At 44.4% G+C, this 288358-nt stretch overlaps 2 protein-coding genes across 6 annotated transcripts; one reads left to right on the forward strand and one right to left on the reverse strand.

The window, feature by feature from the left end:
• Window positions 1-32218: 32218 nt before the first annotated feature.
• On the reverse strand, window positions 32219-182702 carry RPAP3 (RNA polymerase II associated protein 3). 3 transcript variants are annotated; one of them, XM_033957900.1, is made up of 17 exons: window positions 182594-182702; window positions 170005-170169; window positions 159291-159434; window positions 145196-145312; window positions 132093-132220; window positions 128172-128293; window positions 116399-116469; window positions 113815-113946; window positions 112593-112720; window positions 87989-88110; window positions 73716-73786; window positions 72620-72721; window positions 65212-65444; window positions 59372-59537; window positions 50816-50913; window positions 40788-40888; window positions 32219-32748 (listed from the first exon to the last, which is right to left on the reverse strand). In XM_033957900.1, exons 2-17 carry the CDS (start codon window positions 170155-170157, stop codon window positions 32663-32665), a joined length of 1974 nt encoding a protein of 657 aa, XP_033813791.1. In that variant the 5' UTR covers window positions 170158-170169; window positions 182594-182702; the 3' UTR covers window positions 32219-32662. The 3 variants fall into 3 exon arrangements, with proteins under 3 accessions (XP_033813791.1, XP_033813790.1, XP_033813792.1); XM_033957899.1 differs by having other exon boundaries at window positions 170005-170196; window positions 182594-182692; XM_033957901.1 differs by lacking the exon at window positions 170005-170169 and having other exon boundaries at window positions 182594-182698.
• A 146-nt stretch (window positions 182703-182848) lies between these two features.
• On the forward strand, window positions 182849-231823 carry ATP23 (ATP23 metallopeptidase and ATP synthase assembly factor homolog). Of its 3 annotated transcripts, XM_033957904.1 has the most exons (7): window positions 182849-183064; window positions 185913-186081; window positions 199773-199818; window positions 200065-200146; window positions 212562-212699; window positions 213739-213822; window positions 230935-231138. In XM_033957904.1, exons 2-7 carry the CDS (start codon window positions 185931-185933, stop codon window positions 231136-231138), a joined length of 705 nt encoding a protein of 234 aa, XP_033813795.1. In that variant the 5' UTR covers window positions 182849-183064; window positions 185913-185930. The 3 variants fall into 3 exon arrangements, with proteins under 3 accessions (XP_033813795.1, XP_033813796.1, XP_033813793.1); XM_033957905.1 differs by lacking the exon at window positions 185913-186081 and having other exon boundaries at window positions 230935-231823; XM_033957902.1 differs by lacking the exon at window positions 182849-183064 and having other exon boundaries at window positions 185931-186081; window positions 230935-231823.
• Window positions 231824-288358: the final 56535 nt, after the last annotated feature.

Genomic DNA, 288358 nt, shown 5'->3' on the forward strand with positions numbered 1-288358 from the left:
TTTGCTTGCATTCTCACTAGAGAATTCAAGTAAGCTTTGGGTAAGATCTTCTAGGCACCTGCCGTTGCAGGCCTAGGTAGTACATTTTTCTGGCTTTTGCTATCTAATTGGCATTTAAAAGAATATACTTGCACAGACACACTGATCCATAAGAAGAACCGTACCCTGAATGAACCCCAGCGCCACAGATAAGACCACGAGCTCAATTATGAATATTACTTCATAAATTCAGTAATATCCAAGAGGGGATTGAGGAGTAGTGGCTCGTGGCCAGCAGGGGGTGCTGTTTATGGGACGATATTGAGGTCAGAAGCATGATAGTGCAGTATTTTTGTAGCGCCAATTTTTCGTATGATTCTGGGTAATTCTAGTTAGACAAACATCTGTGTTAGTTAAGGACCACGCCCAAATAGAAGCGTATGAAAAATAGGTGAATAAAACATTTAAATATAATGTAGCTAAGGCCAGAGAAAAATATACTAAAGATTAATATAAGGAAAAGAATGGTGTTTTTTGTGTACTTTGCTGTTTGAGCTAAATCATGGTGGAAATCATGAAATCATGATTACATGGAGTCCAGTTTAGGTTCTTTACTATAACTGTCCTGTCTTAGGCCAGCATCTTGTGCCAGTGAATAGTTTCTGTTCTTTGTTCAGCTTCCCACCTTTAGCCTCGTGGTTCTAATTGAAAACAGATGTGCTCAGGCTAGTTAGAAAAAAGCATATTAGATTCCATATTCCAAACTGAGATATAAAATGTATGAAGTATGAATGGCCAAGATATGAATGAAATTATGAATGTTTGGGGCCCATGGATGTGATATGATTGTGGATATATAAATGGTTTTATAAGCATAAACATTAAGAAAAAATCCTGAGCATAACATCTGGAAGTAATTAGAGTCAGTCTCAAGAATAGGGAAAAGGGGGGCATTGGAAACCCACGCTTCAGGAAGAGGAGAGGGGGATTTAACCCCCCCCCCCTTTTTCTCCTGAGTAAGATTTCTGTGTAAGGCTGTGCAATTTGAATCTGTCAGCTTAGGAGTTTTTTTTCCTTTAAGGCTCAGAACTTGTCAGCATGGAAGGACTGAGAATTTACCATGTTAATAATTGTGAATTCTTTTGAATGTTAATGTTAATTCAGAAATCATCTGAAACTTTGACTAACTTTTAAACATGGAGGAATGTTTCTTTGTCTAAACTTTAAGACCACCCAGAGAAATGTTATTGGTCGTCAAACTTGATGATGTCACTAAACCAAAAGTTATATAATAGACTGTAATGAGATAGAAAAACGAGACCATTGTGAGAAGGCCAGTCTTTGGCCACGATGATGATCTCCCATGAGCGCAACGTAAGCAATTATGCTATTCTTTTGATCTAATAATGGGAAAATAGAACCAATAATTCAATAAATCCTGGTTATAATTTTAAAACCTTGCGCTGGTGTCATTTTGCATGTAGAATTATTTTCAAACCTGAAGCTTTCACAAATGGCGTCAATGCCCCATGCTCAAAACCTGACTTGGCAAAGGCCGAGATTGGTGACCCCTGGTTTAGGTCATCTACAGAATCCCTTGCTATAAATCACTGAATTGCTTGCTATGGGACAATTCTACAAATAGACATCTGTGTCAGAGTTTGTTCCATAAAGGAATGTAGGCACCTAACCTAATGTTGGCCCACCTAATGTGGGCCAACTAACATATAGATAGGGTTACCAGATGTGTGGATTTCCCCGGACGTGTCCTCCTTTTGAGGACATGTCCAGTGGTCCAGACAGCTTTTCAAAACCTGGCATCATTGCGTCGCATCCACGCATGCACGGACGCCCTCCTGCCCAACCAGAGAAAGCAGCGGGGGGCGGAACTAGGGTGGGATTAGGGGCTGACCTAGGGTGGGATAAGGGGCAGGACAGGAGCATAACGGGGCAGGGATGGGCGGGCTTGGGGGGTGGGTCTAAGGGTCCGGATTTTACAAATGTAAAATCTAGCAACCCTACATATAGGGTCACCTTCTTCCTTCCCAGGCACAACTGTCAAGTACATAGTTTTTCTATCCATTACAGAAGGAGCTCAATATACATTCAAATCTACATTTTAAATTTATAAAAGTACATGTATAACATCAAGTTACTGTTAGTGTAACAGGGTATGGACATGAGCATTAATAAATGGTAAATGTCAGGGTTTCAGCAGAGATTATAAACAGATTACTCTGCTACTACTTATTTCTATAGTGCTGCCAAACGTATGTAGCTCTGTACATTAACCATGTAAGAGACAATCCTTGCTCAACAGAGCTTAAAATCTAATTAAAACAGACAAATAGTGGTAGGGGAAAAATCACAACCATCAGACTGTACAAGTAGGCTGCTTTGCAAAGCCCACATTTATCATGGCATAGCCCCTCCCTCCAGTAGATCCATGAGGAGATCCATCCCTGCATCTAATTTCCTTTATAAAAATGTATGAGGCATGAGCACTGATACCAGCCATAGACCTAATTGCTGTATTTAATAAGTTAGCTGGTTCTTTGTATTTACCCCTGCCATAGTTGTCATGCATGTGTGCAAATTATAGTATTTTCTAACGTACTATACAGTATGTGCACACTTGTGTATATTTCCCAAATTCTACCTCAGTGTATGCCCACCAGTAAGATATATATCATCTTGTCATGGCAAATATTTTTCAACTAGTCTATGTTCTGGATTCAAAAATGCTTCTGCTTTTGAAAAAAAAAAAGTCTGCTTTCCTCAGAAAAATCTTTCCTATTTGTCTGAAATAATTTTAACTGTTGCTTACACCAAGGGCAGGTTGGTAATGTAACTATTAACACCTAAAAGTGTCATAGGATTTGATGTTCACAGTTTGAAAATGTGCAAAAGCTGCAGACAAAAGAGAGAAAGTAACGAGGAAACAGCAAAAAAAATCTTTAAAAGAAAAGGTGAGAAGGGGAAAGTAAAGGAATAGCAAGCATGTAGAAGGGGCTATTAACATCCATGGCTATTAACCTAGTCAAATGTCTTTTCAAAGACCCATACCATGGAAACCAGTAAAAATACACGCAACCAAAGACAGTTGAAAAGCAAAACCTGCAAGAGATTTTCTCAACTATAAGCAAATTCCGCTTAGGGCACCTTTTACAAAGCCGCAGTAGCAAGTCCCAGTGCAGCAAATGTATCACAGCCCATAGGAACTGAATGGGCTGTTTGCATTTACTGTGGGGGAATGGTTAACACGGCTTTGTAAACGGGACTCTTATTTAGCAGAAAGCATAATCATGCAATATAAGAATTGTCATACTGGGACAGACCGAAGGTTCATCAAACCCAGTATCCTGTTTCCAACAGTGGCCAACCCAGGTCTCAAGTACCTAGTTAGATCTCAAGTAGTAAAACAGATTTTATTCTGCTTATCCTAGGAATAAGAGGTGGATTTTCCCAAACCATTGCAATAATGGCCTATGAACTTCTCTTTTAGGAAAGTATCCAAACCTTTTTTAAACCCTGCTAAGCTAACTGGTTTCACCACATTCTCCGGCAACAAATTCCAGAGTTTATTTACACGCTGTGTGAAGAACTATTTTCTCCAGTTTGATTTAGATCTACTACTTGTTTTAAATCTAGTACTTGTTTTAGATCCGGTTTGTTTTAAATCTACGACTTTTACAGATTGTGATCAACCGCTCCTATGACACTTCTAGACAAACACTTGAGCACATTTGCTGAACTGTTTTACAGAGAAACACCAAGCTCTGCTATTCCAGTAAGATTCTCTGATTATATAAATCTCTGTGTATTTAGAGATCTCTCATTGCTGGGACATCTTTTAGATTTGTGCTGCTAATCTTTAATTTCTTTTGCTTTCTTGTACTAACAACTGCTAAATAAACCTCCCTTCTACTAAACCACGATAGCAGTTATTAGTGCAGAGAGCTGCATTGAATACTGTGCGCTGCTCCCGACGCTCATAGGAACTCTATGAGCAGTGCGGAGCATTCAGCGTGGCTCCCTGCGCTAATAACCACTATCGTGTTTTAGCAAAAGGGGGAGAGGGGGCTAGACCTACACAGCTCAGGAGGAAAGCCTTTCTGGCACTGAAACCCAGAGCGATGCCACTTTTTTTCCTTAAATTTCCGTGCAAGTGTTTGCTAAATTTTCAGAATAAAGAATGTCTTTTGGGACCCCATCCAACTAGAAAATTTTCTTTCAGTTAACAAGAAATAAGATCTGAAATCTTGTCTTTTGGTTAGGACTTCACATTAGGGTTATTTAAGTTAAGTGTCTGAGATATTTAGGAAGTAAAAATCCTATGCAATTTTCTTTAAAAATTGCTTTGTATTGTAGCAACATTCTTCTCCTATTTGTGGGCTAGAAGGAATTTTTATTATCATGATATATGATTGTTTGATGCTGCTCCTTTATTTTTCTTTGTAAAGTTCCTTATCTTTAATCTTTTCTATTTAAAAAGTGTAAAAAAGATTTTCAACTAAAAAAAAAAAGGAGGGGGGAGGGGTTAAGTGCAGTTTACAGTTGAGAAATCTTTTTGTTTTTCCTAGTCAGTTCAAAATAAGAACCTTATCTTAAAAGCACCATTCTTGCTTTAGTTCTACATAAATGATGCCTAGAGTTAGGCACCTAGATTGCAGCCCCTAACTTAATTTTTTTTAATTGGTGCTGATGAAAGCACCATTAAAAGCCAATTAAAACTCATTTAAAAAAATTAATTAGCCTGTAGTTGCCTACTGCTCTGAGGTAGATGTCTATATTGAGGTGCCTACTGACAAGTAGGGAAAGAGGACTTGTATACCACCTTTTTGTGACTTTGGCATTTCAAAGCTTGCTTTCAAAGCGGTGGGCACTGGAGGATTAAGGTAACTTGCCTAGGATCAAAAGGAGCAGCATCAGGATTTGATCTCACAACCTCTGGGTACAGAGGCAGCTGCTCAACCAGTGAGCCACCGCCCTCAACCAAGTAATAATAATAACTTTATTTTTATATACTGAAATACCACAAACAGTTCAGAGCGGTTTACAGAGGAAGAGATTTTATATAGACAGCGATATTACAAAAATCTTTCAAAATTATATTAGCATGGTAAGATTAATCAAATTTTTCCTGCAAGTGTTTTAGAAGTACATCATGGCAGAAATGGAGTCAGAGAAATTTGTCAAAGAGATAAGTTTTGATTGGCTTCCTAAAAGTTTGGTAAGAAAAAGTGTTTGAGTTAAAGTTGGTTAAACATTTATTCCATTTGCCTGCTTGGAATGATAATGTTATATCGAGGAATCTCTTATAGAAACAGCCCTTCAAGGATGGGAAAGCGAACAAGTAGGTACTATGGGGCTCATAATTGAAAGAGAAAAGCATCCAAAAACTGGCCTAAGTCGGCACTTATTAAACATTGTCACAATACGTCCAAGTGCCGATAATAAAAACGGGTTTTGGATGTATTTCTAAATGACCTAGGCCTTCATAATACCGCTGAACGACCATAGCTAAATGGGGTGTTTCAGGAGGAGTATCGAGGGCGGGATTTGGGCAGGCTTAGACTTAGTTGTACAGCCTGTATAACCGAAAGTTATACAGCCCAGGATCGACGGAACTTGAACGTTGTGACCTAGACCATTTAAAACATGGTCTAAGTCACGAAAACCCACCTAAAGTGACCAGATAAGCACTGCAAACACATAATACAGACCCCCACACATTAACCCAGTGATCACCGACCACCCCACACCCCCATAAAAATATTAATCACAACTTGAAAATTGTGCCTTCAGAACATCATCACCTGGCAGCCTGGCATAAGAAAGCCTAGTCGTGCTGCACAGAGGCATCTTAAGCCATCTTGGGACTGGGTTAGGGACCCATGGAGAGGAGGACCCATGCCCATAAGTCCCTGTAATCACTGCATTGCTATTGAAACATGTGCACTCCCCTATACACCCCAAAACCCTTTTCTACTGGCATATAAGTGGCTCCTGCAGCCTTAAAGGCTATTGGGGTGGTAGATAAGTGGGTCTAAGGGATTCTGGAGGTGGTTTGTGGGGCTCACCATGACCTATAAGGCAGTTGTAGTGAGGAAAAGACATGGCACCCTTTTTGTGAAGTTCATAGCAGTGCCCTGTAAGGTACCCCATTATTTAGGTGCCATGTCTGAGTGTTCAGTCCATCACTTTGCAGACCCCTCCCACGTCCTGTTCTAGGCCTTTTTTGACTTGGACAAAAAGTTGGACGATAATATGGTATAAAGATGGACAATTTAGCGGCTTGGACAATCAGATCAGCAGGACGTATAGTTAGATGATTTTCGAAGCAAAAAAAAAGTTGGACGTATTTTTCAAAAATGTTTCCTAAATTGTATTTTGCTTTGGACGACTTGCGACTTGGACGAAAACGTTCCTTTCAATTATGCCCATCCATGTGTACAAGTTGTGCCTGGAAATTAAAAATGGTGAGATAGATAGATTGGTGATGAACCTGTTATGGTTTTGAAGCAAAGGCAAGCAAACTTAAAAATAACCCTTACTTCCATGGGCAGCCAGTGTAGTTTTTTGTAATATGGGCTTACATGATCCGATTTCTTGAGACCGTAGATGAGAAAGACTGCACCGTTCTGAACGATTCTCAGTCATTTGATGGTTTTCTTAAAAGATCCCAAGTATATAATATTGCAATAGTCTAAGATACTTAAGATCAGAGATTGAACCAGCAGTCGAAAAGAGAAGTCAGAATAGTGTTTAATGGTACAAAGTTTCCATAAAGTGAGAAAACATTTTTTAACCTGAGTTAGTATGATCTTCGAAAGTCAAGCTCCGGTCCAAGATGACACCCAGGATTTTGATGGTAGAATTAATTGGGTGGTATTTGCGATCTTGTTATTAGGACTTGCCAAAAATAACTTATGGCCTCTTTTACAAAGCCGCGCTAGCGGCTGCTTCGCAAACAGTCCCGAAGCCCTTTAATTCTCTATGGGCTTCAGGGCCGTTAGTTTTAACCGAATTCCAACAAGTAGGCATGGTTAGCAGCAGATTTGGGGCAGAGTTTGGACATGGATTGAGTTAGGTGCTTGTATTTTAGGCCAAGAAAACCCTGGCTTAATATACTGGTACCTAAGGTGCATGGAGGGCAGGATTAACCAATAGGCCAAGTAGTCACGTGCCTAGGGCCTGAAATGGTAAGGGGGGCCCGATGAAGGAGGGCATCAACATTGTTTTTTCCAAACGGCGATGGGCCCCTCCAGCATCGATCGGCAATGCACTCCTCCTGCTGATATGTCTCCTTTCAGTTTTTGCAGGCTTATATGCGGAGTGGAGTTGTTCCAGAGAAACTTGGCTAGTAGTGAATCAGTTTTTTAATAAGATGGTAGTAATAAATACACAAGGAGCATACTAAGTACATGGTTAACGACTAAAGCCACCATCATTTTAATGGTACTTAATCTGCCCTGTGGTAAAACCAATAATATGAGGGTACAGTTGTATATATCAAGCACAGACTCAAATAGAAAATGTACTGTATGATGATTTTAGCAGAGAAACCACATTCACACTATACCATCAAAAAATAAATAGAAAAAGACAGAAAACTAATAATGGGTACAAAAAGAATGGAGAAAACAGACATCATACACGGGCAGCCGGGACTATACAGTACCCTAAGCTATCTGTATCATCACTGGTCTGAAAAAACTCCATACATTTATATTGTCAATTTTTCATTTCATTCATTCAAGCTTCACTTTTCAAAGTTTGATTTCTGTCATCATTATTATTGTAAAATGGAACAAGAGGTTAAATCTGCCAAAAATAGATTACTATGACTACAGCCTGGAGCAAAAAAGTTTCAGTTCATATTAAATGGTGTGAACAAGCGTGACAAACTTATCTTGAAGTTACTTCTCTCAAGGGATCAATTGTCTCTCATATAGTCTTTCAAACAGCTTCTTCCCGACAGAAAGCACTTCGCCTTATCTAGGCTACATCAGGGGAAAAATCTCACTGCCACATCCATATATCCAAATGCGTTCATGCAGCAAACCAGCTAGGCTGACACACCTCAACATGACGACATAGGCAGCAGCTTCTTGTTTCCGCCTGAGCACATGGTGGGGTGGGGCGGGGCAGGGGGCCCAGTGTACTTGTGTGCCTAGGGGCACTTACTGGTGCTTAAATCACTTTAGACACCTGTAGGCACAATTCTACAAACAGCACCTACATTTGATTGATATGTGGTAAGTGCTGCTTTTTAAAGCACCTACCGAGTTTGGTGCCATTTATAGAATCTAGCCCAAAATACAGAGCACCTAAATTTATGCTTCATTAACCTCCTAAATTTGTTTCCAATTTTTAGCCAAACCTAAGAGCATAATTTTTCAGCTGAGCTCCTAATAAGTGATGCCCATTTTGCAGCGCACTGCCGCAAGTTCTCCCTCAAATGCTTGGCAGAATTATAATCTCACATTTAGTTGATGTGTTTGTTGGACATACGGACTCCTGAGGAAGGCATGAATTGCCAAAATACGGACTGTGCTGGGTCCTAATCCACCCCTTCACTTCTCCTACAGCTGAGTAAATAGTTGTAAAGTAATTACTGAACTTCACAATAAAAAATGACTTCTATCCAGATACAGCTGCTTTCTTGTTCCACTGCCTCATTGTAGGTGCTATAAATCAGCACAATGAGAACCTCTTCTGTAATGGCATCTGAGTGGTAGAAAACTGGAACGATTTTCCAGAGGCTGTTATAGGGGAAAACACCCTCCAGGGATTCAAGACAAAGGGCTCCTTTTACTAAGGTGCGCTAGCGTTTTTAGCGCATACAGAAAATTACCACATGCTAAACCACGCGGTACGCTTCTAGAATAATGCCAGCTTAATGCTGGCATTAAGGTCTAGCACACGCGGCAATTTAGCGTGTGTTAAGGCCCTAACTCACCTTAGGAGCCCAAAGTTAGACAAGTTCCTGCTGAACCAGAAGATACCCAGGTAAGGCTAGTCTCAGTTAGGGCACTGGTCCGCGGGAGCGGACTGCTGGGCATGATGGACCACTGGACTGACCCAGCAGCGGCAATTCTTACGTTCTAGAATACTAGTTTAACCTGGTGTCAACACACTTTACATTAATGCATCCACAGTTACACCAGCCATAGAACTAGGATAACAGTAGACACCTAAATGTAATAAAGGCAATGCAATTTACAGTATTCTCTAAATTATGCACAAAATTTATTTATTTATTTTAAAATGTATACAGTATGCTGCTTTAAACCAAAGCAGTGTACAATCAACATACAAAACATAAAAACATCTGACATCACATATTATTTCAGACACAGAATTCTATGATTTAGAAACACTAAGCTGAGTGGGAGTCCTCCACTCATAGTCCTGCCAGTGGGGGGTGCTGTTTCACTATCACTTTTTAAGCAGTGAGAAACAGGCAAGCTCTGCAGGACTCCAGGGAGCCTGCCTGTCCCTAATGATGGAAGGCACAATATTGAAGTACCGCACCACACTGACAGCAATGCAGTTGGAAGACTCCCACCCAACTTAGAGGGAACAGTGCTTGGAAGCCTGCCATTGCTCTACCAACATATATGTCCCCAGTGATGTAGCGAGGGAGGTTGATGCCCAAGGTGGTGGTGCCTGGTATCACTGTGCCATGTGCTCCCTACTCTTCCTCGCCACACAGCAAGCGCCACGTGCCCCCAAACCTCTTGAAATGTTTGCCGGCGCATTACACCTGTTGCTTGTGTCAGCCTCGGCTCCCTTCTGATATCACGTCCTGGTCCAGCAACCAGGAAGTGACATCAGAAGGGAGCTGAGGCCGGCACTAGCAGCAGATGGGAAATGCTGCTGGTGCTGGCAAACATTTCAAGAGGTACACAGGAAAGGAGAGGAGAAGAGGTGCTGGCACCCCCTTACATTTTAAGTATGATAGCACTTGTATATCCTTATAGTATGAAGCCTAGGGCACTTACAAGGGTAAATGCCAATTATCCCAGCAATGTTTCCACTATAAGCAGGGACAATGTAACTAAGAGTCAGAAAAGGCACTATGCTATAAACAAAACAGACTGACTCTGTAACAGTAACACAACCCCAGAGGAGGACTCGTTATACAAAAAGTTAAGCTCAGAGATATAAAACTCTGAAGAGGGAGAGGTAACCCCCTCTTAGGGAAAGAGTTTATCTTCCAATCATTGCTTCATAATTGTGACAAACGAGCCCAACTCCAAGGTGTAAAAGTTTTAACTGTGTATATAGCTCAATGTGGATGCAATATGCATTCAACAGGCTTTCAAAAATAGATAAATATTCTGCATTCAGGTAAGCACTAGAATTTTTAGCATTCATATGATTAAATCTCAAAAGTACTTGTCAGGGTCCCGACGCGGCCCCGTTTCGGTGTCTACTTCAGGAGACCCCGTCTGACAAAGTTGAATTTTGCAAAGAGTAATAGTCATAAGAAATTCAAACACAGGTTCTGAAATGCAAAAACATAAGGTCAGAATGCAATGGGTGTGGGCTAGTACATTCAAAAAGCCACCAACCCATGCAAGTGTATAATAAAACTTCCAGCTACCTAGCTGGATGGGAGCACAAAAGTGTACATACCGTTCTGTTGTTGAAAAATTTCCGTGCTACACAGGACGCCCATCCCCCACTGCGGTATTTAAACCGGAGAAAAGGCGGGAAACCAAACGTAGCAAGCGTGATGACGTCACTGTTAGCGCTGAAAACAGTGTAGAGCAAAAAGCTTCAATACAGAGCAAAAATACAGAGCAAAAATACCTAGCTTGTACCAGACATGATCAGAGGAACGCCACCCACTCGATCTCATTGTTGAGGCCATGAGGATGAAGGGTATTAAGATCGTAGATCCATTTCTGTTCCTTTCTCCACAGCATACGAGCTATATCACCTCCTCTGGTGTTGCAGTAATGATCTATCACTGTAAATCTCAAGTCTGTTATGGCATGATTGTTTCTCTGCCAGTGCTGCACCAGGGGCGCCTCCTGCACTACGGTCCGTATGCGACTCATGTGTTCTCCAATGCGGTTCTTTAAACTTCGGGTGGTGTTCCCCACATATACAAGCTGGCACGGGCATGATATAGCATAAATAACATGATGAGTGTTGCAGTTAGTTGCGTGCTGAGTGTACTTATGTCGTGAAGGTAATGGCATCTGTGAAATGGTAACACTAAACTGACAGTATTTACAATGTCCACATGGTAGATGCTGGCCTCTAACAGAGTCCGAAGTCACATGGCTTAAAAATTGTGAATGTGTGACACGTTGTTTCAGATTGGAGGCTTTGGAAAAGGCAAATCTGGGGACATCATGGAATGCTTTGTGGTACTGTAAAATGGACCAATGACGCTTGATGATATTCTTTATTTGAAAAGCATGAATAGAGTAAGGTATTACACAAACCAATGGACGACCTTCAGATTCATGTTGTGATTGCAGCAATAGTGACCTATTGGCATATAGAGCTCGTTTGTAGGCCTTCTTGAGCACAGAAGGGGGGTAACCCTTTTCCAGAAATCTATGTCGCATCTTATCCGCTCTATACACATATTCCTGCACTGTTGAGCAAAGTCTCCGGAGACGTAAAAACTGTCCCGTGGGTATGTTGTTTCTCAAATGCTTCGGATGAAAACTATCATATTGCAGTAAATTGTTTCTGTCTGTGGGCTTACGAAAGATAGTAGTGGTGAACTGCCCATTGGTCAATGTAATGTGAATGTCCAAAAAAGCAATTTGGTGTAGGTCCATGGTCATAGTAAACTGTAGGTTGGAATCACGGCTATTAAGCCAATCATAAAAACGTATCAAGTCCTCAGGGGTGCCAATCCAAACTGCCAGCACATCATCAATATATCGCTTCCAGAATAAAAAAGAATGCCAAAACTCAGAAGGATACAAAAACTTGCTCTCAAACTGAGATACATACAGGCAGGCTATAGACGGGGCCATTTTTGACCCCATAGCTGTGCCTTTGATTTGTTTGAAAAATTCCAAGTCGAACTGAAAATAATTCATATTGAGAGCAATCTGAGCCAAATCAAGCAAAAATTGAACCCTGGTAGCGGGCAGCTCCTGAGATAATAATTCAGCTTTAATAACCTCAATAGCTTCTTTTTGAGGAATGTTGGTATATAAAGCTGCGATGTCAAAAGTCAGCAAAATAGCATGTGAAGGTATGTTATGAAGGGAGGACAAAAAATGTATCATACTGGTGGAGTCTAAGACGTACGAAGGGGCCAACGGGACCCTATTTTTCAGATATGAATCTAAAAAAGCTGACAAAGGTTCCAAAAGTGATCCTATACCTGAGACTATGGGTCTACCTGGAGGACTAGACAACGATTTGTGAATCTTGGGAACAAAGTAAATAACAGGAGTACGAGGATGTTTACAATTCAAACATCTGAACTCCTTGTCAGTAATGACTGCAGATTCCAAAGCTTGTAACAATACGTCAGAAATGACGTCATGAATGGATTGTGTAGGATCATTAGGTAATGGTGTGTAATAAGTGGGGTCACCTAATTGTCGTTGTGCCTCTCTGACGTATGCACTAGTATCTTGAATAACTATTCCCCCTCCCTTATCTGCTGGATGAATGACTATATTTGTGTCAGATGACAAAGTGGAAATTGCTATTTGTTGTTGTTTGGACAAATTAAACCGAATATGAGAAGGATTAATTTCCAAATCGCCGATGTCTTTCAAGATTAAGTCCTCAAAAGTTTGAATATGTGGATCAACTACCGGAGGACACCAAGAGGATTTAACATGAAAAGCTGAATGAATGTCCTGAGTGGGTTCAATGGAAATATCTTCTGTAAAAAAGAATTTTTTAAGTTTGCAGGATCTTATAAACTTAAACATGGCCACTCTGGTATCAAAAGCCGTATAGCTTTATAGGATACCAGAGTGGCCATGTTTAAGTTTATAAGATCCTGCAAACTTAAAAAATTCTTTTTTACAGAAGATATTTCCATTGAACCCACTCAGGACATTCATTCAGCTTTTCATGTTAAATCCTCTTGGTGTCCTCCGGTAGTTGATCCACATATTCAAACTTTTGAGGACTTAATCTTGAAAGACATCGGCGATTTGGAAATTAATCCTTCTCATATTCGGTTTAATTTGTCCAAACAACAACAAATAGCAATTTCCACTTTGTCATCTGACACAAATATAGTCATTCATCCAGCAGATAAGGGAGGGGGAATAGTTATTCAAGATACTAGTGCATACGTCAGAGAGGCACAACGACAATTAGGTGACCCCACTTATTACACACCATTACCTAATGATCCTACACAATCCATTCATGACGTCATTTCTGACGTATTGTTACAAGCTTTGGAATCTGCAGTCATTACTGACAAGGAGTTCAGATGTTTGAATTGTAAACATCCTCGTACTCCTGTTATTTACTTTGTTCCCAAGATTCACAAATCGTTGTCTAGTCCTCCAGGTAGACCCATAGTCTCAGGTATAGGATCACTTTTGGAACCTTTGTCAGCTTTTTTAGATTCATATCTGAAAAATAGGGTCCCGTTGGCCCCTTCGTACGTCTTAGACTCCACCAGTATGATACATTTTTTGTCCTCCCTTCATAACATACCTTCACATGCTATTTTGCTGACTTTTGACATCGCAGCTTTATATACCAACATTCCTCAAAAAGAAGCTATTGAGGTTATTAAAGCTGAATTATTATCTCAGGAGCTGCCCGCTACCAGGGTTCAATTTTTGCTTGATTTGGCTCAGATTGCTCTCAATATGAATTATTTTCAGTTCGACTTGGAATTTTTCAAACAAATCAAAGGCACAGCTATGGGGTCAAAAATGGCCCCGTCTATAGCCTGCCTGTATGTATCTCAGTTTGAGAGCAAGTTTTTGTATCCTTCTGAGTTTTGGCATTCTTTTTTATTCTGGAAGCGATATATTGATGATGTGCTGGCAGTTTGGATTGGCACCCCTGAGGACTTGATACGTTTTTATGATTGGCTTAATAGCCGTGATTCCAACCTACAGTTTACTATGACCATGGACCTACACCAAATTGCTTTTTTGGACATTCACATTACATTGACCAATGGGCAGTTCACCACTACTATCTTTCGTAAGCCCACAGACAGAAACAATTTACTGCAATATGATAGTTTTCATCCGAAGCATTTGAGAAACAACATACCCACGGGACAGTTTTTACGTCTCCGGAGACTTTGCTCAACAGTGCAGGAATATGTGTATAGAGCGGATGAGATGCGACATAGATTTCTGGAAAAGGGTTACCCCCCTTCTGTGCTCAAGAAGGCCTACAAACGAGCTCTATATGCCAATAGGTCACTATTGCTGCAATCACAACATGAATCTGAAGGTCGTCCATTGGTTTGTGTAATACCTTACTCTATTCATGCTTTTCAAATAAAGAATATCATCAAGCGTCATTGGTCCATTTTACAGTACCACAAAGCATTCCATGATGTCCCCAGATTTGCCTTTTCCAAAGCCTCCAATCTGAAACAACGTGTCACACATTCACAATTTTTAAGCCATGTGACTTCGGACTCTGTTAGAGGCCAGCATCTACCATGTGGACATTGTAAATACTGTCAGTTTAGTGTTACCATTTCACAGATGCCATTACCTTCACGACATAAGTACACTCAGCACGCAACTAACTGCAACACTCATCATGTTATTTATGCTATATCATGCCCGTGCCAGCTTGTATATGTGGGGAACACCACCCGAAGTTTAAAGAACCGCATTGGAGAACACATGAGTCGCATACGGACCGTAGTGCAGGAGGCGCCCCTGGTGCAGCACTGGCAGAGAAACAATCATGCCATAACAGACTTGAGATTTACAGTGATAGATCATTACTGCAACACCAGAGGAGGTGATATAGCTCGTATGCTGTGGAGAAAGGAACAGAAATGGATCTACGATCTTAATACCCTTCATCCTCATGGCCTCAACAATGAGATCGAGTGGGTGGCGTTCCTCTGATCATGTCTGGTACAAGCTAGGTATTTTTGCTCTGTATTTTTGCTCTGTATTGAAGCTTTTTGCTCTACACTGTTTTCAGCGCTAACAGTGACGTCATCACGCTTGCTACGTTTGGTTTCCCGCCTTTTCTCCGGTTTAAATACCGCAGTGGGGGACGGGCGTCCTGTGTAGCACGGAAATTTTTTCAACAACAGAACGGTATGTACACTTTTGTGCTCCCATCCAGCTAGGTAGCTGGAAGTTTTATTATACACTTGCATGGGTTGGTGGCTTTTTGAATGTACTAGCCCACACCCATTGCATTCTGACCTTATGTTTTTGCATTTCAGAACCTGTGTTTGAATTTCTTATGACTATTACTCTTTGCAAAATTCAACTTTGTCAGACGGGGTCTCCTGAAGTAGACACCGAAACGGGGCCGCGTCGGGACCCTGACAAGTACTTTTGAGATTTAATCATATGAATGCTAAAAATTCTAGTGCTTACCTGAATGCAGAATATTTATCTATTTTTGAAAGCCTGTTGAATGCATATTGCATCCACATTGAGCTATATACACAGTTAAAACTTTTACACCTTGGAGTTGGGCTCGTTTGTCACAATTATGAAGCAATGATTGGAAGATAAACTCTTTCCCTAAGAGGGGGTTACCTCTCCCTCTTCAGAGTTTTATATCTCTGAGCTTAACTTTTTGTATAACGAGTCCTCCTCTGGGGTTGTGTTACTGTTACAGAGTCAGTCAATTATCCCAGCAAGGCACGTGTAACTGCAGGCAACAAATTATAAAACTGTCCTCCTCTTTTATAAACTAAATCTGTCCTTATATGTCTCACAAAAGAGAAATAGCAAACAGAAAACTTGCACGACCAGAAATCAACATACATACATTAAAAAACTAAACATAGGGGTCCTTTTATCAAGCCGCGCTAGTGGAGTTAGTGCGTCAGACATTTCATCACGCGCTAACCCTCGCGGCCAGCTAAAAAACTAACGCCTGCTCAATGCAGGCATTAGCCGCTAGCACAGCAGGCGGTTTAACGCATGGTATTATGCGCGTTAAACCCCTACCACAGCTTGATAAAAAGACCCCATAGTTACATCAAGAGGAGAAAAAAAAGACTGTAAAGTGCAAAGAAAAAAAAAAAAAAAAAAATTTTACAGAATCTATCTCTCACCACTATTACCTGCTCATATTTTATGAACTCCATCTGTTAACTCTGAATTTTACCAGCAAGAAATTTCTTCAAATGGGTGGGATCCACAAATGTAAACATGCCATCTTGATACTGCAGGATACATCTGCAGGGGACCCTAATTAAGAGGTAGCCTTTACACCCAAAACCCAAGGTTTCAATTGTAGAAATATCTTTCTGTGCATCTCGGTGGTACACAATACATCTGGGAACAACAAAACCCTTGTCCACAAAATACAAGTAGACAGAGGGTTTTGAAGATATATGCCACCAAGATGTACAGGAAGATAGTACAATAGATTTCAATTTGAAATAAATGTTTAATACCAATGGTTTACTGTGGAGAAATAAGCCTAGTATTGATAGTATCCTGAGCATCTTCTAGGAAATCTATAAAATCCTGGCTCTCCGAGGGTTCCAAACAATCATAAGAACATAAGTATTGCCATACTGGTTTGACATTATCTAATTTTATAGTTATGAAATGTTCAAAATTGGGGTGTGAAATGAAATGTGAAGTTTCTGAGTGTTAATATATTAAATAGATTTGGGTCTTTAATGAATGGATTAAATAGCTTCTTTTTCAGTTATTGAATATAGCAACACTGGAAGCTTAATATTAAAAAGTATAATCCCAATTGTTTTTGTTTTGGTTACTATAGATATATATATACACATGTAATATATATGTGTAATATAAATATTATATTTACATGTAATATAAATATTGTAATCAAAACAAAAAATTTGGGGATTATACTTTTTAATATTGAGCTTCCAGTGCTGCTTTATCCAAAACTCAAAAAGAAGCTATTCAATCCATTCATTAAAGACCAAAATTTAATATATTAACACTCAAGAAACTTCACATTTCATTTTACAACCCAATTTTGAACATTTCATAACTATAAAATTATATAAACATAAATCTCATTCCCATCTATTAAAAAATGAAATATTCAAATGTCCACTTACTGTAATTTCCACACTCTGTTGCAAATAAGGGTTAAACTGTTTAGTGTTATCCAAGAGATTCCTTGTTTAAATTTATGCAGGGTATAAGAATAAAGTCCTGTACCAGCTGAAAAGAGCTACATATGAAAAGATACCTAAAAAGAATTTTTGGTCAAAATCAAAGGCTACACTGGTATAGGTAATTTTTTTTCTTTCTTATCTGCAAAGCAAGCAGCTAAATCCAGGCTGAGGCTTCAGGAAATTATTGATGCTTTAATTTACACTGCTGCAGAAGGAATTTAGGTCAAACATAAGGAAGAGGTACATAAGGAAGCACTTTTGTTAACTGCAAGAACTGTCAAGCATGATAAAATGTTGCCTTTAGAAGTATTGGAATTTTAGTCTTTTGAGCATTTTAAGAGCAGATTAGACAAATATCTATATGGAATAGAACAAATCCTGATTATAAATAGGGATATGCATTAATTTAAATGACATGGAAAATGTTAAATCTTTCTCATGTTGCTTCATATGGGGTTTTTTTTGCCCCAAATGAAAGGGAAAGAAAATAATATTTTGCATGATATTGGGAAAGAGTGCACATTATTTCTGAATTGGGTGAACTATTTACAAAGACCCTGATTCTATAAAAGATGCCTACAGTTGGGCACCTAGGTCAACACACCCAGATTTCAGGGTGTGCCACAGTGGTTAAAGCTAAAGTCTCAGAACCCAGCAGTTGTGGGTTCAAACCCACACTGCTCCTTGTGACCCTGGACAAGTCACTTAAGTCCCCCATTGCCCCAGGTACATTAGATAAGACTAAACCCACTGGGACAGACAAGGAAAAATATTCGAGTACCTGAATAAATTCATATAAGAGAAGAAAAATTACTTTAGTAAGTCTAAGAGTCTTCTGAAAAACTTGCTTTTTAAGGACGCCTTTAACTGAGTCATTCAAACTCTATTAACTTAGGATACTTTACAGCGGACTAATAGTGCTGGTAAGCAAAAATTAAGTGGGTAACCTTTCCCAACCTCTTGTTTCATTACCTATCCCTCTTTTATTTGTTTATGAATTGTATTTAATCTTTTAACTTTTTCCCCCTTTTTGTCATGTATTGTTTTGTTAAAATTGTACTAATTGTCTGGTTCAATTAATGTGACTTTATGTGTAAATCACATTGGATTTGGATTTTGCGATCACATCACATTTTTAAATAAACTTGAAACTCACCTGGGAGAATGGTATAGAAAATTAAATAAATAAATAAGACAGCATGCTTTCTACCAAGTTAAACTTGTGGAAGTTTGTGCCAGCTGGGGAAATAACGTTGGACTTCTTAGAATCGCCTTCAGTTATTAATCATGATTCAGCAATAGGGATTTCCTATTCAGACACTACTTTAAGAAAAATAATGAGCTTAGAGGTGTTAGAATATACAGTACACGGATGCATTTGCCCATTAAATCACTTTCTGTAGCTAAAAGGAATATAACAGCTAGAGGATCAATAGACCCTTTAGAATTCTGGAATCAGTATGAACAAATTCCAAAATCGAGAGATCCCTTAGAATTCCCGACTCATTGGGCTACAAATAGCCTTATAGTTATGGACGACATGGCCTACTAAAAAACAAATCAAGAAACAATATCATAAGCTTAACAATTGGTATGACAAAGAGAACTTTACACTATGAAACATTCACTGAGCTGATTGGAACATATTTGGATTAAAACTGGGAAACAGGTGGATCGTGAGAACTGGAGAAAAGAGGTTTGCATTTACAAACAACTTTTAAAGGATAAACATAAAGCTTATTATTCAGCTCAGGTAGACTCTTCTTTAATTAATAGCAAATAACTGTTTAGATTGGTTAATACTATCTCTGACACCACTCATTATACTCAATCCTTGCATACTCTTCCTCCTACTTCAGATGATTTAGCATGCTATTTTAGTTCTAAAATCAATAATTTAAGAGCAACTTGTTCTCAGTATGATGGCATAGAAACATAGAATATGACGGCAGAAAAGGGCCATGGCCCATCAAGTCTGCCCACTCTAATGACCCTCCCCCCTAGGTTCTTCCTTGAAGTGATCGCACATGCTTATCCCATTTTTTCTTAAAATCTAGCACGCTGCTGGCCTCAATTACCTGCAGTGGAAGATCATTCCAATGATCAACCACCCTTTCGGTGAAGAAATACTTCCTGGTGTCGCTATGAAATCTCCCACCCCTGATTTTCAACGGGTGCCCTCTTGTTGCCGTAGGTCCTTTAAGGAAAAAGATATCTTCTTCTACCTCAATATGGCCCGTGACATATTTGAACGTCTCAATCATGTCTCCCCTCTCTCTGAGTTCGAGTGAGTATAGCTGTAACTCACCTAGCCGTTCCTCATACGGGAGATCCTTGAGTCCTGAGACCATCCTGGTGGCCATTCGCTGAACCGACTCAACTCTTAGCACATCTTTTTGATAATGTGGCCTCCAGAATTGTACACAATATTCTAGTTTAGGTCTCACCATGGATCTATACAACGGCATTATAACTTCAGCTACAATTGCAAGTACCCTTACATAGAGCTAGTTACAATGATTTAAATGGGCTACATTTAGTAAATCGGAATGGGAAACATTTAGTAAATTATATAGTAAATATGTAAAGCCATTCTATTCCTTGGATTCTTGTTCCCTGACCATTATTAAAGTTGCCTCTTTGGATTTTCAATCAAATCTTTTTGATTGGCTAACTTATATATTGGAAATGGGTACTTTTCTAATAACCCAAGGACATATCCTAATTACCTCAATACCTAAAAATCCTACAGAATCGATTAATGGAGGGTTTGGTTTACTCACAATTGCTCAATTATCTTGAGCAGTTTTCAATTTTGCATGATTCTCAGTCAGGCTTTAGACCTTTATATAGTACTAAAACAGTCTTGGCTTCTATTCTGGATAATTTGTACAATTTGTTTAGCAAAGGCACAAGTGCACTGATAATGCAAATTTGATTTCAGCAGTGCATTTGATCTCATAGATCATAAAATACTATTAGAATGTCTGGGATCATAAAATACTATTAGAAAGTCTTGGATTGGTTTCAAGGTTTATTATCTTCACATACCAATTCAAGTAGCTGTGCAGCATTCCCCAGGGTTCTCTTCTTTCTCCCCTACTTTTTAACATATATCTATCTTCCCTGAGTAATATAATATCCCATTTAGAGATCAAGCTGTTTAGTTATGCTGATGACATAAAACTTTCCTAATCCCTATTCCAAATGTAATTTTGCATATCAGGCATATAATTGATGTTCTTTCGATTATTGAACAGTGAATGGCTGAATTTAAATTTAAACTTAATTGGGATAAGACAAAATTTTTCTATGATAAAGTTCCTCACGAGAGGCTCCTGAAAAAAATAAAGTGTCATGGGATAGGTGGCAAAGTTCGGTTGTGGATTAGAAATTGATTATCAGATAGAAAACAGAGGGTTGGGTTAAATGGTTATTTTTCTCAATGGAGGAGAATAAACAGTGGAATGCTGCAGGGGTCTGTACTGGGACCGGTGCTATTTAACTTATTTATAAATGATCTGGAAATTGGAACGATGAGTGAGGTGATTAAATTTGCAGATGACACTAAACTGTTCAAAGTTGTTAAAACGTATGCCGATTGTGAAAAATTGCAGGTGGACCTTAGGAAATTGGAAGACTGGGCATCCATATGGCAGATGAAATTTAATGTGGACAAATGCAAAGTGATGCACATTGGGAAGAATAACCTGAATCATAGATATGATTGAAGTCTACAAAATCCTGAGTGGAGTAAAGTAGAACAGGTACAAATGGATCGATTTTTCAATCTGTCAAAAATTACAAAGACTAGGGGACACTCAATGAAGTTACAGGGAAATACTTTTAAAACCAATAGGAGGAAATTTTTTCACTCAGAGAACAGTTAAGCTCTGGAAGCGTTGCCAGAGGATGTGGTAAGAACAGATAGCATAGCTGGTTTTAAGAAAGATTTGGACAAGTTCCTGGAGAAAAAGTCCATAGTCTGTTATTGAGAAAGACATGGGGGAAGCCACTGCTTGCCCTATATCGGTAGCATGGAATATTGCTCCACCTTGGGTTTTGGCCAGGTACTAGTGACCTGGATTGGCCACCGTGAGAACGGGCTACAGGGCTTGATGGACCATTGGTCTGACCCAGTAAGGCTATTCTTATGTTCCCCCTCACCAAAACTGTACTGAAACAACGCTGACATTGAATAATATGAATAATATAATTAAGATTCTAGGAGTAACTTTGGATCAGACCCTGACCATGAAGAATCAAGTTGATGCCCTGGTACAAAAAGTGTTCTACACTTTATGGAAACTGCATACTATACGAGCATATTTTGATATTTCATCTTTTAGATTATTGGTACAATCTTTGATTGTAAGTCAACTGGATTATTGCAATATTATTTATTTGGTAGGTACTCAAAAAAATTTCTATAGATTGCGCATTATTCAAAATACAGCAATACGATTGATTTTTAACCTGAAAAAGTTTGACCATGCTACTCCCTTTTTGTGTGAACTACATTGGCTGCCGGTAGAGGCAAGTGTGAAATTCAAGCTTGGCTGTAAATGTTTTAAGGCAAGCATGGATTGCCTGTAGATTGCAGAGGGGCCAGAGGTAGATTGCCAGCCCCGCTTGGCTCCATCTCTCTAGCAGCTCGCTCCGTCGCTAGGAGAGAGCTCGTGCTGGCAGGTCATCTACTGAGGTCTTGCTTCCGCTGCTGATCCTTTGCCTGTCTTTTTTCCCTGTCTGCGGGAATCTTGCCTGCGGGTGTATTGGAGTGCTTGTTGTTTTTGTGCCAATAGTTTATGGGTACCTCAGGGGGCCGCTGCAGGCCCGGCGTCATACCTGGTGTCCTGCCTCTCAGAATCACCCATTCCTGCCCCTGCCCCAACACCCCTTAGAAGCGTGTTATATACCGGGCGATATCCATTCACCTGAATACACTTACCGTATTAGTTGTGTCGTGTGCTGGTTGTTGGTCACTTTATAGTTCACTTTCATTAAATGTTTTCGGGAAGACACAACAAAGTGTCAAGAATTTGGTGATTTTGGTGGGCTTTTCCGATTTTGTTCTAGTTTCCAAGTTTATTTACATTTTAATATACCGACTATCATCGTGTAACTGGCCGGTTTACAAAGCTAAAAACATTAAAATAAATTTAAGAATATGGGTAAAAAGAAAAATTTGGACATTGAATAGACGAAAACGATGATGTATGCAAGCTTGAGGGAGAGGAGGAAAGGAAAATTTGTAATTACATCATTAAAAATAAAAATAAATGAGGGGAAGAGGGAGGAGGAAAAGGCACCAGGAAGGTTCATTTTGTATACTGCCTTGCTGTTGGAAAGGGGTATTGTTAAATGCTATGGTATGCTTCTTGGAATAAGAAAGTTTTTAGTTTAGTTTTGAATTTATCAAGTGAATTTTCTTGCCTATGTCGTCATGTTGAGGTGTGTCAGCCTAGCTGGTTTGCTGCATGAACGCATTTGGATATATGGATGTGGCAGTGAGATTTTCCCCCTGATGTAGCCTAGATAAGGCGAAACAGTTTAGTTTTGAATTTATCAAGTGAATTTTCTTGCCTATGTCGTCATGTTGAGGTGTGTCAGCCTAGCTGGTTTGCTGCATGAACGCATTTGGATATATGGATGTGGCAGTGAGATTTTTCCCCTGATGTAGCCTAGATAAGGCGAAACAGAAGTGCTTTCTGTCGGGAAGAAGCTGTTTGAAAGACTATATGAGAGACAATTGATCCCTTGAGAGAAGTAACTTCAAGATAAGTTTGTCACGCTTGTTCACACCATTTAATATGAACTGAAACTTTTTTGCTCCAGGCTGTAGTCATAGTAATCTATTTTTGGCAGATTTAACCTCTTATTCCATTTTACAATAATAATGACAGAAATCAAACTTTGAAAAGTGAAGCTTGAATGAATGAAATGAAAAATTGACAATATAAATGTATGGAGTTTTTTCAGACCAGTGATGATACAGATAGCTTAGGGTACTGTATAGTCCCGGCTGCCCGTGTATGATGTCTGTTTTCTCCATTCTTTTTGTACCCATTATTAGTTTTCTGTCTTTTTCTATTTATTTTTTGATGGTATAGTGTGAATGTGGTTTCTCTGCTAAAATCATCATACAGTACATTTTCTATTTGAGTCTGTGCTTGATATATACAACTGTACCCTCATATTATTGGTTTTACCACAGGGCAGATTAAGTACCATTAAAATGATGGTGGCTTTAGTCGTGAACCATGTACTTAGTATGCTCCTTGTGTATTTATTACTACCATCTTATTAAAAAACTGATTCACTACTAGCCAAGTTTCTCTGGAACAACTCCACTCCGCATATAAGCCTGCAAAAACTGAAAGGAGACATATCAGCAGGAGGAGTGAAGTTCCAAAGCTTTTATGATTATCACACAGCATTCATTATATGACATGGCTCACTTTGGCTTACTGACCAAACATCACCAGTGTCACCTCCTTGCCTGGCAGTACAGCTGTAAACAAATGTAGAGAACCGATCCATTCTATCAAATTAGCAATAAAAGAACTGGATGGGTTGGCTGAAGTATGCTGGAATGAGTCAACTCATGTATGCATTTGGAACAAGATCCTAATTCAGGAGAGACAAATTAATTGGCCCATTTGGCGAACTGCAGGCATATATGGTCATTATGTCAACTTTATAATAACAAAGATTGGATACCTTTTGAATAACTGCAAGCAACATACCACATACCGAATACACAACAATTCAAATGGCTGCAATTTTGCCACTCTATTAAGGCCCTTACTGATGTCGCCTCATTTCAGGAGAAAAAACCCTAACTGGTGTTACTTAGCGATTAGATTGCACTTAGGCGAAAAGGCAAGGCAGCTACTTGGTACAGATTCCTTCTCAAAGCAAAATTTGATGGGTCGGCATCAGTGAAGGACATTTGGTTCAAAGATACTGTAAAGCATATTGACATGGATGAATGGGAAAGAGTTTGGATTGAATCGACACATTCCCTAAACTCAGCTTTTATCTCTCAGTCAGCTTATTTCTTGCTGAATAGAGCATTTTGGACGCCTTATAAGCTGTCTAAATTACCAAATGTGAGTCCAACTTGCTGTTAATCTTGTAAATCAGCTGTTGGTACACTGGATCAAATAATCTTTCAGTGCCCTCTGATATAAGTTTACTGGAAAAAGTATGGAAAACCATCAGTTTGATTACTGGAATTGAGGAAGACATCTCCTTGGCTATTATCATATTTTGTCAACATGGACTAGTTTTGAAAATCGATGAGATGGGTAAACTTCTCAGATTTCTTTTACTCGTAATGATCAAAACCATATTGGTTAATTGGAAAAATATAAGAAATAAAGGATCTCCAAGGATATGTTCATGTAATACAATCACATGAATTATAATGAAATTCACATACACTCAGAATTGTGTAATTCAGCCAAGAGCTGAAGCTCCTATAGCCAAACCCACCACCCAATCACTGTATATGGAATTCGTGACTTCTATTAAATAGTGCAATTTGATTGTTCAAATAAGTGTTTAAAATTTCAATAATGTCAAAAAGAATAGTTTTCACTTAGCTTTTGGGGTATCAGCAGGTCCCGACACGGGCCATGTTTCAAATATATTTTTCAAGGAACCCAAAAGTAAGAGTTGGTAACTTAATTGCCAGACCATTCAGGTGATGTGAGATTAAAAAAACATACTATTCTGTCAGTGAAAAAATGGAAACAATATTAAAAGCTTTCTTACAAAACACATGTAAAAAATGCAACACTGTGCAAAGATATAAAATATTTAAAGGCAACAAAGTGTGGGTACCTGTCATACCTGTCACTTGTGAAGTGAAATCTTCATTACTGCGCTATTGCTGCCTTCGTGTAACGGCTGAAAAAAGCAGACACGGATTTTAAAAGGAAAATGTGTTGACATCATCCCATAAAGTAGGGGAAGACGTGCAAATCAGCTGAGTGCGGCAAACTGTCGGAGGAAAGATAAATACGAGCAGGGAAGGCGGGAGTTTTAAAAATGCCTTCCATTCTAACTCACTTTTGAGTCCTCCAGGGTGTAGAGTGTTATTTAAAAATGAAACGCTGTTCCTGAACCCTCAGCATGTGAGACAGATCTTCCCACCTATGTAATTTAGGTACATCTATAATAGAGAAGCACAGATCGTCAATTGCGTGCTGCTTTTCTGTCCAATGTTCAATGGGGCATCCATTTTGCTGGTACATATTTTGCTCAAGTGCTCCACGATCCTTAATTTAATACTTCGTGTTGTCTGCCCGATGTAGTGCAAGGAGCACGGGCATTGGATGATATACATAACCCCCTGAGTGTTGCAGTTGGAAGACATATAATTGGCCTTCTTCTTAACCCAACTAGGTGGTGGGTTTGGCTATAGGAGCTTTGGATCTTGGCTGAATTACACAATTCTGAGTGTATGTGAATTTCATTATAATTCATGTGATTGTAATACATGAACATATCTTTTGAGATCCTTTATTATATTCAATCCAATTTGATCTCCTACTTTTGGTGTTAGTTTTACTAAACAGCTTCCCTACTTCTATCTTTTTTAATTGGAAAAATAGCCACAATCTTTCTTACAATTCCTGGTGGAATAACATTTGCATGGTTGCTAAATTTGAACGAACTTATGCTGAGAAATGTGGTCATGTTGGTTCCTATGATAAAATATGGTCACCTTTGACAAAGTATTGTGAATTATAGTAATGTTTATAATTAAAGTCTGTTTCTATTCTCCTATTAGTTCTACTAATACTTATCTTTGGCATATAGACACCTTATTGTCCGTATGAAACTGAATGCTTCTAAAACCAGACTGCTATGGTTTGGTCCCTTACTGCACAATCTACCTCAGGTTATAGCATTGAAATCAAGAGACTCCTTAACAACTGAATTTTCATCTAGAATCCTTGGTTTTATTTTAGATTCTTCTTTATCTTTAAATAATCAAATTAACAATTTATCTAAAAAGTGCTATTTTAGTTTACAGATGTTGAGGAGAGTTCAAGGTTTTTTTCATCATCATTTTGCGGTTTTGGTTCAAGCAATTATTTTGGCACATCTGGATTATGCAAATTCCCTGTATATCGGATTAACCAAATTTAATCTGAAGAGGCAGCTCATTCAGAACACTGCAGCCAAATTAATTTTTGGAAGACATAAATATGATCATGCCTCTCCATTGTTGAGGTTACTTCATTGGCTTCCTGTTTACTGGCAAATTCAATTTAAATGTGCCAATGTAATTTTCAAAGTTTTACATGGAATTTCTTCACCTTTATTACCTCATTATTTAACTCTCTTCGGTTTCACACTACCAGGAATAAAAATACATTTAAATTGCTCTTCCCTTCTGTTAAAGGGATTAAAACCCTAGGTAAATTCTCACATTCCTTATCCTATTCCTTGTTTGGAATGATCTTCCCTCGATTATCAGAACGACATTATCTCTATCACTTTTTAGGAAAAATTTAAAAGTTGTTTTTAAGGAAAGGCATACAGATGGACAAAAATAAGGAGTTTTGAAGGTTTGGAGAACTTAATTGGGAAATACAAGATGGCCACCACGGTAGCATTTTGGTGCCAATAAATGGCTTAATTAAAAACAAAAAAAAAATCAGAAAATTGGATTTTAGAGGTGGGAAACCCTGAAGGAAGGGGCAGAAACCTTTAAAACCATCTTTTTAAGACACCCCCCTCCCAATTTTTGTCATAGACTATGAAAGCCTTACTCACTGTGGATGTGCTGTGGATGTGTTGCAGGCTGCCTCAGCTCTACAAGTAGTTGGATCTGAGAGAAGAAATCACTGCTTCAATGGAATTGTCCTCCAAACACTGAAATCTTCGGGCTACCAGTCAGACTGAAGTCTGACTGATCCTCAACACCAGTGGACCTAAGCATGCAAAAGGAGGGAGGCAAAATGCAGCTGGCACTCTGAGGAGCCCCACTGAGCCACCTGCAGGTGCCTAACAGCCTGAGCACAAGCCTCTGTGACCTAGTAGGTGAGCAAAGCTTCTAGGGGACCGATCCCCGAGCTCCACAAGTTTCTGCAAGCTGGTTAACAGGTACCACAGAGCGATTGACCTGTCAGCTACAGACCTGTTTCTCCTCCACACAGGCAGAGCTCCCCAATCTGAGGAGCTCTGAACACCGAAACTTACCCAAAACTGTGAAAAAAAACCACTGAAAAAAAAGAAATAAAATATACAGAGCAGATCAGAAAGTCTCCTTCTGGCCCATATGCAGAAGAAAAAACTGAAGAGGGCAGCAGAGCCCTCTGGTGAAGAAGTTGAAAAGCTACTAGAATGGATTCTTTTTGCATGGCTCATGAGAATACTCTACAGTCCAGAATGACACACCTAATGCACTAAAATATGCTTTGTCTGATCTCAAGGTCACCCAGCTCTTCTCCATGTACCACAACTTTCCCCCTGTTTTACGAAACTGCGATAGCAGTTTTTAGCGCGTGAAGCTGCGCTGAATGGCTTGCGCTGCTCCTGATGCTCATAAAAACTCAATGAGCGTCGGGAGCAGCACGGGCTATTCAGCATGGCTCCCCGCGCTAGAAACTGCTATCGCAGTTTCATACTAGGAGGCCTTTGTCTTTTAAGAGACAAAATTGGTGGTAAATGGAGAAGTTGCTGCCTCAGCACCTGAGATTGTGAGTTTGATTCCCATTGCAGCTCCTTGTGACTCTGGGCAAGCCATTTAATACTTCATTGCCCCAGGTACAAAATAAGCACTTTGATTATAACCACATCGCTTAGAAATGTTTATAAGCATTTTTATCAAATTTTAATAAAAACCTGAATCCACACAGAAAGGCAGTAAATCAAGTCCCATTCCATTTACCCTTTAAAAGAGCACTCCCCTGTGGAGATTATTATTATATATTCAAAATTTCCCATCCATCTTTAGACTTCTAGACAATTTACAAAAATGCATAGTTATAAAGCAATTCAGTAACAGATTATATTAACTAACACCTTTACAACCTTCCCTAACTAAAAGCAATCATTTTCAGCCTACCATAAATCCAGATGATGAGTGGGATACAAAGGATATAATCAAACTTAGATTTCAGGTCTTCCTCAAAGACCATGTCAACATCGGTCCTCCTCTGGATCCAACACAGCACTTTCCCCCTCCTTTCCATCAGTCTTCCCATTACTTCCCTCTTCTCCTTAAACCTCAGGATGTATCCCTCAATTTCTTTCCTTCCAGACCCTAAAAAAAAAAGTGCTCCCCCACTTCCTTCCTTATAACCAAGTAAGTATTTTTCTTACACATAGGATGTTGGGTGGCTGATGATGATGCCAGGCCATTTCTCCATGCTGCCTAACTCCAACCCTTCTACCATGTATCACCTTTTCCTTCAGGTGAGTAAAGGCCATAGAGATTCTTGGAAGTCACCCCAAATTTCCTTCTACTGATTTACACCCTTAGGTTTGGCCCTACTCACTCAGATAATTTTCTACCATACAAGGAAATGTCCTACCTGCCAAATGAGTGTCTCTGGAAGCAGAATTACTTGTTCTTCATCAGTGGTCAGCAGCAGCCTTTGTGACATCATCACATACATCACTGCACATGCTTTTTCATGTGCTTGATGATGTTACAGTTAACCCCTTCACTGCCAACCTGTCTGAGAACTCTGGAACAAAATAATTTTGTGGAATTTTGCAGTAACATTTTCAAAAGATATAATAGTCCTTTATGAGAACAACATCCAATCACGTTTCCCAAATTGGTCCCTTGCCAGTCAAGTTTTCAGGATATCCACAATAAATGCGCATTATGTTGATTTGCATTCACTGCAAACCTCTTTCATTCATATTCATTGTGGAAATCCTGAAACTTGATTGGCAAGGGGGTACTTCGGGATCAACTTGGGAAACCCTGAACTCTAAGGAGTTATCTAGTTGACTGCTTGGGTGAATAGGGGATTATAGCCAGATTTTTGTGCTCTTCTTCACCTTGCTGTGTTTTGTTTACTTCTTCTCATTATACTGACTGTGTGTTCAGAGTAGTTTGTATTGCGGCTCTCCAACTTGGGCCATTACCCTCCTGGGCAGCAACTCCTCGCCATAGATTGTACCATGTGCAGTCAAGCCACTATAGTAGTAGCTGCAAATAGATCGAAAGAACATCTCCTGCAAGTCTTTGGCGGAGGGAAAGCTGCTTTCAATCTCATGTTAATTGGAGGACAGTTCCTTATTTGTTGGTTACCTTATTTCGCCTACCATCTTCATACTGCAATAGTTACTGCAATACTGCAATCTACAGCGAGAGATCTATGAAAGATCACCGTAACTTGGTTCTCATATACATCATTTACTGTCAATCCTTTATTTTATGGGAGAAGAACTTATCTGGCTCCCAAAATGTTTCTTAAAACAATTGCTAGATGAACAACTGGGCCTCTCCAGTCATGAAGGGTCAGTGGAGGAGAATTTCCTTCAGTTTCTCCGAAGACAAATAGCACAGCTGATAAGCGGGATAGTTTTGCTTCTCCCTCTAGTCCAAGAATTCTTCCAAACCAAAATGATTTTAATTTCCAAATTCCATGTCAGATCCTGACCTTTTGGAACAAGAGCATAGGGAAAGCTTTAAAAAATTATATAATTTTATTAAACATGAAAGCTACTTCGGGCCAGCAAAGTAAATGATTTATCTGATACAGCAAACTTTTTTGAACAAAATATCAACAGAAATATGGATGTTTTTGTATATAAATGTTTTCCACATGAAAACAAAATAAATTCTTTTTGGTATTAACTTCTGATTTTTGCTAAGAACAAAGAAAGCAAATCTCTTCCTACAACAAACAATTTCTTTTTCATATTAGAATTACAGAAGCATTTTGTATTAATGCAATTAGTGAAAAAATGATCTCTTTTTTAGACTCCAAAAACTGAAAATCAACATTTAGGGCTCCTTTTACAAAGGTGCGCTAGCGTTTTTAGTGTACGCAAAGGATTAGCATGCGCTAGCTGAAAAAATACTGCCTGCTTAAAATGAGGCATAGCGGCTAGCGCGTGCAGCATTTTAGCGCGCGCTAAGTGCGCTAAAACCGCTAGCACACCTTTGTAAAAGGAGCCCTTAATATATATCTTGAAAATTATATTAGAAAATGTATATAATTAAAACATCAAAGAGTACTAATCATTAGGTAACATATATAAATATTAATATGAATATTGGTGATCTCTTTTATTAAACCATGATAGGCGATCAAAGAAAACATATTTAGCATCAATGTATGCAGTATTCCACATTAAAATGTTTTTTTTAATTAACTTTTTTTTAAACATTACCATTTTGTGTACAGCTGAACATGACAAGATTTGCCCATTTGAGCTCTGAGATATAGACTCAGTACTGAAGCTTTGGAAAGCCAAAACCCATAGGCTAGGGATAGCCTCTTCTGTATGCAATTTAATTCACTGACATTTCATGTTTTGTTGCCAAAACTGACTGTATGGGACAACTCAGCAATAAGCTGGCCTTTTGAGGAAAAAGCCTTAATTAGAAACAATTGCACACACACTTATCTGGCAGCATACAAACTTATAAATAACCAAAATAGCATTTAAAATGCTTTCACACCTATTTTTCTCAACCTTTTGGTGGGCAGTACTTCAATTTGAAATGTTATTAGATGAAACATGGTGGCTGATTTCCAGCAAGGTCTCATTACATCCTATCTTCATACTAGGAAAATGCTGTGATGTTAATACAGTACAATTCTACTGGTGCATTATGCTTTTGCTGTGTTATATCAAGTGCAGTGGGCTGTATCTAGCATTATCACAGTTATAGCAGCGCTCTGCATTATTGGCCCAGTTCATATATTTTATAGTTAATATAAGGTAAGCCCTTTGAAAATAATCAAAGGGCTCTTAATATTGGATGAGCCCTGCAAGATAAAAGGGGAAGTTCGGGGGGGGGGGGGGGGGACGACGACGACGTTAGGAAGTTTGAATAATTAAGGGATTGAATGGGACTGTTATAAGGAATGGAAGTAATTGGAAGAGGAAGAATTATTGGTGAGTGGAAACAAGGAGTGAAAGATAATGATTGGTGGGAAAGGGAAAGAGGTGATTGGTTTATTCGGGCGGGAGAATTGTGAGAAGTTTGTTTGTGGGAGGTTGGGGTCTGAGGAGGGTAGGCAGTAAAGAGGAGATAGAAAATTGGGAATTTGTGAGGGTAGTTTGATGTTTTAATTCCCGCCCTTTCCCTCCCTCATGTTCTGTTGTTACTGTCTCTGTTTTGGTGGGTGAGTGTGGTTTTTAGAGGGGGGGGGGCGAGTTATGTTTGGGTTTGTTTAAATGAGAAGGGATTCCTACAGGTGGCCAGGGATTATGGGAAAATACCTATGAAATATAATGTTGAATGCTGTGTGCGGCACCGCCACAGACTGAGGTGAGGCTGGGCGACACCACAGGTCTTGTAAATGGGATATTTGGAATTAATATAATGTATTGGGATGTTGGGATAAGCAGCTAGGTCGGGACTGACTAGCTGTTGGGATGGGAAACAGGAAGGCCACCTAGGATGAGAGATATGAATTTGAGTTGCATTGTTACTGGAGTATGCTAATTAATAAAGCTGCGGCCAAATTTCTGCCAAAGTTTATATTGTAAGTGTTTTATTTATTTAAGTTGTGGAGTTATGAGTTGTCTGATGCAGGGTGCGAGTTCCAAATATTATGCTGAATGGTAGAACCACTTTGTCAGATTGCTGTAATTATGTTACTGTTTTAATAAAATCATTAGAATATGTCAATTTATAATTCCAGCATTACACTGATAATAAAGTAAACTGTACATGTTACCTCAATTGTTTTGGATACCTAAATTAGGTACAATATTCCTAAAATAGACTTGACACATTCATTTATTTGGCTGCAATACCTTTTATTGGTTAAAGAAACAAATTATCCAACAATGCTGTACATGAGTATTTGGTAATGCATAAAATAGGTATCATACAGGACCCTTTTTCATGACTGTACAATTTTGCACAATTTGTTCTCATTTTCTAATGATCCCTTTAAAAAAAACCACACTTATAAATATTACATTTTATTTTTCTGTATTTCACAGCTTCAAGCTACTCACTGACTGAGACATGGAAAATGTCTTGCTATTTTGGCTGGATTGTCATTCCTCTGCAAAACTCAGGGTGACAGAATGGCCTTTTTTTTGCATTCAAAGCTGTCCATAATCTTTTCTTAGAAGTATAAACAGCTGCTGGAAATAGATCTGCATGGTGATGTATGCAGCTAGTTATCCAATGAAATTGTCATCAACAAAACTGTCAGTTCAAAAGCCGTATTTTTTCTTTAGATTTTCAACTGAACTGTTTTCATATCCTGACTTTTCAATATGATCAAACAAAACATGTACAGCTGAAAAACAGAAACATATTAATTTGTAAATTATCTTTGTTCAGATAACATGAAAAAAGTTTCATTTTTAACAAATAAAACTAGGTCAATCACTTGCTTAAAACATTTGGATTTATGTTAGCACTGCTGCAAACATACATGACCGTTTCTAAATTATATTCAAGTAAAATGTAATAATCCCTTTGTGAAAAATACTGGAATATACAGCTACCAGAAAGCAAGAACAAGAAGTCATAATCATCAAAATCACGCAGAAACAATTAATGAATAACAGAATGTTTTCTGTTCATGTATTCTTGATACACTTAAATCTCTAGCACTAGTATCATAAAAAACCTACAACTTATGGCACTTTGTAAGCAAAGGAGAAATTAGGTTCTTACCTGCTAATTTACTTTCTTTTAGCTTCTCCAGACCAGTAGAGGTTAACTTTACGATTGGGTATATATCTAATCATGACCAGCAGGTGGAGACTGAAAACAAAACTTTGGGACAGTATATCCTAGCCCCTCCTCTCTATTTCCCTCAGTCTGCCGAATAGCCAAGCAGAACCAAGAACTGGAAAACAACAGAGAGAAAAAACAATACTCCGAAAGGAGTAACAAATAACATACCCAAAAACGCTGTTGGAAAATGCAGAGGAGAAATTCCCGAAGGAAGAAGGTCCCCACAGCTCGCCAGCTAAGCCAGCCGAGCCACAGCCGCTGTTCTTCAATACTCCCCGGCCCTAGAAAAATACTAGAACCCGCAGCAAAAACCAAAAACTGCCCGCGCAACAGCCCCAACAACAACAGACAGGGTGGGGACCTCTACTGGTCTGGAGAAGCTAAAAGAAAGTAAATTAGCAGGTAAGAACCTAATTTCTCCTTCTTTAGCACTCTCCAGACCAGTAGAGGTTAACTTTACGATTGGGACGTACCAAAGCAGTCCCCTCACGGGCGGGACCCCCGAAGGGCCGATACCAGTACACGTTCACCGAACACCGCGTCCCGACGCGCCTGAACATCTACCCGATAATGCCGAACAAAAGAATGCAAGGAGGACCAAACCGCAGCCTTACAAATATCCACCGGAGGCACAAGCGACGACTCAGCCCAAGAAGCCGCCTGACCCCTAGTGGAATGAGCCTTGAGAAACTCCGGAACCGGCTTCTGACTCAGAAGATAAGCGGAAGCAATCATCTCCTTGATCCAGCGCGCAATAGTAGCCTTAGAAGCGCCAGCCCCCCGACGAGGACCCGCCAGAAGCACAAAGAGATGATCGGAGCTCCGAAACTCCCGGGTCCGCTGCACATAAGCATGGAGGACCCGACCGACATCCAACTTGCGCAGCTGTCGTTGCTCAGAAGAACCCTCCCGACTACCCAAGACCGGGAGGACCACCGATTGATTGACATGAAAAGGAGAAACTACCTTCGGCAGAAAGGAAGGAACAGGCCGCAAAACAACCCGCTCCTTAGAAAACTCCAGGAAGGGAGCCCTACAAGAAAAAGCCTGTAGCTCCGACACCCGTCTAGCGGAAGTAATGGCCACCAAAAAGACCGACTTCAGCGTAAGGTCCTTCAACGAACAGCCATCCAACGGCTCGAAAGGAGGGCGCACTAGAACAGAGAGAACCAGATTGAGATCCTAAGAGGGAACCGAGGGCCTTATGGGAGGCCGGAGCAACTTGGCCGCCCTAAGAAAGCGAATCACATCAGGAATGGCTGACAAACGCTGACCTGTCACCAGCCCCCGAAAAGCCGACAGGGCCGCCAGATGAACCCGAAGAGAAGACCAGGCCAGGCCCCTATCCAGGCCATCCTGCAAAAACTCTAGAATGTTAGGCAGAGAAGCGCGAAAAGAGACCACTCCCCGCGCTCGGCACCATTCCTCAAAAAGACGCCAAACCCGTACATACGCCCGAGAGGTAGAAAGCCTCCGGGACCCCAAAAGTGTAGAGATCACCTTGTCGGAATATCCCTTCTTACTCAGGCGGCCCCTTTCAAGAGCCAAGCCGTAAGACAAAAGGGAGACGGGTCGAACATGGGAATGGGACCCTGCGTCAGAAGATCGGACCCGAGAGGCAGAGGAAGAGGATCCGCCACCAGATGCCTCACCAGATCCGCATACCACGGACGACGAGGCCAATCCGGAGCCACCAAAACCACCAGCCCCGGATGGCGAACAACGCGAAGCAGTACTCTGCCCACTAATGGCCAAGGAGGGAACACATACAACAGCCCCTCCGTTGGCCACGGTTGGACCAGAGCATCCAGACCCTCGGCCAGACCGTCCCTGCGACGACTGAAGAAGCGGGGTACTTTGGCGTTGCCACCTGTAGCCATCAGATCCATCAGGGGCTGCCCCCAAGCCCGCACTAGCAACTGAAACGCCTCGGCGCCGAGACACCACTCTCCCGGATCCAAGAAGTGACGACTGAGGAAGTCCGCCTGAACGTTTTCTACCCCGGCAATGTGAGAGGCCGAGAGGTCCAGAAGATGCGACTCCGCCCAAACCATGAGCCGAGCCGCCTCCTGCGCCACCAGAGTGCTCTTGGTGCCCCCCCTGACGATTGACATAAGCCACCGCCGTGGCATTGTCCGACAGGACTCTGACCGACTTGCCCAACAAAAGGGAGTGGAAAGCCAACAGCGCCAGCCGGACCGCCCTGGTCTCCAACACGTTGATCGACCAGGAGGCCTCCTCCGTGGACCAGGTTCCCTGAGCTGAGTGACCCAGGCACTGGGCCCCCCAACCCAGGAGACTCGCATCCGTAAGGAGCACCGTCCACTGCGGAAGATCCAGACCCACCCCCTGAACTAGGTGAGGGGTCCGGAGCCACCAACGCAGACTGCAGCGCGCCAAGCCTCGCAGGGGAACCGGAACATCCATCCCGTGCCTCTGGGGAGACCACCTCCGGAGCAGAGCATACTGGAGAGGACGCATGTGGGCCCGCGCCCACCTCACCACGTCCAGGGACGCCGCCATCGACCCCAGGACCTGGAGGAAATCTCGCGCCCGAGGACACCGGGACGCCAAAAGCAGGCGAATCTGAGACTGCAATTTGCTCACCCGGGCCTCTGGAGGAAGACCTTCCCCAAGGAGGTGTCGAACAGCACCCCGAGGTACTCCAGACGCTGAGCCGGAACCAACCGACTCTTGGAAAGGTTGACCACCCAGCCCAGCGACCGGAGAAACTCCACCACCCGAGCAGTAACCCGGGAGCTTTCCTGCAACGACTTGGCCCGAATTAACCAGTCGTCCAGGTAGGGGTGTACCAGGATGCCCTCCGACCGCAAGGCTGCCGCGACGACCACCATCACCTTGGTGAACGTCCGGGGAGCCGTGGCCAGCCCAAAGGGAAGCGCACAGAACTGATAGTGCCGACCCAAGATCGCAAAGCGCAGGAAACGCTGATGAGAGGCCCGAATGGGAACATGCAAGTAGGCCTCCGTCAGATCGAGAGAAGTGAGAAACTCCCCCGGCTGAACCGCCAGAATGACCGACCGCAGAGTTTCCATACGGAAAGAGGGAATCTTGAGAGCCCTGTTGACCCCTTTCAAATCGAGGATGGGCCGAAAGGTCCCCTCCTTCTTGGGCACCACAAAGTAAATGGAGTACCTGCCCGTGCCCCACTCCGAAGGGGGCACCGGAACAACTGCCCTGAGATCTAGCAAGCGCTGAAGGGTCTGGCGAAAAGCCTGCGTCTTCCCCGGAGTCTGACATGGAGAAGCGAGGAAAAAAATCCGGCAGAGAGCGGGCGAACTCCAGGGCATAACCGTCCCGCACCACCTCCAGGACCCACTGATCGGACGTGATCTCGGCCCATTTGGGGAAAAATTCGCGCAGCCGAGCCCCCACCGGAACCAAGGGGGGCGCCGGCAAGGCGTCATTGTGCAGGACGGGAAGCGGGGGAACCGGCGGAGGGATTCCCTGCCCCCCGACGGGCCCCCCGAAAGGGCTGCATGCGCTGGAAGAACCGACCCCGGGAAAACCCCGGAGACTGGAAAGAAGCAGCCCCACGCCCAGGGCGATACTTGCGAAAATCCCGCAAACGCCCCCGGGCCGCACCACCCCGAGACGCCGGGCGGGCACGGTCCTCCGGCAAACGGGGAACTTTCGAGTCCGACAGAGTCTGAATCAACTTATCCAAGTCCTCTCCAAATAAAAACGACCCCCGAAAGGGAAATTTAGTAAGCTTAGCTTTGGACGCAGCATCCGCCGCCCAAGCGCGCAGCCACAACACACGCCTTGCGGCCACGCCAAAAGCCATGGACTTAGCCGAGATCCGCACCAAGTCATACAGAGCATCCGAGAGGAATGAGGCAGCCATCTCAATCTTCGCTACCCTCCTGATCCACCAGAGACCAGTCGTCAGACTCTCGATCCAAGACCCGCTCCGCCCACCGAAACACGGCGCGAGCGACCAGTCCCCCACAAATAGCCGCCTGGACCCCAAAGGCAGAGACTTGAAAATTTTGCTTAAGGATGGTCTCCAATTTGCGCTCCTCAGAGTCCCGCAAGGCAGAACCGCCCTCAACAGGCACGGTATGCCGCTTGGAAATAGCCGAGACCACCGCATCCACGACTGGCGAAGCTAACGTAGCCCGATCCCCTTCAGGAATGGGATACAGGCGAGCCATGCTGCGCGCCAGCCGAAACGGCGTCTCCGGCGTTTTCCACTGCTCAAGAATAATATCCCGAATATCCTGATGCATAGGAAAAGAGCGGGAAACGGAACGGATCCCTCGTAACAGAGGGTCCCCCACACGCGGAGTCTCCGGCGGCGCGTCCTCAAAACGCAAAGCCGAAGAAACCTGTTGAATAAGGTCAGGCAGCTCATCTCTCTGAAAAAGGCGCACCACGGACGCCTCGTCACTGGAGAACGGGAAACCCGACAACCCGCCGCCAGCTTCCGTCCCCTCCAGAGGGTCCTGGAATTCCTCAGAAGGGTCCAGGTCCTCCTCCAGACCGACACGTTCCTCCGACCACAAATCCTCGTCCCACGACACCCGCGGACGCTTGGACAAGAGAGGCGGCGGAGGGGACGTCACGTCAGACGAGAGAGGCAAAGCCGCAGGGAGCGCGGAGGAAACCCCACCCCCCGAGACCCCCTGGGCGCAACCGGGACCCCCAGCCGCCTGAAAATAGGCTTTGCATAATGAAAAGAAAAAATCAGGGGAAAAACCCCCCGAGGGTCCCAAGGGACTCCCTGCCACAGCAGGGGACCCAGCAGAAACCTGCCCCTGCTTAGCCAAAACAGGGGGAAGGTCACCTGAGGTGGAAGACAAAATGGAGGGGCCAGACAGAGAAAATGGCGTCTTTCCCGCCAAAACTGCTCCCTCCACAGCCTGCAGCGGCTGAGAGACCTGAATAGTCTCAGCCGCTAAAACAGGCAAGCCGGCATCAGCTGTCAAAATATCAGCTGAGAGGGAATCCTCTAAAACCCGACCGTCGGCGGCTCGGGGAATCCCTCCGTGGGCGGACGGAGAAGACCGGGCTTCTCCACCGTTCCCTGCCGACTCGCGAGGCACCATCGGCGGGGAGCTCTGGGCGCCTGCAGCCGCTGCCGACGGAGCTCCTCCACCGCACCGGCCTGAACACCGCTTGCACAGGCCGGCCGCGAGTGCCTCGCGTCTGGAGCACAATGAGCACTTTTTCCCTTTAGAAGTGCTCATTGCTCCATACGCGACCTAGCTGTAAAAAAGTGCCGGTTAGTTGAAAAAATACAGTAAAATACAGTTTTCTTAAAGGGATACAACCCTCCAGACCAGCACTACCTCAGGATTTTTTTTTTTTTTTTTTTTTACAGAACAGACTCCACAGGCTCTCGAAGCAATATGCCTTGCTTGATTTAGGGGGCAAGGCTTACTGCTGAGGCTCCTCTAAAAAAATATGGGGAGGTGGAGGAAGTGGGGGGAGGGACCCCGCTCGTGACCCGCCGGGTTTGACACCCCCGAGGTCGGACGAACCCCCAAACAGAGTCCGTCCAAGCTCCGTCCGGCTAAAAACAGGGACAATAAACCCCTAAACAAATTCCAACAGCCCTACCAAGGGAGATGGGTACAGATCACTCAACACCTGCTGGAGACTGAAAGAAGACTGAGGGAAATAGAGAGGAGGGGCTAGGATATACTGTCCCAAAGTTTTGTTTTCAGTCTCCACCTGCTGGTCATGATTAGATATATACCCAATCGTAAAGTTAACCTCTACTGGTCTGGAGAGTGCTAAAGAAATTGCATTTACAGAGTTCCAAGTACTAAATGAGGGTATAAATCTTGAGTATAATTTAGAAACTAGAGGCTGACGGAAACCCGAGTCTTTGGCAAAAATCAAAACCGTAACCTTGTCCCCTATAAGCTCATCTTCCTACCAAGCCAGCTCCCCCCCCCCCCAAACAGAAAACCTGCTCCTCCTTCCGGGCCATCCACCAGCTCTGCTCCTTATAGGTCCTCCCCAAGCCTATCTTTTGGAAAACAGTACAGTATGAGGAAAGACTAAAAAGGTTAGGGATCTTCAGCTTGGAAAAGAGAAGGCTAAGGGAAGATATGATTGAAGTCTACAAAATCTTAAGTGGAGTAGAGTGGGTACAAGTGGATCGATTTTTCACGCCGTCAAAAATGACAAAGACTAGGGGACACTCAATGAAGTTACAGGGAAATACTTTTAAAACCAATAGGAGGAAATATTTTTTCACTCAGAGAATAGTTAAGATCTGGAACACGTTGCCAGAGGTTGTGGTAAAAGCAGACAGTGTAGCTGGTTTTAAGAAAGGTTTGGACAAATTCCTGGAGGAAAAGTCCATAATCTGTTAATAAAACATGTGGGAAGCCTCTGCTTGCCCTGGATCAATAGCATGGAATATTGCTACTTCTTGGGTTTTGGCCAGGTACTAGTGACCTGGATTGGCTACCATGAGAATGGGCTACTGAGCTTGATGGACCATTGGTCTGACCCAGTAAGGCTATTCTTATGTTCTTAAAATAAAGAAAGCTACATGTCAGATTACAAATAGGAAAGTAGCTGATTAATTACATACAAGAATCAGGTAATCTTGAAATTAACGTGTCGATGTTATTGTACTCATTTTCTCTTGAATCAGAACGTTCAGATTAAGTGAGTTGTTCCTTAGCCATTTTCCTTGTTTTGAATTCTCAGAAAAAGTTCTCTCGTACACTTGCCTGACCTCTTTGGCTCCATAGTTTGGGCTTGTTTGCAAAGTTTTTTTCTGCCTCTTACCCCTCCCCTTTGAATTTTAGTATACCCTACTCCTAGTTTCCCTTCTGTCTCCTAGTTCAGATCCTACCTAAAGACAACTGTTCTGCAGCGATCTCATTTGACTCTGAAATTCGCCAAATTTTCTTTGTGATTTGCTACCACACCGTTCATATATCAGTCCCAGCACACCTACCTCCCTCTTGTTCCTTTTTAACCCATGTATGTTTCCCTTTATTCCAGATTATGCTTAGAGACTGCTTAGGGAGAGGGGTGTTCTTACCTAATGCATCTGTGTGGCTTGGGTGTTAACCATTCATTGTAGCTCTGCATTGATTGATCTGAATTTTTCAGGTGCTGCCCTGTTTAGACAGGTCTTTAAATTATAAATTAATAATCCTTTCATATGCACTGAGAAACTGAGTGACTTGAAAGGTAAATGCACACAAAGATAGTGATTTAAGTATGGAACCCTATAGTCTTACTTTACTTCCGGTGATGTCTCTTATTTCTATTCACTGTTATTTGTTTATATTGTATTTTAGTGTTGGTTTAAATAAACTAAGACTTTAAAAAAAAAATCAAATCTGTCAGAAGTAATTGCTGCTTTTTATAGGGACAGGTAACTTTTATGGGGGGACGGAGGGGATTCCTCATGGGTATGGGCGGGGATGGAGGGGCTTCCTCGTGGGGATGGGTGGAGACGGATGGGATTCCTCATGGGGATGGGTGGGATTTTGGCGGGGACGGGTGGGACTTCTGTCCCCGCACAACTCTCTAGTTTATTCTTCATTCCACTGTTTCATGTCAGTATAAAGATATTCAAGCAAACCTGTTACTTACTTTTCTTTTCAGACTCTGACATAAACATTATTGCCATATCAAATCTTTTCAATTCAGATAGTCTTTGCAGGATTTCAAAGATAAGAGATGATTCCTGTTTCCTAAAATATTAGAGGGACATCAGTGATAAGACATGAAGAAAGCAAGTACATTTTTCTACTTTCACAGCAATTACAGTATAAAAAATATTTATAGTGAATAAATTCATGTGGAAAGCAAACAAAATAGGCACAGTCAGGGCTGGGGCAAAGTTACTAGAAGACCTAAGTTAAACTTAAGCTCCCTCAATTATTGTTTATTTCCCTAGGCTCACCCTCCAATATTTTCATAAATGCAACAATCTTGATTATTCCAACATTACTCATCCTGAAACAGTGCTGTAAAAGGTCATAGATGGATGCCATACTTTTAAGTATTATTACATACAGTACATACACAATGAGGTCAATTTACAAATGATATTAACGTGCATAAATGGTTATTCATCCAAGTAAAAAAAATGTGCTTCCCCCCTCCTCCATGGGGTAAAGGTTCATGCTGATGGATTTTTGTTACTTATAAGGACTGTTTTGTTTTGACTGCAGATGATTTTAGATTTTGCCTTAGAAGCTGCTGCTTTAAGTGAATACCCAGTTTACCTATTGGTTAGGTTGACCCTGGGTACAAATACTCTAACTGATGCTGCAGCCACATCAAAGTCCTGTTCACTGAAAATGCATAAACTGAACAATTGGGCTGGCATATATACAGAATGTAGAAGTCCCAGAAGTGAATGACCTTTCCCTTCCCCGATGAAATCTACTCCTCAGGGACCTATCGTGTTTCCCTGAAAATAAGACACTGTCTTATATTAATTTGGGGCCCAAAAAAGGCACTAGGTCTTATTTTTGGGAATGTCTTATTTTTTTCATGTAATGATCATCTCTCCCTTCCTCTCCTCCACTCCAATTCTTCCTATTTCTTTTCTCTCCCCCACATGTGCAGCATCTTTCTTCTCCTCTCACCCATCCCCTTGTGTAGTATCTCCCTCCCATCCCCTGTGCAGCATCTTTCTATCCCCCCACCACCTGCCTCCGCGCACACAGGCTGCTTCACGGTCTTCTATCTCCATGGCGTTCCTCTGCCGCGTTGCTGATGACATCATTAGTGATGTGGCAGAGGATCGCCCAGGAAATAGAAGGCCACGAAGCAGCTTGTGTAGATTGCTGCTGACGCTGTTATAAGGTATTCCTGTCTTGCGGTTTGGATGGGAGAGATGGGTTGGTGGGGGTGGGGTGGGGGGTGCACGGCGGGCGGGGGGAAGCGCTGCTGCTGCCGGTGACTAGGGCTTATTTTCGGGTTTAGGGCTTATATTAAGATCTACCCCAAAAAGCACAGTTACTTACCATAACAGGTGTTATCCAGGGACAGCAGGCAGCTATTCTCAACCTGTGGGTGACGTCATCCACGGAGCCCCGATGCGGACATCATCGCAAGCTGATTTGTTTGCAGAACTTAGAAAGTTCTCGACTGCTGCACCGCTCATGCATGAATGCCTTCCCGCCCTTGCAAGGGCGCGTGTCTCCTCAGTTCAGATAGCTAGCAGAGAAGCCAACCCGGGAAGGTGGGTGGGTTGTGAGAATAGCTGCCTGCCGTCCCTGGGTAACACCTATTACGGTAAGTAACTGTGCTTTATCCCAGGACAAGCAGGCAGCCTATTTTCAACCTGTGGGTGACCTCCAAGCTAACCATAATGGGATGGTGGGAGTGTTGGCAATTTAGGAGAATAAATTTTGTAATATTGCCTGGCCGAAATGGCCATCCCGTCTGGAAAAAATATCCAAACAATAATGAGAGGTGAAAGTATGAACCGAGGACCAAGTGGCAGCTTTGCAGATTTCCTCAATAGGAATAGATCTAAGGAAAGCTACTGATGCCACCATGGCTCTGACTCTGTGGGCTGAAAGGACATGGGGAGGACGGGAGGGGGGAAGAAGGATGCTGAAAGGACATGGGGAAGACAGAGGGGGGAGAAGGACACTGAAAGGACATGGGAAGACGCGGGGGGGGGGGGAGAAGGACGCTGAAAGGACATGGGGAAGACAAAGGGGTGGAGAAGGACACTGAAAGGACATGGGAAGACGGGGGGGGGAAGAAGGACGCTGAAAGGACATGGGGAAGACAAAGAAGTGGAGAAGGACGCTGAAAGGACATGGGGAGGACGGGAGGGGGGAGAAGGACGCTGGAAGGACATGGGGAAGATAGGGGGGAGAAGGACACTGAAAGCACATGTGGAAGACAGAGGGGGAGAAGGATGCTGACAGGACATGGGGAAGATGGGGGGGGGGGGAGAAGGACGCTGAAAGGAAATGGGGAAGAGAGTATGGGGAGAAGACGCTGGCAGGGAAGAAGACAGATGCCAGACTATGGGGGGAGCGGAGGGAAGAAGATGGGTGCCAGACCAATTTGGAAGGGGGGAGAAAGGGAGAGGCACAGTAACAGAGCAAATGGAAGACACAGAGAGAAGAGAGACAGTGGATGGAAGGAATTGAATGAGAACATGAGGAAAGCAGAAACCAGGCAACAAAGGTAGGAAAAAAATTCTTTTTTTTTTTTGCTTCAGGATAAAGTAGTATATTAGTTGTGTTGATAAAAATTTATAAACATTAGAGGCTCTGGTAGAAACCCGTTTACAAAGTATGTATTCTTCCCAATTAATATTTCCAAATTAATAAAGTCTTTTTGCTTATTTTTAAATGGGTTTCTACCAGAGCCTTTAATTCAGTAGCATAATTAACTGAAATAACTATTTCTGAAGTTTATAGGGACAGGCGAGGATGTAGGGGATTCCTCGTGGGGATGGGCGGGGACAGAGGGGATTCCTCGCGGGGACGGGTGGGGAGGGAGGGATTCCTCGCGGGGACGGGTGGGAGTCCTCACGGGGACGGGTGGGACTATGGCGGGGACGGGTGGGGACGGGTGGGGATTCCTCGCGGGGACGGGTGGGGAGGGAGGGATTCCTCGCGGGGACGGGTGGGAGTCCTCACGGGGACGGGTGGGACTATGGCGGGGACGGGTGGGATTTCTGTCCCCGCGCAACTCTCTAGTTGAGATCACTTTATCTGAATACCCCTTCTTACCTAAGCGGTCCTTTCAAGAGCCAAGCCGTAAGACAAAAGGGACCCGGATCAAACATTGGAATGGGGCCCTGAGACAGAAGGTCAATTGAAAGAGGCAGAGGAAGAGGATCCACCACCAGATGCCTCACCAGGACCGCGTACCACGGATGCCTGGGCCAATCTAGAGCCACTAGAAACAACAGGCCAGGATGTCGAACAATGTGGAGAAGAACTCTGCCCACTAATGGCCATGGAGGGAACATATCCAACAGACCCTCCAATTGCCATGGGTGAACCAGAGCACCTAGCCCTTGGCCTGACTGTTTCTGCGACAACAGAAGAAGTAGTATGTTTTGGCGTTGACACTCGTGGCCTGTAGGGGTGATTCCTGCTTCACCTAATGTTAGGCCTCAGACATGACAAGCAAGCCATGAACCATATTTGCCTGAAGCATTCTGGATGTGTTTACAAGAACTGTGTGTTTGCAGTCAAGGACATGTGCGCATCCCAGCGTGTCCAGCTCCTGTGTGAACCTGGAGGAGTTATAAACTATGTTTTGTGCTTATCATCTATGGTGCCTACCAAGGCCTCTGGACAAGAAGAAGACTATTCATTCTTGCTGTTCTGCTTTGATTGGTCCTGGAGGGTCATCTGACATGTTCTAAGGAGAGAGGTGTTTGCGGAGACAGACAATGTTTTGATTTGGGTGAACTCGGATCTAAACTTGTGTTTCTCCTACTTGCACTGTTTACAATAAGAACTGATAAAAGATTCCCTCTTGTGACCAGCTCTCGGAGGAGAGTGAAGACGCAGAACTGCCTTTTGGACATATCTGAAAGTGCTCTGGTTTATATCGCAAAACGAACTCTAGCAAATATATATTACAGCTGCTCCAGTGATAAATGACCTTGTCTGACTGGATGAAGATCTACAACCTGCTAAGCTGAAGAAAGAGAAATTCCATTCCCAGGATTCGTTGAGGCTCTATCCATTGGCGAGACAGGAATGATCTTTTTCAGTCGCTGGGTTAGATAGAATCTTGTTTGCTATGGACGGAACGTTAGGTCCCCTAGGTGATAGCTCTAATAAATTGCTGCTAAAATATCAGGAATCAGTATTGTAAGGAATTATAATTTGTGTGTAAAAATTAGTCATATTTACTAATTTACTTAGTGATTACTGTGTACTAATTGTGTGCTGACATTTATATATATATGTGTTCAGAGATATTATGAATAATTATTAGTTGTTATTTACTGCTGGCTTATGTGAATATATTTTTTATATCTTTAATCTTTATAATAAATTATTTCAGATATTTTGGGTCTGTTTCACTCATATATGGAGGCATTTTGCCGAACCTGTGGCTGCAGTAGTGGTGTATCCTAGACATAAGGTGCATGTGACAGATGTTTATTTTGCACTAATTAGTTTATTACACCATAAATCTGCCTACAGGCCATCAGGCCCATGAGGGGCACCCCCAAGACTGCAATAATAGCTGAATGGCTGCGTGACTTAGACACCACTATCCGGGATCTAGGGAGTGACGACTCAAAAAGTCTACCTGCACATTTTCCACGCCTGCTATGTGGGAGGCCGAGAAGTCCTGAAGATGAGACTTTGCCTATCCCTGACTGACTTGCCCATCAGAAAGGACCGGAAGGCTAACAGCGCTAGACATATGGCTACGGGCTCTAGAACACTGCTCAACCAAGACGCCTCCTCCGTGAACCAGGTGCCCTGAGCTGAGTGACCTAGATGCTGTGCTCCCCAACCGAGGAGACTGGCATCTGCGAGCAGCACCAGCCACTGTGGCTGATCCAGACTCGACCATTGCACTAGATGAGAGATCTGGAGCCACCAACGAAGACTGCAGCGAGTCAAGCCCACAGAAGGACAGGATGATCCAGACTGTGCCTCTGAGGTAACCACCTCCGTAGAAAGCATACCGAAGAGGACTCATATGGGCAGGATCCCACCTTACTACATCTATGGAAGCCGCTATCAACCCCAAGACTTGGAGGAAAACCTGTGCCTGAGGACACCAGGCAACCAAAAGCAGGCAAATCTGAGATTGTAATGTGCTTACCTGGGCCTTTGGGAGAAATACCTTCCCCAAGGAGGTGTCGAACAGAACTCCTAGATACTCCAGGCGCTGAGAGGACCCACCGGCTTTTGGAAAGGTTGAAAACCCATCCCAGCGACTGCAGAAACTCCACCACCCGAGCCGTGACCCAGGTGCTCTCCTGCAACGACTTTGCTCGAATCAATCAGTCGTCCAGGTAGGGATGAACCAGAATGCCCTCTTTGCGCAACGCTGCCACAAAGATCACCATAACCTTGGTGAACATCCAAGGAGCCATGGTCAGACCAAAGGGAAGCACACAGAACTGATAGTGCTGCCTAAGATTGCAAAGCGCAGGAAGTGAAGATGAGAGGCCCGAATTGGAACCGCCAGAATCATAAACTGCAGAATTTCCATGTGGAAGGATGGAACTTGGAGAGAGCCCTGTTGACCCCTTTCAAATCTAAGATGCACCGAAAAATACCTTCTGTGGAACCACAAAGTAAATCGAGTCCCTGACTGTGCACCACTCATAAAGTGGTCCTGGGACTACAGCGTTGAGATCTAGCAATCCTTGAAGGGTCTGGCAAAAAGCCCACTTCTCCCACGCTGCCTGACAGGGAGAAGCAAGAAAATGATCTGGCAATGAATGGGCAAACTCCAGAATGTAAGCGTCCCGAATCACCCCAAGTACCCACTGATCGGACATAATTTCTACCCACTGTAGATAAAAATGCGCAGTCGGACGCCTACCGGAATTAGAGCAGGCGCCAGGAAAGAGTCATTGGGCAGGACAGGCTGCAGGGGAACCGTCGGGGGAACAACCAGCCCCCGGAAGGCCCCTCTCGAAAGGACTGCATGTGCTGGAAATACTGGCCTCTGGAAAGCCCAGGGGTCTGAAAAGAAGAGGCCTCTTATTTAGAGCGGAGATGGCAGAAATCACACCCACGAGCAGTACCACCACGTGCCAGCAGCTTAGCTCTATCTCCAGGCAAACGAGGCACTTTAGAATCTGTTAAGGTCTGAACCAACTTATCCAGATCCTCACCAAACAAGAAAGATCCCCTAAAGGGGAATTTCATCAGCTTAGTTTTGGACGCCGCATCTGCCGACTATGCTTGAAGCCACAAGGTAAGGTGTGCTGCCACTCCAAAAGCCATAAACTTAATAGAAGCTTGCAAGAGATCATACAAGGCATCTGAGAGATAAGAAGCACCTATTTCAATTTTGGTAACTTCCTGCTCTAAGTAGTCCCAATTATCAGACTCACTGTCAAGGACACGCACAGCCCAGCGAAAACACACCCGAGCAACCAGCCTGCCACACATCACCGCCTGGACCGCCAGAGCTGTCATATCAAAACTCTGTCTGAGGAGAGACTCTAACGTTCCTCAGGGTCCCTCAAGGCAAAACTGCCCTCCACAGGCATAGTATGCCACTTCAAGATGGCCGAGACCACCACATCCACCACCGGCGACTTCAGAGAGTCCCGATCCCTTTCCGGGATGGGATATAAGCAGGCTATTGAATGCGTAAAGCAAAAGGGTGCCTCCGGCACCTACCACTGTGCGAGAATAATATCCTGATGCATAGGGAAAGAGCGGGAAACAGGATGGATCCCCTAAAGCAAGGGGTCCACCACATACAGTGGCTCAGACATGGTATCTTCAGACCAGAATAGAAGAAGAGACCAGCAACGGCATCTCACGGAGCTCGTCCCACCGAAAAACGCGCCCCATGGACACATTGGCACAAGCAGAGCGTAAAACTGCCATTAGTGGAAAAACTGTATCCCCCAGAGGATCCTGGAGAGCTCCCCAAAAGGGTCCAGGTCCTGAGAACCAAAGACTGCTCCTGCCAAACCAGCAGCATCCCATGAGACCCACGGGAGGTGGGACGCAAGAGCAGCAGAGGGGAACAGCGCTGTCACTGAATGGGGCCAACCCGTAGAGGACGTAGAGGGCAACCCCCCCCCCCCCAAGAATCCCGGAGCAGAAGCAGGACCTCCAGCTGCAACCATAAGCCAAATAAGAAAATATGAGAAAAAACCCTCAGCGGCCCCATGGGACTCCCTGCCACAGCAGGGGACCCAGCAATCAACCTGCCACCTGTGTCACCAAACAGGGGCGAGGTCACCTGAGGCTAAATAAAAATGGAGGTGCTTCCTGCCAAAAATGGAGCCAAACCGCCCCCCCCCCAAATAAGCTCCATAGACCTGCAGCAGCAAAGAGGCCAAAACCGCCCCAGCCGCCAAAGCAGACAAGCTGACAGCAACTGTAAAGAAAAAATCCCCAGCCGCATAGGCGGTGGGGGAAGCCCGGGCTTCCCCGCAAACAGCTGCCACCTGCGAGTCACTCCCGAAGGGAATTCCTGGCCGTCAGCACCCGATGTCGATGAGGATTCCCCTTTGCAGCGGCCTGCCTTGCTCGAACAGGCCGGCTGCAAGTGCCTTGTGGCTGGATTACAATGAGCACTTTTCTCTTTGCAAAAGTGCTCATTGCTTCAGACGCGACCTAGCTAGAATAAAAGTGCCAGTTAACAGAAAAACGACAGTAAAATACAGTAAATTTAAAGGGAAAGAGACCTTTAGACCGGCACAGCCTCAGGATTTTTTTTTTTCAGAACAGACTCCACGGCTCTCAAAGATGGAGGCCTGACCAACCAGGGGGCCAGGTTGCTGGCTGAGGCACCTCTACAAAAATGTGGGGGTGGGGAGGGACCCAGCATGAGACCCGCCGGGTTTGACACTCCCCAAATAGGACCCATCCAAGCTCCGTCCGGCACTAAAAGGGGAACCAGGAGTTCTAAAACAAATTCCAACAGGCCTAACCAAGGGAGCCAGATTTTTCCTACCTCTACCTGCTAGAGACTGAGGAAGACTGGGATGGTAGAGGGAGCCTCATCTAATATACTACAAAAAGGTTTTGTCTCAGTCTCCATCTGCTGGTCATAGTGAGGTATATACCCATCTTTTTTTAGAAAATTTTTTTTTTTTTTTAGAAATAGACGGCAGATAAGGGCCCACGGCCCATCTAGTCTGCCCACCTTAATGTCCCTCCCCTACCTTTGCCCTGTGAATAGATCCCATGTGCCGATCCCATTTGGCCTTAAAATCAGGCACGCTGCTGGCCTCAATCACCTGTAGTGGAAGACTATTCCAGCGATCAACCACTCTTTCAGTGAAAAAGAATTTCCTGGTGTCACCTCGTAGTTTCCCGCCCTGATTTTCAACAGATGCCCTCTTGTTGTCGTGGGACCCTTGAAAAAGAAGATATCTTCCTCCGCCTCGATGCGGCCCGTAAGATACTTGAACGTCTCGATCATGTCCCCCCTCTCTCTGCGCTCCTCGAGCGAGTATAGCTGTAATTTGTCAAGCCGTTTTTCGTATGGTAGATCCTTGAGTCCCGAGACCATCCGGGTGGCCATTCTTTGCACCGACTCCAGTCTCAGCACATCCTTGCGATAATGCGGCCTCCAGAATTGCACACAGTATTCCAGGTGGGGCCTCACCATGGATCTATACAATGGCATAATGACTTCCACCTTACGACTGACGAAACCCCTTCGTATGCAGCCTATGATTTGTCTTGCCTTGGACGAAGCCTGCTCCACTTGATTGGCAGACTTCATGTCCTCACTGACGATTACCCCCAAGTCTCGTTCTGCTACTGTTTTTGCTAGGATCTCGCCATTAAGGGTATAAGACTTGCATGGATTCTGGCTGCCCAGGTGCATAACTTTGCATTTTTTGGCATTGAAGTTGAGTTGCCATGTCCTAGACCATCGCTCCAGTAGGAGTAGGTCGTGCATCATGTTGTCGGGCACTGAATCTTCGTCTGTTGTGCATTTGCCCACTACATTACTCAGTTTGGTGTCATCGGCGAATAATGTTATTTTACCTCGAAGCCCTTCTGCCAAGTCTCTTATAAAGATGTTGAATAGGATTCGGCCCAAGACTGAGCCCTGTGGTACTCCACTAATCACCTCCGTCATATCGGAGGGGGTGCCGTTCACCACCACACTTTGGAGCCTACCTCCAAGCCAGCTCCCAACCCATTTCGTCAATGTGTTACCTAATCCTAAAGAACTCATCTTGCTCAGTAACCTGCGGTGTGGTACGCTTTCGAATGCTTTGCTAAAGTCCAGGTACACGATGTCCAGGGACTCCCCAATATCCAGCTTCCCCGTTACCCAGTCAAAGAAGCTGATCAGGTTGGATTGGCAGGACCTCCCCTTAGTAAATCCATGTTGTCAGGGATCCCGTAGATTCTCCTCATCCAGGATCTTATCTAATTGGTGTTTGATTAGAGTTTCCATTAGTTTGCTCACTATCGATGTTAGACTCACTGGTCTGTAGTTTGCTGTCTCCATCTTTGAGCCTTTCTTGTGGAGTGGAATGACGTTAGCCGTCCTCCAGTCCAACGGGACACTGCCTGTACTAAGGGAGAGGTTGAAGAGCGCGGACAGTGGCTCCGCCAAGACATCACTCAGCTCCCTAAGCACCCTGGGGTGCAGGTTGTCCGGCCCCATTGCTTTGTTAACCTTGAGCTTTGACAGTTAACCGTAGACACTGCTGGGCGTAAACTCAAAGTTACTAAATGGGTAATGATAACACAGATTAGAGGAGGGCAATAAAATAAGCATGAACGATATGCACCGTAAATATATTTGTAAGGTTATCGCCATCAAAGATACTTAAATGAATACTTCGGAAGTACTAAACTTTAACAAGTTACACATAAATGCCAAATAAACCACAATCACTGTTACAGTTATGACAAAAACATGACAAGCCTAAACACCACTCAATAAGAAATATGGAATGCTGAACAATGCTTTAAAAAAAATCCTCCTCTACTTACACAGTATATGATTCCTGCAGAATTTTCAAAATCTGGTTAAATACATCTGGATCCAATGAGTTTTGGAACAGTGTGGAGTAAAATGACGGCTCAATTTGCTTTGGGAAAGACATAAAAAAAGTTTTTCTAATTTATATAGTACACAAGTTAAACAATGAAGTAAATGTAGATACTTTGATACTGTACATTTTTACTCTAAAACACAAGGTTTAGTTACTCTTGAATGGAATGTAACTCCCAGGTATCTGAGCAAGTGGTGTGGGCGTCAGATGGTGCAATTTAGTCTCATTTTTTTTCATGTTTTGAATCTGACAAGCCAAACCACGTCTTCCAGAAAACATAAAATGCACCATACTTAGTAAGACCAAGGATACATCAAATCCTGAATGATCTCTTCAAGAGTGTTCAATCTAGATCAGAGGTGCTTGGCAGGATGCCAACAGATCTCAAACTTTTATAATTCTACTTTTTAGAAAAGAGATTATGTACTTACCCTGGCAAGCTCTTTTCCAGTAGATAGGTGAGACATTCTAGACAGTAGGGTTATTTCCCTTTAGACGCATGGTTGCAGAAAAAATCCACTCCGGATTTTTCACTCTGCCTCTATAGTATTTCGCTAATTATTTTGGCACTCTCTACAGTTAGTACCCAAGCACCGTGGAGCACCGAATATATGTGAAATAGAGACACCTGTAGCAACAGGCTCAAACCAACTGTTCTGCTCAAGAATTCAACCAACAGTAAAGTGAAATACCGAAACCACTTCCCAATAAATGGAACATATACACAAACTCTTTCCAGCCCACAAGGGCTGACAGGCATAAACAGATTGAAAACTGTAAGCAGGCACAGCAGTGGGCGGGAGTCTAGAATGTCTCACCTATCTACTGGAAAAGAGCTTACCAGGGTAAGTACACAATCTCTTTTTCCAGTGAAATAAGTGAGACATTCTAGCTAGTAGGAATGTACAAAAGCAGCCCCCCCCCAAAAAAAAAAAAAACTAGGGTAAGTACATAATCTTTTTTTCCAATATGATAAGTGAGACATTCTAGATAGTAGGAACATATAAAAGCAGTCCCCCCAAAAAACTAGGGTGGGCTTACTGCACTGACATATAAGACCGAGGACCCAAAGGTGGAGTTCTGTCTTGCCACCATGTCCACTTTGTAGAACTTGGCATATGTGTGAAAAGAAGACCATGTTGCCAGTCTACAAATCTCCACAAGAGAGACAGCTCTAGCAGCGGCCCACAAAGAGATCACACATCTATCAGAATGCGCCTTGACTGAAACAGGAGACTGAGTTCCCAGAAGAAAGTGAGCTGATGAAATTGCCCTATGGAGCCATCTGGAAATTGTGGCCTTGGAAGTGGGAGCGCCCCGCCAAACAGAATGAGTCAGCACAAACAAATGGTCAAAGAGCCAAAACTCTTTGGTGACCTCCAAGGAATGCAGAAGAACGCTGCACACATCCAGTTTCTTCAACAGACAGTCCTGTGATTGAGAACCTGTTGGCTGAAAGGCAGACAAACACACATCCGGACAGACCAGGAAAACCAAAATCATGTCCAGCAAGCAGGAAGGAACCATACGAAGGAAAAACCCCATCTCCAAAATACGGAGGAAAGGGTCCACGCAAGACCAGGCCCTCAGTACCGACACCAGACACACCCATGCAAAGGCAACCAGACAAAATGGTCTTGAGCGTCAAGTCTAAGAGGGTAGCATCTTGAAGTGGCTCAAAAATGACTTAGCAAGGCTAGACAATATCCAGTTAAGGACCCAGAAAGGAAAAAAAGGTGTTTTACTGGTGGTCGGACACGAAAGCGCTCCCTTCAAGAATCTAGCGACCTCAGGATGAGATGCCAAGAGAGACTGACGCTTCCAGAATCTGAAACAGGAGACAGTCCAGCCACATGGACTCGAAGAAAAACCATAAAAACACCTGTATCCAAACCAGCCTGAAGAAAGGCGAGAATTAGCGAGATTGTAGCTGAATAAGGGTCCAAACAGGCCTGTGCACATCAATTGTGGAAAGCCTTCCAAGCATGTAGGATTGCGGGAGAAGATACCAGGACATGCTTGCTCAGCTTCCAAAGTCCAAGGTAAATCGGTCTGCAAGGCATTCCTGTGCAGAACCCGGCGAGAAAGCAAAGCATGCTGCAGAGGACATGTGTGCCTTTGCCAAAGGAATCACATCCAACATGGCAACCACTTATCCCAGAACCTGAAGATAATCCCATGCCGAAGGAGCCGGTTGCTCCGGAAGGAAAGAAAACTGAGCTACAGTTTCTGCCAGCGGACTATTGGCAAAGAAACGTGGCATGCTCTGGGTCGAAAGGAACTCCCAGGTATCTGAGCAAGTGTGTGGGCGTCAGATGGTGCATTTTAGTCTCATTTTTTTTCTTGTTTTGAATCTGACAAGCCAACCCAGGTCTTCTAGCACCTGGAGGCCACGCTCCAATATGTAGCATCCCTTGGCCAACGAGGGAGTTCTGATCAGCCAGCACTCTAAATAAGGGTGCACCTGGAGATCTATATGCTGCAGGTAAGCCACCACTACTACCATCACCTTGGTGAAGGTCTGGGGCACTAAAGCCAGCCCATAGGGCAGGGCTAAGTACAGATAATGCCGATCCAACCTGAAATGGGTATGAGCAAGCACATCTCTGTAAGATCCAGAGAGGCAAAAAAAATGTCTTGGAGTCACTGCTGCAATGACCGAACACACGATCTCCATTTGAACTATGGAATCCTGAGAACTGCAGGCATGTGCTGAAGATCCAGAAGAAACCTCCACTCTTCAGAGTCTTTCTTTGGCATGAGAAAGTATATGGAGTATCTGTTGAAAGCCGCCGGAGCGTACATACAGTCGCGTGTGTGTATGGGAGAAACTTCCGCCCACACACGCACGCGACTGCATGAACACTCAACAAGCTACTCAAACCTTAAAACGTGCCGTGAAGGTAAGGGGGAGGGAGGGAGATGCACAGACCGCGTGAGGGGTGCCGAAGGGCAGTGAGGTGGTGAGAGGGTCATGTTTTAGTCGGTCTGTAAGTCTTTTTATCTAACCCATTATTTTAAATTGTATGTTTGAATAAATGTTTATACCTTTACCAATTTTGTACTTTAGTAAAACTAAATAAGCGATTCATCAAATTAAAATAAAACTTGAAACTTGGATGCTACGGGGACGGCGGGGTGAAGGGGATGGTGGTCCGGCGACGGGGCAGTGACAGGGATAGATTTTTTCCATGTGTCATTCACATGCCTAAATCAGAGCCCATGCCAAGCCCCGAAAACCATGAAGGCCGCTGCACTGGGCTAGCTGAGCGTTTGGTCACCTGCTTCAGCAGGGAAGAGGCTAAGATGAAATTTGTTAAATGTCATAAGTATATTAATTTTTACTTGTGTTTTAAAACTGTTTGTCCTCTAAATTGTTGTTTTTTTTAAATTGTTCATCGCTTAGAAAGTTTGTATAAGCGACTCATCAAATTGTAATAAAACTTGAACTTAAGCTGAATGCTGCGGGCCCTCCCATGCTGCACCACACGATACGTGGTGCAAAAACGCTCTGAAAGCAGTAAAATTGCACAATCCTGGCAAGAATCCACAAGAGGAGAGCCCAAGGACTCCATCCCAGCAAGTTTCCAGGCAAAATTTGCAGTTTTGAAGAAGCAGGAAGCTTTAGAAAATAAAAACACAAAAAATCCAAAATGGCTACCGTCACAAAATTTGCTCCAAAATCGCAATATTTTTCACATTTCCCAAATGGATTTCTCAGGAGTGGAAACATAGAACATTCAGAAACACGCAAAACCCCACTTTTCAAACCTCCCCCGATGTCTCCCACAGGCTGAGAGGATCAGTTAGAAGTGCTGCAAGACTACATTCAGCTTTCACATAGTAGCTGGATGAGAATAATCACTGCCACAATGCTGGGAAAAGTTCCTACAATGCTGATCTTCGGGCTGCCAGTCAGACTCCAATGGCTGACTATACTTCCACCCTTGTGGATCATTGTATGTGCACCGGAACAGGCGGAGACGTGATGAAACAGCCGGCACCCTGCGAGGCACCACTAAGCCTCCTAAAGGTGCCTAACAGCCTGCGCTCGACCGCAGATTAAGAGAAGGTGAGACCACTTCAGGGAGGGCCCTGAGCTCCGGAGAAAGCTATGCAGGCTGGCCAACAGGCACCCAAAAAGGGAATGGTCTGTCAGCTACAGACCAAAGTCTGTGAATTCTCAAGCAGGCAGAGCTTTAAAATCGCTCCAAGTACTAAATTACCCGAAAAGGGGATGAAATGACATCAAATTAAAACAATAAAACGGAGAGAGCAGAACACACACAACTGTATCCATGCGTGCAGAAGGAAAAAACTGTAGAGGGCACTAAACTGATCAGTGAAGTACTATAAAGGCAGAATGAAAAATCCAAAGTGGATTCCTTCTTCAACCATGCGATTAAAGGGAAATAACCCTACTGTCTAGAATGTTTCACCTGTTGCACTGGAATAACGTTTTCATAAGAGAAAGCTGATATTTATTTCACTGGCAGTATCTTCCTGCTCCTTTGGTCTCCCAGTTCAATTTGAACTGACTTCTTTTAGAATAAAGTGCCATAACCCTACATCTGCAAATATCTGGGGAAATTTCTACTTTTATTTTTAGGCTTCCTCTCCCTGCTCCCGATTCAGCCATTGTAATGCTCCTTAGCCAGGCACAACAGTGGTTTCCTTTTGACCCTATGTAATATGGACTCTAGTCATTAGGTGCTGCCATTAAGCAATCTCTAAGGGGGTCTTTTACAAAGTTGCAATAGTGATGCAGCTGCAGTAAATGCACATAAGAACATAAGAACTGCCATCTCCGGATCAGACCTTCGGTCCATCAAGTCCAGCGATCCGCACACGTGGAGGCCCAGCCAGGTGTACACCTGGCGTAATTTTAGTCACCCATATCCCTCTATACCTCTCGTAAGGAGATGTGCATCTAGTTTGCTTTTAAATCCTAGAACGGTGGATTCCGCAATAACCTCCTCTGGGAGAGCATTCCAGGTGTCCACCACTCGTTGCGTGAAGCAGAACTTCCTGATATTTGTCCTGGACTTGTCCCCCCTTAGCTTCAGTCCATGTCCTCTTGTCCGTGTCACATTGGACATTGTAAATAACTTTTTTTTCCTGCTCTATTTTGTCAATTCCTTTCAGTATTTTGAAAGTCTCGATCATATCCCCTCGCAGTCTCCTTTTCTCAAGGGAGAATAATCCCAGTCTCTTAAGTCGTTCCTCGTATTCCAAGTTCTCCATACCTTTTATTAGCTTCATTGCTCATCTCTGCACCCTCTCCAGTTTTATATCCTTCTTTAGGTTGGGAGACCAATGTTAGACACAGTATTCCAAGTGTGGTCTGACCTTTGCCCTATAAAGCGGCATTATAACTTTCTCCGATCTACTCATGATTCCTTTCTTTATCATGCCTAACATTCTATTTGCTTTCTTTGCCGCTGCCACGCATTGTGCTGACGGTTTCAGGGTCCTATCTATTAGTACACCCAGGTCCTTTTCTTGTTCGCTCTTACCGAGTTGCACCTGACATTCTATACTCGTATTCCTTGTTCTTTCTGCCTAAATGCATTACTTTGCACTTTTCCACATTAAACTTCATCTGCCATTTCTCCGCTCATTTCTCTAACTGACACAAGTCATTCTGGAGTTCTTCGTTATCCTTCTGCGATCTGATTGCCCAGCATAACTTTGTGTCGTCTGCAAACTTGATGATCTCACTGGATGTTCCTTCTGATAGGTCATTGATGAAAATATTAAATAAGATGGGCCCAAGTACCGAGCCCTGGGGCACACCGCTAGTCACTTTCTCCCAGTCTGAGAACTTCCCATTTATGCCCACTCTCTGCTTTCTGTTCTCCAGCCATTTGCCTATCCATCTTAGTATATCTCTCTATATTCCATGGCTTTGTAGTTTCCTGAGAAGTCTTTCATGTGGAACCTTGTCGAACACTTTCTGGAAGTCTAAGTATATTATGTCCACCGGTTCTCCACTATCAATTTATTTGTTCACAGTCTCAAAAATTTGAAGTAAATTCGTCAAACATGATTTCCCTTTCCTGAAGCCATTTTGACTGGCTCTTATCAGGTCGTGTGTATCCAAGTGCCGGACTATGCTATCTTTAATCAGTGCTTCAACCATCTTTCCAGGGACAGACGTAAGACTCACAGGTCTGTAGTTGCCTGGTTCTCCTCTTGATCCTTTATTACTCCTTTGAACACTTTTACTGCTTGTGGTATTGTTGCGGTGTCCTCCTTCGTAAAGACAGACGCAAAGAAGGAATTTAGTCTGTCTGCAATTTGTTTGTCTTCCTTGATGTACCCTTTTCTTCCCTGGTCATCCAGCGGTCCCACCGCCTCTTTTGCAGGTATTTTTCCTTTTACGTATCTAAAGAAGGGTTTGAAATTTTTGGCCTCTTGTGCTATTTTTTCCTCCTAGTCTTTTTTGGCATCCCTCACTGCCTTGTGACATTTCTTCTGATCATCTTTGTGTTTGTTCCAAGCTTCGGTTGTTTTCGTGCATTTCCATTTTTTAAAGGAGTCCTTTTCTTTTATGGCTTCCTTCACCTCTCTAATAAGCCTGCCAGTTCTCTTTTGCCTTTAGTTTTCCTTTCTTTGGAAATCCGCGGAATGTAAAGATTTTGTGCTTCCGAGATAGTATTTTTCAGTAGGGACCATGCCTGATCTACTGCTTTAACTTTGTCCATCTTTTTCTTGAGCCGTTGTTTCACCATGGCTCTCATGCTATCATATCTTCCCTTTTTAAAGTTTAAGCCCATGTTTAAGCCCCTTTTTAAAGTTTAAGTCCATATTGACACTAACACATTAGTTTAATTTTCTCATTCACAGGGTTTCAACATAGCGTTGTCATAGTGATAATCTAATATTGAAAATGTCCAAAAGAAAAACAAAACAACAAGTTTGGACTCATTTGGTGGGATCAGGCAGAGAACTACCTCTAACTGAATTACCAAATTTGAGAGAGATCAGTGATCAAGACAGGTAAAATTACCTAACTGATGAACTGGTCAATAATCTAATGACTGGCCCCACCTTTTACAAAGCTGCAGTAGTGGCTGCTGAGTGGCGAATGCTCTAATGCCCAATGACATTTACTCACTGGTATCATTTATCACACAGTACCTCTTCATGCTTGTTACAACCTATTAACAAGATTTTCATTCAATGCAATATTTTCTTGTGCCTTAAACTTCAGGCATGCCCCATCTGTCTCCAACTCCTAATTATGAAAGAGGAACTCAACAATCTCAAAAAGAAATTGACTGCAATTAAAGGAGCTTCCAGAACTACATAATTTCCAATCAATTTATCACCAGCATCGCCAAAGAGATTACAACAATAAAAGAATAGTTGGGAGATTATGGTCTGACAGAGGCATTCTCCCTCCATACCATTGCCCTTTTGTAATTCCTTTGCTGCACTGGAGCAATATTGTAGTTCCTCCCCCTTTTCCTTACATTTTTGAGTTAGTTTATTCATGTCTACATGAGTCTATTGTATGTATATAATCATGCCCCCCACTTTTATAGATGTACAACGCTTAGAAATGCTGATAAATGTTAGAGTCAAATTTTAAATAAAATTTGAAACTTGAAAACTTGAAACTACTGAGGTGGCGTTAGAGACAACTAATGTAAGTCAATTCAAAGCACATCCCCAAAACACTGACAAACCAGCTTAAAGTAGAAAATTTTTGCTGCTAGTGGGACTCCGTTATCAGAGGCATTAACTTAGCAAAGTTCAAAAGGTCTCAACCAATTGAAATTCCTCCCAGGATCCTCTGCTACCAGGAGCACCAATCAAATACTGAATATGATCAAAGAGGATAGAAAGGATTCTAATACCTGGGGACAAATGACCTGGCCAACAATAGGACACTTGGAGCACAATTATTTATTTATAGGATTTATATTCCTTACTATCAGTCAGTTTCTAGGCAGATAACAGAATAGTGATCCGGTATTTTTCCCTATCTGTCCTGGCAGGATCACAATCTAACTGATCCTGGGGCAATGGAAAGTTAAGTGATTTACCCAGAGTCACAAAGAGCAGGCTGGAATTGAACTCACAACCTCAGGGTGCTGAGGCACTAGGCCTCACACCCCACTAGGCCATACACCCCACAAATACAATTTAATTCAAGTTTACACAGTTTATTATACTGGTTTGCCAGTATTCCTATCTTGAATACTGATACCAGGAAGGAAGGGGGGATTGTCGTGACAGGCTTCTGGGGCTGGGAGGAGGAAGGGAAAGAGAGGTGTGTCAGGAACGGCTGCCTGCTGCTTACATTATCTTTTTAAACTAATTCTCAAAAAACTCAAAACTACAGTTATCCGGCATCCACCAATACCCATAGGTGCCGGATAGCTGAGAGTCTACTGTACATATGAGTGGAAAAGAAAGTATTATGCTCCCAGAATGACATGGACATTCTTCTTATATAATCCTTAAATTCCTGAACAGCACTTACCTTCAGGTATTGGTACAATTTATCTGGATAACCTTTCAATTTCCTAAAATCTGATTCAAGCTGGAATGCATTTGCAGGAAGTGTGGGGATCTCAGAGATTACACATTGTTGCTTTACAGAAGACTGTGGCTCTGCTGGTCGACTTGCTCTTACAATGGTTTGGGGTCTGAAAAAAAATTGTATAAAAACTCTAAAATGTCTATCACAAATATTCCATAATAATAATTAAAAAAAATAAATCTGAAACTTCTTTCTTTTGAATATAAAGAATAGAAATAAATAAAACCCATACTTACAAATGACTAATACAATCTAACACAAGTTGCCTATTTTTAAAAACTACAGACCAGATATTTAAAACAATTTAAACAGGCAGGCATTTTCAGTGGCACTTAAACTGGACAGTATTGCTGAAAATGTCCAGTTAGCACTCAAGCTGAAACTGGCTATTTTGGAAGTGTTCTAGGGGCAGAATCAACACTTAAATGCTGATATTTGGAACTTAACCTGTTAAGATAAGCATATAAATAGGATCATATAAAATGCTTTCCTATCTTTATAAAGTTCTTCATAGCCAGTTATGTGCTGAATATTGCACTTAACCGGCTATGTTTTAGCTAGCTCCCCATCCCCACAAATTCAATGCCAGAGCCCGGTCATGGGACATGCATTGAATTTTCAGGTTTAAACAATGGCAGCAATCACCAAAATGCTGACCATTAGCTGAACAACAGACCCTATATTGTCAAATATCAAAGCTCAAAAATCTAAACATCTCTGACTAATGTAACTATATTTTTCTTAAAGGAAAGTTATATTCATTAGAAAAAGATATTACAATAACTTCAAATTAAAAGCCATGATGTAAACTGGCAAAAATGTATTTACCGTATTTTCTCGCATATAACGTGCGCGTTATACGTGGTTTTTACATACCGTGCATACCCTTGCGCGTTATACGCGTGAGCGCGTTGTACAAAATTTTTTTTACATAGTTCCCCCCCCGATGTCCGATTCACCCTCCCCGCAGGACCGCTCGCACCCCCACCCCGAAGGACCGCTCGCACGCACCCGCACCCCCACCCAAGGACCGCTCACACGCACTCCCACCATGAAGGACCGCTCGCACCCCCACAGCCTCCCGACCCCCCATCATGTAAAAGCTCCTACCGGTGTCCTGCTGCTTCCTCTTGGCGGTCCCGACACCCGACACGATCGGGGCAAGAGGGAGCTCAAGCCCTCTTGCCCCAGCCAACCGCGGCACCCCCGACACGATCGGGGCAAGAGGGAACCCAAGCCCTCTTGCCCCGCCGACTCCCCAACTCCCCGACAATATCGGGCCAGGAGGGAGCCCAAGTCCTCCTGGCCCTGGCGACCCCCCCCCCCCCCCGCTAGTTGTTCAGGCCAGGAGGGAGCCCAAACCCTCCTGGCCACGGCGACCCCCTACCCCCACTACATTACGGGCAGGAGGGATCCCAGGCCCTCCTGCCCTCGACGCAAACCCCCCTCCCCCCAACGACCGCCCCCCCCAAGAACCTCCAACCGCCCCCCCAACCGACCCGCGACCCCCCTGGCTGACCCCCAAGACACCCCCACCCCCTTCTCCGTACCTTTGTGTAGTTGGCCGGACAGACAGGAGTCAAACTCGCCTGTCCGGCAGGCAGCCAACGACGGAATGAGGCCGGATTGGCCCATCCGTCCCAAAGCTCCGCCTACTGGTGGGGCCTAAGGCGCCTGGGCCAATCAAAATAGGCCCGGGAGCCTTAGGTCCCACCTGGGGGCGGGGCCTGAGGCACATGGGCCCAACCCGACCATGTGCCCAAGGCTCCGCCCCCAGGAGGGACCAAAGGCTCCTGGGCCTATTCTGATTGGCCCAGGCGCCTTAGGCCCCACCAGTAGGCGGAGCTTTGGGACAGATGGGCCAATCCGGCCTCATTCCGTCGTTGGCTGCCTCCCGACAGGGGTTTGGCTCCCATCTGTCTGGCCAACTACACAAAGGTACGGGGAAGGGGGGTCGTGGGTCGGCTGGGGGGGCGGTCGGAGGTTCTTGGGGGGGGCGGTCGTTGGGGGGAGGGGGTTTTGCGTCGAGGGCAGGAGGGCCTGGGATCCCTCCTGCCCGTAATGTAGTGTGGGGTGGGGGTAGGGGGTCGCCGTGGCCAGGAGGGTTTGGGCTCCCTCCTGGTCCGAAAAACTAGCGGGGGGGGGGGGGGTTCACCAGGGCCAGGAGGACTTGGGCTCCCTCCTGGCCCGAACAACTAGCGGGGGGGGGGGGGGGGTCGCCAGGGCCAGGAGGACTTGGGCTCCCTCCTGGCCCGATATTGTCGGGGAGTTGGGGAGCCAAGGGGGCTTGGGCTCCCTTTTTCCCCGATCGTGTCGGGGAGTCGGGGGGGGGGGGCAAGAGGGCTTGAGCTCCCTCTTGCCCCGATCGTGGAAGCAAGACGTGGAAGCAGCAGGACACCGGTAGGAGCTTCTACATGATGGGGGGGGGGGTCGGGAGGCTGTGGGGGTGCAAGCGGTCCTTCAGGGTGGGGGTGCGGGTGGGAGTGCGTGCGAGCGGTCCTTCGGGGTGGGGGTGCATCGAGCGGTCCTTCGGGGTGGGGGTGCGAGCGGTCCTGCGGGGAGGGGGGGTGAATCGGGGGGGCATCAGGCTTTCAGGGTGGGGACAGGACTTCAAGGGGGAGAGGAGAGTCGGGGCGGGCAGCATGCGCGGTATACGGGTGTGCGCGGTATATAAAAATCTCTGTACATAAATTTGTGTTTTTCACGCGCTATACCCGTGTGCGCATTTTACACGAGTGCGCGTTATCTACGTGAAAATATGGTAATTAAGCAGGAGATACTTGTGAATGTCTTTTAAGTTCTGTTACCTTGCTGATGAAACAATGTATTATATACATCCTTTCATTGTGCTTCTGACACTGAACTTCCGAAAAAGGAATTATGAAGGGATGAGAATCATGGTGGGGAGGAAGATTAAGAAAAGGATAAGCACTGTAAAAACACTAGAGCAAGCATGGTCCCTTTTTAAGGACACAGTCACCGAGGCGCAAAATCTATATATACCATGTATCAACAAGGGATTCAAGAGGAAAAGAACAAAGAACTGACGTGGCTCACTGTAGAGGTGAAGGAAGCGATCAGAGAGAAGAAGACTTCGTTTAAGGAACGGAAAAGGTTAAAAACGGACGAAAACTGGAAAAAGCACAATTAACATCAAAGAAGGTGCCATAAGGCGGTAAGAGGGGCCAAAAGAGACTACGAGGAAAAAAATAGTCAAAGAGGCAAAAACTTCAAGCCGTTCTTTCGATATATTAAGGAGAAACAACCTACGAAGGAAGCGGTGGGGCCGTTGGATGTCCATGGAATAAAGGGAGTACTAAAGGAGGACAAAGCCATCGCCGGCAAACTGAACACATTTTTTGCGTCTGTATTTATCAAAGAGGATATATACAATATACCAGAAGCCGACAGGCTATATGCAGGAAACGAAGACAGGAAACTGACAGGGTTGACGGTTAGTTCTGGATAGTTCTATTAGGCTCACACGTAGAATTCATCTGTTCACCTATCCGACAATAAAGGCCTGCCACTACAAAAGATTCCTAGACAGAATGCTCGCCTTCCAGGCAGGCAAATGGAACGATTGGCTGGGTAAAATTATCATGCATTCCTCATCCTACCTCAATTTTAGAAAATTTGTAAAAACGAAACTGTTTAATCGAATTGTAACCTAAGAATTTTTATAAACTTTCCTTTTCTTCCTTTCTATAAGCTTGTATGCGATGTCTTTGTATTGTGACCTCTTCGCTGTTTGTTCAGCTCCTTTAGTTGTAAACTGCCTCGAATCATCATGGCTTATATTTGATAACAATATAGTGTAAACTCTTCGCTGATTGTCCAGCACATCTTGTTGTAAATCGCCTCGAACTTTCATGGCTTTGGCAGTATATAAGAATAAAATTATTATTATTATTATTAGTCTAGAACAGGTATGTAGGCAGATTGATAGGCTTAAAAACGATAAATCAACGGGACCGGACAACATTCATCCGAGGGTAATCAAGGAACTGAGAAGGGTTAGAGCTGAACTGCTTCAACTAATAGCCAATCTGTCGATCAAATCAGGAAGGATTCCGGAAGACTGTAAAGTAGCGAATGTTACGCCAATCTTCACGAAAGGTTCGAGGGGAGATCCGGGAAACTACAGACCTGTGAGTCTGACCTTGGTACTGGGAAAGATGGTAGAAGCGCTGATAAAGGACCGCATCATTGATTACCTTGACGGACAAAATCTGATGAGGACCAGCCAGCATAGCTTTAGCAAAGGAAGATCTTGCTTGACGAACTTACTGCACTTCTTCGAGGGAGTAAACAGGCAGATAGACAAGGGTGACCTGGATTTTCAAAAAGCATTCGACAAGAGCCCACATGAACGACTGCTTTGAAAAATTGCAAGCCATGGAATTGAGGGTGACATAAATGGATTAAAAACTGGTTAGAGGATAGGAAACAGAGTGGGGGGTAAATGGACAATACTCGGACTGGAAAAGAGTCATGAGTGGAGTGTCACAGGGTTCGGTGCTTGGGCCCGTGCTCTACAACATATTTATAAACAACCTGGAAATTGGTACAACAAGCGAGGTGATTAAATTTGTGGACGATACAAAGTTATTCAGAGTAGTGAAGACACAAAAGGATTGCAAAGACCTGCAACGTGACATAAACACACTCGAGGAATGTGCCACAACATGGCAAATGAGGTTTAATGTGGATAAGTGCAAGGTGATGCATGTTGGTAACAAAAATCTTATACACAAATACAGGATGTCCGGTGCAGTACTCGGAGAGACCCTCCAGGAAAGAGACTTAGGAGTACTGGTAGACAAGTCAATGAAGACGTCCGCGCAATGGGCGGCAGTGGCGGAAAGGGCGAACAGAATGCTAGGAATGATAAAGAAGTGGATCACAAACAGATCAGAGGAGGTTATCATGCTGCTGTACCGGGCCATGGTATGCTCCCATCTGGAATACCGCATCCATCCCTGGTCGCCATACATGAAAGAGGACATTGTACTACTCGAAAGAGCAACTAAAATGGTTAAGGGGCAGGAGGAGTTGCTGTAGAGTGAGAGATTAGAGAAACTGGGTCTCTTCTCCTTTGAAAAGAGGAGACAGAGGGGACATGATTGAAACATTCAAGATAATGAAGGGAATAGACTTAGCAAATAAAGACAGGTTGTTCACCCTCTCCAAGATAGAGAGAACAAGAGGGCACTCTCTAAAGATAAAAGGGGATAGATTCCGTAGAAAAGGTAAGGAAGTTCTTCTTCACCCAGAGTGGTAGAAATCTGGAACGCTCTTCCGAAGGCTGTTATAGTGGAAAGCACCCTCCAGGGATTCAAGACAAGGTTAGACAAGTTCCTGCTGAACCGGAACGTACAAAGGTAAGGCTAGACTCAATCAGGGCACTGGTCTTTGACCTAAGGGCCGCTGCGTGAGCGGACTGCTGGGCACGATGGACCACTGGTCTGACCCAGCAGCGGCAATTCTTATGTTCTTTAAAATAACAGTTTTTAAGAACAATAAATTATGTGTCTATAGTACAAAACAAGTTCCAAATATGCTAATGCTCTGTTCAAATCTTAAAGAAATACAGAAAAAAAATCCCTCCTTTTTCATAATTGCACTAAACAGTACTAGATCACAATATGTGCTGACATTCCTGAAACTCAGAAAAATGATTGCTTTATTTATTAGTTTTGAATAATGACCACATAGGTAATGAGATGGGTGAAATAAATGATAAATGTGAAGATGATTATTTGGGCTCTCACACTTACTGAAAGTCTGGATTATCACTGATCTCTTCTATTTTCAATAGCTTTGCACTTGGAGTGTCACATGTGGATAACTCATGATCTGGGTTCAAATTTTGAATCGATGCATGTAGTGGTCTTTCCACTTCTGAAGAATTAATCAGGTTGGTAGCTGGAAAACTAGTGGAGCTATTTGGCAAATCAAAATTTTCCATCTTGTCACCAACCTCTTCAATTATTATCCGTCTCAAAGGTTTCTAAAACATATTAATAAAAAGGCAGATGATCTAAATAGTAGTAACATAGTAGATGACGGCAGATAAAGATCTGAATGGTCCATCCAGTCTGCCCAACCTGGTTCAATCTAAAAAAAATTCTTAGCTATTTTGTTATATGTTTACCTTACATATTGGTAGAGTTATACATGACTTGAATTATTATATACAGCTTAGTCATCAACATTCTGTGCTGTTGTACAAGAGCCTTGTTGAACTCATTGTTCAAGCTCCTCATTCTCAGAGTCAAAATCAGAACTACAGTTTCACACACAAAGCAGGCAAAGTAAGAGTTTCTGAATCTCTGCAAACTCAACTAAAATTCTGTTTTATACAAATTCAGGAAAAGTATCATTATTCATACTAGTTAGAATCAAACAAATATTTAAAGATAAACTAGATTTTAGATTTGGTTACCTGCCTTTCCAATCTGAACTCAAGGGGCCCCTGTTATAGAGCCAAAGTAGCAAATCCTGGTATGGCAAACAAGATGCAGTCCACAGGAATTGAAGGGCTGCATTGCAGTTGCCACATGGGAATCGCTACCGTGCCTTTGTAAAAGAGGTCCAAGGTGAGTTATATGAAAGGTACAAGAGTAACGTCTCTGCCAAGAAAATCTAAGCTTTTACCAGAAGCAATGGGAGGTCACCTGACTTGTCCAAGGTAACAAATAATGTCAGTGACTAAAGTGGGATTTGAATCCTGACTTCACTGATTCTCCGCCCAATCTCTAATCACTAGGGTACTCCTCCATGCCTACTGTTTGAATAAAAGGATGGCAGCCCTGAATGTTGCCGCTGAGCAAGTTAGAGCCTGATCTGGATCGGCACAATACATGAGAAATGTGAAACAAAAATCTAAGAACAAAATCAATGACAACCATAAATGATAGCTCCTAAGAGAACACTGGTTAGGAAAATAATATTAAAAAAACAGGAAAATAATTGAGCATGTATAAGGAAAAATTATGTTCTTACCTGAAAATTTTCCTTTCCTTTACTCCTACCAGACCTGTTCAAAATGAATGGGTTATGTCCATCTACCAGTGGATGGAGACATAGAAAAAATATGGTTCTAATTAATTTGCCCCTGAAGTATATTATGCAGTATGGTATACTCAGTATTTTGAACCTCCTGGAGTAGTAGAGAGGTTTGTGTTGGGTTTAAAGCAGATTCTCTTGGATGATGGTCCAAAGGAAGGGTGTGAAAATGAAGGACATAACCCTGACGAATGATGTTGAGGACCCAAAGATATGATGTAATGAGCTCCCAGCGACTGATGTAAATCTGAAGATGTCCCCCTATTGGCTGGGGCAGAGTGAGTAGCAGAGGGATGACGGCTATGTTCTGAAGGCAAGCGAGAGAAAAACTTTCAACTGCCATTGAAAAACGCGTCTTTCTAGCTCCGTGGAAACTAGAAAACTGAAGGGACCGCACGCCGTTGGGCGGGAAGGCACTCGTGCATGCGCTGTGCGGGCTGATCGCGAACTTTCTAAACTTAAAGTTACAATTCACTGTTCAAGTGCCCGTACCGGGGCTCCGTTAGTGACGTCACCCATGTGTGAGAATATGCTGCCTGCTGAAATGAGAGGTTTGGAATGGGTGGGTGGGATGGTATTTTTTAATATTTTATTAAATCATATAATGTATAATATAATATATGAATATTTTTGATGTATTAGGGATGGAAGGGTGGTTAAATTTCATGATTTTCAGATGATATAGCAATTCAAGTGATGTTTTACAATTCAAATGTTATTCCCTGTTACACTTGATGTAAGTTATAAAAATGAATAAAAAATTTAAAAAAGAGAGAATATGCTGCCTGCTTGTCCTGGGATAATGTTTTTTTAAGCACCGAGATAACTTGTTTATGAATCATAAATTCTGAATGTATCCTCAGAGGGGGGAGATTTCATGGGGACACCAGGAAATACTTCTTCACTGAAAGGGTAATTGATCAATGGAATGGTCTTCCATGTCAGGTAGTCGAGGCCAGTAACACGCTTGACTTCAAGGGACAATGGGACAGACAGGTAGAGTCGCTCAAGAGGAATACTTAATAGATGGATTCTCGAGGGAAGGATTGAGGGTTCTTGAGTGGGCAGACTTGGTGGGCCGTCGGCCTTTTCTACCATCATACTCTATGTTTCTATCAAGGGCTACCCAGAAGAAGAGAAAGCAATTTCTACTTTTGCAACTTCATGTCTTACAAATGGGAGCAATATTTGTGCTCAGATACCCTTGAAAATGTGTGGTTACCCTTCAGGCAATTAGATGTGTGTTATTTGAATCTTCACAATTAACTAAATTTATTTTTGGCAAAGTACTCCTTGAGGTCTGCAACCTCAAGCTTTGCAATGAAAATTTAAGTCCAGTCTCAGGCTGCTTCTGTTTTCCTTTAGAATTGTGTAATTACAGTGGCGTACCTAGGGGGGGGGCGGGGGGGGCGGGCCGCCCCGGGTACCAGCCCTAAGGGGGTGTTCCCGGCCTTGCCGTTCAGTCCCCCGCCACCCCCGAAGGACCGCTCGCCCCCCTGGCCTCCCCGCACCACCTATGAACAGCCGCAGCAGGATCGCGAAGTCAGCGTCAGCATCCCTGCGCTGCTTCCTACGACGCGATCCCGCCCCTCCTCTGACGTCAGAGGAGGGGCGGGACCGTGGCGCAGGAAGCAGCAGGGATCGCTGACGCTGACTTCGCGATTCTGTTGCGGCTGTTCATAGGTGGTGCGGGGAGGCCAGGGGGGCGAGCGGTCCTTCGGGGGTGGCGGGGGACTGAACGGCAAGGCCGGGAACACCCCCTTAGGGCTGGTACCCGACGCTGACTTCGCGATCCTGCTGCGGCTGTTCATAGGTGGTGCGGGGAGGCCAGGGGGGCGAGCGGTCCTTCGGGGTGGGTCGGGGCATCAGGCCTTCAGGGTGGGGCGGGCGGGCAGGCAAGCAGGCTTTCAAGGGGGAGGGGGTGACAGGCAGGCAGGCCTTCAAGGGGGGACAGGCCTTCGGGGGGGGGGGGGGTGCAGACATTCAAGGGGTGCAGGCCTTCAAGGGGGGCAGGCAGGCCTTCAGGGGGGTGCAGACCTTCGGGGGGGGGGGTGTAGGCCTTTGGGGGGGTGCAGACCTTCAAGGGGGTGCAGGCCTTCAAGGGGGGAAAGGCAGGCAGGCCTTCAAGGGGGGGACAGGCCTACAAGGGGGGGGACAGGCCTACAAGGGGGGGGACAGGCCTACAAGGGGGGGGGACAGGCCTTCAAGGGGGGGTGCAGGCCTTCAAGGGGGGGTGCAGGCCTTCAAGGGGGGTGCAGGCCTTCAAGGGGGAGACAGGCCTTCAAGGGGGGGAAAGGCAGGCAGGCAGGCCTTAAAGGGGGGACAGGCCTACAAGGGGGTGGGACAGGCCTTCAAGGGGGGGACAGGCCTTCGGGGGGGTGCAGACCTTCAAGGGGGGAAAGGCAGGCAGGCCTTCAAGGGGGGGACAGGCCTACAAGGGGGGGGACAGGCCTTCAAGGGGGGTGCAGGCCTTCAAGGGGGAGACAGGCCTTCAAGGGGGGGAAAGGCAGGCAGGCAGGCCTTAAAGGGGGGACAGGCCTACAAGGGGGTGGGACAGGCCTTCAAGGGGGGGACAGGCCTTCGGGGGGGTGCAGACCTTCAAGGGAGTGCAGGCCTTCGGGGGGGGGTGCAGTCCTTCAGGGGTGGGGTTTAGGCCTTCAGAGGGGGACAGACCTTCGGGTGGGAGGTAAAGTCCTTCGGGGGGTGCAGGTCTTCAGGGGTGGGGTGTAGCCCTTCGGAGGGGGGACAGACCTTCGGGGGAGGGGGGTCCTGGTGTAAAAGTACACAGAGGGAGAGAGGGAAGGGGGGGTTCAAAGATACATGCATATGCCAGACTTTGGGGGTTAGAAATAATGGGTCTAAAAACAGAGGAGTGGGAGAGAGATGGTGCATAATGGGATTTAGGGAGGGAAGGAACAGAAAGGGAGAGAACTTGGAAACAGGGGATGGTGTGGAGGGGGGATAGAGATACTGGATAGGAGGATAGTTGGGAACAGAAAGGGAGAGATGGTGGATCCTGGGGTGGTGGGGAGTTGAGAAAAGGTGAATCTGTGGATGGAGACAAAAAAAAGGAAAGATGCCAGATCTCCGGGAGAGGGAAGGGAAACGGAAGGGGAGAACAGAGATGGCAGACGGATGGTTAGCACGGAGAAAGGAGACCCTGGCAAGCAAGACAACAAGAGCCTGGGACCAACAAGATTTGAATATTGATCAGAGAACAAAAGGTAGAAAAAATAATTTTATTTTCTGTTTTGTGATTACAATATGTTAGATTTGAAAAGTGTACATGAGACAGCTTGAAATGGGAACTTTTCTATTTTTGTGAATGGCAAGGCTGAGTTCAGTTAAAATATATGCTTTATAAGAAAATATAATAATGTGTTTTATAAAGTTTATAAGCATTGCTGGCATACTCGGTGAGGTATTCCTAGTGTTGGTGGTGGTGGTAGCATGTCAGTGTGTTGAGAGGAAGAGGTAGTCTGGGAAATTCTGCTGAGCAAACTCTGGGCCCATTTCCACCCCCAGTTAGTCCACTCCACTCAACTGGTTCACACACTGAGTGGGTCTTTGGGTGTTATTTCTGGGTAGTTGTTTTAGAATCTCTTCCAGTGGTTTGTCAGTATCTCCTTCTGGTCCAAGGAAGGAAACTTTGTCAACCTTAGCATTGACCTTCAGAATATGTTTGTAACAGCGCTGCTTGTGTGGCATTAGGCTATGTAGTGATCGAAAGAAAAAAACAGACCTTTGCACATTTTTGCACTATATGGTGGGTGTATGAGGAGATTCATTTCCTGCACAGTTAAGTCCATTTTTTCTACTGAATAATAGTATAGGTACAATGAAAGTAAATAGCAAAAATGTTTGAGTAGATAATTAAGGAAATCTTTTTCATATTGCTTGCTTATGGACTGGGAAAAAAGACTGTTCAAGCAAATGTCTCCAGAACTGCTTTAATGGAAAAATGTGATTTTTTTTTTTTTTTAAGTACTTTGTGAAATTTATTGTTGTTGTGAAATTTATTGTTATACTTTGTTTAAACTTAAAAAGCGGTGTCATTAACAGTGAATCTAATCGAAAAATCGATTCAACAGGGTGAATCGGATCGAATGAAATATTTTTCTCTGAATCGGGCAGCACTATTGGCTACCATGAGAATGGGCTACTGGGCATGATGGACCATTGGTGTGACCCAGTTAGGCTATTCTTATGTTATGTTCTCATCTGTAGGGGCCTTTGTTTTCACTTCTTATTTTAATGTATTTTTTTCCTGGGAACTTATCAGTGTTTTTTTATAATGGGAACAAAAATGGAAGAGAATTAATGTGTGTGGAATGGGGGGGGGTAACTAATTTCTTCAGCTAAATAATTCAATCCACTTCAAACAGACATAGGAGAACTCACGCACCATTCACACACCCTCCAACCAAAAACGTCAAAAGAAAAAAACTGTTCGACAACCTCCTAGCCATTCGAGCTGCAACACTTGACCCCCAACTCTACAACCTATTGACCTCGACCACAAACTACAAAACCTTAAAAAAAGAAATAAAAACCCTTCTATTAAAAAAACACATAAAACCAAACTAACATAATCAGAACTGTCCCAAGCATCACCTGCAACTACTCCATATGTACTTCTGATGTCATGACAATTCAGACATAATTTATGTTATGTTATGTTTGGAATAATGGTTACATAAATGAGGTTCAATAAAAGAAAATTTTCTGTGGGAGCATTTGTTGGAACTTCTGTTATCCTGATTTCTTCTATCTGTGGGCTTTCTTTAGCTAACCTACTTATCTGGGGCTTTCCACTTCTGCAGCTGCCCTTTTCACGGTCCACTTTGCGCTTGCACTCTCTGGGGAGGGGGGGTTGGGTCTGGGCTTGGTGGGGTAGGTGTGTCTGGTAGTTTTGTCTGGGTGGTGGCTGGGTGTTTCTTGGGTGCTTGTTGTGTGGATTGGTGTGTCTGGTGAGCGGTCTGGGTGTTGTTGCTTGTGGGGGTTTTTTTCATTATAAAATATGGCTGAGGGTCTAGTCCGGCTTATTATTCTTGTGGGTTCTGGGGTGGGATTTGTTTGCTTGCCCCAAGTTTTGGCCTTTTGTTGTGTATTGCTATGCCTCTCATTGGCAATTTTCTCTTGGGAGAGGCTTGTTCATGCTTGTTGTTGCTGTTACTCTCATTCTGTGTTCTTTTTGATAATGTATAAGTTTCTGTACAGACCATGGTTGCTTGTCTGGACCTTTTGCCATTCTCAATAAAAATACTTTGGAAAAAAAAAAAAAAAAAAAAAAGAAAATTTTCACTGCCTGTTTCTATTCTGACCATTTATTCCATTTCATGGTTATTGCAAAAAAAAAAAAAAAAAAAAAAATTTTACATGAGGGGGGGGGGGGGGGTGTCAAAAAATGATGGGCCCCGGGTGCCACATACCCTAGGTACGCCACTGGTGTAATATATAAAAAGTTTGCCTTTTCCTTTGCTCCTTCCCTATTAATTGAGGACTAATTAACAATGCATAAAAAAATTCATTTCCTTCTCTTTTCTCATTCGAGAATGTATTTTAGTTATTCATTTGCACTATTTGTGCTTGACCTATTTTGCAAGGGAAAAAACCAAACAAATGGGGACTTTTCAATTTGGACGTGTAACATAAAATTAATAATTCTGAATTTAGGAATGGAGCAATTTAATATCACCAACTAATAACTGTGCCAGATATTCAAAAAATCTGAGCTCCTAAGTTCAGCTCCCATATTTGTGCCTTATTTTCAGCCAAATTTAGTTCTATGAGGCTAATATTGAAATCAATGGTCCCAACTTTTTTCACCGCCCTAAATCTCCCCATTGCCACAAACATTTTTTGCTTGTAAACTTAAGAGTTTAGTGAAATTCTGAGTAAACATTTATGCACTCAGCCTTCGCAAAGTCAGGAGCACAAATCCTTTGAATATCAGGTCCATAGTTTTTAAATCTTTTCTTACAATCAAAAGCTTTTCCAGTTTAGGCAAACTTAAAAATATCTGTAATTCAAATCATAAAAACTTGATTTATTACATGTAAATAATAAAAATTTATACGAGATTAAAAAATACTAATTGCTATGAGAGGCACTTACAGTTGACCTAAGATGTGGGGGTTTATCAATGGGTTTCACCAACTTTTGGTTTTCTTTTACAGGAAGTCCTTGATTAGTCCAGAGGCTTTTTTCAGTTAATTCCTTAAAGAAAGGGTAACCAAAAGTTTGACCATGGAAGACAATTACCTTATTTAATTACAATTAAAACATAAATGACAGTAAGGAGGATGATAAGAAATTAGTAAGACTTTATTTGTAACAAGTAAAACATTAATTAAAAACCTCTTTCTAGACAAGGGACCCAACACGGTCCGTGTTTCGTACAATCTTCATCAGGGGTCCTATTAGATAAAAAGACAAAAGTATCAAGGGGGTAACCTTGGACAAACAACCATTAGGTAAAGGTTTTTTCACCAATCATGATTCTATTAGCTCACGCTCCAATCTTCTGTACCACCCAGTTCCGGGTCCCAAGCAGAATTATGCTCTGGTTTGTAACCACAACTTCTTTGCAAAGAAGTTGTGGTTACAAACCAGAGCATAATTCTGCTTGGGACCCGGAACTGGGTGGTACAGAAGATTGGAGCGTGAGCTAATAGAATCATGATTGGTGAAAAAACCTTTACCTAATGGTTGTTTGTCCAAGGTTACCCCCTTGATACTTTTGTCTTTTTATCTAATAGGACCCCTGATGAAGATTGTACGAAACACGGACCGTGTTGGGTCCCTTGTCTAGAAAGAGGTTTTTAATTAATGTTTTACTTGTTACAAATAAAGTCTGCCTGCATCGTGTACAAGGCCTGCAGTTTTCTGTTTTGTTTGCTTTGGATTATTTTTTACTGCAGACAGTTGGACCTCTGATTCCTATTTTTGGTTGTGCTTTTTAAGAAATTAGTAAGAAGCATGATTTCTGGCCAGGCTCACCCTCCTTCACACACAAGTTTTTAGGTTATACACAACTTGATTTATTCAGGCCTGCTGCCATTTACCACAGGGGGATCTGAAGATAAGGTGTCATGGGGTCTATATTCTGCAATCATCAGGAACTGAAGGGCTTATATCCAAAACCCTTAAGTCCAATGCAACTAACATGGACTTATGTGGTTAAAGAAGTACAGAATATAAATATACATACTTTGTTTATCCTGGCCAGTTCATTTATTGCTTGTTTGTGTCCAGGCTCCAACTTCAAAACAATTTCAAAATCTAAAATATATAAAAAGAACATTTTTAATCAGTAAGAAATTCCAGGTTCTATGATCTGGGGCTACTGTTAAATTAGAGCTAAATGTTTGCATGTACCACAAGGTTGGACAGTATGCACAGCATGGTCAAGGAATTCTTTTTCAATGTGTGTGTTCGTGTGTGGTCAGATCTGGCAAAGTAAAGTGGAAAACATACAATAATTAGCAAAAGTACTGTAGCTGCCTTATTAATCCACATGGAGGGCATAATCAAAACATATATCTAAGTCCGATTTGGACATATGGCGCTAGATGCATTGGGAAAATGGTCAATTTTCGAAAAATACATCTAGAATATTTTTTTTCTCGAAAATCATATATCTGAACATCCAGGTTATTGTTCATCCAGACTGCCAGAACATCTATCTTTATACCACATTTTATATCAAAATTTCGTCCAAGTCTCAAACTCCCAGAACAAGATCATTTGGACATGGAAGGGGCAAATTTTGTAATGGACTGGCCATCCAGACATGGCAACAGAGCAGTGGGGCACCTTACAGGGCACCGCTGTGAACTTCACAGAAAGGGGGGCCAGATAAACATCTCACAAGAACTCCCTTATAGCTTATGGTGAGCCTTCCAAAATACACTATACCCACTTGTCTACAGCCCCAATAGCCCTTATGGCTGCAGGTGCCACCTATATAGAGTAGGGTTTTGATGGATGCACATGTTCTACTATAAATATAGAGTGACTTATGGGTCTGGGTCTTCCCCCAATAATACAGATACTCTCAGGAAAAGGGTCAGTTAAACTCCAATATTTCTCTCTAAATCAGAACCCCATACGGACACAAACACCCCCTCTGCAACACTAACAGGCTTTAATCACACCCACACAAACCAATCACACAACAGGTAGCAGCAGGGAAAAAGAAAAAAAGAAAGAAAGGTGGAGAAAAAACCTCAGTTCAGCTTCATCTGGCAAAAAACTCCACCTTTCATAGCAAACCCTGCACTCCAAAGTATAGAACAAGTAGAAAAAAGCACTATGATAGCCTGCAGGGAGATGTTACATAGCACACCGGGACACACAGCCCTCAGTCGCGAAAATGTGAGTAAATCAGCACTGTAGCAATGTAGTCCAGGATTTAGCATGGAACACAGCAAAAAAACGAAAACAACTTAGCTGCTTTGGCATCCAGGATCTCTCAGTCCTTCACCTCCTGGGCCTTACAGCCACTGAACCCGACGGACGGGGAACCCTCCGTTTCGCTCTAGTCGCTGAGTCAGGGGTTTCAAGTTCACTGCTTCTCATACGCTCTATCCAGACCCACAAAGCTCTTCAGGCTCTCATATCACTTCACGAATCAATACCGGTGCTCAAACGCTCCGCAGCCACCCGCTAGAGATTTCACACAAGCTCCACCTCCAGACACGATCCACCAATCGCATACATTCAAACACCAGGCTATTTAGGACACATGTGTGAAGCTCTACTAGGCTTCCTAGACAGGTATGTACTTTTTTATTCTGATCTTTGTGGGGGGGGGGGGGTGTGGGGGTCAGTAAACACTGGGGGAGTGTGTGTAGGTTTTTACTTTGTATTTGCAGTGGTTATCTGCACACTTTGAATACCTTTTTGCCACCTATACCTGTTTTTACATCGTGTAACTCACAACATTTAAGTTTTGTCCAGGATGTCTAGTAAAACATTTGATTATCCTGCAGGACGACTAAGTCTATGTTGGTCCACATCCCGTCCTAACCACTCCTCCAGATATGCCCCTTTCAGCTCTGGGCACACTGTAGCATTCAGAGGCATAAATAGTCCACCAACACATCCAGAAAGTCGGTTTGATTATCGGCACTTGGATGACCTGTCTTTTAGATCATCTAAGTGGCGACTTGGGCGAGTCTTTAGATATGTTTAAGTTTTGATTATGAACCCCTTAATATCTAGAAATAAAAAAAAAGCTATAAGTAAAAAGAAATTATGTACTTACCCTGGTAAACTCTTTTCCAGTAGATAGATGAGACATTCTAGACCACAGGGTTATTTCCCCATACTCATATGCTGCAGAAGGAATCCACTCCTGTCTCCAGTGTACTTTACAGACCAGTTTAGCACCCTCTACAGTCAGTACCCAAGCATAGAGAGACACCCACATATGTGAACTAGAGGCATCTGTAACAACAGGCTAAACCACTATTCTGCTCAAAATAACTAAACAGTACCATTAACTGCCACATAGGCTTCAAAGGAGCTCAGAATCTACTCCCACAACAAGTTGAACATATGTTCAAATTATTCTCAATCCCAAAGGGCTGACCAGTCTCCAAGAAGTAGTAGACTGAATAAGGCATAAAATGAGTATAAGTAGACTCAATGCCGAAAACAGGCACAGCAAGGACAGGGCGGGGAGTCTAAAATAAGAACATAAGAATAGCCTTACTAGGTCAGACCAATGGTCCATCAAGTCCAGTAGCCCGTTCTCACGGTGGCCAATCCAGGTCACTAGTACCTGGCCAAAACCCAAGGAGTAGCAATATTCCATGCTATCGATACAGGGCAAGCAGTGGCTTCCCCCATGTCTTTCTCAATAACAGACTATGGACTTTTCCTTTGGTACGATAAAGTATACACAGTATCTGTCTGAGCCTGAGAGGTTGTGTGGCATTGGCTCTATAGCTCCAATATCCAGTAAGCGCTGAACAGTAGCCTGGACTCTGCGCGCCTTGCTGGGTGTCCGGACGGAGAAACCACGAACCAATCTAACAGAGGTTGGGCAAATTCCAGCTTGTAGCCTGAACAATTATTTTAAAGACCCACTGGTCTGCTGTAATGCGCATCCAGGCAGGCAGAAACTCAGAGAGCTGACCCCCTATCCACAGAGGGGCATTCTGTGCCCTGGTGTCATTATGGCTTTCAGGCAGGGTGTGCAGGATGTGCGGCGGAAGGCTGAAAACACCTGTAGCCTGCATACCAACCTGAGATAAGGAAGGTGCATACTGCCTAGAGTGTTAGGAGCCACGAAAATTAGAAAGCCCAGAATTCCTGGAGGGTCTGGGTCTTTTATAAGACAGGGTCTTCGGGTGACAGTCCATAACCAAATCCATGAGGTCATCCAAGTCCTTACCAAATAATAACAGCCCCTTAAAAGACAGCCTCGCCAAAGTCGCCTTAGAGGTGGAATCACTAGCCCACTGCCTGACCCAGAGCATGCGGCACACCGAAATAGAATACACAGACACCTTTGCCAGCACTTTCAAAAGGTCATATAAGGCATCCACCATGTAATCTGTCCCAGCCAGCAGAAGTTGAGGAGGCTCCACCACTTCAAACTCCAGCATATACAGAGAGACAGGCGTGTGATTCAAAAGATGTCGCCACAGCAGCTTTAAGGCCTAAATTGGCTGTCTCAAAAGGTTTCCTGAGGATAACATCCACACAGCGATGCTGCATATTTTTCAACACAACTCCACCGTCACTGGGAAGAGAGGTATGCCTGTTCACCAGTGCCACCAAGGAATCCACCATGGGCTGTCCCAAAAGCTGCTGACACTCCTGTGCCAGTGGATACAAGTGGGAAATAGCTCCAGCACTTCTCAAAGGACCTTCCGGAGAGTCAAACTGCTCAGAGAACATAAAACTCGTATCAGGATGTCAGGGAAAGGTCGCAGACTGCGAATGCACACTGCAAAGCCAGGGAGAAGAAGAAGTGGAAAGAGCTGGCTGAGTGGCTAAGTTCAATTCCTGCAGAGATTCAGCAATAAGATCAGGCAGACCGCAAACTTAAATAATCGCAGGACAGCTGGATCATCACCTGGATCCTGAACCCCCAAGGTATCCGTGGATCCAGTACCCAAGTCCGGATCCCACAAACCGGGAAGGGCTGCACTGTCAAATAAAGGATCAGAGAGGTCAAGGTCAGGGTCAGCCGCAAGATCTCCCAATAGGAAGATGAACAGCCGGAGCGGGCAGAGGCGATGAAATCCCCAAGGGCACCCCACTGCCCAAAGATGTCGAGAGTGCCCAGCAGCAGAATATCTGTTTTGAAATTCGGATCACAAAAACTTCATAAATTCAGAGAAAGTATCTGGTCCTTGGGACACTGAGTCACCCTTTGATGACTTAGACTTGCGCTTCTTAGGGCTGCGGAGTGTTCGCCGCATAGCTGACCGAAGAACCAGCTGAGCCGAGCCCTGTAAGTAGTGGAGGCCTGCCCTACTGAGCTAGCCGAGCGTTTAATCACTTGCTACTCTGAGGGGGAAGTAGAGCTGGTAGCCACCGCCCCCCCCAGCTGCACCATGCGACACATAGATGCTCCAAAAATGCCAAATCTGCGCATGAATTCACAAGAGCAGACCCTGAGGACTCCATCCCAGCAGGTTTCCAGACAAAAAACAAAGTTTTGAAGAAGCAGGGAGAAGAAGGAAAAAAAGATAGCTAAAAATCCAAAATGGCCGCAAGCACTGACTTTGTGCCAAAACACGCTATTTTTTTACACTTCCTGAAAACATTAAATGGCGATTTTAGGATTTTTTAAGGAGGGGGAACACAGGGGAACACTAAGAAACAAAGAAAACCCTTCGATTCAAAATTTCTCTGAACTCTCTGAGAGCCTGTCAACTCCGATTTACTCACTGTGACCTGAGACACTTCCAGCATTCTTCAGTAGCCGGATAAAAACTAACTGCCACAATGCTGGGAATGCTCTCTCCAAACTGTTCTTTGGGCTGCCGGTCAGACTTCACTGTCTGACTATGCCTCCACTCCTGCGGACCACCGGACGCTCACCAGGACGGGCAGAGATGCAAAAATTCAGCTGGCATGCTGCAGAACACCACTGAGCCCCCTAAGCATGCCTAACAGTCTGTGCATGACCCCTGATTAACAGAAGATGAGACTACTTCAGGGAGGGCCCTGAGCTCCAAGGAAAACCAAGCAGACTGGCTAACAGGTACCCAAAAAGGGATCGGAATGTAGAGGATACTAAACTGGGCTACGAAGAACTCTGGAGGCAAAGTAAAAAAATCCGGAGTGGATTCCTTCTGCAGCATGCGAACCCTATGGTCTTCTAGAATGTCTCACATATTGCACTGGAACACATTTTGTTGGACTGACTCAGGTGACTAGGTTTCAAGAGCTATACTCTATTGAACTTACATAGAAACATGACGGCAGATAAAGGCCAAATGGCCCATCTAGTCTGCCCATCCACAGTAACCATTATCTCTTTCTCTCTCCCAGAGATCCCACATGCCTAACCCAGGCCCTCTTGAATTCAGATACAGTCTCTGTTTCCACCACCTCTTCAGGGAGACTGTTCCACGCATCTACCACCCTTTCGGTAAAAAAGTATTTCCTCAGATTACTCCGGAGCCTATCACCTCTTAACTTCATTCTAGCCCTCTCATTTCAGAGTTTCCTTTCAAATGAAAGACTCAATTCATGCACATTTATTTTACATAGGTATTTAAACGTCTCTATCATATCTCCCCTCTCCCGCCTTTCCTCCAAAGTATATAGATTGAGACCTTTAAGTGTGTCCCCATACACCTTATCACAAAGACCACACACCATTTTATTAGCCTTCCTCTGGACCGACTCCATCCTTTTTATATCTTTTTGAAGGTGCAGCCTCCAGAATTGTACACAATATTCTAAATGAGGTCTCACCAGAGTCTAATACAGAGACATCAATATCTCCTTTTTCCTACTGGCTATACCTCTCCCTATGCAACCGAGCATCCTTCTAGCTTTCGCCGTCACCTTTTCAACCTATTTGGCCACCTTAAGATCATCATATACAATCACACCTAAGTCCCACTCTTCCGTCATGCACATCAGTTCTTCACCCACTACACTGTACCGTTCCCTCTGGTTTTTTCAGCCCAAATGCATGACCTTAAATTTCTTAGCATTAAATTTTAGCTGCCAAATTTCAGCCCATTCTTCAAACTTCCCTGTCTTTCTTCATGTTATTCACACCATCTGGCGTATTTGGAGAGGTCCATGGAGGCGCTACATGGATTCTATTTGAAGGAGATTGGGTCAGAAGTTGTAGGCATCTTTGAAAAGAAAGGTCTTAAGTTTGGACTTGAATTTTTCTAAAGAGTTTTCTAAAAGGAGGTTGAATGGGAGGGCACTCCACATTCTGCATGGAATATATCTAGTCTGGGCTTCCAGGATGGTATTTTTAAATAACATCTACCGTATTTTCACGCAAATAACACGCACCCGTATAAAACGCGCACACGTGTATAGCGCGCAGAAATCACGATGATAAGCACAAAAACTTTGGTATAACGCGCTCACGATTATACCGCGCATGCTGCCCGACTCTCCGTTCACCCCCCTGACTTCCGTGCACTGCCCCGACTTTCCGTGCGCTGTCCCGACTCTCCGTTCACCCCCCCTGACTTCCGTGCACTGCCCCGACTTTCCGTGCGCTGTCCCGACTCTCCGTTCACCCCCCCTGACTTCCGTGCACTGCCCCGACTTTCCGTGCGCTGTCCCGACTCTCCGTTCACCCCCCCTGACTTCCGTGCACTGCCCCGACTTTCCGTGCGCTGTCCCGACTCTCCGTTCACCCCCCCCTGACTTCCGTGCACTGCCCCGACTTTCCGTGCGCTGTCCCGACTCTCCGTTCACCCCCCCTGACTTCCGTGCACTGCCCCGACTTTCCGTGCGCTGTCCCGACTCTCCGTTCACCCCCCTGACTTCCGTGCACTGCCCCGACTTTCCGTGCGCTGTCCCGACTCTCCGTTCACCCCCCCTGACTTCCGTGCACTGTCCCCCCTTGAAGGTCTGTCCCCATCCTGAAAGCCTGATGCCCCCCCCCCCCGACGTCCGATACATCCCTCCCCCCGAAGGACCGCCGATTCCCCAACAATATCGGGCCAGGAGGGAGCCCAAATCCTCCTGGCCACGGCGACCCCCTAACCCCACCCCGCACTACATTACGGGCAGGAGGGATCCCAGGCCCTCCTGCCCTCGACGCAAACCCCCCTCCCCCCCAACGACCGCCCCCCCCCAAGAACCTCCGACCGCCCCCCCAGCCGACCCGCGACCCCCCTGGCGACCCCCACGACCCCCCCACCCCCCTTCCCCGTACCTTTGGTAGTTGGCCGGACAGACTGGAGCCAAACCCGCCTGTCCGGCAGGCAGCCAACGAAGGAATGAGGCCGGATTGGCCCATCCATCCTAAAGCTCCGCCTACTGGTGGGGCCTAAGGCGCGTGGGCCAATCAGAATAGGCCCTGGAGCCTTAGGTCCCACCTGGGGGCGCGGCCTGAGGCACATGGTCGGGTTGGGCCCATGTGCCTCAGGCCGCGCCCCCAGGTGGGACCTAAGGCTCCAGGGCCTATTCTGATTGGCCCACGCGCCTTAGGCCCCACCAGTAGGCGGAGCTTTAGGATGGATGGGCCAATCCGGCCTCATTCCTTCGTTGGCTGCCTGCCGGACAGGCGGGTTTGGCTCCCGTCTGTCCGGCCAACTACCAAAGGTACGGGGAAGGGGGGTGGGGGGGTCGTGGGGGTCGCCAGGGGGATCGCGGGTCGGCTGGGGGGCGGTCGGAGGTTCTTGGGGGGGGACGGTCGTTGGGGCGCGGCCTGAGGCACATGGTCGGGTTGGGCCCATGTGCCTCAGGCCGCGCCCCCAGGTGGGACCTAAGGCTCCAGGGCCTATTCTGATTGGCCCACGCGCCTTAGGCCCCACCAGTAGGCGGAGCTTTAGGATGGATGGGCCAATCCGGCCTCATTCCTTCGTTGGCTGCCTGCCGGACAGGCGGGTTTGGCTCCCGTCTGTCCGGCCAACTACCAAAGGTACGGGGAAGGGGGGGTGGGGGGGTCGTGGGGGTCGCCAGGGGGATCGCGGGTCGGCTGGGGGGGCGGTCGGAGGTTCTTGGGGGGGGACGGTCGTTGGGGGGGAGGGGGGTTTGCGTCGAGGGCAGGAGGGCCTGGGATCCCTCCTGCCCGTAATGTAGTGCGGGGTGGGGTTAGGGGGTCGCCGTGGCCAGGAGGGTTTGGGCTCCCTTCTGGCCCGATATTGTCGGGAAGTCGGCGGTCCTTCGGGGTGGGGGTGCGAGTGGTCCTGCCGGGGGGGGGGGATGTATCGGACGTCGGGGAGTCGGCCGGGCAAGAGGGCTTGGGCTCCCTCTTGCTCCGATCGTGGATGCGGGTGCGGGTGGGAGCGCGTGCGAGCGGTCGTTCGGGGTGGGGGTGCGAGTGGTCCTGCCGGGGGGGGGGGGATGTATCGGACGTCGGGGAGTCGGCCGGGCAAGAGGGCTTGGGCTCCCTCTTGCTCCGATCGTGGATGCGGGTGCGGGTGGGAGCGCGTGCGAGTGGTCGTTCGGGGTGGGGGTGCGAGTGGTCCTGCTGGGAGGGTGAATCGGGCGTCGGGCGGGGTGGGAACTATGTTTTAAAACTTTTGTATACCGCGCTCACGCATATAACGCGCGAGGGGTATGCGCGGTAGGTAAAAACGCGTATAACGCGCGCGTTATATGCGTGAAAATACGGTACATCTGATATATATTTTTGACCTTTGCAACTGCACCTCTAAATTTCTTTGTTACCATTCTCCTCATGTTATCATAGTCTCCTTTTTTAAAGTTAAGTGCTGCTGCATTGGATTTTGTTTATTATTAATTAGATCCACGTCTTATAAACATTTTTGAAAATTGTTGAAAACCTTTCTTTTCTCTAAATTTCTGACCAATTAGACCTTCTGTAATTTACAGTATATTATTCCTTGTATCTTTGCATAGCATAATCTTTTGTTAACCGCATTGAACTCATGGCTATGCGATCTAGAAATTTCCTATTATGTTATGTTCCTGTGTAAACTTATTCCAGGGATTATATCAAATCTGATCATGTTACGATCACTGTTATCAAGCGGCCCCAGGAGTTGGGTTTTCAAGATTTGCAAAATGAATATATATGAGATCTATTTGCATGCACTGCCTCCATTGTATGCAAACAGATCTCATACATATTCATTGTGGAAAGCCTGAAAATGCAATTGGGTGAGGGCTGAGTTTAGACATTCCTGATTTAGTCCCTCCAATCTAGATTAGTCAATATACTTGGGTCTATTATCTCCTGCCAGCAGGTGGAGACTACAAACTAATGACTTGTGACATCACCACTTAAGTATCCTATCATCTAATGGGTAGTCAGTATTTACCATAACACCACAGTAAATAAGTAAAAGAAATTCCCCAAAGAATTAAGACTAGCCAATGACAGATAACAAAAATATATTTTAAACTATTTATATAGAATTCAAAATATGGATATACAGATGTAAAAACAACACATTTTTCTTTTCATCTGAGTTTCTTAACAGATGCATAAAAGGCAAAAAGTACTTTCAAAGGGTGGGTTCTGGACAGGTATAAACTAAACTAAACTAAACCTTAGGTTTGTATACCGCATCTTCTCCACGGTCGTAGAGCTCGGCACGGTTTACAGGACGAAGATAAAATGGAACTCCAAAGGATGGTTATGGGTTGAGAAAACTGGTTTTGGGTAACAGAGAGGGGGGAGTTGTTACATTTTTGAGAAAAGCCAAGTTTTCAGATGTTTTCGTAAAAGTTGTAAGGTGCTCGAATTTCGGAGAGGGGATGTAAGGTTGTTTCAGAGCTCGGTGATTCTAAAGGGGAGGGATGTCCCTAGTTTTCCTGCATGGGATATACCTTTTGTCGAAGGGAAGGATAGTTTTAATTTTTGGGAGGATCTGGTGGAATTAGGATTAGAGGAATTCCAAGATAGTGGAATAACGGGAGGAATAATGCCATGAAAGATCTTGAAAGTTAGGCAGGCACATTTGAAGTGAACCCTGGAGATTATTGGAAGCCAGTGAAGCTTGGACAGAAGTGGTGAGACGTGATCAAATTTACTTTTTGCGAAAATAAGCTTAGCCGCAGCATTCTGAATCCGCTGGAGTCTGAGGAGGCTTTTCTTAGTTAGGCTTAAGTAAATAGAGTTACAATAGTCTAATCTGGAGAGGATGATGGATTGTACAAGGACGGCAAAGTGTTTTTGATGGAAACAGGATCTCACTTTCCTCAGCATATGAAGGCTAAAGAAGCATTTTTTTTACCAGGGAGTGGAGGTGGTCATTGAAGGTATGAAAGAAAATTAGCAGGTAAGATTTAATTTCTCCTTATCATCCTTCCAAATCAATCTAGATACTTGGGACACACCAATGCAGTAATCTTCTATGGAGGAAAGCCACAAGCCCTGAAATTAGAATTCTGGCCTCCAGCATTGTATCCTCTTGAGCTTGAACATCAAGCAAAAAATGTAATGAAAACCGGGTGGCTGCATTGCAAATCTCTTGAGGTGGAATGAAGGCATACTCTGCTCAAGAAGCAAAATAACTTTAGGCAGAATGGTGCTTTCAAGACTTCTGAAACCAGATGTACCTTGAGGATGTAGGTAGAAGCAATAGCCTTGCAAATTCAGCTTGCTACTGTGACCTAGAGAATGACACAGTGGCTGTTACCTGCGGCTAGCCATGGGTAACCCGCCGAAATGGGGAGAGAAAAAATATTGGTCACTGCGGGGATGGGGACAAGGCCATTCACCGCCTCATGGAGCGGTGAATGGTCTTGTTTCCGAAGTGAAGTAAGGGAACATGCGCGATCACAGATCATGTAGTCCAGCAGCCCCCCTCCTGCCCAATTGTCGCGTCCCGCCATCTCCCTCCCTTCCCCTCACCTTATACGGTGAATTTAATTTTTCTTCTACCAACGGCACGCTTTCAACAAGTTGCGCGCGGCTGCTTTAGTTGAATCTTCTCCTCTGACGCAACCGGAACAGGAAGTTGCGTCAGAAGAGAAGATTCAACTGAAGCAGCCATGCGTGACTTGTTGAAAGCGTGCCGCTGGGAGAAGAAAAATTAAATTCGCCACATAAGGTGAGGGGAAGGGAAGGAGATGGCGAGATGTGGCAATTGGGCAGGAGGGGGCTGCTGGTCCATGTGTATTCCCTCACAGTATGAAGAAGGGAGTGAAAGGGAAAGAGATACTGGGCCAAGGGGATGAAGAGGGAGACAAATACTGAACCCACAGCTGGAAAGAGAAAGGGGAGAAGGACAGGCAGGTGAGCCAGATGCTGGAAAAGGGAGGAGAAAGAGGGAAAGAAGCTAGATGGGGTTGGAGAGATTGGTGTGGAAGAGGAAGAGAGGGGAAATCTGGAAGGTAACAGAAACAGGAAGGTAACAGAAACAGAGAGGAAATTATGTGCATGGGGGCATAGGGACAGAGACATAAAGGGGAGATACATGGGGATGATATATGGACACAAGGAGGCAATGCCAGACACAGGAGGGAGTAAACAGATACAGAGGAATGATATTTGAAAAGGGGAAAATAGGAACACAGAAGGGAGATGGTTTGTGTGGATGGGATCAGATGGTTTGCGGGACCAGATGGTTTGCGGGGACAAATTTTTCCCCCATGTCATTCTCTACTGTGACCTTCAATGCCAACTTTCCTTTACAAGCTCCCCCAAACAATATAAATAATCTGTTGGTTTTTCTGAAATGCTCTGTGATTTGGTTGGTGGATGTCCCAGTCCCGTCCTTCATTTGGTTGGTTCCCTCTTCCTGTGCTGCCTAGTCAGTGTAGGCCCAGCTTTGGTCCTTTTCCAGTGGTCTGGGCACCTTCGGTGTGTCCTCACTCTGTTGGTGCACATGTCCTGTGGACCTTACCATCACCAGTCATTCTCTCACCCTGCTGGTGCACAGGTCCCCGCAGATCTTCCCACCACCAGTCACTTTAGCCCTACTGAAGCACAGATCCCTGCAGATCTTCCCGCCACCAGTTACTTTTGTTCTTTGCTGACCAGTCCTCCTGTCAGCGCAGGTCAGCATGGATCAGATTCTTAACCATAATATCTTAGTCATCACTGCAAATACAGCATCTACCTTATGATGACAAAGTCCTTACTTTTCTTCCAATTAAACAGAATATAGTTTGGTCATGAACCACCCTACTCAGAAACCCTGCATCTACACTCGCACACTGCACAAATGCTCATGGGAGTTCCTAATACCTACCAGCAGAAGACCATCTACCTTAGCACTAGTTAAAGAGGGATCAGCTATCTACAAAACTAACATAACCTGAAAAGAGATAATTCTTCATGCTTAAAAATCATACAGTAGAAGAATACTCTCCTAGAGCCACCTTTTTCTGCAGAAAAGCATCTCTTGCTCATGGTTCAACAACTGATCCAATGAATTCTGGTATTATTCCCCCCAAATTTATCCTCCCCTGAAATTTTAGGGTGTTCAGAAGCACAATGTTTGATCCTCAAGGTCCCTGGAAAACACTCTTCAAAATATATCCCTGCACTGAAGCCATTCTTCATACAGTAGGTACAGTGCAAAAACCCCAGCAGAAATTCAGGTAAAAACACAATCAGAAAATTGGGGTTGTGCTGAGGACAACCCCAAGATTGTTATGGATAAGTCCAAAGTCAGAGAAACTTCCCTGTTCTGTTACTTTGAATTCAGGCATATCCTTACCAATTGAATTCTCTTCTAAGATTTTGGGCATTATTCTGGACTCTTCTCTCTCACTTCAGGATCAGATAAACTATCTAGTGAAGAAATGTTTTTTTTAGCTTACATATGTTGAGAAAAGTTAGAGCATTATTTCATCTGCAACATTTCTCAATACTAATACAGTCAATTATACTAGCACAATTAGACTATTGCAATTTGGTTTATTTAAGTCTGAGTAAAAACAGTTTGCAACGGCTTCAACTTATATAAAATACAGCCGCTAAATTAATCTTTGGGAATAGAAAGTTTGATCACATATCTCCCTTATTTACTTAACTCCATTGGCTTCCGGTTTATTACAGAATATGGTTTAAATGTGCGTGTGTGGTGTTCAAGCTTCTATGCATAAACTCTCTTTTCCTTCCTTCAAGGGTGTAAAATCTGTCGGAAAATTGAGTCAGTCGATTTCATTCAGATTAACTGAAATTTGGAATAATATTTCTTTCTCTATTAGAACAATATACTCTTTTCAATTATTTCACAAATCTATGAAAACATTATTATTCCAACAATATTTGGACTTCCAGTGTAGGTTGTCAAAATAATTTTCATGTATTAATACTTCTTTTTTTTTTAGATAGATTAATCTGAGTTTTTATTTTACTTTTCATGATTCCTTTATGTTACAGCTATTTTGTTAACTGATTCGAGCTCCTTTTAGGTGATGATCCGGTATACAAATCCAAGTTTTAGTTTAGATTAAACTCTGAACCACAGTTTACACATGCATAGGAGCTAAGGCAGGAAGCACATTAAACTCAGAACCACCAAGTGGTATTCAAAATAGTATGCCAAAATATCAGCACTTCCTTCAATTGTGTTTAAAAAAGCTAACAATTTCCTCACAGGAGCAAGAACAGCTGGACAGTGCTAAGATCGAATGGTGCTCCCCACATACAACCTGGGACTCCCAAGGAAAAAGAACCCTTATTCCACACAGATGTAAAAGTACCCTCAGACACTGTCTCTAACCCAAGAACAGGGTAATTAACATTTGTGTTTTGTGTGTATATATAAGATATATACATTTTTTTTTTTTTTTTTTTGGTGGGGTTTAAATAACATTCTCCAGAAGAACAATCAGATCCTACCACACCTAGCCCAGGCTGTCTAGGATAGCTCATCCTTCCACCTGCTGAAGACCTATTGACTGGCCACTGGCTGCAGGAACACTTAAGTGGTGATATCACAAATAAGTTCTGTCTTTACCTGCTGGCAGAAGAGCATAAACCCAAGCATCTGAACGGGTCTGGACAGATAAGGAATGAAGATTTTTGCCCAGTTAAATTGTTTTGAATCTCAGGTGCATGCATCATTGTCAACTGAGTCTCCGTTTATTCATTTAGAAGGCTGAGTCAGTGGAAACCAATAAATACAATATGCACACAGTTTGCATGGTACTGTCTTTAACAATACACCAGGCGGTGTACATATTTATATGTTTTACAGACAAATGAATATCTGTGAATTTTTAATTGAAAAAGAAAGGCTCAAAGAAAGTGTACGGTAATGTCTTATTCATTGTTAACTAACATAGCAGTTTTCTAAGAAGATCCAATTAATTAGTGGTTTTCTCTCATTCTGTGCCTTGCAGTAAAATCCTTACTTAAGCCCTTAACTTCCATCTCTTACATACCTTCTTTTGCCTTCTCCAGTTTTCCCAATGCTGCTCTAGCAGTCCCTCTCCTAGCAAAAGCTTTAGAATAGGAACCATCTATTAATATGGCTTTTGTACAGTCTTCTTCCGCTTCTTCATATCTGAATGGAGGAAAAAAAAATAAAAAGCATTTCAGATGCTATAATTTATGAAAATATATAAAATATAAGAAACTTTTAGCAAAAAAGTATAAAACCGTTGGGTCATATGTCAATATGTAGGTTTCTTTACATATATTTTGTGAATCACACCCTTAATCCTCTATAATAAAACCCTAAGCGCGCATGCGCACTTAGGACGGCGTGATCCCTGCCACCGTGGTCTCTGGGTCCGTGCCGAATTCCTTTTTCGAACATGGAGGCAGGGAACACGCCGGCGACTCCCCCCTCCTGCCCTCACTCACCAACCGCTGCTCATCTTCAAAGCAGCCTGCTGAGGTTCGCGGCCGACTGTAGCGAACCTTGCAGGCCGCTCTGCACCTTGGTAGAACGTTCCCTCTGACACACAGGATCGCATCAGAGGGAACATGCTACTGACGTGCAGAGCAGCCTGCGAGGTTTGCTACTGCCGGCCGCAAACCTTAACAGGCTGCTTTGAAGAGGAGGGCAGACGCGAACAACCAGGAAGCCGGATGCTGAACAGGGGGAGCAAGGAAGAGGTGCTGCTGGACAGGGGAGAGGTAACAGGAAGGGAGGCCTACTGCTGTTCAGGGGGAGCAAGGAAGAGGTGCTGCTGAACAGGGGGGGAAGGTAACAGGAAGTGAGGCCTACTGCTGGACAGGGGGAGCAAGGAAGAGGTGCTGCTAGACAGGGGGGAGGTAAAAGGAAGGGTAAAGGGCTGCTGCTGGACAGGGGGGAGGTAAAAGGAAGGGAGAAGGGCTACTGCTGAACAGGGGGAGCAGGGAAGGGGTGCTGCTGGACACGGGGAAGGTAAAAGGAAGGGAGAAGGGCTACTGCTGGACAGGGGATGCTTCTATATTTAAGCTGAAAAAACAAAAAAGAATCCAATAGGTCTGCAGTGAAAGTCAAACAACAAAACCAAAAGAAGGACTGCAGAGATGATGTACAAGGCACAGAAGCTTTTATTTGAGTCAATAAAATGTTGTTTACTAAAAAATGGTTCTCATATGTTAGAAGACAGGACTTGACACGGTCCATGTTTTGAAAAACACGTCTTCCTCAGGGGTCTGGGATACTCAGTGCTTCACAAATCAAGAACCATAGGGAGTTCAACAGTTGTTATAAAATTTGAAAGTTGCAGGCGACGTAAAGAACCTGTCTGGCTGCTTGCTGCCCAGTGTAAACACTGGATATACACAATGCCTAAGCCAGTGTATCGCAAATAGTGTGCCATGAAGATATTCTGGATGTGCCGCCAGGGATTCTAGAATAGATGACATGTATGCGATTTTGTCACTGCCGGCACCAGCACCTCACCTTCCCCCGACATACTTCTGTAAATGTTCGCCACTACAAGAGCTCAGAGCCACGTTTGGAGGGCCTCCGAACATCAATGTGATGATGTCACGCGTATGCGTGCAATGTCATTGTATCAATATCTGTGCATGCTTGGAGGCCTTCTATGAGCATGCCTGAGCTCAGGGAAGACAAGATGAAGTTAGTATGGGTGCAGGGCTAGGGATGGAGGAGGGCAGAACTGGGTGGGGCCAAATATCCTCTTTTTTTGTGTGACACAAAAAACATTTACTTCTTTAGTGTGCTGGAGCTAAAAAAAAAAAAAGTTTGTGAGACACTGGCCTAAGCAAATACAGTAAATGCATATATACTTGCTGATGCTAGTATTCCATAAAGGAAAGTAGGGACCTACTTTCCTTTACAGAATATGCACACCAGTATAGAATTACCCCTAATATTTTTAAAGTTATTTCTTAAGGAAATAATTTTTATAGCATACAGACATTCTGTACTTCAGTAAAAGTTGTAACCTCTTATTTCAGTTTTCTAAATGAAAAAAGTGACAAATAAAAGTCACACCTTTTAATTTTTTTCATTATTGAATAATTTTATTAGAGTTTAAGAATTACAAATTATTAAGTAACATATAAACACGTGTAACCATAAAGATAAAGATAAGTTACTAATATTAAGTTGTGGCATAATGGAGAATAAGTGATATTTATTTATTTATTCATTCAATTTTATTTTAGCCGCTCCTCCCACAGGAGATCAGAACGGGTTACAAATCAGATACTCAAGCATTTTTCCCTATCTGTTCCAGTGGACTCAAAGTCTATCTAATGTACCTGGGCAGTAGAGGATGGAAAAATTATGTTCTTACCTGTTAATTTTCTTTCCCTTAGACGCAGCAGATGAATCCAGAGACCAATGGGATAGCCCACATCTACCAGCAGGCGGAGATAGAGAAACTGATTAACAGGTGGTCCTATTGGCTGGTACTCCTCCTGTTTATTTAGTATAGCTCCTTGCCCAAGCAGCCCTAACCATCAAGAGGCATAGCATGTAAAAAACTTCTTTCCCATAACCAATCTCAAAATGCAATAATACAGAAAACAACCTGCCAGAATAACAAACTGCGAAAGTTGCAAAAGAGAAAACCGAGAGACAATAACCAAAAAGGATGGGGCTCTGGATTCATCTGCTGTGTCTAAGGGAAAGAAAATTAACAGGTAAGAACATAATTTTTCCTTCCCTAGCAACAGCAGCAGATGAATCCAGAGACCAATGGGATGTAGCAAAGCAATCCTCAATCTGGGTGGGAAGCAAACGCCGCCTCAACAACAACCGAAGCACAAAATGCCCCTACTGCATGCGCCCCTACATCCAAGCAGAAATGCAGAGGGAAAGCACTCTTGGAAGACCAAGTAGCCGCGAGACAAATCTCCTCCAAGGAAAAAACCTCTGGGCCGAGCCCAAGAAGTAGCCATCGCTCCGGCGGAATGGCCATGAAGTTCTTTCGCCACCCACTGCCCTGCCAGCAAGCAAGCATAAAGAATGTCCTCCTGGATCCATCGAGCGATGGAGGCTTCGAACGCCGCCATATGTATGAGGCATCTCCTGAAGAATACTAAAAGGAGATATAAACAACTAAAATTCGTTTGAAGCCGAGCTCGCGGAGAACGTGACGTACGAACCAAAAAATGCAGTGAATAAAAGCACTGCTCCCAATTTCACCTCCAAGGAAGAAGGAAGGAAAAGCGATTGTGACATAAAAGAAAGGATGACAACCCCCCTAGAAGGAAATAGTGGTACCATCCGAACTGATACCCCATATTTTGGAAATCAGAAATAGAAATCCCCGCTGAACAAGGCCTGCAACATAGAAAACCGCAGAGCTGAAACCATGGCTACAAGAAACCCCGCGTTCAGCGGCACAGCCCTTCAGAGTCCAATAAGACCAGGATGAAAGAAGCCGTTGGTAAACTGAGAAGAAGTACGTGAAGATTGTACTCCAAACCGGGCTTTCGAAGAGGTGCTTGAATATACCGCACTCTGATAAGGAACTGAACTACATGAATCTGAGAAGTAAGCGAAGGGCAAAATACCTAGCCCTTGTAACAAGTCAAGTATGGTACTAGAAGATGAAGGGAATTGAACGCTACGCCCTCGACAAAGCACTTGTGCCAAAAAGGAACTCTGGAGTGGTTCAAACGCTAAGAAGCACCCAAGAAAGGAAAAACCTCCAAAGGAAGCAGAAGCCACAGGAGAAGATGTCCGCAGCACCTGGATAAGAGAAGAAACAACCTGCATCGCATAAACCTTACACGTCAGCCAAGACTTTTCAAAAAGCTAGGTTGTAATACTAAAGTAGTACAAATATCCATGTAGATCGGACCCTAGGTGAGCAAAGCCGGAGACACCAGGAAACTTCTTAGTCCGGCTGGCGAAAGACTTATCAAATCCGCATAGGAAGGATGGCGCCGCCAATCCAGAGATCCTACAAATACTGTGCCCGGAAAGCGAGCCCGAAATGGCAAATCCAAGCCATCATCAGCCAGCGGAAAACACTGAAAAAGGGAAGGCAGAAGCGAGAAAGGAGCAACGCAGCAACCCCCTCTAACACCCACTCCCTGGGCCCCCCGAAGAAGCTAGGAAGCTCAGAATTGAGAGACGAGGCCATGAGGTCTAGATCCAGGAGACCTCACATCCATAAAAAGAGCTAGAATGCCTGAGCCACAAATCTCAATATCCAGGATGCAGAAGATTACACTATTACTAACCTGCACTGTCCAGAGCGCACACAGCGCTGTACACTGTAACATACAAGAAATGGCCATGCTCGGATTCCGCGGAGAGAAAGTCCATCCAAACTCACCTCCTGATCCACAAAAGGATCTGCCAACCGTAGATGAAGATGAGAGTCCACCCATTGAAGCAGAACAACTCCACCTGCCAACGGAGTACAACACCTACTGCCCAAGCTGTAGAGAAATACCCCCATCCTAATACTGACCAAAAGGACCCTCAGCTGTATTCTGGAAGCATGATCTGAAGCTCCAGAAAGGTAGCCCGACCCTGCTCAAGAGTTGAAGAATGAACAAGTTACTTAGTCGCCTCTGAAGACCAGACTCCTGGAGCTGAGGATGGAAGCCACCGAGCCCCCCAACCAGTGTTCCCTCTAAGCGGGCGGGTGTTGTGAGCAAACTTTTTTCACTGTGAGCTAAAAATATCGGGCGCCAGCAAGTTATGAGCCAAATAAATATGTTGTCAAAGTTGCTGATACATGAGGACGAGGTATTCAAAGGAATTTTAGGCCTACACGCTAAATTAAATAACGTTAAATAATATTTTTAAGAACACAGAAATTGTAGGGATGAAATGATATCTTAATAAATGTTTTACAACAAATGTAGTTATGTCTGTTACATCCATATGTGTAAACTGTAAATTAAAAACAGTCCAGAAGACAATACGTTTGATGCTTTCAATTTCTAGACCAGTGTTTTTCAACCTTTTTTGGGCAAAGGCACACTTGTTTCATGAAAAAAAATCACGAGGCACACCACCATTAGAAAATGTTAAAAAATTTAACTCTCTGCCTATATTGACTATATATAAAGTAATTATCTTGAATAGGAATCAAATAAACACAAAGAAAGTATTTTATAATTACTTTATTATGAAATAAAAATTATAAAAATTATAAAATACTTTATTCAGTGCGAAACCTGGGCCTGTTTGGCTGAACACAAAGCTGATATTCTGGCTGGAATGGAAGAAAGACACACACGTAGCTCTTCGTCAACAGCTCTCAGTCTCTCTCTGTATTTGGTTTTTATAGCATACAAAAATAGACAAATATACCCTCCATCCTTTTTATTAAACCACAATAGCAGTTTTTAGCGCAGGGAGCTGCGCTGAATGCCCAGCACTGCTCTTGACGCTCATAGGCTCCCTGCGCTAAAAACCACTATTGCGGTTTAGTAAAAGGGGACCATATTGTAAAATATAGACAGCAGATATAAATTCAGAACTGTGCATAGTAAGTGAAGGGAAGTTTTCATCTCTGGGAATTTACCCAGTTAACTATTAAGTTATTTGGGCAAATTCCTTTGAAAACTGTGGTAATACTGCCTCCACTTTGCTAAATTTAAAATAAAATCATTTTTCCTACCTTGTCTGGTGATTTCTGGTTGCACTTTCTTCTTCTGACTGTGCATCCAATCTTTCTTCCCTTCTATCAGCCTGTATGCTTTCTCTCCTCCACACCTCATTCCCTCCCCCAACTTTTTCTTCCTCTCTCCCTGACCTTTCTTTCTTTTTTTCTGTTTCTCTTCTTTCCTTCTGTTTCCCTGCCTGCCCCCTTTCTTTCTTTCTCCCAGCCTCCTGTCCAGCAGTAACTCTCTTCCCTTCCTCCCCTCCCAGCAGCATCTCTCCGTCTCCCTCTCCAGTAGCAGCTGTCCCTTTTTTTTCCTTGCCCAGCAGCTTCCCAGATTCCTTTCCCTCCTCCCCTCCCAGAAGCATCTCTCCTTCTTCTCCCTCTCCAGTAGCAGCTGTCCCTTTTTTTATCTTGCCCAGCAGCTTCCCAGATTCCTTTCCCTCCTCCCCTCCCAGAAGCATCTCTCCGTCTCCTTCTCCCTCTCCAGTAGCAGCTGTCCCTTTTTTCCTAGCCCAGCAGCTTCCCAGATTCCTTTCCCTCCTCCCCTCCCAGAAGCATCTCTCCTTCTTCTCCTTATCCAGTAGCAGCTGTCCCTTTTTTTTCCTGGCCCAGCAGCTTCCCAGATTCCTTTCCCTCCTCCCCTCCCAGAAGCATCTCTCCTTCTCCCTTTCCAGTAGCAGCTGTCCCTTTTTTCCCCTGCCCAGCAGCTTACCAGACTGATAGTGGTTTTCTCCCCTCCCAGCAGCTCTTCTTACTTCCCAGCGCAGCGATTCATGAAGGCAGCCTCGGGTCCTTTGTTGTGTCGCGCCGCCTCTGAGGAAAGAGGAAGTTGCATCATCAGAGGCAGCCGCGACTCAGCAAAAGCCCCGAGGCTGCCTTCGTGAATCGCTGCGCTGGGAAGTAAAGGAGAGCTGCAGAGAGGGGAGAAAGCCACTGTCGGAGGCTCCCCAAGATCTCTCCGGCCCAGCGCACGCTTCCGATGCTGATGCAGGAAGTTCAAATGAGTCAATCTTGCCGGTCCTGCGCTGTGACGAGAAACTTGTGCGCTGCGACAGCACAGTTACTTACCGTAACAGGTGTTATCCAGGGACAGCAGGCAGATATTCTTGACTGATGGGTGACGGCACCGACGGAGCCCCGGTACGGACACTTTTAGAGTGATTGCACTCTAAGAACTTGGAAAGTTCTAGAGACCGCACCGCGCATGCGCGAGTGCCTTCCCGCCCGACCCCGACGCGCGGTCCCTCAGTTAAGATAAGCCAGCTAAGAAGCCAACCCGGGGAGGTGGGTGGGACGCAAGAATATCTGCCTGCTGTCCCTGGATAACACCTGTTACGGTAAGTAACTGTGCTTTATCCCAGGACAAGCAGGCAGCATATTCTTGACTGATGGGTGACCTCCAAGCTAACAAAAAGAGGGATGGAGGGAAGGTTGGCCATTAGGAAAACAAATTTTGTAAAACAGATTGGCCGAAATGTCCATCCCGTCTGGAGAAAACATCCAGACAATAATGAGATGTAAAAGTATGGACTGAGGACCACGTAGCAGCTTTGCAGATTTCCTCAATGGGCGTGGAACGGAGGAAAGCTACAGATGCTGCCATAGCTCTAATTCTATGTGCCGTGACAGAACCTTCCAGTGTCTGAGCATAGCAGAATGAAATGCACGCAGCAAGCCAATTAGATAGTGTGCGCTTAGAAACAGGACGTCCCAATTTATTCGGGTCAAAGGACAGAAAAAGTTGGGGAGATGATCTGTGGGGCTTAGTACGGTCTAAATAGTAAGCTAAGGCCCGCTTACAGTCCAAAGTATGAAGAGCCTGTTCCCCGGAATGAGAGTGAGGTTTAGGGAAAAAAACAGGTAGTACAATAGATTGGTTGAGATGGAACTCAGAAACAACCTTAGGGAGAAACTTTGGATGTGTACGTAGAACCACCTTGTCGTGATGAAAGACAGTGAAAGGTGGATCAGAAACTAGTGCATGTAGCTCACTGACCCTCCTGGCAGAGGTGAGAGCAATAAGAAAAAGTACCTTCCAAGTGAGAAACTTGAAAGAGGCAGTAGCCAAGGGTTCAAATGGAGGCTTCATCAAGGCGGAGAGAACCACGTTCAGATCCCAGATCACCGGAGGTGCTTTGAGAGGTGGTTTCAGATTGAAAAGACCTCGCATGAATCTGGAGACCAGGGGATGAGCTGAAAGGAGTTTCCCCTGGACTGGCTCATGAAAAGCCGTAATGGCACTGAGATGAACTCTGATGGAAGTAGACTTGAGACCAGAAGTAGACAGAGAAAGCAGATAATCCAATAGAGGTTCCACAGCAAGAGACCTGGGGTCATGATGATGTAGGAGACACCAAGAAGAAAACCTCGTCCACTTTTGATGGTAACATTGTAGAGTGGCTGGTTTCCTGGAGGCGTCCAGGATGGAGCGAACAGGCTGAGATAACAAAGAATCAGTTGAAGTCAGCCCGAGAGATACCAAGCTGTCAGGTGCAGAGATTGCAGGTTGGGATGGAGGAGGGTTTCCTGATCTTGTGTAAGCAGAGATGGAAACAGTGGAAGTAGAAATGGATCCCTGGAACTGAGTTGAAGTAGAAGGGAGAACCAATGCTGTCTGGGCCACCGTGGTGCAATCAGGATCATGGTGGCTCGTTCCCTCTTTAGTTTGAACAAGGTCCGAAGCATGAGAGGCAGAGGAGGGAAAGCATAAAGGAACAGATTGGACCAATCCAGAAGAAATGCATCCGCTGCCAGACGGTGAGGAGAGTAAAGTCTGGAGCAGAATTGGGGCAACTGATGATTGTGAGGAGCTGCAAAAAGGTCCACCTGAGGAGTGCCCCATTGTGCAAAGATGGACTGTAGAGTCGATGGGTCGAGAGTCCATTCGTGGGGTTGGAGAACTCTGCTGAGCTTGTCCGCTAAGTAGTTCTGTTCTCCCTGAATATAAATTGCTTTCAGGAATAAGCGGCGCAAGGATGCCCAAGACCAGATTCTCTGGGCTTCCTGGCATAAGAGGCGAGAGCCCGTTCCCCCTTGCTTGTTGATGTAGTACATAGCCACCTGGTTGTCTGTGCAAATTAGAAGGACTTGCGGAAATAGAAGGTGTTGGAAGGCCTTGAGGGCATAGAACATTGCTCTGAGTTCCAGGAAATTGATGTGATGCTTCTTTTCCTGAGGAGTCCAAAGGCCCTGAGTTTGGAACTCGTTCAGATGGGCTCCCCATGCATAAGGGGAGGCGTCGGTGGTGATGACCAGATGATGAGGAGGCAGATGGAACAGAAGGCCCCTGGAGAGATTTGAGGATATCAACCACCATTGCAGAGACTGACGAAGAGACGATGTCACAGATATGTGTCGTGAGCAAGAGTCTGTCGCTTGAGACCACTGGAGAGCTAGGGTCCATTGAGGAGTGCGCAGGTGAAGCCGTGCCAGGGGTGTGACATGAACTGTGGAGGCCATGTGACCCAAGAGAATCATCATCTGCTTTGCAGAAATGGAGTGCTGGGACAGCACCTGCTGACAGAGCGATTGGAGGTTGTGAAGACGGTTGTCCGGCAAGAAGGCTCTCATCTGGACCGTGTCCAGTACCGCTCCAATGAATTGAAGTCTCCGCGTAGGAAGAAGGTGAGACTTGGGTATATTGATTTCGAACCCCAGGAGTTGTAGAAAAAAGATGGTCTGGTTGGTGGCCAGAAGAACAGTCTGAGATGAAATGGCCTTGATTAACCAATCGTCCAGGTAGGGAAAAACCTGAAGGTGGTGGGAGCGTAGAAATGCTGCCACCACTACCAGACATTTTGTGAACACTCTTGGAGAGGAGGCAAGACCAAAGGGGAGCACTCTGTATTGGTAATGACAGTGATTTATCATGAAGCGAAGGTACTGTCTGGAGGCCGGATGAATTGGAATGTGAGTGTAGGCCTCTTTGAGATCGAGAGAGCATAGCCAGTCGTTGTGATCGAGGAGAGGATAAAGCGTAGCTAGAGATAGCATCTTGAATTTTTCTTTGACCAAACATTTGTTGAGATCTCGTAGATCTAGAATTGGTCTGAGGTCTCCTGTTTTCTTGGGGACTAGAAAATACCGGGAGTAGAATCCTTGCCCTCTTTGGTCCAGAGGAACTTCCTCTATGGCGTTTAGAAGTAGGAGGGACTGAACCTCCTGACAAAGGAGGGCAGATTGAGGAGTGTGCAAAGCAGACTCTTTTGGTAGACTTTGGCCCGGAAGGGTGTGAAAGTTGAGAGAGTAGCCGTGGCGGATGATGTTGAGGACCCACTGGTCCGAAGTGATAACTTCCCACCGGCTGAGAAAGAAAGACAGTCGTCCTCCTATCGGTTGAGGGAGGAGAGGAGATGGTTGAACTCTCTAGGATCAAGTCAAAAGGGCTGAGTCGATTTTTGTGGAGGAGGCTGCTTAGCTGGTTGTTGCTGCTGAGGTCTAGGTGTTTGCCGCTGCTGTTGACGCTGCCTCCTAGGTTGCTGAGTGGAAGGCTGCAAGGGGCGAGCCACAAAACGCCGCTGATAGGCCGTTTGCTGTCTGAATGGCCGTGAAGGTGGAGGTTTCTTCTTGGTCTTAAGAAGGGTATCCCAGCGGGTTTCATGAGCCGAGAGCTTCTGGGTCGTTGAGTCCATAGAATCTCCGAACAGCTCATCCCCTAAACATGGGGCATTAGCCAACCGGTCTTGATGATTAACATCAAGCTCAGAGACTCTGAGCCAAGCCAAACGGCGCATGGCCACAGAAATGGCTGTTGCTCTAGAGGTAAGCTCAAAAGTGTCATATATAGACCTTACCATGAATTTCCTAAGCTGGAAAAGAGCTGAAGAGCACTGATGGAAAGATTCACGATTCCCCACAGGAAGGTACTGCTCAAAGGAAGCCATGGTGGTAAGGAGATGCTTTAAATAAAATGAAAAATGAAAAGCATAGTTACCAGAACGATTAGCAAGCATCGCATTCTGGTAAAGTCGCTTACCAAATTTGTCCATGGCTTTACCCTCTCTGCCAGGAGGGACAGAGGCATAGACACTAGCTCCTAAGGACTTCTTGAGGGTGGATTCTACAAGAAGAGACTCATGAGAGAGCTGTGGTTTATCAAAACCAGGAATAGGGATTACTTTATAAAGGGAATCCAATTTGCGAGGGGCTCCCGGGATGGTAAGAGGAGTCTCCAGATTCTTGTAAAAGGTCTCCCTCAGGATGTCATGTAAAGGGAGTTTCAAGAATTCCTTTGGAGGCTGGTCAAAATCAAGAGCGTCCAAAAAAGCTTTGGACTTTTTAGACTCAGCCTCCAAGGGAATGGAAAGAGATTCACACATATCTCTTAAAAAAGAAGAGAAAGAGGTGGAATCAGGTTTGGAGGAAATATCCTGCAGAACAGGCTCGTCCTCCTCTGATGAACACTCCCCTTCTGACTGAAGAGGTTCTTCAGAGTCGCCCCACAGATCAGGGTCTCGAACATGGGGACCACGGTCCCGAGACTCAGGGGTGGATGGTTCTCGGTGTCGGGACTTCTGTACCGACTTACCCGACCTCACCGACGCGGTACCGGGCGATGTTATCGGTCGCACCGGAGCCGATGTCTGTACCGATTGGTGATGAGACCTAGGCTCCGGTGCGAGGACAGGCATCGATGCCGATGAGGTCAAGTGTACCGGTACCGAAGGAGTGGATGGTGACAATACTGGCTGTTCCACGATCGGTACCGGTTGCTCAGTGGGGACCGATACCGGAGGGCTCGGTGTCAGGAGAGCTGGAAGGAGTTGTTTGAGCTGTTCCTTCAGCTGTACCTGCAAGATGGCCGCAATGCGATCATCAAGGGAGGGCACTGGTACCGCTTTTTTCTTCTGCGGTACCTGCGGTGCCGCTCGATGCCCCGGAGATGAGGAGCCCGATGTCGAGGGACTCACCTCAATAGGGGCGGAGCGCTTCCGCTGGCGCCTCACGGTCGGCAGGATTGGACTCTCTGCAATGGAGACCGGAGGACGTTCCAGCGGGGAAGGCTTCTTAGCCGGCTTACCTGCATGCTGCGACGCCGACGCGGTATCGCGTGGCGTCGATGAGGTGGGTGCCGACGAAACAGGTACCGAGACCGGCGCCGAAGACGCGGGGTCGGACATGTCGGTGCCGAAAAGCAGTCTCTGCTGTATCTCTCGATTTTTGAGAGTCCGCTTTTTCAAAGTGGCACAGCGGGTGCAGGTAGAGGCCTGATGTTCCGGACCCAGACACTGAAGGCACCAGTTGTGCGGGTCTGTAAGGGAAATAGGCCGTGCACACCGCTGGCACTTCTTGAACCCGGGCTGGGGGGGCATGAACGTAAAAACGGCTTCTGCCAAATCGAAGGCCGAGGCCTCGATGATGGCAGTAGGCCCCGCCGGGTCAAATCAAGAAACTTGACAAAAACAAGAGAAATTTTTTTTTTTTTTTTTTAAAAGAAAGAAAAACGGAAGGGCAAAAAGAACCCGAAAAAGTTTACGCGAGCGGGAAGGCGAATGAAAAAATATTTCAACAGCCGTTGAAAATGCGACTTCTTAGCTCCGCGGAAACTAAGAAACTGAGGGACCGCGCGTCGGGGTCGGGCGGGAAGGCACTCGCGCATGCGCGGTGCGGTCTCTAGAACTTTCCAAGTTCTTAGAGTGCAATCACTCTAAAAGTGTCCGTACCGGGGCTCCGTCGGTGCCGTCACCCATCAGTCAAGAATATGCTGCCTGCTTGTCCTGGGATAACTAATATTTTGTACGCCAGCGCAGCTTAGAGGGAACACTGCCCCCAACCCGACAGCCCGGAATGGTCGATTGTCATGAGCTAGTCCAGCAAAGATCGAGGCATGTCTTGAAAAAAGAGTCTCGCTGAGCCACCAAATCATACAGAGCTATGCAGGAGAAGCATACCAACTAATTGGAGCCCTGAGATACCAGGAACCACCGGAACAAAAGCTGCTGCTGTAGCGTTAGAAGGGGAAAGCAAGCCGAGGTTCCCAGAGGAGTCAGCAATATGGATACTAGAACCTGTACAGAATCCCATACTCTTAGCCATGGTAAGCGAAGAACCCCAATCTGAGATCGAGACCCCACGCTCAAGTCTCCGGAAAGAAACACATGTCTCTCCTATAAGAATAAAAGCATCAACCCGATATACCTATAAATAGTACAGGAGAAAAGAGCACTGCAAATTCGAAGATGCACGTGTAAAGAACTGAGGAAAGGATACCACCCGTTTCGTGTCAGTCAAATGACCCGACTGGAAGTCGTCGAATCAAGCAGGCAGTCAAGAAGAAATTAGATGAATCGCCTGGTAGCGCAAAACGGTACCATTGGTCACATCATCCAAAATGATTGTGAACCCCTGGTTAGGCGAATGGCATGTGCCAAAACCGAAAGCGCTGCTCCAAGAGAGGCAGGCAAACCTAGTGCCGATTCGGAGTCCAGAGAAAAAATGTAATATACTCCCAGGTTGACTGCAGAAATGGGCAACCCTGAGAAACTAATGCAGCAGAATGGAATCCAGCCTGCCCAATGCCCCCGTCTTGGCCACCCATTATTAAGTGGTACCCTAAGAACTACAAGAACCGTCCCGAGGACCAGTAACACTTCAAAGAGAAACACGAAACAGAGCGACTCCATGAACGAACTGGAAACCTGAGGAGGATGCAAAGGTGCAAGCATCCTGAAAAATGTCCACAGCTCCCTGACCTGATAGTAAAGCGACTACTCCCTCATGAGAAAAAATGCAAACCTGGAAAAAGAACACCGTCTTGTGATGTGAAAGGGAGCATGAGGACACTCAGCAACCTGCCTGAACTTAATGCATGCAAAGGAAAGACAAGGCTCACCAGGCGTAATCCAGAAGCAGCGTACGCCTCTCCAGAGAAACGAGCTGTACCTGGCCGGAAAACAGACCAGGTTTCCACTCCAAAAGAGAGCTTAAGGGGTGAATTCAATAGGCATACAGCGCAAGCTACCCTACAAACACGCAAGCAGAGGTTCTCGCCCCTAGGGATCAGCAGCCTCCTAGACCGTTCTACTAGAGCGGAGGGCTGTCTAGCACGCGCCATGAAGGCGACCACCGCGCGATAAGCATGAAAAATCAAATTAATGCATCTCAATGGCCACTAATTTGGTCTTGGAGAATGGGATGTACAGTGTCAGCGTCTATGAGACAAACATGGTTCTTTTTATTACATAGAGCTTTTTGGACCCCTACTCGTTTACAAAAAATAGACAGTTCTAAGTCTAAAAGATGCTGGCACTGTAATCTAGAACCAGGGACATTAGATCATTTATTATATCATTGTCCTTATATTAAAATATTTTGGAATTCAATTTGGCCACAAATTAATAAATTAATGGAAAATCATATTGCAATATCATATGATACAATTTTATTTGGAACAATGATGAGAAAAAAAAGTCAAATTTCACCAGAAAATAATAAACTTTTATTAATTATGACAGGGGTTGCCATTCAACATATAACTAACAATTGGAAAAATTACAACAACCTAAACTACACATTTTGGTGGAATACAATATGCCATGTTTTTAAAATGGAAAGAACAATAGCAATACAAAAGGGGACATATAATAAATTTATAAAAATATGGGGGCCATTGACAAAATACTGTAATGATTAAATAATAGAATACTTTTTCTTCTTTTCTTCTTTTAGAGATTTTTTTTTTATGACACACATATAGGGGGGGTAAGGAAAACAAAATATATATAATATATTATAATATATGATACAAAATGTAACAAATGATTAAAAAATAATAGAAGGGTGGGGGGAGGGAAAATGAATAAAATTTATCCAGAATATATTGTATTAGATATAAATATGTTATTGAATAATTATCAATTGTATTCTAATATGTTGTATACTTTTATAAAATTTGAAAATATTATATTAAAGCAATAAAAGGGTGGGGGGAGGGTGAAGGGGAAAATCAAATTTAGACATACATTGTGTTAGATATAAAAGTGATACCATGCATTTATCAAATGTATTTTATTATTATGTACACTTTTTGTAAAATTTGAAAATAAAAATATAATGGAAAAAAAAAAAAAAAGCATGAAAAATCAGCCAACCCTGGAGACAAGCTGGCCCACTGGAAGAAGAAAAGAGCCATCAGGCCTCAAGAGAGACCCCCAACTCGGAATTCCTACATACTACCATGAAGAAACATGCCTAGAGCACTACCAGACGCACACAGCACATAGGCAGAAGGCCTAAGGAAACCTCCAACACCGCCGCACGTTATCGGAATCCCGAGTGAGGCAATAAACCACCTGAATGAAACACGGGCACGCCCTTGTCACCTACTCCGCCATGCCGTCTGCCAACCCATAAGGTAGCACAACCAAACGCAGGCAGCCAAACCCAGGGCAGAACCTTACGTGTAAGTGCCTAGGGATATAAATGAACAGCCCCCAAGAACAACTAGCTGCATTCTTTTTTTTTTTTTCCGGCAAGAGAAGCCTGTGGAATATACACACACATCAAACTTGAGCACTGCAATACGGGGCAAAGCTGTTTCCAACAGGGCTGACGATCCAACCCCGAAACAAAAAGAAGCCGCGGTACATGCTGATAAGTCAGCTGCAGGACTAAATTAAATTACACATTTTGGTGGAATTCAGTTTGCCATATATATAAAATGGAAAAAACGATTGCGTTACAACAGGGGAATATTCATAATTTTAAAAAAATATGGGGACCATTGGCTAGTTTCTCTAATGATCAGATATCTTAGCACATGGATAGAATATATAGGGGGTTAGGGAGGGTAATTCAATTTACTGTATTTGGATGTAGGAATACTGACAAAAAAGGGGATATTTACTTTATATTATAAGAGTATTTGAATGTAATTCAAGTGTTATGAAATAATTGTATTTTAATATGCATTTTTTCACTTGACGTAAGAAATGAAAAAGAATAAAGATTTACAAAAAAAAAAGTCAGCTGCAGGACATGAGTCACTGAACCCCGCGGCACTGGGGGCCCAAGCGCAGGGCAGTTTCCCGCCAGAATCAAAACCGGCTGGCTCCCCTAACAGCGCTGTACAAAATAGACTGGGAGCTCATAGCCAAAACAGAAGCACACAGCCCCGCAAAGCAGAAGTCGAGGCCCGCGCTGAGAAAGTCAGCCGCCTAGAATAACTTCCCGAGCAACGTGGTGCTGGCGACCCAAGCGCGGACTGTTTCGCGCCAAAACAGGCCGGCTCCAAGAACATTGCCGCCCACAACAGACTCGGAGCCCATAGCCGTAATATATATATATATATACAGGCATAAATATAACAGTGCAGCCGCGTCCTACACAAATTGCAATACACATTGCAAAATACACCTCGGGGAGAAAAGTAGGAAAGGCGCACGGCTCCCAACAGCAGTGAAGCACAAGCTCACACCACCCGCGCTCCAGAAAGACCCAGCTCCAGTTCAGATACTGTATAACACACCCGGAGCCATCCTCACATCCCCGAGGCCATACCGAGAGCCACACAGTCGCATTTCCCCCACGGGCTGTGGCAGCGTCGAGAAAACAATGCCCCAGAAACTACCAACCCCACAGCACAAGCGCCAGGGCAAGAAAAGAAACTCTCCTTACTTATGCGCGGGAAGGCAGAGGCTCCCTCAAACGAATGGTAGGCCCTTCACCGAAGCAACCTCATATAAAACCACATTCCACCACAAAACAAAACTGCCATAGTCAAGAACCCGCAGCTCTCACACAACCACAAAGTTCAAAGACAAGTAGAATAAAACACATACTCACAACCTACTGAATAGTGCCGGTAGACGCCGGGAAACACCGGCTGCTCAGCACTAGCAAGGCAAAAATGCAGCTGTGTAGTCCCCTTCTTTTTTTTAAATGGGAAAGAAGAAAAAATAGAGACCAGGGCAGACCCTCTATCATCGGAGGGAGGGTGAGGCAGGGACAAGGGGGGGGGGGGGCCCCAAGTGTAACCTCTAAAGCCGGCACCGTTCAGCTGGACACCCCTGTCTCACTGAAGAGAAGATCTCAACAGGAGAAATAAATCAGCCAGCTCACTGAAGAGAAAGTCTCAACAGGAGAAAATAAAGGCCTTGGCACAGCCAGATTTCAGGAGCTTGTTGAATAGCGACTATCACCTGCTGGGAGATAGAGAATACTGAATAAACAGGAGGAGTGCCAGCCAATAGGACCACCTGTTAATCAGTTTCTCTATCTCCGCCTGCTGGTAGATGTGGGCTATCCCATTGGTCTCTGGATCCCTGCTGTTGCTAGGGAATACCATATTTTTCGCTCCAAAAGACATACTTTTTCCACCCTTAAAAAGGGGGTGGAAATAAGAGTGCATCTTAAGGAGCGAATATTTTTTTTTTTAACCCTTACTTTTTTTTGTTCATCCTGGCTCCCAGCGCGCTTTCCACACTCCTGCCATGGCTCCCCTGCTCTCTTCCGGCAGCGGCACAGCAGTGCACGAGGCAGACATGTGCTGCACTCCAAATGGCTGCTGTTAGTTCTCACGGGACTCGTAAGAACTGGCAGCAGCCATTCGGAGTGCAGTGCGGGAGCAGGCAGGCACGCAAAAAGCATGCGCCTGCCTCGTGCACCGCAGTGCCCCTGCTGGAAGAGAGCAGAGGAATTGAGGCAGGAGCGCGGAAAGCATGCTGGGAGCCGAGATGGAAAAAAAAAAGGTACTGGGGGGGATGGAAAAAAGGTATGGGGGGGGGGGCTACCTGGCTGGCTTGGGGTGGGCGGGCTGGCTGGCTTGGGGCTGGCTGGCTGCCTCTACACATGCCTCCCATTAGACATGCCCATCACTAGACATGCCCACCACTAAACGTGCCCTGCACTTGTCCTGGCCTACCACTAGACCACCAGAGGCGGGGAAAGGGCACACCATTTGGTTCAGAATTTTTTTTTTCTTGGTTTTTCCTCCTCTACAGGTGGGTGTGTCTTATAATTAGGTGCATCTTATAGAGCGAAATATATTGTAAGTGACTTGCCCAGGTCACAAGGATCAGCGCAGGATTTGAACTCGCAACCTCTGGGTGCTAGGGCTAAAGCTCTAACCTCTAAATCACACTCTCCACATAGTATTTATCTAATTATTCCTGAGCTGAATCTTAAATAGAGAAGCATTAAGGGTCTTTTTATCAATGTATCATTGATGAGTGTGAAAACATAAAAGTTATAGCTATAATACCAATAAATATTCTCCATTAAGCAAAAATAATAGTAAATTTTAAGAAAAATTGAGCTTCATATCATCATTGGCTTTGAGGGACTCCAGGATGGGCTTTAAAAAAAAATAAATTATCGTTTTTCCCTGAAAATTAGACCTACACTGAAAATAAGCCCTAGCATGATTTTTAAAGATGCTCCTAATATAAGCCCTACCCCAAAAATAAGCACTAGTTAAGATCAACCCTTGAAGCCACCCCAACACTCCCTGACTCCAACCCTGACACTAGTGCTGCCCGATTTGCCAGTCATCTCTCCCTTCATCTCCTCTACCCCAATTCTTCCTCTTTCCTTTCTCCCCACTCCCCCCCCCAGTGCAGCATCTTTCCTCGCCTTTCACCCTTCCCCTTGTGCAGCAGCTCCAGAGGCCTCCAAAAACAGCAGCAGCACTCTGAACGGGCCGCTTTGCAGCCTTCCCTTCCAGGGCTTCCCTCTGCAGTGTCTGTCTATCCTTCCCTTCCATTACTCTGTGCAGCAGAACCCCACCGACCCTCCCACCATGAGCCTGACATACCAAAAGAATCCAAAACAGAAGCGGTTGCAGCGCTCTGAACGGGCTGCTTCGCTGCTTTTCCTCTACCATATCACTTATGATGTTATCAGTGATGCAGCAGAGGGAGGCAAAGAAGTGCGAAGGGGAACCATGCCACACATGGAACACCACTCCTCAAAGAGACGCTAACTTTGCACATAAGCCTGAGTGGTGGAAAGGCTCTGAGAACCCAAGAGGGTGGAGATCATCCTATCTGAATAACCTTTCTTACTTAGCCGTTCCCTTTCAAGAGCCAAGCTGTAAGACAAAAGGGACCTGGATCGAACATTAGAATGGGACCCTGAGTCAGAAGGTTGGGCGAGAGGGGCAACGCAAAATGATCTGCCACGAGAAGATGAACCAGATCTGCATACTACAGGTGCTTGGGCTAATTGGAGCCACCAGGATCATGCAGCCAACATGCTGAGCAATGCAAAGAAGGACTCTGCCCACCATCAGCCACGGGTAAAAATACATATAGGAGGCCGTCCTTCGGCCAAGGCTGCACTAGCCCCTCAGCATGGTTATCTTTGCGCCGACTGAAGAACTGTGGCACTTTGGCATTGACACTCATGGCCATCAGGTCCATGACTGGCCGGCCTCAGACTTGCACAAGCAACTCGAAGGCTACGGGACTAAGACACCACCTGCCAGGTTCTAGCTGATGGGAGGCCCGAATGGGAACATGCAAATAGGCCTCCGTCAGAAAAGTCAGGAACTCCCCCGGCTGAGCCGCCAGAATGAGACCGCAGTGTTTCCATGCAAAAATAGGGAAATCTGAGAGCCCTGTTGACCCCTTTTTAAATCTAGGATGGGCGAAAGGGTCCCTCCTTCTTGGGCACCATAAAGTAAATGGAGTACCTGCTGGTGCCGCACTCCTGAGAGGATACTGGAACAGCTTTGAGATCTAGCAAGCTGAAGGGTCTGGCGAAAGGCTAGCGTCTTCCATGCCATCTGACACGGAGAGGCTAGATATGATCTGGCATAGAGTAGGCAAACTCCAGAGCATAACCGTCCCGCAACACCTCCAGGACCCACTGATCGGACGAGATCTCGGCCCACTTGGGAAAAAAGGTCGCACAGCCAGGCATCCACCGGAACCAAAGGAGGCGCTGGCAGCGAGTCATTGTGCAGGACGGGCAGCGGGAAAAACCGGTGGAGGGATTCCCAGCCCCCCGAAAGGACTGCATGCGCTAACATAACCGACCCCAGGAAAACCCGGAAGCCTGGAAAGTAGCAGCCCTACACACAGGGCGATACTTGCGGAACTCCAGCAGACACCCAGGGGCAGTGCCACCCCGAGGTGCTAGGCGGGAATGGTCCTCAGGCAGACAGGGCACCTTAGAGTCCGTCAGAGTCTGAACCAACTTATCTAAGTCCTCTCCAAACAAAAAAGACCCCTGAAAGGGAAATATGGTAAGCTGAGTTTTGGACACGGCATCCGCCGACCAAGCACGAAGCCACAAGGTGTGTCGCACGGCCACTCCAAAAGCCAGAGACGTAGCTGACGTCCGCACCAAGTCATAGAGAGCATCCGAGAGGAACGAGGCAGCCATTTCAATCTTAGCCAACTCTTCTTGATTCACCAAAGACCAGTCATCAGACTCACGATCCAGGACACGCTTAGCCCACCGAAACATGGCACAAGCCACCAGTTCCCCCACAAATAGCCACTTAAACCCCCAAGGCAGAGACATCAAAATTCTGCTTAAGAATGGTGTCCAACTTACGCTCCTCAGTCTCATAAGGTAGAACTGTTCTCAATATGCACGGTATGCTGCTTAGAAATCACTGAGACTACCGTGTCTACTACTGGCGATTATAAAGTAGCCTTATCTCCCTCCAGGATGGGATACCAACGAGCCATGGCATGCGGTAACCGAAACAGCGCCTCCGGTGTATTCCACTGCGCCAGTACAATATCCCGAAAATCCAGATGCAGAGGAAAAGAGCGGGAAACAGCACGGATCTCCCTTAGAAAAGGGCTCCCAACACGCGGGGTCTCCAGTGACGCTTCCACAAAACGTAGCACCAAGGAGACCTGCTTAAACAGATCTGGGAGCTCTTCCCTCTGAAAAAGGCGCACCATGGATACCTCGTCACCGGAAGGCAGGAAACCCAACGCCCCGCCGCCAGTAGCCGTCTCCTTGGGAGGATCCTGGAATTCCTAAAAAAAAGGTCCAGGTCCTCAGCCAGGCCAACATGTTCCTCTGACCACCAATCCCAACCCAAGGCGCTTGGATGAGGGAGGAGGAAGAGGGGACACCAAAGGAGAAGAGGGAGGCAAATCTGCAGGGGGTGCGGAGGGACCCCCCCCCCCCCCCCGAAACCCCCTGGGTGCACGTGAGACCCCCAGCCACCTGAAAATAGACTCTGCACAAAGAAAAAGTAAATCAGGGGAAAAAACCCTGGGGGTCCCATGGGACTCCCTGCCACAGCAGGGGACCCAGCTAAAACCTGCCCCTGTATTTCTAATACAGGGGGAAGGTCACCTGAGTTTGCAGAGAAAATGGCGAAGTTCCCGCCAAAAACAACCCCTCCTGGGCCTGTAGCGGCTGGGAAGCCTGAACAGTCCCAGCTGCTAGAGCAGGCAAGCAGGTATCAGCTGTTATAAAATCAGCTGAGAGGGAATCCTTTGTACCCTGACCATCGGCGGTCAAGGGAATCCCTCCGTGGGCGGTGAAAAAAGACCGGGCCTCCCCACTGCTCCCTGCCGACTCGCGAGGCACTATCAGCGGGGAGCTCTGGGTGCCTGCAGCCGCTTCTGACGGAGCTCCACCACCGCACCGGCCCGAACAGCAGTTTTCAGGCTGGCCGCGAGTGCCTCGCGTCTGGACCAAATTGTACCCCACTCCCCCTGAGAAGGGCTCAATTGCTCTATACGCGACCTAGCTAGAAGAAAAGTTCCAGTTAGTACAAAAATACAGTAAAGTTAAAGGGAAGCAACCCTTCAGACCAGCACTACCTTAGGATTTTTTCAGAACAGACTCCACATGCTCTCAAAGCAATATGCCTTGCTTGATTTAGGGGCAAGGCGTACCGCTGAGGCTCCTCTAAAAAAATGTAGGGAGGTGGAGGAAATGGGGGGAGGGACCCCGCTTGAGACCCGTCAGGTTTAATACCCCGAGGTCAGACAGACCCTCAAACAGGCCCACCCAAGCTCAATCCGGCCAAAAACAGGGACTAGAAACCCCTAAACAAATCCCAACAGCCCTACCAAGGGATATGGGTACAGCTCACTCAACACCTGCTGGAGACTGAAAGAAGACTGATAGGAATAGGGGAAGGTATCTTTTATGTACTACTAGCTGATGCCCCGGCGTTGCACGGGTATTTAATTATAGCAATAACACTGTAAATGGATTCAAATAAAGATACTTTATAGTGGTGAATGAAATTATTTTTTTACAGCTTAATAAAAAGTACAATAATCAAATTATAATGTGAAATATTTGACAAAATGAATACAATACAACTAACGCAAAACTTGATTATAAACAACATTTTTAGTTTCACCTCCAGGAGCAAGAACATATAAATTCTTGAGCAAGCAAAATAGAGTTGTGGGCCGAGAGACCCTCAGAACATATCACCCCAGGTAGTGAGGGATCTCCATACCAAGTTTCGTTCAAATCGGTCAAGCCGTTTTTGAATTACTGTGAGAATGGCAGCTTTTTACATTTTTTCCATTGACATGAATGGGTGAAATCTGATTTTCTGTTTGTAGCTCCGCCCACGTGTGCAGGTGGGCCGCGAGACCCCCAGAACATATCACCCCAGGTAGTGAGGGATCTGCATACCACGTTTCGTTCAAATCGGTCAAGCCGTTTTTGAATTACAGTGAGAATGGCAGCTTTTTACATTTTTTCCATTGACATGAATGGGTGAAATCTGATTTTCTGTTTGTAGCTCCGCCCACGTGTGCAGGTGGCCCGCGAGACCCGCAGAACATATCACCCCAGGTAGTGAGGGATCTGCATACCAAGTTTCGTTCAAATCGGTCAAGCAGTTTTTGAATTACTGTGAGAATGGCAGCTTTTTACATTTTTTCCATTGACATGAATGGTTGAAATCTGATTTTCTGTTTGTAGCTCCGCCCATGTGTGCAGGTGGCCCGCGAGACCCGCAGAACATATCACCCCAGGTAGTGAGGGATCTGCATACCAAGTTTCGGTCAAATCGGTCAAGCCGTTTTTGAATTACTGTGAGAATGGCAGCTTTTTACATTTTTTCCATTGACATGAATGGGTGAAATCTGATTTTCTGTTTGTAGCTCCGCCCACGTGTGCAGATGGGCCGCGAGACCCCCAGAACATATCACCCCAGGTAGTGAGGGATCTGCATACCAAGTTTCGGTCAAATCGGTCAAGCCGTTTTTGAATTACTGTGAGAATGGCAGCTTTTTACATTTTTTCCATTGACATGAATGGGTGAAATCTGATTTTATGTTTGTAGCTCCACCCACGTGTGCAGGTGGGCCGCGAGACCCCCAGAACATATCGTCCCAGGTAGTGAGGGATCTGCATACCAAGTTTCGTTCAAATCGGTCAAGCCGTTTTTGCGTGATCGCGGCACATACACACACACATACACACATACAAACCTCCGATTTTATATACCGTATTTGCCGGCGTATAAGACGACTGGGCGTATAAGACGACCCCCCAACTTTTAGTTAAAATATAGAGTTTTGTTATATACTCGCCGTATAAGACTACCCCTTCTTCCGCACACCTTCTCTACCGCCCCGGGTGCAGCACAGCCGGCCAGGTCCCCTTACTTTTGTGGCACTTCCCCGACCGACCGACAACAGCATTAGAGAGCTGCACGGGGACGCCCCTAGGGTCGCGGGGATCCCGTGGGGACGCCCCCTAGGGTCGCGGGGATCCCATGGGGACGCCTCCGAGGGTCGCGGGGCTGGATGCTCAGTCTTCTGGATGTACGCGGCTCTTCTTCTCCCTACCTTCTCTGCTTGCAGCACAGAGCCGAACGGAAGTCTTCCCGACGTCAGCGCTGACGTCGGAGGGGAGGGAGGGCTTAAACAAAGTTTAAACAAAGCCCTCCCTCCCTCTGACGTCAGCGCTGACGTCGGGAAGACTTCCGTTCGGCTCTGTGCTACAAGCAGGGCAGATAAGGAGAAGGAGAGTAGCCTCGCGGTACCAAGAGAGAGGGGCGGCCGCCCCGCCCCGGTTGCAGCACAGCCGGCCAGGTTCCCTTACTTTTGTGGCACTTCCCCGACCGACCGATAACAGCCCGGGTCTGACAATCCTCCCTGCCCTGTAGCCGCAAATCTAAATTACCTTCTTACAGCAGCTGTAAGAAGGTAATTTAGATTCGCGGTTAAGGGCAGGGAGGTTTGTCGGACCCGGGCTGTTATCGGTCGGTCGGGGAAGTGCCACAAAAGTAAGGGAACCTGGCCGGCTGTGCATGCAACAAGGGCATGTAAACAGTACCCGGCGTATAAGACGACCCCCGACTTTGGGGAGGATTTTAAGGTACTAAAAAGTCGTCTTATATGCCGGCAAATACGGTATATAGATTCCACAGTTTTGTTTTCAGTCTCCACCTGCTGGTCATGATTGGGATATATACCCACTCATAAAGATTAACCTCTACTGGTCTGGAGAGTGCTAAAGAATGGGCCATTCCAGGCAAATAAATGTGGTAGCTGATAATAAATACACAAATAAATTTTGACTTTCAAACCTACACATGCATTTTCCCCCCTGCACTTATTTTTTAGACATTGAATGTGTAAGGCCCTTATAAAGGTCAGCTAATTTCTGTTTTTTGTTTTTTTTTTATATAATTCTTTATTCATTTTAATACTTCCAATAAGTGAAAACAGTAAAGAAAACAGTTTGCATAATAAACAACACTTAATAATCTTACATGACATTAACAAAGTAATATCCCTCCCTCCCTACCCCCTATTATCAATCAAATTATCCATTAGTTTTTAGAAGTATAATAAGTATCATATACCAAATATATCCTGCCTATATAACAATCATTTTGAAATCATAAAAACAGTAAACAGAACCTTCACCCCCTCCCAAATCTTTAAGAAAGATATTATTTCATTTAAACCCTTTTGTTCCCTCCCCCTCCAGCTAATTTCTGAATAGCACAGGGTTAACTAGATATACCTCTGATACTAACTAGTAGCTAAGATTATTTTTATTGAACTTTAATAAAAACACTGGCAAGTAAAATCATATGTTCTTCAACAATTACCTTAAAATCTTTAGATATGCCATTGCTCTGTTTGCTGGTAGAAGAGCATTGGTGCCATCTGCAGTCATACCGCGTGAATAGCATTCTATGGCTGCTTCATATTTTCCTTCTTTAAAATACCCATTGCCCTAGTGCAATGCAGAAAATAGTGTTATCCATGGTTCTTCTTACACCATAATCATCAAGAGTGCTAATCTGAAAAGTAACTTAAGCAAAGCAAAAACAGATAAAAACTGCAATATGTAGAAATAAATTTATGCTCTTATCTTAATATTGCTCCACAATTCAAACTTGAAACACTGTTTCTCATCATAAATATCAGCAACATATCATATGGTAGACACATCATTGAAGGCGTCGGCACAGTGCGCCACAGCCTCAAGGAAGGCGAACAGAATGTTGGGCATCATTAAGAAGGGTATCACAACCAGGACGAAGGAAGTAATCCTGCCACTGTATCGTGCAATGGTGCGCCCGCACCTGGAATACTGTGTCCAGTACTGGTCGCCGTACCTCAAGAAGGACATGGCGGTACTTGAGAGAGTCCAGAGAAGAGCAACTAAGCTAATAAAGGGTATGGAAGACCTCTCATATACTGACAGACTGAAGAAGTTGGGGCTTTTCTCCCTGGAAAAGCGGAGACTTAGAGGAGACATGATAGAAACCTTCAAGATCATGAAGGGCATAGAAAGAGTGGACATGGACAGATTTTTCAAATTACGGGGAACCACAAGCACAAGGGGGCACTCGGAGAAACTGAAAGGGGAAAGGTTTAGAACAAACGCCAGGAAGTTCTTTTTCACTCAGAGGGTGGTGGATACATGGAACGCGCTACCGGAGGATGTGATAAGCAGAAGCACACTACAGGGCTTCAAAGAGGGTCTGGACAGGTACCTGGAGGACAAAGGGATTGAGGGGTACAGATAGGAGTAGAGGTAGGTAATAGGGATAGAATTAGAGTTACAAAATTAGTCATGGACACTGTTCAGGCAATTAGGCCTGATGGGCCGCCGCGGGAGCTGGGCAGGATGGACCTCTGGTCTGACTCAGCGGAGGCAACTTATTATGTTCTTATATCAATTCATAGTCATCTGACGAGCCTTCTCCAGCATAGCTAGGTTCACCCCATTAATGTGTGGCCATATTCTCCTCCCCCAGAGGCTAACGCACATCCATTTTTCAAGGCATCAGTAAGAAATTCAATCACAGAAAAAAATATTACCAAGTCTTTCTCTGCAATAGCTTTCTGCTTAAGCTGCTGCTCTTCAAGTTTCTTTTCCTCCTCTGAAGTTAGTTCTGGATCTTTAACTGTTTCTTCAATTTCCTTTCTCCGCAGGTCTTCTTTTGATAAGGCCTAACACATTTGAAAATATTATTGATATAAAAAGAAACCTATTTAATAAAAGAAAATTATTAGTATATTTGGTACTCCTTTCATGACATTTTGATTTTTATGCATTCTTTGATTTGAACATAGACATTGATGCTCATTTTCAAAGCACTTAGACTTACAAAGTTCCATAGTAAAATATGTGTAAGTGTATGTGTTTTGGAAATGAGCATCATTGTGTCTGTTTCTTCATCTTGATGTCTGCCAAAACTTGTTCATTTACATCGCACACTGTTCATTTCTATTCAGAAGCTATCTGTAGTGAATTTCTTAAATAACAGATAAGAACTAAAGGAAATGTTCAAAAGTTATCCTTCAGGATACAAGGAGAAATTAGTGTTACCAGCTAATTTTCTTTCCTTTAGTTCCAATAGACTATTATAGAACTTGTGGATTTGTGTCCATCAAGCAGCAGATAGCATACAACTGTGCCCTCTAGGGCACTGTGCAGCTCACCTAGCTCAGTATTTTTATAACAAAATAGTGGCTTCTCCGAATATTACATATATCTTCTTTCTGTCTTTATATCATGAAGAAGCTGAAAATTTAACTTTTTTGCAACTGCTCAGAGTTCTGCAAATCATAACAGAGATGATCAAGCTGAAAAGGTCCAAATACTCAGAAAATACAGAGGGGTGGGTAGCTGAACTGGACTGTTGGGACTAAAGGAAAGAATGAACATTACAAAAACAAACTTTTCCTTCCTTAGCATTCTCAACAGGCCAGTCCAAAATTTGCAAGATGCATCAAACCAATCCGCAAGTCGGGAAGGAATTAGTACTGTAAGTACTGAAGCTCCAAAGAAAGCTTCCTACCTAGCCAGTTTGCCTGTTAAAAGATGCTCTGAAGAAATCATCTCCTTCAACCAGCGAGCAATGGTAGCTTTAGAGATAGGCTTGCCTTTTCTGGGACTAGCAAAAATGACAACCTGTCAGAGCTATAAAATTTTTTAGTGTCTAGCTGTCCTCCCCAGCCGTAAAGACTTACATCGGTCGTTAGGATCACCCAGGACTCTATGTGGAGAGGAAGGCCCCTGGATAGCGACTCTGGCCAGAGCCACCATAGTAAGCTCTGGTGTGCCTCCACCGTCCAGGTTAACTCCTTCTGGAGACAGTCTGACTGAGAGGACCAACACACTAACACTGTGCTCTGCAAGGGGCACAGGTGAGCTTCTCAGGCGACCATCCAGTGCAAACCTGGCATGATAAATGGGTCAAACCATCTGAGGAGTCCATTATAATCAATTTAAGTCAAAATCAAGGTATTTTGAGGCTGGTAGAAGCTTTTAAAATAAAATTGGGAAATCCAAGATGGCTGAGGCAGTGCTTTTTGGCGCTAAAAAAAATGGCCCATAGGAGCAACACTAATTAGGATTTTAGAGGTGGGGAACCCTTGGACAACCCTATAGTTTTGCTAATTTTGAACTGCCCTGATGTCTCCCATAGACTGCAATAATCTGTACTCAAAGAAATGCAATGTGCTGCCTGCATCAGCATGCTAAGCATGGAGAAGGATTTTCTGCCTTAGACAAGAAAGGGTGGCTCCAGCAGCTTGTCTCTTTGGGCTGCCTTTTATTCACTCACCAAACCTCAACCCCACTCACTCCCACATGATTCTTGGGGGGGAGGGACAAACACACGCAGCTCCTGGCCAGTCAAGGGGTCAAATCAGTCTGCACTCCAGTACCTGACTCCACAGGGGCAAGCCCACTTCAAGGGGGACCCATCCCTGAGCTCCCAAGTATTAGAGCAGGCTGGCCAGGAAGGTGCTATTTCAGAAAGGAGGCCCTCCTGGCTACAATCCCCGGCATCTCAATCCTTACCCAGGAAGAGCTGTCCCGGACTACTGGGAACCTCTTAGCACAAGGAAGCTTCATGAAAAAAAAGCAGATTTAACTAAAAAATAAGAAATCTAGTGCAGAGCAAATGAAAAGACATCTCCTCAACTAACTTGCAGAAGTTAAGACTGAAGAGAGAGGGCACTGCCCAGGGATGCAAGGAAGCAGAACTGAGAAAAATGACTGGACATCTTTTGCAACACAACTCACGGGTTGGGGTATATAACCCATCAGTAGGGAATCGTATGCTGTTTGCACAGTAATAAAGATTAAGAATCCCTGGTTTACAGAAAAGAACGAATATCATCCTCATAGCTGTAGTGTGTAATTTAACTGCAGCTCTAAGCAGTTTAAAAACTGCTGACTGCCAAGGGCTGAATATCTACCTCATTACTGCTGTTGCCTTTTTTTGGAAAATTTGAATAAAATTTGTACTTATTTTTATTTCTCCTTTTGTTACTAAAAAAATAAAATAAAATAAAAAAATCTGAAAGTTAACTTAAGGCTCATGAGTTTTGTGAATATGCTAGAAAAATCCATTTCAGAATTACATCAAAAGAAAATAAGTCAAATAATTACCTGAGAAATTTTCTTGAGTTCATACTTTGCTTCAAAGTTACTTGGATCCAACTCTAACACCTTTTCATAATCTAAACATTAAACAAGAAAATAATACAGTATATAAACATATACCATCTTAAATACAATAGCTCACTTCAGAATGTCTTACCGTAGATGCTAGATTTTTTTAAGTGATTAAGAAGCATGGGTAACTTGTACCTTAACACATGGAATAAGTCTGCACCTTCATTCCAATATTGTGATGAAGATGAAATAATCAATAAGGGAAATTTAGGAATTTATCTTGATAATCTTCCTGAACTCTTTGGTAGTCAATCCCTTCCCATGAGATTTTGTGTAGAGAGCCTCATTAGCTTTTTATTTTTTGCTCCACCTCCCACCACTCTGGGCTGTCCTTCAATAACTCAGTTCGTATCAAAGCAGTGGTCAGCCCTGAGGAAACATAAGAGGGAGGAGTACAAGGATACTCGCCGAGAAACAAGTCCATTCTGCACAAAACATTTAAACATGAACCACTGAAACATATAATGAGATGGAATGAACTAGCCACCTATATGAGTGCAACCTGTTCTAACAGTCTTAGGGTTTTGAAAGATACCCCAGAATTCCATTAAATAGCAATGGTGTCCTCTATTCTTTCCTTATAGGATAAAGGAAAGAAATAAAACCGGAATTTCCACGTCTGAAGTAGTGAGCAGGCAAATTAAGATCTGACAGGATGGGCTTCAGGAATGATGTATCTATTTACTAGACAGATGATTAGCAAGGTAAGTACTTAATCTTCCCTTCTAGTGCAACAGGCACATCATTCCTGAACTTTTGGAACGTATCAAAGCAGTCCCTGGAATGTAGGGCGGGACAAATGAGCATGATCCAAGTACAAACAATCAGAATGCGGAGTCCAATTTGGCTGCAATGTCCACCCTGTAAAATTTTGTGAAAAGTATGGAGGGAAGACCATGTAGCTGTTCTGCAAATCTCTTCAGAGGAAACTGCTGTAGCCTCCGACCAGAAGGATGCTACTCCCCTAGTGGAATGAGCTTTTAAGGATACGGGAGGCTGCTTTCCGCTCCCAATATAGGCTGAAGAGATGGCCATACGAATCCTTGAAATGGTGGCTTTAGAAGCTGGTTGACCCTTACGGTTCGTACACTTGGATTCTGAGGGTGTGAAGGTAGGTAGCCGTACTTCCTGGCTGACGTGAAAATTGGATACCACTTTCAGCAAAAAAGATGGTACAGTACGTAATATTACTTCAGACTCTGAAATTCTGACAAAGGGTTCTCTGCATGAGAGCACCTGCAATTCCGGCACCTAATGAGTTGAAGAAATCACCACTAAAAACATCACTTTAACTGTGAGGTCCAACAATGAAGCTTGCTCCAGAGGCTTCTATGGAGCTCTACTGACTGCCCACAAGACAAGTTTAAGACTCTATGATGGAAAAGGTTGTTCTACTGGAGGACGCAGGCACAAAGCCCCCTTCAGAAACCTGGCCACATCTGGGTGTGAGGTTAAGGTCTTCTTGAGCACTTGAATCAGAAACACAAAAGACACACTATTTTAACTTAGAGGAAGCCAACCGGCAGGCCTTTTCAAGGTCATCATGAAGGAATGCTAGGACCAAAAAGATCAGAGCCAAGTCTGCAGCACTGAAAATCCTCATGATCGAAGCAGGAAGCCTCTGCAGCACCGAAAAGCCTCACGATCGGATACAAAAGCTCTAATTAAAAGAAAAATAAACACGAGCAGGACAGGCTTCTACCATCTCACACGTAGCGAGACAAACTGAGGAATTGCAGGACAGCCTAGAGTAGTGCCCTGCAAACTTTCTTGAGCTGCGGCACACTAAAGATAGTGGCCGTAGTTTGAGGCACCTGGAAGTGTGCGGGCATCACCCTGATGACATCACGCGCATACGTGAAGACACTTCAGACAGGCCAGTGGGGGGTGCCAGCAGGGAAGAGGTTCGGAGAAAAGGAGAGGTGCCGGCCCTGGATGATTGCCTACAGGATGTGTCTTTCGCCGTGACAGGCACGTCCTGTAGGCAGTCAGCTGGGGCAGTGCCTTGCCTCTTCCCCAGTGTACCGTGGCACACCTGAAATCTCAGGAGGCACACAGTTTGCGATACATTGGCCTAGAGGTGGAAGAAATGCTAACAAGGCTATCTACACAGAATCTCACAGTAAGGGATTGACTACCCAAGAGTTCAGGAATGAAATGCCTATTGCATTAGAATTAGATAAAACTTGACCCATATGGGCTATTTCCTTGTAAAAACCTATATAATGTCTTTATCAAACACATAGGGGTGCAAGACAGGTTCACCAGGATGAAAACCAAGAATCTCATTAGAATCTCGGAGAGGGAGAGAGCAGGAGCCAGAAGGCCTTGAGCATGTGCAGATGCTCAAGCCCAGCAGAGATCACCGGCAGGCTCTTTCGGCACCGGCACGTCCTGTGGATTGGTGCAGCGTGCCAGTGCCCGATCGCGGTAAGGGTTTGGGCGGGCAGACAGGTGATGCCGGTCTCGGGGGCAATGCCGGTTCTCAAGGTTAGGGGCTTGCATATCGAGTCAATGCTCGATTTGAGAGTCAAAATATGCGAGAGTGTTTTGCTTGTCTTGCAAAACACTCGCAAACCGAGGTTTGACTGTACTTCTGTGCATGAAAAAAGAACAAGGTTTTGGTATGATCATATCTGATGAGCTTAAGGAGGCCACACAGGCAGCAAAAGGTAGCAGCAATAGCCAAAAGAATGTTTTGGTGCATAGGGAAGAGATAGCTAGTAGGAAAAAGCAGGTGACTATATATCTGTATAAGTCTCTGGTGATAGGTCTTCTAGTGCAGTGGTCCCCAACCCTATCCTGGAGGACCACCAGGCCAATCAGGTTTTCAGGATAGCCCTAATGAATATGCATGGAGCAGATATGCATGCCTGTCACTTCCATTATATGCAAATTTCTCTCATGCACATTCATTAGGGCTGGCCTGAAAACCCGACTGGCCTGGTGGTCATCCAGAACAGGGTTGGGAACCACTGTTCTAGTGTATTATGTACATTTTTGGTTTGCTACACAGTGGTATTTGTTGTATCAGTGGCTAATAAACCTGATGATGACGCAAATGTGATTTTATACTATGATTAAATAGGATCCCTAATGAAGGCTGTTGAGCTGAAACCCCGACCGTGTTGGGTCCACTCTTGAAGCTTGTTACCACACTATCTGAACTTGAGTCAAACTTTGAAATAAAACTGTGGTTTATTGCCTCCTTGTTCATTCGTTTGGTTGCTCCTATTCCTTTTAAAGGTTCCTCTGTGATTGTTCTAGGGCAATGTGTCATCTCCCTTTTGCCTAATTTTAAAAACTATGTATCGTTCTGGAGACCTTACCTTCAAAAAGATATAAACAGGATGGAGAGGGGGAACTGAGGCTGATGCTGGACAGATTTCTAACAACAACGAAAAAAGGCAGACCTAGTCACATCAAGGTTCATTAGGAGGACGCTCAGGAACACAGATTATACACACCACACAAACCACGTTCAGTATCGTGTGAATGAAGTCAAAATAAAGGGTGCTCTCAGTGTGAACCACCAGCGATAGGAGTCCAGCTCCAACACTTCACTTATAGGTAGAGGCGGTAAACCCCCACCCGCACACCATCATAGAGCACCCTAAGTGTGCTGAAAATCAAAGTGAAACTTTCACCAGTTAAACCAATAAATCCACAAGTGAATGAATCAATGTAACCTGAGCGACCCCCAAACGAACCCAGCCGACCTCAGCGTTTTGTTTCCGTCGGGGGACAGGTTCCTGAAGAAGGGCTTCTCCCCGAAACCAGCGCGGTTGAACCTCTTCTCCTGGCGCGTTTTTCTGCGTTGCAGTTTTGTGATTTTTTTCATTTGCAGATAAGTACTTCATTTATTTTTCTTTTGTATGGTGCATTTTGATTTTTTGGTTGTATTTTTCGGGGGGTTCGGCTGGCAGGGTTTGTTTGGGGGTCGCTCAGGTTACATTGATTCATTCACTTGTGGATTTATTGTTTTAATTGGTGAAAGTTTCACTTTGATTTTCAGCACACTTAGGGTGCTCTATGATGGTGTGCGGGTGGGGGTTTACCGCATCTACCTATAAGTGAAGTGTTGGAGCTGGACTACTATCGCTGGTGGTTCACACTGAGAGCACCCTTTATTTTGACTTCATTCACACGATACTGAACGTGGTTTGTGTGGTGTGTATAGTCTGTGTTCCTGAGCGTCCTCCTAATGAACCTTGATGTGACTAGGTCTGCCTTTTTTCGTTGTTGCTAGTTTAGGTTTTTGGCAGTATTGGAGTGTAATTCTTGTGGGACAGATTTCTAAGGCAGTGTGTCATCTCCCTTTTACGTCTCTGATGAAACATAATTTTAAAAATCTATGTATCATTTGGAGCATTGAGATCAAGCATCAAATTTCTGCATCTCAATGGCTACGAATTTGGTCTTGGAGAATGAGATGTACAGTGTCAGCATCTATGAGACAAACTTGGTTCTTTTTGTAACATAGAGTGTTTTGGACCCCTGTTCGTTTACAAAAACTAGATAGTTCTAAGTCCAATAAATGCTGGCATTGTAATCTGGAACCTGGAACATTAGATCATCTACTTTATTATTGTCCCTATATTAAGATATTTTGGAATTCAATCTGGTCTCAAGTAAATTCATTATTGGAAAATCATGTTGCACTTTCTTACGATACAGTGTTATTTGGCATGATGATAAGAAAAAAAGGAGAAATTAGGTTCTTACCTGCTAATTTACTTTCTTTTAGCTTCTCCAGACCAGTAGAGGTTAACTTTACGAATGGGTATATATCTAATCATGACCAGCAGGTGGAGACTGAAAACAAAACTTTGGGACAGTATATACTATCCTCCCTTCTCTATTTCCCTCAGTCTGCCGAATAGCCAAGCAGAACCAAGAACTGGAAAACAGGAAGAAAACAATACTCCGAACAGGAGTAACAAATAACATACCCAAATGCTGTTGGAAAATGCAGAGGAGAAATACCCGAAGGAAAATGTCCCCACAGCTCGCCAGCTAAGCCAGCCGAGCCACAGCCGCTGTTCTTTAATTCTCCCCGGCCCTAGAAAAATACTAGAACCCGCAGCAAAAAACAAAAACTGCCCGCGAAAACAGCCCCAACAACAACAACAACAACAGACAGGGTGGGGACCTCTACTGGTCTGGAGAAGCTAAAAGAAAGTAAATTAGCAGGTAAGAACCTAATTTCTCCTTCTTTAGCACTCTCCAGACCAGTAGAGGTTAACTTTACGAATGGGACGTACCAAAGCAGTCCCTCTCACGGGCGGGACCCCCGAAGGGCCGATACCAGAACACGCTCACCGAACACCGCGTCCCGACGCGCCTGAACATCTACCCGATAATGTCTAACAAAAGAATACAAGGAGGACCAAACCGCAGCCTTACAAATATCCACCGGAGGCACGAGCGACGACTCAGCCCAAGAAGCCGCCTGACCCCGAGTGGAATGAGCCTTGAGAAACTCCGGAACAGGCTGCTGTTTCAGAAGATAAGCGGAAGCAATCGTCTCCTTGATCCAGCGCGCAATAGTAGCCTTAGAAGCGCCAGCTCCCCGACGAGGACCAGCCAGGAGGACAAAGAGATGATCGGACTTCCGGAATTCCTGGGTCCGCTGCACATCAGAGCGAAGGACCCGACCGACATCCAACTTGCGCAGCTGCCGTTGCTCAGAAGAGCCCTCCCGACCACCCAAGACCGGGAGAACCACCGATTGATTGACATGAAAAGGAGAAACAACCTTCGGCAGAAAGGAAGGAACAGGCCGCAAGACGACCCGCTCCCTAGACAACTCCAAGAAGGGAGCCCTACAAGAGAAAGCCTGCAGCTCAGAAATACGCCTAGCAGAAGTAATGGCCACCAAAAAGACCGCCTTCAAAGTAAGGTCCTTCAAAGAACAGTCGTCCAAGGGCTCGAAAGGCGGGCGCACCAAAACAGAGAGAACCAGATTAAGATCCCAAGAGGGAACCGAGGGCCGTAGGGGAGGCCTAAGCAACTTGGCCGCCCGCAGAAACCGAATCACATCAGGAAGAGCCGATAAACGCTGACCTGACACCAACCCTCGAAAGGTCGACAGGGCCGCAAGATGAACCCGGAGAGAAGACCAAGCCAGGCCTCTATCCAGGCCATCCTGCAAGAACTCTAGAATGTTAGGCAGAGAAGCGCGAAAAGAGGTCACTCCCCGCGCCCGACACCATTCCTCAAAGAGACGCCAAACCCGCACATAAGCCCGAGAGGTAGAAAGCCTCCGGGACCCCAACAGTGTAGCGATCACCTTGTCTGAATATCCCTTCTTGCTAAGGCGACCCCTTTCAAGAGCCACGCCGTAAGACAGAAGAGAGACGGGTCGAACAAGGGAATGGGACCCTGCATCAGAAGGTCGTCCGAGAGAGGCAGAGGAAGAGGAACCGCCACCAGGTGCCTCACCAGATCCGCATACCACGGACGTCGAGGCCAATCCGGAGCCACCAGCACCACCAAACCCGGATGGTGAACAATGCGAAGAAGCACTCTGCCCACCAGCGGCCAAGGAGGGAACACATACAACAGCCCCTCCGTTGGCCACGGCTGGACCAGAGCATCCAGACCCTCGGCCAGCCCTTCCCTGCGACGACTGAAGAAGCGGGGCACTTTGGCGTTGCCACTCGTGGCCATCAGGTCCATCAGGGGCTGCCCCCAATCTTGCACTATCAACCGAAACGCTCCGGCGCCGAGAAACCACTCTCCTGGATCCAGGAAGTGACGACTGAGGAAGTCTGCCTGAACATTTTCTACCCCGGCTATATGAGAAGCCGAGAGGTCCAGAAGATGGGACTCCGCCCAAACCATGAGCCGAGCCGCCTCCTGCGCCACAGGAGTGCTCTTGGTGCCCCCCTGACGATTGACATAAGCCACCGCCGTGGCATTGTCCGACAGGACTCTGACCGACTTGCCCAGCAAAAGGGAGTGGAAAGCTAACAGCGCCAGCCTGACCGCTCTGGTCTCCAACTCGTTGATCGACCAGGAGGCCTCCTCCGCGGACCAGGTGCCCCGAGCTGAGTGGCCCATAAACTGAGCCCCCCAACCGAGGAGACTCGCATCCGTAAGGAGCACCGTCCACTGCGGGAGATCCAGACCCACCCCCTGAACCAGGTGAGGGGTCCGGAGCCACCAGCGCAGACTGCAGCGCGCCAAGCCTCGCAGGGGAACCGGAACATCCAAATCTTGCCTCCGGGGAGACCACCTCCGGAGCAGAGCATACTGAAGAGGACGCATGTGGGCCCGCGCCCACCTCACCACGTCCAGGGACGCCGCCATTGACCCCAGGACTTGGAGGAAATCTCGCGCCCGAGGACCCCGGGACGCCAAAAGCAGGCGAATCTGAGATTGCAATTTGCTCACCCGGGCCTCTGGAAGGAAGACCTTCCCCAAGGAGATGTCGAACATAACCCCAAGGCACTCCAGACGCTGAGCCGGGACCAACCGACTCTTGGAAAGGTTGACCACCCAGCCCAGCGACCGGAGAAACTCCACCACCCGAGCCGTAACCCGGGAGCTCTCCTGCAACGACTTTGCCCGAATCAACCAGTCGTCCAGGTAGGGGTGAACCAGGATGCCCACCGACCGCAAGGCTGCCGCGACGACCACCATTACCGTGGTGAACGTCCGAGGAGCCGTGGCCAGACCAAAGGGAAGCGCACAGAACTGAAAGTGCCGCCCCAAGATCGCAAAGCGAAGGAAGTGCTGATGAGAGGCCCGAATTGGAACCTGCAAGTAGGCCTCCGTCAGATCGAGAGACGTAAGAAACTCCCCCGGCTGAACCGCCAGAATGACCGACCGCAGCGTTTCCATGCGGAAAGACGGAATCTTGAGAGCTCTGTTGACCCCTTTCAAATCCAGGATGGGCCGAAAGGTCCCCTCCTTTATGGCCACCACAAAGTAAATGGAGTACCTGCCGGTGCCCCACTCCGTAGGGGACACCGGCACCACTGCCTCGAGATCTAGCAAACGCTGAAGGGTCTGACGAAAAGCCTGCGTCTTCCATGGAGTCTGACATGGAGAAGCGAGGAAAAAGGTCCGGCAGAGAGCGGGTAAACTCCAGAGCGTAACCGTCCCGCACCACCTCAAGGACCCACTGATCGGACGCGATCTCGGCCCATTTGGGGAAAAATTTGCGCAGCCGGGCCCCCACCGGAACCAAAGGGGGCGCCGGCAAGGAGTCATTGCGCAGGACGGGAAGCGGGGGAACCGGCGGAGGGATTCCCTGCCCCCCGACGGGCCCCCCGAAAGGGCTGCATGCGCTGGAAGAACCGACCCCGGGAAAAACCCTGAGCCGGGAAAGAAGCAGCCCCACGCCCCGGGCGATACTTGCGAAATTCCCGCAAACGCCCCCGGGCAGCCCCACACCTAGACGCAGGGCGGGCACGGTCCTCAGGCAGACGGGGCACCTTCGAGTCCGTCAGAGTCTGAATCAACTCATCTAATTCCTCTCCAAACAAAAAGACCCCCTAAAGGGAACTTTAGTAAACTTAGCTTTGGACGCAGAATCCGCCGCCCAAGCGCGCAGCCACAAAATACGCCGCGCGGCCATGCCATAGACTTAGCCGAAATCCGCACCAAGTCATAAAGAGCATCTGAGAGGAACGAGGCAGCCATCGCAATCTTCGCTACCTCCTGATCCACTAGAGACCAGTCATCAGACTCCCGATCCAGGACACGCTCAGCCCACCGAAACACGGCGCGAGCGACTAGCTCCCCACAAACAGCCGCCTGGACCCCAAAGGCAGAGACATCAAAATCATACTTAAGAAGAGTCTCTAACGCACGCGCCTCCGAGACCCTAAGAGCAGAACCGTCCATAACAGGCACGGTATGCCGCTTAGGAAGTGCCGAGACCACCGCGTTCCCCATTGGCGAAATTAAGGTAGCCCTACCTCCCTCCGGGACGGGATACCCAAGAGCCAAGGCGCACACCAAACGAAACTGCGCCCATAGGCCACTGCGCCAACACAAAATCCCGCAAATCCTGACGCACAGGAAAAGAGCGGGAACCAGGACAGACCCCCTGAAGCAGAGGGGCCCCCATACGCGGGGTCTCCGGCGGCGCCACTGCAAAAATGCAGCACCAAGGAGACCTGCTACACAGGTCTAAAAGCTCATCCCTCTGAATAAAAAAGCGCACCACGGACGCATCTGCTCTGGAAGACGGGAAACCCGCCGCCCCGCTGCCAACAGGCGTCCCCTCTAGAGGATCCTGGAAGCCCGCCAAAGCAGCCAGGTCCTCAACCAGGCCAACACGCTCCTCCGCCCACCAATTCGCAATCCAAGCCCCCCCGCGGGCGCTTGGATGAGGGAGGAGGAAGAGGGGACGCCAAACGAAAAGAGGGAGGCAAAGCCATAGGGGGCGCGGAGGGAAACCCCCCCCGAAACCCCCCAGGCGCACGTGGGACCCCCAAAAGTCCGCACAAAGAAAGAAAATAAATTGGGGGCAAAAAACCCCTGGGGGTCCCCAGGGACTCCCTGCCCCAGCAGGGGTCCATGCTGAAACCTGCCCCTGTGTTCGCCATACAGGGGGAAGGTCACCTGAGGTTGCAGACAAAATGGAGGGGCCAGACAAAGAAAATGGCGAAGTTCCCGCCAAAAATGCTCCCTCCATGGCCTGTAGCGGCTGAGAAGACTGAACAGTCTCAGCCGCTAAGACAGGCAAGTCGGCATCAGCTGTCAAAAAATCAGCTGAGAGGGAATCCTTCGGGGAATCCCTCCGTGGGCGGTTGTGGAAGACCGGGCTTCCCCACTGCTCCAAGCCGACTCGCGAGGCACCATCGGCGGGGAGCTCTGGGCGCCTGCAGCCGCTGCCGACGGAGCTCCACCACCTCACCGACCCAAACCGCCGAGTTCAGGCCGGCCGCGAGTGCCTCGCGGCTGGACTAAAATTGTGGCCTACTCCCCCGGAGAAGGGCACAATTGCTCCAGACGCGACCTAGCTATAAAAAAGTGCTGGTTACATGAAAAAATACAGTAAAATACAGTTTTCTTAAAGGGAAACAACCCTTCAGACCAGCACTACCTCAGGATTTTTTATTTTATTTTTTTTTTTTTTTTACAGAACAGACTCCACAGGCTCTCGAAGCAATATGCCTTGCTTGACTTAGGGGGCAAGGCTTACTGCTGAGGCTCCTCTAAAAAAATGTGGGGAGGTGGAGGAAGTGGGGGGAGGGACCCCGCTCGTGACCCGCCGGGTTTGACACCCCCGAGGTCGGACGGACCCCCAAACAGGGCCCGACCAAGCTCCGTCCGGCCAAAAACAGGGACAATAAACCCCTAAACAAATTCCAACAGCCCTACCAAGAGAGATGGGTACAGATCACTCAACACCTGCTGGAGACTGAAAGAAGACTGAGGGAAATAGAGAAGGGAGGATAGTATATACTGTCCCAAAGTTTTGTTTTCAGTCTCCACCTGCTGGTCATGATTAGATATATACCCATTCGTAAAGTTAACCTCTACTGGTCTGGAGAGTGCTAAAGAAGAGTTAAATATCATCATATAACAACAAGCTTTTATTAGTTATGACAGGGGTTGCCATCCAACATATAACCAATAATTGGAAAAATCACAGAAACCTTAGTTACACATTTTGGTGGAATTCATTATGTCATATATTTAAAATGGAACGAGCAATAGCAGTACAAAGAGGGACATATACTAACTTTATAAAAATATGGGGGCCATTGGCTAAATATTGTGGTGAATAGTCATCATTTCTTCTCTTTTCCTTTTCTTTTTTAGCACACTAAAGGGGGAGGGAGTTGGGAATAATTTTACATAATATGTTATAATATGCTATATAATATGTGTATATTCCTATTGGAAATATGATAAAGGATGGGTGGTTGGGGGGGTTATTGCATCACTAGATTTTTATGTGGTAGATATTAATGTGCTATTGTGGAATAATTTGTATAATATATTCTTTTGTGCACTTGCTGTTCAATTTGAAAAAGAATAAAGAATTTAAAAAAACAAAACAAAACAAACTATGTATCGTTCTGGAGACCTTACCTTCAAAAAGATATAAATAGGATGGAGTGGGGGAACTGAGGCTGATGCTGAACAGATTTCTTGTGTTCCCTTGGGGACAGGGACAAATTTGTCCCTGTGTCATTCTCTACAAGTTTTAATCTCATTTCTTCCATCTCCCACTCTTTTCCTCAACTACTCCTCCCCTGCTGTATCCCTCTTCCTCCTCTATGAGGCCCTGATTCTTTACCCCAGCCTCAGGCAGAAAAATACAAATATAATCTCCTCACAAGTCTCGATTGGCAAGGAAAATGTTTTTACTATGTCCCAGAACCCAACTAAGGTGTTTCCCTCTGCTGTTCTATTTTCCAGAGAGGCTAGTGTTACCTACAGCTGTTCTTGCCTTGCTACTGTTGCTCTGGTGTGACTTGAAACCAGGTTTTCTAGCTCTACTTATGGCATTCTCCATCAGCTCATTACAGAGGCTCCTTTCTCCTGTCAGTTGCCACGGGGAACCCTTTGGCCTTATTCTGTACATTTGCCTGTAACCAAGTAAAGCTCACCAGTGCTGAGTAAATAAGTGCATTTTGAAATTCTACAGGTGCTTGTGGTAAGGAATATGTAGCCCTTACATTGTAAACTAAAAAAGTTAAAGCATATGCATTTTTTCAAAATGAGTTCAAAGACTAACCTTCTTTTGCTCCTTCAAGATTGGATAATGCAAACCTAGCAGCACCTCTTCTAGCATAAGCTTTGCTATAATTTCTGTTGAGTGCAATAGCTAAATTGCAGTCAGATTCAGCAACAGCAAACCTAAAAAAGGATTAAACACCACCTTTTAATAGTTTGCAATAACAAATTAAAAAGTATGTGCTTATGAGGATTTATTATAAATATGAAAACATTAAAACTGGATTACTCATCTGTAATAGGTGTTCTCTGAGGACAAGTGTACCAGTCACCCAGTTGGTCATAATAATGGCACTTAGGTGCACATTCTTTTCTAGAGACCCATCTCTACTGAACATAAGCAGCAGTTCACACTAGAGTATATTAGTGACAGAAAAAGAAACACAGATGGGATAGTACGCCTTAGAAAACCTGACGGGAAGTATGGAGAATCAGACACAGACAAAGCCGAACTACTAAATGAGTACTTCTGCTCAGTCTTCACCTGCGAGGCACCGGGGTCCGGCCCACAGTTGCAGGAGAAGCAAAACTTAGATGACCCTTTCCGGAACTTCGAGTTTACACCCGGTGACGTCTACGGCAAGCTATCAATTGTAAAAACATTGTAAAACAGAAATAGGAACGTTAGATCACTTAATTTTTTTTTGTCCCTGTATAAAAGCTTTTTGGAATTTAATTTGGCCCCAAATAAATATATTACTAGAAAATCACGTAGGACTCTCATATGATATCATATTATTCGGTACTGCAATGAGAACACAGAGTCCAATATCAGCAAATAATAATAAATTACTTTTAATATTGACAGGAGTTGCCATGCAGCAAATCACACAAAATTGGAAAGATTTTACCAAACTAAATTATACATTCTGGTGGAACTCGGTATGTCACATTTACAAAATGGAGAAAATTTTGGCTTTACAACAAGGAAATATTAAAAATTTTAAGAAAATATGGGATCCATTGACTAATTATTCTAGAGATCAGATATCTTAACACATTGATAATAGTAATATAGGGTTAGGGTGGGAAAAATAGATATTAATATGAAAGAAAAATGGAAAATCAATTAATAGGGGAAAGGGATGAATATCTATGATATGAATTTGTACATACATATATATTTTATTATACATTTTATAATATGTGATTCATGTATTGAAAGAATGAAAATTCTATAAATAAAAAGTTAAAAAAAAAAAAACTCAAAGTGAACAAAACCATGGGACCGGACAAACTGCACCCCAGGGTACTCAGAGAGCTGTGTGGCGTCCTAGCAGAACTGTTAGCCATACTCTTCAATCTCTCCCTGAGTACGGGAAAAGTCCCCTTAGTCTGGAAAACAGCTAACGTCGTTCCTCTGCACAAAAAGGGTTGCAGGGCAGAGTCTGCGAATTACAGACCGGTGAGTCTCACTCGATTGTGAGTAAGCTCATGGAAACACTAATCAAACGCAAATTAGACACGATCCTGAACGAGGAGAATCTACGTAATCCTCACCAACACGATTTCACCAAGGGTAGGTCATTCCAATCCAATCTTATCAGCTTCTTCGACTGGATAACTAGAAAGCTGGACTTGGGAGAGTCCCTGGACGTCGTGTACTTGGACCTCAGTAAAGCTTTTGATAGCGTCCCCCACCGTAGATTGTTGAGCAAGATGAAATCAATGGGTTTAGGTGTAACACTAACTGCATGGGTCAATGACTGGCTAAGTGGTAGACTTCAGAGGGTGTTGGTTAATGGTACCCTCTCTAAAACGTCGAGGGTAACCAGTGGAGTGCCTCAGGGCTCCGTCCTGGGTCCGATCCTTTTCAACATATTCATAGGAGACCTGACTCAGGAGATTCAAGGTAAAATAGCATTATTCGCCGACGATGCCAAATTATGTAACACTGTAAGTAAAAGTGATTTGTCCGACAGCATGAAGCAAGACCTGCTTTTACTGGAACATTGGTCCACGACCTGGCAGCTGGGCTTCAACGCGAAAAAATGTAAAGTCATGCACCTTGGCATCAATAATCCGTGCAGAACGTATACACTGAATGGCGAGACCTTGGCTAGGACTGCAGCAGAACGGGATTTAGGGGTGATCATTAGTGAAGACATGAAAACTGCCATTCAAGTGCAGAAGGCTTCATCCAAGACTAGACAAATGCTGGGTTGTATCCGTAGAAGTTTTGTTAGCCGGAAGCCGGAGGTCATAATGACATTGTACAGAACCATGGTGAGACCTCATCTGGAGTACTGTGTGCAATTCTGGAGGCCACACTACCGTAAAGATGTGCTGAGAGTTGAGTCGGTTCAGCAAATGGCCACCAGGATGATCTTGGGGCTCAAGGATCTCTCGTACGAGGATAGGCTGAACAAATTGCGGCTATATTCTCTCGAAGAACGTAGGGAGAGGGGAGACATGATTGAGAATTTAAGTATATCACTGGTCGTATCGAGGTGGAAGATGATATTTTCTTTCTCAAAGGACCCTCGGCCACAAGAGGGCATCCGCTGAAAATCAGGGGCGCGAAGTTTCATGGAGACACCAGGAAGTATTTCTTCACAGAAAGAGTGTTTGACCATTGGAACAGCCTCCCTGTGCAGGTGATTGTGGCCAGCAGCGTACAAGATTTTAAGAAACAGTGGGATGCCCACGTAGGATCTCTACGAGGGTTGTGTAGAGGTGATGCCATCAGAGTGTGACCCCTTGGAGGGTAGTTAGGGGAGGGTTAATAGAGTGGGCAGACTTGATGGGCTATGGCCCTTTTCTGCTGATGGGAATCCCACGGAACAGTACAGTAATAAGAATAGTACTTGAAACTACTAATGGTATTTTCTAATACAATGAGTAACAGTTGATGCAAAATTAAAGGACACAACTTTTATAATGAATGAGTCAGTTCAGGCTGCTGATACTAAGGCAGAAAGAAGAGTCAACCAAAAAACATAAAACCCCAAAACAAAACAAAAAAATAACTAAGACTGCTGTATTACTAAAAGGAAGAAAAGCAGACAAAGGAGGCCAACAAAAAAACACATGAACAAACTCTGGAGAAAGCATGTCCAATTGCCAACATGGACAAAATTGAATTTAAGAGGCCAAAATAAGGTGGCATTTCCACAAAACAAATTCAGTGCTTACTCTAAAAAGCTTGGTACGGCTTTGAAGAGCTATCAGTGAAACAGTTCATATCAGCACAATCAGATGATGTTACCTACTTGTTTGACATATTCTGCTTGTCCTTAGAGTCTACACCTGCTGTTACCGTGTTTCCTCGAAAATAAGACATTGTCTTATATTAATTTTGGGCCCAAAAAACACATTAGGGCTTATTTTCAGGGGATGTCTTATTTTTTTTCATGTATAACAATCATCTCTCTCTTCCTTTCCTCCACCCCAATTCTTCCTCTTTCCTTTCTTACCCCCATGTGCAAAATCCCATTGTGCAACATTTTCCTCCCTCCCATCCCCTTGTGCAACAGAACCCCACTGACCCTCCCACCGTGAGACTGATATACCTCTGCTCCAAGGTCTCCAAAAACAGCAGCGAAGGCAGCTCTTTTTGGAGAACTCAGAGCGGAGGTATGTCAGATCTCACCAGTGTGGGGATCGCTGAATTGATGAGTCCAATTTTTCAGTGAATCGGATAGCACTAGTGTCAGGGATGGATTCGGGGGGTGTCGGGGGGGGGGGGGGGCTGATCTTAACTAGGGCTTATTTTTGGGGTAGGGCTTATATTAGGAGTATCTTTAAAAATCACGGTAAGGCTTATTTTCGGGGAAACAGGGTATTATTCTGTATTACACACTTAATTAAATTGCCCTACTATTGCAGACACAGTAGTGTATAGTCTAGTACAAATCAACAACAATATGGAATTATTACATCAGCAATTTTCAAAATGATCACTCAACAATCAGAAACATACTTCTTCAGTCTGTAAAAAGCAGATGCTCTGTTTGTAAGCAAGACTGGATTGTATGGGTCAGCAGTCATCCCTCTTGTGTAACAATCTACTGCTTCATTGTAATTTCCCTGTTTGAAGTAATTATTGCCCTATAAAGAACATGAAACATATTAATGGAGGTTAGATTCAATATACATTTTCTGTCAACTAGCTATAAGAAGCATAATGGTGATTGCAACACAAACAGCGTTAACCTAGCAAGAGACATATAAAATAACACTGTAAAAATGAAACGCTGTTTTGTGATTTCACCTATCATCCATTGATTTCCTTTCATTGTACAGTTACACCACAATTATATGTCCTCTTAATTGCTAGAATTTATTAAAATATAAATTAAGCAAGGTCTATCTTAATTAAGCAACAGTTGCCAAGTTACGAAGAGCATCCCCTCTTGCTACTCCAGTTTGCCGAATAGCCAAGCAGAACCTAGGAAATTTCTTAACTGAAAAACAGTAAATGACACTCCAAACAGGAGTGTAAGAAAACAACAAACATCTTTAAACAACTGTTGGAACATGAATAGAACTTGATCTTGCAAGTAAAACATCCCCACAGCTCACCAGCTAAGCTGGCTGAGCCATTGCGGCTGTTCTTAATTCTCCCCGGCCCTAGAAAAATACTAGAACCTGCAGAAAAATTCAAATTCTGCACTTGAGCAAAAACCCGCAAACACCGCTCAAAGACAGATAGGGTGGGGAACTATATCAGTCTACAAGCTAACAGAAAGAAAATTAGCAGGTAAGAACCTAATTTATCCTTCTGTATCGCTTGATAGACCGGTATAGTTCCTTTATGGATGGGACATACCAAAGCAGTACCCATCAATGGTGGGACCCCCGAAGGGCCGACACCAGAATACGTTCACCGAATACTGCGTCCCGACGCGCTTGAACATCCACACGGTAGTGTCCAACAAAGGAATGCAGAGAAGACCAAACTGCAGCCTTGCAAATGTCCACTGGAGGCACTAGAGAAGATTCAGCCCAAAGAAGCTGCCTGACCACTAGTGGAATGAGCCTTGAGAAATTCTGGAACAGGCTTCTTTTTCAGAAGATAGTCTCCTGGATCCATCGCGCAGTAGTAGCCTTAGAAGCACCATCCCCAGTATGAGGACCTGCAAGAAGGACAAAGAGATTATCTGATTTCCTGATCTCCTAGGTCCTATGCACATAAGAGCGAAGGACCCGATAGACATCCAACTTGCGCAGCTGACTTTGCTCAGAAGAGTCCTCCCGACTACCCAACACTGGGAGGACTACAGATTTATTGACATGAAAAGGAGAAACTACTTTTGGCAGAAAGGAAGGAACAGGCCTCAAGACAACCCGCTCCCTAGAAAACTCCAAGAAGGGAGCCCTACAAGAGAAAGCCTACAGCTCAGAAACACATCTTGCTGAAGTAATGGCCACAAAGAAGACCGCTTTAAGAGGAAAGCCCAGTGGTTCAACAGGAGGGCACACTAAAACTGACAGAACCAGATTGAGAACCCAAGATGGACCAGAGGGCCGCACAGGAGGCCTGAGCAACTTGGCTGCCCATAAGAAGCAAATCACATCAGGAATGGCAGTCAAACGCTGTCCTGTCACTAACCCCCGAAAGGCTGACAAGGCCACAAGCTGAAACCGGAGAGAAGACCAAGCCAGTCCCCTATCCAGACCATCCTGCAAGAACTCTAAGATGTTAGGCAGGGAAGCGCGAAGAGAGACTACTCCACGTGCATCACACCACTCCTCAAAGAGACACCAAACCTTCACATAAGCCCGAGAGGTGGAAAGCCTCCGTGACCGAGAGTTGAGATCATTTATCTTAATACCCCTTCTTACCTAAGTCTCTCAACCGGGCACCCACCAGAACCAAGACGGGCGCCGTCAAGGAGTCATTGTGCAGGACGGGCAGCAGGGGAACGGGTGGCAGGGAAACCGGTGAGGGCGCTATCTGCACCCCGGCGGGCCCCACGAAAAGATTGCATGCGCTGGAAGAACCTGCCTCTTAAGAGCCCAGGAGACTGAAAAGAAGCAGCCCCTCGACCGGAGCGGAAATCACGCCCACAAGCAACGCCACCTCAAGCCAGTGGCCTAGGCCTATCATCAGGCAAACGAGGCACTTAAGAATCAGTGAGAGTCTGAACCAACTTGTCCAGGTTCTCACCAAATAAGAAAGATCCTTTAAAAGGAAACTTCGTCAACTTAACTTTGGACGCCGAATATGTCGATCAAGTGCGAAGCCACAAGATACGGTGTACTGCCACTCCTAAGGCCAGAGACTTGGCAGAAGCTCGCAAGAGGTCATGCATGGCATCCGAGAGGTAAGAAGCACCCAATTCATTTTTGGCAACTTCTTGCCTTAGTAAGTCCCTATTCTCAGATTTATCATCAAGTGCATGCTGGGCCCAATGAAAACACGCCTAAGCCACCAGTCCGCCACACACAGCCGCCTGGACTGACAGAGCTGTCACATCAAAACTCTGTTTAAGGAGAGATTCCAACTTACGCTCCTCCGGGTCCTTCAAGACCGCACCGCCCTCAACAGGAATGGTATGCCGCATAGAGATGGCCGACTTCAGAGTATCCCTATCGCCTTCAGGAATTGGATATTGGCGGGCCATGGAGCGTGCAAAGCGAAAAGGGGCTTCAGGCACATGCCACTGTGCGAGCATGATGTCCTGAATATCCTGACGCATAGGAAAAGAGCGGGAAGCAGAGTGAATTCCCTTAAGCAAGGGGGCTCCGACACGGGGTCTTCAAAGTACAAAACAGAGGAGACCTGAAGGATTTACTCATGGAGCTCTACCCATCGAAAAAGGCGCACCACAGATGCATCTTCGCTGGCTGAGGGGTGCTCGAACCCCTCGCCTGTGGAATCTAGCCCCCCAAGAGGATCCTGGCATGCTCCCCTAGGATCCAGGTACTCAATCACCTCATGCTCCTCTGGGAAATAAACCTCATCCCAAGAGACCCTCGGGTGTTTGGATGAGAGAGGAGTAGAGGTGGGCAAAACCGCCGCTGTGTGGGGCCGCACCAGGGAAGACATCGAGGGTAACCCCCCCAACCCGAGACCCCCGGAGTGGACACGGAACTCCTGCCGCCAGCACATAAGCTTTACAAAATGCTAACATAAATTCAGGGGGAAAGACCTTCGGTGGCCCCAAGGGATTCCCTGCCCCAGCAGGGGATCCTGATATACCTTACCCCTGTATTTCCAGAACAGGGGGAAGGTCAACTGAGCTAACTGAAATAAAGGAGGAGGTTCTGTCTGTCGCATCTGAAAAGCGTTGGACTTTCCTGAAGCAAAAGCCGAGGAACCGACTGATGTGAAAAGGGAATCCCTAGCCAAACCGGCGGTAAGGGAATCCTTTTCTCCTTGACTGTCGGTGGCTGGGGAACCCTCCAGCGTGGGCGTCGGGGGAAGCCCGGGCTTCCCCACGATCCTGAAGCTGAACCGCGAGGCATATGTGGCAGGGTGCCCTGGCCACCGGCATCCGCTGCCGACGAGGCTTCCCCACCATTCCGGCCTGCACAACGCTTGCATAGGCCGGCCACGAGTATCTCACGCCTGGAGCACTTTTTTCCTTTAAAAGAGCTCATTGTGCTGAAAACCGTCCTAGCTGTAAAGAAAGTGTCAGTTAGTTGAAAAAAAACACAGAAAGGCAGTTTTAAAGGGAAATGAGCCCTTTAGACCGGCACACCTCAGGATTTTTTTGTTATTTGTTTTTACTTAGTCAGAACAGACTCCACGGCTCTCAAAGCTGGAGGGCTGATCAACCAGGGGACCAGGCCACCTGCTAAGGCCCACTACAAAAATATGGGGAGGTGTAGGAAGGTGGGGGGAAGGACCCAGCACGAGACCCGACAGGTTTAACACCCCCGAGGTCTGATGGATCCCCAAACAGAACCCAACCAAGCTCTATCTGTAACAAAAAGGGGAACCAGGAGTCCACAAACAAAGTTCCAACAGTGCTAAGAGGGGAGCTGAAAAACCTTACCACCTGCTACCGGAGACTGAAGAAAACTGGAGTAGCAAGAGGGGATGCTCTACTGATATACAAGTTTTGATCTCAGTCTTCACCTGCTGGTAGCAATGAGACATATTACACATCCATAAAGGAACTATACCGGTCTATTAAGCGATACAGAAGTGGGCTATTCAGAAGCAGAAAAAATCATAAGGAAAAAGAAAGATACAAAGAATGAAGCAAAGGACAGTTTCTAACAATATCATTCTATATGTGTGACTCCATGGACGACAGTCACACATTTGGGATGATGTCAATTCCAACTGTACCAATAATGGATACAGCTATATAGATAAAAAAGGCTGGAAGTTATACAGAGCTATATATAGCTATAAAAGCTGGAACTGCTCTTACCACATCCTCCTCTGGCAACACGTTCCAGAGCTTAACTATTCTCTGAGTGAAAAAATATTTCCTCCTATTGGTTTTAAAAGTATTATTAATCAAAGCCCCCAGGTGAGTATAAGCCCTCAGGTAAGTAAATCACTGAAAACCTCTACACGGATGGGAAAAGGGGGCAATGTCTGGAAAGCAGTATATACTAATGCTCAAAGTGTCCCCTAGTCTCTCACCCCCTAGCACACACTACTCTTCTTGATTTCTATACCCGAAGTGCATCAATTTGTACTTCTTTGCATTACATTTTAACTTCCAAACATTCAATCATACTTCTAATTTTTTAAGATCTCTTCTCATGTTATTCATTCCCTCTGGGGAGTCCACTCTATTGCAAATCTTGTCGTCATCCACAAAAGGCAAACTTTCCCTTTTAACATTCAGCAATTTCATTCACAAATATGTTGAATAGAATCAAGCCAGTACCAATCCCTGATGCAACACACTTGTTACATTTTTCTCCTCTGAGTAGACACCATTTACCACCACTCTCTGCTATCTGACAGTCAACCAGTTCACCACTTTACATCCTAACTGTAGCCCACTGAGTTTATTTATGAGCTAAAAAAGGCTGGAAACTATATAGCTATAGCTATAAAACTAAAAAAAAAAAAAGGCTGGAAAAATTTTCTGCACATGTACATTTGAGACTGCATGGCCCCCTCAATCTTACCCTGCTATCCATGGAAAATACCAGTTCAAGCTAAACAATAGCTTGTCTATGGAAAAAGCAAAGTCAATACTACATATGGGGACTCCCAAGCTAAAGATTTTGTTGAAATTCCTTTTGCATTAACTCTTTAAAACAAAAGAACATAGAGGTGCAGGATGGAAAGGAGCTGAATAAAAACTTTTAAGTACTGGAAACCAAAATTTATCATCCTCAGCAAAATCAGTTAGGCAATAGTGTAGCCTTTAGAGCAGACATGTCAAACTCTGGCCCACGGGCCAAATTTGGCCCATGATCTGGTCCGAGATTTTGCTAAGATTTGGCCCGCTATTCCTTCCCGCGGTAGAGAGAACGTGTGAATGGCTGGGGTCAGCACTCTTCTTCATTGGACCTCATGCTTGTCTGTCACCACTGCAACAGACACCCGATTGCTGGGAGTGAGCATGCTCCATTTTCTTCCTTCCAGCGTCCTGGACTGATGACTTGGTACATCAGGTGGGAGGAGGTGGCGATGGTAGCTACCACACTCTCTGGTGAACGCGTCAGAGGCTGCCTGGGTGCACCTAGGGAGGTGGTTGGGGGAAAACATGCAGGCCCTTGTGCAGCTGTAATGATTTTCAGCTGCACTGTTCAAATAATGCTCAAATAAAAGTCTGAGACTGCCCTGGTCAGCGCTTATTTATCTAGGTGCCAGCATCTGCTACTTCATTAAGTAGCACTGAATATCGAAAGGTTTAATTTTAGGATTTCAGAATGAGCTTTGGTGCATGAGGCCTTGGTGAAACAGTTTCCCTTGAATGTTTTCATACGCAGCACAGGATTAGTATAGTTTTGCTCTCCAAGTCTAGATTCATTATTCAGACATCCTCTCATGCAAATTCACTTAACAAGTTGTAATTGCTTTTGTCACACTTATTAATTTTGAATATTAAGAAGATTTGAATAATGACCAGACAACAAAAGGTAGAAAAATATTTTCTGTTTTATGATTACAATATGTTTTGTGATTACAATGTGTCAGATTTGAAATGTGTATCCTGCCAGAGCTGGTGTTAGACAGCAAGTATGAACTAGGACCTAAAAGAGAGAGGAAAAGTCTTTATTATGGTACGCATTTAGCGTGCGCTAAATCGGTTAGCGTACCTTAATAAAAGGACCCCTAAGTATCTTAATTAAAAATTCAGCCCGCGACTTAGCCTGTTTTAGATTTTGGCCCCTTATATGATTGAGTCTGACACCCCTGCTTTAGAGTCTCTGTTAGGGGTTAATACAAAACAGTGTTTTAGCCTAGATTAGTGTTTTAGGTTTTATTTCAGGGCATATCAGATTAGGGCACAAATAGCTGTTGAGGAAAGGCTCTTGTGTTAATTTAATTCCCTTTCGCTCTTCAGCCAACCAGGAACAGGGCATTACATTGGTAGGATTTTTCTATCCTTTCTTTATTCTTCCAGGTGTAAGTACTTCTGCACCATGTATGACTGGGAAACATCATATCATCAAAGTTGCTGCTCAGGTTACAACTTCTGTCTTTGTGCAGACAGAAAATGTTACCCAGGCAGAATGAGTGGTTCATGTGCCAGGTATCCCACATGAATAACTGAGAGAGGAGGCGGCAAGACTGAGAAGCATCCATGAGAATGAGAGGTGCATAGTAACATATCAATGAAATGGTTCATGAAGTGTGAAAGATTTCCAGTAGTGAGACTCAGTGGGACAGCTGGACTTAGGTTACAGAACACTGCAAGATTGGTACTGTGACTCCCCCCCCCTTGAACTGAAGAACCGGTATGCTGTCCTGGAAGTGGAGGAGATGAAAGCATCTCAAGGAGAGGAAGAACCAAAGCTTGAAATCCCACAAATTACTGGATCTATGACCATTAGGAGGCATAAGGTAGTGGTAGTTTGTGATTCCCTTGAGGGGTACAGAAACATCCATCTGCACACCAGACTTGATGTCATAATGTAGGGTCATGAAATGGTTAACTGTTGTTTAAAATATTGCTCTGGCCTACATAGCTGAAGAAAGTGTACAATCTATTGACTTCATCTGCCTAAAATGTATGTCCCCCTACCTTACCACATTGTAAGCTAAATAGATAAGAGTTTGAGCCATGATGTACCTTGCCCTTCTGTACATTTAACTGTAAGAGTTAGATAAGTGTTCTGCTAGTGACCTGCTAGTGTGAGCTTAGAACCAATGAGTGTTAAGAAAAGTAACACGTGAAAAGCTTTTTCTAGAATTCAGTTGTATAGCCAGAAAAATGAATAAATATCTCTGTAACTTCCTGGTTTCGGCACTTCTGAGCCAGCTTGGAGCTCAGAGGTCCAGCATGCATGCTGTGAATAAAACTCTTGTCATTTCTTCATGCCTCTGACTTTGTGTGTCCAAGTGACCTTTCAACAAGAGGTATGCTGTCTGCCTGGAGCCAAAATCCAAGATGTTACGGAGAGCTTGCTGAAACTTATCAAGCCTGATGACTATTATCCGATGCTGCTCATCCACGTTGGCACTAGCGATACTGCCAGGTACCCCTGAAAATGTATCAAAAGTGACTTTGTGGTTCTGGGAGAGAAGGTGAAGCAAACAGGTGCACAGGTGGTATTCTCGTCCATCCTCCCTGTCGAGGGTAAAGGCCAGGGAAGAGAAGCTCACATCTTGGAGATGAATGTGTGGCTACATGGATGGTGTCATTGACAGCGTTTTGGCTACCTGGATCATGGGATGATTTTCTAAGATCTGCTGAGTAGGGATGGTGCACATCCATCAAAGAAGAGAAGAAGTGTCTTTGGTGGCAGCAGGCTGGCTAATCTACTGAAGAGGGCTTTAAACTAGAAGTGATGGGGCAGGGTGATCAAAGCCCCCAGGTGAGTATAAGCCCTCAGGTAAGTAAATCACTGAAAACCTCTACATGGATGGGAAAAGGGGGAAATGTCTAGAAAGCAGTATACAGTATGCTTGAAGTATGGGAAACAAGATTCTGGAACTAGAAGTTGTGGTGGAAGAAGATGAGTTAGATAAAGTGGCGATTATGGAGATGTGGCTCACTATGGGGAGCAAATCACTAAGGGGCTCGGGAACAAAGATCATGTCTATTTTATGGCCAGTGGAGTGGGTTGGTACTTGAACAAGAGAAATTAAATTAAGAACATTGGCTAATGTTAGAATATCAGATGTAGAGGGATATGTAGCCTTCGCCTCTCCACGCGGCATCCAATATTCAGGCAAACTGGGAAAATCCCTTCTCTTCAAAATCACAGGTCTTTGGAACGACCTCACCACCCCGCTGCGGAACCTGAGCTCCCTTCAGTTATTCCGCAAACAACTCAAAACCTGGCTTTTCAGCAAATTGTAGCTCTATCCTTCCCCCCTTTCTCTCCCCCCTTCTACACATAAGTTCATGTAATCCTTTTTCTTCTTCTCTACCCACTATTTTAAGTTCTTGTAAACCGTGTCGAGCTCCATTCTCATGGAGATGATGCGGTATATAAACTTAAGGTTTAGATTAGATTAGATTAGATCAAAATGAATATTGAATTTGACTAAAATAATTGGGTTTGCACAGGAGGTGCAATGATTAAAAATGATGGCTTCAGGGGAGGGTCTGATTTTAGGTCAAATTGTAGTATTTCAAAGGATTGGTTGATAGGCAATTGTCACTCCTGGATTTTCAGTAAGTGTTGATATATTATTGCTAAACCTCCACCTTTTTTTTCGTTGTGGTTAATAGAAATAGATGTAAATCCTGGTGGGCATTTCCGTGGAAGTTGTTTCCACAGGCCATCCAGTGTGAGTGTCATCTTCAATGGACTCTCTACTCCACTTAAACTGCTTGCTCTAAAATTTTACTTTGTAGGATGATGGGGCAGTCTCATAAACTGCAATTATGCATTCATGGATATCCTTTGGTTTTTCCTTTCTTTTGTGAGAAATTTTACCACTGAACAGTGCTTCAAATCTAGCAGTTTCTTACTTGATTCACATGAGGACTCTCCTGATATCCTGTCTCTTGAAAAGACTTACAACTGAGTCACCTTGAGACATGTCACAACATGCACAGACTGGTTTCAACATGCTTACTACTTTCTTCCATACTCAGGTAGATAAATTATTGAACGCTCCTTGTAGGATGTAAGCTATATTGAGCAGGGATTGTCTCTGTATAATACTGCGTAAGTCTAGCAGTACTATAGAAATAAGTAGTAGTAGTAAGACTCGAATATAAACCTAGATCCCCAAGGCCCAACAATCTAGGTTTTTATTCAAATATATACAATATTGAGAGGACGTGGGGAACCAACAACTCAGAAGTGACAGCTGAAACAGCCTAATGTGAAATATCACCCAAGGAAGAACATCCAGAGAGATGCTATAGTACCCAGAACTTGCATATAAGACCATGCCCAAAAGAGCAGTGAGATGGAGTAGACCAGGTATCTGGGTCACAATTTTGAGCTGCCTCAAATTCAGGAGGAATGCCCTCCCTGCCTGGAAACTGAATGCAATCCAGGAGATATTCAAGAGACTGAGAGGGAGCCCAATGACTCTTTGAAAATGCTGACCAACCAACTAGTCAAGAGAATACAGAAGACTGATCACCCTGGCCATCACATGGACACTCTTTTGTAAGGAAGATGCTGTAATCAGCCAATCGTCTAGATAGGGATGCACTCAAATGCCTTTGCAACACAAAAACTGTGACCACCAACATCATCTTGGAGAAAGTCCTATGAGCACAAAACTGAAAATTCTCCCCGAGAAAAGAGAAACGCAGGATACACTAATGAAGAGACCAAATTGGGATGTAGAAATACACTTCCTTGAGCTCCAGAGAGATAAGAAACTTCCTTGGCTCCACCAACACAATGACCAATCTCAAGTTTTCCATTTGGAACTACCTAACCTTGTTTACCTACTTAAGGTTGAATACAAGATGGAAGAAACTGCCATTCTTGGAAACTGTGAAACAGATGGAATAGCAACCCTGATCCATGTCTGTGCAAGGCATTGACTGTATCGTTCCCAACTGAATGAGATCCTGCAACATGTCTTGGACTGCTGGAATTTTATTGGGAATCTTGCATAGGGAGTCCAAGAAAAAACTATGTGAAAGGATGAGCAAACTCCAATTTGTAGCAGTCTCTTACCATATTCAAGACCCACCGGTCTGAAGTGAGCTTGACCCATTCCTCAAGAGAGGAGGAAATAGGTCCTTCAATAACGACTAATGTGGAATGGGCCCGCAACCCATCATTTGGAGCTCAGGCAGCTGGAACCACTCTGGCATTAGAAGTAGAGGTCATCTGTCATCCTGAAAGGAATGCTACTTCTGCTAGAAGTGTAACCTCTGGAACCAGTCTGACTTCCCTGGCCTGTTAACGCCTCATATCCTGCAATTTGGAAATAGAGAGTGAGACAAACAGAATGGAGACCTAGATTTAACCTCTAGCCTTTTGACTCCCCAGATCCTTTACAATCTTCTCCAAATCCCTACCAAAGAGAAGCTTTTCACAAGAAGGCAGCTGTAAAAGCCTGGATTTCGAAGCTGCATCTGCCACTCAGTGACTGAGCCAAAATCATTATCTCATATCATATTAAAAAGTCTACCAAATAGGCCAAACTGGCCTCCAAGGAAGGCAAGGACTGCACCCAACTCAAACAAGCGTGGGTACAGTAGGAGCCACATACTGTGGCCTGCATATACAAAGATGAGAGCTTAAAGGAGGATTCCAGCTTCCATTCCTGGAAATTCTTAAGATGCGTTCTTAGTCTTCTTGGTCAGAGTAGTGACTAGACTCCACCTTATACAAATGTAAGGACTCTAACTCATGAGCAGGGAGGGGATAAAGCATTGCACACCCTCAAACCAGTCAAGGGAATCTTACTGAGCTGAAATGAGCGCCTGCATACTAGCATGAATATGAAAGATCACATAGTTTCTTGGTGTCTAACACCATAGGGTGGGAAGTAGCCTCTAAACTGAGGGTTCAGGGGAAGAAATGTTAAGCAAGTCCAAAGCTTGTGCAATTAGAAAAGTTCTGGAACAGTCTGGCTGCTGTCAGATCATCACCGTCTTCAGGAGAAAGCTTGCCCTCTTCCAAAGGTCATAAAGCAAATGACACAAGGTCCCAAGGGGGGAAAAAAAATTAATCCACCTCCCTCAGCACCTCTAAATGGGCAAATTTAGGATACAGTTCAGAAAAAGGCAAAGGGCTTGCTGAAGGGGTGTTGGGAAGACAGAGGTCTCTTCAGCAAGAAATCCGAGACATTAAAAGAACAAACTCTGGAGAGAAAAAAAGTGTCTCCAAGGAACCCTGCCTAAATCTTCACTGGTAGAAAAATCTTGCAAGCCACCCATGAGAAAAATCCCCATTGACCGAGAAGTTCCTGGTAATAAATCTACAGAGAAGTGTGGCGGCATTTCAAATATGGCTGCCGTGGATCTGTGTGCTAAGTAAAGCACTGTAAAGCCTACCAAAACGTCCCCTCCCCTCACAGATCTTCTCTCAAACCCAGTACTGTCTTTGCCATTAAATTGGGAGGAGGGGAACAGTTCAAGGATGCCTGACTGCATACCACACATAGCCCCTCTGTTCACCAGTTCCCACATCAGAAGTAGCATATAACCATTTCCACCAGTGCAGCCATAAAGTAAAGAAGCAGTGAAGAGAAAGACTTATAGTACACGACCATCAGAAGACCTACTTTGTGACTCTGTACAGCGCTGCAGAAATAATTAATAGTAATAGTAGTAAAATAGCTTCCTGCTCACAGTAGTACTGCTTGCCCTTTTTCTCTGGCAATAGAAATATTCACTTCTTTTATTAATTTCTTTTTAAAGAATAAGGCTATTTTTTTCTGAAAATATGCTAACAAAAATTAAAAGGAAAGAACATGCAGGAAGGAGGGCACGGGAAGGGGGAAGAGACCTCGCACTACTAAGAGTATCCTTGACCAACAAGCAGACAGCCGTCAATACCTTTAGCTCAACTGAGCCCGAGAGACATGCCTGAGAGACAAGCAAGCACCACGTAGAGCTTAGAGCTGCATAGAAAATGTCTGACCACCTGCTGAGATAGAATACTCAAGGGGAAGCTTTGTCACAGAATTTTATATGAATTGTAGCAAAACCCAAAATGGATGGGAGATGAAAAACTATGAAAAAAACAAAACTCCCAAACCCCAAGAAGTAGAACTGGATAAGGGGGAGAGACAAGTCAAAGAATGATTACACTGCTGTAATTAAGACAGCCCAATAATATGGTTTCAAGAGATTGGGAGAGCTCTCAGTCACACAGCCTCCCTCCGGGAGCTCCCAGAAGTGATGGCTATCACTGGCTTACATCCAAAAGGGTGTTAACTGTGAAACATCCCCGGGCTCTCTCCGTGCAATTTTTGTGATAAATGTGCACACAAATAGTGCTGAAAGTGCAAAAAATAAATCAAAAACACACTCTACAATTCAATAAAATTGTCTCTATCCGGATAATTTTATTGAATTGTAGAGTGTGTTTTTGATTTATTTTTTGCAATTTCAGCACTATTTGTGTGCACATTTATCACAAAAATTGCACAGAGAGAGCCCGGGGATGTTTCACAGTTAACACTCTTTTGGATGTAAGCCAGTGACAGCCATCACTTCTGGGAGCTCTCGGAGGGAGGCTGTGTGACTGAGAGCTCTCCCAATCTCTTGAAACCATATTATTGGGCTGTCTTAATTACAGCAGTGTAATCATTCTTTGACTTGTCTCTCCCCCTTATCCAGTTCTACTTCTTGGGGTTTGGGAGTTTTGGTTTTTTCACAGTATTTTATATGACAGAGCTCAGTCGTTCTCTCTATCTCCACCTTCTGGTAGAGGGACGTAACTCACAAGTCTCTTGATTGATCTGTGGGATGTAATGGAAGTTAAATTTCTATAAATTATAAAGTGGATCAAAGTCTCAAACTTCCAGCACAAGAACAAGGTTATTTGATGATACAATACCTTTTCCTTTTCAGCCATGGCTTCCTCTGTATTTATACGAATTCCATCTTCTTCTCCAGAGTCTGACTCTGAACCATGAGGGCTCTCTTCTTTATCAAGTTCTTCAATTATTTTGTCCTAGAATTAAATATAATAATCCCACACTTAAAACAGTACGAAACCATAGTCATAATAAGTTTTAAATAGAAAATGATCTCTTTGCCTACCTAATGGAGAACATTTTATAAACTGTTTTACATGCAAAAAGGGCTTTTATAAACCAGCCTGTGTCCTGCTCACTGAATTGAGAGAAGCCTGGGACCTTGAAGGTGACACAGCTTTATGAGATAGAGTGAGACCTTTTGCCCTGAAGCAGCCCTTCAGCAAAAAGGCAGCTACTATCGTCGGCAGTGGACCGAGGCACAGCAGAGGCAGCATGCTGTACACAGAATGTTTGAATGGATAAGTGAACAACTTAAATTGAGACATTTACACAATAATCAGCAGCATCGCGATGATCCCATTCTCTATTGGGAGACAGCTAAGGCTGTTTTACGGGGGGATGTCATTGCTTATGTGGCCTGGGAGTCGAAGCTTAAGTATCGGACAGTTCTGGCCTTGGAATGGAAGGCGACTGTGTTGAGGCGTCAATATAGCAGGGCACCCTCATTCCTGCTTCGCATGCAACTTTTGGAAGTCCAGCAAGAACTGAACGAATTATTGCATCTATGGGCTATGCGGACGCGGGCATACTTTAAGTTTCATTTATTTCGATTTGCGAATAAGAGCAGCCGGTTGCTGGCCTGAATGGTGCATCCGTGGGGCGGACCTGAGAGCGTCTCCGCTCTTCGGGACTCTTCTGGGGTGCTGCATCATCATCCGGAGGAGATCTGTGTGCTCTTGCGGGCGTTTTTTGCCGAGGTATATGCAGATCCAGGTGATGAGATTTTGGATGGGCAGCTCTATCTTGACAGTGTTGACTTGCCCTGTTTATCTCAGAGGGATGCTGCCGCTTTGGATCTTCCCTTTACTGCAGAGGAGGTAGAGTGGGCAATAGGGGTCAGTCTGTTAGGAAAGGCGCCGGGCCCGGATGGGTATCGGAGTGAGTTCTATAAATTGTTGATGACGGAGATAGTGCCAGTGTTGGCTGAAGTTTATAATCTCAGTGTTGCTAAGGGCTTTGTTCCTCGTTACGTGAATTTCGCGTCTATTATTGTTCTCCCGAAGCCCGGTAAGGACCCTCTTTTACCTGAATCGTACTGTCCTATTTCTTTGTTGAATTATGAGGCGAAGCTTCTGGCCAAAATTTTGGCTGCCTGCCTGGCGCGCATTTTGCCCTCGGTGATCTCGGACTCTCAGGTGGAGTTTGTACGGGATCGACCTGTAGCTAAGAACATCCAGCGTATCTTGTTGGCTCTGGAACGGGTGGGAGAGGAAGGTAACCCCTCCATGCTTATTAGTTTTGACGCCGAGAAGGCTTTTGATAGAGTGCGGTGGGGTTACCTCTTTGCGGTGCTTAAGACGTACGGACTGAGCCCTTTCTTTTTTGGTGCAATCCAGGCGTTGTATAGTGATCCAGCTGCGCGGATTCTGGTTCATGGGACTTTTTCAGTTTTTTTTAATATTCGCCGAGGGACTCGCCAGGGCTGACCCTGTCGCCGCTCTTGTTCGTGCTTTCTTTAGACCCTCTACTTCGTGAGCTTCAGGCTAATGCGGATGTTCGTGGCTTGGCACTGGGAGATTCTCATTTTAAACTTGCGGCGTTTGCGGACGATCTCTTGGTATTTTTGACGGACCCGCAGCGTTCCTTACCCGTGTTGCTGGAGAGCCTTCGGGAATATGGGGATTTCTCCGGCTTTGCTTTGAATTTCGCGAAATCTGAGGCTTTGGCTTCCTCGGCACAACTTCAGCAGCTTTGGGGGGATCGTTTTCCGTTGCGTTGGGCCGACTCCTCTTTTCGGTACCTGGGGATCCGGCTGACTATGGATGTAGCCCAATTGTATCGCCTTAACATTGATAAACTCCTTGCCGACACTAAACTGTTACTAGTCAAATGGCAAGTGCTGCCGCTGTCCCTGTTGGGTAGAATTCATTTATTTCATATGGTTGTCTTCCCGAGGTGGCTTTACGTTCTCCAGACTCTTCCCCTTTCTTTGTTGCAGATGGACGTTCGGTCTCTCACCTCTTTGTTGTCACGGTTCTGTTGGGGAGGGCGGAGACCTAAATTGAAATGGTCGCTGTTAGTGGGGCCTACCTTCGGGGGAGGTTTGGGGGTGCCCGACATCAGAGTTTATAATCAGGCTTGCTTACTGCGTCATGTTAGTGATTGGGTGTTGGGCACCTCTTTCTACACTGATCTTTCTATGGAGCGGGATCATTTCTATCCTCTTCATCTTTTGTATCTCCTTCATGCCCCTCTATCTAAATTGCCGAGATCCTGTAAGCGTAGCCTTCTGTTTCGGTCCTTGTGGACAGCGTGGCACCAGACTCTTCGGTTGTGGAATCAGGACTCCAATACTAGTGCCCTTTTGCCATTGGTGGGGAACTTAGCTTTCCCTCCGGGGGTTGGACCCTCCGTTTTTGGTCGCTGGAGGGCTCGGGGGTGGAGCAGTTAAGGCATGTTCTGCAGGATGATGGGTCTCTACTTTCTTGTGCCGCTTTGGAGGGGAGGGGGGTTCCTGAGCTTGGCCTTCCTTTTGCATATTGTCAACTCAGACATTATGTGGCTTCCCTCCCGGGGAGTTCCTTGAGGGGGGATTTTGGGACCCGGCTCTGTACTTTTTGACAGCAGATCCAGATACTAGGGTCTCCATTTCTTATTTTCATTGCCAGATTATGGCTCTTCGCCCACCTAGGGTTTTTCCTGGGATTTTGGAGGCTTGGCAGCGTGACTTGGGGGACAATTTTTTGTTGAAGATCCTGAAACGTACTGCAGGCCTGGTATATAGTGCTGAATTACGTGAATGTCACTATCGCACTGTCCTGCGGGCCTATGCTTCCCAAAGCCAGGCTTACTATATGGGTTGTATTGGCACTCAGTTATGCGTTCGCTGTTTGGTGGAGGTTAATTCTTATTTTCATGGTATCTGGAGTTGTGAGGGGATTCAGGCCTTTTGGAAGGCGCTGGCCTCCTTTTTACAGGGTCTGGTGCAGACACATGTGCCGGTCTCAGTGCTTTCTATGTTGTTTGCCCAGTTTTCCTTCCTGTCCATGTATATTTCTTCTGAAGAATTATTTCTTAGTAAATGTTTTATTTTGGGGAAGAAATTTATTTTATGTTGCTGGCTTTCTCCTGAACCCCCCTCCTTTTGGCATTGGAGGAATCGACTTCACGAACTTATGGGCTGGGAGGCCCGTTTGGCCTGTTCTTTTCATTGCCGGAGCAGAGCCTTTGTTAACACTTGGACTCCATACTTGAACATTTTGTCCCCTGAGAGTCGTAGCCGTATCCTGAACAGACTCCACCTTTAATTCAGTGCATCTATTTGCCATTGAGGGAGGAGGGAGGGAATAGAAAGGGACAATTGTTGGGCCTGAGTGCAGAAAGAAATACAGTGGCCAATGAGAGAGAGAGAGAGAGAGAGAGAGACAGACAGAAAGAAAAAAAGACAGTGGAAAAGGAGAGAGAGAGAGAGAGAAAGAAAGACAGACAGACAGATCTATTCTAGCACCCGTTAATGTAACGGGCTTAAAGACTAGTAATAACAATAAAGTCCTTTGCTCCTGTGGGCTTCACTGGAGATTCTTTTGCTGTAGTACTGAATGTAGGTTGTATCTTCAGCATGGGAGCCTGGGTATTAACTCCCAAGCCTCTGCTCCTCTGCTGGGGGTTACACACATTACCACAGAGATGTTACTTGTTACTGGTATTATAGAAAAAAAAAAAAATCCAAAAAAACAACAGTGGATTTACCATTGGTGAACTGTTAAACCTTTGTGTTTGAATAAAGAAGTGGAATGGTGGGCTTTTCTGCAATAAACAGAAGTTGATGGGTTTTTTTTACATATTGGGAACCAGTCAAGGAGCCTCCCATACAAATTGGGGGGGAGGTTCCCTATAAGAATGGCAAATGAAGAGGCACCATTTTGATGTCATCAATTATGAAGTCGCATCTGAGGATTTTCAAACAGGTCACATGAACAGACGCTCAGCATTTTTATAACACGGTTATAGAAAGAAGAGTGAGATACCCTAAGAAAACACCAAAAGTTTAGTTAAATTGAATAACTCATAAAATATAATCATGATTTTTATTTTTTTAAATATCACAAGCTTGTTGTGTTGAAACACAAGTTTTAATTATTTGTGTCCCCCCGAAGTAGCCAATGGTGAATTGTGGTCCGTGACAGGACCCTTCCTTTATCTAAAGATAAGTTCAAATTATTGTTTCATAGGAGTTTAAGAGTTATGGAAATTAACAAGATGCTTTGAAGTGCAATGATTGAATAGCAAAAAGCTTAAAAATTAGGGTTATAGACCTGTGCCGGTCTCTTCAGGTTTCTCTGAACACACTTATAATATTTAAACAATCAAATGGTGATAACTGTACTTTCTGCTGTGGGTTTAGTTAATTGATGTACAGTACAGCCTTACTGCCTTAGTTAATTGATGAACAGAGTAGCCTTACTGGGTCAGACCAATGGTACATCAAAGCCCAGTAGCCTGTTCTCATGGTGGCCAATCCAGATCACTAGTATCTGGCCAAAACCAAAGGAGTAGCAATATTCCATGCTACCGATCCAGGGCAAGCAGTGGCTTCCCCCATGTCTTTCTCAATAACAGACCATGGACTTTTCCTCCAGGAAATTGTCCAAACCTTTCTTAAAACCAGCTATGCTATCCACTCTTACCGCAACCTCTGGCAATACGTTCCAGAGCTTAACCATTCTCCGAGTGAAAATTTTTTATCTTCCTATTGATTTTAAAAGTATTTCCTTGTAACTTCATTGAGTGTCCCCCTAGTCTTTGTAATTTTTGACAGAGTGCAAAATTGATCCACTTTACCCATTCTACTCCCTCAGGATTTTGTAGACTTCAGTCATATCTCCCCTCAGCCGTCTCTTTTACAACCTGAAGAGCCCTAACCATTTTAGTCTTTCCTCATACGAGAGGAGCTCCATCCCCTTTATCATCGTGGTCGCTCTTCTTTGAACCTTTTCTAGTGCCATTATCTAATCTAATCTTCCATTTGCAAGTCGCACATACCTATACAAGCTCAAGGCGACAGATCAAAGAGGAAGGGGAAAGTAGTAGGGGAAGGGGGCATGGAGAAGCAAGACTTAGAAGTAGGGGGTGATATACAGAAACTAAGGGCTCCTTTTACTAAGTTGCGCTAGCGGTTTTAGCGCGTGCTACAATGCCACGCATGTTAGACGCTAACACCTCCATTGAGCTGGCATTAGTTTTTCCGCATAGAGCGGGGGTTAGCGCGCGCTAATCTGCATCGTGCGCTAAAAACGCTACCGCAGTTTAGAACAGGAGCACTAAGACAGTTAATTGTCAAAGAGCTGAGTCTTCAGGTTTTTTCTAAATGTGGTGTAGTCTCTTTCCTGATAGCTTCTGGTAGGTCATTCCAGGTTTTTACATCCAGATAAGTTTGCAAAGAGTGGAAAATTCGCTTGCAATGGAGGTATTTTGTGGATGGCAGGTTTAGTTGGATTCTGTTAAGGATTCTTTTTGATGTCGACCAAACAGTAGAGAATAGTTAGATGAGAGGGGCTGCTGAGTTTCTGTATAGAATCTGGTGTAGGATACATGACAATTTGAAAATTATTCGGGATGTTATTGGGAGCCAATGTATTTGCCTGATGAAGGCTGTGATTGAATCAAATATCTTTAATTTGTAGATTAGTCTAACAGCTGTGTTCTGGATGAGTTGCAGTTTGTGGATAAGAGTAGTATTGATGCCAAGGTAGGCGGAGTTACAATAGTCCAATTGTGGTAGGACCATCATTTGAACGATCAGAGCAAAGTGGTGTGGATGGAAGTATGATCTTGTGAGTCGCAGTTGGCACATAGTGTAGATGGTCTTTTTCCGAAAGTTAGATATTTGTGGTTCCATTGTGAGAGTGTCGTCTAAGATGCAGCCTAGTACCTTGGATTTTTCCATTATGAGAGTGATGCCTGATGAAAGAGTGAAGTTAGATATGACATTCTGTTGTGCGGTGTGGAAACCAATGGCTTTGGTCTTAGTGGCGTTCAGTTTCAGCTTGTTGTTCGTTGCCCAGGTTTGAATTTTATCTATATTGTTTGAGATTTTTTCCAGCAATATTAGGATGGTTATTGGTTATGGGGATGAGGAGGAGGATGTCGTCGGCATAAGATAGTATAGCTTCGTCTTCCATTTTGATGTGTCCCAGCGAGCTCATGAATAAATTGAATAGGATTGGGGATAATGGGGAGCCTCGTGGGATGCCACAGAATGCCTTCCAAGGGTTGGAGTATGATTCTTGCCTTCTGACCAAGTATTCGCAATCCTATTATTCCGATTTCCGAGAGTTTGGTTAGGAGTAATTGGTGGGCCATTGAGTCGTAGGCTGCGGAGATATCAAATTGGAGCAGTATTGCCTGATGACCCGAGCTTAGCAACTTTTTGATTTTAGTAATTGGAGTGATGATGAGGAGCTTGGTGCTGTGCTTTTTTCGGAAGCCATATAGCACAGTTACTTACCGTAACAGGTGTTATCCAGGGACAGCAGGCAGATATTCTTAACGTATGGGTGACGTCACCGACGGAGCCCCGGTACGGACCTTTTTAACTAGAAAGTTCTAGTTGGCCGCACCGCGCATGCGCGAGTGCCTTCCCGCCCGACGGAGGAGTGCGTGGTCTCCAGTTAGGATAAGCCAGCTAAGAAGCCAACCCGGGGAGGTGGGTGGGTCGTAAGAATATCTGCCTGCTGTCCCTGGATAACACCTGTTACGGTAAGTAACTGTGCTTTATCCCAGGACAAGCAGGCAGCATATTCTTAACGTATGGGTGACCTCTAAGCTAACAGAGAGGGAGGAGGGATGGTTGGCCATTAGGAAAATAAATTTTGTAACACAGATTGACCAAAGTGTCCATCCCGTCTGGAGAAGGCATCCAGACAGTAGTGAGTAGTGAATGTGTGAACTGAAGACCAAGTGGCCGCCTTGCAGATTTCCTCAATAGGAGTGGAACGGAGGAAAGCCACAGAAGCAGCCATAGCTCTGACCCTGTGGGCCGTGACAGGTCCTTCCAGTGACAGGCCGGCCCGAGCATAACAGAACGCAATACAGGCAGCAAGCCAATTGGACAGCGTTCGTTTAGATACAGGGTGACCCAGACGATTAGGATCGAAGGTCAGAAAAAGTTGAGGAGAGGAGCGGTGAGCCCTGGTACGGTCAAGGTAGTACGCCAGGGCACGCTTACAATCCAGCGTGTGAAGAGCCTGTTCCCCAGGATGAGAATGGGGTTTAGGGAAGAAAACAGGCAGCACGATGGACTGGTTGAGGTGAAAGGCTGAAACCACCTTAGGAAGGAATTTAGGATGGGTACGCAGAACCACCTTGTCGTAGTGAAAAACAGTGAACGGTGGATCGGCGACCAGTGCATGTAGCTCGCTAACCCTCCTGGCAGAGGTGATGGCAATGAGGAAAAGCACCTTCCATGTGAGAAGTTTGAGCGAGGTAGTAGCCAGAGGCTCAAAAGGAGGTTTCATGAGGGCTGACAAAACCACATTGAGGTCCCAGACGACTGGGGGAGGCTGAAGAGGTGGTTTGATATTGAAGAGGCCTCTCATGAACCGGGAAACCAGAGGATGAGCCGTGAGGGGTTTTCCAAGGATAGGCTCATGAAACGCAGTGATGGCACTGAGGTGGACTCTGATTGAGGTCGACTTGAGGCCAGCGTCGGAGAGAGAGAGCAAATAGTCCAGTACAGTTTCCACCGCCAGAGAGGTGGGATTGTGGTGATGAAGGAGACACCAAGCGGAGAACCGGGTCCACTTCTGATGGTAACATTGGAGTGTGGAGGGTTTCCTGGAGGCATCCAAAATGCGACGGACTGGCTGAGACAGGTTTTCTGGAGAGGTCAGCCCGAGAGAAACCAAGCTGTCAGGTGGAGGGAAGACAGATTGGGATGTAGCAGAGACTGATGTTGCTGCGTAAGCAGAGAAGGAAATACAGGAAGAGGAATGGGCTCCCTGGAGCTGAGTTGAAGCAGGAGGGAGAACCAATGTTGTCTGGGCCACCGAGGGGCGATGAGAATCATGGTGGCCCTGTCCTTGCGGAGCTTGAACAGGGTCCGCAACATCAGAGGAAGTGGAGGGAAGGCATAGAGGAACCGATCCGTCCAGTCGAGTAGGAATGCATCCGGGGCCAGACGATGTGGAGAGAAGAGTCTGGAGCAGAACTGGGGCAGCTGATGGTTGTGAGGAGCTGCAAAGAGGTCCACCTGTGGAGTGCCCCATCGAGCAAAGATGGAGTGGAGAGTGGGAGGATCCAGGGTCCACTCGTGAGGTTGAAGGATGCGGCTGAGCTGGTCGGCCAGGGAGTTCTGTTCGCCCTGGATATAGACCGCTTTGAGAAAAAGATTGTGGGCTGTGGCCCAGGTCCAAATTCGGAGGGCCTCCTGACAAAGGAGACGAGATCCGGTGCCGCCTTGCTTGTTGATGTAGTACATGGCGACTTGGTTGTCCGTGCACAGGAGAAGAACCTGAGGATAGAGAAGGTGCTGGAAGGCCTTGAGAGCATAAAACATGGCTCTGAGTTCCAGGAAATTGATGTGATGTTGACGCTCCTGAGGGGTCCAGAGTCCCTGGGTGCGTAGATCCCCTATGTGAGCTCCCCATGCATAGGGGGAGGCATCTGTGATGATGATCATGGAATGAGGGGGCGGATGAAGAAGGAGGCCCCTGGAAAGATTTGAGGAGTTCAACCACCATTGAAGAGAGTGCTGAAGAGACGATGTCACAGAGATGGGATGAGAAAGAGGATCCCTGGTCTGCGACCATTGGTTGGCGAGGGTCCATTGCGGTATCCTCAAATGGAGTCGCGCCAGAGGAACCACATGGACTGTCGAGGCCATGTGACCCAGAAGAATCATCATCTGGCGAGCAGGGATGGATGGTTGGAGGAGCACCTGTCGACAGAGGTGAAGCAGTGTCCGGTGCCGGTCGGCAGGAAGGAACGCTCTCATGGAGTTGGTATCGAGAAGTGCTCCGATGAACTGAAGGCGCTGCGTGGGAAGCAGATGCGACTTGGGATAATTTGAGTGTAGGCCTCCTTGAGGTCCAGGGAACATAGCCAGTCGTGTTGAGACAGAAGAGGATAAAGTGTGGCAAGTGAGAGCATCCTGAACTTTTCCTTGACCAAACACTTGTTGAGGTTCCTGAGGTCGAGGATAGGACGAAGATCTCCTGTTTTCTTGGATACCAAGAAGTAGCGGGAGTAAAATCCCTGACCTCTTTGGTCTGGTGGAACTTCTTCGATGGCATTGAGAAGGAGGAGGGATTGGACCTCCCTGAGGAGGAGAGGAGTTTGGGAGGAGTGAGAAGCAGACTCTACGGGAGGGTGGTCTGGAGGAAGAGTCTGAAACCTTAGTGAGTATCCGTGACGGATGATGTTTAGAACCCACAGGTCTGATGTGATGGCCTCCCAGCGTCGTAGAAAGATGGTGAGGCGGCCCCCGATAGGTTGAGGCAGAGGCAGCGAGGGTTGGAGACTGGCTATGCCCTGGAGAAAGGAGTCAAAAGGGCTGAGGAGGCTTAGTTTGAGGGAGAGGCTTAGCTGTCTGGTGAGATTGCGAGCGAGCCTGAGAGTGTTGTTGTTGTTGTTGGCGAGGCCGACGAGATTGCTGTTGAGGAGGATTCAGCGGCCTAGCAGAAAAGCGACGTTGGTAAGAAGACTGAGGTCTGTATGGTCGTGTCGGCGGAGTCTTCTTTTTAGGCTTAATGAGGGTGTCCCATCTGGTCTCATGAGCCGAAAGTTTTTGTGTGGTGGTATCTAGAGACTCCCCAAAAAGTTCATCACCAAGACAGGGCGCGTTGGCAAGGCGGTCTTGGTGGTTGACATCCAGGTCAGATACTCTCAGCCAGGCAAGGCGTCGCATAGCAATTGCCAGAGCAGAGGCACGGGAGGAGAGCTCGAAGGAGTCATAGATTGAGCGTACCATGAACTTCCTGAGCTGAAGGAGGGTGGAAATTTGTTGCTGAAACAAAGGGACCTTGCGTTCAGGGATGTACTTTTGCAGAGCAGAAAGTTGTTGTACCAGATATTTCATATAAAAAGAAAAATGAAATGAATAATTGTTGGCTCTGCTAGCCAGCATGGCATTCTGGTATAGGCGCTTTCCAAATTTATCCATTGTTTTACCCTCTCTGCCAGGAGGGGTGGAGGCATAGACACTGGAACCATGAGATTTCTTGAGAGTGGATTCTACTAGGAGGCTCTCATGTGGCAACTGGGGTTTATCAAATCCCGGGATAGGGATGACCCTGTATAAACTGTCCAGTTTCTTAGGGGCACCTGGAACAGTAAGGGGGTTCTCCAAGTTTTTATAAAACGTCTCCCGCAGAATATCATGGACGGGGAGTTTGAGAAATTCCTTGGGGGGTTGGTCGAAGTCCAAGGCTTCTAGAAAGGCCTGGGACTTCTTGGAGTCGGACTCGAGTGGGATGGAAAGAGCCCCAGACATCTCCCGAAGGAATTTTGTAAATGAGGACTGCTCGGGCTTGGAGGTGGATTCAGCCATGGAGGGTTCCTCATCAGTGGAAGAGGCATCCTCCTCGGTACCGAGGGGGGATTGCTCCCATAAGTCAGGGTCCCTGATGGCCGGCTCAGCATGGCGGGTTTTAGAAAGGGACTTGCCAGATCTCATGGATACGGTGCCGGGGGATGAAGACCGGTGCCGATCTCTGTCCCGGGAGGAGTGGTGTCGATCCCGGTCCCGAGACGATCGATGTCGATCTTGGGTTCGGGATGGGTCCTCCGCTGTGCAGGTCTGTAATGTAGGCTGTGCCGATAAGACCGGCATCGAAGTATTCATCGGTACCGAGGGGGTGGCCACTGGCGTAGTGGTGCGAGGCTCGGGCCGGACCGGTACCGGAAGGAGCGGTGCCAGCAGGGTTGGGAGCAGTTCCTGAAGCTGGTGCTCGAGTTGCTCCTGTAATTTAGTTTGGAGGATGGCCGAGATACGGTCCTCCAATGGGGGCACCGGTACCGTTTTACTTTTCTTCGGTACCATAGGTGCCGCTCTACGCTCCGGTGATGAGGAGGCCGATGAAGAGGCACTCACCGTTATCGGAGCGGAGCGCTTACGGGACTTGCGGGACGTCGGAAGGACCGGTGTCACCGCCGTGGCTGGAGGGCGCTCGAGGGAAGTGGAAGGCTTCTTAGCTGGCTTACCTGGCGCCATCGACCCCGCAGAAGGATCAGGTGGTGTCGATGTTGACGGTGCCGATTTCGGCGGTGCCGTCGACGTCGGGGTCGGATCCATAGCAGAACCGGTGCCGAAGAGGAGATTCTGCTGAATTTGTCTATTTTTAAGTGTGCGTTTTTGAAGAGTCGCGCAGCGGGTGCAGGTGTCAGCCCGATGTTCCGGACCCAAGCACTGTAGGCACCAGTTGTGTGGGTCCGAAAGGGAAATCGGGCGTGCACACCGCTGGCACTTCTTAAAACCCGGCTGAGGGGGCATGAAGGGGAATACGGCCTCAGCGAAATCAAAGCCGGAGGCTTGTATGATGGCAACAGGCCCCGCCGGGGCCTGTTGAAAAATAAAGGAAAAAATAAAGTTTTTTTTTTTTTTTTTTTTTGTAAATTAGACAGAAAAGAAAAACCCGAAGGAAAAAAGCAGAAAAAATCAGAATAACGCGATCGGGAAGGCAAAAAAGGAGTGTTCAACAGCCGTTGAATATCACATGCGTCTTCTTCGCTCCGCGGAAACGAAGAAACTGGAGACCACGCACTCCTCCGTCGGGCGGGAAGGCACTCGCGCATGCGCGGTGCGGCCAACTAGAACTTTCTAGTTAAAAAGGTCCGTACCGGGGCTCCGTCGGTGACGTCACCCATACGTTAAGAATATGCTGCCTGCTTGTCCTGGGATAATGGGATGTATGAAGGCAGGAGTGTTGTTCTATGTATGAGGCTAGCTGCTTGCTGACATGGGACTCAAGGATTTTAGTGAGGATCGGAATGCCAGCAATCGGTCTGTAGTTAGATGCTATGGAGAGGTCTACTTAGACTGTTTTCGGTATAGGGGTTAAGGCTATTTTACCCATTTCTTTGAGTAGATGCCCTTGGTTCAGGGAACTATTTAGCAGGTTGGTGAGCCAGCTAATGATATGATGCGGAGCTGCAGAAAGAAGGTATGGAGGACAGTTGTCTAGGGGGATGCTTTGTAAGGCTAGCTTTGATAAGTTTATTGGTATCAGGGATGTAAAGGTTAGTGAATGAAGACCAGATCTGGTCTGCTTTTATGGATTCAGTGTATTCCGTATAGTTGTGGTTGGGAAGTATTTGTTGTGGCTGACTTAGCAACTTCCGACTGGACCAACTTGACTTTGTTGAGGAAGAAATCTGCTAGTTCTTGGGCTGAGATTTTATTAGAGAAGGTTGCAGAATCTTGGATTGGGGGGATGTCAGTTGTCGTAGTAAGCAAATCATTTTTTTTGCTGTCTGTTGTGTTGCCTCCTTTCTTCAGATATGGAGATCAGAATTGAATGCAATACTTCAGATGAGGTCACACCATGGAGCGATACAGGGGCATTATAACATTCTTAGTCTTGTTAACCATCCCTTTTTAAATAATTCCTAGCATCCTGCTTGCTTTTTTGGCTGTCACTGCACATTGGGTGGAAGGTTTCATCATACTTTTCTTGGGAGCTAATCCCCAAGGTAGACCCTAACATCCAGTAACTGTGATCAGGAAGTGATCAGGCAGAGTACGGTACAGGGATTCAAACAGGGATTGGACGGATTCCTGAGGGATAAAGGGTTCGTGGGATACTGAGGGAGGAGCTGGGATGTAACACAAGTATAGAAAGCTAACCAGGTAATAAGTATAGAAACCAACCAGGTCGTGCATGTGCAAGACCGGAGGGTTAGGACTTCGATGGGAAGATAGGACTTCAATGAGAAACCAAGGTGTCAAGTGAGCCCCTTCTGTTGATTCAGACAGGTCGTGACCTGTTTGGGCCGCCGCGGGAGCGGACTGCCGGGCAGGATGGACCTATGGTCTGACCCGGCGGAGGCACTGCTTATGTTCTTATGATTCAGGTAATTGTTCCTAATGTCCATCACTTTGCATTTGTCCACATTAAATTTCATCAGCCATTTGGATGCCCAGTCTTCCAATTTCCTAAGGTGTGCCTGCAATTTTTTACAATCCACATGCGTTTTAACAACTTTGAACAGTTTAGTGTCATCAGCAAATTTAATCACCTCACTCGTCGTTCCAATTTCCAGATCATTTATAAATAAGTTAAATAGCACTGGTCCCAGTACAGACACCTGTGGCACTCCACTGTTTACTCTCCTCCATTGAGAAAAATGACCATTTAACCCTACCCTCTGTTTTCTATCCGATAACCAATTCCTAATCCACAACTGAACTTTGCCACCTATCCCATGACTCTTTAATTTTCTCAAGAGCCTCTCATTACCCCTAAGTGTTTTTGAAAAAAATATCCGATTTGAATTTTTGGGTTTTACAGTAAAAATTAGAACACTAAACATAAACTGTTCTGCATGGGGAGCGATATCTTACAAGTTATCACAATCTGTGGTTGATAATTGGGATATATCTTTGCTACAGCAACTACAAAGCTGAAATAGGCTTGTTGGTCTTTCATTGTCAATATATATTATATTAAAATTAAATTAATTAAAAATGTCTTTATATCAAGAAATCCCATACTCAACTAAGCAATCATGGAAAAATCTTCTTCCTCACACTTTTTTTTATGGAACAGTAGTTATTTCAAATATTTGTTTGTGATGTTTGGATAAGAACAATTAAATAACAAAAGATTAGAAAAATTGAATAGCTGAGATTTTCAACCTTTGTTTTAAATAGCCTGTGAACTACACTACAAAAACACAGAAACCAGTTTCATGTACATTAATTGTGCGAGAGGCATTGTTGTCTATTTGGCTTACCACATCAAGCTTGTCCCACATTTCATAATCGTAAGATTTGATCTTGGGATTTTTTCTTTCCTTCCCATTTTGTTCCTTAATAGGCACTGTGGGTTTTGCTTTCTTCTTTTTCTTAAAATCCTTATTTCTAATTGGTGGTAAATTCTAAACAAAAAAATAGAAAGAACATTTATTTTTTAAAAATGTTGGCGGGATGGAATATGACATTATTTCATTTAATCCATAAACATGCTTAGAGGGCAATTTTCAAAGCCATTTCTATGGGTTACAACATTTAACTCATGGAAAAGTGCTTTTTGAAAACTCTCAGTCCCTCTATGAAGATAAAATGATGTGCACTGTTCAACAATAACAAATATAGATTTCACTGTCTACATGTGTTTTAATAACTTTGAACAGTTTAGTGTCATCTGCAAATTTAATCAGCTTACTTGTTGTTCCAATTTACAGATAATTTATAAATAAGTTAAATAGCAGCAGTCCTAGTACAGATCCCAGCAGCAGAATTCATACATTATGCAGATGGCATTTTAGATAATGCTAGGGAAGAGCCAACTATTGTGGTATCAATGACAAAGGAAGGTCAAGGAGGCTTTATAAGCCAAGGAGAAATTAGGCTCTTACCTCCTTTTTTTTTCTTTTAGTCCCTCCAGACCGGCATTGAACAGACAATCAGTCTGACAAATAGCCAAGCAAGAACTAAAGAACCGTGAACTATAAACACACCAACTCCATTCTCATATGGAGAAGACAAAGTAGTTGTTTGGATTGGACAGGGAGACACTGTTGGAAATTGACTAGAACAGAACCAAGGTGTCCCCCTAGTTTGCCAGCTACGCCAGACGAACCAAATGCTGCTGCTTTTACTATACTCTCCAAAAACCAAGGCAACAAGATACCGCAGGGAAAAAAAAGTACTCTTCGCGAAAAAAACAAAATGACAGGGCGGGGTCTGTGTTGGTCTGGACGGTAAGAACCTAATTTCTGCTTCTTTATCGTCCCTCCAGACTAGCACAAAATGGATGGGACGTACCAAAGCAGTACCCGTCATGGGTATAACCCCCGAAGAGCCGTCACAAGAACACACTCACTGAACACCACGTCTCGACGTGCCTGAATGTCCACATAGTAGTGGCGAACAAAAGAACAGAGAAGACCAAACCACCGCTTTAAAGATATCCACCGGAGGCACAAGAAAAGACTCAGCCAAAGAAGCTGCCTGACCCCAAGTGGAATGAGATTTGAGAAAATTCAGAGCAGGTTTCTATTGAAGAAGGTACATCGAAGTGATAGCCTCCTTGATCCAGCCCACAATCATAGCTTTAGAAGCAGTGTCTCCCTTAGGAGGACCCGCAAGAAGGACTAAAAGATGATCTGACTGATGGAACTCCTGGGTCCGCTGAATGTAAGCGTGAAGGACCCTAAGGACATCTAATTTCCATAACTGTCTCTGCTCCAAAAAAGCCCTCCTGACTACCCAAGACTGGAAGGGCAACGGACTGGTTTACATGAAATGGAGAAATGTCCTTTGGCAGAAAGGAGGGAACCGGCTACAGTACAACCCACTCCCTAGAGAACTTCAGGAAGGGAAGTCTACATGAAAAGACCTGCAGTTTGGAAACGCGTCTTGCAGAAGTAATGGCCACCAGAAACACAGTCTTAAGAGTAAGGTCCTTCAATGTGTAGGACAGCAGTTCACAACTTGGGGTCGCATAAGACTATCAGAAAACACATACACTTCTCCCTCCGTATTCGCGGTTTCTGCACTCGCGGTTTCACATAATCGCAATTTTTTTGTCGGGTGACTCCACCCCCCAAAATATTAAAGTTCCTTTCCTTTTGCTGTAATGTAAAAAAGTTTAACTTTTACCAATATTCACTCTGCTTCCATGCTTTCTCTTACAAAATCGAAGTTTCAAAACTTTCACCCTGAAAATCGCCGGTTCACATCATGAACAGGGAAAAAAAACGCTGCTTCCCAGCATCCATAGAGTGAAATGCTGCTTCCCAGCATGCATAGAGAAAATCACTTGTCTGCTTAAAGCTTTCTGAATCGCTGCTTGCCTGCCCAAAAGCATTGTGAATCGCTGCTTGCCTGCCAAAAGCATTTTGAATCGCTGCTTGCCTGCCAAAAATATATCTGGGATATTGCCTCTCCTTCAGGAACAGGTCTGGTCTCCCACCATGGCTACAAAGTGCAAAAGTTTAAGTGCTACTGAAAGTGCTCCCAAAAGGGAGAAAAAGGTGAAAACCTTACAAGAAAAGGTAGAATTATTGGATATGCTTCAGAGAGTAAGGCACATGCTCAAGGCCCAGCACAGGAGGCAGATCTTCGGGCACCGGCACCAACGCACAGGACATGCTGGTGCCGGTGCCAGTGCGGAGGGTACACTAAAGTAAGAAGAGGGTTCGGGTGGGTTGGGGGGACCTCAGGTCGCGGCGGGGGCGTGCCCGATGGCGACGGGGGGTGCCGTATTGCAGGGGGGAAGGTACCGGTTCGCGGGGGGCCTTCGGGGGGAGCAATGCCGGTTCTCGTGGGGGGGGGAGCAACGCTGCTGGCCTCGGGGGGAGGGAGGGTGGTGGGAACATATCAAAGCGAGTTTCCATTATTTCCTATGGGGAAACTCGCTTTGATAAACGAGCATTTTGGATTACGAGCATGCTCCTGGAACGGATTATGCTCGTAATCCAAGGTATCACTGTACTTGTATTGTTCAATAAATATTGTTACAGTATTCAATAAATACAGTTAATACATACAGTACTGTGTCGTTATTCCACCAACATTGTGAATATTTACTGTATAGTATTTAGTTGTAGTCTTTTCCATAAACCGTGAATATGAATTTTATATGTTATTTGCAGTTTTAATAACAAAACCACTATCTTTTACAAAAAAAACGCGATTAACATATACAATTCATATTCGCGGGTTTTCATATTCACGGCTATAGCTGGAACGTATCCCCCGCGAATACGGAGGGAGAAGTGTATTTCCAATAGTCTTAGGCAGTGTTCTTCAACCGCCTGTCCACGGTGTGATCAACACGGTGTCTTCAGGCCAGCTCTCTGAGTGCTGCAGTGCACAAAGCCATGGGAAAAGGCCCCTACACGCGGCCTGTGCCTGAACTGGAAGCCTTCTCTCTGAAGTCACAACGTCAGAGGGAAGGCTTCCAGATGAGGCGAGGAGCCACTGCTCACAGCTTTGTGCAATGCAGCACTCAGGGAGCCTGCCTGAAGACGCTGCATTGATCGCACAGTGGACCGGCCCAAAGATAACACCGGGGGGCAGGCCAGAAGGCAAGGTACATGGAGGGAGAGAGACAACAACGGTAGGAGAAATGCTTTTAGTTTTTTTATTTAGTGATTGATTTGTCTGTTCAGGAAGAAATGCATTTGTCTCTTTTCCTTTGGGGTTGTACTACTTGCAGAGTCTTGCATCTTAGAGTTTGTTTGTAAATATTAGTACTTTTAGTTTTTGGTCCTGCATTTGTATGGGGTTATCTGTTTTCTGGTAGGAATGAATGTTAAAAAGCATACAGTGTGCTTTGTGTATTTTAATTTTGTGGTTAATCATTATGTGTTGTTAAAACAATTATATTGTGTGTATATATGAAAAATGAATGGAAAAAATGGTGTTACAATTAGTACTATTATGGGACGGAGATTGAGTGGAGATAGGTACGACTTAGCCCAGTGTTCTTCAACTGACGGTCCTCGGCATTCCCTACCTTTGTTCCTCCTTAGATCTGGTGGACGTTTGGCGCACTTTACACCCTGACTCATCTGTCCTGGGCTCATGGTACTCAATCTCAGATAGATTATTGGCTTTTGTCGTCAAGCCTTTTTTCTTCCACGAGAGCAGCAGGGATTGGTCCTTATTGCGTATCCGATCACGCTTTTATTTGGTACGCATTGGAACTAGGGTTAGGCAGTGTGGGTTCCCGGAGGTGGCGGTTTCCACCGGCATTGAATAAGGACCCTGGGTTTTACGATTACCTGCTTTAGAAGGGGGCGGATTATAAAATACACAATGCAGGCCATATGGATAACCCTGTTCTGTTCTGGGATATGGCCAAGGCTGTGTTACGTGGGGAAGTTATTGCATATGCCAGTTTCAAGAAGAAGGCTCGGGATCGGGAGATATTACATCTGGAAAAGCAGGTGAGAGCTGACCAGATGTCGTATGCTTGTAATCCAACCCCTCGGCGCAGAAGTAATTTGTTGGCCTCCCAGGCCCCTTTGAATGAGCTGCTGCAGGCCCGTACTATTCGCTCTCTTCAATATTTTAAACACCAATTCTATTTACATGACAATAAGAGTGGACGGCTTTTGGCTAACCTGGTGCGTACTGCGGACGGCCCTCAGTGAGTTCTGCGGGTGGTGAGGGAGGGGGGCGAGTCGGTTAGTTCAGATGCTGAGATCGCACGTTTTACCAGCAGTTGTATTCACGGTCTGAGGAGCCAGATCTACCAAGTGATCTTTATTTAGATAATATTCCTACACCTCAGGTGTCCGCTCTTCAACAACAACAGCTTAATGCGTCTATCTTGACTTAGAAAGTAGCTTTGGCGATTCAAGCTAGTCAGTTGTGGAAAGCCCCAGGACCTTATGGTTTATGAGCTGAATTCTGTAAATTGCTCTCATTGGAGATCATCCCAATCCTGGCTTCCACCTTCAATGTTTATGTGGAGCAGGGATCTTTGCTGCAGTCCCTCTGTGATGCTCACATTGAGGAGACTCTACAGAATCCCCGTCAACATGGATTTACTAAGGGGAGATCCTGCCAATCCAATCTTCTTTGACTGGGTGATGAGGAAGCTGGATGTTGGGGAGCCCCTGGACATTGTATACTTGGACTTCAGCAAAGCTTTCGATAGCGTACCACACCACAGGTTGTTGAGCAAAATGAGTTCTATAGGATTGGGTGACACATTGACAAAATGGGTTGGGGACTGGCTTGGAAGTAGGCTTCAGCGGGTGGTGGTAAACGGCACCCCCTCCGAAACGACGTAGGTGATCAGTGGAGTGCCGCAGGGCTCGGTCTTGGGCCCGATCCTGTTCAACATCTTTATAAGAGACTTGGCTGAGGGGCTTCGAGGTAAAATAACGTCATTCGCCGATGACGCCAAACTATGCAAAGTAGTAGACAGGAGCGCAACGGTCAAAAACTCAATGCCCAACAATATGACGCACGATCTACTCCTACTGGAGCGCTGGTCTAGGATCTGGCAACTAGGTTTCAATGCCAAAAAATGCAAAGTCATGCACCTTGGCAGCCAAAATCCATGCAAGACTTACACCCTTAATGGCGAGATCCTAGCAAGGACTGTAGCAGAACGGGACTTAGGGGTGATCATCAGTGAAGACATGAAGACTGCCAATCAAGTGGAGCAGGCTTCATCTAAGGCTAGACAAATCATAGGGTGTATACGTAGGAGTTTCATCAGCCGTAAGCCTGAAGTCATTATGCCATTGTATAGATCCATGGCGAGACCCTATCTGGAATACTGTGTACAATTCTGGAGGCCTCATTACCGCAAAGATGTGCTGAGACTGGAGTCGATCCAGTGAATGGCCACCCGGATGGTCTCGGGACTCAAGGACCTCCTGTACGAGGAACGGCTGGATAAATTACGGCTATATTCACTCGAGGAACGCAGAGAGAGGGGAGACATGATTGAGACGTTCAAATATCTCACGGGCCGTATCGAGGTGGAAGAAGATATCTTCTTTTTCAAAAGTCCCACGGCTACAAGAGGGCATCCATGGAAAATCAGGAGAAGGAAGCTGCACAGTGACACCAGGAAGTACTTTTTCACCGAGAGAGTGGTTGATCGCTGGAACAGTCTTCCACTTCAGGTGATCGAGGCCAGCAGCATGCCTGATTTTAAGACAAAATGGGATCGTCAGTGGGATCTCTTCTCAGAGAAAGGTAGGGGAGGATCATTAGGGTGGGCAGACTGGATGGGCTGTGGCCCTTATCTGCCGTCTATTTCTATGTTACTTTTGAAACCGGGCCGAGATCCTACCTTGCCAGGCTCTTATCGCCCAATCTCCCTCCTTAATTTGGAAGCAAAAATTTTTGCAAAAATTCTGGCTAATAGATTGGCTCGTGTTCTCCCGGATCTTGTTGATGATTCTCAGGCTGGTTTTGTTAGGAACCAACAGATCACAAGAAACAACCGTCTCTTAACTTCCTTGGAATTTATCGCTTCCCGCCGAGAGCCTTCTCTGTTGGTCAGTTTTGACGCAGAGAAGGCTTTTGATAAGGTTTCTTGGCATTTCATATTTGCTACGTTACATTATGGTTTTGATGAGTTCTTCTTTGAGGCAATCTCTGCACTTTATGTTTCACCGTCAGCGGCGCTTTGGATTAGTGGTTTACTTTCTGAGTCTTTTGATATCCAGAAGGGCATGCGGCAGGGCTGTCCTCTATCCCCTCTCCTGTTTGTTCTTACCCTGGATCCGTTGATACAGGACATTTTACAGAATCAGGATATTTGTGGGGTTCGCATTTATCAGGTGGCATTTACAGTCTCAGCTTTTGCGGATGATCTCCTTGTGCATCTTACTAATCCGGTTACAGCCTTGCCTGCTCTTTTGATGGTGATGGCCGAGTATGGGGATTTTTCCAGTTTTCGGCTGAATCTTGAGAGAGAATACAGCATGGAGGCTCTGGATACATCCCGAGATAAGTCCTGGCATTGGCCAGGCGAAGGGGGATGGGAAAAAGACAAAGATCACTTTGCTCTTTACAGAAAAACTGCCTTCACCCTCTGCAACTGACATCTACCTTATCTATCTTTGCAGATGATAGAAACAGTAGATTAACTATGGAAAGATATTTCACCATTAACTGAAGAGCATGCAAAGATGGAGAAATACGCTGTTTTATGAGTTCAATTAGCTACTAAAACTAGAGAAAAAGCAACAGGTCCTGAGGTTGTGGGCTAGCTGTGGTTTTACACCAAGGCCCACCCAGCCAGATACCATGAAGAGATAAACAGACCGTGGTCAGAAGACAGAATTCTCAGAAGGAAGAATTCATAAGAAAAATCATCTAATAGAAAGTATCGGAGATGTTTAAAGTTGGGAGGGGGGCTTGTGCTCGGAAATACTAATATGGTGGGGAAACAGGCATTTCGGGGAAAAGGTAGGTTTTACGGAAAACAGAGTAAAACATATAACATGACGTAGAGGAGAATAGCCAATAAATGAATGTAGCTAGGCAGTAATGCATAAGTAAATAGCCAATAAGGATGTATCATGTGATGTAAACCAACGTGGTGTTGGCCACTAAGAAATGTATAAAAACCAGGCCTTTAGGAGGGAGCGGTCAGAACAGACATTAGAGGACCTCTAGGCCTAGAGGTCATCACCTTCTGTTACGCTATATACTATATGATCTATACTTGTAAGCTGTTATTGATTGACTAAATAAATATATACTTATTGAAACCAGTATATAGCGTTTGAGGTCTCATTACCGAGGTAGGCCTAGACAGCGGCCTATCTACATCAATCTAAATAAATCTCTGGCTCTTCCAACGTCTCCAGAGGTCCAGGCTACTTGGCCTGGAATTTTCCCGCTGCGCTGGAAGGACAGTGCCTTTCAGTATTTAGGTATTCAATTAACTTCTTAGGTTACTTCCCTCAAACAGACTAATTTACAACTGCTTTTAGATTATACTTGTCAGCAGCTGGATAGTTGGAAATTTTTTCCCTTTCAGTCCATGGCCGCATATGATTTTTCCACATATTTTTCCAAAATGGCTGTATGTTCTGCAGTTATTGCATATTCGTCTATTGCAAAAGGATCTTTGGGTGTTTTACCAACTTCTCTCTAGGTTCCTCTGGAATGGGAAAAAACCACAGATGCCATTTCATTTTTTTGATAGGGTCTTGGTCTAGGGGGTGCATGGGTGTCCCCCCCCGATCTGCAGAAATATAATCATTACATTACATTCGTGATTTCTATTCCGGTTCAAGGCGGATTACACAAGAATTGTGATGTTATAAAATACATTTGGTGGATTACATGAGACTTGTCAAGATACTAGTAACTGTCTGAGTGGTTTGAATATTTTTGATTTGCTATGTAGCTAGTGCTTTGGGTGAAGCTAGGGGCGGGTCTGGTTCTGTTATAAAGGTTTAATGTATTTTTTGAAGAGTAGGGTTTTGTTTCCTTTTTGAAAGTTTTGTAGTCTGTGGTCAAGGATAGCAGGTTTGTGAGTTGTCTGTCCAGTTTTGCTGCTCTGGTGACTAGTAGGTTGTCGTACATTCTTCTTCACTTGACATTTTTGGTAGGTGGGTGTGTGAATAGTGTGTTGGTTCTTCTGTGTCTGGTTGAGGTAGATTTATTAGTCGGTTTTTCCAGTAGGTTGGGCTGTCTCCGTTTATAGCTTTAAATAGAATTTGAAGTGTATTCTTGATTGTATTGGGAGCCAGTGTGAGTCGTAGTATGCTTCTGTGATTTTTTCAGCGAGTAGATGAGTCTTAGGGCTGTGTTTTGTATTGTTTGTAATTGTTTTATCAGGGTTGCTGGGCAGGGGAGATATAGTATGTTGCAGTAGTCTATTAAGCCTAGGATTAGAGATTGTACCAAAAGTTGGAATTGTTTTCTGTCGAAGAATTTTCAGCTTACCTTCTTCATTATCTTGGTGATTGGATTTTGGAACAAGATGTTTATACCTGTTTTGCTTATGAACAGGCATATTATCATCCTTGGCATTTATCTTCTTTGTTGCATGCACTTTGGTCTTCTCTTTCTTCTTCCTTGCGCTCCAGTCTATTGTTGGGATCTTTATGTGATATCTGGAAGATTTTGGTGTTGAGCTTGGGGGGTGGGAGGCGGTCAGTGGTGTCCGACCAGTTGCCTCTGCAAGGGAATCTTCAGCTCTTGCCAGGTAACTCTTCGGCAACTTTTCGATGTTGGGCCCAATTAGGTTTGACTGTTTTGGCGCATACACTAACCGAGGGGGGGGGGCTTTCTGTTTCGGCGCTACATAAAGCTTTGTGCTTGCTGGTCCCACCTAGATCTTGGTCTCTTTGTGTGCCCGTTGGGCTCCGGAATTGGATCTCTTACCGACAGACTTGGATGTGGGAGGTCTTATTAGGCGAATCTCGACTATGTCTGTATCTGCTGAACTTCGGGAATGTCAATTTCGGGTGCTCCATCGGGCGTATTTCACAAGGGTTCAAATTATACTATTTTGGTTTGGGAGACTCTGATCAATGTGAGAAATGTAACGCCGCCCCAAGTCCTTCTTTCTTGCTTTTTGGAGTTGTCCGGTGGCTAAGGCTTTTTGGAGGCAGGTGGTCTGATATTTGGAGGATTTATTGGGCTGCTTGATCCCTTTTACTCTGGTGGGGTTTCTTTTAGATAAATTTGAGGCCTTTCATTTTCCACCTGATGTAGTTTATTCCTGTGGAAGGCTGGCTTGGTGGCTAAGAAGGTTATTTTGACAGAGTGGGGTCGGCTGATCCTACCGCATATTGGGCATGGCACAATCGGCTGCATGCTTTGATGTTGCTTGAGAGGGGTCAGTGCGTGCTTCCTTTCGTCAGTCCAATTTTTTTCTGTGAGGTTGGGCCTCTTATATCTATTCTTTGTCTCCTAGAATTCGTAGTTTGATTCTTAACATTCTACGATTCTGAGATGTTCTGAGCGGTGGTGGGGGGGGGAGGTTCCAGCTTGCCTCTTCTCAGCTGTGGATCTCCTTTGTCCTTTTCGTGGTTTGCTTCATTTATTTTATGTTTGTTTGTTCTTTGCTAGTGTTGTGTTTGACTCTTCGTTTGTTCTATCCTTTGATTTTGTGGGGAGGATTTTTGGGGTGTGTAGGGTGCTGGGAGGAGGGATGCCTTACTTTCTATCTTTCAGGGCTCATCAGATTACAGGGCTGTTTGCAAGGTATTTTAGTCAATTCTGTCTGTGCCTCCCCGGTGGTGCAGGGTTGTGCTTTTGCCTTTTTGCTGGTCTTTTATATTATTTGTTCCTCAATTTTTGATTGCTGGCTTTGTTTCCTGTTCATGTGCTTGTCTCTAATATAGCTTTTCGGTGGTCCCCGTTCCTTACACCTGTTTACATAGCTATGGTCATGTCAGGGAACTGTGGATTCTGGGTGGGGGATGGGATGGGGGGATTTGTTGTGTATTTCTTGAACAGATTTGTACCTTGTTTGCTATGTTTCTCATTTATTTGTTCAATAAAAATTGATTTCAAGTAAATAAAAAAACTCTCAAATTTAATTTTTTGTTGGTTTTGCAATTTTATAATTTCAATTATAAAGGGGGAGGGATTCTGTAATCGGTGTTCTTTTTGACAGACACCAGTTACAGAATCCAGCTTTTAGGCGAAGGACTGGCCCCTCATTCACCTAAAAGCTCTTGTTTTGGGTGTTTGGGACTTTTTTGGGTTGATAATGTATTGTAAGTGTAGACATAGTGGTGATCTGGGCGTTTAAACAGCTGAACGTAGAACGGCAGGCCATTCTCAAAACAAACCTCATTTTGGACATTTGTTTTGAGAAAGGACATTTTCCCTGTTTCTACTTTCAATGTTTAGGGCCTAGGTCAAAAGGGGACTTAGGTTACCTAATATGCCCCTCCATGTGGTCCATAAAGTCTGAAGAGGATTCAAAAAAGTAGTCAAAACATATAAAAAAAAAAAAAAAAGCCCAAGTCTATGGCAGGCTGGGCCTCTTAGAATTACCTCTTTTATTATTCCACATTGTTTATTCAGCTTAGCATCTGTTTGCTTGATGTCTTTTTCCCAATGTTCTAATTCTCTTACAAAATCCTGCAGCTCCTCAGCATTTTGTTTCATCTGCAGTTGCAACTCCAGTGCTTTATTTGGTGAAGACATGGTGGGGATTTGCTGAATGCAAGAAAGTTCAGATATGTACTTAAAAACAAACACATGAGTCGACTGTTAACTCCTCTGACACACAAGGACCTCATGATCCCACTAGAACTAGATAGTAGAAACATTCTCCCCCCTTAACTTCAGCCAAATCAAAATCTCCAGTTTCAATTTAAAAAATAATTAACAGGACAACTAGAGCTAAATTAACTTGGGTACCAGATTACACATAAATCAGCCCTCAGCATCTGCTGTTATACTAGGCAGAAAAGCAGTAGCCACTAGGGGCAGGTGTAGAACAGTGGCTCATGAGGTCATATAGAGGAACAGCAGGTCATGATCTGGAGGAGGGAACTGTTGCTAGGTGACAGAAGTGAAATGGAGGGGGGAAGACACAACAAAATAACTCAAAATGCATGCAAAAAAGTAAGCAATGTAAATGAGATGAAAAGCAAAAGAAAGCAATCTAGGCAAAGAAGTTCTAAAAACTTAATTTTTTCTGTGCTCTTAATTGTGGTACTTATCCCAATGTTACTCCTGACGGAATTCTGCACAACTGCACAGTGCAGAATTTGCACAGAATAACCTATTCGTGCAGAATTCTGCACATGCTGTACAGAATTCTACACAAACCTTCCATTTTACCCCTGTCCCCTCCTCCTCCCCTGCATGGGTCTGGCCTCTCTCCCTCTGACTGACCTCCCACCGTGAGATCAGACATACCTGTGGCCTCCCATAGAAGCAGTAGTGGTAGCAGCCAGTCCGCAGAAGCAGCACTGTGAATAGACTGCTTGCTGCCAGCACCACTAGGGCCTTCCCTCTGCCGAATCACTTCTTGTAGATAGATGACTTTGCAAAGGGAAGGCCCGGGCAGGGCCAGCCTCAAACAGTCCATTCACAGTCCTGTCTCTGCCGGTTGATTTCTGCTGTTACGGCTGCTCAGGGAAGCCCAGGTATGTTTGGGGTCAGAGAGAGAGAGGCCATACTCAGGGGAGGGGACAGGAACATGGATGCCAGATCACAATTTTTTTTTTTTGTGGGGGTGAAGGAGGGGACATGAATGTTGGACCGCAAGTTGGGGGGAGGGAGCACATGGATGTTGGACTGCAAGTGGTGGGGGGGGGGTTGAGAGGACATGGATGCTGGACCTGCAAGTAGAGGGGCAAGGGGTTGAGCAGGAAACCCAGGCCAGAAAGGGGGGTTAGAAGAAAGAGATGGTTGACTGTAGAGTGAGGGAGAGAGAGAGAAGCCAGACCATGGGGAGTGGGGAACGGATTCAGGGTACAAGAGAGAGGTGGTGGGTGAGGAAAGGAGACATGGATGCTGCACCCACAAATAAGGGTGGGGGGATGGAAGAGAGAGAGACCAAAACCAGAAAAGGGGTGGGAAGAGTGGAACAGATTCTTAGCAGTGGACAGAGGGAGAGAGATCCCAGACTATGGAATCCAAGGAGAGGATTCAGGGTGCCAGTGAGAGAGAAGTGAGATTAAGAGGGAGACAGAACTTGTAACCTGTTAACTTTATATTATGTATGTTAACCCGTTCTGAGCTCTTTGGGGAGAACAAGATAGAAAACAAATTAAATAAATAAACTGAAGTTGGAGTGAGAGGGAACTGAGGAGGCTTGAACCTGAGAAAGGAAAAGGCAAGAAAGAATTTCAGGCCTTAGGATAGTAGAAATCTACACAAAACACTACAAATAAATTTTGCAGAATTTTCAAAATTTTTGTGCAGCATTCCGTTAGGAGTACTACATACAACAATGATTTTTATGTAACATTACAAAATATTTTTCACACTCCATATCTCTGTTCATAAAGGAGAAATTAGGTTCTTTGCTGTTAATTTTCTTTCTTTTAGTCCCTCCAGACCAGTACAAAAAAAAAAATCTGTGAGCTCGGACACCTAAATTTTAAGTGTGTGGGGCCCGTCTACAGAGATGGGTAGGGATGCTTAAGCATGCCCAAGAAGGGGCGAGGTTTCACCCACAAATGGCCTTCAGGATCCCTACATGTCTCCATAGATGGGAGACAGGCGCCTGAAATGAAGACCAATAAAATGCTGGCCTATATTTCCCAACCCGACAAGTAGACGCTGCTTGACATCAGCTGATCACGACAGGGGAATCCCTGATCAGCTGAGCAAGCAGGACTACCCGAATACACAGTTTCAGAGAGTCCTGTTGGCTAAGCTGATCAGGGGAAATTCCACTGCTACGATCAGCTCAGTCAGCTGCGGCGGCAGAGCACCAACCCCCAGAGATCAGGAGGATAGATGCCCACTCTCTCCTGTCTGAACGACATCTCCACCTCCTGACACCAGCAGGAGGGATGCCCACTTCCTCCTGCCTGAATGACCCCCCTCCCCCGACATTACACCTCTGGACCACCAGGGATTCCAGAGGAGGTATGATGGATAGAGCAGGGAGGGGGGGAACAGGGTGGACAGCCTGGGAGAGAAGGGGGCTGGGTGCAGTGCCTGGCAGAGAAGGGAGGGAAGGGGCTGGGTGCAGTGCCTGATGGGGGAAGGAGGGGGCACCGGGTACACATCCTGGCAGGGCAGAGCACTTGAATATTAAGCCGTCCGACTTATATTTGAATTAACTATGTTTCCTCCTTTTTGGGGAAAAATGGAGGTCTTGATTTATATTTGGATAGACTTATATTTGAGTATAGACAGTAAATGCAATTTACCTCCATTGAAAACGAAGCAGGAATCAAGTAAAAAGGTAAGGAATTCACGCACAGCGACTTAATCGTGAAAAAACAAGAAAAAATCGCGGTGCTAGAAGGCAGTTGGGGCAGAGCCTGAAAAACACGTCTTCTAGGCTCACGGAAAATTTTGAACTGGAGACCACGAGGGGATGCACCCCCTAGTGGAGCAGGAAGGCACGCATGCGTGGAGCAACAGAGCAAACTTAAATCTTCAATCAAGTTTGCTTGAAAATGCTTCCGCATCGGGGCTCCGTAGATGACGTCACCCACATGTGAGAATATCATGCCTGCTTGTCCTGGGATAAATGCAATTTACCTCCATTGAAGGCTTCCCTTTAGAGCGGCACTGCCTAAGGACTTTTTTTTTTTTTTTTTAATCGAACTTTACAATTGAACAGACCCCACTGGTTCTCAAAGCTATATGCCTTGCCAGAATTAGTGGGAAGGCCTACAGCTGAGGCACCTCTACTGAAAAACTGTGGGGGGAGGGACTTGACCCCTCAAGTGTGACACCCCCAAAAGGGTCTCCCCAAGCTCAATCCGGCACCACAGATGGGGACCATAAGGCCTCAAAACAAAATTCAATAGCACTACACTCACTCAGGGAAGACTGCACAGGCTTACCACCTTCATCTGCTGAAGACTGAGAGCAGACTGAATGTACTTGTAACTGCACAGCCCACTTGTACTACTGCCAAGTTTGTGTCTAAGTTTACACCTGCTAGTCATGGTGAGCTGTGCTGGTCTGAACATTTACCTTGCTTGTGGCTGGAGTTTCCCAATCTTTCTTTTGGGTCCAGCAAAACAGTCACCCAGGACAGCAGCATAGGAAATCAATTGTCAAAATTTCTGACCTGATAATCAAATTGTCCATGAAACCACCAGCATATGAAAATATTTAACTAGAAAATCTAAAAGCACTATCATTGTAGGCAAGGCAGGGTTACTTCTTTGGTTGGTGCCTAGGCACACAAGTACACTGGGCTCCCTGGCCCTGCATCCTCCCCGCTCCTTCCTACCCATGTCTCCCCTCCCACAAATTTACCTCCAAATTAGAGAGCTAAACGGGAACAGGAATCACAGAGTCTGCGGGGCTCCCCTCCAGGTCCACGGGGATGGGTCCGATTTGTTCAGGGAACCCGCGGGTATGGTACCTTTTTCCGGTGTTGGGTCGTATCCTGCCGCACTCACTCAATCTTTTTAGGCTGCTGGCAGTGTTCCTTTCTCCATGCTTCTGGCAGCTGACCTGGAACCTTTCTTCTGACACATTTTGCATCAGAAGGAAGGCTTCCAGGTCAGCTGCCTGTAGTGTGGAGGAGTGAAGGAAGACTGCTGTCAGCCTGAAGAGAAAGGCCAATAAGACGCTGCACGGGCTGGGTGGGAAGGAGGGAGGGAAAGAGATGCAACCTGCAGCTCTTCTCCCATGGCCTCACAGATCTACCAAAGTACCTGGTGGTCCAGCAGGAGTTTATGTGGCAGGAGCACAGTCCTCTCACTCCTGCCTCCTCACAACTGCCTTCTGAAATGGCTGCATCGACCTCTTGCAGTACTATAGGAAATGTCGTGAGTACCTGCAAAAAGTCGCAGTAGCCATTTCAGAAGACAGTTGCAAGGAGGGAGGAGAGGTTATAAATATTTAAATAAATACCTATACATATTTAAATAAATAACTATATATGGAAGAGGGGGGCAGGGACACTGTAGGACTGAGGGGCCATGCTCCTATCCCAAAGATTCCCCCCCTCCCACTGGACCTGACCAAGATAGGCCCTTAGGTTGGGAGGAAGATCAAAGAGTTGGGGCCTGGAGAAGGGAGAGAGCTTTGCCTATGGGTTGGGGAGAAGGGGAGGGACGAGAGGTGCAGAGACCTGCAAGTGGTTGAAGGAGAGAAAGAGGGGAGAAGCTAGACCTTGGGGAGCGAGAAATCTGGACATGGAAATGTGGAGGAGGGAAAGAGGGTACACATGGGGAAAGGAAGAAAGATGGAGAATTGTGGGACTTGTTGGTAAAGGAAGAAGAAATATTGGATGCTATGGAGAGAAGGTTGGGCTAGATGGAAAAGGATGCAAGAGGGAGGAATGTTTGACATGGTGGTGGAGTAAATGAAGGGAGAAACATGGCATGATGCTAGAGAGGGGTGATAGATATGAGAAATGTTGAGAATGGGGCTGGTGGGGAGGGGCAAAAGATACTGCTCAAGGGCGAGGATGAGAGAGGGAGAAATGTTGGATGTGGCTGTAGAGGGGGGTGAGAGAGATGCACCCTGGCTCCCTCTCTCTCTTCTCCCACTCCCTTTGCAGCAAGGGAGGGAATAAGGGAGAGAGATGGTGGATAGCGACATGCTGCACATGGGAGTGGAGGAGAGGAAGAAATGATGAGCAGGAGTGGGGAGGGGAAAAAGGAGATGGATTCAAGGGCAGAAGACAGTAAGGATGTTGTACAGTGGGAGGGAGGGAAGACAGAGGGAGAAATGCTGTACCATGGTAGGAGGAACCAATGGACAACCACTTGAAGAATTTGCAGAATATAGGAAGCAGAAAGAGAAACTGGAACTAATTTGATGGAAAAATAAATCTCCAGACAACAAAGGTAAAAAAAAGGAATTTATTTGCTGAAATATGTTGGCTTTGTGCTATGTATATAGCGGATGTCTTTGTATTGTGTTCAACAGAAAAGGAAATTCATTTCTGTTTTTATTTCTCCAGTGTTGAAGTATTTGCTAAGCATCGCCAGCTGAGGACCTCCTCCAGAGGTGGCTAAATTCCCTTCTACGAAGCATAGTAGTCGCTGGCAGCATTCTTGAGCCACTGAGATGCCAGCATTTGTGGCTTAGAGACATTGCTGCTGCCTGTCAAGCTTGGTAAAAGGGATTTTTGGGCACCTTCAGAGGAAGTCTTCAGTTGACACATAACTTGAGGGTCCTCATTAGCTGGAATATTTATATTTTATACTTACATTAGAGGCTCTGGCAGAGACCTACAGTATATACTCAAATATAAGTCGATCTGAATATAAGTCAAGACCTCCTTTATCCCCCCAAAAAGGAGGAAAAATGGTTGACTCAAATATGTCGGGCAGCTTAATATTCAAGTGTCCTGCCCCAGCTCCCTTCCTTCCTCCCCTCCCCTGTCAGGCTCTGTACCCAGCCCCCTTCCATCCTCTCCTCTCCTGCCAGGCTTTGCACCCAGCACCCTTCCATCTTCCCCTCCCCTGTCAGCCTCTGCACCCAGCACCCTTCCATCCTCCCCTGTCAGGCTCTGCACTCTCCCTCCCAGGCTCTGCCCTTTGTCCCCCATCCCTACCCTATCTTCCTACCTCTGCCGATCTGGCAGAGTTGCAGCGGGTCTTCTGCCAATCGTTGGTGGAGGTGCAGCGGGCAGGAGCAAGCTTTCTGAACTCCTGCCCCGCTGCTAACCGGCTGCGCGGATCCACTTAGTCCATTTCAGCGGCACGAGCAGCAGCGCGATTTGGCGCTGCTTCTCGGCGCTGAGCGGCTTCCTTACTGGCTCCCATTTAAATTTCCAAATTAATAGTGTCTTTGCTTATTTGTAAATGGGTCTCTACCAGAACCTCTAATTCAGTAGCATAATTAAATGAGATAACAACTGTATATGGGGACAGGAGGGAATAGATTACTTATGGGGATGGGTCCGATTTCTGTCCCTGCACAACTCTCTACTCCAGACGTACAGCACCTCCTCCCTCTTTCTTCACCACCCAGTGCAGTCAAACTCGCATCTTACTGTTACTGCAATAGATTCATCCATCATTGATGGCATCAAAGAACATTTCCAGCATTTAAGACACTTGTTTTCCTGTTCATCCTTGAGTGTTCTGAAGCTATCATTGAGTCATAAAACAATGTTTTCTGTGCAGGGTCCAGTGTGTTGGAATGCCATACCTTTGGAGTTAAGACAAGTGCATACTTTGTTGCAGTTTAGTAAAGGAGTAAAAACAGCTTTTATTTGAATGCTGTTTTGTCAAATGAAGCTGGATGTCTGGGAAAGACGTTTAAGACAGTGTTTGTATGGAAGTGCCACACTGGGTACATGCTTAGACAAACAAGATATAATGTCATAAAGTTACGCAGACGATCTCACCATCCTCCTGCCTTTCGACCAAACCACCCCCAACACAACGAACAAACTACACATTGCACTAGAAACAGTGTCAAATTGGATGAGAGACCACAAATTAAAACTAAACCAAGTCAAAACCAAATTCTTACCTCTAGAAAGAAACAAAATCCCAACCATAACAAACCTAGAAATAAACTCCATCACATATCCTTTACAACCCAACCTAAAACTGTTGGGAATAATGATAGAGAAAGGCTGCACCATGCAACTTCAAATCAGCAAAACAGTTCAGAAGGCATTCGCAACCATGCACAACTTAAGACAAATCCGAAAATACTTCAACAACGAACAATTCAAACTCATAGTTCAAGTGCTAATCCTAGGACTCCTGGACTACTGTAACATACTTTAACTATCATGCCCCGCCAACATGCTAAAACAATTACAAACCGTCCAAAATACAGCCCTAAGACTAATATACTCGCTGAAAAAATACGACCACATTACCTCAGCTTTCCAAGACTCACACTGGCTCCCAGTACAAGCACGCATTCAACACAAATTCTACTGCACCCTATTCAAAGCCCTAAATGGAAATGGACCAAGCTATCTGAGTAACCGCCTAATCTGGAAAAACACATCCAGACTAAGGAGAACTCAAGCACACTTTACCCACCTCACAATGAAAGGCATGCAAAGCAAAATAATATATGACGGTCTACTAGCCACCAAAGCAGCGAAAATAGACCACCATCTCTCAAATCTGCTGGCCACGACCCCAACTACAAAACATTCAGGAAAAAACTGAAAATCATACTATTCAAGAAATTTGTCAAATGATCTAACCGAACCGTATCGACCATTCCCAGATCCCGACGCATACTATAGCTATCAACCTTGTAATCTCCCTGGGAATGCCCAGGATAATTTCTTGTTGTAAACCACCTAGAACTGAAAGGTATTGGCAGGATAGAAGACATCAATGTAATGTAATATTTTATTTTATTATGTAAGTTATGTTGTAACCCACTTAGAACTGTTGGATATGTGGGTTATAAATATTTAAATAATACAGTTTAGGTTCTACCAAAACTAGATCAAAACCGAAGGCTCCATTTGTGATTTAATACACAGTTGCACCAAATATTGTCCCTTTTTATCAGGGCCGGATTAAAGGTTTGGTCCAGTAGGCATGTGCCTCAGGCCAGAGGAGGTCAGAGAGCCCGATGAGCTGGGTACCTGCGTGTCTTCCTCCCTCCTGTGTAGCAGCCGCTGTTTTGCTTTCCTCCCCCCACGGTCAAAGAGCAGTGGCTCTCTTCCCAGCCTCCAGACTAACAGTGGCTTCCTTCCTTCCCAGCAGCTCTCAGCGTTCTAACTTGCCTGCAGTAGTGCCAGTGGTGTCAGTGCAGTGATTCACTTAGGCAGCCTTAGGGTCTTTGCTGGGTCACGCCTGCCTCTAATGATGCAACTTCCTCTTTTCTTGAAGGTGGGCATGATCCAGCAAAGGTCCCAAGGGCGAATCAATTCAAATCGATTTAAAAAAAAAAAAAAAAAAAAATCGGCCTCCCGATTCGCTAACTGACCCTCCCCCCTCACCCCCTAAAGTAGGAGTGGCATCGCTGTCTCTTGCTGGCCGGCTGCTGCCACTCCTGCTTTAGAGGGCGAGGGGGGAGAGTCACTCAGGAATTGCTGGTGTCCAGCTTCCCCCCTAGCCTCATGCGCATCCAGGGCTGGATTAAAGGGTGGGTCCGATGTGCTGGTACGATGATTGCAGGCAGTAGTGGTGGTTCTGTGTACTGCCCTGATATACAATGCTGCTGCTATTGGTGCTTGCCTGCACAGTGGCCCAGCTGCTTGCGGCCAGCCTGCTGACTCAATTTAATTCCGCTCGCTGCCGCTACTCCAAACACATGCAGCAATTGCACGCCGCCGGCCCATAAGCCTTCATTCCGTCAGAATTAATGTCGGGGGAAAGCAATCACTGCACGCGCCTGGCCCTTTTGGAGTTGCGGCAGCAGCTGGGGGAGGGTTAAATGGAGGCGGAGAGCAGCGGTGGCGGGCAGGGGGTAAGTGGCGGGAGGCGGAATCGGTGGCAGGTCAGTTTGGTGCCAGAACCAAACACTCCCTGCCAAGTTTTTTCATAGGCAGCTAAGGACGGCTCAAACTATGCAATCTGCATTTGTCTCATCTGGTGAAGAAAATGGCAAGAGCAACTGCCCATCCTCTCGCAACTTCTTATCAGCGGCATGAGTCGTGCTTTAAAACTCAGTTCCACGATTTCAGGGAAACGATGGTCCAAGTGGCTTCAAAACGGTCAGAGCGCAAGCGCAGGCAGGCAGGCTTTGGGATGAGGAAGTAAGATCCTGCAACTGTTGCCATGAGACTGGACTCACAGCAGCACAGCATTTCTTCTGCTGCCATCAAACTGCTGCACGATGAAAAAAAAAAAAGATTAAGTGTAGGCAGCCTCAATCAGCCTGAGAGGAGAGCTGAGGGGAAGGAGGCAAGGAGTGAAGAGCCAATAGGACTAGGCTATGAAGGAGTGAAAAAGCACTGAACAAAGGATGGTAATGAGAAAGGAGACAGGAAGAGAAATAAAGGGTTGGAAAGAGGATAAAGAGTATTTGGAGAGAGGGATGTAGTGAGCAGAGAAAAATGTCTGGTGGGAGAAAAGGAAAGAAAGAGAACAGTGAAGAGTAGAAGTACAGAAGCAAAAAGGGGGAAAGAAGTAAATAAGAAAATGGGTAAATGTGGGCGGGGCAGGGCATGGTGGGGTAGCCTGGGCAGGGGGGGTGTAGGCCTTCAAGGGGGGGGCAGGCCTTCAGGGATGGTGGCACAGGCATGCCTTCAGGGAGTAGTGCAGGCCTTCAGGGGGGCCCTGGTGTAGAAGTACACGGAGGGAGGGAAAGGGGGGTTCAAAGAGACGTGCATATGCCGGACTTTGGGGGGAAGAAATAATGGGTCTAAAAACAGAGGAGAGGGAGAGAGATGGTGGACAATGGGATTTAGGGAGGGAAGGAACAGAAAGGGAGAGAAGTTGGACACAAGGGATGGTGTGGAGGGGGGGATAGGAGAGTAGTTGGGAAAAGAAAGGGAGATATGGTGGACCCTGGGGTGGTAGGGAAGAGGGAGAGATGCTGGATGAAAGGGTAGTTGAGGAAAGGTGGATCTGTGGATGGAGACGAAAAAAAGGAATGATGCCAGATCTCTGAGGGAGGGAAGGGAAATGGAAGGTTGAGGACAGAGATGGCAGATGGATGGTTAGCACGGAGAAAGGAGACCCTGTCAAGCAAGTTATCAGAAGACAACCAGAGCCTGGGACCAACAAGATTTGAATAATGACCAGACAACAAAAGGTAGAAAAAATAATTTTATTTCCTTTTTGTGATTACAATATGTCAGATTTGAAACGTGTATCCTGCCAGAGCTGGTGTTAGACCACAATGTGAGCTAGGATTTAACAGAGAGGAAAAGTATTTTTTGTTTGTTTATTTTGTTTACACCACAGTGCCAGTGTGGTTAGGAGAAGGCAAAGAGGGTGAAGAGGTTATAAAATAAACCCACCAAGATGTTTGAAAAAACACCCAATTGGGCTGAATCGAATCAAAATTTTTTTCCTGAATCGGGCAGCACTACTAGACACTGCTGCAGGCAAGTTAAAACACTGAGCTGCTGCTGCTAGTCTGGATAAGGGAAGATGCTGTTGCCACTGGCTGGAGGTGGAAAGAGGAACTGTTGCTGGCAGGGGTCAAAATGTGAAGGAGAGCTAGAGCTGGTTGGGGGAAAAGGGGAGCTGCTTTTGTTGGTCAGGGGTGGCATAGAGAGGTGCCACACTGGAGTGGAAACGGAGGAAGATGAAGGGGGAGCTGCTGATGTTAGGGGTGAAAGGAGAAGGGTTGGGGGGAAGGGGGAACTGCTTCTGCTGGTCAGGTGAGAGAGTTGCCACACTGGACTGGAAATGGAGGAATGCCCAAAGGGGAGGAATCATCTTTTAGTTGCCCTGCAGCTGAAGTGAAGGGGGAACTGCTGCTGGACCTAGAGGGAAGATGAATCAAGATTGCAGTATGCTTTTGTATATGTACAGAAAGGGTTCAGGATTTAAATACTGGGCAAGTAGGTGAAAAGGGAAGGAAGAGGGGATTGCATTGAAGAAAAACTGTGCACTGGTCTGGTAATCTTTGTTTGTTTTGAATTAAAAAAAAGAAAGAAAAAGAAATCAAGTGGCAATAAGGAAGTAAATAAGAAAGTAAGTAAATAAATGGGGGTGGGACATGGTAAGGGGGCCCAATGTACTTGTGTACCTAGGGACCCCTCGAATAATTAAACCTACCCTGTTCTTTATACTTTAATAAAACAAGATTTAAATATAAAATCAAAAGTGTATAAGGCTTGTGCAAATGAGAATAGAGTTCACGGGGATGGGATGAAGACAGAGTCTATGAGGACAGGATAAGGACAGGGAAAAGGGATGGGGACAGCTTGCAGGGACAAACTTTGTCCCCATGTTATTCTCTATGCTCAGATATCAATTACACACATTCTAACCCAAATAATCCTCAAATACCTTCACTCCTTGACTGGTGTACTGAATACAAACCACTCTCCTTCTTCCTGCTATTTAGGGACTATGTCTACCTATTAGATCCTAGCTATGTCATTGATATAACATTAAACTCCTGCAGCTATGCAGTTTTATTTATTGAGATTTATTAATTGCCTTTATTTATTTACCCAAAGATAGCATACAGTTGAAAAATTACACAACAGACCATAGGAACTAACTTGTGAAAATGACTGAGGGTGCTAAAGCCAAAGATATTACTCTTACCTAAACATAATCAAGGAGTTTGCTCAAAGCTGGCTCCTATGGAGCAGGCACATTGTTGGGCTATTAAAAGAAACCTCAGATGAATAACTGTCTATAAAAGATATAAAATATTTTTTTGAAGGGGTGTGAAACCTCTTCATTCCTTAGGGACTACCCCCTCCATTTCTTTTCACCAAAGTGTAAAAGTGTACAATTTCAATTATTTCTAATAACATGAAGCAATCATCCCCAGGTCGACGTTCAAGGACTTTTGAGCATAACACCCAGCTAGAACTGCCCCCCCTGGAACTCCTTATATAGTACACACCGGCGGCGGCCTCAGTACAAACCCCTTCCCCCAAGCCACAAGCTCTTCTAACCAAAAAGAGGCTACCAATCCTCGGATCTCCTCCCCATCACTGCCCAGCGCAACTCGGGTGAGTCCCTGCTTAAAGATGACATTCCGAACCAGCTGAGCGCATCCTGGAAAAGGGTTTTCGATTACATATGAGGTTTTTCAATGCCTGTCTAGAAGATTAGTTCGGGGCGAACGGACCTCTAGCATTTCTTGTCCTTCTCCCCGGCACAGACCGATGTTTCCCTCCCTTCTCCCCACCTTCCGGTCTAAAGAGGTCACTTTCCGCACCGGCTTCGGGGATTCCTGCCGGTTCAGCTAATCGGGGATTCCCGATCAGCTAAACCAGCTTTTTTTTTATTTATTTTAACGGGCGCAGTTGTTGAGCATGTATTACACACACACACAACAGCTACGCCTATTAAAAAAAATAAAGGGGGAGCCCTCCCGCCAGGCCAGGACATGAACCCCTGATACCCCGTACCTGTTTTGTTTTGGGATTTTTTTTTCTCAAATCGGTAGGAAGGATACCCACTCCCTCCCGCCAGCAGGCCCGCCTCTTCAAAATGGCCGGCCTTCCCCTTGCCGGTGCGTCCTAGGATTAATTGGGAGGAGCCTAAGGCTCTAATTGGTTCAGGTGCCTATGGCCCCTCCTTCCTGGGAGGGGGCTCTAGGCACCTGGGCTAATCAGGGCCGTAGGTCCCCCCCCTTCCCAGTGCATCCCAGAATGCACCGGGAAGGGAAGGCCGGCCATTTTGAAGAGGTGGGCCTGCCGGCGGGAGGGAGAAGGCGTCCATCCTAACGATTTTCTTTTAAGAAAAAAAAAGGGGACGGAGCTTTCTCTCTTCCGCGTTCTAGTCCCGCCTCCCCGACACAACCTCAAACGAGGCAGAGAAATATTCGAAGCGGCCAATAGGAGTTGCTGCAGTTGGACATTGTTTTCGTGGATCAGAGGGTGAGTGGTACAGGGGGGAAACGTCGGGCGATGCTGGGAAATAGGTGTGAGATGTCAGACCTCGGGTCCCTCTGGAACATTGTATCGGGCTCCCATGATCTCCTCGGTCCCATTCTCAGGGCATGTGTCCACCAAGCCTACCCTTAATCCGACTCTAATTGTAGGATGTTCCTTGGAAGAGCTAGTGGCAAGGGAACAATTGACACAAATCTTTCACTCCCACAGGCTATGAACTATTAGCAGGTTGTGATGCCCCTTACAAAAGGAGGCAATCAGGCACTATAGATCAGTCTTGAACAAACTGGACAATTGATTACTTGGAAAGATTATATGCTGCTCCTGAGATCCTTCTCTGGCTGGCAGAAATCTCTAAGCTATGGACAAACATTGGGTTGGAGAGTTCTAAAGCGTATCCCCTTGCCAGTGAGGTTACTTCAGTTTTGCATGAATCCTAACCTACTTATTTACTCTTACACAACCTCCCCCCCACACACATACATCATTTCTTAAATTGTGTAAACTACTAATATCAACCATCACTATTGTTAAATAAAAGCAATTGCATTCTGCACCAATAGCCTGTTCTATGGCTTGTTTGCATTAGCTTATCAAAAAACATTGCTGGTGTCATCCCCTAGTGAAAGTACCATATATACCCTAATATAAGCTGACCCGAATATAAATCAAAGTAATATTTTCCCTTCATAAAAAAGGAAAAAAGATTGACTTGAATATAAATCAGGGGGGGATGTTAATATTCAAATGCCCTGCACTGCCAGGCTCTGCACCCAGCTCCCCTCCCTTCCTACCCTGTACTCTCCCCCTCCCGATGCCTTGCTGGCCTCCTTTGGGCTGCTGTAAGACCTGGTGGTCCAGTGATGGGTCGGGACAGGAGGGATCCATCCCACCTCCTGTCCCGGCCAGCTTTTACCATCCTCTCGCCTCCCCACCATTCAGAGAGTGGCTGTGCACGGGGCAGGAGCGAAGGAAGATCACTCCTGCCTCGGTTCACCGTTGGACCACCAGGGAATTGAAAGGTACGCAGAGAAGGGGGGAGGGAAGTAAAATTTGTCACAGTTGGCTGGGACAGGAGGCGAGAAGGATCCCTCCTTTCCCGCCCCACCACTAAATCACCAAGAAATTGAAAGGTACACAGAGGAAGCATAAGGGAGGTAAAAGTACGCAGGGGAAGCATGAGGGAGGTAAAAGTTGTCACAGTCAGCCAGGACAGGAGGTGGGAGGGATCCCTCCTGTCCTGGCCCATTAGGTCTTACAGCAGACCCTGCGGAAGCCTGCAACAGGTCTGGGAGGGGGTTGGGTTGGCGCTGACCTGAATATAAGCTGAGACCCCCATTTTTTGGCCCAAAAATTTCAGCTTATATTCGCATATACATGGTATTCTCTTTCATTAAGACAGAGACACCTTTCAGTTTAAACTGGAGTGAAGAATGATTTAATAGTGTAACAAGTCATTTAATTAATTCACTTGGTTGTTATTTTGGGTTCATTTCACTATGTAAACAAAAAAAAACTGTTTAAAGCAAACAGAACCCCTTATCTAGTAGTCTGTTCAGTATCTGACCTCCTTTATAAAGAACTGTAAACAAATCCTATGTCACTGCCTTTCAATGCTTGCACGACTAGTCACAAATCTGAATGTGCTGCAGTTCAAAGAGGACTTCTTCACTCTCAGTGCCTAAATGCTGATTGTCTCGGGCACTGACAGGAAAGTAAGGCAATGACAGCCAACCCTGCAGATAGAGGTCCCCAACGCCAGTCCCCTCCTGCCGAGCTCTACAGGACATCCACACCCATTTGACCTCCCCCCACCTTAATCTTTTTATTGAAAAGGTTTGGCAGGAGGGATTCCCACTACCTCCTGCCAGCAGGGCCATCTCTCAAAATGGCAGGCCTTTCCCTTCCTGATGCATCCCTCCTGCCAATCTTTTTCCACAAAATGGTGCGGGGGTGTCTTGAACCTGTGACAGTGGGTATCCCTCCTGCTGTATTTTTTGTTTAATAAAAGTACAGGGGGTGGTGGGGGTTGTGGCATCAGAGGGGTATGTAGGTTCCGGCCCAACCTTTTTATTTTTAATGGGCACAGATGTTATGTACCATTTTTTTTAAATGCTGTTTTCTCTTCCCCGATCAACAGAGCTGCAGGACTCTCTGAAGCTGCTGACAGCTTTGGGACTTCCCCTACCGGCTCCGTTGATAGTGGCTGAGCTGGTAGGGGAAGCCCCAAACATCTGAGCGGCAGAGGAAGCCTGAAGCTGCTGGCCGCTTCAGGGAGTCCTGCAGCTCTGTTGATCGGGGCAAGGAAAGCTTGAGTCTGTCAGGGAAGCTATGCATAGCACTCGTTCTTCCAAGCAAGTGCTGGGCACAGTTCCTCCCCCTTTACTGGTGATTCTCCACACGAATAGCATGCATATAATTTGCATAATATTGTGTGGATCATTACCAGTAAAAAAAAATAAAAAATGCTCCCACCACGGTATTTTTTACCATGCTGTTGGTGCATTGTGTGTCCTGCCTTAAATCACCATCTCAAATGCAAACAACCTACCTAAGTCATGTCCTTTTCCCTTTTCTGGTGAGTAGTTTTGTATCAAATGGGTGGTATTGGTTGCTGTTGCCATTATCAAGCCCACTCCAACAATCGCTGTGAAGTTAGCTTTCAGAGTCGCGCTCTAGGCCTAAATTTTTCAATGTACTTTGTGCCCCGACACGTTGAACCAGCATTTTAGTTCAGCTTCTCTCACTCGATTATGCACAGTATGTCCTGGCTTTGGGCTGCCAGAATGGTGCATATTACAGGGGTTGTTTTTATGCCCTGGGTTTCTAACAGGAGGATAACTCGGAATTCATGGATCAGACGAAACAGGATGAAGAAGATTATGGTTACCAGTTCTTCCCTGAGAGGCAAGACAAGTCTCGGAAAAAGAGTTTCATGAGACAGAGTCTCTTTACTTTCCACAATAAATGTCAGATCATGCTCAAAGTGGCCTTGGATACAAGTAAGTGCGAGATCTGAAAAATCTTCTTGAGTTTCTCTCTTAAGTTCGGGGTAAGGGGTGTAAAAGGTCAGTAGTTCTGGGTCCTTATGCTACAAGGGGGTCTCTAAGGGCAGGATGCACAAAGCTCTGACACCACAAAAAAAAATACCATGGTGGGAGTGTTTGGGGGTTTTTTTACTGGCATTTCTCAGCACAATGGCATGAAAATTATATGCATTCTATTTGTGTGGAGACTCATTGGTAGAAGGGGTTGGAACTAGAGAGTTGCACGGTGACAGAAATCCCACCCGTCCCCGCCAAAGTCCCACCCGTCCCTGTGAGGAATCCCACCCGTCCCCGTGAGGAATCCCTTCCGTCCCCACCCGTCCCCGCGAGGAATCCCTCTGTCCCCACCCGTCCCTATAAACTACAGAAATAGTTATTTCATTTAATTATGCTACTGAATTAAAGGCTCTGGTAGAAACCCATTTACAAATAAGCAAAAAGACTTTATTAATTTGGAAATATTAATTGGGAAGAATACATACTTTGTAAACGGGTTTCTACCAGAGCCTCTAATGTTTATAAATTTTTATCAATACAACTAATATACTACTTTATCCTAAAGCAAAAAAAAAAAAAAAAAGAAATATAATTTTTTTCCTGTAGTTGCCTGGTTTCTGCTTTCCTCGTGTTTTCATTCAATTCCTTCCATCCACTGTCTCTCTTCTCTCTGCGTCTTCCATTTGCTCTGTTACTGTGCCTCTCCCTTTCTCCCCCCTTCCAAATTGGTCTGGTACCCATCTTCTTCCCTCCGCTCCCCCCATAGTCTGGCATCTCTCTCATCTTCCCTACCAGCGTCTTCTCCCCACTCTGTCTTCCCCATGTGCTTTCAGTGTCCTTCTCCCCCCTCTGTCTTCCCCATGTCCTTTCAGCGTCCTTCCCCCCCTCCGTCTTCCCCATGTCCTGTCAGCGTCCTTCTCCCCCCTCTGTCTTCCCCATGTGCTTTCAGTGTCCTTCTCCCCTCTCTGTCTTCCCATGTCCTTTCAGTGTCCTTCTCCCTCCTCTGTCTTCCCCATGTCCTTTCAGCGTCCTTCTCCCCCCGTCTTCCCCATGTCCTTTCAGCGTCCTTCTCCTCCCCCCAGTCTTCCCCATGTCCTTTCAGCGTCCTTCTCCCCCCAGTCTTCCCCATGTCCTTTCAGCATCCTTCTCCACCCTTTTGTCTTCCCATGGGCTTTCAGCGTCCTCCCCCCTTTGTCTTCCCATGGGCTTTCAGCGTCGTCCTTCCCCTCATCTTCCCCATGTCCTTTCAGCGTCCTTCTCCACCTCTTTGTCTTCCCCAGTGCTTTCAGCGTCCTTCTCCCCCCTCAGTTTTACCTTAAGCGTCTTTTCCTCTCCACTCCACCTTTCCTCCCTTTCTCCCTCCCTGCCCCTTACCTTTGTGGCACTTCCCCGCCTGACTGACAACAGAACAGGCCCGGTCCAACAAACCTCCCTGCCCTGTAGCCGCGAATCTAAATTACCTTCTTACAGCAGCTGGAGTATTGAAGCGTCCCCACGGGATCCTGCGACCCAAAGGGGGAACCCGCGGGATCCCCGTCGTCCCCGTTCCCGTGCAGCTCTCTAGTTGGAACTGTACCTGGTGCTTGTTCAGAAGAGCAAGCGCTAGCACAGCTTCTCCCTGTCAGGTTCAAACTCTCCCTGCCCTGATCAACTGAACTGCAAGGCTTCCCCGCTGCTCGGCTCTTCAGGCTTCCCCTTCCGGTTCAGCCTCTTATCATCTGAGCTGACAGGGGAAGCCCTGAACAGCTGAGCTGCAGCAGCTTCAAGGAGTCCTACATCTCTGTAGATCAGGGTAGGGAGGGGCACATAACTATCTGTGCCCATTAAAAAAAAAAGTTGTCAGGCTGGGACCAACCAATGCCCCCACCCTGACCCCCTATACTTAAAAAAAAAAGGCAGGTGGGATACCCACTTCCTCCAGCCACAGATCCAGGAGACCATCCATATCTTTATGTTGAAAATTTGGGCTACTGTAGGGATGCCTATTCCCTAATGCCAGCAGGCCTGCCTCTTCAAAATGGTGAGCCTTGGCCTTCCCCTTTCTAGTGCATCCTAAGGCCCTGATTGGCTCAGAGAAAAGCACTCTGGGTCAGCCGCCAGCAGCAAGTAAGGATCGCAGTTGGTGGCAAACAGGGATGCCGCATGGACTTTGGGGGGAGGGAGGGAAACAGATGCTGTTGGGGTTGGGAAGTGGGAGGGAAACATAGAAGCTGCATGGGCCGGAAAGGTGGGGAGGGAGGGAAACAGATGCTGCATGGGCTGGGGTGGTGGATGGGAGGGTAAGTGAAATGCTGCATGGGCTAGATGGGTGGGAAGGGAGGATAAGATGTTTTCAGTGTGGAGGGAAGAGAAAGGGAGGATTGTTGGACATTGATGCATGGAGCAGGAGGGAAATAGAGATGGTATACATGGGGAAAGGAAGAAAGTGGGAAAATTGTTGGTCGTGTTGGAGAGGAGGGAGGGAGAGAGAAATATTGGATGTTATGGAGAGAGAAGAGATGCAAGGGGAGGAATGTTGGCCATGGTGGTGGAAGGAAGGTTGGGAGAGATGCGGCATGGGGGTAATGGTGGCACCATGTGGAAGAGGAAGGGGTTACTAAAGGTTGTATGAAGATGAAAGTGGGGTTCTTCAAACTGTATTAAATCCAAAACTTCACCTCACTTATGTAAGAAAAGGAAAAATATTTTTTCAGCTACATCACAAATATGATGTGCCAAGACATCCTTAATAATGCAGAAATACTAGCATGCCCCAACGGGACCCATTTCGCCCACACTGGGCTTTTTCTGCAGACCTAGCCCCAGGAAAGTGATTATGCTGAAGAAAGAGCACCTACTGTGAACCCTTGAAAAAGCCCAGTGTGTGCGAAACGGGTCCCGTTGGGGCATGCTAGTATTTCTGCATTATTAAGGATGAATAAATGAATGGATTACCAGATATAATTGTTTTGTCTTACTTCTGAAATAAGTGGAAGATGACGGAATGAACTTTGTATTAAGGACATACAACATATCATATGTGGATGTCTTGGCACATCATATTTGTGATGTAGCTGAAAAAATATTTTTCCTTTTCTTACATAAGAAGAGGAAGGGGTTCACAGGGAAATGAATGAGCAGAGGATAATGATTATAGTGGGTGAAAATATGGTTATGGATGTAGACTGAAGATGGAATGAAACTAGAGAATGACATGGGGAAAAAATTTGGCCCCGTCTCCGCATTTCTCTTTTTATTTCTCTAGAGTTTGAAATACTTGCTGACCCTTGCTGTAGCTGATGGGGATCTCCAAGCACTGCCAGCTGAGGACCTCCTCCAAAGATGACCGGAAGTCCCTTCTACCAAGCACAGTAGTCACTGGCATCCTTGAGCCACTGAGGTGCCAGCATCTGTGGCTTAGGGACATTGTTGCTGCCTGCCAAGCTTGATAAAAGGGATTTTTGGTCACCTTCAGAGGAAGTTTTCAGCTGGCATACTTTGAGGGTCCTCATCAGCTGGAGAATTTATACTTACATTAGAGGCTCTGGCAGAGACCCATTTACAAAGTATGTGTTTTTTCCATTTAATATTTCAAATGAATACAGTGTCTTTGCTTATTTGTAAATGGTTCTCCAGAGCCTCTAATTCAGTAGCATAATCAAATGAAATAACTACTTCTGAAGTTTATGGGGACAGATTCGATTCCAGTGGGAGCAGATTTAATTTCTGTCCCTGCATGGGAGGGATTTTTTTTTAAGTGGGCATCAGGGGCTTTTATTAGCAGACCCTGCTAATTCTTGACCCGACTGTCTTAGTCTTACTTTCCTGTCAGTGCCCAGGCACTGAAAGGAAAGTAAGACTACGACAGCTCAGACCCTGCCGGTAAAGTTTGCTCAGGAAACAATACATTTCCTTGTGCATCGCACAGAGTTCTCATTAGGATACCAATGAGCTTCTTTTAATGCGTTTAGCATAGAATTCTTAGTGGCTGCTACAACAATCGGTAGCATCCACCGAGAACCCTTTATAAGCATTAGCAGTAGAGTTTCCTTGTAAGGAAACCTTTTGTACATCGGGGTCTAAGCTATCCCAAATTTCTGTCCCTGGGCCCTAGTATGTTTAACACTAGCCTTGCCTCCCTGGCATCTCAAACTGGAACCCCAGAAAAAGGTGCAGAAATAAACCCTTTAAAAACAAATTGTTGTAAAAAGAGGTTCTGTTGCTTAAGGGCTTTCTCTTCCCTCAGATTTTAAGTATTGAGATACCAACCTATTAAGCTATGCTATTTTTTGTAGCAGCAATTTAATTCTGATTATCCTGTACCAATCTTACTCTCAAAAGCATAAAATGTTTTCTAGTGCAATAGGTGTGTCATTCTGGGCTGTAGGGGTATTCTCCCCATGCTCGCAAGCTTTGCAGAAGGAATCCATTCCAGGGTTTCAACACCTGCTCCTTCTCTAGAGGGCTCTGCCTGTGTAAAGAAAAGCAGACTCTGGTCTTCAGCTGGCAGTTTAATCCCTTGGGGACCTGTTTGGCCAGCGTGCAGAATCTTTGTGGTGCTCGGGGGTCCATTCCTCTAGAAGTATAGCTCACCACTGAATCGCAGGGTCTTGAGCACAGGCTGCTAGGCACCCGCAGGGTTCAGCGGGGCTCTTCAGGGTGCTGGCTGCAATTCCGCATCTCCCTCTTCGTGTATGTGGTTCTGTGGGGGTTGAGGATCAGTCCGACTGGCAGCATGAAGATCTCATCATTTGGAGGACTGATTGAGACAGTAATTATTTACCCAGTTCCAGCTACTTCTTAGAACAGAGGCAGGCTGCAGCACATTCACAGCACAGCCTATGAGCAAAATCAGGGGTTTGGGGGTATCTTAAAATCCTAATTCCAGTGCAATAGATGTGTCATTCTGGACAAGTGGGTTATCTCCCCATCGTTGTGAGCCGTATGCAGAAGGAATCCACTCCGGATTTTTTTCTGTGACCCTCCTTGTATTTTACTCCATTAATATTTTGTGTTTCGCTGATTGTCCGGTTTCTCTTTTGTGTAAACCACCTAGAATTCATTTGATTGTGGCAGTATAGAAGAATAAAGTTATGTTACGTTACACCAGTTACTCTACTGCCAGCACAGGTCACAGTGAATAAGGCTGTTATAGCCTCGGGGGAGGGGGCGGGGGTATCTCAAAATCGGGTCTCTGTATCGCCTGGTAGACTGGTATACAGTGATGCCTTGGAATCCGAACTTAATCCGCTCCAGAACCCCATTCGAGTTCCAAAACGTTCAAATTCCAAGACAATTTTCCCCATTGAAAATAATGGAAACTAGATTAATCCGTTCCTGGGTCCCACAAACTCAAATTTTAACAGTAAATACACTGGATTTTAGGGACAGAAACACACACATACAATGTGCAGGATGTTCGGATTCCAAAGCAGAGTTTGGATTCTGGGGCAAAATTTACTACAAAAAAAGGTTCAGATTCCAAAATGTTCAAGTTCTGGGGCGTTCTGATTCCAAGGAACCACTGTAGTCCTTACAAATGGGGTGTATACCTCACTGCTACCAGCAGGTGGAGACTGAGAACAAATCTGTATATCAGGATAGCTTCCCCTCTTGCAATCCAGTCTTCCTCAGTCTCCATTAAAGCAGGTAGGAAGACTAATTCGGTTCCCCTCGTAGTACTGTTGGTATTTTGTTTTGGACTCCTGGGTTCCCCTTTTGTGCCGGATAGAGCTTGGATGGCTCCTGTTTGGGGATCTGTCTGACCTCGGGGTGTTAAACTCGGCAGGTCTCGTGCTGGGTCCTTCACCCCCACCTTTCTTCACCTCCCCTCAATTTTGTAGAGATGCCCCAGCCGGCAGCCTGGCCCTCTGGTTGGTTAGCCCTCCAGCTTTGAGAGCCGTGGAGTTTGTTCTGACTAAGTGAGAAAAAAAAATCCTGAGGTGTGCTGGTCTAAAGGACTCGATTCCCCTTAAAACTGCCATTTGTATTGGGGGGGAGGGGGTTCTCATCTAACCTGTACTTTTATTACAGCGAGGGTATTTTTTAGTACAATGAGCACTTTTAGGGGGGAAAAAATGCTCATTGTGCTCCAGGCGAGAGGTACTCACGGCCTGCCTGTGCAAGCGTTGTGCAGGCCGGAGCGGCGGGGGAGTCTCGTCAGCAGCGGTTGCTGGCGGCCAGGACACTCCGCCGCATGTACCTCTCGAAGGATTCCCTTACTGCTGGAGCGTCTGGGGATTCCCTTTTTGTGTCAGTGGGTTCCTTGGCTCTGCATCAGGAAGGTCCCAGACTTTTCAGACAGGCTGTAAGAGCTCTGATTTTGGTGGTTTCAGGTCCAATTTTGGCAGGAACCTCCTTTTTCATTTCTGTTACCGAAGGTGACCTTTCCCCTGTTCTGGAAATACAGGGGCAATGTATGGCAGGGTCCCCTGCTGGGGCAGGTTGTCACTTGGGGCCACCGGGGGTTTTTCCCCTTGAATTTATGTTAGCACTTTGTAAAGCTTATGTGCTGGTGACTAGAGTTCTGTGTCCACTTCGGTGGGGAGGGGAGTTGCCCTCGATGTCTTTCCTGGTGTGGCCCCAGGCAGCGGCGGTTTTGCCCCCTCTACTCCTGTTTCATCCAAGTGCCCGAGGATGTCTTGGGATGAGGATTTGTGCACAGAGGAGCAAGATGTTATTGATGAGGACCTGGACCCTTGGGGAGATTTCAAGGATCCTCTTGGGGGGTCGGATTCAAGCACCCCCCCTGCTGGTGAAGATGTGTCTGTGATGCGCATTTTTCAACGGGAAGAGCTTCTTGAGCTAGTTCTTCAGGTCTCCTCAGTTTTGTACTTTGAAGACAAGGGGATAGGGACACTCTAAAGTCGCCTGTGGTAGACAAGGTGGTCTCAGCCATCTCTAAGAGGCATACAGTGCCTGTTAAGGGCGGTGTGGTCTTGAAGGACCCTGAGGTGCTTAAGTTGGAGTCCCTTCTTAAACAGTTTTGATGTGACAACTCTGGCGGTCCAGGTGGCAATGTATGGTGGGCTGGTGGCTCGGGCGTGTTTTTGCTGAGCCGAGCATGTGCTTGACAGTAAATCTGAGGATTGGGAATTGCTCAAGCACGAGGTGGCAAAGATTGAATTGGGTGCTGCTTATCTTTCAGATGCCATGTATGACCTCTTGCAAGCTTCTGCCAAGTCGTTGGCGTTTGCAATGGCAGCTCGCCGTACCATGTGGCTTCACACTGGGTCGGCGGATTCGGTGTCCAAACCTAAGTTGACAATGTTTCCTTTTAAAGGATCTTTCTTGTTTGGTGAGGACCTGGACAAGTTGGTTCAGACTCTCACTGATTCTAAAGTGCCTCGTTTGCCTGAGGTTAGGCCCAGGCGGCTGGCTCGAGGTGGGGCTGCTCGTAGGCGTGGGGATGATTTCCGCCGCTTCCACCCCAGTCGAGGAGCTACCTCTTTTCAGTCTCCTGGGCTCTCTAGAGGCAGGTTCTTCCAGCGCATGCAATCCTTTGTGGGGCCCGCCAGGGTACAGTTAGCATCCCCGCCGGGTCCCCTGCTACCCGTCCTGCCCAATGACTCCTTGCCATCTTGGTTCCGGTGGGTGCCCAGCTGAAGGATTTTTACCCAAAGTGGGCAGACATCACGTCCGATCAGTGGGTTCTGGAGGTGATTCGGGACGGTTATGCTCTAGAGTTTGTCCGTTCCTTGCCAGACCGTTTTCTCGTTTCTCCCTTGCAGGTGGTGTGGAAGCAGCAGGCTTTTCGTCAGACCCTTCAAAGATTGTTAGATCTGCACACGGTGGTTCCAGTTCCCCCGCAGGAGTAGGGCACAGGTTGGTACTCGATTTACTTTGTGGTGCCAAAGAAAGAAGGGACTTTTAGGCCCATCCTGGATTTGCAGGGGGATCAACAGGGCTCTTCAATTGCCTTCCTTCTGCATGGAAACTGTGGTCTGTGATTCTGGCGGTTCAGCCAGGGGAGTTTCTGACCTCTCTAGATCTGACCGAAACCTATTTGCACATTCCTATTTGGGCCTCCTATCATCGCTTCCTGCGCTTTGCAATCTTGGGGAAACATTATCAGTTCTGTGCACTTCCCTTTGGTCTGGCCACAGCTCCGCGGACATTCACCAAGATGCTGGTGGTTGTCGTGGCGACGTTACGAAAAGAGGGCATTCTAGTTCATCCCTACCTAGCCAATTGGTTGATTCATAGAAACATAGAATATGACGGCAGAAAAGGGCCACTGGCCCAACAAGTCTGCCCACTCTAAGGACCCTCCCCCCTAAGCACTTCCACGAAGTGAACCCACATGCTTATCCCATTTTTTTTTTAAATCGAGCACGTTGCTTGCCTCAATTACCTGAAGTGGAAGATCATTCCAACGATAAACCACCCTTTCAGTGAAGAAATACTTCCTAGTGTTGCTATGAAATCTCCCACCCCTGAGTTTCAACGGATGCCCTCTTGTTGCTGTAGGTCCTGTAAGGTGTGAAGTCGTTATAGGAGAGCACCCGGGTCACGGCTCGGGTGGTGAAGTTTCTGCAGTTGCTGGGCTGGGTAGTCAACCTTGCCAATAGCAGCCCAAAAAAGGCAAACAAGGTACAAGCCACTGTGAGAAGGTTGCTTGATATTCAGGCTATAGAACCTATGCTGCCCGAAGACTTTGGCTCAGGGAAATACTCAGGGATGTGGCTCATGGAAATATTGTGCCAAAGAAAGACTCCAATGATTGGAGACCCATTCTGGACCTTACTCACGTAAATGCAGCACTCAGTTCTGCACTTGTGCTTGGAGACAGTTTGACGGTTTGATCTGTCATAGCGGCAGTAACCCCGGGAGAGTTCCTAGCCTCTTTAGATCTGACAGAGGCCTACTTGCATATTCCTATTTTTCTAGTTTCTGGCGTCTTTGGATCTCACAGAAGCTTACCTCTATATTCTGATCTTCCTGGATCATCGCAGTTTTCTATGTTTTCATGTTCGTTGGCAACATTTCCAGTTCTTAGCTCTGCTCTTTGGGCTAGTGACTGTTCCCCGCACTTTCACAAAAGTCATGGTAGTGGCCTTCCTCCACAGGATGGGTGTGCGGGTCCATCCTTATCTGGATGACTGGTTAATCTGGGCTCCTTATCAACAGGAGTGCAAGCGAGCGATAGAGACAATGGTGTTTCTGCTGCAGCACTTGGGCTGGATTGTCAACTTCAAGAAGAGTCAGCTGATGCTGTCGCAGACTTTGGAATATATGGGTGTTCAGTTCAACATGCTACATGATCACATTTTTCTTCCCCAGCCACACAGAAACAGATCATGGATTTCCTGGCACTCCAAGTTCCCATGACCTGGCATTATTTGAAGATGTTAGGGTCCATGGCAGCCTCCTTGGAAGAATGCCCTGGGCCAGAGCACACGTGTTCTCTGCAGGAGTCAATCCTCTCTCGATGGTCCTCACAGTGTCATCCCCTTCAGATGCCACTCCTCTGGATGGAGCCAGCTTGCAGCAGTCTGCACTGGTGGATTCAGGGGGAGGCTTTCAGGCAGGGCAAGCCTCTTCGGATCATGGAGTGGATCACTCTCATGACAGATGTCAGCCTAGCGGGTTAGGGTGCTCATTGCGAGGATCGCTCCATTCAGGGGCAGTGAACTTCATCTCAGAAGCATTGGTCTATCAATCCTCTGGAACTTTGGTCCATATGTCTGGCATTAAAAACTCTACAGAGCACTCTGGAAGGGAAAGCGGTGCAAGTGTTTTCAGCCAACGACAATTGTGAATTGACAAGGGAGCACAAGAAGTGTTCCCTTAGGCCAGGAAGCTCAAATGCTGTTCCGAAGAGCAGAGGTGCATCTTCTGGCACTCTCCACAGCACACATGGCCAGAGTTGGCAGTGTGCAAGCAAACTTCATCAGTTGACAGATCCTGGATACTGGAGAATGGTCTCTCTTCCAAGGAGCATTCCATCTTATAGTGCTGGGACGAGCCACAGATGGACTTGATGGCTTCATCCAAGAACTTGAAAACCAGGCACTTCTTCAGTCAAAGGAAGCTTGGACCTAGACTCATTACTTCAGCACTTGCCAGCTCACAAGTTCCTTTTAACTGATCCCTCCATGGCCTTTGGTTTGTCGGGTTATCCACAGGATTTCACATCCAAGATTGATGATCCTAGTAGCTCCGAACTGGCCTCGCCATCCATGGTCCATCTTCAACAAGACAGGAAGCTAAAGCTCTCTCTTCATTGCATCCTACTCAGTCAGTGTCTAGTTCCCATGGAGAACCCACAATACTTTGGTCTTTCAGCATGGCTCTTGAGCGCTCAGCCTTGCTAAAGCGGGGATATTCTGATGTCATCTCAACACTTTTGAAGTCCAAGAAACCCTCTATTATGGCTTCTTATTACAAAGCATGGAAGGCTTTAAAGCAGTGGTGTACCAAAGAGCAAGTAAATTCGGTGAGGACTCCCATTCTGATGGTTCTGGCTTTCATTCAGGCAGGTTTAGATAAGGGTTTGGCAGTAGCCTTCCTTAAAGTTCAAGTGGAAGGTCTTTTCTGTTTTTGAGTATACAGTTGTTCCAGTTTGTTGACGGCTCATCCAGATGTTGCCAGATTTCTCAGAGGGGCGCTTCGCTTGCATCCTCCTTTTTGAGATAGCTTTTTCCTATGTGGAATCTTAATATTGTTCTGCAGGATCTTGTAGAAGCCCCTTTTGAAATGCTGAAGGATGCTACACCGCCCTCCAGCCTTCCTCTCTGCTCGTGTTCTGTTGGAGGCCAGGTTCCTGAAGAAGGGCTCCTCCCGAAACCAGCGCGGTTGAACCTCTCCTCCTGGCGCGGTTTTTCCGTTTGTGTGACAGTTTTGGATAAGTATTGTTTCTTTTGGACATGTTTTTCACTTTTTGGTATGGTTTTTGACTTTGTTTGTGATTTTGCGTGAGTTTTTTGAGGGGGTTTGGCTGGCAGGGTTTGTGTGGGGGTCGCTCAGGTTGCTTGTGTTGAGTTTCATTTACTCACTTTGATTGTTGATTGGTTTGATTTCTGCACACACAGGGCGCTCGATGATGGTGTGCGGGTGGAGGCTTATGGCCTTGGCCCAGAAGTGAAGTGTCGGAGCTGTGCTCCTATCACTGAGGGTTCACACTGAGAGCGCCCTATAACATCATATAATGTGACATGTTCTTTGACATATTACACTATATTTGGTTTGCAAGTTGTGAGCCAAGTTAGGCACTTTGAGCTTCCCCCTCACAGACCTTGATGTGACTTGGTTGCCTTCCTTGTTTTTTCTAGTTTAGGATTTGTTTGGCAAATTAGGAGTGTGTTGTTGTTGACACTTTTGGATCTGACAATAAAGATTTGTTTTTCTAGTGGCTATTTTCTCTGCACGGTGTATTTCAGAGCTTCAGGTTCTTTCATATAGAGAGCCCTTTCTAGGGATAACTGACTCGGGAATTGTTCTCCATACTGTTTCTTCCTTCTGCCGAACGTGATTTCAGATTTTTATGTAGGCCAGGAAGTTTATTTACATTACATTAATGGCTTCTATCCCGTCAATACCTTTCAGTTCTAGGTAGTTTACAACAAGAAATTAGCCTGGGCATTCCCAGGGAGATTACAAGCTGATAGCTATACCTGCCTTTCGCTCCATGGGGGTCAGTGTGAATGGATCAGATCTTGTGCAGATTGGACATGCGGAGAGTCCTCCTATTTGAAGAAAACTAATGATATTCGCTGAGGTAGGCTAACAGCTAAGACTTCCATCACCCATTGAATACATATGGCCATTTAGTCAACTTAACATCGCTTGCGGCAAGCAGCTGTTTTTGCTCAAGTGGTTCACATTTTCAGGTTTTTATGTGGATTACTTTGCTTTTATGTGGATTGTTACGTTGATTTTTGGAACTTTTAAACCTTCAATAAAGTCCATTTTCAAGAACATCATCACTCCACAGTGTTTCCTTGGTTTTTCTTGGACTTTCTTCTCTGTGGATCCCCCAGGGGCCATTTCTTTGTTTTGGTTGCATCACATTTTCAGTGATCATTTCCTTTTGATGTCTCATTAGAGGAGGGAGTGGCACAGGGGTTAGAGCTACAACTGAGGCTGTGGGTTCAAATCCCTCACTGCTCCTTGTGACCCTGGGCAAGTCACTTAATCCCCTCATTGTCCCAGGTACACTAGATAGAGTTTGAGCCCACTGGGACAGATAGGGAAATATGATAAAGTACCTGAATGTAAACCACTTAGGATATAAGTGGTATATAAATAATTAAATAAAAATAAAAGTATTGCATATTGGACTCTTGAAAAAGGGTATTCTGGCTGAAACACTGTCGGTGTCGGGTCTACACTTTCTGCTAAGAATAAAGATTGGTTTGGATGCTCCTGTTTTTGGCTGTGGACATCTCTACGTTATGACTCGTGTTCGGTTGATTTGGTGCTCCCATCGTAGAGGCTTTTGTCCAGCTATTCTTCAGTGTCAACTAGTTTCTAACTCAGTATTACATTATATTACATTGATGTCTTCTATCCCGCCAATACCTTTCAGTTCTAGGTGGTTTACAACAAGAAATTAGCCTGGGCATTCCCAGGGAGGAGATTACAAGGTTGATAGCTATAGTATGCGTCAGGATCTGGGAATGGTCGATACGGTTGGGTTAGATCATTTGACAAATTTCTTGAATTGGAACCTATTTAGGCTCTATTGCAGGGGTAGGGAACTCTCGACCTCAAGAGCCATATTCCAGTCGGGTTTTCAGGATTTCCCCAATGAATATGCATGAGATCTATGTGCATGCATTGCTTTCAATGCATATTCATTGGGGAAATCCTGAAAACCCGACTGGAATATGGCTCTTGAGGTCCGGAGTTCCCTACCCCTGCTCTATTGTATAAAGATATGTAAGTATCTGTGTCTTTATAAGATTGTAGTATAAATAGCATAAATTGTGTGTACCTTCCAGGTATGGACCTGTACACCTTATCTTAAGTAGGTATAAATAGCCACTTCTAGATTAATCATGTGTGTAGATTATTGTAATCTACGTGCATACTTTGAACTCTGTCCAAGTACCACCCTGTACATGCCTACTATCAAATTATGTGCTATCATGCCCTGGTACGTATTTTTATAACTAGGTGGTGTTTAAAAGGTCATTTAGATGTGCATGTGGCCACACAAATGGGAAATGACTTTAAGCTTAAACCTGATAAGGATATCCTGATAATTGCTCTGATGAGGGCATACTCTAGACCAGTGGGTTCAAAGTCGTGGCACACCAGGTACTATTTTGAGGCCCTCGGTACGTTTATCATAATCACAAAAGTAAAATAAAACAATTTCTTGATCATATGTTTCTTTAGCTATAAATGACAATATTATTATTAAGTCTTAGCCTAAAGGAAAGATTTATAAACTATAAGTTTTACCTCATGCAAAATTGTCATTTCTTTCATAAGACATTAACTATTTTTTTCTGAGGCCCTCCAAGTACCTAAAAATCCAAAATGTGGCCCTGCAAAGGGTTTGAGTTGGAGACCACTGCTCTAGACCTATAGTCACTATAGTAATGTTTTCATATCGTACAAACTAGATATGCTTATAAGATTCATAATACATTTTTAAATGGCCATACTTAGGTTTTCATAATATTTCTATAGAATCTGATTCAAGCAATCCTCTTTTTCAGGCCCATATGCAAAGCTGCTGCTTGATGCTATGAAGCACTCGGGCTGGTAAGTTATTCTTGTATAAAGCTGCATGTATTTTGAATGTATCTTCTGTAATGTTTTGTTTGTTTTATTTTATTTATAACTTGCTTTTCCCAAAGTGGCCCACAGTATAAACATACAAAATAAAACCACGTAAAATATGTGTAAAAACACTCACAGGATAAGCAGCCAGCGCTTATACAAAACAGAATGTGTGATTTCCTAATGATCCTATATTGAAATTTTACATTTAACTTAACCTACTTTCAGCACTGTTTTCAAGGATCGGCATTTCTCCTGTGAAGAATGTGATGGATCTGTCAGTGGAGGTTTTGATGCTGCAACTTCTGAGGTAGGCACCAAACTGCAAAGTTTTATAGTAAGAACATAAATTCCTTATAAAAGCCTTCACACCCTTATATTTTTCACATTCTGCTGTATATAAAATACAATTCAAAATGTGTTAAAGTAGTGGTTTGTTTTACTGATTCACAGAATGTATAAATCTTTATGCCATTTGACTCGTGGGTGTTATTGCAGCAGAAGGGTTTTCCATCAAGTATTGTCAAATGGTATGAGGACCTGCGCAATCAAGGCTTTTCCTATTTTTGAATATTTCTATAATTGTTTTATCCAGTGCAATGGGTGTGTCATTCTGGACAGACAAGTAATATCCCCATGCTTGTGAGCCATACAGAAGGAATCCATTCCAGCTTTTGAATCCATCCTCCTTCACTAAAGGGCCCTGCTGCCTCCTTCATTTTTTCCTTCTTCACGAGAGCCTGAAGGAGTCTTTATGATCTGCTCTGTATATTTCTTTATGTTTTTTTGATCTTTTCTATCTGTGTGAAGGAGAAGCAGACTGAGCTCTGCAGCTGACAGGCCAATTCCTCTGTAGTATCTGTTGTCCAGCCTATAGAAACTTTTGTGTATCTTGAGCTCTGTTCCCCTTGTAGCATTGTGCACCTACTGTGTCGCAGGGACTTGAGCGCAGGCTGTCAGGTATCCGTAGGGGAGCTTCACAGGGTGCTAGCCATGTTTCATCTCCCCTTTCGTGTCCATGGGGAATCGAGGCTCAGTCAGACACCAGTCCGACTGATAGCCTGAAGATTCAACTTTGGAGGAACGGTCTGTTTGAGACTCTTCCAAATCCAGCTATCTTAGGAGCTGACGCAGACTGCAGTACATCTCTAGCACAGGTCACAGTAAGGCTGTTTCAGCCTATGAGGAAAATTGTGGAAGGGGTTGGGGGAGGTTCCCATTAAAACCGTTTTTGCCCCTTCCCTCATGTTTCCCCACCTCCAGAATCACAAAATTTCTGGTTTTTTATTTAAGTTAAAGCGTCTTGTGCCATTTTTTGACACCAAAATGCTGCCATGATGGTTATCTTGGATTTTTTTAAAGTTCTCCAGAACCTTCAAACCACCTCATTTTGCCTCAAATTTGGTAGGAATGGAGTCTTCTGGGTCCTTTATTCTCAATTCATGTCAGGTTTGCACTGGATGGGTGCCCGAAGAGCGCCTTTGTGCCATGTGCCATGCAGCACATGAAGAGGGGATGGGGGTGGGAGCGGCTGGGCTGAAGAACTCTGTTGGTTCGGAGTAAATACCTTCCAGAGCTCCAAAATGGCTGTCATTCTAAGGGTAGGAGCAGGGAGATCACAGAGTTAAAGAGATGCAAACTGGAGTCATCTAAAAGAGACTCTGTGCTGCCTAATACAGCATTTTCTCTAGAATTTGTCAATCTGATGTGGAGAGCTTATCTGGATGGACGAAATCCCCAGGGAAAGTCTAGCAGAGGGGCGCATCTGCCTAATTGTCAGAGCCTGGCCAGGATCTGGTGGGTCTTTCCAAGGGAGACTGAGATGATGAGGGGTCTATTTGTATGTCTTTGCTGTCATAGAGCGAGCCCTCCTTGTCGGAAGATGCAGGATTGCAGGCTGGTGTGAGTGTGCAAACTATAGTGGTGGCCCTCGATCAGGGGGATTACCCCACAGTCTTCCAGCTGTTCAGACCCTCAGCTCTGTTTAGAGCTTATTGCAGACTCTTTGCGAGAGTTAAACTTGGATTCCCTCTGCTCCCTGCTCTGTGCAGTGAGATCCCAGTGTTCCTCATTTTCTTGGCATCCTGATGGGTCCTTTAAAGTAACCAAGGCAATGGCTCAGCTGTATCCGATGAATTTCTGTGGAATTCAGCAGACTGGAATTGTAGATGATTTCAACTTCAGAGTTTTCAACTTTTGGATTTTTCTTAATTGACGTCCTTTTTGCATTGACACCTGATGCAGGTGTTTGTGCTGAAACACGGCCTGTGTTGGAGTTATTTAATAAAGTGAACTCTGCTGTTCTGTGAGGCTCTGGGTGGTGCTTTTTACCTGCTGCCCAGTGATTGTTTCCAAAAATGTTTTATATCTGGGCCAAGAGAAAGAGAACGTTTTTATATTTTTATATGGAAGGGCGTGGCTTGGACGCGAATGCTGACGGTCGGGTGAAGGAGAAGCTCCGTATAAACAAGCATATTTGCAAAGATTACTACAACAAAAAAAAATAAAAAGTAATTTTCTATGATCTTGAAGGTGATGATTAAGGTCCACCTCCGTGGCTGAGTCGGAGAGGTGATTGAGAAACGAAAGTAAAAGTGCCGATTTTAAATCTGAAAAGTGAGGTGTAAAAAACGGAAGATTGGCGGAGTTTGAAACTGCGGGTGAGCTGCTTAGCGACAAAGATAAAAATTTTCTTCTTTATAAATTGTTTATGAAGAGATTAGTGCCTGTTAAGCTGTGGAGATAAGCTATATTCAAATGGTTCTCCTCTGCCGGTGATGAAGCGAGGTTTGCTGTGGAACATACTTGGCAACGGTTTTTTTTTTTTTTTTCGGAGCCATTTCCTTGCTGCCAATTTCGAAAGAATTTATAACTTTACTTCACTGTGAATGATTGATATAAATATAATATAAAAGTAAATATCCTCTGCTAAAATTGAAAAAGATTCCGATGTAAAAGCTTGGGCTGTGAGAGAGATTATAGAATAAAGAATTGACGGTTTTTTCTATTGAAGAAAAATAACATCGAGGTAATTGAGAGGCGCTGAAAACTGATAAAGACATAAACTTTGAGAATACTGGACAGAATATTGCTCTCCTTGGAGCTGCGATTGGGCTTATGAGAGGAGAGCTAGAAAAAAAAGGGAATATCAGTCTTTTTCAGCGCTGATACAAAGATTGACCAGCCATATAAAAAAAAGGAAAAACATAGAAAAAAAAGGCTGTTAATTTGAGTCTTATTGCCCTCATAGAGGCTGAGATAGGACATGAAGGAAGAGAAATAGTGAGAAGACTGCTGATTTTTTTTTACTCACAGCAATAGAACTCGAGACAAAAAACTGACAGTTGCTCTAAGAATACTGAAATAAAAGTCTTGAATCTGTTCTAAATATAAGATTGAGACAGATAACTAATAAAAGTGAAAGGCTTAAAAAGAAAAAAAAAAAAATTTTGGTCTATTTTAAAAGATAAAACAAATCCTGAAAAAAAAAATTTACTCACCATTTTTTCTTTATAAAATATAAAATTGATATAGCAAAATTGAAAAAACATAAATTGAAGACTCAAAGAAAAGAGACAAGCGGCAAAATATTGAAACTGATACAAAGAGACAGTGAATATAGGCTGAGATAAAGAGTAAAAAAGAATAACAGAAGATGACATCTAAAAAACAACAAAACAAATGTGATTCAGAAGCAAGTGGTTCCGGTATTGGTAGCAGCAATAAAAGATCAAAACCAGAGCCAAATAACACACCCTCAAAAGTTCCGTTGCCATCGGATGAAAGCCCCGACGTCTTAGAAGAGTTGAGACAAATTAAAGAAATAGTATTAGACAGCAATAAAAAACTAAAAAAAGCAATTGAAGATGCTGCACTTCTCACCAAAAGAGTGGATATAACTGAAAATAGAATAAATGACCTAGAAAACAATACAGAACAACTGAATACAGACATGAGAAAATCTAAAATAATATGGAAAGAAGTTGAAGAAATTAAAAGAGACTTGGAAGACAGCCGAAATCGAGAAAGAAGAAATAATTTAAGGATCATCGGGATTCCGGAAGGGGTAGAAAAAAATGACCCTATAACATTCCTGGAACAATTTCTACCTAAAATACTACCTTTAAAATTCAAAGCGGCTTTAGAAATAGAAAGAGCACACAGAATACCAACACAAAATAAAAACCTTCAATCAAGACCAAGAACTTTAATATTTAAACTTTTGAGACACCAACAAGCAGTAGAAATCTGCCAACTCGCAAAAGAAAACAAAAACCTCAAATGTCAGGATGCAAGAATCCACATTGTTCCTGACTTTGCAAAAGAGACTGCACTACGAAGAAAACAATTCCTGGACATGAGACCCCAACTGCGAGCACTAGGGGCTAGATATGGCCTTCTGTATCCAGCAGTAATGAAAATTACCATTGCTAACAAGACTCAAAATTTTTCAGATCCTACAAAACTTCAAGATTTCCTCGATCAATGTGAACAGCCAATGTCCTCTTAAACAAGAACTTATTATCGAATAATATATTTGTGTTTATATTTATAATTATGTTTAAATTAATAAAACATAAAGATTAAATATGGAATACAAATGTAAAGTTCGATACAAAAACAGATCTTTCAAATCCAAATGAAAGGAAATAGAAGAACATAGAACTGTGATTTAAACTACAGGAATATACTAAACAACGAGATTGATTCCATATCAAAAGGATCCAACATGCAGTCTTGCCATGCAGATGAGAGATAAGATATGAACGAACTTGAGACAAACGAAGGATTGGATCAAAGACAAAGAAATGAAATGGATATAGATTGAAAATTGACTTAGATAACAATGGACATGAAAAACTTGAGACGCAAAATAAGACAGGAGGTTTGTGAAAACTGAGAATAATTTCCTGATATTATCGGAATATCATTTGTTTGTTAAGCCCTTTTTACAAAACCAAGATATGATTTGTGGCGAAGACCAAGACAGTAACAGACACTCAGAGATGTTATTACCGCAGCTTGCTCTGAAAAGAAAAGAAAAGGAATGCTCTTCTGGACATAATAGTTTCCTACTCTTTGATTAGATATTCTAAAATGTAACTAATAACTATTTTGAAGGAAAAAGGTTAAAAATAATCTCCTGAAGGTTGGACTGAGGAGAAATCTGTTCATCCTTTGTGAATGCCTTCAAACATATAACTAAGCCTTAAAAATATAAGTTATAATATTTCAACTACAATTATATATCATTTTGAATTAATTCATATATAACTGAATTTGTGATATACATTGTTGTCATATGTAATAATTTCCTTAAAGAAAAGGGAAATAATATAATCTATACTTACTATTTAAAAATGAAAACATTTATTGACACCACTTAGAATTTATTGTTAGAAAACAATTACTTTATTATACAATACAAACCAAAACATAATAATTAAAAACTTAAAAAATAAATTATACATTGGGAATTCATAATAGAATAAAATAAATTAAAACATCTCTAAAGGGAGAAATATAATTAAAAAAAAAAAATAAATAAATAAATAAATAAAATAAATAATAATGGTAGTAAATAAAGATATATATTTTAATAGCTTGTAGGAGTTATATACACCTAACCTCAAAATGCGTATCCAAGTGGTCATATTAAAATGGGGAGGGAAGGGAGGGAAGGGAGGGAAGGGAAGGGGAAAATATAATGGAAAATGGGAAAAAAAAGAAAAAGAGTATATTCTAAAATATTTTAAATACTGGGGGGAAAAATTAAGAAAAACAATTCATATAATTTTAAGGAAAATATATCAAAAATACATAAATGGATCTTAAAATAATATCCTTAAATGTTAATGGTCTAAATCATATGATAAAAAGGAAAAAAGCTCTATTATTTTTAAAAAGACAAAATGCGGATTTATGCTTTATACAAGAGACCCACCTCTCAAATATTGAATCTAGTAAATTACAAGGAGGTTGGGTCAAACATTGTTTTTTCTCACCAGCTACAAGGAAAAAAGCAGGTGTTGCTATTCTGGTAAATAAAAAATGTACTGCTACATTCAAATTAAAGGCAACAGATAATAATGGAAGATGGATAATTGTGGAAATGAATCTGGGAAATACTACCATGACGTTAATTAATATATACGCCCCTAATTCGAACCAAAATGAATTTTTTAAAACTCTTCAACAACTGATATTGCCACTGGCTACTTCAAATCTAATAGTAGCTGGGGATTTTAATGCTGTTATGGATCCTCTATTGGACAAAAACCCAAGTAGATATATGAAATCAATGGGATTAGATAATTTAATACAAACTTGTGATTTAATAGATATTTGGCGAATACTTCATTTTAATGGACGGGAATTTTCATTCTGTTCTCATGTTCACAATTCCTTTTCAAGAATAGATTATATTTTTATATCAAAACACCTAGCACATCAAGTAACAAAAGCTGCCATTGATCCAATTATTTTATCTGATCATGGTGGGGTATGGATTGAAATTAAGATTACAGATCAAAATACAAATAGACCAATATGGAAGTTTGATAATACATTGCTTGCTGATCCAATATTTTGTGAAAATTTTCAAATAAAAATGAAAGATTTTTTTCAAGTAAATGATAAAGATGAGATCTCTAGAGAAATATTATGGGATGCATTTAAAGCATCAATAAGAGGACAAATCATTTCTTATTCGGCTTATCTTAACAAACAAAATAAAAAACAATACTCTAATTTAGAAAAAGAAATTAAAAATTTAGAATTAAAACTAATAGAAAAATGGGAATATTCTATACAACAAGAACTGTTAAAACTCAAATGTAAATACAATGAAATATCATCAAAAATGATAAGAAAAGATTTATTTGCACAGCAGGCACTGTATTATGGAAACTCAAATAAGTCGGGAAGAATACTGGCAAATTATCTAAAAGTGAAAAAAAAGAAAACAAAAATAATTGCTATAAAAGATGAAAATGGCGAAACACTTACACAAATTGATCCAATCTTAAAACAATTTCTAAAATTCTATAAATCTCTTTATTCTTCCGAGACTTATTTAAATAAAGAAAAGGAAGGTTTAGAATTCTTAAATTTATTAGAGGGTCCAAAAGTTCCTGAACATATAAAACGAAGTATGGAAGAACCAATATCACTAAAAGAATTAGAAACAGCTTTGAAATCCCTTAGAGTTGGATCCGCTCCAGGTGGTGATGGTTATACAGTTGAATTTTATAAAACATTTCAAAAATTTTTATTACCCTATTTATTAAATCTTATTCAATATCAACTTAATAAAGGTTGTACAAATGGCACTATGGCAGAATCATTAACAATAGTTTTGCCAAAGCCAAATAAAGATCCCACTTTGGTATCGAACTATAGACCAATCTCTTTAATAAATGTAGATGGAAAATTATTAGCAAAAATCCTTGCGTTAAGATTGGCTAAAGCTCTCCCACATATTATAAGTATGTCTCAAACAGGATTTGTTGCTCAAAGACATTCATCTCATAACACTAGACTAGCATTCCATATGTTATACTTAACAAAGAAAATGAACGAGCCCACTTTTGCTGTATCTTTAGATGCAGAAAAGGCTTTTGATAGAATAGAATGGACATTTATGTATCAAGCAATGGAATGGTTTGGTATAGGTCCTGGATTCACACAAATGATACAAACATTATATAGCTCCCCTTCTGCTAGATTATACATTAATAATATGTTTTCAGAAAAATTCAATCTACAAAGAGGAGTTAGACAAGGTTGTCCTTTGTCTCCTTTACTGTTTGATATAGTTTTAGAACCCTTAATATTAGCAATCCAACAAGTAAAGGAGATACAAGGTATACCTCATTCAGATAAAGAATATAAAATATCAGCTTATGCTGATGATTTATTATTATATTTGAGGAACCCAGAATCTACCATTCCACATTTACTTGAACTGATTGAAAAATTTGGAAAATTTTCAGGATATAAGATAAACTGGAACAAATCAGAAGTACTTCCATTAAATATACATTGTACAAAAATTTTATTTAAATCATTCTCGTTTGTTTGGAAGGAGGATGCTATTAAATATCTTGGAATTTGGATTACAAAAAATATAGACGATACAATGAAAATTAATGAAAAAAATTTATTACAAAAAATAACAGAGATGTGTGAGCAATGGAACCCTTTACACTTATCTTGGTGGGGAAGAATACAAACTGTTAAAATGATGATTTTACCTGTAGTCTGTTACCAAATGGGAATGATACCAATTTTCTTCCAAAATTCTTTTTATAAAAAATTAAATAAAATATTGACAAAGTTTATTTGGCTTGGGAAAAATCCCAGAGTTGCTTTAGTGTCATTGCAAAGACCAATTGAGGAGGGAGGGGTAAATTTTCCCAACTTCTATAGGTATCATCAAGCCTATATTTTACGTCAAGGTATGTATTGGATCCTCCCAGAGCCCACTATAAATATCCCAGAATGGTTTTGGCTAGAATGGAGACTTATGTTTCCATTACGTCTTAGTCATGTAGTTAGTATCAAAATGCCAAGGCTATACAAAGAACATAAAATATTCATGGATACATGGAAAACTTTAAGATATATAAGTAATCTAACTCCTATTCCAATTAATAAATCAACAACTCAAACAATTTGGTTAAACCCCAAGATCAAAATAGGCGGTTTCAAAATAATCTGGAAAAACTGGATGACAGCAGGTATTCGTATTCTAGACGACATAATAAAAAATGGTAAAATGCTGGAGTTTTCACAATTGCAACATAAATTTGATCTTAATAAAACACAATATTTTAGATGGTTGCAATTGAAGCAATCCATTCAAGAAGGGTTCCCTGAATGGAAAAATCTTACTAATTATCACAGCTTGGAATTCTTGTGTTTCCAGATAAATTCAATAGGACATGAAGCTGCACAGTGGTATAAATTAATATCTGGATATATAAATAAAAAACCAAAAAATGGTCTTAGAGACATTTGGAGCATTGAGATAAAGCACCAAATTAGTGCATCTCAATGGCCACGACTTTGGTCTTGGAGGTTAAAATGTACGATGTCAGCATCTATGAGACAAACTTGGTTTTTTCTTTTACATAGAGCTTTATGGACCCCTACACGTTTACATAGAATTGATAGCTCTAAATCTAATAGATGTTGGCATTGTCATATTGAAATTGGGACATTAGACCATCTTCTATTCTTTTGTCCATTCATCTTAACATTCTGGAAATCAATTTGGCCTCAAATTAATAGGATGTTAGAAAACCCAGTAGCCTTAACATATGATACTATATTATTTGGAACAACAATGAGAACAAAAAGTCAAATAACATCAAATAATAACAAATTATTGTACATATTAACTGGAATAGCAATACAACAAATCACACTGAATTGGAAAAATCATGACAGATTAAATTACACTTTCTGGTGGAATTCTGTTTGTCATATATATAAAATGGAACTTACCATAGCAACACAAAAAGGATATATTAATAAATTTCAAAAGATATGGAGACCATTAACAGAATTTTGTAATGAATGATTAACTTTTCCCAAGATAAAAATTGATTAGAGGGAAATGAGTTGGGATTTTATTTCTGATTTACACACCATATCAATGTTGAATGAATTTACAATAAAGTTGTTTTGAAATATTATTGATTGAATGGGAGGGAGGGAGGGAAGGGGAATACTACATTCAAAAGAAATTATATAAATCTAGATTTACTGCATAATATTATAAAATCTGTATAAAATTAATTTTCTTAAAAAATGTTAAACTTGAAGATGATAAATATGTATATCAAGTGTATATATTTAAATATCTAATAAGTTTATATGAAACACTTGTTGTAACAAAAGAAAATGAATAAAGATTATAAAAATAAAAAAAATATTTTTATATGAGTCAAGCGAAAAGCATCTGGAGACTGTGGTGTTGGACATTTAAAAGGGATACAAATAATGTGGCCATTTTTTGTCTTCAACCTTCCACTACCAACATCATCTTCTTTCAAGTGGCTGCTGCTTCAAAAAATATTTGATAGAATGTTCTGCCACCGTGTCCCATCCTTAGAAATAAAAGGCTGATCAATTGCATGAGACTGTCACAGCACTTCCAAAAAAAAGGAGAAAAAAATTACTAGAGCATTCAGACACCAGAGGAGTCTCTGGTCTGGCTAGGTTACTAGAAATCAGTCACATTAACCTTTATTAGCCTAACAACAACTAAATGGAAATATCCATAACTTCTTTTAGAAGACTGAACTAGGACCTGCTGGGCTGTTAATGCTGTAGGCTGTGACAATTGAACTTTCTGCCAGAGGTAGAATTTACGTTTTAAAACTATGAGGTAACAGGTTTTGCAATATGGAAACTAGTTAATAAAGTTTGCTTTTTTAAATTCAAACTGTTTATCACTAAACCTACAACTTATTTTATCCCCAATCTTTAACTCGCCGACTCGCAAGAGCAAAATAGTGTTCACTTACCCCAGAGAAATGTCCTCTTTTCTCAGAACTTCTCCAAAAATGCTAGATGGCAGTTCTTTGATGAAATTAATGAGGCAGCCTATAGTCTGTGTGCATAGAGTATTTAGATATACGAGGTCTGTTCAAAACATTCCAGGACAGTTTGAATTGCGCGCCAACGAGAAGTTCTTTTAAGACACGCTAGGCAGCGTTGAGTAGCTTGAAACCTCACAAGTAACCTCCTTTTCCCCATTTGTTGATATCTGTTTTTTGTCTCCAAGCTATAGCAGTTTTTGTGAAAGTGTTTTCCTAATCGTCTATTTTTCATCATGTGTGACCTCAATGAGCAACGCTACAGAGTGAAATTCTGTTTTAAATTGGATGACCGCTACAGAAACTTATGAAATGTTGAAAGTGGCTAATGGGAAACATGTCATGAGTCGTGGAGGGTGTTTTAAATGTGTCAAAATTTGTGAATTTTTCCCACAAAACACAATGACAGTTCTTCCCCAGCCATCTTACTCTCTTGACTTGGCCCCTGCTGACTTCATCTTGTTTCCTAAACTTAAATCCACACTGAAAGGAAAGCAATTCAACACCATTGAAGACATAAAGCAAAATTATGCAGCAACTTTTGGCAATTTCTGAAGATGCATTTAAGGATTGTTTCAAGAAGGGGAAATGACGTTGGGAAAAGTGTATACATAGGGAAGAGGAGTACTTTGAATGGGACCCAATGGAATAAGTTGTAAGATTGTTTAATACATTTTTATAATATTAGTCCTGGACCTTTTTAAACAGACCTCACATATATAGAAGAAAAGCAGGCTTCATTCTATCAGGTACTTTACTGTCTTGTATCAACTATCTCGTTCCTCAATTTAAATATTAAGAACTTTACCCTCAATGGGAAAAGTTACCCTCAATGGGAAATTTTATAAACAATTTTCCTTTGTAAAATGTGTTGTACATGCATATACTGATTCTTATAAAATTGCACATCCAAATATGGATGTAAAATTATACATGTTGGCAAGATGCCATTTACTTTTTAATGCACAAAAAAAAGAGAGAAAATGTCACCTTAGTTCAGTGTGTTGCTAACTTTTTTTAAGGTACGGCACACGAGTCTCGTAGTTGTAGGGCACCTGGAAATGCGCGGACATCGACGGGCTGATGTCACACGCATGTGCGGATGTCCCTGAGTCTCCTGTTACCGCCGGTGGGGAGGTGCTGCAGAAGGAGAGATGAGGAGAAGGAGCAGAGGTGCCAGTGAGGAGGAGAGGCACAGACGCTGGCTGACCGACTACAGGACGTGCCTCTCGCCATGAGAGGCATGTCCTGTAAGCAGTCAGCCGGCGCCTCTCCTCCTCACCGGCATTTTACAGCACACAGTTTGCAATACACTGCCTTAGATAATCAAATGAACAAAAAAGCAGTGACTACCCAGAATTCAAATAAAGTCGAGTTTTGGCTCTACATCTGGATTGTGTTCTGTGGCATTCGTGTCCCTTTCAGCATTGTTACTGATTTATTTTTGTTTGTTCACCCTCAGATTCTATCTAGGTTGCCCAAAATTGGGCATCTAAATTTGGGCATGAAGCCCAGATGGACATGTAAAGTATTTAGTCAGTTGGATGCCAAGAACAAATTGAGGTTAATAGGAGTTAATTTGCACTAGTTTGGATTTACGGTATTTACCCATCTTCCTTCATGCTTTTCATAACGTTGCACGCAACCCAAAGTGGAGCACGGGAGGTGCATGGACAGGCAGGGGCATTAGTTTTGTTCAGTACTGGGAATACATACCCAACTTGCATGGTAAGATTTATGCCAGGTTTCAGCTGCCGTAAGTCCTTGTGCCCAAGTTGGGCATGGAAATCTAAGCGCTATTCTATAACAGGTCTTCAGAATGATGCTTAGCATGGATTTTTTCCCGGTGTCTAAATTTGCGCACCATTTACTGAATCTGGCTCTCGGTGTATTTATAGTCTTACCATACCTAAGGGTCCCTGGGGGAGAGAATTGCAATGTATACAGTATATGTAATTTATAAAATACTAGAGTACAAACACATATTTGCACCTTTTTCAGAGTAGACAAGTATTTGTGCACTATTGGAGATAGTTCTGGGTGCCTTACTTTATAAAATGTGCTTTTTTTTAAATCTCTGTGTATAAGATTTTTTGTTTTTATATTTCTTATCTTCAGATTGTGTTGTGCCAGAATAACATTCATCATCAATCTCATATGAACCGAGTGGTTGCACATGAACTGATTCATGCTTTTGACCATTGTCGTGCACAGGTAGATTGGTTCAGTAATGTCAAACACTTAGCCTGCTCAGAGGTAAGTTAATTTTTTATAGACTGATGCCTTTTTTAGACTTTTTATTTTTCTTTATCGTGCACAGTATTTAGTTTTCTAATATTATCTTAATTGTGTGGTATGGTATGCTTTATTTACTACTACTACTTATCATTTCTATAATGCTACTAGATATATACAGTGCTGTACATCAAAACATAGAAGAGACAGTCCCTGCTCAAAAGAGCTTACCATCTTGTCAAGACAGACAAACTGGACAAGAAGGTACATCTATACACAGTGCTCAAGTGGGGGAATTACAGAGGGAATGATCCCACCCTTCCACAAGGTGGTTAATAAAAAACGTACAGAAATATATCATAAGTCAGGCAGAAAAACAGATATTAAACAGTCAGTTCATTAAACAGTGTTTTAATCCTGCCTTAGAAGATGCTAGTTATTAAGTTTGGGGGCAGTTACATTTTCACTTGGGTTACTTTGTTCCTATAAATAAAGTAGTAATTTTAAAAATGTGTTTCTCAGGTTCCCTTTGTCTAATATTACATTTTATTTAAAGATCCGAAACCATTGTCGTACATATATAATAGGGGAAATCACAAGATATGGGGGGGACTTTGAGATCACTATACATTGTCACTGTATTTGGTTGGTTTGGTTTATTTATATCCCTCCATTATCAAAGGCGGGTTACAAACTACATACAAAAGTACAAAGTTACATCTAAAATACAAAACAAACAAAATACCAGACAATAAAACATTGGTAACCATGAGTATTCATCTCATGTCTTGAAAGACTTCCACCATATTACTCAATAGGATCCACTGTTCACTTTCTGCAATTTTGAGGCTGGAACCTAACCTCTATTTTCCCATAGACTCAACGTTTTGTTATTCTTGATTTTGCTGTTCATGAACATTTTCAGGAACCATTTTACTGCGAATAATGAGAACCGACTGTACTTATGCTACTCTTCACTATTTTACCTTTGTTTTGTTATTTTGAATATAATACAGAGAATATTAAGAAAAATATTGAGACTTTCTTACTTTTACAATAGATCCGAGCGGCCAATCTCAGTGGTGACTGTTCACTGTGGAATGAAATAGCAAGGTTTAAATTTGGATTAAAACAGCACCATCAGGTAAATATGTAAATAATAATTGCTGGGCCCCAAACTAATCATTTCCCTATTTAAAAAATTAAATGGTTGATCATTGCATTCTTCTTTCTGGCCCTTGCTCTCTTGACTGTTTTTGCAAATGTCTGAATTTTCTCTTACTTCTCATTAAAACAATTATGAGGATTTTTCTGTCACATAAAGTCAAACTCAACGCAAGTAGATTTCAGCGTGTCTGAAATTAAAAAAAAAAAAAAAAATTGGCTCTCCATACCCCCTTTCAGATTTGCTGAGATCTATGTACGAGGGGCGTTCAATGATTTATCTACCTGAGTATAGAAGAAAATAGCAAACATGTTGAAACAAGGCTGTGCATGTTGTGACATGTCTCAAGTTTACTCATGCACAGTTGTTGCTCAATGCAAGTCTAACATTCCAAGAGACAGGATGTCGAGTCCTTGTGCGAATCAAGTAAGAAACTGCTAGATTTGGAGTCCCATTCAGTGATAAAATTTCTCACAAAAGAAGGGAAAAAAGCCAAAGGAGATTCATGAACGCATGATTGCAGTTTATGGTGAAGCTGTCCCATCACCCTGCAAAGTAAAAGTTTGGAGCAAGCAGTTTAAGTGGGGTAGAGAGTCCATTGAAGATGATACTCACATAGGATGGGCTGTGGAAGCAACTTCCACAGAAATGTGCAAGAAAATTGAGGATTTAATTTTGACAGACAGACGAATTAAGGTTTCCCGAATATCTGAAAAAATGGGCATCTTGGCAGGTACAGTTTAGAAAATAATTCATGAAAAGTTGGTCATGTTCAAGAATATTGCAAGATGAGTTTGAAGAATGCTTACACTATGTCAGAAGGCCAAGAGGCTTCAGTTCTGTCAGGAGAACTTGGAGATGTTCTGTGAAGACAAGTGAATTTTTTTCATCATTTGGTGACTGGAGATGAGACTTGGGTCTATCACAGAGATCCTGAGTCCAGTGGAAGCACAAGTCATCCCCACCCCATAAAAGTTCAAGACAGAAACATCTGCAGGCAAAGTCATGGCCACTGTCTTCTGGGATGATGAAAGACTTGCTTCTGGAGTTCATGCCACACAAAACAACCATAACCGGGAAGAGTTACGCCAACTTTATGATCGTTTTGCGGGAGTCGATCAATTTGAAAAGATGAGGAAAACTCACAGCAGGCATGCTCCTTCTTCACAACAAAGCACCGGTGCACATGTCATAACAATCATAGGCTGCTATCCAAGAATGTGGGTTTCAGCAGCTGAACCATCCACCCTGCAGTCCTGACCTGGCTCCCTCAGGTTATTTTTTGTTCCGAGATTTGAAGCAATCTTTCTGTGGACAGCAGTTTGAAGGTTGTGATCAGGTAAAGGCCCAGCAGGCACTCATGCCTAGGTCCCGGCACAGGTAAACTGACCGAGCATTAGTCTGGAGGTTGGTGGAGACTTTAGCAAGACCAGAAAAAGAAAAAAAATGAAAGTCCAACTCTCTGCTTCTTTGCAATGGAACAGAATTTATTGCCAAAAACCAGATTTTAGTTCAAATAGTTCATTCAGCAGGGCTTCACTGTAAGTACTTTTACTGATGCCTTAAACACCTTTCTCCATTTCTAGTACTCCATGCTTCTGAATTCATCCCATTTAGAAAAAAAAACAAAAAAACAACAACATTCTTTTCTCAAATATGCCCTTCTCATTAACCAAAAGATTTCTAAACATTCAATTGTCTATAACATTCCAAAATCATCCCTCAGGGCTCTAATAAGGCACAGAATTTACACAGTCCTCCTGTCCTTTGGCCTTCACTTCTTCCTGACCCCCTGGTATTACTTCTTTATCCCAGGACAAGCAGGCAGCATATTCTTGACTGATGGGTGACGGCACCGACGGAGCCCCGGTACGGACAATTTTAGAGTGATTGCACTCTAAGAACTTGGAAAGTTCTGGTAGGCCGCACCGCGCACGCGCGAGTGCCTTCCCGCCCGACAGAGGCGCGCGGTCCCCAGTTTCTTAGTTTCCGCGGAGCTAAGAAGACGCGTTTCCTCAACGGCTGTTGAAGAAATATTTTTTCGATCTTCCCGCTCGCGTAAACCTTTGTTTTAATAAAGGTTTCTTTATTTCTTTTTTTTTTTTTTTTTTTTTTAAAAAGGAAAATAATAAACTTAGTTGTTTTTTTCTTTCTTTTTTCGTTTCGCCCCGGCGGGGCCTGTTGCCACAATCGAAGCCTCGGCTTTCGATTTGGCAGAGGCTGTCTTTACTTTCATGCCCCCTCAGCCCGGGTTTAAAAAGTGCCAGCGGTGCGCTAGGCCAATCTCACTGACAGACCCACATAACTGGTGTCTGCAGTGTCTTGGTCCCGACCATCAAGCGTCCACTTGCACCCGCTGTGCAACTTTAAAAAAACGAACACTTAAGAACCGCCAAATCCAACAGCGGTTGCTATTCGGTGCCGAGATGTCCGATTCCAATGTACCGGCACCGACATCAATTGCATCTCAATCGGCACCGACTTCATCGACACCGCGCGATACCGCGCCGGCGTCGCAACCAGCAGGTAAGCCGGCTAAGAAGCCTTCCCCGCTGGAGCGTCCTCCGGTCTCTACTGCAGTGAGTCCAATCCTGCCGACCTCGAGGCGCCCACGGAAGCGCTCCGCTCCGATTGAAGTTAGCCCCTCGACATCGGGTTCTTCATCGGAGTGTCGAGCGGCACCCAAGGTACCGCAGAAGAAAAAGGCGGTACCGGTGCCTTCACTGGACGAGCGCATTGCCGCCGTTCTGCAGGTACAGCTGAGAGAACAACTCCAACAGCTACTACCTGCCTTTTTGCCCCAGAACCTTCCAGTTCCGGTACGGTCGGAGCCACCGGTGCCGATAGTGGAACGCCCTCTTTTATCGGCATCCACTTTATCGGTACCGGGTCTTACCACCTCATCGACCTCGATGCCGGTTTTAGCTCCAGAGCCAAAATCTCACCACCAGGCGGTTCAAACCTCGGTACCAGCACAACAGGTTACATCGCCTGGTACCGTATCCATGAGGTCGGGCAAGTCCACACATAAAACCCGACACCAGGAACCTTCCACACCAGAGTCTCGACACCATGGCTCTCAGGTTAGGGATCCTGATTTGTGGGGTGATTCGGAAGAGCCCTTTCTTTCCGAAGGTGAATGCTCTTCTGATGAGGAGGAACACCTTGTTACCAATCCCTCTTCTCATCCAGATTCCGCATCTTTTCCTTCTTTTCTAAAGGAAATGTGTGAATCCTTGTCTATTCCCTTGGAGGCTGAGTCAAAGAAATCTAAGGCATTTCTTGATGCATTGGATTTTGACCAGCCTCCAAGGGAATTTCTTAAACTTCCTCTCCATGATATATTGAGAGAAACGTTTTATAAAAACCTTGAAACTCCCCTGACTGTCCCTGGAGCCCCTAGAAAACTGGACTCCTTATACAGGGTGATACCTATACCTGGTTTTGATAAACCCCAACTCCCGCATGAGTCTCTTTTGGTTGAGTCCACTTTAAAGAAATCAGCGGGAGCTAATGTGTATGCCTCAGTCCCTCCTGGCAGAGAAGGGAAATCAATGGACAAATTTGGCAAGCGGCTATATCAAAATGCCATGCTTGCAAACAGATCAGGAAATTATGCGTTTCACTTCTCATTTTATTTGAAACATTTAATCCAAACAGTTTCTACCTTTGAGAAACATCTGCCTGATCGCAAAAAATCCGCTTTTCACACTTGTACCTCCTCTCTTCTCCAGTTGAGGAAGTTTCTAGTAAGATCAATTTATGACACCTTTGAATTGACTTCTAGAGCCACGGCTATGTCAGTGGCTATGCGCAGGTTGGCATGGCTCAGGGTCTCAGAGCTGGAAGTAAACCACCAAGACCGTTTAGCAAATACACCTTGCTTAGGGGATGAGCTGTTTGGTGATTCCATGGATTCCACCACACAGAAGCTATCAGCGCATGAGACACGTTGGGATACTCTCCTAAAGAACAAAAAGAAGACTCCACCTGCTAGGCCTTTCCGACAACAATCGGCATACCAACGCCGCTATGCTGCTCGTCCTTTGCCTCAGGCTACTCAACAGCCTAGAAGGCAACGACAGCAACAACAACGTCAACCTCAAAGGCAGACACAGCAGCAACAGAAACCTCCCCCACCTCAAAAGTCTACTCAACCCTTTTGACGTGTTTCTCCTGAGCATAGCCAATATCATACCATCTACCCATCTTCCCCAACCTATAGGAGGGCGCCTGACCCATTTTCTCAGTCGGTGGGAGATCATTACATCCGACCAATGGGTCCTAAACATCATCCGCCACGGCTACTCTCTCAACTTCCAGACTTATCCCGCTCAAAGTCTACCAAAAGAGTCTGCTTTAAACACTCATCAATCCTCTCTCCTGATACAAGAGGTTCAATCTCTTCTTCTTCTAAACGCTATAGAAGAAGTTCCTCTAGACCAGAAAGGTCAGGGATTTTACTCCCGTTACTTTCTAGTTCCAAAGAAAACAGGAGATCTCAGGCCCATCTTAGATCTTCGAGATCTCAACAAATGCTTGGTCAAGGAAAAATTCAAGATGCTTTCTTTAGCAACTCTTTATCCTCTTCTCAATCAGGGCGAATGGCTATGCTCCCTCGACCTCAAGGAGGCTTACACTCATATTCCCATCCATCTAGCCTCCAGACAGTATCTCCGCTTCATGATCAATCACTGTCATTACCAATACAAAGTTCTCCCCTTCGGACTTGCTTCATCTCCAAGAGTGTTCACCAAATGTCTGATTGTGGTAGCTGCTTTCCTTCGTTCACATCATCTACAAGTTTTTCCTTACCTGGACGATTGGTTGATAAAGGCCAACTCTCCTCAAACAGTGCTACTGGCCACCAATAAAACCATCTTGTTCTTACAGATTCTGGGGTTCGAGGTCAATTTTCCCAAATCTCATCTCATCCCCACTCAGAGACTTCAATTCATTGGAGCAGTGCTGGACACGATCCTCATGAGAGCATTCCTGCCGTCCAACCGGCTCCACACTCTTCAGGTTTTGTGTCAACAGGTTCTTCTTCAAAGTTCCATCTCTGCCAAACAAATGATGATACTATTGGGACACATGGCTTCAACAGTGCATGTCACTCCTCTGGCACGTCTTCACCTGCGCACACCTCAATGGACCCTTGCTACCCAGTGGTCCCAAGCGACGGATCCTTGCTCACGTCACATATCTGTGACATCATCTCTTCGTCAGTCTCTACAATGGTGGTTGGTATCCTCAAATCTATCCAGATGTCTTCTATTCCATCTACCTCCTCATCAACTAGTCATCACAACCGATGCCTCCCCGTATGCTTGGGGAGCTCATTTGAACGAGTTCCAAACTCAAGGTCTATGGACAGCCCAGGAAAAGAAGCACCACATCAATTTCCTGGAACTCAGAGCAATGTTTTATGCCCTCAAGGCTTTCCAACATCTTCTCTTCCCTCAAGTTCTGCTCCTGTGCACAGACAATCAGGTGGCGATGTACTACATCAACAAACAGGGCGGAACGGGTTCTCGCCTCTTGTGCCAGGAAGCCCAGAAAATCTGGACTTGGGCCATAAATCATCATCTATTCCTGAAAGCGATTTACATTCAGGGAGAAGAGAATTCCTTAGCAGACAAACTCAGCAGAATTCTCCAACCTCACGAGTGGACACTCGATCCTGTAACTCTTCAGTCCATCTTCGCTCAATGGGGCACTCCTCAGATAGACCTCTTTGCAGCTCCTCACAATCACCAGCTGCCCCTTTTCTGCTCCAGACTCTACTCGCCTCACCGTCTGGCAGCGGATGCGTTTCTCCTAGATTGGTCAAATCTGTTCCTGTATGCTTTCCCTCCTCTCCCTCTCATGTTGAGGACCTTATTCAAGCTCAAGAGGGAACGAGCCACCATGATTCTGATAGCTCCGAGGTGGCCCAGGCAACATTGGTTCTCCCTTCTACTTCAACTCAGTTCCAGAGAACCTTTTCTTCTGCCACTGTATCCTTCTCTGCTTACACAGCATCAGGAAACCCTTCTGCATCCCAACCTCCAGTCTCTGCACCTGACAGCTTGGTATCTCTCGGGCTGACTTTGAGTGATCCCCTTTTATCTCAGCCTGTTCGTTCAATTCTGAATGCCTCCAGAAAGCCGGCCACTCTACAATGTTACCATCAAAAGTGGACACGTTTTTCTTCCTGGTGTCTTCTTCATCACCATGATCCCACTTCCCTTGCAGTGGAGACCTTGTTGGACTATCTTCTTTCGTTGTCAGACTCTGGTCTCAAATCCACTTCAATCAGAGTCCACCTCAGTGCTATTGCAGCTTTTCATGAGCCAGTCCATGGAAGACTCCTCTCAGCTCATCCCTTGGTGTCCAGGTTTATGCGGGGTCTTTTTAATGTGAAACCACCTCTTAAAGCCCCTCCTGTTATCTGGGATCTCAATGTAGTTCTATCCGCTTTAATGAAGCCTCCATTTGAACCCTTAGCTACTGCTTCTTTCAAGTTCCTCACTTGGAAGGTACTTTTCCTTATTGCTCTTACCTCTGCCAGGAGGGTCAGTGAGCTACATGCACTAGTTGCGGATCCACCTTTTACAATCTTTCATCATGACAAGGTGGTTCTGCGTACACATCCAAAGTTTCTCCCTAAGGTTGTCTCTGATTTTCATCTCAACCAATCCATTGTTCTGCCTGTCTTCTTTCCGAAACCTCACTCTCATTCTGGAGAACAGGCTCTACATACTTTGGACTGTAAAAGGGCTCTAGCTTACTATTTAGAGCGTACTAAGCCCCACAGATCAGCTCCCCAGCTCTTCCTGTCATTTGATCCAAATAACTTGGGACGTCCTGTTTCTAAGCGTACGTTGTCTAATTGGCTAGCAGCGTGTATTTCTTTCTGTTATGCTCAGACCGGACTGACACTGGAAGGTTCTGTCACTGCCCATAGAGTCCGAGCCATGGCAGCATCTGTAGCTTTCCTCCGTTCTACTCCTATTGAGGAAATCTGCAAGGCTGCTACTTGGTCCTCAGTTCATACTTTTATATCTCATTATTGTCTGGATGTTTTTTCCAGACGGGATGGACACTTTGGCCAATCTGTTTTGCAAAATTTGTTTTCCTAATGGCCAACCTTCCCTCCATCCCTCTTTTTGTTAGCTTGGAGGTCACCCATCAGTCAAGAATATGCTGCCTGCTTGTCCTGGGATAAAGCACAGTTACTTACCGTAACAGGTGTTATCCAGGGACAGCAGGCAGATATTCTTGCGTCCCTCCCACCTCCCCGGGTTGGCTTCTTAGCTGGCTTATCATAACTGGGGACCGCGCGCCTCTGTCGGGCGGGAAGGCACTCGCGCGTGCGCGGTGCGGCCTACCAGAACTTTCCAAGTTCTTAGAGTGCAATCACTCTAAAATTGTCCGTACCGGGGCTCCGTCGGTGCCGTCACCCATCAGTCAAGAATATCTGCCTGCTGTCCCTGGATAACACCTGTTACGGTAAGTAACTGTGCTTTATCAACCTTGCCAGACTGGTACAGCTTCAGCTTACTGATGGGTATATATTTCATCATGACTAGCAGGTGAAGACTAGACAAAACTTTGGAATAGCATATAATAGTCTTCTCTCAGTCTCAGCAGGTGTGAGTGAGTTGTACCCATCTCCCTTGATTATGGCTGTTGGAATTTGTTTAGGGCGCCTGGTCCCTTTTTGTTGCTGGACTGAGGTTGGGTGGACTCTGTTTGGTGGTCTGTCTGACCTCGGGGGTGTCACACCTGGCGGGTCTCGTGCTGGGTCCCTCCCCCCTTCCTCAGCTGGCAGCCTGGCCCCTGATTCCGGTCAGACCTCCGGTTTTGAGAGCCATGGAGTCTGTTCTGACAGAAAAAAAAATCCTGAGGGTGTTCCGGTCTGAAGGGCTCTTTCCCTTTAAATTTACTGTCTTTTAATGTATTTCTCACCTAACCGGCACTTTTATTTAGTTAGGTCGCATCTGGAGCAATGAGCACTTTTGTAAGGGGAAAAAGTGCTCATTGTAATCCAGCCGTGAGGCACTCGCAGCCGGCCTGTTTGTGTGAGGCATGCCACTGAGAAGGGGAAGCCTCGTCAGCATTGGATGCTGGCTGCCAGGGATCCCCTTCGTGAGTGCCTCACGGCTGGCAGCTGTTTTGCGGGGAAACCCAGGCTTCCCCCTGCCACGTAAGCAGGAGCTTCACCAGCCGCCCGACAGTCAGGCAGAAAGGATTTCCTTACCGCCGCAGCGGCTCGGGACTCCCTTAACAGCTGATGCCAGTTTTTCTCCTTTAGCAGCTGAGGCAGTTTAGGCCTTTTAGCTGCTGAAGGTCTCTGGAGCTATTTTTTTTTTTTTTGGCAGTTCAGATCCATTTTTGGTGGGAAGCACCACCATTTTAGTCTAGCCTTAGGTGACTTGTCCCTGTTTGGTGACACAGGTGACAGGTTGGTTTGCTGGGACCCCTTCTGTAGCAGGGAGTCCCAGGGGGCTGCCAGGATTCCTCCCCCCTATTTTACATGTTTAGCTTTTTGCTGCAGCTGGAGGTCCTACTTCTGTACCTCTGCTCCTTCTCCTCATCTCTCCTTCTGCAGCACCTCCCCACCGGCGGTAACAGGAGACTCAGGGACATCTGCTCACGCAGCGGCCCCCAGATCTGAGTAGAAAAAGTTGCACATGTTGGATGTCAGTTGGGTCTTTCGCTCTTTTGTGCAGAGAACTCGGAAGATCAGGAAATCAGATCATCTCTTTGTCCTTCTAGCGGGTCCTTGTAAGGGAGATGGCGCTTCCAAGGCTACCATTGCGCACTGGATCAAGGAGACTGTTGCCTCCGCTTATCTTCTTCAGAAAAAGCCTGTTCCTGAATTTCTCTAGGCTCATACCTCTCGAGGTCAAGCAGCTTCTTGGGCTGAGTATTCTTTGGTGCCTCCAGTGGATATTTGCAAGGCTGCAGTTTGGGCTTTTCTGTGTTCCTTTATGAGACACTACCGTGTGGATGTTCACGCACGTCAGGGCGCAGTATTCGGTGAGCGTGTTCTGGTGTCGACCCTTCGGGAGTCCCACCCATGATGGGTACTGCTTTGGTACATCCCATCAGTAAGCTGAAGCTGTACCAATCTGGCAAGGTTGATAAAGAAGGAGAAATTAGGTTCTTACCTGCTAATTTTCTTTCTTTTAAACCTTCCAGACTGGTACAGCACCCCACCCTGTCTGTTGTCATGTTGTTCTTGCAGTTGTTGCGCATGCTGCGTGTGCAAAGTTTGCTTTTTCTGCGGGTTCTAGTATTTTTCTAGAGCCAGGGAGATTAAAGAGCAGCGGCTGTGGCTTGGCTGGCGTAGCTGTGGGGACATTTGGCTGCAGGGGATCTCTCCTTTGCATTTTCCAACAGCATTCCTATTTATTAGTTTTTATTCCTGTTCGAGATACCATTAGAGAATTTGGTGCCCTGCATTGTGGCGCCCAGATTTGGAACACCTTTTATGAAATTGCCCGTAATATAGTAAATGTTGGCAGATAAAGACTATACCGTCCTTCCAGCCTGCCCAACAAAGTGGCCTGACACTTGTATCTGGCATTCTACACGCTGAATATGAGCAGTTTGTTGTAAAAGGAAGCATTTTCAGTTGCTCACTTAAGGGAAAACAATTTTACAAGCAAAATGTGAGACATTCACACTTGTGTTTAGGACTGTTTGAGAGAGATGATTTTGGGAATTCTACTGCAGAATTGAGTGTTATTTGGAATCATAACTGTAAAGCAAAGATGGAAAAAGAGTAAATTTTATGCTCAGAAAACATCTGCAGCAGTGCTGAAATAAAGTTATCATGACTCATTTATTGCTATGTTGTATTCTTTTTTTTTTTTATCTAAGAGCGTGCTAGTCTTAGTGTTTACAGAATTTATGTAAAACATGGGGGGGGCCATTTTTTTAAAAAGACGTCTTTAAGTCTGATTTGGATGTTTCCCACAACACGTCCAAAGGTAGACTTTGCAGTGACTCAAGTCACTAAGCGCACAGCCCTCCCTAGCGAAAGAGGAGTGATGCTAAAGGATTCTCAGGGTGGACATGGTCTTAAACCTACGCCTTCCAAGCCGCCAAAATAAACCCTTGGCTAGCCCAAATGGCCCTCAAGGCCTACAACTACCTCGACTTTAGAAAACTGCTCAAAACTCACCTATTTCGAAACCAAGACCCTTAATGCCTCTTTAATAGCCCCCCCGTCTGATCTTCTCCCCTCCCCCTCCCCCTCCTCTCCTCCCTACTTCTCTCCTTGCTGTTCGTAACCCTACAATCATTTTGATATGTAACCTCTTGTAACTACTCCCTCCTTACTGTTTGCAATACTATGTTCAATTTGATATGTTACCACTTGTAACCACTTGTTCAATTTGATATGTAACCACTTGTAATCTTTGTCTAACTAATGTGAACCGCCTAGAACTCTTCGGGGTATGGCGGTATACAAAAATAAAGTTATTATTATTATCATCTTTGGGCATCAAGACAACAGCAGCAGCCTTGTTTGCTGCATGGGTCTGTCGCACAAGACTGTAATGAGTATCCTTGGCGGAAAAGGACTCCTGCTCCCAGTTTGTGCTGGAAGGGATGGATTATATGGCAGATGCTTTGTTTAGCTTCATTTGGATCCTCAGCAAAGTCTTGGCGTATGCGGTCTCTGTTCACAGGATGCTCTGGATTAGGCAATAGACCGGGGACTCTGCTTCTAAAGAGACCTTAGACTTTATCTTCAAAGGATAAATGCTTTTTGAAAAGGGCCTTGATGAACTCATGGCCAGTGTATCAAACTGCTGCCCCAAATCTCTGCCAGACAGCAGATCTCGCCGTCCCCCTGGGGTGAGTCAAAATAATTTTCATCCCACCTGCCGGTCCTGCAAAATATCTAGAGCTCCTACACCCAGAGATCCTTCCAAGGGTACAGACAACACTATAGCAATCCCAGATGCCAGCAACCCTTCCTCCACAAAGTCCCAATGATGCCAGGCTTGGAACTGCACTTCTACACATTGACGGATGGTTGTCAGCGTTTCGGAGGGAATGGGATATGATCTCGGACCGGTGGGTGCTGGACATCATACAAGAGGGACACAAGATAGAATTATTTTGTCCCCTCTGGATTTGTTTCTAGACTCTTCAGCTGGGAGGCCAGGGTCCAAGCAACTCATCAGCAGTTCTTAGCCATTCACACTACAGAACCGGTCCCCAATGAATCGGGCTAAGGCAGATACGCCTTATACTTCATTGTGCCCAAGAAAGGCACAGAGGACTGGAGGCCCATCCTGGATCTCAAGGCAGTCGATGCCTTCCTGAAGATTCCATGTTTCCACATGGAAACAGCCCGATGGCTCAGGGAGAATTCTTGGCATCTGTGGATTTAACAGAAGCCTATCTTCATATTCCCATCTTCCTGGAACACAGACAATATCTGAGATTTTATGTTTTCCAGCAATATTTCCAACTTGCAGCCCTTCCCTTCAGATTTGCAAAAGCTCCCTACACTTTCACCAAAGTAATAGTGGTAATGGCTGATCATCTCCGCAAACTGGGGGTCAAGGTACATCCCTGTCTGTACGATTGGCTCATCAGAGCTCCGTCCAAGGCAGAGTGTGAGCAGGCAGTACAGAAGGTTGTGGCTCTCCTGCAAATGCTGGGCTGGATTGTCAATTTCAGGAAGAGCCAGCTAGAACCAAGTCAGAGCTTGGAATATCTGGGCATTCAGTTTGACATAGCCCAGGGCTGTATTTTTCTTCCTGAGCCATGCAAACAGAATCTCCAGAAACAAATCTTGGCTCTCTTAGTACTTCCAACCCCCACAGCCTAGCACTACCTTCAGGTATTGGGCTCCATGGCAGCCTCACTAGAGGTTGTTCCCTGGGACAGGGTGCATATGCGGCCCCTACAGGTGACTCTCCTCTCAGCATCATTCTCTTCAGATGCAGCTCCCATGGACAGGGACAGCAAGGAGCAGCTTATGCTGGTGGCTTCAAGGAGATTCCTTGTCGAGGGACTTGCCCATTGCAGAGACCGCTTTATCCATGACCAGTGAACGCGCCATCAAAAGGGATGGTCTATAAACCGTCTAGAGTAGAGAATGACACGGGGAAAAAAACTCTGTCCCAGTCGCTGCCCCATCTCCGGACCACCGTCCCCTTCACTGTTCCATCCCCGCAGCATCCACCCTTCCCTCTCGCCACCTCACTGCCCTTCGGCAATCATCGTGCGATTCGTGCATCTCCCTCCCTTCCCCTTACCTTCGCAGCGCATTTTAAGGTTTCAGATTTGTTAAAAGCATGTGTGAGCAGAAGCTTCTCCTCTGACGCAACCAGAAGTTGCATCAGAGGAGAAGCTTCCGCCCACACACGCATGACTGCACGTACGCTCCGGCAGCTTTCAACAAGTCTGAAACCTTAAAATGCGCCGCGAAGGTAAGGGGGAGGGAGGGAGATAAGATTCGGGTAGGTAGGAAAGAGGGAGGGGGCCGCACGCACGATCGATGACTGCATGTTCCCTCCCTTAACTGCGGGGACAAGGCCATTCACCGCTCCACGGGGCGATGGATGGCCTTGCCCCGTACCTGCGGTGAGCACTTTTCCCCCTCCACCGTTTTGGCGGGTTACACGCAGCTATTCCCGGGTAACATCCACCGTGTCATTCTCTAGTCTAGAGCTTCGTGCCATCAGGCTAGTGTTAAGAATACTGGAAAAGGCCCTAGAGGAAAAAGCAGTACGAGTGTTTTCTGACAACGCAACAGCAGTAGCTTAAACAAATGGAAACATATCATCCCTTACTACCATAAACTGCACTGGCTACCATTTGAATCCAGAGTACTGTTCAAGTTCGCATGCCTCAGCTACAAAACGGTGTTTGGTCTATCCCCAAGCTACCTCATCCCCCACTTTAAATTAAATCACAACAATAAGAACTCTCGCAGAATTTATCTATTCGCCTTCCCCTCCCTAAAACTATGTCAACTCAAACGATTCGTTGACAAAACCTTCTCCTTCCAGGCGGCCAAACTAAACTCATGGCTTGCCCAAATTATACTTGATGCCCCCACTTACCTGGACTTCAGAAAAAAACTCAAAACTCACTTATTCCATGGACAGAATCCCTAACACTCCCACTCCCTTCAATACACATGAACCTCCACCTTCCCCTCCTAATGTACCCTCCAAACCAACTAACTTCACTGACCGGTATTTTTCCCTCCTATTGTACACTCTTGTATATTCCTATTGTACTCCATTGTATATTCTGTCAACTTCATTGACCTGTACACTCCAAAAATTGTTAATTCTTCTCAACTTAAATGACATGTTCATTCCATAAAAATGTTAATTCCCAATGTTATCTTCTTTTGTAATATTATTAATTGCTGTGAACCGCCTAGAACTCTCTGGGTATGGCGGTATACAAAATAAAGTTATTATTATTATGATGTGAACTGGTAGGGGGGCACCAGAAGTGTTCTCTTGCATCTGGAAGAACAAATGCTCTTCCGGTGGACAGAAGTGCATCTTCAGGCTCTTTCCGCTGCCATGTAGCTGGAGTAGAAAATGTTCAAGCAGACTTTCTCAGTTGACAAGTTCTGGACCCGGGGGAATGGTCTCTCTCTCAAAAAGCATTCCAGCTCATTATGAGTCATTTTGGAAGACCAGTGAGGACTTGATGACTTCTGCCTAGAACTCGAAAGCCACATGCTTCTTCAGTCAAAGAGCACAGCCAGGAAGCTTAGGGCTGAATGCGTTAGTTCAGCCCTGGCGAAGCCAGGTTCTCCTTTACATCTTCCCACCTTAGCCCATGGTGAGCCAAGTCATCTGCAACATCATTTGGTATACCACAGGGTTCTATCTTGTCCCCTTTATTATTCAACATCTTCCTATCTCCGTTATTAGAAATTAGTCAGGCCTTAGGTTTTATACCATTTTCCTATGCAGACGATATACAACTTATACATCCCTTGGATCCCGAAAACTATTCAGAAATTTCAGCTATAAATCAAAAATTGGAACAAATTCAAAACTGGTTAGATACAAATAAACTTGCATTAAATATAAACAAAACAAAATCTATTCTGTTTACTTGGAAGAAAGAAATAACACTCATTAAACCTTTTCATCTTAATAACATTCAAATTAATTTGGTCCCCTCTGTTAAAATCCTTGGTATACTGATTGACGCGAATCTATCATACCATGATCATATTTCCCTCATAGTTAAAAACTGTTTCTATAAACTTCGCCAAATTAGGTCAATCTCTAAATTCCTTACCACATCATCTTTGAAAATATTAATCCATTCTTTTATAATATCAAAAATCGACTATTGTAACGCTTTATTTTTAAATATTACTAATAAGGAGAAAAGGAGACTACAAATCATCCAGAATACAGCCGTAAAATTAATTTATAATGCAAAAAAGTTTGACCATGTTTCCCCTCTCTTGAAAGACGCGCACTGGTTACCCATAGGTCATAGGATCATGTTTAAAATAATGTTTCTTATTTTTAAAACATTAGCATCTAATGAACCTCAATTCATATCCAAACTATTAATTCCTTATAAGCCAAAACGCTCACTGCGATCATCGGAACAAAATCTACTTTCCGTACCCTCATTAAAGATTATTGGGACCAGAAGACTGGATATTTTTACAGTTATGGGCCCTCAATGGTGGAATACTTTACCACAGTATATTCGATCTGAACTAGATATTGTTAAATTTAAAACACTTTTAAAGACTTATTTATTTAAAGATGCCTACGATTTTTCTTAATTATTTTGAAATTTTTCTCTTACATGGTGCTCTGGTTTTATAATACCCTTCCCATTGTTCTTTCCTTTTTTTAACTATACCCAAATATTGTAACTTTTATCCCCATTCCTTAACCTCATGTGTGTGTTCTTTTAATTTTGTAATTTGTAATTTGAATTATTTTGTAAGTTTCTTCTATTTAAATTGTAATATGTACATCGCCTAGAATCTGTAATAGGCGATTCATCAAAAACTGAATAAACTTGAAACTTATGATTTTAATGGCCCCAGACTGGCCTCGCTATTTATGGTATGCAGATCTAGTCCATCTTCCGTGGGACAGGGGCTTCAAGTGCTCTCTTCATCACTGATCTTCTCAGTCAGGGACCAGTTCCTATTGAGAATCCCCAGTGCTTTAGTCTTACAGCATGGCCCTTGAACACAAGCCCTAATTCAAAGAGGTTATTCAAATGTAATCATTGATACTCTTGTGGGAGAAAAAGCCCTCTACTGTGGCAGTCTGTGCCAAAGCTTGGAAGACTTTACAACAGTGGTACGTCAGAGACCAAGTGGAGCCATTACATGCTCCCATTTGGGGGGGTCCTTGCTTTTCTGCAAGCCAGTCTGGAGAAAAGCGTGGCATTGGTTTCCCTCAAGGTACAAGTGGCAGACCTCTCATGCTTCAGGGTACAGAGTGGTTCAGTTTCACTTACAGCTCATCCGGACGTGACTAGATTTCTAAAAGGTATGCTCCTTTTGAGGCCACCAATTCAGCATCCTTTTCCAACCTAGAACCTTAACATTGTTTTGAAGAGTCTTACTAAAACCCCTTTTGAGCCGCTCAAAGACGCATCCTTTTGGACCTTAGGGTCAAGGTAGTGTTCCTAGTGACGATCATCTCAGCAAGACGCATTTCAGAGCTGCAAGTTCTCTTTTGTAGAGAGCCATTTCTCAGAATCACAGACAGGAGTAACCCTCCGTGCTGTTCCTTTTTTTTTTTTTTTCTTAAAGTTGTTTCTGATTTCCACATCAACCAGAAAGTTCATCTGCCTGCTTTTCGATCCATGGGGTCAATTAAGCAGAATAAGGTTTTACAGAAACTGGATGTGCAAAGAGTCTTACTTCACTACTTAGAAAGAACCAATGATTTGAACCATTGATTTTTGACCATCTGTTTGTACTGACTAGTTAGCTGAGGCGTGGTAAGCCAGCGTCAAAGGTTTCTATTGCCAGATGGAGTTGCATGGCCATCTCGTTGGCATATATCGCCTGTGGAAAGCAGCCGCTGGTTTCTCTTAAGTCGCACTTAACCAGGAGTGTCGCAGCTTCATGGACTAAGTCTCAGTCAGTCCCTCCAGCTGAAATTTACAGGGCGGCTTCTTGGACTTCTCTTCATATTTTTGCAAGGTTTTACAGAGTGGATGTGGTAGCTCAAGAGGACACTGCCTTTGGGGCTTCAGTAATTGTGGGTAGGCTCTTCTGTCCCACCCTAGACGTTGCCATTGCTCTGGTATATCACCATGCATACGGAATCCAGAGTAGATATAAACAGAATGAAAGTTTGATTCTTACCTGGATAATCTTCTTTCTTTTAATCTACTATGGATTCCATATGGCCCACCCACTGTCTATTCCTTATTGCCTTCTTTTCTGATTCAGATGGTTCTCATTTCCAGGCCTGAGATTTTCCTCCTGCCAGCCAGATGGCCATTTATAGTCTATAAAATCTGTTTTATTACTTGGAATCTAGCTAGGTGCTTGGGACCTGGGTTACCACTGATGGAAATAGGATGTTCGGCTTGATGGACCTTCGGTCTATTACAGTATGGCAATTCTTATGTTTAAGATTATCCTATATATAAAAGTGCATTATTCAGCCTCTGGTTCTTTTGATGTTAGTGCTTGTTGCACACAGTAGATTGGTTATTTTTGCTGCTATTTTTCTTGAGCAAAACAAAATTGTATGTTGTTGGCGGGGAAGTTGCCCTGCACCCCTTCTTTGTTTTTTTTATTTCAGTGGTGATTGATTGCTTTGGGACAAAACTGAAGGGAGCACTATACTTCACTTGCAATGTGGGAGGTGCTGAAAGCTGCAAGTGTCACTTCTGTGGGTTTGGATTGAACACCATATGTACAAAATCCATAGCAGATTAACAGAAAGAAGATTATCCAGGTAAGAACCTAATCTTTCATTCTGCTTTTAAACCAGCTATAGATGAATCCTAATTCTTGTTTAACTATTACTACAGAAAGCTTTGCTACATGTATGTTTACAAACATACCTTGTGCTAAAAGCTGCTTTTTTTATTTTTTAGGTCTGTGTACGAGATAGAGCAGTTCGTTCAATTTTGGCTGTTCGAAAAGTTAGCAAAGAGACTGCAGAGAAGACAGTAGATGAGGTTTTTGACTCGTGTTTCAATGATCATGAACCATTTGGAAGGATCCCACATAGTAAAAAAGATGCAAAATATGCTTTCAACCATTTTCGTAATCGGGACAGATATTATTCAAATTTATAAAAGAAACATTAATTTATCTATGATTAAAGGAACATTGCAAAGTGATGAAAGGGCAGCATGGACACACATGATCAAAACAATTAGATTAACATTTCAAATGAGTAGGTTATTTCAATCAAATTCATTGAATTAAATTATAATTATGAATTTTATGAGCAAGAAAAATTTTATGCAAGAAGACTGCCTCCTATATTATTTGTTTCAACATTTAGGAAAACTTACCAGAAACCATGGAACAATTTGACACAAAGCAATATTATATAATTGTAGCAAAGATTGCTTTTAAGAATGATAGTGCTGTGCCCTTCAACATAATAAATACCATTGTCATGGACATATCATTTTTATATAAATATATTGTATGCAGGAATTTTTTAAAAGCCTATATGGTTTTTATCCAGATTCTTGAACACTTGTTCTACAGCATGTTATTCTGTAGTTGATGTTTTCATTTTTGAGAACTGGTAAGGTGGATGTTTTTGTCAATAATTTTTTTTTCTCATCTGTGAAACAATAGTTCAAATCCATTTTGGATCAGAATGGATATAAAAATTTTATGTTTTAGAACTGGATACAAATCATTTTTTGTCCTGTTATAAAACCATCAAGGGTAGCAAATGGTCTCGATTCACAGCTCTAAGGATCATATGCTGGATAGAATAAAATAAAGGAACAATCAAATGTTTTCTTGCTTTTATACTTTACTATTGTCAATCTTAAATTTTTTGCATTCTATACAAGTCTATAACCATTATATGGTGAGATTACTTTGGTGATTTACCGTATACTGTATACTCTAATATAAACCGAGATTTTTGAGCCAAAATAATGGCCCCAAAAATGGAGGGGTCTCGGCTTATATTTTGGTCAACGCCCACCTGCCCCCTCTCAGACTTGTGCAGGCCTCCATCAGGACTGCCATATGGCCTGGTGGGGGTTGGCCGAGACAGGAGAGAACTCAAGGCAGCCATTCAGGGAGGGGCTCGCCAAGGGGCAGGGGTATGGAAAGCTCACTCCTGCCCAGTATACTGCTGGACTACCAAGGATTCAAAAAAAGTACATGAAGGAGGCGGGAGGGAGGAAAAAAAAATTGGCAGAGTATGCCGGGACAGGAGACAGGAGGGATCCCTCCTGTTCCGGCCCACCAGGTCATATGGAAGGCCCGGTGGAGGCCTGCAGGACATCAGGAGAGAGGGGGGCTAGGGTATAGGGCAGGGAGGGGGGCTGGATGCAGAGCCTGGCAGAGAAGGAGGGGCGCTGGGTATAGAGCTTGAGGTGGAACAGGGTGGAGAGCCTGGCAAGGAGGGAGGGGGGCTGGGTGCAGAGCCTGGCAGGGCACATGAATATTAACACCCCCCAGTCTTATATTTGAGTCAACCTTTTTCCTTTTTGGGGGGAAAAGGGTACCTCATTTCATATTCGGATCGACTTATATTCGAGTATATACGGTAATTAATATGGCACAACTACCTCTACTGGTATTTATAAGATAACAAGTACCAAATGAAAACCGTATAGTCATTTGGGCATTTGATTGTTTGCCAAAAATTGTGTAATTTTTAAGTTTACTTCTGCTACAGTTTGTTTATTAATTATGTGAAATGACTGAGACATGAGGAACCATTTATTTTATTTTGTAGCTTAACTATTCAAAATAAAATAATTTTCTTATCAAACAGAGCCATGCTCTCTTCCTCCCCCTCTTCCCTCAAGCCAGATTCGTTCAAACTTCCTTTCTTAGCCTGCTTGTGCCATACACAATTGGATAATGAGTTCTAAATTATTGATGTTACTCATTAAAATTTGCACATATGCATCTGGATGCATGCTATTCTATAAGGCATTTATCTATTACACAAACAGTATCCTTCATACACTATCTCGTAAGATCCTCAGAGGTACCTCTCATGAGCTGTGATTGTGCTACATAAGATTTGGGCACTTCAAATCTTCATTTGATCTAGCAATATTTTTTTAGAACTTATTATAAATTCTTATGAAAGCTATATTAAATGCTTGATCTTAGAAATATTTTGTAATGACTTATATTTATTGTTTCAAACAGCCTAAAAAATCTTCCATTCTTTCATGTGCTGTTGTCCACTGAAAAACTATGAAATACCATGAGAGACATGTCCCCACCCGACGCTGGGTACTAAAAGAACTCAAACATGAAATTGCTGACCAGCTGTTAGTGATCTGTAATCTGTCGCTAAAAATTGTCTATAGTACCTGAAGATTGGAGGGTGGCCAGTGTTATGCCGACTTTTTTTTTTTTAAAGGGGTCTGGGGAGATCCAGGAATTTACAGACTGGTAAGCCTGATTTCAGTGCAGGGCAAAATGGTGGAAACAATTATAAAAAATAAAATTGTGGAACATGTTGACAAACACGATTTAATGGGACAGAGTCAGCAAGGGTTCAGCCGAGGGAGATCTTGCCTCACCAATTTGCTTGATTTCTTTGAAGGTGTGGATAAAGGTGAGCCGGTTGATGTAGTGTATCTAGATTTTCAGTGCAGGTTGGGACAGTGTTTTATTCCCTATGGTCCCAGGGACAGATAAAGATGTTTCCTTATTTTTCAGAAGCAAGTCATATCCAATTGGTGAGGTAATCTTACGATTTGTTTTTGTTTAGTTCTCTCAAGCAAAGTCATGTTTTACTATGGAAAGAATCCTTAATGTGGTGCTAATTATTAATTTTTTTGTAACAAATTATTGCTATAAACTTGCTTTGCCTACAGAGACAGAAAAAGAGAGAGAATATTGGCAATAAATTATATATTTCCAAAGTGTGTATTCTTTTTATTGCCAACAACCTGTCACACCTGCCCAGCTCCTGTTCACGGCAGCGAGCTGGAACACTGTGACTGTTCCCGTCCATACGTGTACCCTTTAACCAGGGTACCCTTCAGGCCTTCTTAGGCGTCTGCCTAAGGTATAATATCAGATTCCCTGACATTACCAAAAGAAAAACAGGCAAGGGAAAAGAAACTCACACACCTCAAAATCCAGTATAGTAGAATAATCAAACAAAGGTTTTATTATGTTCACTGGTTGCATTGAACAAAAGGAAAAATGCTTCAGCTTAGCAGACCTCAAAACAAGCACTCAAAACTATGAGGCAAAACACAAGCTGTTCAAACAGAGCAAAACTTTCAAAGAAATCCAGTATCCAGGTTTTTAGGTGTGTCTCATCTTAACCTATCGTTCCACAGCCTCTGGACTTTGTTAGCACATCTATAAACAGTCCTGTTCACCAGAGTAGTTTGGATTTAGTAACTTTCACTAAGCTGCTTCAGCTCCAGCAGCTGGGTCATTTCACAGGCATGAAAAAAATTCAGAACAGAAACACACTTTAAACCACAACTGGGCAACAAGAAACCTGGCCAGCATGTCACCTGGTTTACACAGCCTAACGTGGCTTATCACATACTGTAGCTCTGTAAACCGTATTCACTTCTTTAGCACAGAATTCACAAGGTCCGTGCAGGCTCTCAGCACAGCTCCCTGCTGTGCCTTTCAAGTAATTAATTATGCACAGCTGTGAGGAAGAACGCTCTCGGCTCAGCTTGGCTGCTAGAAGAGAGAACAAAAAAATGCCAAAACATTTGCTAGCTTTACAACTAAAGCTTTTAAGCAGCAATTAACAGTTCATTATCAGCAGGGAGAGAACTACAACTCCCCTTTAAACTATCACTGGCATAACTGGTAGCTTCACTACTGTGGACACAGGCAATACACATCCCCTTACTGCTTATCAATGTCCATGGACACCTCCTCTGGTCCTACCAGACTCTCCTGGATTTCCATGGGTTCCCCTGGGGTTCCTTCCTCACTCCCTGGGTCAGCAGTAAGCTCTTCTGTGTCCAACCTTTGCCAGTCTTGGTTCAGCTCCTCAGCATTCCGTTGAGGAGGAGAGGGTTCTCCACCGAGCACACCCTGAAGCCTCCTCGGCTCCTCCTCCTCCTGAAGCCTCCTAGCTGCTCTGTTTTAACCCCCTCTAATTCGCCCCTCCCTACTCTGACGAGGGGGAAGGGAGAGAAAACTCTCTGCAGCTGTGCCTGTCTCAGTCACAGCTTTCTGTGCTGAGACTGGCCTTCTGGGAGCTGTAGTTTCTTAGCTCCTGGGATAGTCCAAGTGAAGTCAGCTTTTCATATTCTGCAGGGCCAACCTGACCAGCTCTCCTGCCTCGGGGACTACCTACCTTCTTCACCACTGTGTCAAAGCTAGGGATAGCGCTAGATTTGTCACAAACCCCATGATCTAAACATCAGTTACTCATTCTTCTGAAGATGAAATTAAGGGATCCTTTTATCAAGCTGCGGTAGGGGTTTAACGTGCAAAATATGCGCGTTAAACCGCCTGCCGTGCTAGCCGCTAACTCCTGCATTAAGCAGGCGTTAGTTTTTTAGATGGCCGCAGGGGTTAGCGCGGCTTGATAAAAGGAGCCCTAAGTGCTTGATAAAAGGAGCCCTAAGTTCTTAATTTCAACCTTTAGAATCATTCTTTCAGACTGGTCCAGTATTTTCCAGACCTACTTCTTTACTCTCTGTAGCCTTCTGAATTAGGCTTCATCACTGTGTTTCACCTCAACTAGGATCTAGTTCAAAGTCATCCAATGTAGCACCTTTTCACTTTTCTGAATTCACATACAGCTCTTCATTAAGAGTCTGTTCCATACATCTACTTCCTTTTCTTTAAAATAATATTTCTTATGTTACTTCTGATGAATCTCTCTCTTTCATCTTTATTCAATGACCCCTCAATCCAGTTCCCCTTCAATCGAAAGAGGTCCACATACTGTGCATTTGTTCATATCATATTTCTCTTTCCATCCAAAGTATACATGTTGAAATAACTTTGTCTCTTCTCATATAAGAACATAAGAATTTGCCTCCACTGGGTCAGACCAGAGGTCCATCGTGCCCAGCAGTCTGCACCCGCGGCGGCCCATCAGGTCCATGACCTGTCATGTTATCTTGATTTAGCCCTATAGCCCCCTTGTTTTTATCTATACTCTTTCCATACTCTTATCTACCCTTATCTGTATCCCTCAATCCTCCTATCCTTCAGGAATCCATCCAATTCATCTTTGAATCCCCGTAGCGTACTCTGCCCAACCACTTCCTCCGGGAGCGCGTTCCATGTGTCCACAACCCTCTGTGAAGAAGAACCTCCTGGCATTTGTTCTAAACTTCTCCCCTTCCAGTTTCTCCGAGTGCCCTCTTATGCCTGTGGTTCCCCGTAGTTTGAAGAATCTATCCTTGTCTACCTTCTCCATGCCCTTCATGATCATGAAAGTTTCTATCATGTCCCCCCTAAGCCTCCTCTTTTCCAGGGAGAAGAGCCCCAGCTTGTCCAGCCTGTCAGCGTATGAACGGTCCTCCATACCATTTATCATTTTCGTAGCTCTTCTTTGGTCCTTCTCAAGTATCGCCATGTCTTTCTTGAGGTACGGCGACCAATATTGGACGCAGTACTCTAGATGCGGGCGCACCATTGCACGATACAGTGGCATGATGACTTCCTTCGTCCTGGTTGTAATTCCCTTCTTAATGATGCCCAGCTTTCTGTTAGCTTTCTTCGAGGCCGCTGCACATTGCACTGATGATTTCATGGTTATATCCACTAGCACACTCAAGTCTTTTTCAAGATTACTCTCCCCCAGCAATGTTCCCCCCATTTTGTAGCTGTACCTCGGGTTTCTTTTCCCTATATGCATGACCTTACATTTTTCTATGTTAAAGCACATTTGCCATTGTTTGCCCACTCTTCCAGTTTGCTTAGGTCCCTTTGCAGGTCTTCGCACTCCTTTGTGTTCCTAACTCTGCTGCAGAGTTTAGTGTCATCAGCAAATTTTATAACTTCACACCTCATCCCCGTTTCCAAGTCGTTGATAAATATATTGAACAGCAGTGGTCCCAGCACCGACCCCTGCGGAACACCGCTTGTGACCCTCTGCCAGTCGGAGTATTGGCCCTTCACTCCAACCCTTTGTTTTCTGTCGGCCAACCAGTGCCTGATCCATCTGTGTACATTCCCTCCCACCCTGTGGTTCGACAATTTCTTAAGTAGCCGCTCATGGGGGACCTTATCAAAGGCCTTTTGGAAGTCGAGATAAATGATATCTATGGATTCCCCTTTGTCCATCTGGCTGTTTATCCCTTCAAAGAAGTGCAGTAGGTTTGTTTGGCACGATCTTCCCTTGCAGAAGCCATGTTGGCTCGGTTTCAGCTGTCCATTTCTTTCTTTGTGTTCACAGATGCTATCCTTTATTAATGCTTCCATCATCTTGCCTGGAATCGAAGTCAAGCTCACCAGTCTGTAGTTCCCCGGGTCATCCCCGAATCCCTTTTTAAAGATAGGTGTGACATTCGCTAGCTTCCAGTCCTCCGGTACCTTCCCGGTGCTTAAGGATATGCTTTATAATAATGACCGATGCCCATTTTAGTAACCATCTATTTACTTTGGCTGGGGCAGGAGAAGATAAAGAATAAGGAATTAATGTTTTCAGTATGGGAGGGAGACTAAGAGCATAAGAATAGCCTTACTGAGTCAGACCAATGGTCCATCAAGCCCAGTAGCTCAATCCAGGTCACTAGTATCTGGCCAAAATCCAAGGTGTATCAATATTCCATGCTACCGATACAGAGCAAGCAGTGGCTTCCCCCGTGTCTTTCTCAATAATAGATTATGGACTTTTCCTCCAGGAACTTGTCCAAACCTTTCTTAAAACCAACTACACTATCCGCTCTTACCACATCCTCTGGCAATGCGTTCCAGAGCTTAACTATTGTCTGAAAAAAATAATTCTTCCAATTGGTTTTAAAAGTATTTCCCTGTAACTTCATCGAGTGGCCCCTAGTCTTTGTAATTTTTGACGGAGTGAAAAATCAATCCACTTGTACCCGTTCTACTCCACTCAGGATTTTGTAGACTTCAATCATATCTCCCCTCAGCCATCTCTTTTCCAAGCCCTAACCGTTTTAGTCTTTCCTCATACGAGAGGAGTTCCATTCCCTTTACCATCTTGGTCACACTTTGAACCTTTTCTAGCACCATTAGATCTTTCTTAAGATAAAGAGACCAGAATTGAACGCAATACTCCAGATGAGGTCACACCATGGAGCGATACAGGGGCATTATAACATTCTTAGTCTTGTTAACCATCCCTTTTTAAATAATTCCTTACATCCTATTTGCTTTTTTGGCCGCCGACACACATTGGGCGGAAGAGTTCATCATATTGTCTACGATGACACCCAGATCAGCTTTGGTATTTGCAACATTTAGGAGATTACTGCCCCCACCCCAAACTATGCCTATATAAGCTACTCTCTAGCCCAACTTCATCTATATCCTTTTAAAGTGTGGTCTTAGGAATTATACAAAATACTTCATGTGAAGTCTTACCAAATCTTACAAAGATTTATACAGAGGTTTTATTACCTCCCTTTTCCTGCTACCCTTTCATAAGAACATAAGTGTGTCATACTGGGCCAGACCAAAGGTCTGTTAAGCCCACTATCCTGTTTCTAACAGTGGCCAATCAGGTAACAAGTACCTGGCAAGATCCCAAGAGTAAAATGGATTTTATGTTGCTTATCCTAGAAATAAGCAGTTGATTTTCCCAAGTCCATCTCTAATGGCTTATGGCCTTTTATTAGGAAAATATCCAAAGTTTTTTGCTTAGCCAGGTGACTTCCAGCGCCTCCATATTTTAACATACCAGGTTTGGGGGAGGGGCACATTGGTCATTTTCCTTGCTTATGCTCAGTTTAGTATTTATCCTTTGACCATTTAATAAACCTGACATGGTGACTAGGCCTGTGAACAATGGTAGCAGAGGCCGATATCCAATATGACTTTAAGGCTGTTCCCAGTGCACACTTCTGATTTCTGAATAATAGATTTTGAATTGTACTTAATATTCTATTTCAACAACTGTATGTTCATGTTTTATTCTTATCCTCTGCAAGTCTGAGAAGTTTAGTTCATTCATACACTAAATGGAATTACTTCTTACTGACAGTAGAGAAGATGCAAAGCTTTACACTAATAATCACATTTCTGGGAAAAAAATTGATGCTCCCAATCAAAGATCCAGACCCACTTGGAGATAAGAAATGCAAGCTTAAAGAAGACTTAGGTTATATCACAGCCTTAAAGAAAGCCATTTTCCTACGAGTGTAATCCTTAGCCAATTAAATTTTGCTTGCAGAAACATTTCCATGGATAGGGACTTAAAGTGCCAGGGAATGGCCATATCAGATATTTAAAGGAAGTATCACTTCTTTTGACTTTCAGAAACATAATTTAGGATAAATGTTTCAAATCATTTAATGACTGGATTATGTGACAGAAGGATCTCTCCTTCGACAGCAAGCTGGAATTGTTCAGTGATCCTTTGATAGGATGTGGTTTCAGTGTGTACTTCAGAGTTATGCTACCTGAATGACTCTTGTGAAGCTTAACCTAGGATACCTTGGTAAACAAGCATGCAGTCTTCCAAACAGAAATATTGAGGATGCGGATTCACGTCGCATACCAACTCAGACATGTAATTTAATCAAAATAATATTCAATTTATATCCAATTAAACTTGAGGATTAAATTGCATTACATTCATTACCTACTCTGTAAAACATTCTGTGTGTGAGGAGGGGGGGGTCCCGTCTCTCCAAGACTAACTGGCTCATATGGAGAGAAGATTTTCCCCCTAGATCAAAAGCTGGTGCCTGCTTATGTACTCTCACAATGACCAGTAACGTCATTTTCATTTTCCAATGTTCAATTAACAAGTCACTGTAAAAGGTTGAACTTATTTGAACAAAGGAATTCCTTTTGGCTTTTATAGATAACAAGCTTAAAGAAAATTACATATTTGTTTACAGCAATTTATATAAAAATAAGATTATAATGTATATATTTTTAAAAGAACTCCTTAACACCACTTAAGTTTAAATTTTACTAAAGCAATGCAAAATTTTTTATTGTAGGTAAACAATAATTGTATCCTTAGACAAAGAATGTATCCTTTTAACTAGCACCCTTCTTATAGCCTTAGACTAGAGAATTAATCATTGGCTCTGTTTGACTAATTTTTACTCATGCTGGAAAAGCTGACAGCTTCGCACAGACAAAAAACCCCACACATCAAGCCCCCCTTCTTGTCTTGCTGTGTTTACATTATGATTTCAGATACTTTAATATAAAGACATTTCTTGCATCCCTATTTTATTTTACTAGAATCTTAATTATTGTGAAGAGGAAATAAGGATCATTATTCCTAAAATCTAATCCAATATTATAAAATTAAAGAAAAGTTACAATACTCAGAATAAGAACAGTTCAACTCCCTTGCACCAGGCAAGGTCAAAATAGTTGATCTTCCTCCTATACTGGGCCTCAAGGACTGGAGAGAGTTACCATGGCAAACCAAAGGTCCAATAAGTCAAACTCCATATGTTACCTCTCAGAATTTCTCAAGGTTTAAAATATAAAGTTTGCAAAACAGTTTTATGTTTACACATAAATATACAATCGCACACACATAGTCTGGGGACCCAAACTCATACATCCATATTTCTCCTATTCAATAATTATTGTTAAGGTACATATAAACTGTCTTAACTCAAAAATGTAAAACCCTATAACTTCCCTCCAACTACCACAAGCCAGACGAAGAGCCATCTGGTATTAATTAGCTTTCCCTAGTCTTCCTAGCTGAACTGTGTTTTAAACAAAGAAAATGGAGAAGGAAAAAGAACACATAATTTAAATACCTCTACAAATGTGTTATATATGCATCTAATTGCTCCCCAAGTTCTTGCTTAGCAAATCACATAAAGTACTGAATATTATTATGATTTTTCTTACTATTACTCCCTAGTGTTTTTCTGGTCTTGGCTGCAATCCATATTCAAATTTTTATATCTTTGCACTTAACTTTTCATATGCTCTTAATTGGGCATTGGCCGTATCCACCACAAGAGCATTGCTAACTAGGTAACATAGTAACATAGTACTATGTTACCTAGTTAGCAATGCTATCATATGAATCATATGAAAAATCATATGAATCATATGAAAAATAGGTGTCTTTATTTATACTTGCATGTATCAAACAAAAATTATCCATCCCAGGATGGCCTACCACATCATGCTATTTGTTCTGCGCTGTTTGCGCTAGACGGCGAAACTCCTTAATATGCACAAAACTAACTTGCTTGGAGAAATAGCCTCTGCAGTAAGGCTGTTGTAGATGTCATAGATCATATTTATGCACCTATATATGAGGTGGTCAACCTCTTAAGATAAATGGTATTGATATGTCTCATTGAGGACATCAAACAGATCAGTTTTACATTTAAATGTCTGCTAACACTCTTCTTGCTTTAAGTGGCGTACTTTCAAGTTCTTCACTCTTAAGTGTTGATTTCAATTTACAGTTTATTAAGCTTGATATACCGCCTTGTCAAAAAACATCCAAGCAGATTACGTTACTAAAATTAAGTCAGAAGGAACTCCATTGCATATAGGAAAGAAATATTACCAGAACAGATTCACACAGGAGGCTGTACAAGGCTAATGTTCAGACTAGGACCTGAACACTACCCCATTAAAAAAAAAAAGGTTTTCTATTTGATTTTAGAAGTCTGTAATTTTCTGTGGTAAAACAAATCAAGTTTTCTCAGATTTTCTTAAGTCACTCAGCTGCAAAGGAGAACTTTTGTAGCTCTAAAATGTCAAGTGATAGTATAAGGAGCTACTTTTTTTCCAGGGAAAACAATACAATTTCTTTGACTCGTTGCAACTGGAGACATTTTTACAGGAGTGTGATTCTTAAAGTACAGCTGTGGTGGTTTGTTTTCTTTTAGATAAGGAGTTATTGTGATTTATAAAGCTGGGTAATTTCAAAGTTAGTTTACTTTGATTGTTTATGTTTGGAAACCGTTTCTTAAAGTAGATATATTCCTTGTTATATATTATTATTTGTTGTATCTCAGACAAATTGTTAATATTTCTACTTTTTTTCTATTTTTAATTATGGAAAATTTAATTTCAAAAATCTGAAAATAATAATGATAATAGAAAGTCTTATAAGGCCTTGTCTTATAAGGCCTTATGAGCATCGGAGCTGTTACCACCATGGCTGGCATTAAAAAACACACTACGGTTTTATAAAATGGGGGATTACTTTTGTTCAATTGCATTTGTGTAAAATTATTAGCTCCCATATTTGCATGAAGTTATTACATTCTGCTTGTTGATAGACAAAACAAAGGTACATATAGCACGTTCTCCATAAACAGCAGAATTAAATTAGGCACAGAAATGGATGATGTCATTGTATGGTGCCAGGATAGAACAGCTCTCCAAGACCTCAGATCTATTATGAAGGTCTGAGAATTTGCAGCCTTTCCTGCATGCTTTAGTCGCCTCAGTCCCCACACTAGTTCCATAGCTCAAAGATTAATGCAACTCTCAAGGAGATTGTTTGCCTCATTAATCTTGCTGTCAATGGAGAACATTTGTTATGGGTAAGCAACTCTGTTTTCTCCATGGACAAGCAGGATGTAATCAGGCACACAAGTGGGTGACTCCCAAGCTCAGGACTGCTCAACAGGTTTTTTTTTTTTTTTTTTTACAAGCAATTATTTTGTGAAATAAAAAAAATAAATTAAAGGTAGTAAGTGTTAGTGCGAAACGTATCTAGGAATTAATACAACAGCTCTAAGACGTGAGCGACATATAAAAAAGAAAATTATCCAAAAAGGAAGGTAAAATGCAGGTACCAAAATGCAAACAAATAGAACTGTATATTATTAAAGAAAGGTAAAAGTAGTGAACCCAGAAAAAAAGCACTATTCTATGCCTTCTGAGCATGTACGGTATCCTCTAACTAGCAACCATGAGATATTATATTCAATTGGGAGCTCATTATCGAAACGGAAATACATCTAAAATCCTGTCTAAATTGGACGATTAATAAGACAAGTCGTCCAAGTACCGATAATCAAAATGGGTTTTAGATGCATCTAAAAATGACTTAGGCCTTTACAGTGCTGCTGTATGCCAAGAGCTTAAAGAGGCGTTTTAGGAGGAATGGTCAGGGCAGGATTTGGGTGGGACGTAGGCTGACCTAGACTTAGTAGTACTGCAAGTATAACCGAAAGTTCAACAAGGCTGCCTAGACGGAACTTATACGTAGCAACTTAGGCGATGTAAAAACAGGTCTAAGTGCCCAGAAGATATTCAAAGTGACCAGATAACCACTGTAGAGACAAAGTACAGACCCCCACTCACTGCCCCAGAGATCGCTGATCCCCCACACCGCCATAAAAATCAGAATAAAAACTTTATATATCTGCCTCCAGAACATCAGCACCTAGCATTGAAAGCCTAGTAGAACTAAGTAGGCTGGGGGGTGGGCTAGTGAACCATAGAGAAGAGGACACAAGCCCATAAGCCTCTCTAACCACTGCATTCATGGTGAAAAATGTGAGTTCACTAAAACCCTACTGTACTGCCACATAGGTGGCACCTGCAGCCATAAGGGCTATTGGGGTGGTAGACAGATGGGTCTAGTAGGTTTGGGGGGATCACCATGACCTATAAGGGAGTTGTGGTGAGATGTTTATATGGCACCCTTTTTGTGAAGTTTGCAGCAGTGCCCTGTAAGGTGCCCACTATTGTGCTGCCATGTCTGGGTGTCCAGTCCATCACTTTGCTGGCCCCTCCCACATCCAAAAGGTCTTGTTCTAGGTGTTTTTGACTTGGACAAATTTTTAGACGAGAAGGGGGTATAAAGATAGACAACTTAGCTGTCTGGACAATCAAACGGCTGGACGTGCAGGTAGACGATTCTCAAAAACAAATAAATATATTGGATGTATTTTTTTGAGAATAGACTGTAGACACTGCCGACTTTGGGTGACTAGCGACTTAGGCCCAAAAGGAACATAGAAGTTTCTTTTGATTATGCCCCTCTTGCTCTCTAGCCTCTACAACAGGGGTGCCCACACTTTTTGGGCTTGTGAGCTACTTTTAAAATGACCAAGTCAAAATGATCTACCAACAATAAAATAATTTTTTAAAACCCCACAAAGCACACTGAAAGGCAGAGAAAATGTTAATTATCATTCATATTCCGGGTTTTTTTCAAAGTGCACTTTCATCTCAGGAACAACTATACAAAAAAGACAAATATACCCCTCCCTTTTTACTAAACCACATAGCAGTTTTTAGCTCAGGGAGCTGCGCTGAATGCCCCACGCTGCTCTCGACGCTCATAGGCTCCCTGCGCTAAAAACCGCTATTGCGGTTTAGTAAAAGGGAGCCATAGTGCAAAATATAGACAGCAGATATAAATTCTCAAAACGGACACATTTTGATCACTAAATTGAAAATAAAATCATTTTTCCTACTTTTGTTGTCTGGTGATTTCATGAGTCTCTGGTTGCACTTTCTTCTGACTTCTCATTTCACTCTGGCTGCACTTCTTCTGACATCTTCTGACTTCAGCCCACTCCTGCATCCAATATTTCTTCCCTACTTTCAGCCTCCTATATGCTTTCTCTCCTCCAGACCTCATTCTCTCCCCCAACTTTTACTTTCTTTCTCCCTGCCCCCTTCTTTCTTTCTCCCTGCCTCCTGTTCTTTCTTTCTCTTTCTCTCCATGCCCACTTTCTTTCTGTCTCCCTGTTGCCTCTTTCTTTCTGTTTCCCTTCTTTCTTTGTCTCCCTGCCCCCATTTCTTTCTGTCTCCCTGCCTGCCCCCTTTGTTTCTTTCTCCCTGCAATCCCCCAAGCCACTAGGTTTGCCGCCGCCACGGGGAACAGGCCTCCAAGCCACCGCCGCCCTAAGCTCTCCCTGCAGAAGCCTTGCACTGACCAGCGTTCCGCTCCCCTTCAAATCTGATGTCGGAAAGGAAGTTCCAGGCCAGCCAGGCAGCGATTGGCTGGCCCAGAAATTCCTCTCCGATATCAGAATTGACGTCGGGGAGAGGAATGCTGGTCAGCGCGAGGCTTCTGCAGGCCCAAATCTCTGGACGCCCAGGGCCGAGGAAAAGAAAAAGCCAGTCTATAAATCCTTCCATGAGAGCTGTTCCAGTTTCCTTTCAGCATGGCACTTACAAGGCGCCCCCCCCCCCCCCAACTTCCCATTATCAGGCTCAAGACATCAGAGCAGCAGCAGCAGTTCTTGCATTTTTGGGCAGAGCACCTCCTGCTGCCGACTGCCTTTCTTCAGTCTGGCGACTCTTTTGATTCCGCAAGGGGCAGTCGGCGCTCAGCTCTCCAGGATCGTGACTTCCCTAGACCTTCCTCCCGCCTTCTCCCGAAGGAAGTGACATCATACTCCAGTCTATCAAAGATTGTCTACGGGAGAAAGCGAGAGAGGGAAGACGGGTTCTGGCAGTCGGGCAAGGAAGGGCGCAGCGAGAATGGGTGTGAAGTGATGACCGGTGGGGAACCTCGGGGAGAGGAAGGCTGATCGGCCGGTCGATCGGGACGGCAACACGAGTCTATCACGGAACCCGGGATGGGCTCCACGATCGACTCGCGTTGCCTTCCCGATTGACCGGTCGATCGCGATCGACGTATTGGGCACCCCTGCTCTACAGGCTTCAACTGCTCAGGATAAGAAAAGAAAAATATATTACAGTAAACCCTCAATTATCTGGACCTCGGATTTAATGGAAAAATATTCACTGCATGCTTCCGCCATGTTCTCCCCGCCCCGTGCCTCAGCGACTACAACTCCCCGTTTGCAATGCATCACCCTCTGCAGAGATGCTCTTTGAGTGACACCAGCAATACTGAGAGTCAAAGCATCCACTGCTCTGGTGAAATCTGTCCCAGTGCAACGTTCGGAGCAGGGAGGAGGAGGGGACTCTGGTTTGCATGCAACTAGAAGTGAGTCTAGCTTCCAGGAATAGCTCCTCATCACAGATTGGCTGCTTCAGCTATCAGTAGACTGCAGCTGGCCACTCAGCATAGACAATGGGATCTCCTGTTTTTGTTCTGCTTCCCTCTCCTTGGCATTTTCAGGATATTTGGATTTCCGGACAATCACATTTAATGAATACCGCTACCCCCTGAGCAGTCCGTTAAATCAAGGGTTTACTGGGTTTATTTACTATATCACCAAATTGCACCATGAGGGTAAATCTAACACAGTGCACTTATATATAGATTCTCAAACTATGAATATATGTGCATTTGCATGTAGGAGTGAACACACATTACAGCCTTAGAGCTGTTGAAAATATGTGCCTCTATGTTCCAGAGATATGCATATAACTTAGAATTCTATAAGTTCTATTGGTTAAAACTTTGCTTTTCAATGGAAGGTTGGCAAGAGGGCGGCGCCAAGCTAGGTGCGGTAAGAACGCTCTCGTTCGCACTTTGACTGCTTTTTTTGTTCCAGTATGCCGCATACTAAGAGGAAAGACAGTGTAAGAGTGCTTACTGCCTCGACTCCATCTGCCTCAAACCAGCGCACGATTGAGCAGTGCCTGGCAACACTTGCTTTAAGAACGGGTGACTTAAGCCCCACAGCGGGAGAAAGTTTGGGGCGTTCGATCCTGCTGGGGCACAAGATCTCCCTGTCACCCGAACCGGTTGCTGCCTCCCTGTCCGGCTGACGCTGCTGCCCTGGAAGTGGAAACTACGATGGCCGAAGTTGTTCCAATGTCTCCACAGAGCAGGATTCATGGCAGATGAGTTTCTGCTGATGCAAACTAGCACTGGAGTTTTACTCCCTGACAGAGAAGACACTTTGGTAGCCATTCTTAAGATGCTCCAGAGAGTAGACACAGCGACCAGGAAGACTTCAGAAGAGATAAAGGCTTTTGGGATGAAATTAAATAACTTTACAAAAGTTTTCGATCAAATGAATACTAAAATTAAAAATTATTTAACTAAAATACAAAACGAAGTACAATCCCTACAAACCTATAGAACTGTTGCAATAAAGGACAATGCTCTGATACACCGGAAGATAGAGAATTTTAACTGCCGGTTAAATGTAAGGATATTGAACTTTCCTAGATCCCCTGGGATTACTCCATAAGATGTTTAAAAAATACCTGGTGAAAACTTTGAATTATACCTCTGAATTTATACCCCCATTGAATAAAATTTATTATCTTCCACTGTTTCCTAAAAACTCCCAAGAGGATGAGAAGGAGAAAACCTACAGGTTCCACAAATTGACTTGAAAAACATATCCGCAATCTTAGAAAAATCTATCTCTGAGTTGATGGAGAGGTCCACATTATTGATTTCCTTTATTTTTCAGCAGGATTTGGACTCGTTTATGAAGTTATATTATAGGTCCTCAAAATCCCTGTTTTATGGTTAAAAAATATGGGCATACTTAGATGTGTCAAAGACCACACAGGAAGAAGGAAGCAATTTCTATCTTTGAGACAGGAAATAGCTGTGGGGGCCTCTTCTATTAGCATATCCCTGCAAGTGCATTATAAAGTACGCACAAGTTAAATATGTATTTTTTTCTTCCTGATCAGTTAAAGTCTTTTCTAGAGTTAAAAAGATGGCATGAAGTCTGAAGTAAACTCAGTGCAATATAGAAATAGCAAGTAAGGATGCGTTATAACCATTCTTTTCTTAAATATTTCTTTTTTTGTCTGATTATGAAATGACCCTTTTATATATTCAGCCAAACTCCCTCCATGTAGTGGTCTAAGGAAGGATAACCAGATATGCTACTTTTTTTGTTGTTGAAGGTATAATTAATAATGTATGCTGTATTTCTTTGGCAAGAAGTTTATTTTCTTGTAAATTTGTTGAAAAACTTAAAAAACCCCAACAACTTTGCTTTTCAGTAATGTTTTGGTAAATGATTGAATAGGAATTATTTAAGTGAATTCTTTTTATTGTGCTGAGTATGCTTGCTTTGGTAAATGACTGAGCTATGAAGAATATTATTGTTTTGTTAATAGTTTATGAAATGATTTGTTTTTTTGTGGGGTTTTTTTGTAGTTTTTGACATTGTTTTAATTATGTATGTTGGATTGTAACTTGCTCAGAATTGTTGGATGGTTGCGAGTAATACATTTGTTACATAAATAAATGTTACATACTTAAGTTCGTGCCCCACCCATGCTTCAGCCAGCCTCCGCCTATGTGTAGGCCCAGATGCAAATTGCATTCTATCAGAGATATGCGCGTAGCTACAGAATAGAACTTAGGTGCCCTTTTGGCATTTATAAATATATGTGAACATGCACATATATACCATTACTCTAATCATTTACACACTCACAATCAGCATGTAAATATTAGCACCTACTTTAAAGGCCCCCTATATACTTAGCAAGAAATAATGGTAATAAGGTTACTCTGAAATCAACCAGTCAAACTTAAAAAGCTTCTACATTTAAACTGAATATGCCCTAAGTTTATTATTATAAGATAAAAAGTTCTTACCACAAGGATAGACCTTAAAAGTCCAGTATCTGTGAGGTTCCAACAGATTTAGTAAAGTCAGCGATCGTCGCTAATAGGTTTAGCGACGATCGCTGCTAACTGACCCGATTCTCTAAACACCCAAAAACAAATAAGAACATAAGAAGTTGCCCCCGCTGAGTCAGACCAGAGGTCCATCTTGCTCAGCGGTCCGCTCCCGCGGCGGCCCATCAGGCCTAGTGCCTGAACAGTGATCCCTGATTAATTTTATAACTTACCTCTAATCCCATCCCTATAATCTACCTCTACTCTTATCTGTACCCCTCAATCCCTTTGTCTCCCAAGTACCTATCCAAAGCTTCTTTGAACCCCTGTAGGGACTTCCTTAGGCTTCTTTTTAATGAAGTTTCTGATTGGCTCAGATGCTTCAAGCCACTCCCCCGTGCATCACATGATGCACCGGGATGGGGCTTAAGGCCTGTGTTGTCAGAAGAAAGGAGGAGCAGGAAGCATTTTGAGTACCTCCTGCTCCCAATAATAAGGTATGGGGCGGGGAGGGGTTCGCTGGTGGCAGGCGGGAAAGGGCATTCTTCCTGCCTTTTTCTTTGGGGGAGGTCTTTCAGGGCAGGAGGGAGTAGGCATCCCTCCTGCTGTTTTTTTTTTTGGGGGGGTAGTGAGCGAGCGCCTTCGTGGCAGGAGGGAGTGAGCATTCCTCCTGCCTTTTTCTTCGGTGGGAGGTCTTCACAGGCAGGAGGGAGTGGGCATCCCTCCTGCCGTTTTTTGGGGGTTCGGGGGAACAGTGGCTCGGAGGTGCTAACGTGGGGGAGGCTTTGTTAATGGGACAAATCGTGCGTGTTTAAGTCGTGCAGAACATCTGTTCCATTTTAAAAAAGCAGAAGCCTGACAGCAATGACAGGAGGCTACTTCCCCTGCCACTACTGTTAGGGCTCTACGCATGTCTCAATTGCTCTCTGAGCGACTGAGTCGGTGGGTTTGCATGCAAATGATTGGCAGCAAACTTAATAGTGAATCAATTGCTGTTGGAAATTCAGCCAAAGTATCGGCCAACAGTGATTGAGTCACTATTGTTAGTGAATCTAGCCCAAAGAGACAAGCAAAGCATAGCTGCTCTTGTAATTGCCTCCAAAGAGAACTGCAGTCAGTAATAGACTGCCCACAGTCAGATCCCCCTCCTGGGTCTTTTCCCCAGCAGCCACTCTTATATGCTGGAACTTAGTTGAAGCTGGAGATAGGTAGAAAGACCACAGCAAGTAACTTCAAATCTTCAAATACATTTTTAATACATATTCAGTAATGAAATGATGAGAAAAGATTTAAAAAAATTAGAAGTGTGCTAAGCGTATTTCCTTACAGATTTTTCCAGGCCTCAGCCTTATTTCAAAATGTAATATTGTATTTGATAAGAGGTTCACTAAGCATCGATAAATATGCAGGGATGGCTTCACAAGTAACCACACCTTTTGTCTCCAAATAAATGAGTCTTGTGCGAAAAATTTCAAAGGAGACTCCTTTTTACGTATATTTACATAGTTGGTTAATTCTACTAGTTAAAGATGTCTCCATATAGGGCCACATTCAGCAATTGTTAGTAGCCAATTATTGGTTGTTAATGATTCAGTTACCAATTTAATTGCACATGGAAATCTGGATCGCATGCAACTTCAGGCACATAAATATGGGCACCCTTTATAATAGAATTTAAGGGCTAGTAACTTAGGCCCCTACTTGACACGAGGTATTGTCAGACAGTGGAAATGGCAAAGGGGACAGCATACAAGAGTGTGCTGAAAAGTTCTCAGCCCAACCAACCAACTTCCTAAATTTTGAGTGTTATTTTGCCACTGTAACTGAAGAATGTTAGATTATTGCATTAGCCCCCTCCCCCTTTTTACAAAACCGTAGAATGTTTTTTAGCGCCGGCCACGGTGGTAATAGTTCCGACGCTCATATGAGCATCGGAGCTGTTACCGCCGCAGCTGGCACTAAAATCCATGCAACAGTTTTGTGAAAAGGAGGGGGGAGGGGTAAGTGCAGGAACTAAATTCTATTTCAGATCATTGATTGAACCATAATCCTCATCATTCTCTTCTTGGTTGGGCTGAGAACTTTTCAGCACCCCCTCGTAAGTGTAACAGCAAAAAAGGATAGGAGGAGAGGTTACTTCAGCTAAAGCCCTCTGATCTTCTAAGTTTCCCTTTTCACTTCCACGGAGGCTTCAAAATGTTCCTGCTCTTTATGATGCGAGAAGAAAGTCACAGAAGGCTGCAGTAGATTTCCATGGCCAAGGACTCCTTCAAATTCTCGTGGTCCCACCAAAACTGGGTGTTCATTGCCAGTAAATAAAGAACGCGTGGGGAGTGAGATAGAACATGTCAACCTTGAGACAAACAAATCTTTTATTTTTATAAAATTAAAATAAACATGAATAAAACACATGTATAAAAAAGTCCTATAAACTTGGGCCATCAACTGGATCCTTTCAATATAAGGACATCATCAAGTTTATAGGACTTTTTATACATGTGCTTTTATTCATGTGTTTATTTTAAGTTTATAGAAATAAAAGATTTGTTTGTCTCAAGGTTGACGTGTTCTATCCCACTCCCCACTAGTTCTTTGAGTTGGACTTCACATGGGGTTTCTGTTCCCTTTACTTTGTTTTGTATTCAGTGCCAGTGCCTGGGTCGTGCGTACACTGCACTATTTAAATAGAATAAGGCACCATCTCCAAATAGTGCACACTATTATCAGCGAACAAAAACATGAAATATGATTTTTTTTTTCCCCGTTGTTTTACTTTATTAATGACATTTGAACAACAGGGATATATTGCTGACATTTCCCATGTTATTGCAAATGACAGCCCATCCTTACTGTGCAGCCAGTTTACTGTCACATTTGGAAGTTGAATGGTCTGTGTTGTGGTAGACAAAGAAGACTATGAATTAATTTAGCATTAAAATGGGAGTATACGGTAAGAATAAATCTGGAAATTCAGAAAGACAGCAACATATATTGTCAAGAAAGATTTATTCCATTCTGTGTATAATAAGGAAAAACAAAATGTCTTATGTTAGAGATCTCGTGTGACTGAAATTACATATTTTCTCCTAAGATTTTTAGAAATATGTTCTGTCCTATGGCTCTGGATTATCCCAGAGTAGGTTTTCAATTGTTTTGATATCCTTGTTAGTCTGTGGAGAAAGGTCAGGTTTTAATATTTTATGAGTTTTAAAAAAATGTATCTTTATATTTTTTGGAACTAATGTATAAATAGAATCACTGTTCTCTGGTTTTTAGATAATTTCCATTTTGCTTTAGAGGTAAGCTCTCTGCTGTGGTTTTACCTTTTTTTTTAATGATAACAGTCTAGTACAGTGTTCTTCAACCACCGGTCCATGGACCAGTGCCGGTCCACAGAAATTTCCTGCCGGTCCACAGGGCCAGTACATGCATCAGGCCCAAAACAGTGTTCTTCAACCGCAATCGATGCGGCATTATCTTCGAGCCTGCTCCCTCTTCCTAACTGATTCAGTGCACAAAGCCACGGGCAGTGGCTCCTACGGGCATCCTGCGCCTGAACCGGAAGCCTTCTCTCTGACGTTGCAACATCAGAGGGAAGGCTTCCAGATGAGGCACGGGACGTGCAAGGTGCAATTAGTACTATTATGGGGGTGGGGTCTGGGGTGGATATTGGGTAGAGATGGGCGGGGTCTGGCCCACGACTTAGCCCAGTGTTCTTCAACCGCCGGTCCACAGACCGATGCCGGTCCACAGAATAATTATTTTATTTCTGCCGGTCCATAGGTGTAGAAAGGTTGAAAATCACTGATCTAGTAGATCTTTTCTTCCTCCTACCCTCTTTTTTTTGCCTCCCAAAATACAGAATATTACAAGACATGTATAAAAGGGTTAGATACCTGTCGGTCTATTAGTACAATAGCTCTTCAAAAAGGGACAGTAATTCAGTCAATTTGCCACTCATTGTTTTCAGAGAAATAAACTGACACAATAAATTTCTATTTTGTTTTTTTGAAAAGCAATTAAAATTTACAGAATGTTAACCAGTGCTCCATTCCAAAATTTTGCCTTCCTTCAGGACTTTAGGCAAGAGCAACACCAACCCCTCCTGCCCACAGAACCCACGATCACTGATAGGAAGGTGCTCAACCCTTCCTGCCAGTAGGCCCCCCCCTCCGTAGATCGCTGGCAGTAGGGTACCCAACCCCTCCTGCCAGACCACCCCAATGACCCCCCCATCAAAATGCCCCAACCCTCCTCCCCGGACCCATCCCCAACAAAACCCCCCACCCCGGTACCCCTCCTCAGGCTTACCCGCAAGTTGGCTGGACAGGTCCTCGCACCGTCCAACCAGCAGGCCTGCCTCCATCCAAATGAGGTGGGCCCACCCCTCCCCTGCCCAACCCACAGGATCCTAGGGCCGGACTGGCCCAGGCACCTTAGGCCCCTCCTATGGCGGGGAGGGGGGGTTGGGGTGATTTGATGGGAGCAGGGGTGAGGCCTACCAGCAGGAAGGGTTAGCACCTTCCTGCCGGCGATCGTGTGTTCTGTGGGCAAGAGGAGTTGGGTACCCTCCTGCTGTGATCGTCAGGGGGGAGAGGGGAGACTAGCGACCACTATACTAATCACGGCATGGAGATCCCTTGCCGCGATTAAGTATAGAGGCCGCATCTACTTACCATGTAGGCCAGCCTACATTGTAATTATCTCCCGCTCTACTAGGGAGACACTTAGGGCCACCTAGGTTCGCCTAAGGCTACTGCCTACCCTTAGGCAAGCTTAGGCGGGCTAGCGGGCCTCCCTAAGCTCCAGGAGGCGCCTTCAATATAGGCGACCTGCCTGGGGAGCATTTTTTTGGAAAGTGTGCCTCCCGCTTGGCTGATTAGACAGCTGTAGGATGCCTAAAGCTGCCTACAATCGGGACGCACTTTGCAGAATTGGGGCCTAAATGCTCTGATGCTGATCCAACACTCATAGGAATTCCATGAGGGTTGGAGTAGCATCGGAGCATTTAGCGCTCTGGGCCATGGTAGAAACCTCGATCGCAGCTTAGTAAAAAGGGAGGTATAGAACTAAAAAAAAATCCATAGAACAGCCTTCCTTCCTCATTCATCCAAGAAAAATCCACTCACGCATAAAACCAAAAAATCTCCCAAAAAACCCAAACAACCCCACTAATACAATGTTAAAAATTGTGCCATTTCACATGACTTCATGAATTTGTGAATCCCCATGGGATAGCATATTAAAAAGCCAATTCAAAATTTAAAAAAAAGTCAACAAGATCTTAAATTTTTTTAAAAGACCTCTTATCTCAAATATAACTGGCTAGATTGTTCCATAAAGATGGAGCTATCCAGGCAAAGGCACTGGCTCGTGTACGAGCCCAGCAGGCAGTAGAAACCGAAGGTACAACCATTTGATTATCTTGCCTTGAGCACAAAACTTTTTTAGGAGTATAAGGAGCAACTAAATTCTGCAAATATAAAGGCTGGCCAGTAAAGTAACATTAAAATCTTAAAACAGGATCTATAAAAGAGAGGTAACCAATGGAATTTCATAAAGAGCGGAGTAACATGCTCATACTTACCCACATCCCCCAATAATCTTATAGCTATAGTTTGTAAATGCCAAAGACTAGACTTTGCAAACCCAACATATACCATATTACCATAATCAAGTCATGCAATCAATAATGAATAAAGAAGGGTTTGGAGAGCTTAATCTTTCAACAAATTCCTAACTGAGCTTAGTTGTTGAAGAAGAAAAAAAGATTCTCAATACAGCAGAAATCTGTACAGTAAAAGTTACCCTTAAATGACCCCTAAATAATGAAAACTAGATACTGGTGAAATCAATTTTCTTGCAAATGAAGGTACTAATAGCAGGTGCTCCTAACGACATGTAATTCAACAGGCCGTGGTTGTCTCCATATTCAGGACCAACCCTTGAGTTGATAACCATTTGGAAACAACATTCAAACAATCCTCCAACTGTAACACATCCAAAGCATCAGGTGCAATTTTAAATACCAACAAAATGTCATTAGTGTAACAAAATACCTGAACCCCTAAACTTTCTATTAATGCAAGCATCGGGCTCAAAAATATTAAACAACAGCGGAGACAGGAATCCCTGGGGTACTCCACGAGCTAGGTTTAAAGTACCTGATGAAGCACCCTAACAAACCACTGAAAAAGAATGTTCTTTCAAAAAAAAAAAAAAAACCCCAAAAACAGTTCCAGACTTTTCCCCTCAGACCACTAGAATAAAGACAATCTCCCAAAAGCAAGTGATGGGCCAGGTCATAAGAAGATGCTAAATCTAAAGATACTACCAAAGCAACAGAGCCCTTATGAAAAATTTTATACAATTAATTTAACAGAAGAGACATAATAATTTCAATGCTATGACCTGACTGAACCATTTCATTGTATACCTATAAATGAAAATAATGCTGCTCTCAAAACCAGCATTGAAAATTTAAAATTGGGATTCAGTGGGGCAGGAGCAACTAGAGATCACCCATGTCCCATTTTGATTATGGAAACTCCAAAGAAGGGGTAAGTGAAGGCTGGAAGAAATGGGGATCATATGAGCTTGAGGGTGTCAATTTCTAATGTTAGATTTTTTTTTGTTTCCAAATGAAAAAAAAAAAGTGCTAATTTAAGGTCTTTTTCATATTGTTTTCAAATGAAATGAGATTTTACATTTTGTTGCAAAGCACAACACACCCCATGTACACTCATCTATCTAAGTCTAACCAAGAAAAATCTTCAAAGACTTCAGCGGATCCAGAACACTGCGGCTAGATTGATCTTCGCAAAAAGCAAATTCGATCATGTTGCCCCGCTTCTGTCAAAACTTCACTGGCTTCCGGTGATTTCTAGGATTCACTTTAAATGTACCTGACTAGTTTTCAAGATCCTACATGGCATTCTTCCTCCCCTAATCCCACTATTCTGGAATTCTTCGAGACCTGACACTACCAGATCCGCCAACATACTCAAACTATCTCTCCCCTTATTAAAAGATGTCATGTATGCAGGTAAATTAGGGAAATCCCTTTTCTTCAAATTCACTGAGCTTTGGAATAACTTCCCTGCCCTGCTGCAGAACCTAGGCTCATTCCAATTATTCTGAAAGCATCTGAAAACCTGGCTTTTCTCCAAAACGTAAAGCTATCTATTTAAAATGTAAAGCTAGCTATCCTCTTCATAATTTCTAATTTCTTATTATGTCCTTCCCTCATTTATTGAATTACCTGTAAACCGTGCCGAGCTCTATCTTTATGGAGATGATGTGGTTTACAAACTTAAGGTTTAGTTTAGTTTACCATTCTGAAGTACTCCACAGACTTACACCCCTATGCACATGCTCCATTCACCACCTCATAAAACTACTTCACTCCAAATATACTCCACTCATATCTCTATCCAGATACATATCCACATAACTACCTCCACATCCCACAACATACTGCATACACATTCGCACTCAAAGCTCCCCAACAAACACCCACACCATATACAGTACTCAAGCATAGCCCCCACATATGAGCACACACATGTTACTACACAAAGCCCCCATAGACAATTTCTCTACCTCATGCTTACCTCATCAACAAATCTCTCCAGCTCCGCCTACAGCATTCTAGATTTTTCATCTGTCGTAACTACTGTGGGCCTGGACCCAACCACTTTGGGGTCAGGTGAGTCCAGTAGCAGTGCACGCTTAACAGTGCCAGCATGGGGGCTCCTGCAGTCTTGCATCTCCCTCCCTCCCTTAACAAGCATCTTTCTCTTGAAAGGGTCACTGGTAGCGGCAGCAATTTCCACACACTGCTTGTGGCTGACCCAGAGCATCTCCTCTGCCGCAACTTCCTGTTTCTGGCTGGGCAGAAGGGAAGCCTCTGGGTCAGTTAGTGTGTGGGAATCGCTACTGCTGCTGGCAACTCTCTCATGAGAGATGCTTGTTAAGGTAGAAGAAGGAAGATCCAAAGATGTGATGGACAATGAGAAGCAGGAAGGGATGATGGAGAATTATTGGATATGAGTGTGGAGGGGATGGAATTATTGGATATGAGTGTGGAGGGGATGGAATGAAAAAGATGCTGCACAGGGTGAGGGAAGAGAAAGGAAGAATTTGACATAGGGAGGGGAGAGAAGAAGAGATGCTGTATTGGGGAGGGGCAAGAAAGCAAGAATTGGGGGTAGAGGGGAGGAAGAGAAACATCGCATAGGGGTGGAGGGATGAAGGAAGGGAGAGATATTGCACAGAGGAGGGACAAGAGGGTGAGAAACATTGGATATGAGAGGGTGAATTGGACATGGTGACAGAGGGGGAGAGGGAGAGATGTTGGCCCCAGGGCACAAGGGAGAGAGAGATGGGCATTGGGAAGTGTTTCCATTAGTTTACTCACTACCAAGGTCAGACTAACTGGCCTGTAATTCCCAATCTCCTCCTTACTTCCACTCTTTTGCAGAGGAACCACATCCGCTCTTCTCCAGTCCACCACACAATGTCACCGCATCTGCTCTGACCCAAGAGACAAACACCTAAAGACCCTGCCTGAATCCTTCAAACAAAAAGGGTACAACCCTAAAATAGTCTCCAAGAATATTGCCTCATCTCTTAAAACACCCGAAAAAAAATTATTATACTTCAAGGACAAGAAAACCACAGACAGAACCCCCCTTGGTAGTGACATACATTCCAGAACTGGAAAAACTAAGAAAAATTATATGAAATCTACAACCACTACGCCAGAAAGATGAACTACTAAAAGAAATATTCCTGGCTCCACCTGTGCTGGCCTTCCATCAGCCACCTAATCTGAAACAAAAATTGGTAAAAATCATCTGTCCTTCCCAACCCCCCAGCCCATGCAACATCTCTTTCCCTCCCTTCGCTCCCTTGACCCACAAGCTGCACTTATTTTCTTCACAAGCCACTGGCAGCAGTTCTTACATGCTGCCAGTGGTTGACTAAAAAACCTTCCCTCTGGGAGTATGTGGTGCAGTGGTTAGCGCAACAGCCTCATCACCCTGAGGTTGTGGGTTCAAATCCCTCGCTGCTCCTTTTAACCCTGGGCAAGTCACTTAATCCCCTCATTGCCCCAGGTACATTAGATAAAGTTTGAGCCCGCCGGGACAGATAGGGAAATATGATAAAGTACCTGAATGTAAAACCATTTAGGATAAAAGTGGTATAGAAATAAATAAAATAAAATGCAAACACGTCAGAAGGGAGGATTCCGGGTCAGCCACTGGCAACATGTAAAAACTACTGCTGGCAGCCTGTAAAGAAACAGAAACATGATGGCAGATAAAGGCCAAATGGCCAATCTAGTATGCCCATCTGCAGTAACCATTATCTCTTCCTGTCTCTAAGAGATCCCACGTGCCTATCCCAGGCTTTCTTGAATTCAGACACAGTCTCTGTCTCCACCACCTCTACCGGGAGACCGTTCCATGCATCTACCATCCTTTTTGTAAAAAAAAGGTTTATCCTTTGATTACTCCTGAGCCTATCTCCTCTTAACTTCATCCTTTGCCCTCTCATTCTAGAGCTTCCTTTCAAATGAGACTCTATTCATGCACATTTATGCCACAAAGGTATTTAAATGTCTCTATCATATCTCCCCTCTCCCGCCTTTCTTTCAAAGTATACATATTGAGATCTTTAAGTCTGTCTCCATACACCATGTACCATTTTAGTAGCCTTCCTCTGGACTGACTCCATCCTTTTTCTATCTTTTTGAAGATGCGGTCCAGGGTGGGTGGGAGGGGGGAAGGTTTTGCATTGGAATTTCATTCGGGGAATATATGGATAGTTTCCTGTAAGTATGTACTTTTTATGATTATTGGGGGGGGGGGGAATAGTTGTGCATTTATGTCTATAAGTTTAATGTGCATTTCGTGTAATTTATGTATATTGAAATTGTTTGTTTGCACAATGGTAGTTTGGAAATTTAATAAAAATAAAAAAAAAAATAAAAAAAACACCCCAACAAGATGCGGTCTCCAGAATTGTACACAATATTCTAAATTAGGTCTCACCAGAGTCTTATACAGGGGCACCAATACATCCTTTTTCCTATTAGCCATACCTTTTCCCATACCTAGTATCCTTCTAGCTTTCACTGTCACATTTTCAACTTCTTTGGCCACCTTAAGATCATCACATACAATCACACCCAAGCTCCGCTCTTCTGTCGTGCACACAAGTTCTTCACCCCCTAAACTGTACCATTCCTTTGGGTTTTTGAAGCCCAAATGCATGACCTTGCATTTCTTAGCATTCAATTTTAACTGCCAAATTTCAGACCATTCTTCAAGCTTCGCCAGGTCTTTCTTCATGTTATTCACACTAGAGAATGACACGGTGGCGGTTTACCCGCGGCCACCGCATTTTAGCCGCGGGTCACCCGCCGAAAACGGGGAAGAAAACTAGCAGTCGCTGCGGCGACGGGGACAAGGCCATTCACCGCCCGCGGGGCAGTGAATGGGTCTTGTCCCCGCAGTGAGGCATGAAGGATCGCGCGGTCCCCGCAGCTCACACCCGCCTGCCCAATCGATTCTAGTGTTTAGCCAGCTCTCTCCCTTCTCCTCACCTTAGTTTGTAGATTTTCTTTTTCGGCGACCCGCACGCTATCAGAGAGCCACGCACCCGCCGCTGCTCAGTTTCGATCTTCTGCTCTGACGCAACCGGAAACAGGAAGTTGCAGCAGAGCAGAAGATTGAACACTGAGCAGCCGCGCGTGTGCGGCTCTTTGGGAAAGCGTGCAGGTCGCTGAAAAAGAAAGCCTGCAAACTAAGGTGAGGAGAAGGGAGAGAGCTGGCTAATCACTACGATCGATTGGGCAGGCGGGTGGGGGCTGCGAGGACCGTGTGATCACCCGTGTTCCCGGCTCAAACTGTAAGGAGGGAGTGAAAGGGAAAAGGATTCTGGGCCAAGGGGATGAAAACGGAAAATGGATGCAGCGGGGACGGTGACGGGGCGGTGAATGGGATGGCAGTGACGGTGACGAGGCGGTGAAGGAAACGGCGGTGACGGGGCAGTGCAGAGGATGGTGGGCCGGTGACGGGGCGGTGACGGGGACAGAATTTTTCCCCGTGTCATTCTCTAATTCACACCATCCGGGGTGTCTACTGTATTGCAGATTTTGGTATCATCCGCAAAGAGGCAAATCTTATCTGACAGCCCTTCAGCAATATTGCTTATAAAAATGTTAAAAAGAACAGGCCCAAGAACAGAACCTTGAGGCATACCACTGGTAACATCTCTTTCCTCAGAGTGATCTCCATTAATCACTATCCTATGTCATCTTCCACTCAACCAATTCTTGACCCAGCCCGTTACTTTGGCCATCCCGAGGGCACTCAGTTTATTTATTAGACATCTAAAATCTAAGTACACCACATCTAGCGCATTGCCTCTATTCAATTCTCTGGTCACCCAGAACCTACCTCTAGTGAATCCATGTTGCCTCTGGTCCTATAATCCACCGGATTCCAGAAATTTCACCATTCTCTGTTTTAAAAGCATTTCTATTCATTTGCAAACGCTTCCACCTCCATATCTCACAGTTGGTATGAGGGTCTTTTCCTGGAATGTATGCCAAACATGTCCTATTTTCTGGTGTCCAAGTAATTCTCTCTGGCAAACTTCAGTCAGGCATTGATGTTTCTTATATGGCATATTAAAATTTCTTAATAGCAGTACTTCATCTTTTACAGCAATATGACTGAAATCTACATAATCCTGAGTGGTGTAGAATGGATACAAGTGGATTAAAGAACATAAGCAGTGCCTCCGCCGGGTCAAACCATAGGTCCATCCTGCCCGGCAGTCCGCTCCCGCGGCGGCCCAAACAGGTCACGACCTGTCTGAATCACCAGAAGGGGCTCCCTTGCCACCTTGGTTTCTCATTGAAGTCCTATCTTCCCATCGAAGTCCTAACCCTCCGGTCTTGCACATGCACGACCTGGTTGGGTTTCTATACTTATTACCTGGTTAGCTTTCTATACTTGTGTTACATCCCAGCTCCTCCCTCAGTATCCCACGATCCCTTTATCCCTCAGGAATCCGTCCAATCCCTGTTTGAATCCCTGTACCGTACTCTGCCTGATCACTTCCTCCGGTAGCGCATTCCAAGTGTCCACGACCCTTTGGGTGAAAAAAAACTTCCTTGCATTTGTTTTGAACCTATCTCCCTTCAGTTTCTCCGAATGCCCCCTCGTACTTGTTGTCCCCTTCAGTCTGAAGAATCTGTCCCTATCCACCCTCTCTATGCCCCTCATGATCTTGAAGGTCTCTATCATATCTCCCCTGAGCCTCCTTTTTTCCAGAGAGAAGAGCCCCAGCCTATCCAACCTCTCGGCGTATGGGCAGTGTTCCAGCCCTTTTATCAGTTTCGTTGCTCTCCTTTGGACTCTCTCAAGTACCGCCATGTCCTTCTTGAGGTGCGGCGACCAATACTGAACGCAGTATTCCAGATGTGGACGCTCCATCGCTCGATACAATGGCATGATGACTTCCCGCGTCCTGGTTGTTATGCCCCTCTTTATGATGCCCAGCATCCTGTTGGCTTTTTTCGAGGCTGCTGCACACTGTGCAGATGGCTTCAGTGATGCATCCACCAGCACACCCAAGTCTCTCTTAAGTCTGCTGTCTCCCAACAATGCCCCCCCCCAATTTGTAGTTGAACAACGGGTTCTTTTTCCCTATATGCATGACCTTGCATTTTTCCACGTTAAAGCGCATTTGCCATTTGTTTGCCCAGTCTTCTAGCTTGTCCAGGTCCTCACACTCCTCCCTGGACCTAACTCTGCCGCACAGTTTAGTATCGTCTGCAAATTTTATAACCTCGCACTTTGCCTCCTTTTCCAGGTCATTGATAAATATGTTGAAGAGTAACGGCCCCAGCACCGATCCCTTGGCACACCGCTTGTGACTCCCCGCCAGTCAGAATATTGGCCCTTCACTCCGACCCTCTGCAGTCTACCCGACAACCAGTGCTTGATCCATCTGTGCACATCCCCTCCCACCCCTTGGTTCCACAGCTTCCTAAGCAGCCTTTCATGTGGCACCTTGTCGAAAGCCTTTTGAAAATCGAGGTAAATGATGTCTATGGGTTCCCCATTGTCCACCCGACTGCTTATTCCCTCAAAGAAGTACAGAAGGTTCGTTAGGCACGACCTTCCCTTACAGAATCCGTGCTGGCTTGTTCTCAGTAGGCCATTCCTCTCGATGTGCTCGCAAATGCCGTCCTTGATCATAGCTTCCACCATCTTCCCTATAATTGAAGTCAGGCTCACCGGCCTGTAGTTCCCGGGGTCACCCCTCGATCCCTTTTTGAAGATAGGTGTGACATTCGCCAATTTCCAGTCCTCTGGTACCTCACCAGTTTTCAAGGATAGGTTGCAAACATGCTGGATTGTGCCCGCTATTTCTTGTCTTAGTTCCTTCAGAACCCTTGGGTGGATCCTGTCCGGGCCCGGTGATTTACCGCATTTTAACCTGTCTATCTGTTTGAGGACATCCTCCTTACTTACCTCTATGTGCTCCAATTTTTCGGCCTGTTCCCCACTCATGAGCTCCTCTGAGTCCGGTATATTAGATGTGTCTTCGCTCGTGAAAACCGACGAGAAGAACGTGTTCAACCTTTCAGCTACCTCTTTATCCTCCTTAATCACTCCCCTCCTATCCCCATCGTCCAACGGCCCCACCTCCTCTCTCGCTGGTCGCTTCCCCTTTACGTAACTGAAGAATGCCTTGAAGTTTTTCGCCTCCCTGGCCAGCCCCTCTTCGTATTCCCCTTTCGCTTTTCTAACCTCTCGGTGGCATTCCTTTTGGCATTTCCTGTGCGCCTGGTGATTTTCCTCCGTTGGGTCCTTTTTCCATCTCCGGAAGGATACTTTTTTGTCATTTATTGCCCTCTTTACTTCAGTTGACATCCAAACCGGGTCCTTTGATCGCTTGTTCTTGCAGCATTTCCTGAAACTGGGGACGTACATTCTTTGTGCTTCCTGCAGGGTGTCCCTGAATAGGGTCCAGGCGCTTCCCACAGTCTCCATCCTAAAGATTAGATGTTTCTGAGCTTCCTCCCCACCATTTCCCTCATAGCAACATAGTTCCCTTTCTTGAAGTTGAGTGCAGTTGTTGCGGTCCTCCTTACTATGGGTGTCCCCCTTTCTAATGTGAATCTGATCGCGTTGTGATCACTGTTGCCTAGTGGTCCTCCCACTTCTACCACTCTTGCAGGCCCCCCTAATCCGTTTAGGATGAGGTCAAGAGTAGCACCCCCTCGCGTCGGTTCTTTGACTAGTTGCTCCATGAAGCAGTCCCTCACAGCTTCTACAAATCCTGTTTCCCTAGTGCAGTTGGAGTGACCCGTACTCCAGTCTGTTCCCGGGTAGTTGAAGTCCCCCATCACTGTTACACTTCCAGTCCTGCATTCCTGTCTCAGTTCCGCTTCCAAGTTGTGTCCGACTCCTTCTGGCGTACCAGGTGGGCGATAGTACAGCCCCAGTTTTATGCCTGCACCCTTGTTTCCCGGCAATTTGACCCATAGCGATTCCAGCCCCTCTGCCCTCGTTGCCATATCCATTCCAACCGAGTGGATAGAGTCCTTTATATATAGTGCTATGCCTCCCCCCTTCTTGTGGGTCCTGTCCCTCCTGTAGAGCTTGTACCCCGGCAGTGCCACATCCCATTGATTTTCCTCTGTCCACCAGGTTTCTGCAATTCCAATTATATCTAGGTCCTCCCCCTTGGCCACGACTTCTAGTTCACCCATCTTGGCCGTGAGGCTTCTTGCATTTGCATATAAGCACCGCAGGTCCCGTAGGTCCCGTCGTTTTTCCTCCACCTCTGCATTTACCTGGGCTGCCTGCCCTTGGATTTCGGGCAGTTCTCCCGTTCCCTGTGCTTCTGCTTTTCCCTCAGCCTTTACCCTCTTAGCTTTCAGCTTCCCCACATTCCCGCCACCCCACTTCCCCGCTTTTCCTCTGGGTTTTCTAGCCCTACCAGCCCCCTCCTGGGCTATCATCCCTTGAGCCTCTGTTTGATCCCCCTCGCCTTGTGGTACCTCTAGATTGCCCTCAGCTTTCGCCCTCGTGCCACCCAGTCCCCCTGTGTCTCCATGCCCCTTAGTCTTCTCCCAGCAAGTTCCCTTTACCTGATGTTTCCCTCGCTGTCTGATCATAAGATCCTCCGGTCCCTCTGCTTCCTTCTTGCAGTCAGCCCATTCAGCATCTGTTCTGGATACTGTTGTCCGAAGCGTCAACATCAGATCAGCTGTTGGCTTTCCCCCTCTCCTCAGTTTAAAGCCCTCTCGATCTCCTTCCTTACATTGGCTGCCAGTAGTCTAGTTCCCGCTGTGCTCAGGTGCAGGCCGTCCCGCCGGTAGAGCTTGCTCTTTCCCCAGAAGGACGTCCAGTTCCTCACAAAGTGGAAGCCCTCCTCCTGGCACCATCTCCTCAACCATGCATTCACAGCCTGGAGGTCTGCCTGCCTCTTTGCATCTGCTCTCGGTACAGGCAGGATCTCCGAGAATGCTATCCTCCGTGTGCTCCGCTTCAGCTTTCGTCCTAGGACCCTGAACTGGTCAGTCAGTGTGGCCATGCTGAAGTTCCTCCGGCTCACATCATTCGTTCCGACGTGGATTATTACCGCAGTCTCCTCTGTCTCTGCTCCGTCCAGGATCCTCTCGATCCTATCAGTGATGTCTCGTGTCTTGGCCCCTGGGAGACAAGTCACTAGCCGGTCCTCCCTTCCTCCAGCTATGTGACTGTCTACCTCTCTCAAGATCGAGTCTCCCACCACAATAGCAGACTTCCCTTTCCTCAGCAACCTCCTCTGCCTCAGGTCAGTGTCCTTGGTGTAGTGCGGTGTCTCTCCCTCGGGGTCCCGGTGAATCGCGGTCTCCTCCTCTTGCGTGGTTCCCCTGCTAGGTCCTTCCCCGGTGTCGCCTTGTGGATCCTGGGTCTCGTCTGCCGACATATACAACTCGTCTGCTGAGATATACAACTGCATCAAGATATACAAAGACTAGGGGACACTTGATGTTTCAGAGTAATACTTTTAAAACCAATAGGAGGAAATATTTTTTCACTCAGAATATCTAAGTTCTGGAATACATTGCCAGAGGATGTAGTAAGAGCGGTTAATGTAGCTGGTTTTAAAAAAGGTTTGGACAAATTCCTGAAGGAAAAGTCCATAGTCTGCTGTTGAGACAAGACATGGAGGAAGTCACTGCTTGCCCTAGATCGGTGGTATCGAATGCTGTTACTATTTGGGTTTTTGCCAAGTACTTGACTTGGATTGGACTCCATGAAGATGGGATACTGGACTAGATAGACCATTGGTCTGATCCAGTAAGGCCATTCTTATGTTCTTTTTTTTAATATAAATTTAATGATTACAATATCAGATGATACCAGGAAAAAAAGGATTCTTACACAAAATTTAAACAATATTTATACATACAAACAAAATTTCTTTCCAAGCCCAGAATAATGGGGAGACATGCTACCAATTTTTTTACGCAAAAAATAAGAAGAAAACTAAGAATTGGTTTTTGATTCATCCTTATGAATCTTAAACCCTTCCCTACCATTTGGGACTCTTACATCCTCCAATTTCTCAGTTGTGAAATATTAAAAAATAAAACTCATTTCTGTTCTCTAGCTAATAAGAATTGTTGCAATTGAATGGGGGTCCCAAAACACATATTCAATGTCTTGTAATTTAACAAGACATTTGCATGGAAATTTTAGATAGAATGATGCATCAAGAGCTAACACTCTTGTTTTTAATTTTAAAAATTCTTTCCTTCTTAATTGCGTAGCTCTTGATACATCAGGAAAAATTCTAACCAAGCCTCCACAAAATTTTGTCAACCTATTTTTAAAGTAAGTTTTCATTATTAACATTTTATCTATCTCACTCATGCATGTTATTACCAGAGTGGACCTACTCTGGATCACATCCTGACTATCTTCCAAAAACTCTTGTCAAATTTATTTCATTAGTAACCAGATGGTCCACCTCCTGGGCGGATTGTATTTTCCTTTGAGGAACATAATAATAATTAGTTAATAGGAAATTTTCCGCATTGGGTAATCCCAGTATTTCTTTAAAATATTTCCTTAACAAAATTTCAGGAGACAATAAATGAGTTACTGGGAAATTAACCAAGCAGAGATTTCTCGCTCTATAAACATTTTCCATCATTTCCATTTTTGAATGTATCACCGTAGAATCCTTAACAGCAGATACTGAGATAGCTTGAAGTGTATTACTTTGAGTTTCAACCACACTTAATCTTTTATCCAAACAACTCAAATTGGAATCCACATTTTCAAATTTTTGAGACACAGACTGTGAAAAATCCAATGTTTGTTTGACTGTTTCTCTGAGATAGATATACCTAACCACAAATCTTTAAGGGTAATATCCTGTGTTTCCACTGTAGGTGGTTGATCCTCTGCTACACTTGAAAATTCAAGTGGTTTAGGTATTTCAGAAAAAACTAATTTACTTGTCTGAGCAGAGGATCCCACATATTCAGTGGAAATAGCGGGAATGTCTTTCCTGCTATCACCTGATTCTGGATGAAGGGGGGAGTTCTTTCGAGGGGACTCATTGATGCACATTCTTATGTTCTTAAGTCTTCTATTAAATATCTGCCAACTTCTTCCATCTGTGAAGAAAACCTTTATATCACACCAATGTAAATATATTTTCCATACCCTCTTTCCAGTTTGACCCACAGTGCCTCTTCCTTACCCTGTAGATCCTGCAATTGTGTGGCTTTAATATCATTTTTAACATATAATGTCATTCCCCCTCCTTTTCTTCCTATCCTGTCTTTCCTGAGCAGATTATTGCCCAGTAAAACTATATTTCAGTCATGGCTCTCCTTGAACCACTTCTCTGTAATCACCACTAAATCCAACTCAGCCTCTTCCATCACAGATTCTAAATTCAGAACCTTGTTTCCCATACTGTGAGCATTAGTATACTCACTGTATATTGTTTTCCAGCCACTGCCCCTTTTTCTCATTTGGGTAAAGTTATTTAGTGATTCACTTACCTTAGGGCTTATACTTACCTGGGGGGGGGGGGGTTGATTTCCCTACCCCAATAATTCTAATTTAAAGCCCTCTTCAGTAAGTTAGCCAGTCTGCTTTGATAAATGCACACCATCCGTATTCAGCAACCCTTCTTTGATAAATGCACACCATCCGTACTCAGCAACCCTTGGAAAATCATTCCATGGTCCAGGAGCCATGCATTCATCTCAAGGATGCAAGCTTCTCTGCCCTTGCCTTTTACTCTTAACAGGGAGGATCAATGAGAACACCCCCTGCACACCTGACTGCTTCACCTTCTCTTGCAGAGCCACCAAGTCACTTTTGATACATTCTGAGGAATACCTCACAGTATCATTAGTGCCAACATAGATGAGCAGCATCGGATAATAGTCATTAGGCTTGATGAGTCTCGGCAAGCTCTCCATAACATCTTGAATTTTGACACTAAGCAGACAGTACACCTCCCAGGACATCATTCCCTCATTTCTCTCTCTCTCTCTCTTTTTTCCCTACCCTCCCTAAGTCCAGCATTTCACCTCAAAATTACTTACCTTCCTTTCTATAGCCGCCAGCCACTGCATCTGCATGGGGATCAGCCCTGTGATCTGAAGACTCTCCTCCCATGGACAGTTAGTCTCCTTCATGCTTGGGCACCAGGTCTGATTTTGCAGTCACTATGGCGACCTGGCACCTGAATTTGTTGAGTCCTGACTTAGTTAGGGACCCTTTTACTAAATTACAGTGTAAATTTGTACTTGGCATGTATAAGTTCAAAACCTATGCACTAACTGGTGTGGACATTCCTAATATGTTTCTATAAACAGAAAAAAATAGAAATCTGAATATAGCATAGACTGTTTATGAAAAACCTTTTAATATCATCCCACACTCCTAGATAGCAAATTGCCTTAAAATAAACTAAAATAAGCTCTAGATTGAAGATATCAAGTTCACCGTGAAAGATGGCAAACCATATTCCATCTAAAGTATGAAGATGGACAGCTCATCATTCCTAACATCAAGATCGAGTAAGGAATATTTCAGGGAGACTCCCTGTCACCACTCTTGTTTTGTATAGCACTTAATCCCTTGAAGGCTCTTATTAATTCTTTGGGTTATGGATTTAGCTTTAATGCTAAAGTTGATAAAGATCCACAGGCAAATCACAACTACTGTTTAGAAGTGACTTGAAGTTTTATAACATAACATAAATCTTTATTTATATACCGTATTAGCCTTTCAGCCTTTTAGATTGTAAGCTCTTCTGAGCAGGGACTGTCTATTGTATGTTAAAATGTACAGCGCTGCGTATGTCTTTCAGCGCTATAGAACTAATAAATAGTAGTAATAGTCAGTAGAGAATGACACGGTGACCGTCTACCACAGTAAACCATAGTCACCGCAGTAAATCCGCAGGAATGGAGACATTTGCAACTGGTTTATCACAGGAATGGGGACAAGACCTTTCACCGCTCCGCGGGAATGGGGACAAGACCTTTTACCGCCCCGTGGGAGTGGTGAAAAGTCTTGCTCCTATGGTAAAAAAATTGCAACTGTGTCAGACTCGGCATATCCTCCCCAGCTCCTCTTAGGCCTATTTTACCTTCAGCCATGCCACAAAGAAGGAACACAAAACCAAAGCCTGAGACCAATGTGATTTTAAGAATAAAATTACCAAATAGGCAGAAAAAAAAATATTTTATATTTTATGATTAAAATATTTCAGATCTGAAATATGTATCCTGCTAGAGCAGGGATCTCAAAGTTCCTCCTTGAGGGCCGCAATCCAGTCAGGTTTTCAGGATTTCCCCAATGAATATGCATTGAAAGCAGTGCATGCACATAGATCTCATGCATATTCATTGCGGAAATCCTGAAAACCCGACTGGATTGTGGCCCTCAAGGAGGGACTTTGAGACTCCTGTGCTAGAGCTAGTATTAGACATAATTGGGGACCGCAAAGTCCAGGCTGTGCTTCTTTAGCTTCCAGCTGGCTTAAGGCTCTCTCTCTGACCAGGGGCAGTTGCCCTAGTTGCACTCCCCTAACACTATTCCTGCCATGTGTGACTGAAGTATTATGTTAGCTTGATAGTTCTGTGTAGCATTCTGTAGTAATTTGGTTTGTTCAGTTTTCACAACAGTGGAAGGGATATTTGTGAAAGGGAGGAGAGACAGGTTTTGTTGATACTTGCTCTGTGTTATTTGTGTTTATAAAATGACAATTGTACAGAATATTGTCTCTTTTTATACTTTAAGAAAATAAGTTCAGTATAAAACCATAACTATTTGAGGCTTGTACAGATGAGATCTGACAGTTTGTAGGGCGGGGACCAAGCGGGGACGGGGCAGGGATGGGGACTGAGCTTGCGGGGATGGGACAGGGACGGGGGTGGGAACAGTGATAAATTTTTTCCCCATGTCATTTTCTAATAGTCAGTTCAAAGCAGTTTACAGAGTGAAAAACAGATAGAAAACAGCAAATTATAATATTTAAGGAATAATACAAATTTTGCAATCACATATAACAATTATAGATTCGCAATCAACACCTAGTGGAATAGCTCTAAGTAATAAAAGTTTTCAGATGACCTCAAAATACTAAAAGGATACTTTAAAGCAATCCAAGTTAAAATGATCAGGTAATTTAATAATGGGATTAAAAAACAGATATTTGTTAAGTCTTGTGAGTTTCAATCATACTGCTTTCTTACTTTCTACTGCTTACCTACTTTCTGCTGAACCATCTATCTCTGACATCTCCCTTCCCCCTTTAGACTACCACTGGAATACTTTTATAATTCTCTTATATATTCTAGAATATGCTCAGTTTTGCTCATTCTGTCTTGACCTGAGAGAAAGGATTTTAACTTCTGTTAATTAGTCAAAAATGATTGTTACTTCAATACAATGTATCATCTTGTATTGTTTTGTAATTTTATTTTTGTTTACCGTATTTTTAGCTCCATAAGACGCACCTGACCATAAGATGCACCCACCTCTAGAGGAGGAAAAACCAAGAAAAAAAAACTCTGAACCTAATATTATGCCCTCTACCCTGTCCCCCCCTCTGGTGGTATAGTAGTAGGCTGGGACAGGGCATCTCTAGTGGTGAGCACGTCTAATGGTAGGCACATCTAGTGGCAGCCAGCCAGCCAGCTCCCAAACCCCTAGCCAGTGCCAAGCCAGCTAGCCAGCCAGCCCCAAGGCAGTCAGCCAACTCACCCCCAAGCCAGCCAGCCCCCAGTTAACCCAGCCAGCCAGCCAGTACCAAGCCAACAAGCTCAAAGGCAACCAGCCAACCCCCCCCCCCAGCCTGCCAGCCAGCCCACAGTCAACCCAGCCAGCCAGTCCCAAACCAGCCAGCCAGCCCACAGTCAACCTGGCCAGCCAGCTAGTCCCAGGCCAGCCAGTCCCAAGCCATCCAGCCAGCCCCCAGTCAACCCGGTCAGCCAGTCCCAAGTTAACCCAGCCAGCCCAAAGGCAAAGAAAGGCAGGCACCCCCCTCCCCGGTACCTTTTTTTGGCATCCCAGCAGTCCAACGCACTTTTCACGCTCCTCCCCGGGTTCTGCTGCTCTCCGGCAACGGCACAGCGGTGCAGGAGGCAGGCATGTGCTTTTTGCAATAAGTGCGCACCTGCCTCCTGCACCACTGACGCTGCTGGAAGAGAGCAGCGGAACCCGGGCAGGAGCATGGAAAGCGCACTGGATCGCCGGGATGCCAAAAAAAGCAGGCACGCAAAAAGCGCATGCCTGCCTCCTACACCACTGTGATGGTGCCAGAATTGAGCAGGGGAACCCGGGCAGGAGCGCAGAAAGCACACTGGACTGCCGGATGCCAAAAGGGTCTTGTTTGGGAATTTTTTACATTCGCTCCTTAAGACGCACCCTTATTTTCACCCCCTTTTTGGGGGTGGAAAAAGTGTGTCTTAAGGAGCAAAAAATACGGTACGTTTATTCCTATATGTTCAAGTGGACTAATACAGTAGCCACACTACTTCATCAGGGCAAAGGAAGATTGAAGTCAAGATTTTAGATGTCATAAATGAATGCTTCATGGAGATGCTGATCTAAGTACCATAAATGGGGTAGAAGGCTATTTAGATCCATTTCTTACTAGAATACAGGATTTGATGCAAGGGGTAATACTTATTCATGAATCTGGAAAGATATCTTCTGGGTACTTCCATGCAAGACAGTACTAAGCTCATTACACCCTGTGTGATTCACCCACTGGCACCCTCTGCTCTGCCTGCTTCACCATCACTAATGAGATGAGATGGTGGGCTTGGATAAATTTTCTCACTCCATATATGTGCCCTGTGCTGCCACACTGCTTGAACAGCCCATAGTATGACACAGCTTCCACGTGATTCTGGTCAGAGACAGAATGCTGTGCTCAATGAACCTTTAGTTCGACTAGGTATAGATTATATGTTACCTATTAAAATTCTCTAACACAAAATAATAATAATAATAATAATTTATTCTTATATACCGCCAGACCACGAATGGTTCTAGGCGGTTCACAGCAGGTAAGGCTGAACATCCAGCGAATATACAGTTCAGAAAGATACATCAGTTTCTAGAATGTATACAATACATGTTGTATTTATAAAGAGTTAAGGAGCTTGGGTTACAAATTTGTCAAATAGTTGTGTCTTTAATAGTTCTCTAAAAATAATAATAGGAAGAGACTCCTGGCATGGCAAAATAGAATTAGATCTGCACGTAGATCACCACTTAGCATGTATAATCCTGTGGTTTGGTAGAATTAGTATAACGCCCAGGCCCAGAAGGAGAAAACTAAGACAGTTTAGATATTTGATGCAGTGTGCATGCAGCAGAGGGTGCTATTGTACTTCTGATTAGGAATAACAGGTAGCAATGAAACTACTGGGAAATATTGTGTTTCCGTGAAGAAAATGCTAGCAAAAACACACACACACAAAAATGCCACTTATCCAATAAAGTGAATATAAGTACTTGCATACAATGAAAAATTGTCCAGTCTGGATAAATTACATTTATACTGAGACAAGAGTGGATCTCATAGAGAGTTAGACAGTGATCTTTTTGCTTCATAGCAACAACCAGAGCACAAGAGATGAGATTTTAAAAAAATATATCACCATCGTAGGAAAGAATGATGTGCTGAAAGATGAATTGAGAGAAGGGGGGTTGCTATTTTGCTAATGACGATTGTCATAATGCAAAATAAATTCAAAGGAAAAGACAGGCAAAGATGATAGAAAGGTATTTCATTCTGAAAACTAAATAGAATCTGATTTGTTTTCTACTATGGATACTATGGATTTTCTTATATACAGTTTTATAAAAGAAAAGAAAAACCCCACAAATTGTATGTTTATGTTTATTTAAAATTTGATGCCCTGCTATAGCTAAAGGTCAAAGCAGCTTACAAATCAAATAAATCACATTAAATTAGAAAAGAATGCAATTAAATAAAAGGAAAGGGCACTGCATAACAAAGGCAATAAATCAAACACAACAATTAAAAACACTCACTCATTCAAAGTATGCTGAGCCTACATTGCCCATGCCCCCACTGATCGCCACCAAAATTTAAGATGCTGAAATATGAAAAGGTAATTAAAAATAAACCTTCAGAAGTTATTTAAATTTCAAAAATATGGAGGAAGTTTATTCTAGAGGGAAGGGGCAACAAAAAATTAGGTAGCCAACTGAATGGACTCATAATGCGCAGCTTATGGAGATGGATGAACAAGCCTGATTGAATCCAAGGATCATAATGTATGGTTAGGAGTGTGTGGTTGGGAGCAACTGTGCATTAGGGAACACGTCTCAAAACCCACCCAAGTTGGCACTTGGATGACCTAAAAGATAGGTCGTCCAAGTGTTGATAATCAAACCAACTTTGTGAACGTGCCGTGGGACTTTTTATGTCTCTGAATGCTGCTGTACGCCCGGAGCTGAAAGGGGCGTATCTGGAGGAGTGGTTAGGGAAGTATGTGGGCAGGATGGGGCTGACCTAGACTTAGTCATCCTACAGAGATAATTGAATGTTCTACTAGACATCCTGGATGAAACTTAAACATTGTGAGTTAGATGATGGAAAAACAGTTATAAGTGGCTAAAAGGTATCCAAAGTGAGCACATAACCACTGCAGAGACAAAGTAAAGATCCACACACACTCCCCCAGTGTTCACTGACCCCCCCTCACACCCCTGCAAATATCAGAATAAAAAAAGTACATACTTGTCTCCAGAACATCAGCACCTAATATAGGAAAGCCTTGTAGAGTTTCACACGTGTCTTAAATAGCCTGGGCAGTGGGCTAGTGAATTATAGAGAGGAGGACCCAGGCCCTTAAGCAACTCTACTACATTTATGATGGAACATGTGTGCCCACCAAAAACCTACTCTACTGCCACATAGGTGGCACCTGCTGCCATAAGAGCTATTGGGGTTGTAGACAGGTTGATATAGTTGGTTTTAGGGGTGTTTTGGATGAAATTTTGGTCGAAAATGTGGTATAAAGATAGACATCTTGATGGTCTGGATGAATAATAGCCTGGACATTTTTTCCCACTGCAGACTTTGGGCGTCTAGCACCATATGCCAAAATTGGACAGATGTATGTTTTGATTATGCCCCTCAATGTATATTGGTATTAGATCCGTGGAGAGGCATTATCAAAAACAATGTCTAAGTCCCCTTTTGGTCTAAGGCCCTAGGCGCACAAAGTAGGCAGCAGGAAAATGTCCATTCTCGAAAAAAATGTCCAAAATTGTTGGGTTTTTTTTGCTTTTTTTAGAATAGCCTACCTGTACGTTCAGCAGTTTAATCGCCCAAGTCCCAAACACCCAAAACAAGACCTTTTAGGTGGAGGGACCAGTCCTTCGCCTAAAAGCACAATTCTCTAACCGGCATTTGTCATAAACACTGGTTAGAGAATTGTGGAACCATCCCATCCCCCCACCCCCGCAACAATCACGGCAGGAGGGATGCCCAGTGCCTCCTGTCAGATACCCCACCTCCCAGACCTCTTCTCCAAGCGCTCTTCACAAGCAGGAGGGATGCCCAGTCCCTCCTGCTGGACACCTTCCCCGAAGCGCTCTTCACTGGCAGGAGGGATGCCCAGTGCCTCCTGCCGGATACCCCATCTCCCTGCTGGACAGCACAGTTCACCTCCCGGACCTCCCATCCACCTGACCCTTTCCACCCCCACCTGGACCCGTACTAACCCCTCCTGAACCCCCAAACCCTCCAGACCCCCTCTAACCTTTTTTTGATAGGCATACGGATGGGTTTTCCCTCTGTCCAGCTGGCAGGCCCACCTTCATCTGAATGGTGGGCCTGCCCCTTCCCAGTGCATTGTGGAATGCATCAGGGAGGGCCTAGTGCCTGATTGGCCCAGGCACCTAAAGCCCCACCCATAGGAGGGGCCTTAGGCACCTGGGCCAACCAGAATCTTAGGTTCACCATGTGCACAAGGCCCCGCCCATAGTTGGAAGTGGGGGGCTAGAGGTGGGATGGGTAGTCCAGCACAGGGGTGGGGGTATCGAGCAGGAAGGACTGGGTATCCCTCCTGCCAGTGAAGAGTGGTTCAGGGAGTGTCCAGCAGGAGGGACTGGGCATCCCTCCTGGTAGTGAAGAACAGGACTGGGCATCTCTCCTGCTGGTGAAGAGTGCTTTAGGAGAGGTGTCTGGCAGGAGGGACTGGGCATCCCTCCTGCCGGTGAAGAGCATCTCTCCTGCCACGATAGTTATGGGTACAGGGAGACGGGTTGCCTGGGCTGCTGAGCAGGTCACAGCACCTGCAATCAGCTCAGCAGCCTGATACGGAACTTATGCCTGTTTTGACTTTGTCTAAGTCAAAATGTATATGTTCTGTCTGGCAACCTATGAAACCTTTCTGGTTGTTGCTGCCGGACAACTTAGGCCCTCTTTTACTAAGGTGTGCTAAGCATTTTAGCGTGCGTTTAACGCGTGCTAAATCAATGCATGCACTAACCGCTAACGCATCCATAGGATAACATGCACGTGTTAGCGTTTAGAGCGCTATTAGAATGCGCAATATTTATCTTAGCGCACCTTAGTGAAAGAGGGGGTAAGTCTAGGTTGGCCCACCTCCCACCCTATCCACTGCTCCAAAAATGCCCCTTTTCACTCTGGGCATACAACAGCACTGAAAAAGCCTAAGCTGGTTTTAGATACGTCTAAAACCAGTTTTGATCACTGGTACTTGGATGACTTGTCTTTTTGATCATCCAAGTACTGACTTAGGACATTTTTTGGACAGGGTTTAAAAAAAAAAAAATAATAATTACGAGCCCTCTAGTGTGTGTCAAGTTAGGATACAGACTTATATTAAAAAAAAAAAAATTGCACTGTAAGGATAACTATGGCAAATTGTAAACTCTATATTATGTTCGTTGGTATTAGACCCCCCTAGTATGTATAGAGTTACTCTACAACTTGTATCACAAACTTGTACTGTAATTATGTCAAATTGTAACCTGTTAACTTTATATTATATATGTTTACCTGTAACTCATTCTGAGCTCTTTGGGGGAAAATGGGATAGAAAACAAAATAAATAAATAAAATATGATGGAATACCTTCATGTAAAACCTTAAAAGTCAAAGAATCTTGAAGCAACAACTGTACTGAACAGGCAATCAATGTAGTCGAACCAATAATGGTCTCAATGGGCCTCTAGTTAGAATTACCAGATGTCTCTGATTTTTAGGGATCATAGAGTAATTAAGATGTTTGTTCCTGGAAGCCTATTATTATGATTCCTATTTGGCAGGTAGCCCACAGCTAACATGTCCATGTCCCTTTAAAATAATTACTTTAAAGGGGTGAGTGGGAAGAAGAAGGGGCACATGAGATCCTGTTGAGCTGCTACTGGAGTCAGGGAAGGCTAGTGGACCTATGTGAGCATGCCTGTTTCCAGCATAGAGCAAGCGCCAGGGAATGATGTCGCAAGTTATGCCCTCTCCTAGAACAAGTACCAAGCAAGCTATGGTGTTGTTGGGAGGAACCTGTTGCATTACTTTTGGAGTTGATAAAGATCTACAGTCCTGTATGATCTTTCCTGTTTCCAGTATAGCAAGTCTCAGGGAGTGATATAAGCTCAGCCTACTCCCAGAACAAGTACCAGATGCACTAGGGCATTGTTGGAAGGAATAAGATTCATTGGAGAGCACAAGAACATAATAGCCATATTGGATCAGACCATTGATTCATCTAGCCCAGTATCCTTTTTCCACAGTGGCCAATTCAGGTCACAAGTACCTGTCAGAAACCCAAATAGTAAGTTGTTGAAGTCCCTTTGGAGATGGGGAAGATTTGCAGACTTATGTGAGCTTTCCTTTTTCAAGCATGGAGAGCTTGTTGAGCTGCCTCTGGGGCCCCATTTGAGCTTACCTGTTTCTAATGTAGAGCAATTCCTCTGGAGTGAGGTCACAAGCTACACCCACTCCCAGAAAAGTATCATATATGCTATTGCACATGGCCATATGTAAACAGCCATGGATACATGCCCAAAGGGACACACCTTGTCCTTTTGGATCCCCTTTGGAACAACTTGAAGGTCATTTTGGAATTTAGTTTGGTTCTACAGAACTAGATAACTTCTTTTTCCAATGTGTTGTTTGGTGTCCTATTTCATCATAGGGAAGGGGAAGGGCAGGAGCAAAAAATGTATGTATAGGCTATGGCCCTGTCTCATACCTCCATTCCACCCATGTCCCCTATGGAGGGACATCGATCAAGCAGTCCAAGTGATTTATCACTCTTCGATTTGTTGATTTGGTTTAGTACATCTTCCAGGTTCACCGAGATTTCTTTCATTTCCTCTTTCCACTTTCTTGCTGATTCAATTCTTCCTTTCCCTCTGTGCACTAACTTGGGAAAATGTTTGTGGGTTAGTATCAATGTCTCTGAAATGTAACTACGAGAAGCAAACTTTTGGCTCATTTCCATCCTTAGCTAAACTTCACAGTGAATTGTGCATATGTTGCACCAAGCAGGAACTTTGTATGTTCTGGGATGTAACAAAGTGGGAAAATGTCATTCATAAAGCTCCATTTGTATGCCAGCATGAATTGAAAAACCCATACCTGAACTGAAGGCCCCCAGGACTCTTTTCCCTGGGTGGTCATCCATGATTTGGTAATCTGCTAGTGCTAATACTTCAAGACAACCTCTAAGGGTCAGTTGGTACCATTTTTCTCTTGGCAGCTGCCAGGGTAAGGGCAAATGAGGAACTGACTCTCAGCTTTATTTTGGTTATGATGAAGACTTAAGGTAGGAATATTCAAAGGTTTTACCCTGTTATGGGATAAGGAAGAGGAGTGTGTGTTGGACTATAGCTTACCAAAAAGTAGAGGTCTCCTTGGAGAAAGAGGTTGGAGAGCATTCAGTTCAGGTGGTGAGACCGTTAACTTTTATCATGCCACTACTTTTGAGATATAGTTATTTTAATGAAAAAGGGTACACAATACCTTTTTTTGCTTTGTTGTTTTCACATTTTTTTAACGTTAATGCCCTGCTTTACATGATTATGCAGACTTCATGTAAAAATACACTACCACAGTCTGTGACCTGATTTCATAAAAGTGCACTTTACATGAAAAGTAGCACAAAATGCTTGAACTGTGGGTGCATTTCCAGGCATTTTATAGTTTATTCTGCTTGACGTACGCTTTTGTGAAGCTACTTTGCACTTTAGAACTTAAGATTTGCTGCTGCTGGGTCAGACCAGTGGTCCATCGTGCCCAGCAGTCTGCTCATGCGGCGGCCCTTAGGTCAAAGACCAGTGCCCTATTTGAGTCTAGCCCTATTTGCATATGTTCTATTCCAGTAGGAACTTATCCAACCTTGTCTTGAATCCCTGAAGGGTGCTTTCCCCTATAACAGCCTCTGGAAGAGCTTTCCAGATTTCTGCCACTCTCTGGATGAAGAACTTCCTTACGTTTGCTATACAAGGCCTCTGCATATAGACCTATTCAATGGGTCCTATCAAAGGAGGGCTCCAGGCTGCTGCTCATTTTACCTACAGTTCCTGATAGCACCTGTAATCCCAATGGGTCTCACAGTGAGGGGAAAATCAATTATCATCTCTATAATGGTCCTAGTTGTCCTTACTCAGCTGAACTGCATGACTGCGAGTTGCAGTAGGAAGATGATAGTAATTAACCAAGGGAAGAAAAGGCAAAAAAAGTATAAAACAGTAAAGCTAGAATGAAGGAAGCCACAAGGAGAATGGGAAATAGGGGAGGGGGAGAATTAAATTAATAGCAAGAGAGTAGAAAGAAGAGGGAATACAAGGAGAAAGAAAAAAATAATAATATGTGCTTAGAAGACACAATGAAAAAAGTAGCCAGGGGAATAGTGGGAGGAATAGAAAGAAAGATGGGTATGGTAAAAGGAAAGGAAGAGGAAAAAGAAGACGAGCAGATAGAATTTACAGAGAGACAAATATGGTAGGGATTAGAGAAAGAACAAGGAAAAAAATAAATTGAGCTCACCTCCTGAAATGGTAAATGATATGACTCTTAGCTACATGTAGTACAAATATAACCTTGTACGTGCACAAATGAAACAGTAAATCAGCAACCAGCATGTCTGCTTGGATGGTCAGATAGATTGCAAGTATCTTTATAGCTCTTCCAAAATTTCCCAGCATTCACATCTTATTAAAGCACTATTCATTCAGGTCACAAATTGCTGAACAGAAGTGGAAATAATAGAGTACTGATGGCAAATTGTGTCTTTCCACCTCAAGACTATAAACAAGTAACCTTTGTCAACTTTCCAGAATCCAATATTAGTGTAACGGTTTAAACCAAATTCAATCAAAGTGAACTCATTCCTTTAAGGCAATAGAGTACAGCGTAAAGAATGTTTACATTTGTTTTCCTCTGATTACATATAGCTCTTACTCATTCCTCCACATGGCATCTGGAATGGTCGCTGAGGAATTAAAGTAGTTTATACAAATTGACATTTCCCTCAGTTAAGTACACCTAAAAATAAGGCAAATAAATGATATGAAAGAGACAATCAGCAGCAAGAAATATATTATAAAGGCGTTTTCTGCTTTTCTGTCATCTTGAGATTGTATCACTAGAGATACTGGGGAAAAGAAATTAGGTTGCCACATTTTGGTTTACACGATATGGATATTCTCTCCCCCCCCCCCCCCATCTACCTTTTGGGGCTTATTTACTAACAGAACATCGCATAAAAGTGGATTCTGTGATAGATAATGCTTCATAACTGTGCACATTAACTGTTAATAAATGACCCCCCCCCCTTAATGAATAGATTGCATTTAATTAAAGCAATGTATTTGCAGGATCCACATAGAGCAAAAAAGAATGGAATTAACCTAATGCCGCCATGTTCTAGTCTGAAAGCTCATGTTTACCTGTTCAGTTTCTTCAAAATAACCCACAGGTCATTTTCAGAAACCTTTGCAACTGTATTCAGCTTTACAGTTTCCCTTTTCCCAGCCATGTTTACTGAACCATCAGCAAGAGAGTACTTCCTTGTTTCAGGGTTTCTACTAGAGAATGAAACGGGGACAATTTTTTCCTCTTCCACAGGAACTAATTTTCCCATCCCAGCAAGTTCTTTTCCTTTCTCTGCCCCATTCCTGCAAGCTCTGTCCTCACAAGCCTCAAACAGTTTAAAATCATAAGTGTTCAAGGCTTGTGCTTTTAAGGCAGAGCTTATAGGAATGGAGCTGGGACAACGACAAAACTCATGGGGATGAGAAAGATAATTTGTCTCTGTGTCATTCTCTAATTTCCGCAGCTGGCATTGTGCTTGTCGCAGGTTTCTGGGTCTTGCTGCATCTTGTCAGGTAGAAACTGACCTTTCAGTCATCATGTTGTGGCTTTCTTCAGGGTGTGCTGTAAGGTCTGCATGATGTCTTTGTAAATAGTGAGTCCACTGACCTGATGGGAACAGGGCAGTCTGTTGGCTGCCGATTTGAATTTTGGTGGGAAAGTCATTTGGTCACAAATTTTTGAGAGAAAAAAAAAAAGAGACCAACTGATTTTCCCACCAATTTTCAAATTTGTGACCAACTGACCTTCCCACCAAAATTCAAATTGGTGAAAAATGGAACACCTCTGACCAGGGAATTAACCCACATAAAACATCCTCAGTGCCAGCAGCTCTGAACTCAGCAGACATTGCTGTGGACTGCTCTAAGGGTGCATCAGAACCAGCAGGCCTAGACATGTCAGAGGTATCTATAGATTGCCTCACAGGTGTAGCTGCTTGGCCATTAGGGGTCCACACTGCTTGCAAGCTAGAACTACCGTATTTTCACGCAAATAACGCGCACCCGTATAAAACGCGCACACGGGTATAGCGCGCAGAAATCACGATGATATGTACAAAAACTTTGGTATACCGCGCTCACGGGTATACCGCGCATGCTGCCCGACGCTCCTTTCGCCCGCCCTGACTTTCCGTGCGCTGTCCCGACTCTCCGTTCACCCCCCCTGACTTCCGTGCACTGTCCCCCCTTGAAGGTCTGTCCCCATCCTGAAAGCCTGATGCCCCCCCCCCGACGTCCGATACATCCCTCCCCCCGAAGGACCGCCGATTCCCCAACAATATCGGGCCAGGAGGGAGCCCAAATCCTCCTGGCCACGGCGACCCCCTAACCCCACCCCGCACTACATTACGGGCAGGAGGGATCCCAGGCCCTCCTGCCCTCGACGCAAACCCCCCTCCCCCCAACGACCGCCCCCCCCAAGAACCTCCGACCGCCCCCCCAGCCGACCCGCGACCCCCCTGGCGACCCCCACGACCCCCCCACCCCCCTTCCCCGTACCTTTGGTAGTTGGGCCAGAAGGGAGCCCAAACCCTCCTGGCCACGGTGACCCCCTAACCCCACCCCGCACTACATTACGGGCAGGAGGGATCCCAGGCCCTCCTGCCCTCGACGCAAACCCCCCTCCCCCCCAACGACCGCCCCCCCCAAGAACCTCCGACCGCCCCCCCAGCCGACCCGCGACCCCCCTGGCGACCCCCACGACCCCCCCACCCCCCTTCCCCGTACCTTTGGTAGTTGGCCGGACAGACGGGAGCCAAACCCGCCTGTCCGGCAGGCAGCCAACGAAGGAATGAGGCCGGATTGGCCCATCCATCCTAAAGCTCCGCCTACTGGTGGGGCCTAAGGCGCGTGGGCCAATCAGAATAGGCCCTGGAGCCTTAGGTCCCACCTGGGGGCGCGGCCTGAGGCACATGGTCGGGTTGGGCCCATGTGCCTCAGGCCGCGCCCCCAGGTGGGACCTAAGGCTCCAGGGCCTATTCTGATTGGCCCACGCGCCTTAGGCCCCACCAGTAGGCGGAGCTTTAGGATGGATGGGCCAATCCGGCCTTATTCCTTCGTTGGCTGCCTGCCGGACAGGCGGGTTTGGCTCCCGTCTGTCCGGCCAACTACCAAAGGTACGGGGAAGGGGGGTGGGGGGGTCGTGGGGGTCGCCAGGGGGATCGCGGGTCGGCTGGGGGGCGGTCGGAGGTTCTTGGGGGGGACGGTCGTTGGGGGGGAGGGGGGTTTGCGTCGAGGGCAGGAGGGCCTGGGATCCCTCCTGCCCGTAATGTAGTGCGGGGTGGGGTTAGGGGGTCGCCGTGGCCAGGAGGGTTTGGGCTCCCTTCTGGCCCAACTACCAAAGGTACGGGGAAGGGGGGTGGGGGGGGCGTGGGGGTCGCCAGGGGGGTCGCGGGTCGGCTGGGGGGGCGGTCGGAGGTTCTTGGGGGGGGCGGTCGTTGGAGGGAGGGGGTTTGCGTCGAGGGCAGGAGGGCCTGGGATCCCTCCTGCCCATAATGTAGTGCGGGGTGGGGTTAGGGGGTCGCCGTGGCCAGGAGGGTTTGGGCTCCCTTCTGGCCCGATATTGTCGGGAAGTCGGCGGTCCTTCGGGGTGGGGGTGCAAGTGGTCCTGCCGGGGGGGGGGATGTATCGGACGTCGGGGAGTCGGCCGGGCAAGAGGGCTTGGGCTCCCTCTTGCTCCGATCGTGGATGCGGGTGCGGGTGGGAGCGCGTGCGAGCGGTCGTTCGGGGTGGGGGTGCGAGTGGTCCTGCCGGGGGGGGGGGATGTATCGGACGTCGGGGAGTCGGCCGGGCAAGAGGGCTTGGGCTCCCTCTTGCTCCGATCGTGGATGCGGGTGCGGGTGGGAGCGCGTGCGAGTGGTCGTTCGGGGTGGGGGTGCGAGTGGTCCTGCTGGGGGGGTGAATCGGGCGTCGGGCGGGGTGGGAACTATGTTTTAAAACTTTCGTATACCGCGCTCACGCATATAACGCGTGAGGGGTATGCGCGGTAGGTAAAAACGCGTATAACGCGCGCGTTATATGCGTGAAAATACGGTATTCACCTTAGACCAGTGTATCGCAAATTGTGTGCAAGGAGAGTCGTCCACACTGGCTGCCTGCCATGCATGCCTCTCGCCGTGAGAGGAACGTCCTGTAGGAAGTCAGCCAGCCCAGCTGACTCTCCTCCTGGCCGGTGTCTCTCCTCTTCTCCCCGCACCTCCCTGATCCCTATAACGGCGGGGTCACTGCCAGACAGGCCTCCGTGCATGTGCACACGTTGACGCGATGACATCATGCATGTGTGTAAACTTCCAGGTGCTTTCCAGCCAGGGCACTGGATTTAGTGTGCCGCCCGGCCGGAAAAATTTGCGAGACACTGCCTTAGACCTATGAATTATGCCCTTACTTTTTGATTTACCTTGTATTTTTGCCTTTGCTTAATTCATGAGAAATAAAATAAGTATTTTGGGGACAATTTTCAATTTCATGGACTTATACTATTGATACGTACAGGGCAGAAATTTTCATTTTGTTTTTGATTCACTTGGACTTTTTTCCTCCAATTCTGGGGATTTTTATTTCACACATTTATTTAAAACAAATTTTATATCTTTACTTTAGCATTACTTTTAATGTGCACAAATTGATTTAACATGAGTTTTCATATTAAGAAGCTCACTTTCGAAACAGAAAAACATCCAAAAAGTGGAACAAAATGGCAGGTTTTTTGTCGCATAAATGTGCAAATTGCTATTTTCAAAACTATTTTTTAAAGATGCTTTTCTCTTCTGTACATCTTGGGTAACCAGATTACCCATTCTAGAAGGGAGATATTTTAGCCAGTCCTGGATTTCTGCCAACATCATCCTTATGAGACCTCCAGCACTAATTTCAATAGATAGAATCATGGACTAAAATATTACACCGATTTGGGATGTCATTTTAAAACCAGGACTCGCCAAAAAGACTCTCTTCTGGAATGGGTAACTTGGTCACCCTAAATCTCAAGGGGATATGTTGGAGATATATTGTGGGTAGGACTAGGGTAGGTTTACAATTTAGATGTTTTTCAGCAATAATGGAACAATGTAAAAATGTTAAGGGCATTTTTGGGTAGTCTTTTTCAATAACAACTAAGTGCCAAAAAACATGCCCAGACTGACTAGATGACCACTGGAGGGCAAGGACATAACCCTCCATTAATCCCCTAGTGGCAAATTATTTCCACCCACTATCCTAAGAAGTAAAAATGACAGCAACAGATATAATGGACCTTCTTTTTAAAGCAGTAAGCAGGTCCTTGGAGTAGCCTATTGGTCGGTGAAGGGAACTGTAGAGAAGTGGACCCAGGCCCACATCGTATTCTAAGTTGTTCATTTGTGGTGAAAATTGTAGGTGCCCCACAAACTGCAAAATACCTAACAAACACATTTATAGGTGATAGCTGTAGGCATAACGGCTATTGTAGTGGTGTACAGTTAGGCAGAGTACATTTATTTTGCTATTTCTAGTGGGCTCACCATAAAAAAATAATGGAGTTATGATATGATGCGCATCTGGGAGCTTTTATCTGATACTTACTCCATCCCCGACATTCTAAGCCCTCTAAAACTCTTAATGCATGGACCTCTAACCCTTCATTGTAGTTCCTTTCTATCCCATCCCCTGTAAACCTCTAGCTTTCATTGTAGTTCCTTTCTATCCCTTCTCCTGTAAACCGTGCCGAGCTCTACGAATATGGAGATGATGCGGTATACAAACCTAAGATTTAGTTTAGTTTAGTTTATTGCAGTGCCCTCTAGGCTATCCCGTATGTCCATGTGGCTAGTATAGTATGACTGCTGGCTCCCAGATATCCTAATGGCTTATTTATAGGCACTTTTCCCTTGGACATTTTTTGTTTAAAAATGGTCCTTACAGAAAAACAGACTGAGCACTAAAATGTCTAAAATAGGGCGATTTCAAACCAAAAAGATAGCCATTTTTCTGGTTCAAAAATGACCATGGGGTCCTTTTATTAAGGCACGCGTTAGTGTTTAGCGCGCATTAATATTTAGCACATGCTAAAATGGCTAGCGCGCCTTAGTAAAAGGACTCCCATGTGTGTCACTGCATTTTTAGACATTTTTTTGCTAAATGTTCAAAATCGGATTTAGATGTTTATCAAAAATGCACTCCCAAAGGCTTTTAAGTCAGGTTGGCATGCATGGAATTTTGTAAGGTATGCTAATGACCCAAATGCATGCTAACAAATGGACATCTTTATTCTATACAAAGTGAAAGGAATATTTTGCCATATATACATTGAACTGATTCTGAAAGGGAACCATATTGAATTGCTTCTCTTGAAAATAAGCAAATGTAATATTCATGTTGAAAGCATCCACAACCTATGAACCTGCTTTGTGTGTTACTGGCCAAATAGGGCAACATAATGAATAATTATGAGCTACTGTATGTGTTCTATCATTTAACAAGATAGTCAATTATAATTCAATATAAGTAAATAATAATGTAAGCTGTTTTCATGGTTCTCGGCAAAAAAAGATGAAAGACAAATGCTTGGATCTGGTGAAACAGCACAATTGCAGACTTTCTAAAATCTCCTTTAGAGATTTGAAATTTACATTAGAATTAAATTATTGTGTGTTGCTTTCATTTTGATTTGCATGTTGATACAATTGAAAGTAGATTTGAAACCACATGTATAGAAACTCTATGAAATGCAATACATATTCTAAACCTAAGAGTCTTCATCTCTGACATTTATTGAGAAATATTCCCCTTGGTCAAATGGTGAGAGTGAAAAATTACAGTGAAGACACAGACTATGATAATCAATTGGAGAAAATGAAAAATAATGAAAAGATGCTAGCACATAAAATTAATTAAATGTACATCTCAGAGGTAAGAACTAAAGAGGGATGCCAAACATGCCAAGAAAAAACTAAATTGAAAATAAAGGCATTTCATTTTAGCTTACTGGTATTCCATCTAGTCATACCAAATAAATTGAATCATTAGCAATCTGTCCCCGTCACCGCCCCGTCACCGGCCCACCATCCTCTGCACCGCCCCGTCACCGCCGATCCCTTCACCGCCCCGTCACCGTCACCGCCATCCCTTTCACCGCCCCGTCACCGCCACTGCCATCCCATTCACCGCCCCCGCTGCATCCATATAAGCCTTTTTCCTTTCACTCCCTCCTTCCAATTTGAGCCGGGAACACTAGCGATCGCACGGTCCCCGCGGCCACTACCTGCCTGCCCGGTCGATCCTGGTGTTTGGCCGGCTCTCTCCCTTCTCCTCACCTTGGTTTGTGGGTTTTCTTTTTCGGCAACCTGCGCGCTTTCCCAGGGAGCCGCACACGCGCGGCTGCTCAGTGTTCGATCTTCTGCTCTGCTGCAACTTCCTGTTTCCGGTTGCGTCAGAGCAGAAGATCGAGGCTGAGCAGCGGCGGGTGTGCGCGGCTCTCTGGTAGTGTGCGGGTCGCCGAGGAGGAGGATCTGCGGACTGGGGTGAGGAGAGGGGAGAGAGCTGGCTGGACACTGGAATCGATTGGGCGGGCGGGTGTGAGCTGCGGGGACCGCGCGATCCTTCATGCCTCACTGCGGGGGACAAGACCATTCACCGCCCCGCGGGCGGTGAATGGCCTTGTCCCCGTCGCCACAGCGACTGCTAGTTTTCTTCCCCGTTTTCGGCGGGTGACCCGCGGCTAAAATGCGGTGGCTGCGGGTAAACCGCCACTGTGCCATTCTCTATTAGCAAGCACTACACTTACTGAGACTAAATCTATGGGAGTGATGGTCATTAGAGTTAGTACTGGAGTTGATGCACATTTAATACACTATGAAGGGGTGCTGAAAAGTTTTCAGCTCAGCCAAGAAAGAATGACGTGGATATGGTTGAATCGATGATCTAAAACAATACATAGAATTTTGTTTCTGCAAATTGCCACTTAATGAAATAACACTCTTTTCAGCTACAGTGGCAAAATAATGCTCAGAATTTAGTGTTGGTTGGTTGGGCTGAGAACTTTTGAGTACACCTTCGTATAATGTGTTTTTTAGCAAATTAATTTGTTACCGTTTGCAAATATGTAATGCAGCCTAACAGAAAAACATTTATATGTGCTAAATACATACCATGAAAGCAAATATAATCCTAGGAATTATTAGGAAAGGAATGGGAAACAAAAATGAGGATGTTATAATGTCTTCGTTCATTCTATGGTGCGACAGCACTTTGAATACTTTGTGCAATTCTGGTCTTATAATCTCATAAAAAGAATAGCAGAATTGGAAAACATACAGAGAAGGATGACAAAAATGATAAAGGGGAAGAGATGACTTCCCTATGAGAAAAGGCTAATACAGCTAGGCCTGTTCAGCTGAGAAGAGAAAGCTGAAAAGAGATATTATGACATCTATATATATAAAATCGGATGTATGTGCCGCGATCACGCAAAAACGGCTTGACCGATTTGAACGAAACTTGGTATGCAGATCCCTCACTACCTGGGTTGATATGTTCTGGGGGTCTCGCGGCCCACCTGCACACATGGGCGGAGCTACAAACATAAAATCAGATTTCACCCATTCATGTCAATGGAAAAAATGTAAAAAGCTGCCATTCTCACAGTAATTCCAACTACCTGGGGTGATATGTTCTGGGAGTCTCTCGGTCCACCTGCACACGTGGGCGGAGCTACAAACAGAACATCAGATTTCACCCATTCATGTCAATGGAAAAAATGTACTCAGCTGCCATTCTCACAGTAAATAATAAACGGCTTGACCGATTTGATCGAAACTTGGTATGCAGATCCCTCACTACCTGGGGTGATATATTCTGGGGGTCTCTTCACCCAAGAATTTATATGTTCTTGCTCCTGGAGGTGAAACTAAAAATGTTGTTTATAATCAAGTTTTGTGTTTGTTGTATTGTATTCATTTTGTCAAATATTTCGCATTATAATTTGATTATTGTACTTTTTATAAAGCTGTAAAAATATAATTTCATTCACCACTATAAAGTATCTTTATTTGAATCCATTTACTGTGTTATTGCTATAATTAAATACCCGTGCAACGCCGGGTCATCAGCTAGTAGGTCTATAAAATGCTACATGGAGTGGAATGGGTGACATGACTCAATTGTTTACTCTTTCCAAAAATACTTACTAGGACTAGGGGGCATGTAATGAAGCTACTAAGTAGTAAATTTAAAATAAACCAGAGAAAATATTTCTTCACTCAACATGTAATTAAACTCTGGAATTCGTTGCTAGAGAATGTTGTACAAGCAGTTAGCTTTGTATGACCCTGTTTTTGATTAAAAATCAATAAAGAATTAAAAAAAAAAAAAAAAAGGTTTTAAAGATATTATTACGATGAATTTGTGGAAATCCACTAATTGTTTTTACTCTTTGGAGATTGGCTGCTGCTGGAAACAGGATACTGGGCTTAACAGACTTAGGTCTGTCCCAGTTTGGCAACTTTTATGTTCTTATGTACTGAATAATTTATGAATGACTGCATAAGCTCATTTTTTTAAATGCACAATGTAATGTGTTTAAATCATTGTATTAAATGGTGGGATAACTACACAACTACAGTGGGTGTTTATAATCTCAATTACCAATAACAAACTGGACAGAACTCTAGTTCTAGTGGAAAGAATGTTAAATAACGTGTGCAAAAAACTGGAGCAACCAAATAATTAGCTTTAAATAATGGACATCAGTATGAGCCTTGGTAATGCCCCACTGGCAGATTATTTTTTTCAGGGTTATAGTGGTTTAGCTATTCTTGTTTATAATCTCTACATTAACCTGCATTATATGAGTAATAAAATAATGATTATTTTTATAGCAGCACTGGACATATGCTGTAGCGTACAAAGAAGACAGAGATGCAAGTAACGGGTTAATTTATTCAGCAGGTGTGGTGAGCAGTATTTTTTACATGCCAGTTACAGCATTTAAAAAAAAATATATAAATTTATTGAGACCTGGCAACCATAGATTGCAGAAATACCTTAGAAAGCTTTTTAAAATTCACTTCTCTCTCAATATTCGTGGGAGTTAGGGGCAGAGCCGGCCCGCGAATATTAAAAAAACTGCAAATAATATTCAGGCCAGTTCTGACCCACCCCCCACCTTCCCCTGGAATCCCGGACCTTACCTTAAGCCCTCTGAGATTCCCCGGAACCGTACCTGGTGGTCTAGTGGGCTTTTGGGGAAGGAGCGATCTTCCTATGCTCCTGCCACATGCAGATCACTCATAGGAAATGGCTGCCGTGAGCTCCCAT

This window comes from Geotrypetes seraphini, chromosome 9, assembly GCF_902459505.1.
Source record: "Geotrypetes seraphini chromosome 9, aGeoSer1.1, whole genome shotgun sequence".
NCBI lineage: Eukaryota > Metazoa > Chordata > Amphibia > Gymnophiona > Dermophiidae > Geotrypetes > Geotrypetes seraphini.

Coding starts and splice junctions, on each gene's coding strand:
- ATP23 (XM_033957904.1), top strand. CDS start 185,931: ATGGATCAGACGAAACAGGATGAAGAAGATTATGGTTACCAGTTCTTC. Junction 199,819..200,064: donor GCTATGAAGCACTCGGGCTG/GTAAGTTATTCT, acceptor ACCTACTTTCAG/CACTGTTTTCAAGGATCGGC. Junction 212,700..213,738: donor AACACTTAGCCTGCTCAGAG/GTAAGTTAATTT, acceptor CTTTTACAATAG/ATCCGAGCGGCCAATCTCAG.
- RPAP3 (XM_033957900.1), bottom strand. CDS start 170,157: ATGTCTTCACCAAATAAAGCACTGGAGTTGCAACTGCAGATGAAACAA. Junction 73,787..87,988: donor ACTGGAGAAGGCAAAAGAAG/GTATGTAAGAGA, acceptor TATATATTTTAG/ATTTTGAAATTGTTTTGAAG. Junction 50,914..59,371: donor AATTGTACCAATACCTGAAG/GTAAGTGCTGTT, acceptor TCTTTCCCAAAG/CAAATTGAGCCGTCATTTTA.